The sequence below is a fragment of the Gorilla gorilla genome, chromosome 2 (genome assembly GCF_029281585.2).
Source record: "Gorilla gorilla gorilla isolate KB3781 chromosome 2, NHGRI_mGorGor1-v2.1_pri, whole genome shotgun sequence".
Classification (NCBI taxonomy): domain Eukaryota; kingdom Metazoa; phylum Chordata; class Mammalia; order Primates; family Hominidae; genus Gorilla; species Gorilla gorilla.
In genome coordinates this window covers 97,843,308-98,128,706 of record NC_086017.1, presented here as the reverse complement: position 1 = coordinate 98,128,706, position 285,399 = coordinate 97,843,308, and the positions used below count along the sequence as shown (strand labels likewise).

General features: G+C 36.5%; 1 protein-coding gene, 1 long non-coding RNA gene and 1 other non-coding gene across 4 annotated transcripts; 1 reads left to right on the top strand and 2 right to left on the bottom strand.

Moving 5' to 3' along the window:
• Positions 1-50,040: 50,040 nt before the first annotated feature.
• On the bottom strand, positions 50,041-255,494 carry HTR1F (5-hydroxytryptamine receptor 1F). 2 transcript variants are annotated; one of them, XM_019023145.4, is made up of 3 exons: positions 255,159-255,494; positions 226,360-226,476; positions 50,041-59,412 (listed from the first exon to the last, which is right to left on the bottom strand). In XM_019023145.4, the coding sequence occupies exon 3, from the start codon at positions 59,368-59,370 to the stop codon at positions 58,270-58,272; it is 1,101 nt and encodes a 366-aa protein (XP_018878690.2). In that variant the 5' UTR covers positions 59,371-59,412; positions 226,360-226,476; positions 255,159-255,494; the 3' UTR covers positions 50,041-58,269. The 2 variants fall into 2 exon arrangements, with proteins under 2 accessions (XP_018878690.2, XP_018878691.2); XM_019023146.4 differs by having other exon boundaries at positions 255,220-255,480.
• Positions 135,674-159,822, top strand: LOC129532341 (uncharacterized). The gene is made up of 3 exons (XR_008678037.2): positions 135,674-135,917; positions 157,908-158,331; positions 159,741-159,822. It is a non-coding gene; the product is annotated as an uncharacterized lncRNA (long non-coding RNA).
• LOC115934207 (U6atac minor spliceosomal RNA) lies at positions 139,690-139,815 on the bottom strand. The gene has a single exon (XR_004070029.2). It is a non-coding gene; the product is annotated as a U6atac minor spliceosomal RNA (small nuclear RNA).
• Positions 255,495-285,399: the final 29,905 nt, after the last annotated feature.

Here is a 285,399-nt window from a genome sequence, read left to right as displayed (position 1 = left end):
ATTCTCCTGCCTCAGCCTCCCAAGTAGCTGAGACTACAGGCGCCCGCCACCACGCCCGGCTAATTTTTTGTATTTTTAGTAGAGACGGGGTTTCACCGTGTTAGCCAGGATGGTCTCGATCTCCTGACCTCGTGATCTGCCCGCCTCGGCCTCCCAAAGTGCTGGGATTACAGGCGTGAGCCACCGCGCCCTGCCTCTCCAAACTTTTTAAACATAACAGGAATCAGTGTGTAATAGACTTTGTTTTTATATCCCTTTTTCCTTTTTGAATGTTTTTCTGTTTACCGTGCTTATGTAGTACCTATTCAATACTAATAATGATGATAATAATGACGATTTTATGTATTTTTAATCTAGCAAAATTTTTTTTTTTTTTTTTTGAGACGAAGTCTCTGTCGCACAGGCTGGAGTGCAGTGGCGCGATCTCGGCTCACTGCAACTTCTGCCTATGCCTCCTGAGTAGCTGGGACTACAGGCTGTGCCACCACGCCCGGCTAATTTTTTGTATTTTTAGTAGAGATGAGGTCTCACTGTGTTAGCCAGGATAGTCTCCATCTCCTGACCTCATGATCTGCCCACCTCGGTCTCCCAAAGTGCAAATTCTACTTTTATGAATATATCCTACAGCAATGAAATAGCAATATATAAAGATATATGTAAAAGGAGGTTCATTTTAATATAGTAGTAAACAACTACAAATATTCTGAATGTCCCTCAGTAGGGCAATGGTCAAAACATTATAACACATCTATGTTATGAGCTGTTTAAGTGACCTAAAAGTATGGATCAGAAGAGATGTCTACAGTAATTGCTAGTTTAAAAAATTACAGTGTATTTTCTCACTTTTGAAAAAAACAGAATAATGCTATATAAGTGCAATAAATTTGTACCGGATGAGCAGACACACGCCTAATGTTAAAATCACAGACAAGTTGTGACATTGAATGGGGCAAGGGGGAGAATATTTATCTGCCTTTTTATACATTCTTGTATGGTTGACTTATTTAAACCAATTATATATTATTTTTGTCACACACAAAATATAAGGTAGACTTTTATTGAAACCTGTTCACACAATAGTTATATCCAAACTGTAAAGAATAGCAATATGGCATAATTCATCTACCTTATTAGTGAAAATATTAAATCATTTTAATTCTTTAATTTTCATTTAAGAATTTTAATTGATGAGCAAATTTTTATTTTTTTTCTAATTATTATTATTTTTTTGAGACAGAGTCTCACTGTTGCCAGGCTGGAGTGCAGTGGTGCGACCTCGGCTCACTGCAACCTCCTCCTCCCGGGTTCAAGCAATTATCTTGCCTCAGCCTCCTGAGTAGCTGGGATTACAGGCATGCACCACCATGTCCAGCTAATTTTTGTATTTTTAGTAGAGACGGGGTTTCACCATGTTGGCCAGGATGGTCTCGATCTGACCTCATGATCCGCCCACCTTGGCCTCCCAAAGTGCTGGGATTACAGGCATGAGCCACTGCGCCCGGCCTAGCAAATATTTTTAATATCTTTTTTGAATTCTTTTATAAAATTAAGTCGCATATTTATAAAGTTAAGTCATCACTGTGTTTTCCAAGTCATTCATTACCAAGCAGGTAATTGGGGAGGGGGGTCAGTTTCAAAGCTGTGACTTTATTATCCCTGCATTTTTACTCTAAAAATAGCTTATACCTTCTAGATGTTTACAGTAATTGTATCAATTACTCCACTGTGCTTTAATAATGCCTATAACAAACATAAATTTAATCACTACTAAAACCCCGTAGACAGGTTTCAAAATCTGCTAGTTAATGGGAATAAGATCAGTGGCATACATATCATCAGGTAATTCTTTACAACTTATGACAATTTCTATATGCCACCTTAATTTCCTTTTTCAGAAAACCAGTATTAGATAAGGATTGGAACTTCGTGCCTGGTAATCATTTGTCATCTTCCTCTCCAAGAAGTTTGCTAATTCAGAATTTACAGTCCTTTGAGTGTTGTTTCCTGCCGAGGGATCACCTAGCATCTCCTTGCTTAATGAAAAAATACTAGTTCCTTTACTACTCAGTGTAGTAGTAGTAATATAACACAGTCAAGGTGCCTTCTTTCCTTATACTAATGGCCATCTGTTCTTAATCTTTCTTTCCTATATTACTTTCTTCTTTCTCTCCTAATGTCTCCTCCTCTCCCTTGCAGATTCTAAATGCTGCACCTTTGGCCTGAAGTTTTAGGTACATCCATGAAATGAAGCAGATTTTTGTAATTCAGTCTTCAAATACTGCCAGAATGCTGCATCTAGTATCTTCATCAAGACACACATGCTCATGTCTCTGGATTCTACATGTCTATAGAAATAGATTTTACAATAAAATTTTTTGCCACTATTGTTAGTCAATTAACCTTAAACTCATGAGGTGAATATTAATGTCTGTCACCTTGACTTGTGTGTCTGTTAACTGCTATTAACCATGAAGCTAATGCTATACATATATATGTATATATATGTGATCAATTTATTTGTTTCCTTAAGGCTATATAAAGTATCAATGTATTAGCATTAGCTTGTTTTAGTCTGTTTTTACACTGCTATAAAGAACTGCCCGAGACTGGGTAATTTATAAAGAAAAGAGGTTTAATCGACTCAGAGTTCGGCATGGCTGGGGAGGCCTCAAGAAATGTACAATTATGGCAGAAGAGGAAGCAGGCACATCTTACATGGCAGCAGGGAAGAGAGAGCATATGAAGGAGGAACTGTCAAACCATCAGATCTTGTGAGAACTCACTCATTGTGACGAGAACAGCATGGGGAAAACCACTCCCGTGATCCAAGCACCTCCCTCCCTCAACATGTGGGGATTACAAGTGCCTCCTTTGACATGTGGGGATTATAATTTGACATGAGATTTGGGTGGGGACGCAGAGCCAAACCATATCAATGCCACATTTAGGAAAGAACTAACATTTACAAATATGTTTTAAAATTATATTCATTATATTTTGGTATCATTTTATTTGCATCTGTATTCTTTTTAGATTTGATATTTTTGCTAAAACAATACATGCACACAGTTTAAAAAATCAGATAATGCTAAATGACTTATAATCAGTAATCCCTGCCTCACCATTCACCTATTTTAAACTCATTTTCCTATTTCTTCTGATACTTACTTTCACTTTTTATTTCCTTCTTTTTAGAGATGGGTCCTTGTGCTCTGTCACCCAAGCTGGAATACAGTGGCACAATGATAGCTCACTGTAGCCTTGAGCTCCTGGGCTCAAGGGATCCTCCCGTCTCAGCCTCTGAAGTAGCTGGGGCTACAGTTGGATGCCACCATGCTCAGCTAATTTTTAAAATTTCGTGTAGATATAGGCAGGGTATTGGGGCGGGAGGTCTTGGTTTGTTGCCCGGGCTTGTCTCAAACTCCTGGCTTCAACCTGTCCTTCTGCCTCTGTCTCCAAAAGTGCTGGGATTACAGGCATGGGCCACTGCACCTGGACTTACTTTCATAGTTTTAAATAATATGCTTATACTACCATTTTTGAATTGTCAGTTTTACACATGATGCTTAAAATGAAGATTTTGTTCTTTTTCTATTATCATCCCACATTTTCCTCACTATGGGATTTTTATGTAGTTAAAATCAATAGACGGTATTTCAGTTTTTTTGGCCATGTAAATGATTGTTCACCGTCAAACCAAGTAGTTGACTGTGATTCTTTCCCTTCTTATATAATTTTTCTTAAAGCTAATAATTTTATCTTTTTTCTTTGCTTTGCATTCTATTTTTTTCCAAATACACCAACAGATATGGCAAATACCTATAAATAATCTTTCCAAATGCTAATATATGTCAAATAAACTATAAATTCATTTTTGGTTTTTGTTTTTGTTTTTGTTTTTCCTGAGGCCCCCTGTCCCAGCCTTCTTTCCTTCTGCTTAAATCTGAACTTATCTTTCTCTAGGTCCAATACAGTGGTTATCCTGGGATGTCTTTTGCTTTACTGCTTTACTGGCTAGATCCTTCCTTTTCTGTATCCCAGATCCTATGCTTTGCTTAATCCATTGCTTGGCATAAGCATATCCTCCAAAAGCTTCCTGAGGCAGATGGTGTTGAAGGGATATTTCTCAATATCTTGTGTGACTGAAAATAACTTCATTATTCCCTCATGATTAATTACAAGTTTGGCTAAGTAGACTGAAAATAATTTTCTTTAATAATATGAAGGCATTGCTCCATAAATATAAATCACAGTGCACTATTTGGTGTTTTGGTATCTAGAGTTTTATTAAGAAGTATAGTGCTTTTCTCAATATTGATTTTAAATATAAAATGTGATTTTATATTATTTTATATTACATTTATAATATAAATATTAACCACCTCAGAAAGAGCAAAGCAAAGAGATATCACAGGATGACTGCTGTATTAGACCTGAAGAAATATAAGTTCAGATTGGAGAAAGAGAAAAGAGGCCGGAGAAGAGAGACCTTCAGAAAAATAAATGTAATATATATTATGTTATATTGTATTATTGCTTTGATAATATACTCTCCTACACTAACTTTATCCTGCTTTGAATTTCTAAGACACCTTTATTCTTTTCAGAACATTTACTTTTAATAGGATCCCATTTGAGGTCTATGATTACAATATATTCTGTTTTCTCTCTGTGACTATTATAATTTTTTTTTTTTTTTGAGACAGAGTTTCACCCTTCCACCCAGGCTGGAGTGCAGTGGCATGATCTCGGCTCACTGCAAACTCCGCCTTTGGTTTTAAGCGATTCTCTTGCCTCAGCCTCCCAAGTAGCTGGGATTACAGGCGCCTACCACCACACCCGGCTAATTTTTGTATTTTTAGTAGAGATGGGGTTTCACCATGTTGGCCAGGCTGGTCTACAACTCCTGACCTTGTGATCTGCCCACTTCAGCCTCCCAAAGTGCTGGGATTACAGGCATGAGCCACTGTGCCCAGCCAAATATTATAATTTGTTAAAGCTTTCTTCTATTTCTGCATCATCTCTGTTTCCTCTATTTCTGACTGCTTGTTTAGTCTGTCTCTTTCCTATTAGAAACATATTTTCCACACACATCCTCATTACAACTTTTCCTGTGTACCCAATACCTTAATAACTGAGAAGAAATTCGTAGTAGCCTTAAAAGGAAAGAAAGGAAACTATGAGCAGATAAGATATCTTGAGGAATTTCTGGACAAGGGACAGGTTGATTTATGAATGATGAAAAGTAGATTGTATTAAATTGATTAAGAAGCAAGAGAACAGAGAAAATCCAAAGCTCAAAATGCTTCAAAGAAAAACACTTTCTGAAAAAAATCACTTCTGAATTCAGAGCAGATTCAGAAAAATGGCAAGTGAAAGTGAACAAAAATGGAGAGCGGGAGATGTTGTCTCTAAATAATCATCAGGGTAAATGATTATACAGTGTCTTACTATAATTCTTACATATGCTAAACACAAGGTAGCACTGTTTAATGGTTTAAGAGCAGAATATAAAACCTATAAACAACATTATAATAAAATGAACTGCTTATTATCACTAGTATGGCTTGTGTTATAACATAGAAAGGCCTAGAAAACATTATTCCAAAGAGGAATTTGTGATGTTTAGACTACTGTCAATGAAAGAAAGGAGGCAAGTATCTGCCCAGCTCCTAAGTGCAGCAAACTTCTTTATTATCTGTGATGGTTAATTTTATGTGTCAACTTGCCATGTGTGTCTGGATATTGGTCAAACATTATTTAGGAGTATGTCTATGAGCATGTTTTGGATAAGATTAACACTTGAATCAGAAGACTGAGTAAAGCAGATTGCCCTCCCTAATGTGGGGTGTGGGGGGCCCATCCAATCAGATGAAGGCTTGAATAGAATAAAAAGGCTGACCCTTCCAAAAGTAAGGGACAGTCTTCTACCGCCTGACTGCCTTGTGCTGGGACATTGGTTTCTTTCTGCCTTCAAAATCAAGCTGAAACATTGGCTCTTCCTGGGTCTTGAGCCTATCAGTAATTGGAACGAAGCCACGTGATTGGTTTGCCTGGTTTTCAGGCCTTCAGACTCACTGAAATGATACCATCAACTCTTCTGTGTCTCCAGCTTGCTGACTGCACCTCTTGGGACTTGTCATTCTGTATAATCGTGTGAGGTAATTCTTTATAATAAATCTCTCTCTCACCCAGATAAATAGATCTTTTTCTCTGTGAATATATACATCCTATTGGTTCTATTTGTTTATATAGGATGGTAACTAATACAAATTTTGGCACTAAGAGTGATTCCAGAAGAACAGAATTTTAAGGATGAGTTTTAGGAATTAATTCTGGGATATCTGGAATTGGATCTCTAAGCTGATTAAATTTATAAACACTAATTATTTTATTTTCAGTAGTAAAAAGAGCACTAATAGTTCATGTCATGATGTAACAATGGAGAAACACAAAATATCACCATTGGATACTCAACTACTTACAAGAAGCAAGAATCTGTTTAACTATGTATAAGATACTTTGAAATATTTTTTGGCAAACTCATGAGTATAATGAGATGGGCTGGTTGCTTCTAATGTCACTGAATATAGTGGAGAAAGAAAAGAAAAGAAAACGACCAGCTCAGGCATTTGAGTTTCCAACTCAAGTGCTGCATAAATGACCTAAAAGCTTCTATGTGTGCCCTGAAGAAGACCCTTAGTTCTGGTAGCTGCAGGGCTGAGATTGCTGAGAATCAAATCCAGATTCTCATTCTGTGACTTGCTGAATTACAATGCAAGTTGAACTCCCAGCCTTGTTAAGTATGAACTGTTAAAGTGAGGATATTGATTGGGAAGGAATGGTATCCTGAAAGTTGGCATGGGCCCGTGTGGGAAGGCCCTGATGAACCTCAGTGCCATTGAACCCCTAAATGTCAATGGGGTCCCTCATGAACCCCAGTAGGAGAAGCCACTCCACCTTGACTGAGAGCTGCCTCTCCATTCCCATCTGAGGAGATTCACTGCATTAGCTGAGGAAATTTCAATGGCCTCCACTAAAGCAGTTGCAATTGCCATGCAAGACAACCATGAGTCTTCTCAGGATTCACTCCCACCACCTTTCCTTGCTTCTTGACCCTTAAATAGACTTAAGACCCTAGAAGTTCCTAGAGGTGAGGTACAAAGTGTGGTCCATAAGTTGGAGTGCTGCACTCCAAAAGAATTACTTGAGTTTTTAATTTACACAAGAAGAAATCCAGGGGCAACATATGTGGGAATAGTTACTAAAGGTATGGGATAATAGTGGAAGAAATATAAAGTTGGGTAAGGCCAAATTTATTAATATGAGCCCACTAAGCAGAGATTCTGCATTTAATGTTGCAGCTTAGAATCAGGCCTATGGAGGTCAGGTAATCAATGGAGTTTTAGTTGAGGTCCATCTCACAGTGAGTCCAGTGAGTCCCTAAGCCTAGCCCATGGTTATTCCTTCAGTTCCAGAAAGCATCATTGGCATAAATATACTCAACAGCTGACAGAATCCCCACACTGGTGCCCTGACCTGTGGAGTGTGGGCTATTCCAGTGGCAAAGGCCAAGTAGAATTACCTCTACCTAGGGATACAATAAAACAAAAGCCAGAGCACATTCCTAAAGGGATTGCAGAGATCAGTGCCCCCATTCAAGGACTTGAAAGATGTAGAGGTGGTGATTCCCACCACATCACCATTCAACTTATCTATTTGGCCTGTGCAGAGGACAGATGGACCTTTCAAACTGACAGTGGATTATTGTAAGCTTCACCAGGTGGTTACTCCAATTGCAACTGCTATACCAGATGTGGTTTAATTTCTTGAGCAAATGAACACATCCCCTGGTACTTGATCTGAAAAGTGCTTTTTCCTTCATACCTGTCAATAAAGCATTTGAAGCAGTTTGCTTTTAGCTGCCAAAGCCAGAAATATATCTTCATGATCCTACCTCTCGGGTCTCTCAGCTCTCCAGCCATATGTCATAATTTTGTTCACAGACAGTTTATTGTCTTGCCCTTTTATAAGGGATCACACTGGTCCATGATAGTATGTTAATTGGACCTAGTGGACAAGAAGTAGCCACCACCCTAGATGTATTGGTAAGACATTTGTATGTCAGAGAAATAAATCGGACACAAATTGAAGGCCCATAAAGTCAAGAAAACAAAAGACAAACAAAATAGGGGAAAAATAGTGATCTTCCACCTCAATGACATTCCTCAGGGTCTATTGGTGTGGAACATGCCAAGATATTCCTTCTAAGATGGAGGATAAGTTGTTGCTTATGGCCCCTCCTAAAAAAAAAAAAAAGCCGCAGTGCTTCGTGGGCCTCTTTGGATTTTGAAAGCAATACATTCCTTATTTCGATATGTTACTCCAGCCCATCTAGTGAATGATCGGAAAAACAGCCAGTTTTGTCTGAGACTCAGAACAAAAGGAGGTTCTGCCACAGATCCAGGCTGCCTTGCAACTTCTTTGCCAGGGCCATATGATCCTGCAATCCAGTGGTGTTGGAAGTGTCAGCAGCAGATAGGGAAGCCATTTGGAGCCCTTGGCAGGCCCCTAGAGGTGAGTCACAGTGTAGGCCCTTAGGATTTAGAGCAAAGCACTGCTATCCTTTGCAGGTAACTACTCTGTTTTTGAGAAATAGCTCTTGGCTTGCTATTAAGTCTTAGCAGAGGCTGACTGTTTAGCCATGGGCAACCACTAAGTTACCATATGAGCTGAGTGGCCCATCATGAATGGAGTGATATCTGATCTACTTAGCCATAAAGTTAGGTGTGAACAGTAGCACTCCATCATCCAATAGAAGTGATAAATATTTAAATCAGGTATAAGTATCTTACATGAATAAGTGGTCCAAATGCTCACGGTCTCCCTACCTGCTACATTACCTTCTCTCTCCCAGCCTGCACCTATGTCCTCACTGGAAGTTCTCTACATTCACTTGGTGGAGGAAGATAAGATTCAGGTATGGTTTACAGATAGTTTCGCATAATATGCAGGCACTAGCCCAAAGTGAACAGCTGCAGCAATACAGCCCTTTCCCGGAGGCTATGAAGGACCAAGATGAAGGGAAATCTTAATGTGCAGAATGTTGAGCAGTGCACCTGGTTGTTCACTTTGAATGGATGAAGAAATGGCCAGACATGCAATTATATGCTGATTCATGGGCTACGGCCTGTGATTTGGCTAAATGGTGAGGGACTTGGAAGGAACATGATTAGAAAATTGGTGACAAGGAAATCTGAGAAAAGGATATGTGGATAGACCACTTTAAATAGGCAAAAAATGTGGAGATATTTGTATCCCATGGGAATGTTCACCAACATGCGACCTCAGCAGAGGAGGATTTTAGAAGTTAAGTAGACAGGATGGCCTGTTCTGTGGATACTAATCAGCCTCTCCCCAACCATCCCTGTCATTGTCCAGTGGGCTCATGAAAAAAGCGGCCATGGTGGCAGTGATACAGGCAGGTGGGAGGAGGGCAGGGTCCCTGGCAAGGGCCCCACCCTCAAGCCTAGACCTGTGGCCCTAAATAAGAACAGGCATTCCTGTTTTTGCCCCAGACATTGCCTTTGGCCCACTACAGCCCCCTATCCTCTGCCCATATAAACCCCAAACCCCAGGATCCATGAGCAGAAAGCAGCAGAGTGGTGTGGCAGAGAAGTAGAGAAGAGAGAAAGCATCTGAACATCAAGAGGAGTTCGGCTGGGGGCAGTTGGAGAGGGGATTGGCCAGGGGACGGCCAAACTCCAAGGGAAGATCATCTTCCCACTCCATTCCCTCTCCAGTTCCCCACCTCCATCACTCAATAAAATCCCCACATTTACCATACTTCAAGTCCAAGTGATCTGATTCTTTCTGGATGCAAGACAAGAATTTGGGATGTATTGCGTGTGGGAACCCAAAAAGGCTGTCACACTGCCTTTTTACTGAGCTGTTTAACACTTAAACTATCCCAAATGGCAGGGCTAAAAGACCACTGTAACACCCCTAAACACTGCTGTGAGGCCGGATCCCAAAAACACTTGCCCTGGCCTCTGCACCTGCTCACCTGCATGCTCCTCCTCCCATAAGGGGTTTGAGTGCATGGTGGCTGAACAAATGAACCACACCTCTATCACACGTCCCATGAGGGGTTCAGGGAACTCTCCTGTTTCAGCAGGATGGAGGTTATGTATGGGTTCAGTAGCATAAAATCCCACCAACCAAGGCCAACGTGGCTATAGCCACCACTGAGTTTGCAGTCTGCCAGTGGCAGAGACTAACACTAGCAGGCACAATTGCCTGGGGTGGTCACCCAGCTATCTAGTGGCAGGTTACATTGGACCTCTTCCATCATAGAAGGGGCAACATCTTGTTCTTACCGGAATAGACACTCTTGATGTGGATTTGCCTTCCCTGCACACACTGTTTCTACCCAATCTATCATCTGTGAACTTACAGCATGTCTTATACACCATAACAGTATTCTATACAGCATTTGTTTTCATCAAGGAACTCAACTTACGGCAAATAAAGTATGGCAATTGGCGCATGCTCATGCGTTCCCTAGTATTACCATATTTTTCATCATCTGCAAGAAGCTGTCTTAACAGAGTGATGAAATGACCTTCTAAAGACAGAGTTCCAGAACAAGCTAGGTGGCATTATCTTTCAAGGCTAGGACAAGGCTCTTCAGAAGGCTTTGTATGCTTTGGATCAGCATTCAATACGTGGTGCTGTTTCTCCTATGGCCAGGATTCGTGAGTCTCAGAATCAAGGGCTGAAAATGGGAGAAGCACCATTCACTGGTACCCTTAATGACCCACTAGCAAAATTTTTGCTTCCTGATTCCTCAGCCTTATCTTCTGCTGGTCTAGAAGTCTTAGTTCCAAAGAAAGGAATGCTTCCACCACAAGACACAGTGAGTCCATTTAACTGGAAGTTAAGACTGCCTCTTGGGCCCTTTGGACTCCTCATGCCTATGAATCACCAGGCAAAGAAGGGAGTTAGTGTTCTGATGGGGGTGACTGATCCTGACTACCAAGGGGAATAGAACCATTACACAACAATGGTGGTAAGGATGAGTATGTCTAGTGTACAAGAGGTCCCTTAGGGTGTCTGTTATTACTGCTATGCTCTGTGATTAAGGCCAATGTAAAACTGCAACGATCCAATTCAGGCAGGGCTATTAATAGCTCAGACTTTTCAGGAAGGAAAACTTGGGCTACCCACTATGTAAAGAATTATGGCTGCTTAAGTTTTTGCTGAAGGCAAAGGGAACACAGATTAGGTAGTGAAAGAAGGTAGTCAAAAATACCAGCTATAGCCAAATGGCCAGTTACAGAAATGCAAAATGAGGACTATAATTGTAATGAATATTTTCTCCTTATTTTGTTACAAATGTGTGTGTGTGTGTGTGTGTAGATAGATGGATAAAGCAAATATTTTTGTTTTCTTCCCTCATACCCCCTCATCATGTAAAATAAGATGTGTTGACATCATTGTATGTAAGTTACAGGACATCAGGGAGAAGAGTTAACTTCATTTCAGGACTTTATCTCCTCTTCTAAAATGTTAGTGTGTTTCTGGTTGTACACAGAATAGTTTTATTATGATAGGAGGAAATACGACCTTGTTGTCTTTTTTGAGATTGAGTATGGTTTAAGGACACGTATATCGGTACCAAGTTGACAAGGGGTAGGTTTATGATAGTTTTATGTGTGAATTGAGTAGGTCATGGGGTGGCCAGCTATCTGGTCAAACTTTATTCTGGGTGTGTCTATGCAGGTGTTTTAGGATGAAATTCACACTTGAATTGGTGGACTGAGAAAAGAAGATTGCCCTCCCTAATGCGAGTGAGCCCTGAATAAAACCCTGACTCATGCATCACTCAAGTAAAGCCTTCCTTCTGGAGGATGGGGAGGCATAGCCTTGTTTTTTTTGTTTGTTTGTTTGTTTGTTTGTTTTGGTTTGTTTGCTCTTCACCTATGTAGACTTTTGAGTACTGCCTCACTTATAAAGTTCTTCTATTCAGGGGAGAAGATTGGGAGGAAAAGGACTCACACACCTGCAAATGAAACCCACGAAATCCACTTGTATCAGTTTCCCAGGGCTGCTGTAACAGGGCACTACAAACTAGGTGGCTTAAAGCAACACAAATATATTTTCCCACTGTTCTAAAGATTATAAGTTTGAAATCAAGGTGCAGCAGGGTCATTCTTCTCTGAAGCCTGTAGGGCAGAATCCTTCCTTGCCTCTTCCTAGCTTCTGGTGGTTTGTGGGCAATCTTTGATGTTCCTTGGTTTCTAGTTGCAAGAATTCAATCTCAGCCTCTGTTGGCACGTGGCATTCTCCCTCCATATGTGGATCTAAATCTCCCTTTTTATAGGGGACCCCAGTCATATAGAATTAGGACCACCCTAATGACCTCATCTTAACTTGATTACATCTGCAAAGACTGTATTTCCAAATAAAGTCACTTTCTCTGGGATGGGGTCTAGGATTTAAAAGTATCTTTTTGGGTGACACAATTCAATCCATAATAGAACCTTCACTCATCAACTTAGAGCATCAGTCAAATAGTTTACCACATGTTTGACAAAACCAAAGGCATTCACTAACATGGGCAATTAGATGATCCAAGTAACCATAAGAGAACATTTAAAAACTGAATTGACTATCTTCAGAGAAGGTGTCATACAGTAGGATAAAATATCCACAAAATAAGAACAGACAGCAATGACAAGGTGGCAATCAGAGGAAAACATAGTTCTTACAAATTAAAAAAAGTAAAATTTAAGAAACAGTCAATACCAGTGGAAGATTTGGAAAATAAAGTTACAGAACTCCCCCAAACTACAGAGCAAATGGCAAAGAGATGGTTACCATAAGAAAAAAAAAGTAAAAAAAAAGAAAAAAAAAAGAGAAGGAACAACTCTCCATATATACCGCTATCAGTTAGTAGTACCAAGAAGACAAAAAAAAAAGGGGGGGGGGAAATGAGGGGGATAGATAAACAAATATGTAACCGAGAAAAATTTCCCATAATCCCCTAAACCACAAGTATTGAGATTTCAGAGAGCTCTAAATGTTAAGACAAAAACAAACAAAAGAAACTTTTGCCTTAGACAATTATTTGTGAAATTTCAGAACTATTAGGACTCAAATAAATTTATAAAAGCTTCCAGAAAGAAAGAACACTGTCTGCACAGTAACTGGCTGTTGCAAACTCCAGGCAGCCCCATGTGCACAATATTCCCTGGTTTTGTGTCCCAGGGTCCAGAAAATGTTCCCTGAAGCTGAGCGGTGACGTAGCATTGGATGGGTATTATACTGCAGAAGTCAATAGACAAATGCTTGAAATGCTGAGTATGAATTATTTTGAAACTGCAAGTATATAAAGTATATATTTATCCAAACTAGAATTTAGATGTGAGATCAAAATAAATAAATATTTTGGCCTGCAAAGCCTCCAAAGGTTATCACCTACAGAACCTCTCTGAAATAATTGAGAATACATAATAGAAATAAATAAATAGGCTGGGCATGTGGCTCACGCCTGTAATCCAGCACTTTGGGAGGCTGAGGTTGGTGGATCACTTACATCAGGAGTTCAAAACCAGCCTGATGAAACCGCCTCTACTGAAAATACAAAAATTAGCTGGGCGCGGTGGCAGGCACCTGTAGTCCCAGCTACTTGGGAGGCTGAGGCAGGAGAATCGCTTGAAACCAGGAGGCGGAGGTTGCAGTGAGCTGAGATCGTGCCACTGCACTCCACCTTGGGTGACAGAGTGAGAATCCATCAAAAAAAAAAAAAAAAAGGAAAAGAAAGGAACCACATTAAAAAAATTCCAAATTAAGTATTTTTACTGATTTAGATTGATCTTTCACCAACTAGTCCCAAATAAAGTTCTGTTTTTATACTTATGAGAGATTAAATTTCTCCTTAATGTTATTTATGTGTGAATTGTTCTGTTGTATATTTGTGTGTATATGTGTGTGTAACCAATTCCTTATGATGGCTGACCCACTCTGTCTATTATATTTCTGATCTGATTTTTTTCTGATGCCATTTTTGTGTCTTTCTAGGAATTGTTCAATTTCATCTACTTTTTCTAATCTGTTGGCATAAAGTTGTTCATCATTTGCCTGTATAAAGTTAATTTTTATGGGGTCTGAGTGATGTCCTTATTTCTGATTTTAATAAAGTATGTCTTGTCTGTTTTGTTCTTGGCAGGTCTTGCTAAAAATTTATCAATTTGTTAATATTTGCAAAGAACCAACTTTTCACTTTATTGAGATCCTCTATTGTCTTTTTTGTTTTTTATTTTCTATTATTTATTTTTAAATTGACAGGTAAAATTTTTATACATTTATGGTGTACAAAAAAAGAAGCAGCAGCAAGATCAGCTGAGGAAGGAAAGTTAGTTTAAAAAAGTAAGAGTCGGCTGGGCACGGTGGTTCACGCCTGTAATCCTAGCACTTTAGGAGGCCGAGGCGGGCAGATCACGAGGTCAAGAGATGGAGACCATTCTGGCCAACATGGTGAAACCCTGCCTCTACTAAAAATAGAAAAATTAGCTGGGTGTGGTGGCGCATGCCTGAGTCCCAGCTACTCGGGAGGGAGGCTAAGGCAGGAGAATTGCTTGAACCCAGGAGGTGGAGCTGGATGTTGCAGTGAGCTGAGATGGCGCCACTGCACTCCAACCCTGGAAACAGGGCGAAACTCTGTCTCAAAAAAAAAAAAGAGTCATGAATACTAATCAGACTGAGCCATGAGACAGGCATTGACTGATGATTAATAGTTTTAATTAAGTTTTTTTTTAAACTTGCTGTCAGGAAATTTAATAGTTTCTATGATTTGGTGTTCTGGATTTAGTTAATTTGTCATTTTTTGATAGTTTATTAGTTTCCTAATAAAATTTCCAACACAAAATGCATATGCTGTAAATACAACTGAAGATGTTCAACAAGTCCTGGATGTTAGTTCTGGCTTGTGCATACACTATTTGCATAATTTGGGTGAGTTCGTATCAATTTCTCTGAATCTGTTTTAACTTCTGTGAAATGGCAAGTTTGGTCTATCTGGTCCCCAAAGTACTTTTCGGCTTAACAACAGTGAGAGAAGTTCTGGTGTATGCTGAGGTGCTGATATGGAAGAACACTCAGCCTGCTCTTCAAAGAGCAGAGTCTGGAGGTATTTAAACGGTCAGAGGCCAAGAAGGAAAGAGTGCAGACGGCTGTAGGTATTATGAAATTTCTTCCTGAACTACTCATTTATATTGGTGTATGAATAACTTAAGCATAAATGTAAAAATATCTTAGTGTCTACTTTAGTTGTGGTGACAAAATACATACAGTGGCCATAATATAAGGTAGAATGGTATACAGCTATAAGAGTAGTACTCTGAGAACAGAGAGGAACACAAAGCTTTCTTTCTTCATTTTTGGTTTTGCAAAAAAAAAAATTTCGAAAAATATCATCTACAAGCAAGAAATGTTAAAAGTTAATTGGGCTGTGTGGTGGATTAAATATTACCCCAAATTCCTTGACGTTCCTCCCATCCTAACTTGAAGATCTATGTCCCCTCACTTTAAATCATAGTGGGCTCAATGACTACTTTGACAAACAGATTATGGCAGAAATGATGCTATGCCAGTGTCTGGGAACAGGCTTTAAGAAACTCACAGCTTTTACTAACTGTTACTTACAAAACTCTTTCTAGGAGCTGTAGTTTGTCATATAAGAAATATTATCTTGCAACTGCCGTGATGGTAAGGTCACATGTTGGTGCTCTGTTTAGTAGTTTCAACTGAAGTCAGCCTTTTAGACTTTTTAACAAAGGTGCCAGTGATGATCTCAATCAATCCCACACGGAGCAGAAGAGTCTCTCAGCTCAGATCTGTTCAACTTCTTTACCCATAAAATTGTGAGATATAATGTAATGAAAATTGTTGTTTGACACTGCTAAATCTTGGGGTAATTTGTTATGTAGCAATAGATAACCAGAATAAAATGATAAAATGCAATAGATAACCAGAAAGCAGACCCTTTTTTCCCTGAAGTTTTATTTGGTTTGTGGTATACTGTAAAGACAGTTTGTAAAATCAGACCTTCTAATCTTGGGTCTTTTTTGATGACTTCTTGAATGTTAAATATAGACAGAATTGCCTATACTCTTTTTTGCTCCTTCTCCTTTCTATTTCTGGGTGGGTGGGTTGGTATAGAATTCCTTTAGGTCTGTTTGAATGGTAATCCAAGCCCTATTAGGTAAGATCCAACAGCCTCTTATTTATTTTTTAAAACTTATTTATTTATTATTCATTTGATTTTTCTTTTCTTTTCTTTTTTTGTAGAGATGAGGTCTGATATGGTTTGGCTCTGTGTCCCCACCCAATCTCATCTCTAATTGTAATCCCCACATCTCTAGGAAAGGACCTGTAATACCCATGTGTGGAGGGAAAAGGTGATTGGATCACGCGGGTGGTTTCCTTATGCTGTTCTCATGACAGTGAGTGAGTTCTCACGAGATCTGTTGGTTTTATAAGTGTTTGGAAGTTCTTCCTCCACTTCTCTGTCTCCTGCTGCCTTGTGAAGAAGATGCCTGCTTCCCCTTCTGCATGATTATAAGTTTCCTGAGGCCTTCCCAGCCAAGTGGAACTGTGAGACAATAAAACCTCTTTCCTTTATAAATTAGCCAGTCTCAGGGAAGTTCTTTTTAGCAGTGTGAAAATGAATTAATACTAGGTCTTACTATGTTGCCCAGGCTGCTCTTGAATTCCTGGCCTTGAGTGAGCCTCCCGCCTCCGTCTCCCAAAATGCTGATATTAGGAATGTGATCCATCTTGCCCAGCCAAACTCCTATTCTAAACAGGCAATTTCCCCCCATATATTTCTGCTTCCATGGTTGATAACATGTTGGAATTGGGAGAAATTCTATATCTATTTTTTAATCAGTTGAATTGGGATAGAAGAGCTAAGACTTTTAAAATGTAATTAAATTTTTCTACTTAAACTAATCCTGTTTCACCTCAGGCAAACTACTAGTTTTACTATTTTTTTTTTTTAATAAAATGAGGATAGTAATTTCTACTTTGTTGTGCGGTTGGTAGCAAGTGTATACATGAAAAGAAAGTGCTATAAAACAACTTGGCAATAAATATGACATATAGAATGAAAAAATTTGGTCATTAGAATAAACTTCTTCCAAGTTCAAGTCCCATTCTGCTTCTCTTTCTGTTCATTTCAGCTATTACTGAATGCCTGAAACATTTCAGGCTATAATCTAGATACTGGACATACAAAGATGGATAAGTCACAGCTCTGGCCTTGAGGAGCTCACAGATCAAAGAGGGATTTGGAAATTAAATCACATATGTAAAATCATATAGCTCAACAACTGAGGCATTGGAAGGGCTCATTTATACATTACGGCTGCCCTAAGAACAAAACACAAAATCTAGGGAAGTTATTAAGATGTAGAACTCAACAGGAGAGATTCCCCAAAAGCACCGAGTGTGACAGGAGCCAAATCATGTTCTGAAAATCACAGTGAGAGGAGATACTGAGAACAAGAAAATTATTGTCAAATAAACCCTGGGCAAAAAAACCCCAGGTGAATTAAACATGCAGAATTAGCAAAAGCTTCTGATTGGCGCAGATCAGAAAAAGGTTTGGTAAAAGGTTGTAAAAATTTAGTATAGGATGCTAGTCCTTTGTTAAACAGGTTTAAAGGGAGCTAAATTGAACAGCTGACGCCAGTAAGGCTGCAGTGCCCGTTAAGGCAACACTGCCAAACTAGACCCTTTCACTCTGAGAAACTGAAAGTGAAACTAATTGCAATAAAATCTCAGTAGCCTACAAAATAACATGAATGCATGCATATGCATGTTTACATCTGATCTACAACTGTTCTAAAAGTCACCTAGTCTCATGTTCAAGGACATACAAAACCTCCCCACCCATACTCAGCCAGAGGCCTTTTATAGACAAAACTCACACTCAGCCCGATCTGCACTACCTTCCAGGCCCTATCTCCTGTCTCCTGAACTTTCCTATTACTATTCCAGACAGAAGAGTTCAATGAAGGCTATTTAAATAAAAATGGTATGCTATAATTGTATATGTGGGCTCTTCATTCCTTCAAAAGTATTACTTGAGTACCAGCTATATTCCCAGTATACCAAATCATGTAAATTATATTTTCAACACAAATGATTTATTTAGCAAATGGTTTTTACGGACTATCATAAGACCTCTGACAGCCTTGATAACCTGAGGTTCTGAAGCCAAGATTTCTTTGGGACAATTATTTTTGCATAAAGGAGAGTTCTATTCTCTCTGGATTCCAAAACTGATCACCAAATTTAAGTATGTCTGTTTCTGTACAAAACTATGTTTGGCTTAAGACAAAGCTATCACCAGTTTCAATACAATGGAAAATGCATGAATAGATAATTTGGTTGTTACGTTCTGTAAGTATCTAAAACAGAGATAAACAATATCTCCATTAAGGATAGTCGGTTGTTGGAGCATAAGTAAATAAGCATTTAGATACTAATCTAAAAATGCCTTAAGGTACAGCTACTTTAAAGATCATTAAAATATTTTAAAGTAAAAAAGAGAATTAAAACATTAAAATGTGATAAAAGCTAAGACTTTAGGATTAGATAATATAATAAGTTATTTTTAGAATAGTTTAATGTTTGGCTAACTACATTTTTCCATGATTCCTAGCTTTCCTATTTAAATATAAAATTAAAAAAATTTATAATTATAAAATTGATTATGATGCAATAAAATTTTTTATTTTGCTGAATACCTGTTTTTAGAATTTTATTTTGCTGTTTACTAGAAAAACATTTCTTATTGGATTATGAGAATTTCAAAATCTAGAACTATCGGCCTAATACACTTGACACGTAAGAATAAATACATTTTGTTTAGATAACTTTAAGTACAAGACGCTTTCTGTATTTTCTATTTACAAATTATACTAGTGACTTTTTCATTGCATGTTATTATTTTAATTGACTCATTTGGAATGATAATAATCTAAAGGTTTAAATTGGATAAACATTTATTCAATTTAAATTGATAATATTGGATTATCAAATAGGGGATTCAGAATGTTATGGCTAAAGTTTGCTCAGAGATAAAGCAAAATGAAACCCAAGGGGAAACCTGATTCAGAAAGCAAATCCCAAAATCTTTCCAAGAGAGATGTCCATTAACTGGGCTCTATGAAAGAGTGTGATCTTTTTATTATGTGAAATACAATTTCCATTTCAAGTGATTAATAGTAAATAGTAACATAACACTATTTTTTTAACCTCTGGCAAAAGTAGTTGTTAGTTTCACTTTTGGATCATGTTGTGCTGTGATTATTTGTACAGCCCTCTCGTTTGATTTTTGTCTCATTTAACTTTATTATATTTCCTCTTCAGATTCTATTCCCTTTCATATCTAGTCCCTTCTCCCCAGGATATATTCTAGGAGATTTTTTGTATCTTTAAAAAACTCATAATATTTCTTTTGTATTCACTTGTTTTTAATTTACACAAATGATATTCCACTAGGGTTTTCTTGTTTGTTTTGTTTGTTTGTTTTTACTTAACAGCATGTTTTCAAGATCTACCCATTGGCTTTGATTACGTCTAATTCATTATTTTTGACTACTTCATAACATTCTGCAACATGCGTCATCACATTTAACCTATCTCCTATCTAGGTGACAAACAACTAAGATGTCTTCAAGTCCTCACTTTCATAAGTAATAATGTGAGAAACTTGTATCTGTTCCTTTATGGGCCTGTATAAGATTGTCTCTGGGCATTTTACCTAGAAGAGGTTCTAAGTCATCAATATTTATATGTCCATCTTATATGTCTTCCCAAAGAACCTGGTTTTGTTTTGTTGATTTTCAAAAATTTTTTATTTTGTTTTGTTGCTGTTCTCTATTTTATGATGTCTCTATCTTTTTTATTTCTGTCCTTTCTAGCTTCTTGAACCCTTAGCTCATTTATTTTTAATTGTTCCAGTTCTCCGATGTATTCAAAACTATACTGTTTCCATTAAGCATTACTTGAGTAATGTTCCATAGATTTGATGTATAATACCAAGTATACCATAAGTTCCCCTCCACTTTTTTTTTTGTTACCCAAAGGGTCATTTAGTAGTATGCTATTTAAAATCTCCAAACATATGGGATTATTAAAGGCATTCTTTTATGTTTAGTTCTATAGATGAGCTGGCTTAATATGTTGGAATGAGCTAAAAATGAACTGCTGCTCTACTATAGACCTACTCAGGTGTGGCCCTGAAAAACAATGATGAAGGAAAATCCTCCAGGCCTGGGGTTCAAGCAGCACACTACGTCGGCACCTTTGTGGATAGAAAAGTGGTCTGAAAGAAGACTATACATAATATTTTGGAAAATGCCATGTAGGTTGTCTGGTGGGTCAGGAACTCAGAATAAGATTGGAAGATCAGATTCAAAAAAGACTGGGGAAGAATCTTGTAGATACATCTTTGGGATGAGCATAAAATAAAGCGAAGGATTCAAACAATCAAGTGTACAGAATAACTCATCTAAGTTAGCTAGCCTCCATTACCTTGGCCATGCCAATGTCCACAATGGACCCACGAAGAGTGGTCATGATGGTGGAGATGGAGGCTAAACATGGGCTCAACAGTACAGATTCCTCCTACCAACATTAATCTAACTACTGCAGCTATTGATTACATGAAATCTGCCAGCAGCAGAAACTGATGCTGAGTCCTCAAATAGAGATCAACTTTGTGGCAAGTTGGTTGCATTGGGCCGCTTTATGTCAAAGGAGGGATGAAAATAGCAGGTGACCAGGATCCACTGGTCCTACCATATACCACATTACCCTAATCTGTAAGTCTGATAGTGAAACAGAATTGTTCCCTGGACCCCTTCACAGGACTTGCAAAGGGGTTGGCTTGTTTACTCAGCCCACACTGCTCAACCCCTCGTGGAATGGGGAGCACACAGATGAGCAGGTGCAGGGCCTGGGACGAGTGCTTTTAGGTGCCGGCAGGAGCAGAACTCTGTGTGGCCCTGCGGCAGCATCTAGGGGGATATCCATGACCCCTGGATATATGCCAGAGGGCATGTGCTACAATGCTCTTTTAGCTTTGCCATCCACAGATGGCTTAAGTGTTTAACAACTCAGTTTGACAGCCCTCTGTATCCCGAGCTCTTGTTGGGCATCCAGGAAGAATCAGGACACATGAACAAATTGAAGACGGTAAGTGTGGGGGATTTTATTGCTGATGAAAGTGGCTCTCAGCAGGATGGAGAACTGGAAAGGGGATGGAGTGGGAAGGTGGTCCTCCCCTGGAATTCAACCATTACCAGCTGAACTCTTCTCTAATGTATAGCCGTTAAGCTGTCCCTATGAAGACAAGGTGCTTCTTGCTGATGTCATGCTGCTTCTTCTCTGTTTCTCTGCCAATCTGCTGCTTTGCTAGTGGGGCCTGGGGGGTTTTATGAGTACAAGATGGGGGGCTGGGGTGAGCCCACGTGGTTTTGGAAAAGGCAACATTTGGGTGGGAAAACAGGAATGCATGTTCTCACTTTGGGCCATGGGTCCAGGCTTGAGGGTGGGGCTTTGCTAGGCACCCCCCCCCTTTCTGCCTAGTGTTTCCCTGCCTCTTGTCTGTTTCAACAAAATGGCCTCTTAACAATAAGGCTTGTGGATGACATTGTGGCTTTTGAGTGCTGTTTTTTAGGATATGATATATATTTTGAACCAATGGCCATTATATATCCTATCACTGTGACAGCTAGAACATACGGTTTCAGGAATCAAAGGATAGAAGTAGGAGTTGGTCTTATTATTACTCACAATGCACCACTTTGGAGGTTTGTGCTTTCATCTGCAAAACTTGTGTTATACTGGACTAAAAGGGATCAGTAACGTTATACTAAATTTGAAGCTCTGGCAGCCACTGGCTATTTTTGGCTCCTTAGGCCAATAGGCCAGCAAACAAAGACCGGAATTACCATGCAGAAGGTGTAATTGATCCTTAATGTCGTGGAGAGATAAAGTTACTACTACTTAATGGCAGCAAGGAGAATTATGCCTTGAATTTAGGGGACTCACCAGGTTCCTCTAGGTGCTTCTATGTCTAATGATCACAGTGAACAGGCAATTGCAGAAACCATGAACTGATTAGAGAACAACAAAAAGGGGATCAGATCCCTCAGGGATGTGGGTCTGAGTTTCATTAAAGTGAAGCAACTTAGACTAGAAGTGCTGGCCAAGGTTGAGTGAAATGTAAAATATCTGCTAAAAAGGTAAGATGATGAACAGCTGTCATAGCCTCAGGCCAACTGCAGCAGCAGAGGCTGCAGTTTGTCCCATTGGCCTCCTATTGTTAGTATTTAATTTCATTTTATTTTAAAATTGTGACTAGCCACTACATTGAAGAATAGTGACTAGACGGAGGGAATTTAGTTCAAAGCATGAGTGAATCTGTGCAGTACAGTGGGTACAGTAGAGCAGTTACAGCCATATCCCCTATGCAATTATGTTTCCCATACATGCCAATAACTTCTTTACTTGAGGTACCTGCATCCCTTAGTCAGAGGGTTTCCTGGGTGGAGGGTGCTTGCCCTCTGTAATCTCCAGGGAGTTACTGTCCACGAGCACAGCTTTTAAACAATGAGGAGTAGAAATTGGTCTTCTCCTGGAGTTTGGCCGTCCAGAAGCCAATCTCCACCTTTCTTGCCCCTTGAATGGAACAACTCTGAGGCAAATTCTACATCTACTGGAGGGGCCCAGTGAGACCTAATCCAATTTCACCAAGTGGTAACCTGCTTGTTAAGGTATCCTGAATTCAGATTCGTTTTCTGTTATTCTCTATTTCACTTCTGCAGTCCTGTATTGGTGCTTTTTGAGATCATCACACGCATGCAAAAATTTGCACTAAAATCCTTGGCTCAGGGTCTGATTCTGGGAAAATCCAGCCTAACACAATATGGATATGTTCTCTTCCAAGATCTGTATCTTTGCCCACTTTTAACTCCCACCAATCATTCTATCATCCTTCAACTACATTGACATTATTATTAGTTTAATCCCAGAATCCTTATGATACAAACAGGGGTCAGGGAAATACTGGGTGGAAGAGGACGGTTCCCTGACAAAGGCCCCACCCTCAAGCCTGGAAACCCAAGGACCTAAATGGGAACAGGCATTCCTGTTTTTGTGCCCCAAAGCTCTCTTTTGGCCTGCCACCCCCCACTATCCTGTACACATAAACACTATAAACCACAGGCACCATGAGCAGATGAGCAGACAACCAGACAAACAGAAGAGCAGAAGAGTGGCAGAATGGCACGGCAGAGAAGGAGAGAAGAGAAGGAGTGCCTGAATATCAAGAGGAGTTTGGCTGGGGATGGTCAGAGGGGAGATCAGCTGCTGGACGGCCAAACTCCAGGGGAAGATCACCTTCCCACTCCATCCCCTTTCCAGCTCCCTATCCATCCCATTGAGAGCCACCTCCATTACCCAGTAAAATCCCTGCATTCACCATCCTTCACGTCCATGTGTAACCTTTTTCTTCCTGGATGCCAGACAAGAACCTGTGTACCAAGAGGGCACTAAGCTGGTTAACACTTAAGCTGTCTGTGGATGGCAGAGCTAAAAGAGCACAGTAGCACACCCATGGGGGCTTTGAGAGTCACAGGCACACATCCCTAGACATCACTGTCGGGCCAAAGCCCAAAAGCACATACCCTGGCTCCTGCACCTGCCCGTCTATGTGCTCTCCCTCCCATGAAAGCTTTGAGCAGTGGCAGTGGCCAAACAGATGAGCCACATCCTTGTCACATGTCCTGTGAGGAGGGTTAGAGAACTCTCCCATTTCACTTATTGATGCATTGTTTTCATTTCTTTCTGTTTTTATTGTTTTTTTTCTATTTTTGATAGTGGTTAAATAAAAAGTGTTATTATTTCCAAAAGTGTTTTCAATAATGGTTTTAGTTTTAGTTGATAAAATTTCTGAGACTTCGTATGCTTGAGAACATCTTCAACTTACCTTACATTTAGATGATTATCTAGACATAAAATCCTAATTTAAAGTTTCTTCAGCACTTAAAAAATACTGATTTGTTTTCCCCTTGCTTCTGCTGTTGCTGTTGAGAAGCCTTATGTCATTTTAATTCTTTCTCCATTGTATATGGTCTTGTTGCATTTTCTTGGAAACTTTTCTTGTATATAATTTACTTTCACAGTAAGTGCAAGATCAAATTGTCCACATGACATATTGCTAAGATAGTATATGTTACATTTGGCATTCAAAAGCTATGTTATCATTATGGGGAAAGAAAACTTCAAGGGCCACTATAATTTGAATAGGAAATGTGACAGTCACGGAGGTGTATTAGATCTTTCCTCGAGAGAGCCTGCCACAAAGAGTGTAGTGAGCTGACAGCCTCCAACTCTCTCCAGTCAGCTCCCTGGAGACACTAAGCACATCAGGGGTGCTAGATAACTAAACAAAGCAGCGATATTAGGGCATGGCAATTTCCTCTTAATCTGAAACTCCTCTGTTAGGAATCTGTGCACTAGAGCTCCCCATTGGGCTCACTGAGATTTTCTGCACCACAAAGATTTTCTACACCACAGTGTGAGGCGCTTCCCCCTCTATCTTTCTTCCTTATGGCTTTTCTTTCTCAGGTGTCGGACTTGCATGGTGGACTGTAGGCTATCTCTGCCTACTCTTTCTCCCCCTACTCCTTATCTTGCACAAGTGCATTATACCTCTTGAATTTCTGACTACATCTTAGTGTCTGCTTCCGGGGGACCAGGACTAACAAGAATAAATGAGTGTATGTTGTGTATTTAAGTGGAAAGCCCAGCCCAGAGAACTTGCAATCTGATAATTTTCCACATGATGCCATGAAGTTGTACCAACATCATCCAGCATCCTCTACTTTTCCTATTCTTGGCCCCATCAGGGCTTGCCGTGAAATGAATTTGGGGCTATCAAAAATAGATATGTTTTTATTATAGATTATTTTTACTATAGCCTTTGCTGGATTGACATGACACATTTTATATTTATAGTATGACAAGAATGCAAATGCTTACCATTATCTCTTTAAGCCATTCTCAATTTACCAAACCGACTAATGTTACCACAGTAGATTACAACTTGGATATACATTTGATGGTACTGATTACATTGTTCCTGTTTACTTTCTTGGCTTTAAAAAATCTGTGAGTGGTTTCTGACTCAGAGTTAACATTTTCTACCTTTAGTGTGTTATGCTTTACAAAACACTAAAATTTAAGAATTTAGACATCAATAATTCAGAATATTTTTGTAAATTCTACAAGCAAGTTCATAAAGACAGAATAATTCATGTTCAAAACATAAATGTTTTTACTCATTTAAAATATGTTTATAGATATATAATAGTTACACAAATTTATGGGGTATATGTGATATTTTGATACAAGCATGTAATGTGTAATGATCAAGTCAGGGTAACTGGGATACCTCAAACAATTATCATTCTTTTATGTTGAAAACATTAAAGTTCTTCTAGCTATTTCAAAATATACAATACACTTCTTAACTATAATTTTCCTATTGTACTATTGAATACTAGAACTTATTCCTTTTATCTAATGGTATTTTTTCAAACATTAACCAACTTCTCTTTCTCCTCCCCTACTCCCACTTACCTTTACAGCCTCTGGTAATTACCATTATTATCTTCTACCTCCATGGGATCAACTTTTCTATTTCTCACATATGAGTGAGAACATGTGGTAATTGGTATTTCTGTGCCTGTCTTATTTCATGTAACACAATGACCTCCAGTTCCATCCAGTTGCTGCAAATGACAGGATTTCATTCTTTTTTATGGCTGAATACTAGTTCATTGTGTATATGTACCCCATTTTCTTTATCCTATCATCTGTTGATGGAAATGTAGGTTGATTCCATATCTTGGCTATTGTAAATAGTGCTGCAATAAACACAAGAGTGCAGATGTCTCTTTGATACACTGATTTCCTTGTCGTGGTAGTGGGGGTGGTATATATCCAGCAGTGAGATTGCTGGATTGTATGGTAGGCCTATTGCTAGTTTTGTGAGGATTTCCATACCGTTTTCCATACTAGTTGTACTATTTTACATTCTTACCAATAGTGTATACATTTTCCTTTTTCTTTACATCCTTGCCAGTATTTATTATTTTTTGTCTTTTTGGTAATAGCCATTTTAACTGGGTAAGATGATACCTAATTGTGGTTTTGATTTTCACGTCCCTGATAATTATTGATGTTGAGCATCTTTTTGTATACCTGTTGGCCATTTGTATGTCTTCTTTTGAGAGATGTTTATTCAGATCCTTTGCCCATTTTTAAAGTGGATTTTTGTTTTTTGCTATTGAGTTGTTTGAGTTCCTTATATATTCTGGTTACTAGTCTCTTGTCAGATGAATAGTTTGCAAATATTTTCTCTCATTCTGTAGGATGTATATTCGCTTTTTAAAATTGTTTCTTTTGCTGTGCAGAAGCATTTTAGCTTCATGTAATATCATTTGTCTATTTTTGTTTTTATTGCCTATGCTGTAGAGTTCTTACCTCCAAAATCTTTGCCCAGATCAAAGTTCTGCAGCATTTACTCTGTGTTTTCTCCTAGTAGTTTCATAGTTTCAGGTTTTACATTTCAGTCTTTAATCCAGTTTGCGTTGATTTTTGTATATAGTGAAAGATGGGGATGTAGTTTCATTCTTCCGCATTAGGATGTCCAGTTTTCCCATGCCATTTATTAAAGAGAGTGTCCTTCTCCCAGTGTGTGTTCTAGTCATCTATGTCAAGAATGAACTGGCTGTAAGTGTGTGGATTTGTTTCTAGGTTCTCTCTTCTGTTCCATTGGTTGATGTCTGTTCTTAGGCCAGTAGTATGCTGTTCTGGTTACTATACCTTTGTAGTGTAATTTGAAATTAGGTAGTGTGATACCTCCAGTTTTATTCTTTTTTTTGCTTAGGATTACTTTAGCCATTTGTGTTTCTTTTTGGTTTCATGTAAATTTTAGAATTGTTTTGTTCTGTTTCTGTGTAAAATGTCATTTATATTTTGATAGAAATTTTATTGAATCTGTAGATTGCTTTAGATAGTGATATGGTTTGGTTGTGTCCCTACTCAAATCTCATTCTTGAACTGCAGTTCCCATCATACCCACATGTTGTGGGAGGGACTCAGTGGGAGCTCATTGAATCATGGGGACAGCTACCCCCATGCCGTTCTTGTGACAGTAAATGAATTCTCATGATATATCATGGTTTTATAAGGGGTTTTTCCCCCTTTGCTCAGCATTCATTCTCTCTCCTGCTGCCCTGTGAAGAGGTGCCTTCCGCCATGATTGTGAGTTTACTGAGGCTTCCACAGCCATGGGGAACTGTGAGTCAATTAAACTCTTTCTTTTATAAATTACCCAGTCTCAGGTATTTCTTCATAGCAGTGTGAGAATTAATACAGGTAGTATAGACATTTTAACAATATTAATTATTCTAATCCATGAGAATGAGATATTGTGTTAGTCTTTTCTTGCATTGCTATTGTGAAAGGAAAATCTTGGGGCCCCAAAATTACTAAGCTAAGGGAAAAGTCAAGCTGGAAACTGCTCAGGACAAACCTGCCTCCCATTCTATTAAAAGTCATCCCTCTGCTCACTGAGATAGAGGCATATTCTGATTGCCTCCTTTGGAAAGGTTTATCAGAAACTGAAAGAATGCAACCATTTGTCTCTCACCTACCTGTGACCTGGAAGCCCCCTCCCTGCTTTGAGTTGGTCCCACCTCTCTGGACGAAACCAATGCACTTCTTACCTATATTGATTGATGTCTCATGTCTCCCTAAAATGTATAAAACCAGGCTGTGCCCTGACCACCTTGGGCACATGTTGTCAGAACCTCCTGAGGCTGTGTCATGGGTTCCTGTCCTTAGCTTTGGCAAACAAACCTTAGCTTTGGCAAACAAACCTCCTAAAATGATTGAGACTTGTCTCATCATTTTTCTTGATTGACACTATAAAGAAATACCTGAGATTGGGTAAGAAAAGAAGTTTAATTGGCTCATGCTTCTGCAGACTGTACAAGCTTGGCACTGGCATCTGTTCAGCTTCTGGGGAGGCCTCAAGGAGCTTTTACTCATGGCAGAAGGTGAAATGGGAGCAAGAATGACACATAGTGAAAGCAGGTGCAAGGTGGGGGAAGTGGCACTTTGAAAAAAATCAGATCTTGCAAGAACTCACTATTGAGAGGACAGCACCAATAGGAAGGTGCTAAATCACTCCTGAGAAATCTGCCTCCATGATACAATCACCTCCCACCAGGCACCACCTCCAACACCAGGGATTACAAGTCATCATGAGATTTACAGGAGACACATGTCCAAACTATTGCAGATATCTGTTCTATTTTTTTGGTCTCTTCACTCTCTTTCATCAGTCTTTTGTTGATTTCTTTGTAGAGATATTTCATGTCTTGGTTAAATTTATTCCTAGGCATTTTATTATTATTTTTTTTTGGTAGCTGTTGTAAATGGAATTTCTTGATTTCCCTTTCAGATGATGTTTGTATGTTGGTTTTATATCCTGCAATTTAAATAAATTGGCTGATCAGCTCTAAGAGTAGTTTGGTGGAGTCTTTTGGTTTTCCTAAATATAAGATCTTGTCATCTGCAAACAAGGATAATTTGACTTCTTTCTTTTCAATGTGGATGCACTTAATTTTTTTCTATTGTATAATTGCTCTGGTTAGAACATTTAGTGTTATGCTGAATAAAAGTGGTGAAAGTGGGCATCCTTGTCTTGTTCCAGGTCTTAGCGGATAAGATTTCAATTTTTCCCCCTTCAAAATGGTATTAGCTGTGGGCTTGTCATATATGGCCTTTATTGTGTTAAGATATGTTCCTTCTATACCCAAATTGTTGAGGGTTTTTATCATATAGAGAACTGGTTTTTTAAACCCTTTGTATTTGGAAACATTCTTTATACAATTTCAATGTTTGTTTATTAATTCTAATTTATAAACTGTTTATTTTTAAAATTTACTTTTAAGCCAGGTGCGGTGGCTTACACCTGTAATCCCAGCACTTTGGGATGCCGAGGCGGGCGGATCACCTGAGGTCTGGAGTTCAAGACCAGCCTGACCAACATTGAGAAACCCCGTCTCTACAAAAAATAGAAAATTATCTGGATGTGGTGGCACATGCCTGTAATCCCAGCTACTTGGGAGGCTGAGGTAGGAGAATAGCTTGAACCTGGGAGGCAGAGGTTGTGGTGATCTGAGATCAGTCCATTGTACTCTAGCCTGGGCAACAAGAGTGAAACTCCATCTCAAAAAATAAATAAATAAACAAATAAATAAAAATTTCTTTTAATTGATTAATGGTAATTATGTATATTTATAGGATGCAATGTGATCTTTTGATCTATGTATACATTATAGAAACATTAACACATCCACCACCTGACCAACTTAGCATTTTTTTGTGGTGAGAAAGTTAAATATCTATTCTTTCAGCAATTTTGAAGTATACAATACATTATTATTAACTGTGCTCACCATATAGTGCAACAGATTACTAAAACTTATTTCTTCAGTCTAACTGAAACTTTGTAGCTTTTGTTTACCATCTTCCTTTTCCCGATCTCTCCTTTCTCCTAGTCTCTGTTTCCATGCGATCATCTTTCTTAGATTCATCATGTAATTAAGATTATATAGTATTTGTCTTTTTGTGCCTAGCTTTTTTCACTTTGCATAGTGTCCTCCAGTTTCATTCAATATGTGTATTTTTATATTAAAGCATACTGATTCAGTAAAGCATAAAGGACCTCCCTGGCTACACTTTTTAAATTTAGCTGTGGTAATATTTTTTTCTTTTTTTGAGATGGAGTCTCGCTCTACCACCCAGGCTGGAGTGCAGTGGTGTGATCTTGGCTCACTGCAACCTCTGCCTCCCAGGTTCAAGCAATTCTCGTGTCTTAGCCTCCGAAGTAGCTGGGATTACAGGAGTGTGCCATCATGCCCAGCTAATTTTTGTATTTTTAGTAGAGATGGGGTTTCACCATGTTGGCCAGGCTGGTTTCAAACTCCTGACCTCAAGCGATCTGCCCACCTCAGCCTCCCAAAGTGCTGGGATTACAGGCATGAGCCACCATGCCCGGCCTTAGCTGTGGTAATTTGGATTTGATAAAATATCAAATAATTTATAGCTACTCCCCTATCCCAATCAATTCAAATCATTTATGTTTATAATAGATTATATTTATTTAGTTTGAAGGCTTTCTCCAATTACAAGTGATCATCCTGCGAATTTGAAAACTAAGATATTTTATGAAAAACGTGGTTTATAGTGATGTGATTATGATTATTTACCTATCAATTTTTATTTATATATTTATATGCATGCTGCCTTTTTCACTCTGTGGTTAGCCTTAAATGTCTGGCACCAGTGTACTTATGTAAAATAGACTACTGTGGAAATGCTTTTCAGAGTTCAGCAGATTTTACGTGTCCACAAAAACCACAGAGCTACTAGGTGTCACATAACAGCTATACTGAAGCAAACTTTTGTTCAAAGCCACACTTACTTTTGCTGCAGTGAAGTGCATTCTTACTATATGTACTCCAAAAATTTTCAAGGCTTTTCCTGCAAGAAAAATATTCTATATTATACCATCTTCTTGTTATGTGTGTGTGTGTGTGTGTGTGTGTCTCAGTCATCTTAAATTCATTTGAAATTCTTTGAGTGCAAGGTCTGATATTTTTGTTTTCAATTTGCATTTTAATACTCCATAACACTTAGAAGTTAAATAATATATGGCTTACAAGCATACCTGTTAAAAGTTAAAAATAGGAGCAAAAATGAGTACTTTTCAAACAATTTAAAAATTATTAGTTATTATTAGTGATTAAATCTCTTGGTGCTATGTAATAACTTCAGCCTAAATTTAACTCTTTCTTCATATTCTTTTTTTTTTTTTTTGAGACAGAGTATCACCCTGTCGCCCAGCCTGGAGTGGAGTGCAGTGGCGCCATCTCGGCTCACTGCAACATCTGCCTCCCAGGTTCAAGCGATTCTCATGCCTCAGCCTCCTGAGTAGCTAGGACTAAAGGTGTGCACCACCTCACCTGTCTAATTTTTGTATTTTTAATAGTGACAAGGTTTCACTATGTTGGCCAGGCTGGTCTCAAACTCCTGACCGCAGGTGATCCACCTACTTTGGCCTCCCAAAATGCTCTGTTTACAGGTGTGAGCCACCACACCTGGTATTCTTTGTAATCCTTTCTCTCTCTCTTTCCTTCCTTCCTTTCTTTCCTTCCTTCCTTTCTTTCCTTCCTTCTTTAACTTTTGGTATTGGCTGCACTTTCAAACAATAAATACAGATATTAATGAAAAGGTCCTTTCAATCTAAGAATTATGAATATGCTGGGTGAGTCTAGATCTTCTAGTCTTTCCACAGTGATCACATTTGTAGTCATGGTGGAATTTTCCTGACCTTGGTAAGCTTACTCAAATATGAGGATGAAATCTCTAACTTTGGCTAGTTACCACTCTGCTTTTTCTATCCATATGCTATGTCATTAACTCTCTTCAGTCTCTTTTTCCCCCAAATGCGGGGTGAAAATTCAAAGGTGATATCAACCATACAGGCACATTCTGGGGAAAGTGGTAGCAAGGATGTCAGTCCATGACCTCAGTCTTTTTCAGGCTCATTACAAAGACATTGGGAGGAGGTGTTAAGGTGTTAGTGGGCCTTTTTATAAAGACTTGTGTGGAAATACTAGTAGCTTGGGTTTCAGTTTGCAGTAGTTCCTGTAATATTGTTTCAATATAATACTCTATTAAATAAAAACATTTCTCAGATATCTATAAATCTGTTCATCCTTCTATAATCATTTATCAAGCTTTACAATATTTGTCCCAGAACTTTGCTAGGCTACAAGCTAAGGAAACAGGAAAAAATATGTATGGCTTTTGATGTCAAGGAGCTAAGAGGTTTGGAGAAGATGAAAATGAAAACAAGAACCATAGAGAAAATACGTGTTCAAAATAATACAGGATAATACAGCAAGAGAAGAAGTTGAATGCTAATCTGGAGTGGAGAAAACTAAGAGAAATTTTAGGAAAGAGGTATTACCTGAGCTGAGTTTAAAAGAATGAATAAGGCCGGGCACGGTGGCTCACGCCGGTAATCCCAGCACTTTGGGAGGCCGAGGTGGGCGGATCACGAGGTCAGGAGATCAAGACCATCCTGGCTAACACGGTAAAAACCCCATCTCTACTAAAAATACAAAAAATTAGCAGGGCGCAGTAGCGGGCGCCTGTAGTCCCACATACTTGGGAGGTTGAGGCAGAAGAATGGCGTGAACCCGGGAGGCGGAGCTTGCAGTGAGCCGAGATGGCGCCACTGCACTCCAGCCTGGGCGAAAGAGCCAGACTCCATCTCAAAAAAAAACAAAAAAAAAAAGAAAAAAGAAAATTGATTACGGGCTTTAATTTACAAGCAAGTTAAGTGTAAGAGCTTGGGGCAGAGTATAAAATACAGTTGGAGAGGAGGGTGGGGACCAGTCTTCTCCATCTTGCTAAGGAGCATGGACTTGATCCCACATAGGTAGTGGCAAACCACTGAAGGATGTAAACAAGAGAAAACCTGGACCACCCTTGAGATGTAAAAAGATGACTTCAAAATTTTTTATAGAAGACAGATTGCACTTGGATGGAGTTGGATGTAGAGATACCAAAGGAGAGACAATGAAATCTTAAACTTGAGACACAGTAATGAGAAAAGAAGAAGGGGATGAATAGGAGACCTATTGTGTCCGGAATTGATGGGTTCTTGGTCTCACTGACTTCAAGAATGAAGCCACGGACCCTCACGGTGAGTGTTACAGTTCTTGAAGGCAGCGTGTCTGGAGTTTATTCTTTCTGATGTTCGGATGTGTTCAGAGTTTCTTCCTTCTGGTGGGGTTCCTGGTCTCGCTGGCTCAGGAGTGAAGCTGTGGACCTTTGCCGTGGGTGTCGCAGCTCTTAAGGCAGCGCGTCTGGAGTTGTTCGTTCCTCCCGGTGGGTTCGTGGTCTCGCTGGCTTCAGGAGTGAAGCTGCAGACCTTCGCGGTGAGTGTTACAGCTCATAAAGGCAGTGTGGACCCAAAGAGTGAACAGCAGCAAGATTTATTACAAAGAGCGAAAGAACAAAGCTTCCACAGTGTGGAAGGGGACCCCAGGGGTTGCCACTACAGCTTGGGCAGCCTGCTTTTATTGTCTTATCTGGCCCCACCCACATCCTGCTGATTGGTAGAGCCGAGTGGTCTGTTTTGACAGGGTGCTGACTGGTGCGTTTACAATCCCTGAGCTATGCACAAAGGTTCTCCACCTCCCCACCAGATTAGCTAGATACAGAGTGTCTATTGCTGCATTCACAAACCCTGAGCTAGACACAGGGTGCTGATTGGTGTGTTTACAAACCTTGAGCTAGATACAGAGTGCCGATTGGTGCGTTTACAATCCCTGAGCTATAACTAAAGGTTCTCCACGTCCCCACCAGACTCAGGAGCCCAGCTGGGTTCACCCAGTGGATCCCGCACTGGGGCTGCAGGTGGAGCTGCCTGCCAGTCCCGCGCCAGGCGCCCGAACTCCTCAGCCCTTGGGTGGTTGATAGGACTGGGCGCCCGGGAGTGGGGGGCGGCGCTCGTAGGGGAGGCTCGGCCGCACAGGAGCCCACGGAGGGGGTGGGAGGCTCAGGCATGGCGGGCTGCAGGTCCCGAGCCCTGTCCCGCGGGAAGGCAGCTAAGGCTCAGCGAGAAATTGAGCGCAGCGCCGGTGGGCTGGCACTGCTGGGGGACCCAGTACACCCTCCGCAGCCGCTGGCCCGGGTGCTAAGCCGCTCATTGCCCGGGGCCAGCAGGGCCGGCCGGCTGCTCCGAGTGCGGAACTCCAGCTGGCCCGCAAGCACCGCGCCCAGCCCGGGTTCCCGCTCGCGCCTCTCCGTGCACACCTCCTCGCAAGCTGAGGGAGCCGGCTTCGGCCTTGGCCAGCCCAGAAAGGGGCTCCCACAGTGCAGCGGTGGGCTGAAGGGCTCCTCAAGTGCCGCCAAAGTGGGAGCCCAGAGAGAAGAGGCTCCCAGAGCGAGCGAGGGCTGTGAGGACTGCCAGCACGCTGTCACCTCTTACTATCAAGGTACACGCTAACTTGTGCTCATAAGGGAAAGGGGGATTGAGGAAGCTTCTCAGGTTTCTGGTTTAGTTTGGTTTCTTGGGAGTATAATGGAACTATTAAAATAGAGATAGGGAAGCTTAGACGAGGAGAATGGGGCAATAAATAATAGTAATGAAATAAGATTTTTTTATGTTGAGTTTCAAATGCCTGTGGGCATTCAGTTAGAGATGTCTATTAAGCTGGTCGCAGGGCTGCTGTGAATTGTTATTGAGGTTGTCCACCATCCTAGGGTGCCATTTTCATTAACTGCAATGTGAATGTTGCTCCCTACTTTGTGCAGAGCATTGTTTGTGCAGAGTATTGTTATAAGTGGTGGCCATGTCATTGGTCTAGAATGGCAGAAAATGATATGAACTAGGAACAAACATTTCATTTAATCTTTAACAAATTTTTGAGTGCGTGTGATGTGCCAGGCACTTTTCTAGACACTAGGGATACAGTGGTGAGCAAATCAATATCCTTGATCTCACTGGACTTACATTCTAGTGGAGAAAATACTTATTTGCTCATTTTACTTGCTTGTTATTTATTTGCTCATTTTATTTGCTTATTTTCTGTCTTCTCCATTAAAATATAAGTGCAATGAGAGGATTTAATGGCAGAGAGTACTATAGGCTATTATTAATACATCTATAATTAGTAAATAAGTAGTCAGATGGAGAAGAACTATTCCAAGTAACTTAAAAAACAGGGAGTCCCTGAAGAAATAGCTGGTTCTAGATTTTAGACAGGAATACAAGAAAATAACCTTATAGTATATTCTTACTCCAGAAAGCAAGTGAGTTACCAAAAACTACAATATTGTGTATATCCAAAGGACTCAGGAGCCAGCTTGAAGAAACTCTTTATCAACTCAGATTCAGACAAGAGAGGAGCCATGACAACTATTATGGAAACAGAAAGGTGTATGATAAGAATTTGAATTTATATGAGTGTGGAAAGGCTGGGAAGGAAGCCAGAGGATCACATCATTAATGTTTTCAGCTTGAAGCGTCAAGTGGCTTGAAAGGCAGGAATTTGAGAAGAGTGTGAGAAGCTTTTAGTCTTCCTCCCACAGGCAAAATGGTAGCTCATGGAGAGGTCTGTGAAGCCACTGAATATCTGCTTCCACTTCCAACTTCCAAATTTTGCGTTAAGTTACATCTGACTCAAAGCCACATAGGGAAGGTAATTCTGGGAAATATAGTTTCCAGCCACAGAAGATGTGTCAGGAAATTCTCAAGTAAACACAGGACCCCACTCTCCAAATATGGACAACTTGAATATCAATGAAGATAATAACCGCAATTGACAAATACATCATACAATCAAATGCATGAGTTAATAATGATCTTAGAATAATGATCTGATAATTGGAAGAATGATCTTAAGTTAGGCTGACTGCAAAAATAGCCTAAAGTATTCTCTTCCCTGTATTCATGTTTGTTATCATATGTTGGCAGCTCCTTCCATAAAGAGGTATTTTTCCCCATCCCTTGAACCTGGACTAGCCTTATAACTTACTTTGATGAACAGAAGGCAGCAGAAAAAACACTATACCAGTTCTGAGCATGGTCCTCAAGAAGCCTTGTGTGCTTTCTGCTTACTCTTTTATACAATGTTGCTTTCTCATTTTTGCAACACTGCCACCACAGTGTGACAAAGTTCAGGCTAGCTTGTTGGCCAATAATAGATTACACGGAACAGAATTAAGTCATCTCAGCTGAGGCCATCCTAGACCAGCCAGCTGCCAGCTGACCAACAAAGCTCAGCCCAGAGAAGCCAAACCACCCAGCTTATTTTTAATGCCTATTAAAAAAAGTTTTATTGAAGTATAACAGATGCACAATAAACTCTATGTATGTAACATGTACAGTCTGCTAAGCTTTGATGTATGTATGCACGCATGAGACCATGAACATGATGAACATATGTATCCATCATCCACAAAAATTTTCTGAAGCCCCTTGGTAATCCTTCCTGCTGGTCCCTACTGGTCCCCAACCCCAGGAGACCACTTCCATGCTGTTACCACACGTTAGTTTTCATTTTCTAAATTTTGTATGTATGAATAAAATAGTATGTACTCTTCTTCTGGCTTTTACTCAGAATAATTATATTGAGATTCAACCATATGGGAGTGCTTATCAATAGTTCATTCCATTTTAGTGCAAATTTACCTATTGATGGAATTTGGTTGTTTCCACTTTTTGGCTTTTACAAATAAAACTGCTATCAACATTCATGTACCAGTGTTTGTATGTATATATGCTTTTATTTCTCTTGGGTGGAATGTGGAGCGTTTGGATCATAGAGTAGGTGTATGACAAACTTTTAAAGAAACTGAACTGCCTAAACTGTTTTGCAAAGTGTATGTACTATCCCACATTCCCACTATTATTATTCCCACCAGTATTAAGAGCATTCCAGTTCATGCACATTCTCTCCTACACTTGATATGATCAGTTTTTAATTTTATTTAAAATATAGCCATTCTAATAGATGTAGAGTTGTATCTCAATGATTCTAGTTTGTGTTTCCCTGATAACTGATGATGCTGACCATCTTTTCATATGCTTATTTTCCATTTGTTATTTTCTTTGATAAAGTATCTGGTCAAATCATTTGCCAATTTTTACTGAGTTGTTCATTTTCTTACTATTGAGTTTCTTTATACTGTCTGAATACAAATTTTTTATTCTATATATAATTGGCAAATGTGTTATGCCCGTCTGTGGTTTAGAGATTATAGAAATATCAGTTTTTGTGTATTGTTTCTCTATCCCATGGTCTTGATAAATTATTTGTTCTATAAATTTTTTGAAGATTTTATTGGGTTTCTATTAATTTATAATCTACTCAACTGCTAATAAAGAGAATTTTGCTTCTTTCTTTTCAAACCAGGTGCCTCTTATTTATTTTTTCTTGCCTATTCACACTGACTACAACCTCTAGCACAATGGTGAATAGAAGTAGAAATATTTGTGATTTTTTTTCCTGATCCTAGGAGGAAGGCATTCAATCTTTCACCATTAAGTATGATGTTAGTTATAGATTTTTAATAAATGCTCTATATCTGATTGAAGATTTCTCTTCTATTTCTATTTTACCAAGATTTTAAAAAATTTTAATCTGATTACTATTTATTTATTTATTTAATTTAGTTTTATTTTTTGAGACAAGGTCTCACTATTGCCAAGGCTGGAGTGAAATGGTACAGCCTCAGCTCACTGAGCCTCCTGGGCTCAAGTAATTCTTCCACCTCAGCCTCCCTAGTAGCTGGGACTACAGGTGTGTGCCACCATGACAGGCTAATATTTTGAATTTCTTGTAGAGACTGGGTTTCGTCATGCTGCCCAGGCTGATCTCAAACTCCTGGGTTCAAGCAATCTGTCTGCTTTGGTTTCCCAAAGTGCTGGGATTATAGGCGTGAGCCACTGGGCTAAGACTTAAGATTTATTTATTTTTTTTTAAATCAGAAATGGGCGTGGTCAAATCTATTGAGATGAACATACAATTCTTAAAACTTTGATTGATTCTTTAATGTTAAACTAACCTTGCATTTCTGGGATAAATACCACACTTGAAAAACAATGGTGAGTCAGGTGCAGTGGCTCACACCTGTAATCCCAGCACTTTGGGAGGCTGAGGTGGGAGGATCACTTGAGTCCAGGAGTTTGAGACCAGCCTGGCCAACATGGTGAAACCCTGTCTCTACTAAAAATACAAAAATTAGCTGGGTGTGGTGGCACGTGCCTGTAACCCCAGCTACTCGGGAGGCTGAGGCAGGAAAATCACTTGAATCTGGGAGGCAGAGGTTGCAGTGAGCCGAGATTGCACCACTGCACTCCATCCTGGGCAACAGAAAACAAACAAACAATCCAAAAAACAATGGTGCATTTTCTGTTATATATTGTTGGGTTAATTTGATAAAATTTTGTTCAGAATTTTAAATCTATGTGCGAAATATTAGCACATAGTTTTTTTCCTTGTAATGTCTTTTTTTTTTTTTTTGTCATAGTAATGCTAGCATCATAGAATGAATTGGTATGCATTCCCTTATACTGTGAAGCCTGAGATTCCATGGGTTGCCCTGACATCTTTGAGCCTCCGGGGCTTCCAAGGCCTAGGTGTGTGTTCCCATGCTCTTATCAGATTTGCCCCCCACCAGTGTGAAAGGTTCTCTGCCCAGCTAGTTCTTCTATTAGCTGGACCAATTGCACTCTACCTAGTCTTCAACCTAAGATGTTTTATTTCCCTGTCAGCTTGTAAAATTATTCAAAGAAGCCAATCACATCCTCCCATAGGAACCAGTGGTCACCCCACCCCGTTTTCCCTACATGGCCTGCCTCCCACAGTTCCTGCTTTACTCTGTTGCTGAGTGCAAGCTTCATGTGGCCATGTGGCTTGCAGTATCATCTTCCCTGGCCTGTGAGTACTGTATATGTGACTAAGCTTAATCTCTTAGTCTCATCGGTACAGTGTTAGGTGTTGTGTGCTTGGCTATCTTGTTCTACTCAGGGTGGGGACTCCTCCTTGACGAACAGGGTGAGTAGGAAGTGATTAGAACATCTCTTCATTTCAGTTCTCTAGAAGAGCTTGTGAGGAATTCGTATTGTTTCTTCCTTTAATGTTCGGTAGTATTGATAGTGAAGCAAAGTGGCTTGGGGTTTTCTTTATGGGAAGATTTTAAACTATAGATTCAAATTTATTAATAGATATAGGGTTATTAGGTTGTGTATTTCTTCTTGAGTGAGCTTTGGTAGTTTCTCTCTTTCAAGATTTTTTTTTTTTCACTTCATCTAAGGTGTGAATTTATAGGCATAAAGTTGTTCGTATTTCCTTATTATTCTTTAGTAACTGTAGATTCTTTTATGAGGTCCCCTCTCTCACTGTATCTTCTCTCTTTTTCATGATCTATCTGGCTAGCGGTTTATCAAGTTTATTGATCTTCTGAAATAACCAACTTCTGGTTTCATTGATGTTTCTCTTTCTTATGTCATTAGTTTGTGCTCTGGTATTTATGATTTCCTTTCTTCTATTACTTTGAATTAATTTAATCTTTTAAAATAGTTTCTTAAGGTGGAAGCTAAAGTAATTTATTTGAGACCTTTTTCTCTTTAATACTGGCTCTTATAATAAATTTCCTCTTAAGTAATACTTTACTGGCATTTCACCAAATTTGATATGTTCTGTTTTCACATTCAATACAAAATAATTTCTGACTTCTCTTTAGTTTTCTTCTTTAACCTCTAAGTTATTTAGAGTTGTATCAATTAGTTTCCAAATGTTTGAGAATATTCCAGATGACTTTTTGATATTAGATTTTATCATGACTAGTGAACACATTTTGTGTGGCTTTAATCCGTTTGAATTGAGACTTGTTTTATGGCTCAGAATACAGTCACTCTTGATAAGTGTTCCATGTGCACTTAAAAAGAATGTGTATTATGCTATTGTTGGATGGCATACTCTAAATATCTATTAGGTCAAATTCTAATATTCTATATCATGCATCAGTAAACTTTTTTTAAAAACAGAAGATAGTAAATATTTTAGGCTTTGTGGGCCCTAGAGGCTGTGTCAAATTATACTACTCCTAAAGTGCAAGCTGAAATCGTTTATTCAAGATGTTTTTCTTTTTCTTTTTCTTTTTTTTTTTTTTTGAGACAGTCACGCTCGCTCTATCGCCCGGGTTGGAGTGCAATGGCACAATCTCGGCTCACTGCAACCTCCGCCTCTTGGGTTCAGGCCATTCTTCTGCCTCAGCCTCCCGAGTAGCTGGGATTATGGGTGCCTGCTGCCATGATCGACTAATTTTTCTATTTTTAGTAGAGATGGAGTTTCACCATGTTGGCCAGGCTGGTCTCAAACTCTGACCTCAAGTGATCCACCCATCTTGGCCTCCCAAAGAGCTGGGATTATAGGCGTGAGCCACTGCGCTCTGCCCTTTCTCTTTTTTTTTATAATGGCACTTAGTACTATCGATTTTCCTCTAAGTACTGCTTTAGTGGTGTTTTTATATTCATTTGTTACAAAATATTGGCATCTAGTGCCAATTTCCTTCTAAATCCTACTCTTCTGTTATAATGTGAAAGCAGCCATAGACACTATCTAAGTGAATGAACTTAGACACTATTTAAGTGATTGCTGGGTCAAATGGTAGTTCTGTTTTTAGCTCTTTGAGAAACTGCCACACTACTTTCCACAATGGTTGAACTAGTTTACACCCCCCAGCAACAGTGTATAAGAGTTCCCTTTTCTCTGCAACCTTGATAGTATCTGTTGTTTTTTGACTTTTTAATAATAGTTATTCTGACTGGTGTGAGATGGTATCTCATCGTGGTGTTAATTTGCATTTCTCTAATGATCAGTGATGTTGAGCTTTTTTACATATGCTTGTTGGCCGCATGTATGTCTTCTTTCGAAATGTGCCTCTTCACGTCCTTTGCTCACTTTTTAGTGGGGTTGTTTGATTTTCTCTTGTAAATTTTTGTACATTCCTTATAGATGTTGGGTATTAGAGCATTGTTAGATGCATAGTTTGCAAATATTTTCTCCCATCCTGTAGGTTGTCTGTTTACCCTGTTGATAGTTTCTTTTGCTGTGCAGAAGCTCTTAAGTTTAATTAGATCCCATTTGCCATTTGTCAGTTTTTGCTTTTGTTGTGATTGCTTTTGGCATCTCTGTCATGAAATCTTTGTCCGTTCCTATGCCCAGGATGGTATTGGCTAGGTTGTCTTCCAGGTCTTTTACAGTTTTGGGTTTTACATTTAAGTCTTTAACTCATCTTGAGTTGATTTTTGTGTATGTTGTAAGGTGGAGGTCCAGTTTTAATCTTCTGCCTATGGCTAGCCAGTTATCCCAGCACTGTTTATTGAATAGGCAATCCTTTCTCCATTGCTTATTTTTGTCAGCTTTGTTGAAGATCAGATGGTCATAGGTGTGTGGCCTCATTTTGGGGCTCTCTATTCTGTTCCACTGGTCTATGTGTCTGCTTTGGTACCAATACTATGCTGTTTTGGTTACTGTAGCCTTGTAGTATAGCTTGAAGTCAAGTAGTGTGATGCCTCCAGCTTTGTTCTTTTTGCTTGGGATTGCCTTGCAGACACTGGGGCCTACTTGAAGGTAGAGGGTGAGAGGAGGGAGAAGGGCAGAGAAAATAACTGTTAGGTACTAGGCTTAGTACCTGGGTGATGAGATCATCTGTAAATGAACCCCTGTGACACGAGTTCACCTGTATAAAAAACCTGCAAGTGTACACCCGAACCTAAAATAAGTTTTTTTTTTGAAAGGAACTCACAGAATAAAAGAATAAAATGTGTTTGGTTGAATCCATCATTAAGAATTTATCTTAATAAAACAGAATTTTATCTCTAATTGATTCACTGACTCTTTATAGACCCTTAATATTTACAGTTACACTCATGTCTCCAAAGACTTGCAGGTGTGGCCTGCCATGATACATTCACATTGTATTATGAATGAACAGATGCTTGATAAATGTTGTTCAATTGACTCACTGACTGAAGAATGGATGTTTCTTCATTTGTAAAATATAAAGAATAATAAAGCCTACTCTCCTCTCAAAAAAAAAAAAAAAGGATTACCCTGGTTTTGAGCAATTTGTAATGTACCTTGGTGTATTTTCCTTTATGATTCTTGTGCTTGGGGTTTGTTGAACTTCCTGGCTCTGTGGCTTTATAGTTTTCATCAAATTTAGAAACATTTCAGTTGTATTTCTTCAAATAATTTTTCTTTCTCCCCATTTTGAAACGTCCTCTAAGCACTTATAGATATGTGTACATTAGTCTGTTTCAATTGTGTGATGGCTCACAGATCTGTTCATTACAAAAAAATTCCCTGTTCTCTGTGGTTTTATTTTGGATAGTTTCTATTGCTGTATATTCAAACTTACTAATCTTCCAGTCTGTTCTTCTGAAATGCTAATCTGCCATTAACTACATTCAGCATTTTCATTTTACACATTGTAGTTTTAACCTCTAAAACTTTGGTTTGGGTCTTATAAATATATTTTACATCTCTATTGAACTTTTCAAATGTATAGAATACAGCTATAACTTTTAAAATATTGTTGGTTGCTAATTATAACATGTGCTGACCATTCTAGCTTGGTTTTGATTGAGTGACTTATTTTCCCACTTCTCACCAGGCCTAATAATTATTTATGGGTTGCCAGATGATGTAAATTTTACCTCGTTGGGTGTTGAATATTTTTGCATTCCTATAAGAATTTTTAAGCTTTGTTCTGAGTTATGGCTATGTTACTTGAAAACAGTTTGACCTTTTGGGTCTCGAATATAAGATTTCTTTGATGAGAGAAGCTCAGTACTTAGACTAGTGCTAATTAATCTCTTTCATTGAGACAAGACCTTTCCATGTACTATTCCCAATGATTTATGAATCATAGGGTTTTCTAGTCTGACTGGTGGGCATAAGCGCTATTCTTGACCACGCGTGAATGACTGGCATTGTTGGCTCTCTATAATTGAAATTCTCTATGATAGAAGTAAAAAAAGGGATAATGTCAGGGAAAGCAACAGAGCCATAATGAGTACTGTTTTAGTTAGGGTGGTCAGGGAAAGCCTGTCTTAGGAAATGAGTTTTGAGAAGAGGCTTGATTGAAATTAATTAGCAACATGAAGATTAAAATAAGTTAAGTCTATATTGTGCTTCAGTTAGAAAGCCATTGATGGCTTTATATTCTATTTTACTGTTTTCAGTGGGGAGTAGGGGATGAAGTTTGAGTGAATTCGCTGAAAATGAGGAAGGGAAGACAGTATTCTTTTTTTTTTTTTTGAGACATAGCCTTGCTTTTTTATCCAGGCTGGAGTGCAGTGCAGTGCAGTGCAGTGGTGGGATCTCAGTTCACTGCAACCTCTGCCTCCCAGGTTCAAGCCATTCCCCTGCCCCAGCCTCCCGAGTAGGTGGTACTACAAGCATGCACCACCATAGCCAGCTAATTTTTGCATTTTTACTAGAGATGGGGTTTTGTCATGTTGGCCAGGCTGGTCTCGAACTCCTGACCTCAAGTGATCTGCCTGCCTCAGCCTCCCAAACTGTTGGGATTAAAGGTGTGAGCCACTGTGCACGACTAGTATTATTCTTTCTAATAGTTTACTGGGAAGGGAAGAGGAGAGAGTTGTTTCTTTTCTCTCAGGTGGGAAGGACACTAAGCATATCTGATATAGTACAGAATTTTCCACGTCTCTGCTTGGAATTGTCATCTGACTGCAGCTTTCTTTCTGGGGCAACTTTTTCTGATCCTATTTCCTTTTAATTTCAGGTAGTTTTTTTTTTTTTTCCTGCCTAGCTATCCTCTTCAGCTCTGCATAATTCCTTTATGGAGCCACCTTCGAATCTCTCGTCAATACCAGGTACCACATAGAGAAGACTGCCAGAATCCTGTGCTGTTGGAGGCTTTTATTTCCTCAGCTTTTGCACACATCGATTCTTCAATTGTTTGTCTTTTTGCCTGTTTTCTCTCTACTAACTTTTGAGTTCATCGTTCATTTTCCATTTCAACCTTGTCTTGCCTTTTAGACTAGATTTTCAGCATTGTTTTCTTATCTATAATCTTGTCTACCTGTTAGCCAAAAATTAGGTCCTTCGTATACACTTTCTTGGGATACACTGTCTTGGGATTATTTCATCGCAGTCCCAGGATCTATATGCTGTTTACTGAAGTTAAGCTACTAAAAACCACACATTAGGTTGTTATCCTATAGTTCTGGATACCTTCTTGGTAAAGCTAAGGCCATTTTGTGCTCAAATTAAAGTCCCCCATGGCTAACTAACCTATCATGAGAAGCAAAAAAACATCACTCTCATAACCAGAATCCCTGGGCCCAATAACCAGTAATAGAGACCAGGGCAGAACTGCTGTTTCTGCATCCAAAGGCCCAACTCCACAGTTCTGGAAACTGTCAGAACACTGTGGTTTATTCTAAAGCACCCACTAAGGCATTTTCCAGCAGTTCAGTCCTGCCCTTTTCTAATGTTCTGTGCAATGACATGGGAAGTGTGCATGAAGCACTTTTGCTGAACAATGAGTACGATGATGGTTATTTTGAGAAAATCACTAGGGATCTAGTTTGAATTGCAACTGAATTATCTGCTTCTTACCATGGAATCTTTTTTTTTTTTAACTTGAAAGAGTGACTGCCAGACAGACTATGGTTATTCAGATGTGTGCATTTGGAAAATACTTTCTCCAAAATGAATGAAATGAACTTTTTACTTCAAGAAAGCAACTGATAGTATTTGTTGTCAATGATAAATTTCAAGTTTTCAAGCAAGGGAGGATGCCTTTATATATATGGGGTTTACTTTAATATCTTTTTCTACTTAACTTTTCTGTAAATTATCCAAGAGATGGCCTGAAAATGGCCTCTGTTAAGCAACTCCTCCCATATGGTGTTCTGTTATTTGACACAACCAACTGGTACAATTCTTGTTGTGGTAAAAGAGCTACTTCCTGCAAAATAGGATTTTAGTGGCCAAAGACTACACTTTTAAAATGTGATTTAGCAATTGTATTATCTTACCAGTAAGGGGCAGCAAATAACAATGTTTGTTTGAAATACTAAGCTATTACCGTACGGTAATTTGGAATCTGTCCTTTTCTTCTTCTGTTTAATGAATAAATCTCTGACTCCTTTCTCACTCTTCCTAGTGATGATAAAGTCAGAGAGATTGAGGATAAAAAGGGACATTCTAAAGGGAAAACAGTAAATTATGACATTTAAACTACAATACTAAGAAAAGGATAAAATCTGCCCGTCCTTTATGCTGACAAATGGTGACTTTCTTTTCTAAGTTGGGTCCTAGTAACTGCCATAAACCAAGTATCCACAAAACGTATTCAGTCCACTAATGAGAAAGAGAAGGTAAAAGTAATATATTGCCTTAATTCAATATTTCTATCAAAAGATTGGTTTCTCATCTGTGCTTTAGGAATCTAGTTTTAAGAAAACTTTTATGTCATTTTAATAAGTATTTATCAAGCATGTACCATAAGCCAGGGCCATTCTAGGTATTTGAGACAAATGATAAGCAAAATAGATATAATACCTGTTCTTGTGGTACTTTGCTTTGGAGGGGAAAGTTATCCAAACTAAGGGAGGGGCTAGGTAGAACAGAAGAAATTATGAACACCAGACATAAACAGAGAGTAAGATGCTAGTGAAAGGATGGACAAAAGCCAAGTGATTGTGCTGGCAAAATTTCTTCAGAAACTTCTTTTGAATCTTTCACTATTTTTTTCCCGTCACAAATGCTGATATGAAAAATGTAATGTTTTTCTTTCATCTGGATAAAATCTCTATCTCAATACCCTTTTCTGTCTGAAGGATAAAGCTTAATTATTTTCAAGTAAACTTCATTGCTCCGTGGATTTCTGAGTGTTTCACTTTACTGAAATTCAGATTCTGTTCTCCATAACACTCTTTCACCTTAGGTTTAGGAAACAACTTTTGTTGTTTGAGCTGTCTCAATGCTGTGTTGTAATCTTTGAAATATAACTCATTGCATATGGTACTCATGAGTTCTCTTTCCATGCTGACATCAATATCAAGATGTGATTACAACCAGGATGTGATCTGCTGTTGTGACTTCTGGCACTCCAGAGGGCCTCTGCAGGACAGCTAATGGGCATGCACACACGTGCTCTCTCTCTCTCTCTCTGTCTGTCTCTCCAACTTTTACATTGTTTCTGGAATCTTTCAGAATTCCCAAGCCAAACCAGGCCATAGGATGCTCACTGGGGCTGCATCAGATCTTTCGCTGCCCCTATATCCTATGTGGCTATATTTAAGAAATTGAACCTATATTCACCTAGAAAAGAAAATTATGTGGAAATATTCTGTGGAATAGAACATTTCAGTTGCTCAGGGTCCCATAAGTAAAGTAGGCTCAGAAACCGTTCACTTTTACAGTCCTTAATATATTCTGGGGGTTTCTATTATCCATACCTACACTTTGATACTTAATAGTTGGAGGAATTAAATGAGATATACAATCTTTTACAAGGCTTTTGAACTTGAAGGCTGATATTTGCACTTATTCCAGAAGAGTGTCCTTGAATGAGGGGTAGTCAATTAATGAAAAGGAATTTAAAGGAAAAAATGATTCGATACCAATCAAGTAATGATTTACAATTTGACCTATATGTTCAACTACACCATTATTTAAGAATGAAAATCAAACCAACACATAGCTTCTATCTTAAACATATTTCTCTTCTTTTTACTGCTAACCTTCTCAAAAGAGAAATACCTACTTCTGAATCATCCAACATGTAATATTTCCCAGTTATATGGTATATATGAAATGGACATAGAAATACTTTGCAATTTCATGCAATTTCATGAACGGTCTTGTTTCAAGTTCACTAATGCACATCTGCATTAGAATATGGAAGTTTTTGTTTTTTCCGGAATTCCAATATTGTCTGTGAGTTTTAGATTCACCTGCAGAGGGCAGCAAATAGTAGTGCAAATCCCTGTTCTTTAAATGCTTAGGCCTCAGGTTTGGTGGTAGCAATTGATTATGCAATAAACATGAATGCTTTTTTATGTTACTTAAAATCAATACTGAAAGGTCGTTTTGATGTAAGAAAGATTTTTTTGTGGCTACTTAAAAAAAAAGTAAATGCTGGGCTGACAGTGAAAAAGAAGTAGTTAAATTTATTTTTGGTAGCTCCTTATTCTTCTGGTACTTCTAGAGCTTTTTTTCTAGACAGCTACGACCTGCTTACTTAAATAAGTTTAAAGCAGAAACCGTGAGAGACAAGTAAAGCACTGACATTGGTTTTTTGCTTTAGTGGCATTTGCTGAGCACAGAAGGTCTCAAGCATTAGTTGTTAAGGTTTCATGGATGGAAGACAAAGCCTATGACCCACTAAAGTTCAAGATTATATCAGGAGATTCCTTCTAAACAAAACTGGGACCCCAAAGTGTTATACTCCCAGTTTAAGAATGCATTAGAAATAAACTCTGACATTAATCTGGAACAGAACAAAAAATTTCCTATCTTGAAACTTGATTATTCAACCTTTATTCTCATGAGAGGTGGAAAGAATTTCTCCTGAAGAGTCAAAACCACAATTTGGCTTCTATTCAAGTTTGTATCCAGAATTCACACCACCTGGTGTTATGAAACACACACACTCAAGCAGAAAACCTGAAGCCAGTGATATAGTTTAAATTGATACAGACTGATAATGTCCACAAATACCTGACAGAAGCAAATGCTAATCCTCCCATGAAGAAATCCACTTTCATCTCAGGCCTCAAGTAATTTCCACAGATAAATTCAAATGAAAATGAGAAAATTGAGGCCAGGCGCAGTGGCTCACGCCTGTAATCCCAGCACTTCGGGAGGCCGAGGTGGGTGGATCACCTGAGGTCAGGAGCTTGAGACCAGCCTGGCCAACATGGTAAAACCCCGTCTCTACTAAAAATACAAAAATTAGCTGGGCATGGTGGCGGACGCCTGTAATCCTAGCTGCTCAGGAGGCTGAGGCATGAGAATCGCTTGAACCAGGGAGGCGGAGGTTGCAGTGAGCCAAGATCGTGCCACCGCACTCCAGCCTGGGCAACAGAGTGAGACTTTGTCAAAAAAAAAAAAAAAAAAAGAGAAAGATCAAAGTAAAAGAAAAAAATCAATAAATATATAGGGAAACAAGACAGTGTGAATGAGAGCAAGTATAAACAATATTAAGGCTCAAAAGTCTTCATATATAGGAACTGTAAAACTGAAAAAATAAAAACAAGCTTGTTTAAAATGTTTCAAACAAATATATAGAATGGTGAGTAAAGAGTTAATAGATGTGTAAAATCCAACAGTTCTAGAAATGAAAAATATAATGAAAATGTAAAACTCAACAGACGATTTTACACAAAATTGTCTGTAATTGAAACCCAGAGTTATAAAGAAATAGAAAATACAAAAGACACGAAGGAAAGAATAAGACGGTCTAATATTTATCCAGTTGGGATTATAGAAGAAGAGAGATAGAGATAGAACATGAGGTAGAAGCTGTATTTGAAGACATTAACTGAGAACTTTTTAGAACTTGTGGAATAAAACAAGCATTAGATCCAGGAACTCCAGTGAACGAGGATAACTTGAAGTGAAAGTTTGAGGTTCACCAAATTACAAATCATTACACAAGAAAAAGAAAAAAAATAGAAAAAAAGAGGAAAATATTCTTAAAAGTTTGATGGAATTTTTTCTGAGTAAGAAATTTATCCAAATCCTGTTTCCTGCCATGTCCCTAAGAAATCATTTGTCTTATTATTTTCCCCGAATACTTGGACAAAAGCTAGAAAAACCTGTACTGTAAATCCTATTCCTGAATAAAAGAAAAAGAGAGGTTTTTTGAGGGGTATAGGTCAACTAGAAAGCTTCTATCTTAGTTGACACCTGTTGGATGTTTCTGGAGCAGTGTCAAGACGTGATATGGACACCTCTATCTTTAAACAGGTAAACGTGGTATTACATTTGTGCTAGTATCACAAAATTAAATTCAACTGAGCTAAGCTGACAAGGTACAAGATACAATTTGCTCTGAAGATTCAACAAAGAGATCCACTGTACGGCATAATGGTTACCAGCAAGCTGAGTAATAGGCAATAAACAGTCCAGTTATTCTACAGTCAGTTTACTTCAGCATGAACCCAGTCGCTGATGTGAAGGGTAGGGGTCAGCGTAGTTAAGGAATCCGTGAGGCTCCTGTTACTGCGCATGCTCTAAGCTCCAAGCCCACAACCTCCTTTGAAAGAACACTACCGCCAACGCTAGCGCTACGGGGCAGATGTGGTTGTGGGTTTTGTGCCTGCAGAGGTAAATAGTCCATTTAACATCTCAGCAATCAAGTCGCAAGAACCTTCCAAAGCGCCACCCTCTAAATCGCAGCTGTATATACTAGAGTGATACTGTAATCAAAATGAGGAGGAGGGGGAGAGAGGAGAAAAGGGGGATACAAAGAAACATAAAAGCAAAAAGAACTCACTTTTCTCGAGGAAGTACAATTACCTGTTCACAAATATTTGGGAATAGGTGCAAAGATTTGCTTTAAAATAGTTTTTTTAAACATAGTTCCCTTAATAATTAATGAAGGTATAACTTTCTCTATTGAATACCTGCAAACATACCTATTCAAAGAGCATTCATTATAACCTTTTCTTCTCATTCTCTTAAATGCCAACAATTTTTTTCGTTTTGTCTCTGTCAAGATTTATTTTGGGAAGGAAAAGTTGAAGGAAACTATTTCTCAAAATTTAATACATAATTCTAGGTGATTACATTCAAAACTGTTCTTGCAAGATTGGAACTCAGAATATTATTTAATAACAATATTTCAGTAACCATGTCGACTTATTTTTTAAAAATTAAAAAAACGAATTGTCTAGAATATTATTAATAATGATATTTCAGTAACTACATTTACTGAATTTTAATTTCAGAAAAATAAAAGGAATTGTCTTTGTTCTATGTTGAGTTTTAAAAATGAGAATGCTAACTCTTTTGATTTTAGTGAAGTGAGGTGAAGGACCAAAGGTGAAGTTATGGTAGGTTTCATGGTCAAATGAAGGAGACTCCTTTTAAAGTTCAGGCTGCCACAAACACTTTGGACAAACACGTGGACACTTAAAATTCATGTCTACTGCACACCATTATTCTTCCTTTGTAGTTTTCTTAATAGGATGCTATAGGATGTTTTGAAATCATTAAGTTAAAGCCAACACTCGTTATTTGAAGAACATGGTTTATTTCATATTATACTATATTTTTGGGCTAAGCAACATTAAATTCCACCATACATTTATTTTTTTCCACCCTCAACACCAGCAACAAACTGAGCAGATTATACTTCATAGACTACTAAAATTCATGTTTGAACATTTTCTATAGTTTGGGCAATTGGTATTAAAATTGTTAAAATAAACTTGACTGTTTTTTCTTGTCTTTTTTTAAATAAAAAAACAACTACTACATATTATTTTTCATTAATGGGAAGATTTTGAGAAAGAAAATGCATTTAAATTTTGGCTCAGGTTTAATAGCATACATACACAAGTCTCGTTCAGACAATACTCAATAGAAAATACAAATATGAGAAATCTATTCTTCAACCTGAGCCTCTAAATATTTTGCATATGATATACTAATAAGAACAGGGAAAAGGATAGTCGATTCCTAATAATATGCATGCATTTATAATTGAAGTTATTTTTGTGTAAGTATGGCAAGAAGAATAGATAGTATTTAAACCTTTAGATTGATAGGATGATAAAATAGGAAAAAACCCCAAAGCTTAACACAAAAAGTCATTGTTGAGTTCAGCTTCATATTTTGAAACACTGAAGTGAATAGAAACATAATAAATAAATCTATGAACTTGCAATTTACCTTTTAGTCCCTTTTTTTTGTAGGATATGTAATGACAGCACAAGTTTGGACAAAGGGACAACCATGACAAACAGGCTTCTTGGAGAACAAGGGGAGTCCAGTTCAGTTGCTAGAGTCAACATATAGTGTGTTTCCTGTGATTGGTGTGGTTCTCAGGTGCTTGCTGTAAATTTGGGCAGTGTTAAAGGGTTGGCATTTCTATGTTTGGTCAACCTGATAGTGGTTGTACCATAATCATCCATAATCATATAAGATGGTGAAATGGGTGTGGGCCTTAAGTCCTTAAGAAATTTAAGATCTATTTTTTTTAAAATGTAAAAGATCTAATCTTTTATATCTTTAAGATTTGATCTTTTAAGATGCTTGGGTTAAGTGAAACTGATAAGAAACTGATAAGTTGTTTCTCTAGCTTTTAAAAATACATGGAGTGAGTTCTATAATTCCTCAGGAAGTAAGAGCTGTTCCTTTTGAGCTGAAGAACATATTGCATTTCCTATTTCATTGCAGAGATATTTCCCTACTTTAAAATGCTACCCGCTTTTCATCCACACAAAAATTATGAAACAGAGGGGGCTGGGGCCAGTAAGGAAGTTATGAAGAAAAGTAATTTCACATTAGGTGAGCTGGAAGCCAATAGCTTAATTTTAATATGACCAAGTGGATTATTTATTATTTATATCTGTTTTAAAATAATAACCAAGATATTGTCTTTAAAATAGGTGATTTAAAGCATATTCATATATTGTATAAATGATTAATAATGTATAATTAGCAAACAGATCTTTGAAATTTATCATTATACATAGACATTTCCAGAAAATTAGTGTCCTATGAGTTTTATGTATTTCATTATCAGTAAGGTATTCTCTAAACATTGAAAAGTAAGCACTGCTTTTTTATTTTTAGCAACCTCTCAGTTTCCTTTTTGATATTGACACATTTGTATTTCTTTTATTACATATAGAAGTGAAGATAAATATTTGGGATAAATGTGGAAGGGACAGAAATAAACACATGTCCTTTAAGTAACTTACAGTACTCTTTATAGTTGGTATAAAAACCAAACACTCATGAAGAAATTAGAGATACTTAAAACAAATAAGGAATTATTGGAAATAATATTGAGGGATACTGACTTCAAGCACAGTATGGATTCAGTTTCAAGGAGGAAGTGAAATTGAATCTGTACTTTGAAGGATAAGTTGCTTAACATCAAGGAGGTAGAGGGCATTTCACATGGGAGAAGAAAACAAAAAGTCTAAAGGGCAATAGAGACAAGAATGAGGAAGGCACATAGTGAGGACAGTGGAGAGAGGGACCAGATTGGAGAAGATAGCATTTGTTGGGACCAAGGAGGACAGTGGGAAGTAAGATTTTCCAGAGAGTGGTACTTTGGTTATGAAGACCCTAAACGCCAGCAAGAGTCTGGATGCAGTGAAATAAGCAACAGGGAGACATTGATATTGAGTAGTTTCTTAAGTATTAATTTTTGCATATAAATTAGTAGTATTTTTTCTAATACTTAATAGACCCTACAATTACACCTCTAGTCTTGTTCTCATCAACTTAGAATTTTCATTTCAAATGAAAGTTTCACCTTTATTGTTTAAAGGATTGAAATAATACTCTATCTAGAATATATGGAAAAAGGTCTCTGAATACATCAATAGAAGAAATTACTCCTGGAATAATTGCAGTTATGAATTTAATAGGGTAGAAGAATTGCATTACATTTTTCTAGAAAGCTAAACAAGCTTTGAGCATGCCAGTCTTTTAGTAATAAGGATGGCAGTATACAGCAAAGGGAAAGACTGTGAGTACCCACAGGGTGGTATTTGTGGCTGTGGCTGGGGTTACTGGGAGTTAACTGTTCTACCATGGAGAGCCAGGAGCGGAAGGCCATCGATGACTTACTGGCTCTTCTCCACATTCAGCAACAGGAAACCCACAATGCAGAACACCAGGTTGCGTGTCAAATGCCCTCTGACTCACTCCTTAGTATGGAGAATAATGATAAATAATGCAAATTTCTATTTTGTAGTCTTTTAGCATTTTTTCAAGAGCATTTGCTTTATTTCACTCTATCTCCGTAGTCTTTCATCTCTAATCTGAAGAAAGCAGGTTAGATGAAATTTGCTTAGCATCAAGTTAATGATTAGCAGAAGAACCAGGATTTAACTTCAACCTTTTCTGATTTCAAATCTGGAATTTGTCTTTGTAACAAGCATCTTTGGTGATTCTTATGCACATTGCTTTGGTTTTCTATGTCTACATAAATCAATAGGTAATTTTAGTGTCCTTGCAGAGGAAGAAACTCTGCGATAAAAATTGGAACTGAAACTAAAAACAAGTTTTGATGAAAGATTGCTTTGACAAGATTTATTGTTGTTACTGTTGGTAAAATAACATCTTTTTTACTCAAACAAAATGTTTATAGTTTCTGCCCTAACCAGAGTGTGTAAATTCTTTGAAAAAATTCTATTCTTCCCAGATCGACTTCAAGCATGCCACATTTTGTACAGAGAAGATATCCTGTATGAATAACTCAGTATTTATTATAATATTAGAAAATATTTCTCTCAACAGTAAGTTCCTCATTTTAAATAATGAGAGAAAGCATATTGATTCAAAAGAACAAGAAAAATTATCACAATATCATAATATTTACTTTATTCATGACAAAAATATTAGTTTGCTTTTAGAAATATTTTCGTCAAAATAAAGGTCTGAATATAATCATTTTGGTTATCTAGTTATTAGAGTCTAGAAACACATTTTCTGAAACAAATTAATATGGACACATTTTGAATTGAGCAGGATTACTTTTGAAGGACTTCAGGATATGTTAAGGAAATATTTTTCTTGCTTCCTTTGTACTGTAAAGCAGTAAACCTAATTCTTTGACCTATGAGTTAAAAATAGTCTGGTATAAAGTCATGAGAAAATGGCTTCTTCCTTGAAATAGAGGAATGCATTTCAGCAATAAGCTTACGATAATCTCGACTTTCATGCTATTTGGTGGAGCAAATCAATGCATTGCCTAGTAATTGGCTTCCAATTCTCCATTTAGTTTTGACACAGGACTCTCTGGGTACAGAGGGACAAGCTTAACTTTGAGCCTATGAATATGGGGATTATGCTGTGCTAAGGGAATTTTAAAATTTGGAACTGACATAACTGATATAAACAAGGGACATACCACTTAGGGCAAGCTGGGGATGGGTGGGTGGGGAATCAAAATTACTACAAAAGGGAAAGGAAACTGGTTTTGGAGATTCAAAATGGAAATTGGCCCTACTTAAGGATGGACCCATCGACTGCCAGGACTTGGATAAACTGTGCTGTAGATTTGACCCTGTGGGTTTATTGTAAAACAGAACAAAACCAAAACCAAAAAAATTCAGTTAACCCAGACAATCCATATACTTAAACCAGTTCTACAATTAAGACCATGTTTCACAAGCAGAAGTGAATTTTCAAGCATAATTTTTACATAGGTATGTCTAATGGTAGAGTATTGGAGTGAATTTAGTTTTTAGTAGTGTGACTTTCTATCTTTCTTTGGTCTTTTTTCCATGCCTTTCATCACTTGATAAGTTTTAGAGGAGTGGAGCGAAAATAAAATTTTCATTTAATTTTCTAGTGCCAGTATGTTTGAAATTCTAGCAGGAGGTAACTCCTCCTTATCTGGTATTTAACTATTTCTATGATATTTATATTTTCTTTTTCTACCTTATCGGTTAAATACATAAATCCTTATATTGCTACATTTGTTATAAGTGCCAAATATATATATATATTTTCTGTAAAAATGCTTAGCTATTAGTAACTTGGAGGATTTTTCAATGAGAGAAAAATCTCATTGAAATCCTATGTATTCAGAGAAATATATCATGTTAATTGTAATCTGTCCTTCATAAGTTTCAAAGAAAGCACAAATTGTAGATGATTAATCTCTACATAACCTACCTGACCCTACCACTTTAAAGATATTAAAGAGAGGCCAGGTGTGGTGGATCAAGCCTGTAATCCAAATGCTTTGGGAGGAGGACAAGGTGGGAGGATCACTTGAGGCCAGGAGTTTGAGACCAGCCTGGGCAACATAGCAAGATGTCATCTCTTTGAAAAGTAAGAAATAAAAAAAATTATCCGAGGGTGGTGGTGCATGCCTGTAGTTCCAGCTACTTGGGAGACTGAGGTGAGAGGATCACTTGAGCCCCAGGAGTTCAAGATTGCAGTGAGCAGTGATTGTACAACTGCACTCCAGCCTGGGCAACAGAATGAGACTTTGTCTCTAGAAAAATAAAATAGGCCGGTTGCAGTGGCTCACACCTATAATCCCACCACTTTTGGAGGCTGAGGTGGGAGGATCACTTGAGCTCAGGAGTTCAAGACCAACCTGGACAATGTGGTAAAACCCCGTCTCTACAAAAGACAAATAACTTAGCCGGGTGCAGTGATGCATGCCTGTAGTCCCAGTTACTCAGGAGGCTGAGGTGGGAGAATGGCTTTAGCCCAGGAGGTGGAGGTTGCAGTGAGCCAAGATCACACCATTGCACTCCAGCCTGGGCAACAGAATGAGACCCTGACTCAATAAAATAAAATAACTAAATATTCATATTCATATTTTTTCAGGAAGGAAGGCATGCTCTGTACCCTCAGCATGTAGGGGGAACACATAGATGAAGTGATAATAATTGGAATTTGTTGTGGTTCTTTGGATCATACACAGTAATGATAAACTTGATTCTCCTCTGAGCTCTGAAGGGATCTATGACTTTGTCACTTACAGCGTTATTTTCCTAGATTTGGGTCTCAGTCCAACTCAGATCAGAGGGCGGTGTCTGTATCTGGGTGAGCCTCACTCTCCTTGGGTTGTTCACTGGTTGTGTCTCTTAGTTTCCCAATACAAATATATACATTTCTGAGATAAGTATAAATAAATAAACTCAACAGATAATTTTAACTTTAGCAAAGTCATTGAATGAAGAAATCACAGAATTAAATTTTGGTAAGTGAGAAGAGAAGGGAAAGAGAAGTAAGCAGAGAATGACAGGGACTATGGCCGGCTTTGGCCTGTCAACACAGCATAAGGGCCCTTGGGCAGTCAAGTGAAGTGAGGACAAAAGAGATGGCTGGGACACTCGTTTACTTGTCAGTTTTGAGGTCAGAGAGAAACCTCATCTACCTGTCAGTGTGGCTTGAGCAAGACATGGTCATTAGTATTTATGAGCTCTGACATATCTTTATGTGTTTAACATACCCAAAAAAGAAGTAACCGTTTCACCAATAGGCCTTTTCTGTTGGGTTCTTCATTTTGGTTAAGGATGTTATCTCATAGACTCATGTCTCTCCCACTGCTTGCTTATTAAATAATTTATTATAACCTGAGGATTGTACTTCTTCGTACCATCTTTCATCTGTTTCTTTCTTTTTATTCCCATTGCTAGAATCAAGTTCAGGACTTCATCACCTCTTGCCTGGATTACTGATTTGCTTTCTAACGGGAAGTCATCATCTCAATAATAACTCTGCTTTCTCTCTGATGGCATTGAAATAGATCCATTTTTTTTCTTTCTTTTTTGTTTAGATTTGCTCTAAACTTGTAATATTTTTGCTAAAAGTATCAGTGATTACCCATCGTCAGCAATAAAATTGACTGTAGACTTTTTTCTGACGTTCAAAGTCAGCCACAGAAATGCCCAATTTTTCTTTTAATATCCTTTTCCTCTATTGCTCTAAATAGTTGCCAAACTCATTGCTATTTCATGAACATGCCCCACCAAATACTTGCATGGTGCAGTTTGTATCCTGATGTTGTCACAACCTGGAGTGTGCTCTTCCATTTTTCTTGCCCCAGTGCTGTGTATTTGACATGTGTTCTAGATACATTCTTTGTGAAATATTTCTGATTTTTCTAAACAAGATGCTATCAGTTTTTCCTCTGCACCATCATAACTGTGTAAACAACTTCCATGCCAGATTTTAGTTTGCTCTTTTCTATTATAGTTTTATTTTTTCTTGTTTCTCCTTTTAGACTGTAAACATATTCAGGAAAAAAAACTGTATTTTATTATTTCCTATATCTTCTATCTAGTATATGTCTCAATGCCTTGTATAAAATGGGAACTCTGTAAATGTTTGTTAGCTTGAGAGTAATTTGTCACAGATCTATATATACATAAAATTGATGTAATGTACTCTTAACCACACCATCAGGAAGGAATATTTACAATGCACATAAATGTACAACTTAAAAAAAGGTATATATTGTTTTTCAAACGATCTTGGTTGATGATAGGTCTTCCCAAAGGTAGTCTATGACCTCGCTGGTTCAAATAAAATAAAATCCTCTCAAACTCATGGTTCTATTGTTTTCAAATTCTTTTATAAATATGGAAGAAAAACTTATGGAATTGCTTTGGCTCACTGAACTAGTAGAGTGACTAATTACAAAAATATATATAAGTGTGTACATTTATTAATTAGTGTAATATGAGTCTTTTTGCCTGTTCATTTCTACCAGGTGGAAAAGTAGAAATACTTTAAAGTCAAGGGAAAGTTCTAAAAATTTCCATTATATTCTGTCTAGTAAACGGGAAATAATGTTCAAATCAAAGGTATGGAAAATACTGAAGTGCAAAATACCACAGACAATTTAGTTAATAACTGAGCTTATTAACATTAACAGAAATGAAATACATTTTATACTTTTAAAAAGATGTTAAGACTATAACTGTGGTGAGTAATCTATGATATTTAGTGCTTTAAATTTGATTCCTAAGTAAACAGAGAGCAATTATAACAACGTCACCCATGCCCCTTTGTTGAGTTATTGTTACTAAGGTAAGGCTTTGATTTCAAATGCTGATAATATAAGGATAAGATAATATTATTCTAGAAGTTTATATCAAACAAACATGATATATTAAATACGCACAAGTTCAGTATTGAATTATTTTGCTGTACCTAACCCACTTTATGATTACTCTTTGCTACCTAAACACAAGGACAATTTCAAGCTCTGACTTTTTTACATTTTCTCCAGTCACACTAAGTAAGAGTTGCTCCTTCCCCCTCCCTTTTGCTCAGGGTAAGATGGAGAAGGGACAAGAATGGAGACAGGAGAAATGTGTACTTTGTGGTGAATTATATTTTCTTCTACAAAATAATAGAATTATATTATAAAACAATAGGACTCGATAGAAATTATGGAGGGAGGTATGTTGTTAATTGAAAACTCCTCTATAATTATTGTAAGACGTAAACATGGAAAATCACTGTCATTACTATTGTATATATATATATATTTTTTTCCAGTTAGCTTTTTAGGAACATTGCATAGGCAAAATATTGTTTATAACCTACATAAATTATTTTCTAATTTTGAGTACCCTAGAAGAGTGGTGATCAATAACTTTTATATTCACATTTCTATTAAAATATAAATTATAGCCTTATCAATTTAGCAGTTTTCATGTATTTCCCTCTAAAAGCTTAAGTGTTTTATTATTTGGCATTCATCTAGTTATTCCTCCCCTCAAAAACCCCCATCCTTCAATAATAAACATTTTTAAAACTAACATCGACATCGCACAAGTTTTTGGAATGCTTTCTTGAAGTCTTCATTAAAGATTGTGTAAATCAGTGGATTTATAAGGGAATTGAGATATCCAAGCCATGCCAAAAAATTGGACATTTCTTCAGAAATTTTACATTTGTCACAGACATTAACAACTAATTCTTTTACAAAAAAAGGAAGCCAACATATTACAAATGCACCCAAGATTAATCCCAGGGTAGTGGCTGCTTTCCGTTCTCTTGTACCTGAGATCTTTTGCCTTCTCCAAGATTTCTCATGCTTGAATTCAGACCTGAGACTTTTCACTGTGCTATGAATTTTATCAAAGTCTGTTGATGGGTCAGATAAAGACTTTTCTAGTACATAGGATGTGGAAACCGATTTAGTGCTTTTCTCACCACTCTCCAAAAGGACTTGGCCATTCATCTCCTCCTTTGCAATCCTACTTGCTTGTCTCTTGTGGTATAATGTCTTTGCTGCTCTATATATTTTGTAGTAAAGGATCAAAATCAATGCCAGTGGGATGTAGAAAGCTCCAAATGTTGAGTAAATGGTGGAAACAATGTGGTCGTGCTTGATGATGCATTCATCATCTCTGCTAGTTCCTTGGTGCCTCCAGAATAGAGGAGGCATAGAGATAAAAACAGATATAATCCAAACTATTGTAATCATAATGCCAGCATGCTTTGGAGTCCTTTTCCTGGCATACTCAACAGCATCTGTGATTGCTCGATACCGATCCAAAGCTATAGCTGAGAGATGCAAGATGGAGCACGTGCAGCAGGTAATGTCAACACTCAGCCAAATGTCACAGACCACTTGCCCCATAATCCAGCTCTCTTTCACAATATACACAATGCTGAAGGGCATCACCAGGACAGCCACAAGAAAATCTGTGACTGCAAGGGAACAAATTAAATAATTGGCTGGATGGTGCAGCTTCCGGGTCACAATAATTGCAGCGATCACAAGGGAGTTGATAGTTGTTGTCATCAGTGCCAGCCCAGACAGAGTGAGGGACACCAGAATTTTGGATGGCATTCTGTTTAACAGTTCCTCTGAGGTCAAGTTTTGATCAGATGAATTTAAGAAATCCATTTTCTTTGTTTTAAAAGATTAATATAGCTGAAAAATGGATACCTGTAACAAGGGAAGAGAAAAAACAGTTCAGAGAAGGCTTCAAGAACTTTTCTCTTCCTTTCAGAATAATTTTTAAAAAGTATATGTTATGTTTTCCAAGAATATTCTATAGATTAAAAAAATGAGTTTCAGATTGAAGGTTTTAGTTTTCCTTTTTATTTAAGAAATTTAATGAGAACAGTAAAAAAAGCCAGTAACTTCCAAAACATTTCTTAAAATATAGGTTAAATACAACAATTTTTAATGAATACTCTAGCTTGTTACTCAGTGAAATCTCTGCCATTATAGAATTGGTTTTTCTCTTTGTCCATGTCAGAAAAAGTTTAAAAGTGTGGCAGGCCCGGTCTCACTAACGCAGGCCTCAATAACAACTGTGTCAGTACTACTGACTGACTAGTTGAGTTACATATTCAAAGCTGATAGAGCCAGTGCCCTTATTCAAAGGCTGGAATGTAACAAAGAGCCCACCAAGAGTTTTGCTTAGGCTTTTCCTAGGCTTGAAGCATGACAAAATAACAAAGGAATTCTTAACAGGATCCATTTAGGATGAACAAGTTTTATTGGGGGTCTGAAGAAACTCCACGAACAAGTTTATTGGGGTCTAAAGGAACTCCCCAAACCTTTACGATTTAGCAGGAGACAAGAAAAGGGTAATCACCCCAGCACCTAGACTCATTTAGATTAAGTAAACTTACTGAGGCTCCAGAAGAAGGCCTTCAGGACTCAGACCTCAGTTATAAATTAAAAGAAGTTAATCTTCTTTGCCTTTAGATGAATGCACACTTACACGAAAACATATAGCTTAGAAGGTATTTAAGCTCTGGAAAACTTTGTAATTTCCAGGCCTTCTCCCTGTAACTGGTTACAGAAATAAAAACTCTCTTTCTCCCCAGTTCATCTGCATCTCGTTATTGGGCTGCGAAAAATAGCAGCCTGACCCTCGGTTTGGTCTGGGAACGAAAGCACACACCATTTGTGCACTGTATGATGCAATATAAGAAAATATTATATTAAAAACAGTATTCAAAATAATAATTTTGTACTTAATTGAAAGTTACATTGAGAACATTATCATTAGGCTTGTGGAGACTAAAGGAACTTTTAATATATTTTATGTCAAGCTATGGAGGTTATATAAAGAGAAATAGCAAAAAAAATTAGTATATCCTTAGCATTCCATGATCATTGTATGAAATTAGGAAAATGTCAGAGTGCTTACTTGTCTTTGTGGATATAAGTAGTTAATTTGGTTTAAAAAGATAAAATAAGATTAGTTGGAATCAAATAATCGTACAACACTGCCCATTATAATAATTACAGCTATGACCAAACAAGTCAGTTACCAAAGAAACTTACTCGTAAGGACAGCCCCTAATGGCACTCACTCTGAAATGGAAATTATTCTTCTGTATAAGTCACCATTGTAATGACCGGGTTACCTTGCTTCTGAAAAAGGACTCTCCATTCATGGCTTATAAGTTTTGCTTTAGTCCATTATATTAATTACCAGTCAATTAAGAACATTTGGAGTATAATAAAATAGAATTAATATCTTTGATAAATAGCATTTTTTTTAAATCAATCCTCTTCTCTCTAATAACTTTTTAGTAGTTACTAATATTTTAGGAAAGGACAATATGGAGACCTGATATTCTATTCTTAGTTACAGCTATTGCTATATTTTCATATTCCTTAAATTAATGTTAAAGTAGTTCTGTTTTATTTGTTGGAACTGATAAATTAATACTTTAAAATACTTAATTTTTATATCAAGTACTTCATAAGAATATGAGTAATCATACATATAATGTGGTTAGGTATATTATAAAACACCTTGAACCAGGCCTGGTAGCTCATTCCTGTAATACCAGCACTTTGGGAGGCTGAGGCAGGGGGATCACTTGAGGTCAGGAGTTCAAGACCATCCTGGCCAACATGGTGAAACCCTGTCTCTACTAAAAATACAAAAAAAAAAAAAAAAAATTACTGGGGCGTGGTGGCACACGCCTGTAGTCCCAGCTACTTCGGAGGCGCTTGAACTCGGGAAGTGGAGGTTGCAGTGAGCCAAAATCGTGCCACTGCACTTCAGCCTGGGCAACAGAGGGATACCCCATCTCAAACAACAACAACAACAACAAACCAAAACAAAAAACTTTGAAATGCAGCATATTTTCTATTCTGTTCTACTTTGGGTACCAGTACTAAATTTAATTTTTAGTAACTGTTTGGGTTAACAGTACTAAATTTAATTTTTCTCTTCAGACATTCACTGAAGGCAAGTGCTGTTAAGCAAATTGAGTGGCAGAAGAAATTTGAATACCTTTCTGGTATTTCAATACCTGAAAAAGAGTGATTGTCTATTGTGTATTTGAGAAGTAATTGCCTTTCTGCTTTTTTTTTTTATGTCAACATTTAGCCAGTTATAAAGGGCAACTAAGGCAACTCCTGGTAAAGAATGGAGGCTAAAGTCTTAGAAACTCTAAAAAAGTGGTTCTTGAATTTGGAGTGCCTCAGAATCACTTGGATGGCTTGTTAAAGCAGATTGCTGTGTCCCACCCTCTCGAGCTGGTGACTCAGCAAGTCTGGTGAGCTTGGGGCTCTAAAATCTACATTCCTAGCAAGTTCCCGGGTGATACTGATGCTGTTGGTCCAGGGAGTTAGGTTTCTGGGCATAATCAACAGGCTGTTTCTCATCTGTCTAATTTTTTTTTCAATGCTGCCACATCTATGAGTTTCTCTCTCTTGACTTTTATCCTCTGAATTTCGTGCTATACAATTTTTTCAGTGTCTCTCATTTTTACATTCTTATTTCTTGGAGTTTCTTAAATAAATTATCTTACACTGGCATATATATATATGAAATACATATATTATATATATAAAAACATATATATATATAATACATATATTATATATATATAAAATACATAAAATATATGTATTATATATATAATATATAAATATATAATACATGTATTATATATATATATATTTCCCTGTTTTTATTGCTATCTTCATCCAGCTCTTGGACTTTGTGTTCTGGGTCTTTTAACTCCCCTTCTCTCATATTGTTTCTATTCTTTTCAGTTGATATGAAAGTTATGCTATGACCATATTTCCTAAAATCAGTATTGGATCACAGGACCTATGATGTAATGGTGTGCTTAGGCACCATCAGGACTGCCATTAAAATTCTTGATATATGTTTTTAGTATCAGTGAACCTCACAGTCTTTAGCTATTTTCCCATGAAACATTTGTAGAAGGTCAATGATTACAGGTAAAATGCTTACTTCAAAACCAACAAGATGTATTAGTAACATGGTAAATTAATTAATTTCTACTTTACTTCCAATATTTCCCCTATTCCCTTACCATAAAATTTGCACTAAATATTAAATTTAAAAAACTGAATAATTTCTTAATGAGTTAATTCCTTTGGAATGGTGTTTATTTGTTTATCTATTTTATTTTATTTTATATTTTATTTTTATTTTATTTTTTTGAGACAGAGTCTCACTCTGTACTCCAGGCTGGAGTACAGTGGCATGATCTTGGCTCACTGAAACCTCTGCCTCCCAGGTTCAAGCAATTCTTGTGCCTCAGCCTCCCAAGTAGCTGGAATTACAGGCACGTGTCACCACACCCGGCTAATTTTCTATATTTTTAGTAGAGACGGAGTTTCACCATGTTGGCCAGGGTGGTTCAGAACTCCTGGCCTCTGGTGATCTGCTCACCACGGCCTCCCAACATGCTGGGATTACAGGTGTGAGCCACCATGCCCGGCCTGCAATGGTGTTTATTTAGTGTTATGGGAATTCATTTAAAAGTGCTAACAGTTTTCATAATATGAGCAAAAATAGCTTTCCATTTTAATTTGCCTGATAAACAATTTTGGCATAAGAGCTCTTCCAGAGATTATTCTGAAATTACCTTTTGAATACAATTTTAAAGAAGAGAAAGTGTCAAGAGTTATGTGGGTTTCCATAATAAAAGTTAATTATGTAGCAAAATTGACAAGCTTAAAATTAGAAGGTGGATTGGTTGATAATTCAATGGATTTCCCTAAGCATCAAGTTGTAGCATTTAAATTAAGCTCAATAAAATGGTACCTAATGCCAAGAAAAAAATAAAAATTTTGGGTTATATTCTAGAATTATATGACAAAATTTATCTGTCACATAACTTATATTGCAGCTTTCCAGAAATCTTTTTAATGTTAAATTTAGAACTGTAATTAGTCTTCTGCTAGTTGTATTTATAGACAACAAAGAAAATAGAAAAACAAAGGAAACCAATGACATTGGGTTTTATTTTTATTTTTCTCCTATTTCTCTTGCTATTTACAATACGAAATGTAATAAACCATCTACCTTTATTAATTTTAGACATGGCCTCTGACCAGGTGTTTTTCTGTTCCTTTATATCTTAAGTTCCTACTGTGCATCTTAATGGTGCTAGGGACCATCTCTGGGTTACTGGACATAGAGTATGCTACATATGTCCCTCCTACTCTTAGAACATAGACTGCATTCTGTATTTGAATGTCTTCACTGGGAAAAAAATCAAGATTAGTCTGTAAGTAGAGCCTGCAGTCTCATGTGTTATATACAGCCTTCTTGATAATAACAGAGAAAGAAAACTTCCCCAGGTTTTATTCAACATGAATGTTTGCCAACTTGTTGATTTAGCGGCATGAAGCATTTACTCCTCTGCTTACTCAGTTTTTAAAATCTAATGCTTATTTATATTCAGGTGTTTGTTTGATCTTGATATCCAATTATATTGTCCTCAAGATTAAATTATTAGCTCCTAGCCACGTAGTTTAATTCATTTTATATTGTAAATAGCCTGGGACGGTTGTCATACACAAATAGTTTTTATAATAACATTGTGAAGTAAAATTCAATTCTATCGAGACCTCACGAATACCTACAAGTTGGCTGTTTTAATTAGAATAACAATAACATTCATCTTTTCTGAGTGTTTACTTTTGCATGCAATGTACTAAGTGCTTTCCATGCATTAACATGCTTAATCCTCATAGCTAACCTTTGAGGTAGGTACAATTATTGTCTTTCTTTTCATAGGTAAGATAACTGAAGCACAGATGTTTAATAATCTCTACAATGACAACACAACAAATAATTGGTAGAACAAATCTATTCTTTTAACCACCATTTTTCTCTCTGTAGGAGATGTATTACTGAATAGTTGTATTTCAGTCATGAGGCTTATCAAGTAACTACTTTTTCTTTTCTTTTTTTTTTTGAGATGGAGGTTCACTCTTGTTGCCCAGGCTGGAATACAATGGCGTGATCTCTGGCTCACCGCAACCTCTGCCTCCTGGGTTCAAGCGATTCGTCAGCCTCAGCCTCCCGAGTAGCTGGGATTACAGGCGTGCGCCACCACACCCAGCTAATTTTGTATTTTTAGTAGAGAGGGGGTTTCTCCATGTTGGTCAGGGTGGTCTCAAACTCCCAACCGGAGGTGATCTGCCTGCCTCGGCCTCCCAAAGTGCTGGTATTACAGGTGTGAGCCACTGTGCCCAGCCCTCAAGTAACTACTTTTTCTATAAAATAAAGATTATGTTACAAAATGAGAAGGGTGTTCAAGTGTAAGCAAATATCCAATAAAATTAATGTTTAAGGTAGCAACCAGGTCTACATGTGTTGATTATAACAGTAGGAATGTATTCATAGCGCTTTCCAATTTTTTTACTGCCTTTTCAACTCTGAGACTTCCCTTTTGCTCTTTATTTCTTTGCTTTCATTTATTCCTTTAAGAACTTTTTTAGTGAGTGTTATTTTTGTGCTAATAAATCTGAGAGTTATAAAAATACCTCTTTTGGCTGGGTGTGGTCGCGCACGCCTGTAATCCCAGCACTTTGGGAGGCCAAGGTGGGTGGATCACCTGAAGTCAGGAGTTTGCGACCAGCTTGACTAACATGGTGAAACCCTGTCTCTTCTGAATACAAATAATTAGCTGGGTGTGGTGGCACATGCCTGTAATCTGAGCTACTTGGGAGGCTGAGAGAGGAGAATCACTTGTACCTGGGAGGTAGAGGTTGTAGTGAGCCAAAATCATGCCATGCGCTCCAGCCTGGGCAACAGAAGCGAAAGAGCAAAACTCTGTCTCAAAACAAAAACAAAAACAAAAACAAACAAACAAAAAAACCTCTTTCCTACCACCACCAAGAAAAATCTGTCCCTGGACAAAACAAAACAAATCAAAACAGCAAAACAAAACAACACTTTGTACTTGTCATTAAGAAGCTAGCTTTGGCCATGAAAACTCTTAACATATAATACAATTATACAATGCAATAAGGGCATTATGGAGATATGTATAAAGTTTCCTGGAAATACTGGTGAGGGATAATTAATTAATCATAGCATGGTTAAACAGGGAAAGCCTTTGCAGGTACAGGAAAAAGTATGAGCAAAAGCAGAGGCATAAAAATGCAGGATGCATCAGACATGTGAAATCAGCAGTCTGATGTGCTACCTACTTACTGCAAAGGCACTTTAGGGCTAGAGTTGGGGGTGAGAGATGAAAATTAACTGAGGAAGACAAAGGAGGCTTGCATGCCATGATAAGGACACCAGGTTTTGTTTTGTAGGCAGTCAGAAGTCTTAGAAATGTTTAAGAAGGTAAGTGAAAGGATATCTGAGTTTTGGCAGAGTGAGGTGTGCAGGTGGCAAGGTACAGCTTGAAGAGAGAAGTGCTGCTGCTCCAGGGAAAGGCGTAAGCAAAAAGATTAAAGAATGCTTTTGAGAATATAGCTGAAATTATAACCTTCAAAAGGTAACTGGAATAAAAATGGTCTATGTTTTTTTACTCTTCCATTAGTGCTTGAAATTTAGGGTTTATATTGATAAGTAAAAGATAATTCAATTTATTCAGGATTGGATCAGGAATTGGGATGCAGATTGGGGTCAGAGGCCAAGGGAAAATGTTGTTGGGTGTGCTGGATCAGTACTAGTTTCATAAAACAGCAGGCCAGAGAGGGCAACAAGCTGAGAAAATAGGCCAGCATTGAGTAATTTGAGGTCCTGATGAGGTTCAGGAGCAGGTGTAAAGTGGGCTCAGGTAATGTGCAAGGATGACAAAAAGATGAGATTGCAGTTAGGTTCCGAACCTGGGATTGTAGAGTTTTGAATTTAGGGAGTGATTCCAGGGCTGGAGTATGAAAATGTATAGGATTGCTCCATAACTCTTCTGTATCAGTGAAGACCTGCTTACTGAGAGAGATGGGAAACTATGCAAGGCTTTTACAGCACTTCAGTCAACGGAACCTTGCCTATATTTGCCATGTATATGTATACATTTTCTTTTCCCTATTTTTTTAAATCACTGCCTGCTGGATCTGGCCTCTAGGATCCTGATATACACTTCTCAGATTTGTACACTTAACTTTTTGGCTTTGAATACTCATCCCTCCCCACCATGTCTTGCTTTCACTGTCCACGTCCAACTTAGGGGTGTGCTTGTGTTTCCTAGATGTCTGACCTATTCTTTCTTAGTTTATGAATTATGTTCCCATTTGTTTGTCTGTTGGCTCCAATGACTTCCATCTATTTCATAAGCAAAATATATTCACGTGCTCCCCAAGCTCCCCCAGATCTCATCTAATCATGGCACCAGTCTTGAAGTCCATGATCTCATGTATTGTATCAAGTCAAGAAACAGATGAGGCTCCTTGAGGCTGCAGTGCATCTTGACTCAGAGAGCTGTGAACTAAACAGGCAATTTATCTGTTCTCCAATCCTTTATATGTAATGGTGAGTTGAGGGCAGGATAATTGCAATAGACACCCCTATTCAAAAAGATAAGGAAATGGGAAACACATAGTGGCCACTGACCTGAAATTCACCCAGACAAATGTTATCAGAGTGCTCTCCTCTGAGGGTTAGAAATTTACCTTCATTAGGGCCCACTTCTGCTTCTGATTTGGTTCTCTAATTCACTGCACTCCACGGCTCTTGAAACGCCCTCCAGGCTCTTGACTCTGCTCTTGAAGAGATCCTGTCTGGTCTCTGGAAAGTAGTCTGGATTATAGCTAAGTAGCCTTCTTAGCCTGCTTTCTGCCTACAGAAAGTCTTTTCATTTTGAGCTCTTTCCCTTTTAGTCCAAGCTAGTATAGTTTTCTTCAAAACTTTGTGTCTCCCTATGAATCGGATTGACAGTCACTACATGCCCCAAATGTCATATGCATAATTCTTTCCAAGACAGACTTTCTTCTTTTTCAGACTATTTCAGACTATTTTTAGACTGTTAGGGCTGTGGGGCAACACCCTTAAGATTTTTAGAAGTCCCTTTCTCTAGCTTAGATATGTAGAAAATATCTGAGATATTTAAAAATATCTCGATATTTAAAAATATTTAGAAAGGGCAGGGCACAGTGGCTTATGCCTGTAATCCCAGTATTTTGGGAGGCCAAGTTGGGTGGATCACTTGAGGTCAGGAATTTGAGACCCGTCTGGTCAAAAAAGGTGAAACCCCATCTCTATTAAAAATACAAAAATTAGCTAGGTGTGGTGGCAGGTGCCTGTAATCCCAGCTACTCGGAAAGCTTGGACATGAGAACTGCTTGAGGTGGAGTTGCAGTGAGCTGAGATCTGCCACTGAACTCTAGCCTGGGTGACGGGCCAGAGTGAGACATAAAAAAAAAAAAAGAAAGAAGAAGGCATTCTTATTTTAAATGGAATTTACATATACGCACACCTCATTGCTTAAATGGATCTGGTTATTGTTTTCAAGAGACATCTGCTTGTTAGTCTGCCACGCTTGAGAAAATAATTAAATTGCAACAATGACAATCTTAGAGAAAATGACACCACATTCAATGAACACACTGAAACCAGCTACAGGAGCACCTGCTATGGAAAAGAGAGGAAATACACATGTACAGACTCAGTAGGTTGTAGTATTTGCTTTGTTTGACTGTTGCTGAAACCTAAAGAGAAAAGAAGTTGAGTGTGTGGGGTGGAATGTAAAGGAAGGGTGGGGAGATATGGCAGAAGTGGAGTTGTGAAGGTAATAGAAACTGATGTTTATTACTGAGATTATGACTTCAACTAATTAAGAGACTACCAACTACTGTGAATAAAACCCACAATTGCGGCCAGGCATGGTGACTCACACCTGTAATCCTAGCTCTTTGGGAGGCTGAGGTGGGCAGATTGCTTGAGCTCAAGAGTTCGAGACTAGCCTGGGCAACACGGTGAAACCCTGTCTTTACTAAAATACAAAAAATTAGCCGGGTATGGTGGTGTGTGGCTGTAGTCCCAGCTACTCAGGAGGCTGAGGCAGGTGAATTGCTTGAACCTGGGAGGTGGAGGTTGCAGTAAGCTGAGATTGCACCACTGCACTCCAGCCTGGGTGACAGAGTAAGACTCCATCTCCAAAAAACAAACAAACAAAAAAACCCAAAACATAAAACAAACCCGTAAGTGCTAGTGATGGTAGTGGTGGCCCATCTGGAGAGGTTGCTGCAAACAGACCAGCTGTGGCAGGTGAGGTGAAGGCTGGGCTGTGCACTTCAGGGAGCTGGTGGGAGCTGGGAACAGGTGAGAACCCTGCACCCTTCTGAGTTGGTGGGGTGGGAGCCGCACCCCCCCAGGTGCAGCAGCAGCCCCCCAGCTACAGCTGTGGACCTGGACATTCCTATGCTCTCAGGGTCATGGGAACCCTCCCTGCCCCTGCAGGCTCAGAAGTGCCTACTCTTGCTGCCTGATCTCTCCCCACTCCCAGCACCCACTCTCATTTAGGAGCAAAGTTGAAGCTGAGCCTGAGTGTTGTGTGTGTGCTTGAAGCAGTGATGATATGTCAGCCCCTGCCGCCTTGGCATCCTCTGGACTTTGGGCACTGACAAGAATGGGAGAGAGGCCGAGGGGGGACTGAGGGCAGCTAGGTGCAGGCCTGCAGATGCCCCTCAGTATGAACAGCCTGAGCACCATGGATGATGTAATTGATGGTGGCAGGAGGCAGACAGGCTCCTGGGTGGAAAGGAGCAAGCCCCCAGTGAAACCCCACGTTCAAGCCAGGGATGGTCTGAAGCCTGGAGCCTGGGCTGCCTTTTCCATAGCCAGGCATGAAAACTTATGGTGCTTTTTCCAGGCCCACCCATGGCTGCTCATGGACCAGTCAGCATGCACTTCCTCCCTTCTGAAGCCCATAAAAACCCTGGACTTAGCCAGATTTGGAAAGATGACAAGATGACCTGCGCATGGATAGGAGCTACCCACTCTGGGTCTCCTCTCCACTGAGGGCTGCACAGATGTTGGGATGACCTGCCTACATGTAGAAGCTACCCACTCCAGGTCTCCACTCTGCTGAGGGGTGGAGAGATGTCATCAGGATGACTGCCTGCAGATAGGAGCTACCCACTCCAGGTAGCCTGAGAGCTGTAATATTACTCAATAAAGCATTCCTTTGCCTTGTTCACTCTCCAGTTGTCCATGTACCTCACTCTTCCTTGAAGCAGGACAAGAATTTGGGACCCACTGAATGGCAGAACTGAAAGAGCTGTAACACAAACAGGGCTGAAACACACCCTGCTGCTTGCCACAGTGTGGGCAATGAGGAGAGAAGAGTTGTGGCCTTTCCAGGAACCCAGATCTAAGGGCTCCCTGAACCAGGGCTGAGGCACTCTCTTCGGGGCTCTGCAGTTCCTGGCATCTTCACGCTTCCGGGTGCTACTGCATTCTCCTCATTTAGATATGGGCGCCCACAGCAGAAGCTGCTTGCAGAGCATCTGATTCAGCTGCAGGGTTGCACAGAGGTGGCACCTGGGGCTGCCTGACCTGCCACAGCAGCCAGCACGCCTGGCTATGTGCAGTAACTGGATCCCATGCTCACTTGCTCATGCACCCTTTGCTGCTCCACTCCATGCCTTGGAAGGCATGGGGTCTTGGCTGGCAGCCAAACTGAGAGCAGCCTGCCAGGCTGAGTTGGCAGAACAAGCCCAGTGGGCCGAATAAAATTCAGGCAAAGGTGCTACTGGCCACAGAGGCTTCTGACTGGAAAAGCGACAACCTAAGGATCCTGTGACATTTTGGGGGGCTCATCCAGGATCTGTGGAAGGGTGAGTACTAGTGGAATTGCTGCTTTCTGTTCATTTTTCAGAGTCCCTAAACTCCACAGTCACCAGAATGAAAGGAAAATACTGGGTCTCTGTCGGCTGACTAGAAATGACTATCGTGGCTGCCGGACTTAGGACACAGAGGACAGGCTTGCCAGGGAGAACACTGTCAATCCCCCATCACCCTCTGGTGTTGGGAATGTGGGCTTTGTTCCAATCCAGTTTCCCTTCATGGAGGTCTAGCGGTTGTGTGGATTGGAAGGAGGTCCTGGGGCAACTGAAGGTATCTGGCTGAGGCTACTCCTTGGTGTTATCCAAAGGCCCCTGGACTGACTCCAGTCCCTGACTGCCCATTAGGGTGTAGCACTAAGACCCTCAGTCTTTCCCATCTCCCTCCCTCCCTCCCTCCCTCCCTTCCTTCCTTCCTTCCCTCCTTCCTTCCTCCCCCCCCTCCCTCCCTCCCTCCTTCCCTCCCTTCCTTCCCCTCCAGTCCCTGATTGCCCATTAGGGTGTAGCACTAGGACCCTCAGTCTTTTCCATCTCTCTCTTTTCCTTCCTTCCTTCCTTCCTTCCTACCTCCCTCCCTCCCTCCCTTTCTTCCATCCTTCTTTCCACTCCAGTCCCTGATTGCCCATTAGGGTGCAGCAATAGGACCTTCAGTCTTTCCCATCTCTCTCTTTCTTTCCCTCGCTCCCTCCCTCCTTCCAGGCCCACCCATAAACCAATCAGCACTCACTTCTTCCCTTCTGAAGCCTATAAAAATCCTGGACTCAGCCAGACTCACAGAGACATTGGGACGACCTGCCTGCGGAAAGGAGCTATCCATTCCTGGACTCCTCTCTGCTGAGGGCTCCACAAATGTCAGGATGACCTGCCTGCAAATAGGAGGTACTGGGTCTCTTCTCCCCTGAGGGCCACAGACAACCTGCCTGTGGATGGGAGCTAACCACTCTGGGTCTCCTGAGAGCTGTACAGTTGCTGTACTGTACTGAGAGCTGTACTGTACTGAGAGCTGTACTGTTGCTCAATAAAGCAGCCCTTCACCTTGCTTACTCTCTAGTTATCATTCTTCCTGAACTTCCAAGAACTCAGGACCCATCAAATGAAAGAGCTGTAACACAAACTGGACTGAAACACAGCTCCCCGACTCATCAAGTTGTGGGTGATAAGAAGGAAAGAAGAGCTGCGGCCCTTCTGGGAGCTCAGGGAGTGGTGCACTCGAGATGACATCCTCTTTGGGGTCTCTGCGATTTCTGGAGTCTTCAACCTTCTGAGTGCCACCATGTTCCCCTCGTCCAGAGGTGGGTGCCCACAGTGGAAACTGCTTGTGGTGCATCTAATCCAGCTGCAGGCTTGCATGAAGCTGGCACCTATGCCAGCTCCTGGAGCTGCCCGCCCCTCTGCAGCTGCCAGCTTGCCTGGCTGTGTGCAATGGCTGGACCCTGCACTCACTCACTCACATACCTCTTGCCTCTATGCATCTAGCTCGCCCTTGGCAAGCATGGGATCTGGGCCAGTAGCATGAGCTAAGTGCCGACTTCCAGGATGAGTGGGAAGAACAAGTCCAGTGGGTCTGAGTAAAACTAAGGCAAAGGCGCCACTAGCCACATTGGCTTCTGGCTGGAAAAGTGACACCTTAAGGATCCTGTGACACTAGATTTCAAGAAAAATTCATTTAAAGTGACTCCGCCACATAATAGTGTGAGCTCAGGAAAGTCATTTCAGCTTTAAAAGACTCAGCTTTGGTGGGGCGCAGTGGCTCATGCCTGTAATCCCAGCACTTTGGGAGGCCAAGGTGGGCGGATCACGAGGTCAGGAGATCGAGACCATCCTGGCGAACAAGGTGAACCTTGTCTCCACTAAAAATACAAAAAAAAAAAAAAAAAAAAAAAAAAATTAGCTGGGCGTGCTGGCGGGCGCCTGTAGTCCCAGCTACTCAGGAGGCTGAGGCAGGAGAATGGCGTGAACCTGGGAGGTGGAGTTTGCAGTGAGCTGAGATCATGCCACTGCACTCCAGCCTGGGCGACAGAGTGAGACTCCGTCTCAAAAAAAAAAAAAAAAAAAAAAAAAAAGTCTCAGCTTCATTATCTGTAGAGGGAAAAAATAAATGTCAAACATTATGAAGGGTTGTTGAAGATTACATATAAATCTGTTAGGTACCTGGCTTCTAAAAAACTTAATATTATTATTTGTCATCTGGAGTATAGGGCTAGCAACTCTACCTTTAGGATTGTGGTTAATGTTGATAATAGTTATGAAATAAGTCTAGCTGGGTAAAAAGCATTTCAATTTTTACCCCAGTCTTCCTTTGATGGGGTCCATAGTACCATCACTGTCTAATATCAAGTTTTCTAATTCTATAATATGTAAGGGGATGGTGGGAGGAAATAATGTACAATTACCATACATGAGGAATGGTATACTCTCCTATTATGTAAGTTAAAATGAAAAACAAGTAATATGTTAGCAAGCTAGAGATGGAAATTTTGAAAGATTATGGTCATGATCTTTTCCTCTGCCTTGACTACCATTCCCTCTCCTTGAGTAATAAGCAAGGCAAATAGTTCACACCATAGTGACATTGGATATAATAATATATTATATAAGTGGTTATCACCAGGAACTAGACAAAGAATCTGGATATTCTGTGTCCTTACTGGAAAGTTACTAAAAAGTTGATATTTAACTATGTGCAAGATATGAAAAATATTTTAAAACTTTTGTTTGTAAAGTTAGCTATCTGATAAATAGCTTAATCTGGGGAAAAATATTGAGTTGGACAAGGTCTATCTCAAAATCGGGGGTGACAATAGCTATTTTTCTTAAACATGAATAAAAACATTATGTTAAATTATTTGGAAAAATATAACATGCTTAGGGTGTGTTAAAAGTTATTGAAAGCTGTTGTGATGTTCAAAAGAAAATTAATTTTAGTGATGATATTTGATTTAACAACTTCAGTTTTTTTTAGGAGATGGGGATCTTGCTATGTTGCCCAGACTTGACTTGAACTCCTCAGCCTCCTGAATAACTGGGATTATAGGTGTGTGCCATGGTGTCCAGCTAGATTTTTTTTTGATCCATAATAATTAGTTAATCAAGCTAAGCTGGCACAGTTTAAGCAGTTTCAAGGACAACATATTTATTTCCCTCTCTTTTATTTTTGTTTTTTACTAGCACCAGGAACTAGACTGTTACTTATATTTTATACAAATGTAATTAATGGAATAAAAGGTATTTCACCTGATCATACTGTATGCTCTTCCATTGTATTCTATTTTTCTTTTGTAAATATGTTAAATTAAAAGTATTCATTCTCTTTTTTAATCTTTAATCTACTTTTCTCTTTTGATTCTCTTAAGCTTTATACTTAAAGTACATTTTACATCAGGTAGGCTTAATAAGTACCAGCTGATTAACTGAGTAGCATAAACAAGACAAATGATTAATACTGACATTTATTGGGCACTCATGGCTTGGTGGGGCTGGTACATAAAGCAGAAGTCTAGTAACATAGTGTGAGTGCTAATTGCTGTCAGTTGAAATTGGGCAGTTGATTTGTCATCTTCAATTAATGGTATTACAGAATGTTCAGCAGTCAAAAAGGCAGATGTTATATGGCCATGATTTGGAGCTGTGCTCAAATGCAATCTGGTCTTCCAGTTTGCTCACTAACCAAGGCTATTAACTAAAATATGAGGAAAAACTTACCTTTTAAACTTGGATAAGGCAGGCAGTGATTGGCTGAGACTTGTTTAGTATGTTTAGTAGCAACGTACACTGACTTTATCTAAAGTTTAAAAAGTCCATGATTTTAAATAAGAAGGGTATCTATTTTTATTTTATTTTATTGGCTTTGCTTAATGCTGTAGAATAAAATATCTTGTTCCTGTTTTAGACAGTAAATTATCATGGAATGCAAAGATACACACTGAAGAACGGGACATAATTAACATACTAACATTGAGATTCAGCTCCAGGATAATTAGGACACATTTGTCTGTATTTGAATGATAAGAAAGGAAAACTTAAAGTACTTTGACTTAACATTCTTTTTACCATTTGAGAATACTGAAATTGATACCAAATAGTGTCAATTCTCCAAGATTTTTTCAGAAAAATCCAAATCTTGGATTCCAAAATTTGGATTTTTGCAAGATTTGGATTTCTTTTTTGAGATTTGGATTTTTTCTCCTTTTTGGAGATTTTTGAAGCATTCATTTTCTCCAAGATTTTTGGACTAGCATTTTAAACATAAGAAGTTTTTATTTAGTTACTCTGATTAAGTTACTCTGATTACTTCTAGACTTCGTTGACTTTGGTTACTCCTATAAGAGTAGCAATTATTATTTCTAGGTTGAAAGTATTTTAATAAATAAGTACACTTGAGACAGATACTAATAAAATTCATATGTTTTAGATAAAATTATAAAATATTATAGAGCATGTTGGATATTTCAGAAATGACATGGTTAAAGGATGATGGATTTATATATTCCCTAGTTGTGACTTAGCACAGAACAAATCTGAACTGTCATCTGAATGGAATTAAAAAATACTGGAGAACATAAATGCTAAACCTCCAAACTTGTTTCCTAAGTTTTGAGCATCAATCAATCAATGTTTATTAAGCAATACAGTGTGTATTGGTTTCTATATGTAGTACATATGCATAAAAGATGCAGCTCATGCAATCAGGAAGAATATTGCTTATCAGTAGTTCAGGAAAAGACACATACACCTACTCTGCAAACATGTATTTAGTTCCAGCATTATAGTTGGCACTCTGGATATAAAAATGAATATGCCATAAAACATTTTCTCCAATAGCTCACTATTACATATAGGAATCACTGCAATATGATGAGATAAACGCATTCTGGTAGTCATTTTTTAAAAAAAGATTGCCAGGCATCTAAACCTTTTTTTCCTTATACTAGTAGAGATACTAACAGCCATATTTGTTGATAACAATATAGAAATGCTTCTATACCAGCTGGTAAATAAAATATTAAGACTATAATAAGCAGTAAATTTAATAACATGCACTCTGAAATAGACTCATTAGTACGAGCCAGTCAAAACAACTATGGAAAAATTGTTCTCTTACTTTAACGTGCATTGATAATAGAAATACTGAATATGGAAAAATCTTGGCGGATTTTAAAATATTCTGCTGAGATATCAGCAGAAGCTGAGGGAGGATTCAGCATGATGAATAATACAGTTGTTGTTAAGACATTTTCTCTACTTGAGGCCACAAATTCTGCAAAGATGTTGCCCGTTGGCAACAATGAGGTGGGTAATAGGATCTGGGCATGGCTTCTGCATGGAAATTAGTTTCCCTGGTTGCCTGCTGAGCAGACGAGGTTTCAGCAGTGGCATAAGCAATTATCATCTGCTGCTCGAGAGTTGTCTCTCACACCAAATTGGCACTGGTGGCTCATTGGGACTTGTCTCTGGGTGCTGGTCATGTCTAAGTCTGACATCTAAGTTCATACCTGGCCATGGTGAACAGGCAGCCTGCCTAGACTATTGATTAAGCTCCCTTCCCCACACCACATCTTTATAAATAGTTCTTATATCAATACGTTCTTTCTGCATTATCCTAATTTAAGCGTGCCGTCGGTATTTCCCATTATGAACCTGATGGATAATAAAAATCATAACTCCCTGGCAATGATTGTTAACTAATAATAATGATTAGTTTAGTAGGGCATGTGTCCAAAGGCAAGTGAATCCTAGTAATTTTACAGGAGTTTCCGGGAAGTAATTTTTATTTTTATTTTCTCACTGGACAGGCGGCAGTGAGTATTTAAGCCTGGATCTCTTGAAATCCCTTGCATCCACATGAGATACAAAGCACAATTTATACTCTAAAGTAGCCTATGCATTATATTTATTAGTGAATGTGTTTTTTAAAAGCCATTATTATGCATAGACGGTTATAGCAGTTTTGCCTGGGAGGAGTAGAAAAGATGTTACACTGGAGTTTTAAATTTAAGCTAGGCTTGAATAATGAGTTTATTGAGTCAATAGATGGTTGGAGGGAGCAGGCTGCAGAGAGAGCATTTTTGGGAGAAGAAATAGAATTTGCAAAGTTATAATACCAGGAAGAGTATGGTAGGAGAATAATTTGAATAGGTTATGGCAGTTGAGGATTGAAAAGTTGAATGGAAAGGAAGCTCTTTACATACCACAATCCTGGAGGCAATGGAGAGCGACTGAAGATGAAGCAGAATAGGTAAAGATTAGAGACCATGTTAGGGATTATTATTACTTATTTTTTTTGATATGGAGTTTTGCTCTTGTCACCCAGGCTGGAGTGCAATGGTGCAATTCGGCTCACTGCAACCTCCGCCTCCCAGGTTCAAGCGATTCTCCTGCCTCAGCTTCCCGAGTAGCTGGGATTACAGGTGCACACCACCATGCCTGGCTAAATTTTTTTTTTTTTTTTGTATTTTAGTAGAGATGGAGTTGGCCAGGTTGGTCTTGAACTCCTAACCTCAGGTGATCCACCTGCCTCGGCCTCCCAAAGTGCTGGGATTACAGGTGTGAGTCACTGCTCCAGGCCAGGTATTATTATTAAGCAGCTGAGATGTGAGACAATGAGACTCTAGCCAAAAAAATGAAACAAGGTGATGGAGAGAAAGAAAACAGGTTTAAGCTTCTTTAGGGTATGACATGATTCTATAGCTTATTTTTGGAGGGGAGGAGGTGAGACTTGAGGAAGAAGGAGGTTTGATTCCTCTGTTATTCGATGGGCAACTAGTGGATGATAATGTCATTTACATGATTGGGAACACAAGAAAAGGAGGTTTAGAAGGGATTGAAAAGGATACAGGGTCAGGGGAAAGTAATAAGTAGTTTCAAACACATTGAGACTAAGGTATCATGAGATAGCCCACATGGAGTTGTCTAGTTGTCTGGAAGGCAGATCTGGATTGAAATGTAATTTAAAATACATAGATGATTAATCACAACCTTGTGCATCTGTAGTCACCAGAGATTGGTGAAGACAATATATTCAAGGATGAATAAAAGATGAAGAAATTGGGAAAATGTATGTGAAGTATTCATTTAAAAGATTTGGTTACTAATAAAACACTTCAAATTTAGAAATTTTAAAAAAGGCAAGCAATAGATGGAAACTTTAAGTTGAGAAAATTGATTATTGTAAAACACAAACATACTTTGATATATGTATATGGTAATGGGACTAAATCTGGCAAAGTAAAAATTTGAATTACAAATTTAACCACCATTTATAATTTATTATATGTCTTCCCTCATTAGAATGTAAGATCTAGAAGGGCGCAGACTTTAATCCCTGGGCCTAGAACAAAATTTGGTTCCTGCTAGTCAGTCAAACATTATTTAATAAATGAATGAGCGAATGAAAAACACTGTGTGTTAATTGAGGGTGAGGAAAAGCATGCACACTTACACACTGCTGACATAGATTGGTAAGCCCATGGAGACAATATGGCAATCATTTTTATCCAGTCATTCTATTTCTAAGAACTTCCCCTATAAGTATATTTGCATGTGGTAGAAATGAATATGTATATCAGTAGAAGTAGGCAAATAAATTATTGTATGTACATAAAATGAACAAAGCAGCTCTTTATATTTTGATATGAAAGAATTTCCAAAACATATTTTAAAGTGAAAATGAGTGCTGAAAAGTGTACATGGCAGGTTACTATTTATGTAAAAACAATTTATAAATGTACTTGCTTATTTGTATATGGAATATTTCTAGAAAGATACACAAGAGGTGGTTAACTGTGATTATCTCCACGGAATGTGTGTCTAAGGAAACAGTTTGGAGAGACTCTAAAATTTTGCACCCATTATGCATTTGTTACTTACTTTTTAATATTTTATTTATTTTATGTATTTTATGTATTGTATTGTATTGTATTGTATTGTATTGTATTGTATTGTATTGTATTGTATATTTTTGAGATAGGGTCTCATTCTGTCACCCAGGCTGTAGTGCAGTGGCATGATCACAGCACATGTCAGAGTCAACCTCCTGGGCTCTGGTGATCCTCCCACCTCAGACTCCCTAGTAGCTGAGATTACAGGCACTCCCCAGCACACCTGGCTAATTTTTGTAGAAACGGGGTTTTGTCATGTTGCCCACGCTAATCTCAAGCTCCTGGGCTCAAGTGATCCTCCTGCCTCGGCCTCTCAAAGTGCTAGGATTACAGGTGTGAGTCACCATGCCCGGCCATTGTTACCTATTAAAAAAAAAAAAAAAAGACTGAAACGAACCAATCAGATTTATTGAATACTTCAGTTGATGTCAAATACTTTTCCAAGTATCTTGCCTTGTCTTATTTGAGGCCAGAAAGAAGAAGGTAAGTGAAGGAAGTAAATTTACAGCTGGTGAATATATGAGCATGTATGTTTTAAGGTGTTGGTAGAAAATGGCAGAAACTTCATGTGTCATAATTTCTATTTTCTCTTTGGATGGAAGGTAGTGTCATCTGTGGAAGGGGAGGAGGCAGGGATCATGAAGGTAAGAGGAACATTTGGCAGAGCTGCTATAGGAAGGAAGGTGAACAAAGGCAGATAAACAAATTCTGTGTATCATTTAAAGTTGAATAGGCATCAATCTATACTACTGTGAAATTTTTCTTTGGAAATGCTCAGTAGCCATATAAGAGTGGAAAAGAAACATTGCTGGATTATATATCTTGCTGTGGGGAAGCACATGGTAACTAGGGAGCTGAAGATATTATAACAGAAAAGTAGCTAAAGTCAAATGTAAATAAAGATACCAATAGAGAAATAAGTTTAGATTATAAGGGAAGGAATCGGTGTCTTGAAAACAAGGGTGAGTTTCATTAGTTGAGAGAAAGTGAGAATTTCAAGGCAGAGCTCTTATCTTTTCCAATTGATCACAGAAATTCTGCCCTTAGTATACACAATTTTTTGGTTCTCAGCCCACAGCCTCTGAAGGGAGCCCTCTTGAGTAAAATTATTTTAGAATAGCTCCAGCTATTCCCTGTGTGGCTCTCGCTCAGGGAAACATTTGTATTTCTCATGTACATTCCCACTTTGGGCTTTTCCTCTGCCTCTGCAATTTTCAAAGTGTAGTTTCTGGATCAACAGCAACAGCATCACTTAGGAACTTTAAGAAATGTAAATTCTTGTCCCCATCCTTGATACTGAATCAGAAACTTTGGGAATGAAACTCATCAATGTGTTTTAAATCCTGCCCCCACCAGAGGATTCAGATACATGCTTAACTTAGAACTATTGTTCTAGCTGTTCCCCTGTATCTTACCTGAGATAACCACTTGGTTAATTAACTCCAACTCCTTCAAATCTTTGCTCAAATTCCCACTACTCTGCTTAATGTTGCAACCTACATTTACCTCTCATCCTCCATGAATTAGTCTGTTCTCACACTGCTGATAAAGACATACCTGAGACTGGGTAATTTATAAAGAAAGAGAAGTTTAAAAGACTCACAGTTCCACATGGCCGGGGAGGCCTCACAATCATGGCAGAAGGCAAAAGCCATGTCTGCATGGCAGCAGGCAAGAGAGAGAGCATGTGCAGGGGAACTGCCCTTTATAAAACCATCAGATCTCTTGACACTTATTTACTACCATGAGAACAGAATGAGAAAGATGTGCCCCCATGATTCAATTACCTCCCTCTGGGTCCCTCCCACAACACGTGGGAAATATAGAAGCCACAATTTGACATGTGGGTGGGGACACAGCCAAACCATATTATTCCACCCCGGCCCCTCCCAATCTCATGTCCTCACATTTAAAAACCAATCATGCCTTCTCAACAGTTCCCCTGAATCTTAACTCATTTCAGCATTAACTCAAAAGTCCACAGTCCAAAGTCTCATCTGAGACAAGGCAAGTCCCTTCCGCCTGTGAGCCCATATAATAAAAAGCAAGTTAGTTACTTCCTAGATACAGTAGAGGTAAAGGCACTGGGTAAATACACCCATTCAAAATGGGAGAAATTGGCCAAAACAAAGGGACTACAGGCCCTGTGAAAGTCCAAAATCCAGCAGGGCAGTCAAATCTTAAAGCTCTGAAATGATCTCCTTTGACTCCCTGTCTCACATCCAGGTCATGCTGATGCAAGAGGTGGGTTCCCATGGTCTTGGGCAGCTCTGCTCCTGTGGCTTTGCAGGGTACAGCCTCCCTCCCGGCTGCTTTCACAGGCTGACATTGAGTGTCTGTGGCTTTTCCTGGCACACAGGTGCAAGCTGTCAGTGGACCTACCATTCCAGGGTCTGGAGGATAGCGGTCCTCTTTTCACAGCTCCACTAGGCAGTGCCCCAGTGGGGAATCTGTGTGAGAGCTTCAATCACACAGTTCCCTTCCACACTGCCCTAGCAGAGGTTCTTCATGAGGGCTTCATTCCTGCAGCAAACTTCTGGGTGGACATCTAGGTGTTTCCATACATCCTCTGAAATCTAGGCGGAGGTTTCCAAACCTCAATTTTTGACTGCTGTGCACTTGCAGACTCAATACCACGTGGGAGCTGCCGAGGCTTGGCGCTTGCACCGTCTGAATCCATGGCCCAAGCTGTACCTTGGTCCCTTTTAGCCATGGCTAGAGTGGCTGGGATGCCGAGTACCAAGTCCCCAGGCTGCACACAACAGGGGGGCCCTTGGCCTAGCCCAGGAAACCGTTTTTGCCTTCTAGGCCTCTGGGCCTGTGAAGGGAGGGGCTGCCACAAAGGTCTCTTATATGCCCTGGAGACATTTTTCCCATTGTCTTGGAGAGTAATATTTGGCTCTACATTAGTTATTTTAAATTTCTGTAGCCAGCTTAAATTTCTCCTAAGAAAATGGGTTTTTCTTTCCTACCGCTTTGTCAGGCTGCAAATTTTCCAAACTTTTAATGCTCTGCTTCCCTTTTAAACTTAAGTTCCAATTCCAAACCATATCCTGTGAATACATAAAACTGAATCCTTTTAACATTTAAGTCATCTCTTGAATTCTTTGCTGCTTAGAAATTTCTTCTGCCTGGCCAGGTGCGGCGGTTCATGCTTGTAATCCCAGCTCTTTGGGAGGCTGAGGTGGGTGATCACCTGAGGTCAGGGGTTTGAGACCAGACTGACAAACATGGTGAAACCCTGTCTCTACTAAAATTACAAAAATTAGCTGGCCGTGATGTCAGGCGTCTGTAATCACAGCTACTTGGGAGGCTGAGGCAGGAGAATTGCTTGAACCTGGGAGCTGGAGGTTGCAGTGAGCCAAGATCGTGCCATTGCACTCCAGCCTGGGCAGCAAGAGTGAAACTCCGTCTCAAAAAAAAGAAAATTTCTTCTGCTAGATGCCCTAAATCATCTCTCTCAGGTTCAAAATTCCACAAATCTCTAGGGCAGGGGCAAAATGTCACCAGTCTCTTTGTTAAAACATAGCAAGAGTCACCTGTATTCCAGCTTCCAACAAGTTTCTCATCTCCATCTGAGACTACTTCAGCCTGGACTTTATTGTCTAAATTACTATCAGCATTTTGGTCAAAGCCATTCAACAAGTCTACAGGAAGTTCCAAACTTTCCCACATTTTCCTATCTTCTGAGCCCTCCAAACTGTTCAAACCTTTGCCTGTTGCCCAGTTCCAAAGTTGCTTCCACATTTTCAGGTATCTTTACAGCTGCGCCCTACTATACTGGTACAAATTTGCTGTATTAGTCTGTTCTCATGCTGCTGATACACATACTTGAGACTGGGCAATTTATAAAGAAAAAGAGGTTTAATAGACTTACAGTTCCACATGGCTTGGGAGGCCACTCAATCATGGCAGAAGGTGAAAGGCATGTCTTCCATGGTGCCAGGCAAGAGAGAAAGCATGAGCAGGGGAACTCACCTTTATAAAACCATCAGATCTCGTGACATTTTTTCACTATCATGAGAACAGCACAGGAAAGACCTACCGCCCCCATGATTCAATTACCTCCCACCGGATCTCTCTAATGACACGTGGGAATTATGGGAGCTCTAATTTGAGGTTTGGGTGGGCACAGCCAAGCTGTATCACTCCTTGAGGTACCACTTTCCCTGTATTCTATTTTTTTTTTTTGAGACAGAGTTTCACTCTGTCACCCAGGCTGGAGTGTAGTGGCACAATCTCAGCTCATTGTAACCTCCGCCTCCCTGGTTCAAGTGATTCTCCTGCCTCAGCCTCCTGAGTAGCGGGGATTACAGGAGTGTGCCACCATGCCCGGCTAATTTTTGTATTTTTAGTGGAGACAGAGTTTCAAAATGTTGGCAAGGCTGATCTCAGACTCCTGACCTCAAGTGATCTGCCCACCTTGGCCTCCCAAAGTGCTGGGATTACAGATGTGAGCCACTGTGCCTGGCTGAGGTATTGATGTTTTCATTCAGAAGAGGTACTATAAGCAAAAGAGTTAAACAAATGTCATTCAACCAATTTCTATTTAAATTTCTTTACTATTAGGATAGACAATATTTTCATTGTATGTAGTAGAACTTTTCAAAGTCAATAAATTACGTAAATAATTCTGTAAGCAAATTTCATTCGTAGGTTTAATTTATTTGCATTAACTCATATACTCTTAACTAATTAAGAGTATAAAGTTGGAGTATATGAGTTAATGCAAATTATTTCTTGGAAATCCTACGTAGCCATATGAGAGTAGAAAAGGAACATTGTTGGATTATATGTCTTGTTGTGGGGAAGCACAAGGTATTTTTGTAAAATGTGTGATGGAATTCTACTCTTAACTAATTAAGAGTATATGAGTTAATGTACCTAAGAAATTTTCCATGCCCTGACAAAGGGGTTATCTTTTATCTTACGAGTCTTAAGAAGTATGTAAAATAATGTAATTAATCAGCAAGTATTTATTTTAATTCTTAGATCACTAATGAAGATGAAAAAAATCACTTGAATTGAGTCATCAACTTAAAATTTAACTAATATATCATTTTCTGCCTAATATTAATTGTCATAAAACGAGGTTAAGAAATCACAATGCAAAGAGTGTCCATGTGACAGACCATTATTTTTCTATCAAAGGTGAAGTTTAACATGCAACAGACATAAGACATCACATTTAGCCATCAATTTTCATCTTTGGATAGAAAAAGCTCACAAAAATGGGAAAGACTGATCCAGAAGTTAGTTATGTAACAGTTCTGATATCTTTCTGCCATGGTGTGAATTGTTTATGTCTACCCAAATTTATACATTGAAATCCTTACTCCCAAGGTTATGGTATTAGGAGGGGAGGTCTTTGGGAGGTGATTAGGTCATGGGGGGCAAAGCCCTCATGAATGGGATTAGTGTCTTTATAAAAGAGGCTTGAGAAAGGTCCTTGGCTTCTTCCACTACATGACGTTAGAATGAGAAGACGGCTGTCTATGAGGAACATAGACACCGAATCTGCTGGTGACTTGCTCTTGGACTTCCCAGCCTGCAAACTGTGAGAAATAGATTTCTGTTGTTTATAAGCCACTCAGTTTATGGAATTTTGTTATAGTAGTCTGAATGCAATAAGAGACTCTTCTAATGTCCTATTATGTCTAGGAGGAGGAAGACATAATATGAAGTCCCTAAAGGACATTTTAGTAAAGAATTTAATAGGCCATCTGAGATGCAAGGGAACTAAGGGAAGAGGGTGGAGTGTTAGTTTCAGCTGATGTGGCTCTAATCTGGGTATAAACAGCCTTAGTTGATAAGGTTTTGGCATTGACTTGAAGAAGAATTCACAGGCACATTCCTTGCCTTAATACTCCTTGCTAAATTTTGTATTGTGTAAGCTATCTAAAATTAGCGCTTTGTGGATATAATCTCAGGCATTTGTGTTAATTCTGTGGTTGTTTAGTATCTTCTTGCAAAAGTTGTTCCAAATAAGGTGTGTCGCCAGTTATTATCCTAAAGACATTATTATCTAGTGTCCCTGGAATATGTCTATTGACTTTATTTTTAAGAAGCCAGCATACTATCAAAAGGCTTTTTAACCGTATGGAAGGTCCAAAAGGAAATGATGTGCCATTTTCAAATCTTGCTTTAGTCCAATTTAATCTCACAATTTTCATCCTCCTATTTCATAATTTGACAATACTTATATCCTTTGGATTGATATTTAGTTTTGCAATATATATGAAAATTATGTGAATTGTGCAAAAAATGATAGGAGATGTGTATCAAACAGATTTTGAAACATCTTTTTAGACTCCATAATGTAGAATATTACTCGCTTAGAAATGTATGTCACCAATTCAGACTTTCTGCAAGTTCATATTATTAACTGAATTAATCTGGGTTTATGAAGGGCATGACTGTTTATAAAAAATGAAATCCAATTAAATCAGCTTAAGAAAAAGAGGTCATCAACAAGTGACTTCACATCACACAGGGGCAGTATATTAGTCTGTTCTCATGCTGCTAACAAAGACATAGCTGAGACTGGATAATTTATTTTAAAAAAGAGGTTTAATGGACTCACAGTTCCACATGGCTGAGACCTCACAATCAATATGGCAGAAGGCAAAGGAGGAGCAAAGGCACATCTTACATGGGAGCAGGCAAGAGAGCTTGTGTAGGGGAACTCTTTATGAAACCATCAGATCTCATGACTTATTCACTATCATGAGAACAGCATGGGAAAGATCCACACTCATGATTCAATTGCCTCCTACAGGCCCCTCCCGTGACACCTGGGAAATATGGGAGCTACAGTGAAGATGAGATTTGCATAAGGACACAGCCATATCATATCAGGCCAGAAACAAAGTATAGCTGAGGACTGGAAAGGAAACTGGAAAGGAACATCTCTTACTATCTTTCCAGATCCTAGTGGTCTCTCCCATCTACATTTTTCTTTGCTCTTCTTTCCCTTTACTAACCCTCTGTTTTCAGTCCTGGCCCCCGTGTTGTATAACCTTTCTGTTCAACTGCCTGGCTTCATACAGCAGTTAATTTACTCAATAGCATTCTGTCCTATTGGTAAACTCTGAGAAGAGGGTTTGGATTGGTTTCAGAGTATGGTGCTATCAGATGTCATCTGGAGAGTGGAGTCAGGAGTTGTGGCTCAGAGAGGAGGAGGGTAGCAAAAGGAATTTCAAAAAAGGAGCGATTACTCCAAACTATGTTGATTAACTCTAAATATCAAATAGTATTTTAGAATTTTATTACTAATTACTCCATGTTGCTTATTTTTATTGGTATGCTTATGGGTAAATAAATGACATCAGAGCTGTAGGAGTGATTTACTTTGGCGTCATATATACCCAGAAGGAAAGAATTCAGATTAAGGGTGAGGAATATATTATAGTTTTATATTCTAATATTCAAGGACAATTATATAGCAGTTTTATAGTTAATCCAAATCCTTAAGTGGAAGTCAGCAGAGACCTGTGATAATTGAGTTAAAGCACCTGGCAGCCAATTTTAGGGAAAAAGAGCCTCAAGGGGCTTGTGAGGGTGTTAGAGGAAAAACACACTAGTTTGGGTTCCTAAGTCCTGCTGCAAGGAATGCAAGGAAAGCTGGCTTGGACTGGAGAAAGTTCCTGGAGATAAATGAAAGAAAGATGCATTTGACTCCTTAGTATTAATTTCTGAATTATTAATGAACTCCCACCAAGTATGAACCTGGTGCTCTGGGGCTCTGAAGAGTAAGAATGAAGTATAGACCTTGCTTCCAAAGGGTTTACAACTCAGTTGGAAAGACAAAGCACATATGTTGCTAGATAGGTTGGGATAAACCATGACATAAATTTACAGAAAGTTAAGATCTCTAACCCTCAGGTGCCAGCATAGATGTTTTCTCTCAAATCCTTTCACCTCCATTGAGAAGTTGAGGGATCATAAACTCAGAGCTTCTTGGTTCTGAACTATAAAATCATGGATTTCATGCAAAGACCTAATATTGTAGAAAACGTTTGAGGCCCACAGAAATGTCAAAAGGCATAGAATCTGGAGGTTGCCGCGTTGGAGGAGAGAGGATAGTTATTGTCATCTTGGAGGACAATACACAGCAAATGGCTCATTGTTTTATTGCTTGTGGGGCTTCACTTTTGGGACAAATAAAGATTTAGTGAAAGTAATTCTGAGTTTTAAAAGTTCTTCATGTTTAGGCAATTAGGCACATCAGGATAACTCAGCATCTTCTTCTTGACTAATATAAGAAGCTCTCCTAGAGATAGTTGTGGCAGGAACTGCTCTACTGATAGTGCAATACTTTTTCAGAAATAGTATAACTGTTTCTGATTATTGTCCAGAAGCACAGGAAAATATTCTTAGGATAGATTTGGCTTGTACATTAAATTACCAACTGTGAAAAACAAATCAAGAAAACAAGGATGTTTCAATAAAGAAGAAGTCCAATAACTGACATTCGGTAGATTTATTTGACCAGAAGGTTAAAAATGTCACTAACCCTTGCTCAAGACCATTAATTTTCCATGTATTAATAAATTTTGTAAAATATTATCAGAGTATAAATCAGTATTTTTAATCTTAGCAAATTACTGAAGAGGATTAAATTACACATGATTATTTTCTCTATTAAGAATTTATCAAGAAAGTAAAAAAATACATAATTTTCAGGGTTGTTAAAATGGTATTTATTGTCTATTAGTATCACTAGATTAAACTACAACCAAAGAGAAAATATCTGGTGAGGGGAAGGTTGTCTGCATTTGCTTAAGAGTTATATTGGAAATAATTTAATTTTCATTATTTTAAAATGTTCTTTCCAAGCAAGGACAAAGTAAATTGTCAGTTGTATTCTGTGTTTACATTTTTTCCCATTAGTTAGATACTTCAGAGATTCTGTATATATAAAACTGAAGAGTACAAATATTAAAATAAAATACAAATCAATACCATTTTTATAATTTAGTTTTCAAATGAATTTCTGATTACTTCATATCCTGCTACTATAAACATAAAAGGAAAACATCTCTTATATTTATAATGAATGAATTCATAACACTGGCATACATTTAACTTCCTTTTTTATTTTTAGAAATAGTTCTCTGACAGCACAATTCTCACATGTTGACTTAAGTATAATGAAGTTCATGTCGTCTCTTTTGTGCATAAATTTATCTCGGCTTATCTTTAGTTTTATGCTAAAGGAATTTTACATTTATTCAAATAAAAGCTATTTATTGATTCATAACACAAATAAATTGCAGTTTGAAATAGCTTTTGTACCTATTTTTCACACTGTCAATCTTTATTTCTCTACGCAGTTCATGCAAAATTTAATTAAGATTTGCTTTTTTAGTTTCCCATTTTCCCCCTTGAATATTACTATCCTAAGTAGTAGCCAAATCAGCTGTTCTGAATTCTCAGGCTGGTCCTAATTTTTATCATTTGTTTGAAAAAAATCCAAGTTGTCTGTCTTTCTTTATTACTTTTGGCATGCCAGTGTTTGAAAACTAAAAAAAATCTTTATTTTTGCTTATATTCAATGTACGTCATTTTTGATGCAATGTAGATAGCACATTGAGGTTGCCTGGTTTAGCAAATGAAAGAATAAGAATGCTCAGTTAAATCTGAATTTCATATATACAATGAATCATTTTTTAGTATGTCTATGATATTGCATGCTTATACTGACAAAAATATGTATTGTTTATCTGAAATTCAAATTTAGCTTGCTGTCCTATATTTTATCTGACAACCCTTACACATTTTGTCATATTTGGTAGAATTTCTGTAAACCTTTTATTCTTTTTTTTTAGATCTTATCACCTCTCTTTTATACAACCTCCATTACTTTCCATTTTTCAGGTTACAAAATAAGAAAACAATGGATTTGAGTATAATTTTTTGTCACACAGTGAAGTTGTCTCGCTGGGTGAGATATTAGATACTATGTTCACATGTAATACATTAAAGTTCAAAAAAATTTTAAAGTTATGTTTCATTCATTCATTCATTTAGAATAGAGATGGGTCTCACTATGTTGCCCAGGCTGGTCTCAAGCTCCAGCCTTCAAGTGATCCTCCCATCTAGGCCTCCCAACATGCTGGGATTATAAATGTGAGCCACAAAGCCCAGCTGAAGTTATAAAAAAATTTAACAGCACAAGTAGCCAGGATACTGATGAAACTTTCAACTTTAAATCACTAATTTAAAATTTCATCTCAAAATTTAAAACCTCTCCCACACTTTTTGGCTTCCTCCTTTGATTAGAATTGGCTCGGAATGGGGTCTCTTCCAATGACAAGGAGGAGCATATCAAATTAATTTTCTTGCTTTTGACTAGTCATCAATAATATCATTCATTAGTATTCTCAATCTATGCTCTTTGGACTTGGACTACTATAATTGTTGATTGGTGCTTGTAGTGGGGAAGGGTGGTCAAATAAAATTGGGAAATCCTGGGTAAAAAGGCATCTCAACTGAAGAACTTCTCTGAAACTTCAGTATTTTACTTTCCACTGGACATCTCTCATAGGGGAACCCCAGTATACTGCTTTTCCCTAATTTATTTGACATCAGAAAGTTTGTGTGTATGTGTATGTGTGTGTGTGTGCACCATACCAAGTACATTTTTTGCGACATTCAGAGTTTTAGAAAACACAGTTAGGAAATTCTAAAGAGAGTTCCAGCTACTTTTCATCTGATTTCCAGGTCACAGGTGGCTTAAAGAGTAAAGTAGCGTGATAGTCATTAGTAAGCAGTCTACCACCATATAAGTCAGGCTGCATCAAACATGACAGATTTCAAATGACTCACTCTGATTACAGATGAGTTAATTTAAGTTTAATAAACCCAAGTCCAAGTAACAGAGAATAGGAAAGGCATAGAGGTAGGAGAAATTTGGAACTAATCTTTGTTGTGCACTTACCATGGTACTTGAATCCATGCAAGATGCTTCTATATAATTTATATAAATTATGACTTCATAATACCCTAACAACAAAAATATAGCCTTATGTAGATGAGGGAACTCAGAATGGTCTAGTGATTTGTTTATTGTCACATAATCAGTTAAAACAGCACAACTGAAATTCAATACAGGTTCTGTTGGCTTCAAACCCATATTCTTTCCCTACTCACAAAAATCCACTTAAAGTCAATTTCCTTTGGCTTTTGCTATTCCTAGAAGGACCCAGACTACTCCTTCAGTTCTGAGAATTACTGTCTAAGGAAGCAATGATTCTTCCCTTTATAAACCATCTGGGCAGCTACTATTTTCTGATACTTACAATGACCACTTCTTTTCGTGATTTATTTAGGATGTTTTCCAAATTGCATATTAGTAACCACTCATAGGGGTAAATGAAGGCTCATCAAGTAGTGAAAAGGCAGCTGTTCTCAATTTGCTGGCTGCCACTGGAATCATCTACTGACCTTTAAAAATGTTGATGCCTGCTTTTCAGCCCCACAAATTCCAATTTAATTGATTGGGGTATGGCAGAGGCGTTGGGATTTTAAAACACTACCTAGGTGATTTTAATGTGCAGCTAGGCTGAAAATTATTGTTTTTTAAGGATCAAGATGAGAATATAAGTATTTCCATAAAGAAGTAAAAGAAATAATGTTACTATTTATTCAACAAGCCCAACTTTTTGAATAGCTGCTGAATTTTTTCAGGATTTTTTCAGATGGAAAATAAACAATTTAAAGTTTGATATCTTTTTCTATATAAATGACATTTGTATTCATTTGGGGAACCTGTTTAAATATGTGCTTATTTCACTAGTTAGGTTACTGATTCATGCTTATTTAATCTGTAAAACACATAATTCTCAAAAAAAAAAAAAACCCATGGTGGTCTCACATCGTATCCCAGTGTAGATTTAATTATTGCACTAAGAAATTCATATTATCAGAACAGCATGAGCTATCCCTAAGTCAACATCTTAAATCCTTTCAACAATGCACTTTTTACATCTCATATTTGTCTCTCTGATATTGACATTGTTGGAGGTTTAACAAAGCGAATTTAAGTAAAGTACCACTTTCTTGATGTAACTACAGTATTTTTCAAACCATTCTTTAATTTTGGATGTTACTTTTTTCTAATTGGGAAAATTGAAGTAAAAGAGGCTCTATTAGATTTCTACTAGAAATAATACCCTAAAATATTAAAGTAACAAAGTGACCATACAATGGGTTGAAAACAAAGCACTCCCAATTGCCAGACTTTGGCAATGAATACATGTAGGAAGCAAGGGAGAATTTGGATATTATAAGGAGGGCAAAAATTTATGGTGTACTAATTGCCTTATACATCACAGTCTCATTAAACTCCTAATAATACTAGCATTTAGGTACTAATCCAACCATAAAAATGTGAGAATTGAGTCTCAGAGAGTAGGTTTTGAACTCACTCTATTTCTAGAGCTGTTGGTACTAACCATTATATGCTATTGTCTTCCTCAGAATGGTAATATTTTCTGCTTGAGTGACTAAGAGATTAAGTACATCAAACAACATAGATATGTAACTCAAGTAAATTAAAAGTTTCAGAGTAAGATATCAAGGTAATAAGTTTATACTTAGACATATTTAATTTGGGTGCAGGGATTTTACCCTGATAAAATATTCAATAGTCAGTTGACAATATGGATCTGACAATCAGTTGAAAGTTCAGAGATGAGGAAGATGGAGTACCAAATGCATGGTGGTGGTGGTTGAGAAAGTGGCAGTGGATAAAATAAGGGAGGAAATATAAAGTAAAAAGAGTTTTAACATATGATCCTGTGGGAACATCTCTAATTGTGAAGGAGATAAGGCACAATCGGATTGGCAAGAGAGATGGCAAAATAACAGACTACATCACAGAAACCAAGGGAAGAGACATTTTTAAGAAAGGAATGGTGATAGCAGTGTCAAATGCAGCAGAACTGGACTAGATAAAGTGTGGGTAAAGGGATACTGGATTTGGCTGTTAGAAAGTCATTAGCAATCTTCTAAAGAATGATTTTAATATCCTTGTAGGGCTAAAATGGAGACTAGGTTAGCTTCCTGAGTAAACAAAGAGTGTTTGTTTAGAATTAATGTTTGTGGAGTGCTTCCTATAAACCATGCATTGTTCAAGGGTTTTACATGTTTTTAATGAGCTAACAATCCTACTTGGGGAGTCAGTGTACTCAAGGGCACACAGAATTAAAGAGAGACAGACAGTTACTCCAACATATTAGAAGTTTTAAAAAACTCTTCTCTAAGCTAATGATGGAACAATTAGACCAGAAAATAAAACAAAACAAAACAAAACAAAAACAAAAACAAAAACAAAAAACAACCACCCAAACAGTAAGGATATAAAGGATTTAAACAACACAATTTTCCACCTTGGTCTAATTTATATTTAGAATACCCAACAACTGCAGAACGCACATAAGATATTTAACAAAATATAAGTATTTGAAAATTGAACAGCATACATCTAAATAATCCATGACTCCAATAAAAAATTACAAGGGGAATTTAAAATAATTTTAACTGAATGTTAATTAAAATACTGTATGTCAAAATTTTGGGAGACAACTAAACTATTCTTAGAGGGGATTTAGAGCTTATTTTTATATTATAAATCAGTGACCTATGGTTTTATCCTAATAAACTAGAAGGAGGAGCGCAAACTAAATCCAAGTAGAAGAAATAAAATAATAAAATAAGAGCTGACATCAAAGACATAAAAAACAGACATGAAAAAAGCCAAAAGATGTTTCTTTAAAAAGATCAACAAAAGTAATGGAATTACTTTTAATTTTAATTACTTTTAGTCAGTAATCAGACTGATTAAAAAAAGCCAAATCAGCAATATCAGAAATGAAAAACGGATTTTCTACACAAATCATATGAATATTAAAAGGATAAAAAAAGAGTATTAAGAACACTAATGTCAACAAATTAGGCAACTTAGATTAAATGGACAAATTCCTTGAAAGATGCAAAGTACTAAAGTTTACTGAAAAATAAATAGATAAGCTGGAGAACCTTATTTAATTAGTCATTAAATACCTATCCAAAAGGAAAACTCTGATTCCATATGGTTTCTTTGGTAAATTCTATCAAATAGTTAAAAAAGAAGCAATATAAATTTAATACAAATGCCTTGAGTAAATAGAAGAGAAAGAAACATTTTCATCTGATTTTCTGATTTCATAATTATCCTGAGACCAAAACCAGAGAAAGACACAAAAAACAAAAACAGAAAAAGACCCACTCTCTCCGTGAAATTAAATGTTAAAATCCTTACCAAAATGTTAGCAGCTGAATCCTGCAATATTTGTAAAAGATAACATATCCTGACCAAGTGAGATTTATCTCAGGAATGCAGAGTTACCTTAAGATTAAGAAATCAATCAATATAATTTAACATATTAAGAGAATGAAAGAGATATACCATGATATCATTTCACTGGAATCAGAAAAAAAGTCCATCTGATTGAATTTAACATCTATTCCTGATAAAAACTCTTAGAAAAGGAGGACTAGAAAGGAACTGCCTCCATCTGATAAGAGGCATTTATAAAAAATCTGCACCTAACGTCCTGTTTCCTTGTGAAAGTCTTAATGGTACTCTCCTAAGACTGGGAACAAAGATGCTTACTTTTACCATTTCTATTCAGCATTGTATGTCATAGACCTGGCTAAAAATGCAAGAGAAAATAATTCATGAGGATCAGAAAAAAAAGATAACACTGTCTCCATTTGGAAATGATGAATCTATTTACTTTGAAAATCTACAGGAATCTAAAAATCAACTATTAAAGTAAGCGAATTTTACCAAGTTGCAGGATACAACGTTAATAAAAATCAATTGTAGTTTTATATAATAGCAGCAAATAATTGGTAAATGAATTTTTAAAAAGTCATATCTAAGAACACTAAAATCATAAAGTACTTGGGAATTAATTTTTCAAAGATATACAAACCATCTGCTCTGAAAATTATGGAACATGGTTGAGAGAAATTTAAAGAAGACCTAAATAAATGGAAGGCATATATTTAAAGATTCAGTATAATTAAAATGTTAATTATTCCCAAATTTATCTATAGATTCCACATAGTCCCAGTCAAAATTCAAGTGGGGTTGTCTTTAGAAGCTGGCAAGCTGGTTCCAAAATTTACATGGAAAGGTAAACATATTTTAAGAAAGAACATAGTTTAAGATGCACAATTCTTGATTTCAAGACTTACTCTAAAGTTATAATACAGACAGTGTGGTATTGGTGAACAGTAGAGATATACGTCATAGCAATACTTTAAAGAGTCCTCAAATAGACTCACAAATATATGTTCAATTGATATTTGAAGATGGTGCCAAGATAATCCACTGGAGTGAAGGAAAGTCTATTAAATACCTAGTTTTCCATATTAAAAATAATGATTATCAATTCTTTACAGATACACAAAAATTAACTTGAAATGAATCATAGACATAAAAGTCAAAACAATAAAACATACAACACTGGAGAAAATTTTAGCTACTTTAGATTAAGCAAAGGTCTCTTAGTATAAAGGAATACAAATTATAGTGGAAGAAAAATCATTAAATTTGATTTTACCAAAGTGTAATAAAGCTTCTGATTTCTAAAAAACTGTTAAAAAATAAAGTCAAGCCACAGAATGGGAGACAATACCCATAAGACTTGGGAATTAATTATATGATAAAATATTTGTATCCAGACCATATACAGATCTCTTATAAGTTAACAATAAGACTAATAACTCATTTAAAAAAGCTCACTTAAAAATAGACACAAAATTTAAACAGATACCTCACAAAAGAAGATATTTGAATAGTCCAAATCTCAGGGAATATGGTCAACATCACTGTCTTCAGGGAAATTTTAAATGATAATGAAATTCCAGTTTATACTCATTAGAATGGCTGATGATAAAACGATGAAAAATACCTGCATTGGTGGAAATATGGAGCATACAGAATCTTCATGCATTATTAATAGTAATATAAAATGGTACAACTACTTTGGAAAACTATTTGGCATTTGTAAAAAAAGGCTAAACAAATATGGCTGACAATATGACCCAGCCATTCCGTTGCAAAGACTTTACCCATGAGGAATAGATGCATATGTCCATAAAATATCCTATATATGAATGTTCACTGTATTCATAATAGCCTCAAACTAGAAACAACCCAATTCATCAATGGTGAATGGATAAAAAAATGTGCCATTCATACAATTGAATGCTACTTATCAGTTAGTACAAAGCAGGAAACTACTGATACATGCAACATGGATGAATCTCAAAATCATTATGCTGAGTTAAAGAAGCCGGACATAAAAAGGGTCCATTTTGTATTATACTACTTACATAAAAACGAAACTAATATAGGTGCGAAAAAGCAGATGAATGGTTGCCAGAGTCCAGAGACAAAGGCAGGGAAGGACTGCAAAGAAACCTGAGGAATCTTTTAAAGTGGTTTGAATGCCTATTTTGATCATGGTGGTGGCTTCAGGATATACACAACTATTAAAATTTGTAGAATTTTGCATTTTAAATTGATATAATTTATCTTATGCAAATTATTCCTCAATAAAGTAGGTGAGGCAAAAAGCAAAACAGATGGACACCAAATAACTGAGACAATAAAGCAGGGGTAGCTACAGTCCAGAACATTCTCCAAGCAGAATATAGCATAAAGTAGAGCAAGTTTATCTTGGAGACACCAGAAGATGTACAAACACTACTTGCGATGTTGAACGGGGTTGAAAACAGGAAAATGAGTTGAAAGTTTAATAAGTTCCTTTCACTACTTTAAAAAAGTGTGTGTCAGAAATAACCTATTGAATTTTTGCTGTGATAGATGATGACTTAGTTTATTACTTCCATTATTCCACCTGCTAAGCCCCATTCTCCTTACATGTTTATATCAGTATTTAAAATGTTTTAATTGGTTATCTTCGTGGCTTTCAGTAACACTCTATCAATTTTCTCTTTGTTTTCATTAACAACAAATGTAGTTTTTGACTCTGTACTGTGTGAAATGATATTCATCAACCCATGTTGATCCCTTAAATTTTCTTTTGCTTTATACTATAGAATTTCTACTTTTACATTGTTGAAGTTCATAATATTTCTCTATTTTCTTATCATTACTAAGTTTACATAGCTTAGAACAGGTTTAATCTAAAAGTTACAAATCAAATACACAATCGTGGCTATGTATATTTATTGCAGAAGCAGTGGCTACTAATATTATAGATCTCTTTATCAGCTTTTGCTTTTCTTAGAGCTTCTAGTTTTCCTACTTTTTAATTGATACATAATATTTACACATATTTATAGGGTACAAGTGATATTTTGATAAATGTATATAATGTGTAATGATCAAGTCAAGTGATTTAGGATATACATCACCTCAAACATTTATCATTTATTTTTGTTGTGAACATTCATGTCTTCTCTTCTAGCTATTTTGAAATATACAATATATTGCTGTTAACTATAGTCATCTCACTGTGCTATCAAACACTACAACTTACTCCTTCTAGCTGACTGTTCATTTGTATCTATTAACCTACCTCTCTATGCTGTCTCCACCTGCCCACCACCTCGCCACCCATTCCCTGTCTCTGGTAACTATCATTCTATTCTTTACCTCCATGAGATTAACTTTTTAAACTTCCACATGTAAGTTAGAACATTGACATTTGTCTATGTCTGTCTTATTTTACTTACCATAATGACCGCTATTTTCATCCATGTTGCTGCAAATGACAGGATTTCTTCTTTTAATGACTAAATAATGGTCCATTATGTATATTTACCACATTTTCTTTATCTATTTAGCCATTGATGGGCACTTAGGTTGATTCCATATCTTGGCTATTGTGAATAGCGTTGCATTAATCATGGGGGTGCAGGTATCCTTTTGATATACTGATTTTCTTTGCTTTTGATAAATACCTAGTAGTGAGATTGCTAGCTTATATAGTAGTTCCATTTTTAGTTTTTGAAGAAATCTCCCACTGCTTTCCACAATGGCTGTACTAATTTACATTCCCACCAACAACATATAAGTATGCCCTTTCCTCTGCATCCTTGCTGGCATTTTTTTTTTTTGTCCTTTTGGTAATAGCCATTCTAACTGGGATTAGATGATATTTCATTGACTTGCATTTCCCTCACGATTAGTAAAGTTGAGCAGTTTTTCATATACCTGTTGGCCATTTGTATGTCTTTTTTTGTAAGATGTCTATGCAGATCCTTTGCTCACTATTTTCTTTTCTTTTTTTTTTGCCGTTAAATCGAGTTCTTTATATTTTCTGGTATTAATCTCTTGTCACATAAATAGTTTGCAAACATATTCTCCCATTCAACAGGTTGTCTCTTCAATCTGGTGATTGTTTTCTTTGCTGTGCAGAAACTTTTTAGTTTAATATACCCTCATTTTTCTCTATTTTTGTTTTTGTTTCCTGTGCTTTTGAAGTCTTAGTTATAATATCTTTGCTTAGACTAATGTCCTGAAATGTTTTCCCTGTATTTATTCTAGTAGTTTAATAGTTTCATGTCTTATGTTTTAAGTCTTTAATACATTAATACATTTTGAGTTGACTTTTATACATGTTGAGATATATAAAGATTGGTTACATGATTTCTGTAAACCTGTATACTCATTTTTTTAGTTATTACTTATTTTTATGAAAAACATACTCAAGTAATTGTAGAAAATATACATGAGGTAACTTTTATGTGTTCTTGTATGGCTGAAAATGTAGTGTAATTAGCTTGAGAAAAAAAACAAGTAAAAAGGCATAGAAGTAGCTGCCTCTGGAGAAAGCAATTGGGATTTAGAAGGGATGTGGTGGGTGACCATTGCTTTTCAACATCCCAAAGCTTGCATTATATTGATTATAAATATTTAAAAAAAGTTTCTGGTGACTTGCTTTATTCTATGCATTAATGATTTTCAGAATTTTGTCAGAAATTACGTGTGTAAATTGCAAATGATGCAAAACAATTTGAGAAACAGGTTTTTAAATTTCTATATGAAGATATCATTTCCTTTATTGCCCTTAGGGCTGATCGCAATTTATTGATGCTGACAATGTTTTAGCACTTTTTGTACTTGTCTTTAAATCTTAAAATACTTTTATGAGGAAGACACTATTTTTAATCCCCATTTTATAGATGAGAAAAGTGAGGCTCAAAGAGGTTTCCCCAAGTCTGCCTGTTTCCATATCAACATGTGTATTGTATTGTATTAATGAGATTCTGAAATTCTGGTAGCCTCAGTTGCTCTTTGGGGATGAATTAAATGCCTTAGAAACTATAAGCCCAGGTATAAAAACTGATAAATATTAAAAAGGTCTAATTATTGCTGTTGTTAAAAAATAAATTTTAAAATAGTTACATTTTGTCGTTGCAAGTTAGTAAAATATAAACATGTTTCATTCAAGTCTTACCTGAGTCAATGTAGAATGTGACCTTGTCTACTTTAAATATTGATATCAGGACTCAACTTGAGAGGATATGAGTTAATGCCACTTTGAAAAAAAATCTCAACCAAAATTTCCTTGAGTAGGTCAATAGATTAACTGTGGTACATCCAGACAATGGACAATTATTCAGTGCTAAGAGGAAATAAGCTATCAAGTCATGAAAAGACATGGAAGAAATGTACATGCATATTACTAAATGAAAGAAGCCAATCCAAAAATACTACATGCCGCATTATTCCAACTACACGACATTCTGGAAAAGGCAAAACTATGGAGTCAGTACAAAGATCACTGATTGCCAGGAAACAGGAGGAGATGAACAGGCAGAGTATAGAGGATTTTTAGGCCAGTGAAACTACTCTGTATGATACTAAAATGATGGCTATATATATCCATCATATATATATGCATATAACTATATATTTGCCTACATCTACAGAATATACAACATCAAGAGTGAACCCTAATGTAAACTATGGACTCTTGATGATGATGTGTCAATGTAGGTTCATCAGTTGTAGCAAATATCCTACTCTTGTGGGGGATGTTGATAATGGAAGAGGCTATACATGTATGGGGCAGGTAGTATGTGAGAAATTTCTGTAACTTCCAATCAATTTTTCTGTGAATCTAAAACTGCTCTAAAAATAAAGTCTATTAAAACAATTCTGGGGTAATGTACCAACACACTTCAGTTTCTTTAGCAAGTATTTATTGAATGGTGTCAACTTCCTCATGCTTATTTTACTTATTTTTATTATGAGAAGGGTAATGGTATTGACCTCATAGGATTGCTAAGAAGATGAACTAAAATGATACATCTAAACTGTACAGTGTCTAGCACATAGTAAACTTTAATATATAACTATTGTTCTTCGTGGTAATGCTGTTATAAATAATATGTTTTAGACATTATGCTTGATATCTTTGATAGAATGGTATGCAAAAACTTACAGTCTGAAATCACGGAGATCATGTATAACCTGAATCCACTTGCACTTAGCAGTATTGGAGTGGGAGTAAAACAGTTGTTAGGGTTTTCCAAGTTTCGGAGGTTGGCTGTTGGATGGGGAAATTTGAGACAGTGGAGGCTTCTGAAAGCAGAACTAATGTGAAAGTCGCAGATACCAGGATGAAATCACTTCTGTTAGACCCAGACAAAATAGGGCCAGGAAGGACAGAAGGAGAGGAGATGCATTTATATCTGAGATAAGAACTTGTTTCCAAGGACTGTCTAAATAACCTTAATGCATTTCCTGCTTTGATAAGGCTTATCACTAGACATTATTTAGGACTGTATTAATTCAGACAGTGTTCTTAAAGAACACTTGACCAGTAATGACATCTCCACCAATGAATTGACAACAATTCTGACTTCGAACCTCTGAAACCAATGAACTCTGTTTCTAAGCAGCATATATACATTTTGTTTTGTTTGCAGTAAAAGCTCCCCTTTCCTCTTCCCATACCAAATGCACTGATGGCTTGCCATTCCATGTATTATTCCAGATTATAATCATTCTTTTTATTCTCAATATATTTAGAAATAATTCTCTTTACTCTTCCCTTTTTTTTTTTTTTTAAAGTTGACACTATCATTATTGAGGTCTAAGATAAATCTGTAAAAAAAATAACATCAGGGCATCCTGATCAACTGAAGGACCAGAAGGAGTCAAGACTTGGTTATGTATGAATGAAGCATTGAAAGAAAAAAAGAAAAGATGGTTTTAGAGTACCAGATTTTGGAATTAAGTTTTCAATGGATTAGACTGATGTAATAAGGAAGTCCAAGACAGAACTTGTGAGAGGATAAAATAGAATATATACAAAAGTTGTTTGCTATGGTTTGCATATTGTTTGTTTACGCCAAATCTCATGTTGAAATTTTATTTTCAGTTTGGCAGTATTGGGAGGTGGGGCCCAGTGGGATGTGTTTGGGTCATGTGGGCAGATCTCTTATAAATTGCTTGGTGCCATTCTTGAAGTAGTGAAAGAGTTCTTGCTTTTGCAAGAGTACATTGGTTCTCAAGGAAATGAATTAGTTCCTGGGAGAGAAGACTGTTACAAAGGTAGGGTGTGCCTCAAGTTTGGTTCCTCCTCATAGATGCCTGCTTCCCCTTTGACTTTCTCTGCTGTGTTTTGAGGTAGCACAAAAGCCCTCATCAGAAGCTGAGCAGATACCAGCCCATGCTTCTTGTCCAGCCTGCAGAACCATCAGCTAAATAAACCTCTTTCCTTTATAGGTTGCCAAGCCTCAGATACTCCTTTCTAGCAACATAAAGTAGACCAAGACATTGTTCGAACTGGGAACGGTCAGGTGACATTGTCTTATGTTTTGAATTCCCAAGGGCTCTCACAGAAAATGAAAGAAAATGAAGACTTACTTGAAAACTATGGCCTCTGATATTTAGGTCAGTAGATGGTGATTAGAGTGGTTACAGGAAGGGTGATGTAAAAGGAGATGGTGTGGGTTTCAAGAGGGAGGGGATTTTGGAGTCATGGTGAGAAGGCAAAGATCTGAAAGTGGCAATAAGAAACAAAAAGACTGTCAGCCATCCCTTCTGGATTCAAGAAATAAAAAAGAGAGATAATTGTGGCTTTTCTTTGAACTTTATAACCTGCTATTAAACTGTTTGCTTTCTCAATGTCACTTGTTTCCCTAACGCATACATCAGACTTGAAGGAAATTTGTATTCCTTTAAAGGAGGCTGCCTTTCTGAAGGAGTCCTCTTCTAAGGACTGAGTAGAAGAAGCTGTGATTTATACCTTACAAAGACCTTTTCTAGATATGCAGTGTCAGACTTTTAAGCTGCTGCTATTAGAAACTGACTGAGCTGCCAGAAGTAGAGGTATTTAAGTAATTAATAAATGCCTAAGTAGTTAAAATGAAATTATTTGTAAGACAGTGTTAGAAACTACCCTAAAGGATCTTTGCTCTTCTTGGCAATACAATTAACTTCTATCATTGTGTGTGTGTGTGTTTGTCTGTGTATATACAAACTATTCTGGCTTTGAAGAACAAATTTACATACACACTTTATCAAATTCAAGTCTAGTTCGAGACTTTTTTTTAAACAGTCATTTCCAAAATCTAAGCAGAGCTAAACATTGATAGAATATAAATAGATAAGCAATTTGGTTTACAACAGGATGGTTTATGAAACTGATCTGAAAATAAATATACTGCTGAATAAGATTTTAGTGTTTAACAGATTCAAGAGGGTTGTTATTGTGCTTTATTCAGTACTCCTAAAGCAAGGTTCTATAATATGGCTATTGGTACTACAAACATGGCATAACATTAAAAATTAAGTCTTCTCAGAATAGTTCTCAAATAGTAATATTAAAATAATAGTACATAAAAAAGACTGGGCACGATGGCTCATGCCTGGAATCCCAAAGCTGGGAGGCCGAGGTGGGCAAATCACTTGAACCCCAGAGTTGGAGACCAGCCTGGGCAACATGGCAGAACCTTCTCTACAAAAAATAAGCAAAATTAGCTTATTTTGGTGTGAGCCTGTAGTCCCAGCTACTTGGGAGACTGATGAGGCAGGAAGACTGCTTGCGCCCAGGAGGTCAAGGTTGCAGTGAGCTGTGACTATGCGACTGCACTCCAGCCTGGGCAACAGAGTGAGGTCCTGTCTTAAAAAAAAAAAAGCATATAAAAAAGAATTCTAGCTGCCAGGAGAATTGAAATGTGACTTTCCTCTTACTTGAGAGTTTCAATTTATGCATAAATAAATGTTATGAAGAAGTAATTTAACAGGATAAATACATTTTTAGATACAATAAAATACAGTGTCTTGGAGCCTCTTTATTCTAGTGACCTCTGCCTTTCTAATTAACTATATAGCTACCTTTTGGTCTTTCAAGTTCATTTAGTTCACAGAAGGTATTATAATAATTAATTAGGATGCTCTGAAAATTGGGGGCAGGCCAGCCAAAGTGAATGAGGCACTGAAAATAGTCAAACTTACGATTCAGAATCTTTAAAATTGAAGGCTAAATACTTTATTTTACTTTACTTTTCTATGATGATAGGATAAGCCTTAATGTTTTATAACTTTTCAGAATGTATTTTTTTCAATGGAATAAACATCCAAGATTAGTAATATTAGATAGGATTTTTTTTCACTCTTTGACAAAAACATACATATAAGTGGTTTAATACATTTTTAAAAATAGCAGAAAATTTCAGCCTGACAAACTCAAATGTTGATTTGGCACTATTAAGACAAATTTAAAGTGACATATCAACATTATTCGATTTGAGTGTGTTAAGAAAGATATATTAGCATTTCATTAATCAAATTTAATAACTGCTTATCAATAAACATAATAGTTATGATATAATAAATATAAAGATGATTAATATTTTTGAGCAGTTACTTTGTGTCAAACATTTTAGTTTTTACATATATTATGTCAATTAATCTTCACCACAAAATCCTCCACAGTGGATGTTATTATTATCTTATTTTACTCAATGGATTACAACTAGGAAGTGGCTATTGCTGGCCTTTTGGGGTCGAGTACTCAAGCCTTTATATACCATGCTATAGATGCTCTCTCATATTTTTTGTACCTTTGACATGTGTGGTTATAACTAACAGTAACATTTCTATGTTTCTAAATGTTATGACTTTATGTAATACTGTATATGAAAATAGTTCTCTTAAAGTTCATTAGAAAAAGGAAATTATCAATTCCCCCCTACATTTACACAATTACAACTTCAGACTTTGAGAGGAAAAACTTATTTTCACTTGTTTGTTAAGAGAGAACTATTCTACTATTCCACATATAATCATGTCATCTTATCTGCCCAAACCACTTTTTTTCCTGTACTTTAACATTTAAGTTAATAAGATGTGAATGTAAAAGACTTCTATTTAGCATTGTCTTTCCAGTAATAAAAATTTCAAATTTCTCTGAATGAATGATGAGAAGAAAATATTATGATAGCATTAATATTACTTTAAAGGCAAAAATATGTTAAAACACTACAAATTGCTGAGTTTAAAATGTGTTCTTTTAATAAGAATTCAAAGATACTCATTGAAAGACACACTTGAAAAGAAAGGCAAAATTTATTCTTAGATTCAAAATATTCACAACCATTTCAACACAACGATTAGACAATAAAATTAACTCTTCAGAGTATTTAGGGACAGACCTATTGCTCCTTCCTCATTCCTTTCTCTGATTTAATAATATATATGGGCTGGGCGTGGTGGCTCATGCCTGTAATCCCAGCACTTTGGGAGGCTAAGGCGGGCAGATCATGAGGTCAGGAGATCAAGACCATCCTGGCTAACACAGTGAAACCCGGACTCTACTAAAAATACAAAAAATTACCTGGGCGTGGTGGCACGTGCCTGTAACGCCAGCTTCTCAGGAGGCTGAGGCAGGAGAATAGCTTGGGCCTGGGAGGCAGAGGTTACAGTGAGCCCAAGATTGTGCCACTGCACTCCAGCCTGGGTGACAGAGTGAGACTCTGTTTCAAAAAAAAAAAAAAAAAAAAAAATATATATATATATATATACATATATGTAAATTACCTCTATCTTTTCATCTATATGTATTAGGTACATTAAATTTTCTTTAGTGTAGATAAGCATTTGATTTTAGAAAAGTTAGAAAAACTTGTATTTGTTTTATTCTTATAAATAAAAATAAATGATTTTTGCCTATTAGAAAATGTTATGTTCTTTGGGTACAAGACTTCAGGTTCTTTTATTTGATTATATTTTTAAATTATTTTTCAGGCTACCCTCTTTGGGGCCCCTCCCTTTGTATGGGAGCTCTGTTTTCAGGCTATTAAATCTTGCAACTGCACTCACTTCTGGTCCATGTTTGTTACGGCTCGAGCTGAGCTTTCGCTCGAAGTCCACCACTGCCGTTTGCCGCCATCGCATACCGCCGCTGACTTCCACCCCTCTGGATCCGGCAGGGTGTCCGCTGTGCTCCTGATCCAGCGAGACACCCATTGCCGCTCCCGATTGGGCTAAAGGCTTGCCATTGTTCCTGCATGGCTAAGTGCCTGGGTTCATCCTAATCGAGCTGAACACTAGTCACTGGGTTCCACGGTTCTCTTCCGTGACCCGCGGCTTCTAATAGAGCTATAACACTCACTGCATGGCCCAAGGTTCCATTGCTTGTAATCCATGAGGCCAAGAACCCAAAATCAGAGAACCCGAGGCTTGCCACCATCTTGGAAGTGGCCCGCCGCCATTTTGGAAGCAGCCCGCCACCATCTTGTGAGCTCTGGGAGCAAGGACCCCCCTGTAACATTTTGGCGACCACGAAGGGACCTCTAAAGCGTTGAGTAATATTTGACCACTTTCGCTTGCTATTCTGTCCTATCCTTCCTTAGAACTGGAGGAAAATATCAGGCACCCTTCAGCCAGTTAAAAACGATTAGCGTGGCTGCTGGACTTAAGGCTCAGGTGTGAGTCTTAAGGGCTTTCCAACAACCCCCAGCCCTTCTGGGTTGGGAGCATTCATCTGCCTAGAACCAGCTTCTGCTTTCAGTTTTCTTGGGGAAGCAGACGGCCAACTAGAGGCAGAAAGCTGTCATTCTGAACTCCCAGCATTAGCCGGTTGACATCATGGCACAGCCAGAAGTCTCTACTCAATAGTCGCCCGTGCGTGCGCCCCTACCTTTCCTTCTGACGTGTACCTCCTGGGTCCCAAACACGACTTTCTTGAAAGTGTAGCCCCAAAATTCTCCTTACCTCTGAATCTACTTCCTCTGATCCCTGCCTCCTAGGTACTAATGGTTCAGACTTTCATTTCCTCTAGCAAGTTGTATCTCCAAAGGGATCTAAGGAAGCTCTACGCTGTGTCCTTAGGCATCTAGGCTATAAACCCAGGGAGTCTTATCCCTGGTGTCCCTCCCGATTTAGGTGTACAGCTCTCGACATGGGCAGTTATGTGGGACCCGTTCCCCACCATCCTTGCCAGGGCCCCAAGTTTGTAATGGCTCAGAGGAGAGAGAGAGAGAGATGGAGGAGAGAGAGAGAGAGAGAGAGAGAGAGAGAGATGGAGGAGACAGAGAGAGAGATGGAGGAGAGAGAGAGACGGAGAAGAGAGAAAAAGAGAAAGATAGAAATAGTAAAAAACAAAACAAAACAACCAGTGTGCCCTATTCCTTTAAAAGCCAGGGTAAACTTAAAACCTATAATTGATAATTGAAGGTCTTCTCCGTGACCCTGTAACACTCCAATACTACCTTGTTGTCAATGTAAACAACGGCGTAGCCTGAAAACACTGAGACCACTGACAACCTGTAGCCTTCCTATTAAAATCTTTAACCCAGTAACCCGCGGATGGCCCAAATGCATTGAATCTGTAGCGGCAACTGCTTTGCTAATAGAAGAAAGTAGAGAAGTAACTTTTAGAGGAAACCTCATTGTGAGCACATGTCACCACTTCAGAATTATTCTAAGTCAAAAAAAGCACAAAGGTAGCTTACTAACTCAAACATCTTAAAGTATGGGGCTATTCTGTTAGAAAAAGGTAATTTAACACCAACCACTGATAATTCCCTTAACCCAGCAGATTTCCTAATAGGGGATTTAAATCTTAATTACCATACAAAGGTCCGACCAGACCTAGGAGGAACTCCCTTCAGGACAGGAGGATAGATGGTTCCTCCCAGGTGATTGAGGAAAAAACCACAATGGGTATTCAGTAATTGATAGGAGACTCTTGTGGAAGCAGAGTTAGAAAAATTGCCTAACAACTGGTCTTCTCAAAAGTGGGAGCTGTTTGCACTCAGCCAAGCCTTAAAGTACTTACAGAATCAAAAAAGACTATCTCAATCCTGACTCAAAATGTTACCTACATCCTCTCTGAAATGAATTTGCATAAGAACTGTTGCTTATGGGAATGCATCTTGATGGGGAGCTGGGTTATGAAATACTCTGGAACCCATTCCAGCTCTAGGACTCACCCCTGAGCACAAAGGCAATGTTGGGCACACTAGTAAAGGACCACTAGAATCCAGCAGCCCAGACCCCTTTCTTTGTGGTCAAGGAAGGTGGGAAAACAGGTGCAGGACTACTACACTGGTGAGCATAACTAATCCGATAAGCAGAGGTCCATGGGTGGTTACGCACCCTGGAAAGGAATAAGCATTAGGACCACAGAGGGGGCTCTAGTACTAATGCTCATCGGAAAATCACTAGGGGTGCTGGCATCCCTATGTTCTTTTTTCAGATGGGAAACGTTCCCCCCAAGGCAAAAACACCCCTAAGATGTATTCTGGAGAACTGGGATCAATTTGACCCTCACACGCTAAGAAAGAAACGATTTATATTCTTCTGCAGTACCGCCTGGCCATGATATCCTCTTCAAGGGGGAGAAACCCGGCCTCCTGAGGGAAGTATAAATTATAACACCATCTTACAGCTAGACCTCTTTTGTAGAAAAGAAGGCAAATGGATTGAAGTGCCATATGTACAAACTTTCTTTTCATTAAGAGACAACTCGCAATTATGTAAAAAGTGTGACTTATGCCCTATAGGAAGCCCTCAGAGTGTACCTCCCTACCCCAGCATCCCCCCAACTCCTTCCCCAACTAATAAGGACCCCCCTTCAACCCAAATGGTCCAAAAAGATAGACAAAGGGGTAACCAAAGAGTGCCAATATTCCCCGATTATGCCCCCTCCAAGCAGTGGGAGGAGGAGAATTTGGCCCAGCCAGAGTGCATGTACCTTTTTCTCTCTCAAACTTAAAGCAAATTAAAATAGACCTAGGTAAATTCTCAGATAACCCTGATGGCTATATTGATGTTTTACAAGGGTTAGGACAATCCTTTGATCTGACATGGAGAGATATAATGTTACTGCTAAATCAGACACTAACCCCAAATGAGAGAAGTGTCGCCATAACTGCAGCCTGAGAGTTTGGCGATCTCTAGTATCTCACTCAGTCAGGTCAATGATAGGATGACAACAGAAGAAAGAGAACGATTCCCCACAGGCCAGCAGGCAGTTGCCAGTGTAGACCCTCACTGAGACACAGAATCAGAACATGGAGATTCGTGCTGCAGACATTTGCTAACTTGCGTGCTAGAAGGACTAAGGAAAACTAGGAAGAAGCCTATGAATTATTCAATGATGTCCACTATAACACAGGGAAAGGAAGAAAATCCTACTGCCTTTCTGGAGAGACTAAGGGAGGCATTGAGGAAGCATACCTCTCTGTCACCTGATTCTATTGAAGGCCAACTAATCTTAAAGGATAAGTTTATCACTCAGTCGGCTGCAGACATTAAAAACTTCAAAAGTCTGCCTTAGGCCCAGAGCAAAACTTAGAAACCCTATTGAACTTGGTAACCTGGGTTTTTTATAATAGAGATCAGGAGGAGCAGGTGGAACAAGACAAACAGGATAAAAAAAAAAAAGGCCACCGCTTTAGTCATGGCCCTCAGGCAAGCGGACTTTGGAGGCCCTGGTAAAGGGAAAAGCTGGGCAAATTGAATGCCTAATAGGGCTTGCTTCCAGTGCGGTCTACAAGGCCACTTTAAATAAGATTGTCCAAGTAGAAATAAGCCACCCCCTCATCCAAGCCCTTTATGTCAACGGGGTCACTGGAAGGCCCACTGCCCCAGGGGACAAAAGTCCTCTGAGTCAGAAGCCACTAACCAGATGATCCAGCAGCAGGACTGAGGGTGCCCAGGGCAAGCACCAGCCCATGCCGTCACCCTCACAGAGCCCCGGGTATGCTTGACCATTGAGGGCCAGGAGGTTAACTGTCTCCTGGAAACTGGTGCGGCCTTCTCAGTCTTACTCTCCTGTCCCGGACAACTGTCCTCCAGATCTGTCACTATCTGAGGGGTCCTAGGACAGCCAGTCACTAGATACTTCCCCCAGCCACTGAGTTGTGACTGGGGAACTTTACTCTTTTCAAGTGCTTTTCTAATTATGCCTGAAAGCCCCACTCCCTTGTTAGGGAGAGACATTCTAGCAAAAGCAGGGGCCATAATACACCTGAACATAGGAGAAGGAATACCCATTTGTTGTCCCCTGCTTGAGGAAAGAATTAATCCTGAAGTCTGGGCAACAGGAGGACAATATGGACGAGCAAAGAATGCCCATCTTGTTCAAGTTAAACTAAAGGATTCTGCCTCCTTTCCCTACCAAAGGCAGTACCCCCTTAGACCCGAGGCCCAACAAGGACTCCAAAAGATTAAGGACCTAAAAGCCTAAGGCCTAGTAAAACCATGCAATAGTCCCTGCAATACTCCAATTTTAGGAGTACAGAAACCCAGTGGACAGTGGAGGTTAGTACAAGATCTCAGGATTATCAGTGAGGCCATTGTCCCTCTATACCCAGCTATACCTAACCCTTGTACTCTGCTTTCCCAAATAGCAGAGGTAGCAGAGTGGTTTACAGTCCTGAACCTTAAAGATGCCTTTTTCTGCATCCCTGTACATCCTGACTCTCAATTCTTGTTTACCTTTGAAGATCCTTCAAACCCAACGTCTCAACTCACCTGGATGGTTTTACTCCAAAGGTCAGGGATAGCCTCCATCTATTTGGCCAGGCATTAGCCCAAGACTTGAGCCAGTTCTCATACCTGGACACTCTTGTCCTTCAGTACAGGGATAAATTACTTTTAGCCGCCTGTTCAGAAACCTTGTGCCATCAAGCCACCCAAGTGCTCTTAAATTTCCTCTCTACCTGTGGCTACAAGGTTTCCAAACCAAAGGCTCAGCTCTGCTTACAGCAGGTTAAATACTTAGGGCCAAAATTACCCAAAGGCACCAGGGCCCTCAGTGAGGATCGTATCCAGCCTATACTGGCTTATCCTCATCCCAAAACCCTAAAGCAACTAAGAGGGTTCCTTGGCATAACAGGCTTCTGCCCAATACGGATTCCCAGGTATGGTAAAATAACCAGACCATTATATACTCTAATTAAGGAAACTCAGAAAGCCAATACCCATTTAGTAAGATGGACACCTGAAGCAGAAGAAGCAGCTTTCCAGGCCCTAAAGAAGGCCCTAACCCAAGCCCCAGTGTTAAACTTGCCAACAAGGCAAGACTTCTTTATATGTCACAGAAAAAAGCAGGAATAGCTCTAGGAGTCCTTACACAGGTCCAAAGGACGAGCTTGCAACCCATGGCATACCTGACTAAGGAAATTGATGTAGTGGCAAAGGGTTGGCTTCATTCTTTACAGGTAATGGCGGCAGTAGCAGTCTTAGTGTCTGAAGCAGTTAAAATAATACAGGGAAGAGATCTTACTGTGTGGACATCTCATGATATGACTGGCATACTCACTGCTAAAGGAGACTTGTGGCTGTCAGACAACCATGAGGAAAGTAACTAAAATCGTAAATCCCCATGTTCCATTGGTCCATATGTCTGTTTTGGTACCAGTACCATGCTGTTTTGGTTACTGCACCCTTGTAGTACAGTTTGAAGGTAGCATGATGCCTCCAGCTTTGTTGTTTTTGCTTACGAGTGTCTTGGCTATATGGGCTCTTTTTTGGTTCCATATGAAATTTAAAGTAGTTTTTCCTAATTCTGTGAAGAAAGTCAATGGTAGCTTGATGGGGATGGCATTGATTCTATATTTTCATGATATTGATTCTTCCCATCCATGAGCATGGAGTATTCTTCCAATTGTTTGTGTCCTCTCTTATTTCCTTGAGCAAAGATTTGTGGTTCTCTTCGAAGAGGTCCTTCACATCCCTTGTAAGTTGTATTCCTAGGTATTTTATTCTCTTTTTAGCAACTGTGAATGGGAATGCACTTATGATTTGGCTCCCTGTTTGTCTATTATTTGTGTATAGGAATGCTTGTGATTTTTGCACATTGATTTTGGCATAAAGGGGTGTTGAGTTTTATCGAAGGCCTTTAAAACACTCCTCAGCAAATGGCAAAAGAATGGAAATCATAACAAACAGTCTCGCAGACCACAGTGCAATCAAATTAGAACTCAGAATTAAGAGACTCCCTCAAAACTGCACAACTACATGGAAACTGAACAGCCTGCTCCTGAATGACTACTGGGTAAATAACAAAATTAAGGCAGAAATAAATAAGTTCTTTGAAACCAATGAGAACAAAGACACAACATACCACAATCTCTGGGACACAGCTAAAGCAGTGTTTAGAGGGAAATTTATAGCACTACATGCTCACAGGAGAATGCAGGAAAGATCTAAAATCATCACCCTAACATTACAATTAAAAGAACTAGAGAAGCAAGAGCAGACAAATTCAAAAGCTAGCAGAAGACAAGAAATAACTAAGATCAGAGAAGAACTGAAGGAGATAGAGACATGAAAAACCCTTCAAAAAAGACAATGAATCCAGGAGCTGGTTTTTTGAAAAGATTGTCAAAATAGATAGACTGTTAGCAGACTAATCAAGAAGAAAAGAGAGAAGAATCAATTAGACACAATAAAAAATGACAAAGGGGATATGACCACTGATCCCACAGAAATACAAACTACCATCCGAGAATACCTCTATGCAAATAAACTAGAAAATCTAGAAGAAATAGGTAAATTCCTGGACACATACACTCTCCCAAGACTAAAGCAGGAAGAAGTCGAATCCTGAACAGACCAATATCAAGTTCTGAAATTGAGGCAGTAATTAATAGCCTACCAACCAAAAAAAGCCCAGGACCAGATGGATTTACAGCTGGATTCTACTAGAGGTACAAAGAGGAGCTGGTACCATTCCTGCTGAAATTATTCCAAACAATAGAGAAAGAGGGACTCCTCCCTAACTCATTTTGTGAGGCCAGCATCGTCCTGATATCAAAACCTGGCAGAGACACAACAAAAAACAGAAAATTTCAGGCCAATATCCCTGATGAACATCAATGCGAAAATCCTTAATAAAATACTGGCCAACCAAATCCAGTAGCACATCAAAAAGCTTATCCACCACAATCAAGTCAGCCTCATCCCTAAGATGCAAGGCTGGTTCAACATACACAAACCAATAAATGTAATCCATCACATAAAGAGAACCAATGACAAAAACTACATGATTATCTCAATAGATGCAGAAATGCCCACTTTTTGATGGGGTTGTTTTTCTCTTGTAAATTTGTTTAAGTTCCTTATGGATGCTGGATATTAGATCTTTGTCAGATGCATAGTTTGCAAATATTTTCTGTAGATTATTTGCGTACTCTGTTGATAGTTTATTTTGCTGTGCAGAAGCTCTTAAGTTTAGATCAATTTGTCAATTTTTGCTTTCGTTGTGATTGCTTTTGGTGTCTTTGTAGTGAAATCTTTGCCTGTTCCTATGTCTAGGATAATATTGTCTAGGTTGTCTTCCAGGTTTTTATAGTTTTAGGTTTTATATTTAAGTCTTTAATCCATCTTGAGTTGATTTTTGTACATGGTGTAAGGAAGGGGTCCAGTTTCAATCTTCTGCATATGGCTAGCCAGTTGTCCCAGCATCATTTATTGAATAGGGAGTCCTTTCCCCATTTCTTGTTTTTGTCACCTTTGTTAAATATTAGATGGTCGTAGGTGTGCAGCCTTACATCTAGGCTCTCTATTTTCTTCCATTTGTCTGTATGTCAGTTTTTGTACCAGTACCATGCTATTTTAATTACTGTAGCCTTGTAGTATAGTTTGAAGTCAGGTAAGGTGATGCTGCTTGCTTTGGTCTTTTTGCTTAGGATTCTCTTGGCTATTAAGGTGCTTTTTAGGCTCCATATGAATTTTAAAATAGTTTCTTCTAGTTCCATGAAGAATGTCATTGGTAGATTGATAGGAATAGCATTGGATCTATAAATTGCTTTGAGCAGTATGGCCAGTTTAATGATTCTGATTTTTTATACCCATGAGCGTGGAATGTTTTTCCATTTGTTTGTATCACCTCCGATTTCTTTGAGCAGTTTTGTAGTTCTACTTAGATAGAGATGTTTCACCTCCCTAGTTAGCTGTATTCCTAGGTACTTTATCTTTTTTGCCAGTTGTGAACGGGACTGTCTTCCTGATTTGGCTCTCTGCTTGCCTGTTGTTGGTGTATAGGAATGTTAGTGACTTTTTTCACATTGATTTCTGTGTACTGAGACTTTGGTGAAGTTGTTTATCAGCTTAAGAAGCTTTGGGCTTACACTGTGGGACTGTCTACATATAGAATCATGTCATCTGCAAACAGTGATAGTTTGACTTCCTCTCTTCCTATTTGATGCCTTCTATTTCTTTCTTTCTTTCTTCTTCTTCTTTTTTATTTTTTTTTCTTTTGAGATGGAGTATCGCTGTATCGCCCAAGCTGGAGTGCAGTGGCACGATCTCGGCTCACTGCAACCTCTGCCTCCTGGGTTCAAGCGATTCTCCTGCCTCAGTCTCCTGAGTAGCTGGGACTACAGGCACCCACCACCATGCCCAGCTGATTTTTTTGTATTTTTAGTAGAGACGGGGTTTCACCGTGTTAGCCAGGATGGTCTCGATCTCCTGACCTTGTGATCCTCCTGCCTCAGCCTCCCAAAGTGCTGGGATTACAGGCGTGAGCCACTGCACCTGGCCCTATTTCTTTCTTTTACCTGATTGCTCTGGTGAGGACTTCCAGTACTATGTTGAATAGCAGTGGTGAGAGAGGTCATCTTTGTCTTGTGCTGGTTTTCAGGGGGAACACTTCCAGCTTTTGCCTATTTGGTATGATGTTGGCTGTGGGTTTGTCATAGATGGCTGTTATTATTTTGAAATATGTTCCTTCAATACCCAGTTTAGAGATTTTCACATGGAGGAATGTCGAATTTTATCAAAAGCCTTTTCTGCATCTACTGAGACAATCATGTTGTTTTGTTTTTAGTTCTGTTTACCTAATGGATCATATTTATTGATTTGTGTATATTGTACCAAACTTGCATCCCTGGGATGAAGCCTACTTGATCACAGTGTTTAATGTGTTGCTGGATTCAGTTTGCAAGTATTTTGTTGAGGATTTTTGCATCAATGTTTACCAAGGATATTGGCTTGAAGTTTTCTCTTTTTGTTGGTCTCTGGCAGGTTTTGGTATCAGGATGATGCTGGCCTCATAGAATGAGTTGGGGAGGAGTCCCTCCTCTTTTTTTTTTTTGGGTAGTTTCAACAGGGATGGTACCAGCTCTTCTTTGTACATCTAGTAGAATTTGGCTATGGATCTATCTGGTTCTGGGATTTTTTTGGTTGGTAGGCTATTTATTTTTATTCAGTTTTGGAGCTCATTATTGGTCTGTTCAGGGAATCAGTTTCTTCTTGGTTCAGTCTTGAGAGGGTGTAGAGTCTAGGAATTTCTTTGTCTCTTCTAGATTTTCTAGTTTGTGTGCATAGAGGTGTTTAGAGATGAAATGAGTATCTCAGTCAAATGAATGGACTTGTGTGTGTAAATCTCCTAGTGGGTAGTAAACAGGCTTGCTACTAAGAGCTCTGGCTGTCCTGAATCCCCAAACAAAATATTTCAGTTGTTTATGCTCCGTGATTTAATGTATGAAATCAACTAAATTATAGATTGTTGTGCTCCAAAGTTCACTCTAGCTCTTATTTTATATTTTATAATTTACCATTTTGTAGATCTTTTGCTGAAACCGTGGTCAGAAACATCACAGATTTTACCTCCAGTCTGTGGTATCTTATTGGAGTGTTATAAAAATTATCTTTTTCTAATTTATTTATTCATTTATTAAAAAATTAAATGTTTATTGTATTCTGCAATGTGGTTAATAACTAGATGATAAAATTTTTAAAAAGATAAATCCTAAAGCAGTCGTGGAGACTCAAGTGGCTCAGAGGAAGAAAGCAAAATTATTAATCTTTCAGTTGAACACAATTGTATTCTACAGTGCCATTTACAAATCTTTGCTTAACTTCCTATATTTAAAAAGTTACAATATAAGACAAAAACTTAATTTTAGCATACTGAATGCACAATTGTATTCTTTTAGAAAATTATTCTTGTGTAAAACTTCTCAAAGTATAAATATATTATTTGGGGTGTGTGATAGACTGAAGGCATCAGCAAATATTAAAAAATCCTAAAAATAGGCTAGGTGCAGTGGCTCACGCCTGTAATCCCAGCACTTTGGGAGGCCAAGGTGGGAGGATCACTTGAGGTCAGGAGTTTGAGACTAGCCTGGCCAACATGGTGAAATCCCATCTCTACAAATATAGAAAAATTAGCCAGATGTAGTGGGCGCCTGTAGTCCCAGCTACGCAGGAGGCTGAGGCAGGAGGATCGCTTGAACCCAGAAGGCGGAGGTTGCAGTGAGCCGAGATCATGCCACTGCACTCCAGCCTGGGTGACAGAGCGAGACTCCATCTAAAAAAAAAAAAATCCTAAAAATGTGGGGAAATGTTATTAAGTCAAATTTTTTTTCAGACAAAATAATTTCTTTTTCCAAAGCATTTCACTTGCAGCCCATTAAATAAACTTCTAACACAGAGATGTTAAATAAAACCACTCATAATTTTATGATTTCAGAATATTTTTCAACAAAATGGAAAATTAATGAAACAGTGAAATGGTTTGTTTTTAGATTATTCTCAACTTTAAATTTTAATTTGAGTACATTAGATAGAAAATTTAATCCAGTTAGAATTTTCAAGTAGTTGATTTCCAATTTTGGAGGTAGGTCTTTCAGCTGAGTGAAGCAATTTCATTTAGTGGAAGACCTTTTTTTTTCCTTTGTTTCTCATTTAGTGGAAGATCTTTAATGAGGATAAGACACTTGCAGAAGCCTCACCCTGGTGGAATTATTTAGGTAAAAACTGGGGAAAAAAAAGTTGCCTGCTCTCCTTTGAGAAGAAAGAGTGAAATTGACTCTTAAAGAGCAGTGAATGCAATGCAGAGTCACCAACAGTGGAACCTGTTGGTGAGAGACAATGATGGGAGTATGGAGGAAGTAGCATGCTACCCACACTCCCTCTCCTTTTTCTCTTAATTTTTGGGGCCTTGTTAGTACTTCTCACGTTGTTGTCTCTGCCTTTAGAGTCCAGCTTTTGTGAAGTAACAGTTAAGAACCAGAGATGGTGGTTCATGCCTGTAATCCCAGCACTTTGTGAGGCCAAGTCAGGAGGATCACTTGATTCCAGGGATTCAAGACCAGCCTGGGCAATGTAGTGAGACCTTGTTTCTACAAACAAATGAAGAAAATTAGTTGGGTCTGGTGGAACGGGGCTTTGGTCCCAGCTACTTTTGAGGCTGGGGTGGGAGGATCACTTGAGCCCAGAAGGTCAAGGCTGCAGTGAGCTGTGATGATACCACTGCACTCTAGCTTGGGTGACAAAGTGAGACTCTGTCTCAAAATGAAAATCAAAAAACAGTTAAGAGTATGAGCTTTAAATTCAGACATTCTGAATTTTTAATGCAACTCCGTACTTCTTAGGCTGTGAGATAAATTGCTTAACTTCCCTCTTGGGGGTGATGTGAAGATTACAAGAGATACAGCATTGCAAAATGCTTCAGTCTTATGTTTGATTGCTCAGAGACAGATCCTGGAATGAAGATTTGCCTGGAAGTGATTGTTGAAGTCATCTTGGGAGAAATCAACAAAGGAGTCAGAGACGAAGTCAAGCAAAGGTGTGACTTCTTGTAAAGTCCCACTGAAGATAGTTTCTGCATGACCCTAAATAGCACCTTAGAATAGTCATGACTGATGCACAGGAGCTGGGGTTTCATGACTGCACTAGCCAGTCATTAGATTTTGCCTTGATATCAGGGAATAAAAACGCCCAAGCACTTCTGGTTCTTTTTACAGAGACAAAGCAGTTCCAGGTGGTCAAGGGCAGTCCTCCACGGAGAGTCATAGATATGGACTGTTGGAATGGGGACAGAGGGTGGGTATTAGTGATATGACAGGATTAAGGTGGAACACCAACAGTGTATGCTACAACTTTGCACAGTGCTTGGCAATGTTAAACTCTCAGCATGTGTTAACCCTTACTGTTATTTTTCACAACATCTTTCTCTTTCATTCATTCTCTGTTACTGTTACTTCACTAGTGTTTTCTTGATATGCTTTGATTAACAGTTACTGTACAGGGGTTCAAGTAGGTCAAGATAGCTCACTGATGAATAGCTTGCAAATTAGAAGGAAGTATGGGGAGGAAGACTAGGAAAGTGGGCCAAAGACGAACCAGATATTATTAAGTGACATACAGCAGGAACAGTTTTCCCAGGGACTGGAAAAGCTGACCAATAGAAATTTAAGGTGGCAATATAGAAAATGATGCCAGTGGAATACATGTATAGGCTGATCCCAGGGAGTCTTATCTTCTCATTATAGGCTGGAAAGTATCTTGGCAGAGCATGCTACTGCCCATGACTTTCAAAAACCTGGAATGGAATTAATCTCTTTATGTGTTAGTTTAAAGAGAGACTATGGCATTGAATCTATATATTACCTTGGGCAGTATGGCCATTTTCACAATATTGATTCTTCCTACCCATGAGCATGGAATGTTCTTCCATTTCTTTGTATCCTCTTTTATTTCATTGAGCAGTGGTTTGTAGTTCTCCTTGAAGAGGTCCTTCACGTCCCTTGCAAGTTGGATTCCTAAGTATTTTATTCTCTTTGAAGCAATTGTGAATGGGAGTTCACTCACGATTTGGCTCTCTGTTTGTCTGTTATTGCTGTATAAGAATGCTTGTGATTTTTGCACATTGATTTTATATCCTGAGACTTTGCTGAAGTTGCTTATCAGCTTAAGGAGATTTTGAGCTCAGACAATGGGGTTTTCTAGATATACAATCATGTCATCTGCAAAGAGGGACAATTTGACTTCCTCTTTTCCTAACTGAATACCCTTTATTTCCTTCTCCTGCCTAATTGCCCTGGCCAGAACTTGCAGCACTATGTTGAATATGAGTGGTGAGACAGGGCATCCCTGTCTTGTGCCAATTTTCAAAGGGAATACTTCCAGTTTTTGCCCATTCAGTATGATATTGGCTGTGGGTTTGTCATAGATAGCGCTTATTATTTTGAGATACATCCCATCAATACCTAATTTATTGAGTGTTTTTAGCATGAAGGGTTGTTGAATTTTGTCAAAGGCCTTTTCTGCATCTATTGAGATAATCATGTGGTTTTTGTCTTTGGTTCTGTTTATATGCTGGATTACATTTATTGATTTGCATATATTGAACCAGCCTTGCATCCCAGGGATGAAGCCCACTTGATCATGGTGGATAAGCTTTTTGATGTGCTGCTGGATTTGGTTTGCCAGTATTTTATTGAGGATTTTTGCATCAATGTTCATCAAGGGTATTGGTCTAAAATTCTCTTTTTTGGTTGTGTCTCTGCCCGGCTTTGGTATCAGGATGATGCTGGCCTCATAAAATGAGTTAGGGAGGATTCCCTCTTTTTCTATTGATTGGAATAGTTTTAGAAGGAATGGTACCAGCTCCTCCTTGTACCTCTGGTAGAATTCGGCTGTGAATCCATCTGGTCCTGGACTCTTTTTGGTTGGTAAGCTATTGATTATTGCCACAATTTCAGCTCCTGTTATTGGTCTATTCAGAGATTCAACTTCTTCCTGGTTTAGTCTTGGGAGAGTGTATGTGTCAAGGAATGTTTTGCCATCCCCATCAAGCTACCAATGACTTTCTTCACAGAATTGGAAAAAACTACTTTAAAGTTCATATGGAACCAAAAAAGAGCCCGCATCACCAAGTCAATCCTAAGCCAAAAGAACAAAGCTGGAGGCATCACACTACCTGACTTCAAACTATACTACAAGGCTACAGTAACCAAAACAGCATGGTACTGGTACCAAAACAGAGATATAGATCAATGGAACAGAACAGAGCCCTCAGAAATAACGCCACATATCTACAACTATCTGATCTTTGACAAACCTGAGAAAAACAAGAAATAGGGAAAGGATTCCCTATTTAATAAATGGTGCTGGGAAAACTGGCTAGCCATATGTAGAAAGCTGAAACTGGATCCCTTCCGTACACCTTATACAAAAATTAATTCAAGATGGATTAAAGACTTAAATGGTAGACCTAAAACCATAAAAACCCTAGAAGAAAACCTAGGCATTACCATTCAGGGCATAGGCATGGGCAAGGACTTCCTGTCTAAAACACCAAAAGCAATGGCAACAAAAGCCAAAATTGATAAATGGGATCTAGTTAAACTAGAGAGCTTTTGCACAGCAAAAGAAACTACCATCAGAGTGAACAGGCAACCTACAGAATGGGAGAAAATTTTTGCAACCTACTCATCTGACAAAGGGCTAATATCCAGAATCTACAATGAACTCAAACAAATTTACAAGAAAAAAACAACTCCATCAAAAAGTGGGCAAAGGATATGAACAGACACTTCTCAAAAGAAGACATTTATGCAGCCAAAAGACACATGAAAAAATGCTCATCATCACTGGCCATCAGAGAAATGCAAATCAAAACCACAATGAGATACCATCTCACACCAGTTAGAATGATGATCATTAAAAAGTCAGGAAACAGCAGGTGCTGGAGAGGATGTGGAGAAATAGGAACACTTTTACACTGTTGGTGGGATTGTAAACTAGTTCAACCATTGTGGAAGTCTATGTGGTGATTCCTCAGGGATCTAGAACTAGATATACCATTTGACCCAGCCATCCCATTACTGGGTATATACCCAACGGGCTATAAATCATGCTGCTATAAAGACACATGCACATGTATGTTTATTGCAGCACTATTCAAAATAGCAAAGACTTGGAACCAACCCAAATGTCCAACAATGATAGACTGGATTAAGAAAATGTGGCACATATACACCATAGAATACTATGCAGCCATAAAAAATGATGAGTTCATGTCCTTTGTAGGGACATGGATGAAATTGGAAATCATCATTCTAAGTAAACTATCGCAAGGACAAAAAACCAAACATCGCATGTTCTCACTCATAGATGGGAACTGAACAATGAGAACACATGGACACAGGAAGGGGAACATCACCCTCTGGGGACTGTTGTGGGGTTGGGGGAGGGGGGAGTGATAGCATTAGGGGATATACCTAATGCTAAATGACGATGACGAGTTAATGGGTGCAGCACACCAGCATGGCACATGTATACATATGTAACTAACCTGCACATTGTGCACATGTATGCTAAAACTTAAAGTATAATAATAACAATAAAAAAAGTAAAAAAAAAAAAAGGAAAGACTATGGCACAGTATGCAGTCGTTAAAAAGAATGACATAGAGTTATTTGACCTGGAGGAATTTCCAGAAGGTTTTATTCACTTATTGAGTGAAAAACTGAGATGTGTAAAAGTGTGTAATATAATTCTGTTCTTGTAAAACATCAACAATATGTGTAGGTGTGTATGTAAATAAATGTATATGTATAGGTATGTATGTAAACAAATAGTAGTAGCTCATATGTATATAGCGATAATTATGTGTTAGGCACTGTTCATATTTTACATATATGATTGATTCATTTAATCCTCACCAAGTCTATAAAGTGCAAAAATCCTCAACAAAATACTGGCAAGCTGAATCCAGAAGCACATAAAAAAGTTTATTCACCATAATCAAGTAGGCTTCACCCCAGGGATGCAAGGTTGGTACAACATACACAAATCAATAAATATGATTCATCACATACACAGAACTAAAAACAAAAACCATATGATTGTCTCTCAGTAGATGCAGAAAAGGCTTTTGATAAAATTCAGCATCGTTTCACGTTAAAAACTCTCAATAGACTGGGTATTGCAGGAACATACCTCAAAACATTAAGAGCTGCCTATGACAAACCCACAGCCAACATCTTACCAAATAGGCAAAAGCTGGAAGCATTTCCCTTGAAAACCTGCACAAGGCAAGGATGCCCTCTCTCACCCCTCGTATTCAACATAGTATTGGAAGTCCTGGACAGAGCAATCAGGCAAAAGAAAGAAACAGAGGGTATCAAATAGGAAGACAGGAAGTCAAACTATCACTGTTTGCAGATGACACGATTCTATATCTAGAAAACACCATAGTCTAAGCCCAAAAGCTTCTTAAGCTGATAAACAACTTCAGCAAAGTCTCAGGATACAAAATCAGTGTCTAAAAATCACTAGCATTCCTATACAACAGCAACAGCCAAGCTGAGAGCCAAATCAGAAAGGCACTCCCAAAAGGATAAAATACCTAGGATTACAGCTAACCAGGGAGGTGAAAGATCTCTGCAAGTAGAACTACAAAACACTGCTCAAAGAAATCAGAGATGATAGAAACAAATGGAAAAACATTTCATGCTCATGGGTAGAAAGAATCAGTATTATTAAACTGGCCATACTGCTCAAAGCAATCTGTAGATCCAATGCTACTCCTATCAATCTACCAAGGACATTCATCAAAGAACTAGAAAAAACTATTTTAAAATTCATATGGAGCCCAAAAAGAGCCCAAATAGCCAAGACAATACTAAGCAAAAAGAGCAAAGCTGGAGGCATGACGTTACCTGATATCAAACTATCTTACAAGGCTACAGTAACCAAAACAGCATGGTCCTGCTACAAGAACAGACACATAGACCAATGGAACTGAGTAGAGAGCCCAGAAATAGGTCTACACATTTACAACCATCTGATCTTCCACAAAGTTGACAAAAACGATTAATGGGGACACAACCCCTTATTCAATAAATGACGCTGGGATAACTGGCTACCCATATGCAGAAACTTGAATCTATAAAGTATATCCTATTATTACTATTCCCAATACAGAGAAGTTAAGTGAATTGTTCAAGGTTAAACAGCTAGTAAATTTTGAAGCTGATTTTCATCCGAAAATAGGTAAAACCAGATATAAGTAATCTGGTTGCCATATACGTTGTATGGTGCTTGTATACAATTATATTACTATGGAGCCAGCAACGGAAAGAGGCTCTGCCCTGATGAAGAACTTCATAACTGTTTTGCTGAGAACCCCTGCATTTTCTCTACTAGTGACATGCCAGGTGCCATGTGCTTTCTGTTCTTGGCTGTTGGTTACTTTTACACTCACTGCAGCTACCAACATCATGTAAGGGGGGAACATCTTAACTGTTGAAATTTGTTTCCAGACAATAGCTAATTCCTGTTAGACTTAATTTCTTACTCATCAAATGTAAATCTGTCATACTTTATATCCTTTTTTACCTCCAGCTTACAGGTGATGTGAAGAGAAAAATGTCTCATTTCTCCAAACTAACACACTACCTTCTTGAAAATAAAAATGGATATGCCCTTATCACATTATCACCAGTTGAGTTGCTTAGACTAGCTTTTAGACTCGGACAGCTCTTTTTCACTGATGGCTTTCTTGATACCTGGATTACACTGGAACTGAAATGTTGTACCCTTACACACAAAATGTGTATTTCTTTTTCTCTCTTTAAAAGTTAGTGTTTTCCTTTTCTTCTCCTGTTTATCAGTGGTCTTGCTTAGTTTCTGTGTTATCTTGTAGAAATAAAAGTAAGCTAATAAAAGACAAATGGATACATAATAGAATGAATGGTCCAAAACCAAAACGTAAAGTAGGAGAATCAAAAGCTGTGGAAGGTGGTTCATTTCAGCATTGATAGTAATGGTTCACATAATTATGTATGCACCATGGCAAATAGCAGGACTTGGGTCTGTTACATAGATTGTGCAAATGAATGTGTCTGTGTAAGTGAACATATACATTTTTAGGGACACAGAAAATCATATATAGTCATGAAATAAAAAATATAAAATAGTATATGAACAAGTGATACCAAATCACCTATACTATTACTTAGAAATACTAGAGCTGTCCAAATAAAATGTTCAATTCACAAATTTCATTTGTGAAATATTTTTCAATTGAAAGTAAATTAAGGGCCTAGCGTGGTGGCTCATGCCTGTAATCCAGCACTTTGAGAGGCTAAGGCAGGTGGATCACTTGAGGCCAGGAGTTCGAGACCAGCCTGGCCAATGTGGTGAAACCCCCATCTCTACTAAAAATACAAAAATTAGCCAGGTGTGGTGGTGCATGCCTGTAGTCCCAGCTACTTCGGAGGTTGAGGCATGAGAGTCACTTGAACCTCGGAAGCAGAGGTTGCAGTGAGCTGAGATTGCACCACTGCACTCCAGCCTGGGTGACAGAGCAAGACTCTGTCTCAAAAAAAAAAAAAAAAAAGCAAAGATATTGAACTATTGATATTAATACAGGTAATTTAAGGCACAGAGAGTGATTTATGAAATCATTTGTTAAGTTTATTAAGCCACCAATGGAGTTTATTTACACACTTCTTGATTACCATTGATATAAAAATTTTTAAAAGCTTTAAAATTAATGCACTGTAGAATCATCCTCTGTAAAATTATTTAACTAGTATTAATATTTATGTACTGTTCCCTGTGAGAAGAATGATAGCATCAGTCTTATTTATTTGTGTATCTCCAGTAACTAGCACTATGCTTTGTACAGGTAGGCATGAAAAAGTATGTGTTGCATAAATAAATAAATGCAATAATTTAGTTGAGATATTTGATTGGTATTTGTAGAGGTGGTACAAATGATTAGAAAGATATGCCAGAATAAATTTGTATTACAAAGGTTCATATTCATTTTTTTCTTTCATTTTTCAAATAAAGGTAGCTCTATAAAATGTGATTATTTAGATTTCTAAATATAATATACCATTTAGGAAACTCAAATAATATAATATACAGTTTTTTGGTGTGACTATAGAGATCAATTGAAGCCTGATTTTTCTAAGACACGTTTTCTGGATCTGTATTACGTGCACTTCTTTTCACTGGGAACATTCAAAATATGGACTGCTGAGCATATTTTTAAAATATTAAGAAGTTATCTTTACATTTAAAACTAAGATGAATAAATATTTTTCTGTAATCAACATGAAACAACATGTAATCAACATTAAGAGTATTGTTTTTCCCTTTCTTTCACAGTCTTCTCTAGTGCTCCAGGACATAACTGTCTTTTAATCCATCAGCTATTTTTCAGGCACTTATTGTAACTACATCTTTTGCAGACTCACTGGTGATCATCCACACTTAAGTTGTGGCATATACCCATGGTACTAGTTTTTTTGTTTGACAGGTCGGAATCTCTGAGTGTGGGCAAGTCTTCTGAGAGTCCTCTACAAAGCCTAGACTGTGGCTTTCCACCACTCCCCTGTCATTTTTTTCTCTTTTCATCAAAGCAGTGACAGCAGATTCTACCAAAGCAGCAATTGTTGCCCTTCTTGTCACCTGTCCCAATTCTCAGACTTAATTCTGTGCCATTTTAACTAACTAACATTTCTCAGTAGATCCTGAGGAGAAATATGTTACTGATTAATCTTCAGAAGAGAAGACAGCAGTGCCAGGATACCTTACCTATCACTGTGTCGTCCTGATTGTTGAACAGGTGTGGGTAGCAACTCTTCCTAAGTGAAACAATATTTTTTTCATTTTATAAAATTTAGTAATATGAACCCAAGTGAGTACAGTGACAATAAATCTTACCAGTAGAGGTCAATGATTTTTTTCTAGCTTGAAGATCTTTCAGTATAAAACGATCTTTCAGTATACACTATATGAGGGCAAAATTTTTCCCAGGGACTAAAAGAGAAGAAATCAATGTTATTTAATAATACTTTTTCATTTACTGATCTCTTTGAAATTTACTAGGTATTAGGCATTGATGCTTTGTCTAAAATACAAAGATTAATGAACAATATCTCATCAAAATAGGCTCACAGATTAGGGGACATGTAAATAAATGAATCTTTAGACTATTATTAGTGTTCTGATAAAAAGAAAAATAGAATGCTATGGGAGCATATAGGAGAGTCATCTACATGATGCTGTGCTGACAAGTGTGAAATAATAAAGATATGTTCCAAGTGGAGTTTTATCTCTGTGCATATCCTACTGTCTAATCTAAAATATTTAGTTAATCTAAAGTCCCTATTAAACTTGAGAGTCAACACTGAATGAACTGCAGTGAGTATTTTTTAAAAGGACCTTGTATATAACTTAAGGTAGAAGATTTATTAATACCAGCTTTATCCACTGACATACTTTCACTTCAGTAATGTGAAAAGCATGTGAATATGTAAATACAATTACATTTCTGTAAAAAAGATTGATTTAAGCCTATGTCCTAAAATATGAAATAAATGTATCTGCTTTTAGGAAAAGCAAAGTGTAAGTAATGGATGTCATCAAGATAGCTGACTGGAGGTGTCCAGTGCTCATCTTTCTTCACTAAAAAATGACAAAAACAACAAATACATAACTACATTTCAAGTAAAGTATCTAAGGGAGAACACTGGAATTCAGCAAGAAGTAACACAGCCTTCTGAAGTACAAAAACTCGAGATGGCAGCATAGAGAGAGAAGTAAAGCACCAAGCCAAGATTGTAGGGAAATGGTAAAGGGGAGATCTCTAGCAGTGTCCATTACCACTACGAATACCTGCAATCATAGCTACAGAAAAAGATCACACTCCACGCAGGCCCTGAGCCATATAAGAAGATCCCTGGAGTCCAAGTGGCTGCATTACTCCAAAGAAGAAACCCATGCAGGGTCCTGCTTACTCTCCAAGATGCAAGCTACTATGGCATGACTTTGTTTTGAGAACAGAGACACTGTTATGGGGCATTGTAACCTGGGAGCCCCTGCATCTCCACATTCCCAAGACCCTCCTTTTATTTCACTATGCCCATGCCAAAGGCCAGAACACCATGACCCCAGCTAGATCAGTGGTACAAATGTGACCACAGCACTTAAGGCCACACAGTGCCCTGCATCCCCAAAAAGAAGTGGTCCAGTACAGCTGGGAGGTCATTTCCAAGACCCAAGTAACTGACATGATATCCCCTAGAACCCAAGAACTGACCACCCAGCACCCACAACAGCCTCCACAATCAGAAAAGCTGTTGTGTGTGCCCCCTAGAGTCCAAGGACTGTTCTGCCCAGCATCTGCCACCATTAGTGGCCCCACTCCCTTGACCAAGGAGTCTTCCAGAGCCAAAGAACTGGCTTGCTCAGCAGTCCTATTCCTTAGCAAAGCCACACTGCTGCCTCAACAAACACCCACAATCTAGGTCACTGAGGCATTTACAGTTACCACCGATGTTGATTATAGCTGAAGAAATCATGAAGAGACAGAAAAAAAAGAATGAATAAAACCTTTGGGACTTAGGGATCACCATATTCGCATTATAAGAGTTCCAAGGAGAAGAGAGTAAAAATAAAAAAAAAATTTAAGAAAGCATAGTAAACCTATTTAATAAAATAATAGCTGAAAATTTCCTAAGTCTTGAGAGAGTTAAAAACATCCAGATCCAAGAAGCTAATAAATTCTGCAATAGATTGAACCCCAAAATGTCCCTCTCTGAGGCACACTGTAGTCAAATTGTCAAGTAAAAGACAAAAGAGAGAATTCTAGAAATAGCAACAGAAAAGCATCAAATCACGTATGAAAGAACCCTCATTAGACTGACAGCAGATTTCTCAGCAGAAACCATACATACCAGGAGACAATGGATAGTATGTTCAAAGTGCTGAAAGAAAAATACTGACAGCCAAGAATAGTGTACCCAGCAATGCTATCCTTCAGAAACTAAGGAGAAATAGTCTTTTCCAGACAAGAAAAAACAGAGAATTTGTCACCACTAGGCCAGCCTTACAAGAAATACTTAAGAAACTCTTGGATCTGGAAGCAAAAGGACAATAACTACCATCATGAAAACACATGAGAATATAAAATTCACTGGTAGAACAGACATAAAACTGAGAAAGAAAAGAATCAAACCTTGTCACAGAAAGTCACAAAACTGCAAAGATAAGCAATAAGAAAAAAAGCTATGCAAAACAAACTAAAAATAATTAATGAAATTATACAAGTCTTAACCTATCAATAAGAACCTTACAAGTAAACATTAAATTCCCCGTACATCAACAAATTGGTAAACCTAGTTGAAATGAGTAAGTTCTTGGACACATACAATTTTACCATCACTGAACAGGAAGAAACAGAAAACCTGAAGAGACCAAGAACATGTAATGAGATTGAATCATTAATAAAAAGTCTTCCAAAAAAGAAAAGCCCAGGACCAAATGGCTTTATTGCTGAATCCTACCAAAATTTTAAAGGAGAACTACTACCAATATTTCTCAAACTATTTCAAAAAATCAAACAGTTGAGAATGCTTCCAAACTGATTCTACAAGGCCAGCATTACCCTGATACCAAAACTAGACAAGGACATAAAATAAAAAGAAAACTAAAGGCCAATATCCTCAATGAACAGAGATGCAAACATCCTCAACAAAATACTAGCAAGCCAAATCCAACAGCACTTCAAAAATGGTATACACCATGATCAAATGGGATATATCCCAAAGATGCAAGATTGGTTCAACACATGCAAATCAATAAATGTGATATATCACATGAATAGAAGGAAGGAGAAAAATGAATCTTCTCAACAGAAGCAGAAAAACATTTGCTAAAATTTAATATCTCTTTATTATAAAAACTCTTAACAAAGTAGGTATGAAAGAAACATACTTCAAAACAATGAAGATCATATATGATTCCATCAATAAACTCTTATAACTGAGAAAAAAATCAGTAACATTGCAGGGTACAAGATCAACATTCAAAAATCAGTAACATTTCTAGAAACCACTAACAAGCTAGTTAAAAAAAACAAGAAAGCAATTTCATTTATAATAGCTACAAAAATACCTAGCAAAGAATTTAATCAAGGACCAAAAAAATCTCTGATCAAAACTATGAAACACTGAGGAAAGAAATTGATGAAGACCCCAAAATGGAAAAACATCTTGTGTTTATGGATGGTTAAAATGATCATGTCCCCCAAGAGACATGCAGATTCAATGTGATCCCTCTTAAAATACCAATAACATGATTCACAGAAATAAAAAAATATTCTAAAATTCATATGGAAACCACAGAAGACTTCAAATGGCTAATGGGATCCTGAGCAAAAGAACAAAGCTGGAGGCATCATACCACCTGACTTTAAAATATTCTAAAAAGCTACAGTAACCAAAACAACGTAGCACTAGCATAATAAAAGATACATAGACAAATGGAACAGAATAGGGAACACAGAAATAAATCCACAGATTTACAGCCAACAGACTGATAAATACTCCAAGAACATGCACTGGGGAAGGGACAGCCTTAATAAATGTTGCTGGAAAAACGGGATATCCACATGAAGAAGAATGAAACTAGACCCCATCTCTCCGTATATAGAAAAATTAACTCAAAATGGGTTGAAGACTTACATGTAAGACCCAAAACTGTGAAATGACTAGAAGAAAACATAGACCAATATAACAGACTAGAGAACACAGAAATAAACCCACAGATTTACAGCGAATGGACAGATAAATACTCCAAGAACATGCACTGGGGAAGGGACCGTCTTAATAAATGTTGCTGGAAAAACGGGATATTCACATGAAGAAGAATGAAACTACACCCCATCTCTCCCTATATATAAAAATTAACTCAAAATGCATTGGAGACTTACATGTAAGACCCAAGACTGTGAAATGACTAGAAGAAAACATAAAGTAAATGCTGCAGGACATTGGCCTGGGCAAAAACTTTATAAACTTTATAAATAAGATCTTAAAAGTACAGGTAACAAAAGCAAAAACAGAGAAATGGGATTACACAAACTTAAAAACATCTGCACAACAAAGGTAACAATCACCGGAGTGAAGAGGAAATCGGCAGAATGGGAGAAAATATTTGCAAACAATTCATCTGACAGGGGCTTAATATTTACCATATAGAAGAAACCTAAACAACTCAAAAGAAAAAAATCTGATTTCAAAATGGGCACTGATATAAATAAAATTTCTGAAAAAAATACCTATAAATGGCCAAGAAGTATATGAAAAAAATGCTCAACATCATTAATCAGGAAAATGCAAATGAAAACCAAAATGACATATCATTTCATCCTAGTTAGAATGGCTATTATACAAAAAACAAAAATAACAGATTCTAAGTAGGATGGAGAGAAAGGGAAACTCTTATACATTGCTGGTAGAAATGTAAATTAGCATGCCCATTATGGAAAACAGTATGAACTTTCTTCAAGAAACTAAAAGTAGAACTACCATATGATCCAGCAATCCCACTACTGGGTATGTATCCAAAGAAAGCAAATCAGTATGTCAAACAGATATCTGCACTCCCATGTTAATTGCAACACTATTCACAACAGCAAAGATGGAATCAACCTCAGTGTCCATCAAAAGATGAATGGATAAATAAAATTCATTAAAAAGTGGATTATATCACTGTTGGCAACATGGATAAACCTTGAAGGCTTTCTGTTAAGTAAAATAAGGCAGAGAAAGACAAATGCCATGTTTTCACTTAATATTTCTATGGTAAACAAGTTGATCATGGAAGTAGAGATTCGAATAGTTGTTACTATAGCCTGGGAAGGGTAGCGAGGAGAGCGGATAAGGAGATGTTGGTTAACAAATAAAAAAATACAGCTAGATAGGATTCTAGTGTTCTATATCACTATAGAATGATGATAGTTAACAATTACTTATTATATAGTTTCAAATAGCTAAAGAGATGGTTTTGAATCTTCCCAACAAAAAGAAATGATAATGGTTTGAGGTTATGGATATGTTAATTACCTTGATTTGATCATTACACATTGTATATGTGTATGGATATATCTATCACACTGTACTCCATAAACATGTACAATTATACCATGTATAAAAAAAGCATGTTATATTTTAAGTTAAAATGTTCATGACATACTGGAACTTGCCTTGCACATAAACTGTACAATAATCCATTAGTTAATATTTTGCTTTTGTGGCTAATATCAAACAGAAACTAAATTCTTATGATAAATTATAATCTACTTCTCACATGAAAGACTGTAAGGTAAATCCAATCAATATATTTAAACACTAGATGCCCTGTCATTTTCAATTATGATATAGGCTGTTAACACAAGAATCAGAATTATGTTCTGATATGTTAAATGGTTTAATCTGAATTTTAATGATTCACCCTCAACCTCTAGCAATAGACATTTATTTGTAGATGTTCGACAAATATGAAAGATAAGCTAATTTCTCCAGTTATAATGAAACACTGACTCATGTATATAATATGTAGAATTACATTAAAGACCAAGTATTGAGCTTTAGGGGGATATGTGAGATAGTAAGATAGTAAATTAAAACCTAAGGAAAGGATAGAAAGAAAGAGGAGAAGCAAGAGGACATAGTATCATCTTAGTTAGAAAAAGTATATTTTTAAAAAATACTTTTATTTTAGGTTCAGGGGCAGATGTTCAGGGTTTGTTATATAGGTACTCACATCATGTGGGTTTGTTGTACAGATTATTTTGTCGCTGAGATACTAAGCCTAGTACTCAATAGTTATTTTTTCAGTTCCTCTCCCTCCTCCCACTCTCCACCTTCAAGTAGGCCCCATTGTGTGTTCTTACTCTTGTGTCCATGTGTGCAATCATTTAGCTCCCATTTATAAGTGAGAATATGTGATATTTGGTTTTCTTTTTTTAAAATCTTTCAGAAACACCTTTTATGTTTCTCTCCAATAACTACTCCCCTCAAAATCTACCTTATTGTTTTACATGTCATGATTTATTCCATATCATTTCTGTTTTTAAAAAATATAAGTGCCATGTCCTATATCCTGGGAGGCATGCAGAATATTTTTCTTAAATTTTCTCCAGGGTCTTGCAGTAGCTTATCTTCAGAGATATGCTTGTTTTTTTTATTTCCATAGGTTACTGGGGAACAGGTGGTGTTTGGTTACATGAGTACGTTCTTTAGCGGTGATTTGTGAAATTTTGGTGCACCCATCACCTGAGCAGTACACACTTTACCCTATTTGTAGTCTTTTATCCCTCACCCCCTTCCCACCCTTTCCCCTGAGTCCCCAAAGTCCATCCTGTCATTCTTATGCCTTTGCATCCTCATAGCTTAGCTCCCACTTATGAGTGAGAATGTAGGATGTTTGCTTTTCCATTCCTGAGCTACTTCACTTAGAATAGTAGTCTCCAATCTCATTCAGGTCGCTGTAAATGCAGTTAATTCATTCCTTTCTATGGCTGAGTAGTATTCCATCATATATTTATATATAATTACATATATATCTCTCTCACACAGTTTCTTTATCCACTCATTGATTGATGGGCATTTGGGTTGGCTCCACATTATTGCAATTGCAAATTGTGCTGCTATAAACATGCATGTATGAGTATTTTTTTCGTATAATGACTCCCTTTCCTATGGGCAGATACCCAGTAGTGGGATTGCTGGATCAAATGGTGGTTCTACTTTTAGTTCTTTAAGGAATCTCCACACTGTACTCCATAGTGGTTGTAATAGTTTATATTCCCACCAGCAGTGTAGAAGTGTGCCCTGTTCACTGCATCCACGCCAACATCTACTATTTACTGATTTTTTTATTATGGCCATTCTTGCTGGAGTAAGGTGGTATCATATCGTGGTTTGATTTGCATTTCCCTGATTATTAGTGATGTTGAACTTTTTTTTATATGTTTGTTGGTCATTTGTATATCTTCTTTTGAGAATTGTTTATTCATGTCCTTAGCCCATTTTTTGATGGAATTTTTTTTCCTTGCTGATTTGTTTGAGTTCATTGTAGATTCTGGATGTTAGCCCTCTGTCAGATATATAGATTGTGAAGACTTTTTCCCACTCTGTGGGTTGTCTGTTAACTCTACTGACTATTCCTTTTGCCATGCAAAAGCTCTTTAGTTTAATTAAGTCCAAGGATTTTATCTTTGTTGTTATTGCATTTGCTTTTGGGTTCTTGGTCATAAAATCTATGCCTAAGCCAATGTCTACAAGGGGTTTTCCAGTGTTATTTTCTAGGATTTTTATAGTTTCAAGTCTTAGATTTAAGTCCTTAATCCATCTTGAACTGATTTTTATATAAGGTGAGAGATGAGGATCCAGTTTCATTCTCCTACATGTGGCTAGCCAGTTATCCCAGCATCATTTTTTGAAAAGGGTGTCCTTTCTCCACTTTATGTTTTTGTTTGCTTCATCAAAGATCAGTTGGCTGTAAGCATTTGAGTTTATTTGGGTTCTCTGTTCTGTTCCATTGGTCTATGTGCCTATTTTTATACCAGTACCATGCTGTTTTGGTGACTACAGCCTTACAATATAGTTTAAAATCAGGTAATGTGATGCCTCCAGATTTGTACTTTTTGCTTAGTCTTCCTTTGGCTATGCGGACTCTTTGTTGGTTCCATACGAATTTTAGAATTGTTTTTTTCTAATTCTGTGAAGAATGATGGTGGTATTCTGATGGAGACTGCCTTGAATTTGTAGATTGCTTTTATCAATATGGTCATTTTCACAATATTGATTCTACTCATCCATGAGCAAGGGATGTGTTTTCATTTGTTTGTGTCATCTACAATTTCTTTCAGCAGTGTTTTGTAGTTTTCCTTTAGAGGTTTTTAGACTCCTTGGTTAGGTACATTCCTAAGTATTTTATGTTTTTTGCGGCTATTGTAAAAGGGGTTGAGTTCTTGATTGATTTTCAGCTTGGTCACTCTTGGTGTATAGAAGAGCTATTGATTTGTGTACACTAATTTTGTATCTGGAAACTTTGCTAAATTCTTTTATCAGTTCTAGGAGCTTTCTGGAGCAGTCTTTAGGGTTTTCTAGGTAAATAATCAAATCATCAGCAAACAGCAACAGTTTGACTTCCTCTTTACTGATTTGGATGCCCTTTCTTTATTCCTTTCTCTTGTCTGATTGCTCTGGCTAGGACTTCCAGTACTGTGTTGAAGAGGAGTAGTGAGAGTAAACATCCTTGTCTTCTTCCAGTTCTCAGAGGGAATGCTTTCATTTTTTCCTCTTTCAGTATATGTTGACTGTGGGTTTGTCATAGATGGCTTTTATTATATTGACATATGTCCCTTGTATGTCAATTTTGCTGAGAGTTTTAATCATAAAGGGATGCTGGATTTTTGTCAAATGCTTTTTTCTGCATTTATGGAGATAATCATGTGATTTTTGTTTTTAATGCTGTTTATGTGGTATATCATATTTATTGACTTGCGTATGTTAAATCATCCTTTCATCCCTGTATAAAACCCTCTTGTTCATGATGAATTATCTTTTTGATATGATGTTGGATTCGTTAGACAGTATTTTGTCAAGGATTTTAGCATCTACGTTCATCAGGGATATTGGTCTGTAATTTTCTTTTTTGGTTATGTCCTTTACTGGTTTTGTTATTAGGGTGATACTGGCTTCATAGAATGATTTAGGGAGGGGTTCCGTCTTTCTCTACCTTGTGGAATAGTGTCAATAGGATTGGTACCAATTTATCTTTGAATGTCTGGTAGAATTTAGCTGTGAATCCATCTGGTCCTGGACATTTTTTTGTTGTTGTTGTTAATTCTTGAATTACCATTTCAATCTCTCTGCTTGTTTTTCGTCTGTTCAGCGTATCTAAGTCTTCCTGATTTAAGCTAAGAAGGTTGTATCTTTCCAAGAATTTATTCGTCTATTCTTGGTTTTCTAGTTTATGCACATAAAGTTGTTCATTGTAGCCTTGTATGATCTTTTGCATTTCTGTGGTGTCAGTTGTAATATCTCCCGTTTCATTTCTTATTGACCTTATTTAGATTTTCTCTCTTCTTTTCTTGGTTAGTCTTGCTAACGATCTATCAATTTTACTTACCTTTCCAAAGAACCAGCTTCTTGTTTCATTTAACTTTTGTATTTTTTTTTTTGCTTCAATTTCATTTAGTTCTGCTCTGATCTTGGTTATTTCCATTCTTCTGCTGGGTATGGGTTTGGTTTGTTCTTGTTTCTCTATTTTCTTGAGGTGTGACCTTAGATTGTCTGCGCTCTTTCAGACTTTTTGATGTAGGCATTTAGGGCTATGAACTTTCCTTTTAGCACTGCCTTGACTGTGTCACAGAGGTTTTGATAGGTTTTCTCACTACTTTCATTTGGTTTGAAGAATTTTTAAATTTTAATTTTGATATATTTTTAACTCAATGATCATTAAGGAGTAGGTTATTTAATTTCCATGTATTTGCATGGTTTTGGAGGTTCCTTTGGAGTTTATTTCCAGTTTTATTCCACTGTAGTCTGAGACAGTGCTTGATATAATTTCAGTTTTCTTAAAATTATTGAGAATTGTTTTGTGGTCTATCATGTGGTCTATCTTGGAGAAAGTTCCATGTGCTGTTGAATAGAATGTGTATTTATGGTTGTTGGATGGAATGGTCTGCATATAGCTGTTAAGTCCATTTGTTCCAGGGTATAGTTTAAATACATTGTTTCTTTGTTGACTTTCTGTCTTGATGACCGGTCTAGTGCTGTCAGTGGAGTATTGAAGTATTATTGTGCTGCTATCTCATTGCTTAGGTCTATTAGTAATTGCTTTGTAAAATTGGGAGCTGCAGTGTTAGGTGTATATATGTTTAGGATTGTGATATTTTCCTGTTGGACAAGACCTTTTACCATCATAGACTGTCCCTCTTTGTCTCTTTTAACCATTGTTGTTTTAAAATTTGTTTTGTCTGATATAAGAATAGCTATCCTGGCTTGCTTTTCATGTCCATGAAATGTGTTTTTCCACCCCTTTACTTTAAGATTATGTGAGTCTTTATGTGTTAGGTGAGTCTCCCGAAGGTAGCAGATAGTTGGTTGATGAGTTCTTATCCATTCTGAAGTTCTGTATCTTTTAAGAGGAGCCTTTAGGCCATTTACATTCAATGTTAGTATTGAGATTGAGGTACCATTCCATTCATCATGCTATTTGTTGCCTGTGTACCTTTTTTTTTTTTTTTTTTGCTTTTTAACTTGTATTTTTGTTTTATAGTTCCTGTGTGATTTATGCTTTAAAGAGGTCCTTTTTTGATGTGTTTCCAGGATTTATTTCAAGATTTAGAGCCCCCTTTAGCAGTTCTTGTAGTGGTGGCTTGGTAATGGCGAATTCTCTCGTCATTTGTCTGAAAAAGACTGTATCTTTTCTTCATGTATGATGCTTAGTTTAGCTAGATACAAATTTCTTGCCTGATAATTGTTTTGTTTGAGGAGGCTGAAGATAGGGCCCCAATTCCTTCTAGCTTATAAGGATTCTGCTGAGAAATCTGCTGTTAATCTGATAAGTTTTCCTTTATAGGTTACCTGGTGCTTTTGTCTCACAGCTCTTAAGATGCTTTCCTTTATCTTAACTTTAGATAACCTGATGACAGTATGGCTAGGCGATAATATTTTTGTGATGAGTTCTCCAGGTGTTCTGTGTGCTTCTCGTATTTGGATTTCTAGGTCTCTAGCAAGGCTGGGGAAGTTTTCCTTGATTAGTTCCCCAAATATGTTTTCCAAACTTTTAGATTTCTCTTCTTCCTCAGGAACACCAATTATTCTTAGGTTTGGTTGTTTAACATAATCCCAGACTTCTTGGAGGCTTTGTTCATATTTTCTCATTCTTTTTTCTTTGTCTTTGTTGGATTGGTTTAATTCAAAGGCCTTGTCTTTAAGCTCTGAATTTCTTTTACTTGTTCAATTCTATTGGTCTTCCGATTTTCCAGAGCATTTTGCATTTCTGTAAGTGTGTCCAGTGTTTCCTGAAGTTTTTATTGTTTTTTTCTTTATGCTGTCTATTTCTTTGAATATTTCTCCCTTCACTTCTTGTATCATTTTTTTGGGTTTCCTTGCATTGGGCTTCGCCTTTCTCTGGTGCTTCCCTGATTAGCTTAATAACTAACCTCCTGAATTCTTTTTCAGGTAAATCAGGGGTTTCTTCCTGGTTTGGATTCACTGCTGGTGAGCTAGTGTGATTTTTTGGGGGGTGTTATAGAACCTTGTTTTGTCATATTACCAGAGTTGGTTTTCTGGTTCCTTCTCATTTGGGTAGGCTCTCTCAGAGGGGAGGTCTAGGCCTGAAGGCTGTTATTTAGATTCTTTTGTCCCACAGTATGTTCCCTTGATGTAGTACTCTCTCCCTTTTCCTATGGACGTGGCTTCCTGACAGACGAGCTGCAGTGATTGTTGTCTCTCTTCTGGGTCTAACCACCCCCCAAATTTACCTGGCTCTGGGCTGGTACTGGGGGTTGGTGGTCTGCACAGCAGAGTCCTGTGATGTGAACCATCCTTGGGTCTCTCAGCCATGGATACCAGCACCTGTTTTAGTGGAGGTGGTAGGGGGGTGAAATAGACTCTGTGAGAGTTCTTAGCTTACGTGGTTTAATGTTCTATTTTTGTGCTGGCTGGCCTCCTGCCAGGGGCTGGTGCTTTCCAGAGAGCATCAGCTGTGGTAGTATGGGGAGGAAACAGTGGTGGGTGGGGCCCTAGAACTCCCAAGAGTATATTCCCCTTGTCTTCAGCTACCAGGGTGGGTAGGGAAGGCGCATCAGGTGGGGGCAGGGCTAAGCATGTTTAAACTTAGACTCTCCTTGGACGGTCTTGCTGGGGCTGCTGTGGAGGATGGGGGTGAGGTTCCCGGGTCAATGGAATTGTGTACCTAGGAGGATTATGGCTGCCTCTGCTGAGTCATGCAGGTTGTCAGGGAAGTCGGGGGAAAGCTGGCAGTTACAGGCCTCACCTGTCTCCTAAACAATCAGAAAGGCTGGTCTGACCTGCGCCGTGCCCCCTCTAACAGCACTGTGTGTTTCTGGGCCGTGTGTGAGCAGGGTTTGAGAACTTGCCCCAGGATACCCACCTCAGCTGTGAAAGAAAAGGGATTTGATTCTTCCCCTGCCCGTGGAATCTGCAATATTGGATTCATGCCCTCTGCCGAGTTCTGGCCAGGAGGCTTCTCGATGAGTTCAAATTGTTACAAAATTCAGCTGGAGATTTCCTTCTCCCTGTGGCCTTTTCCCAGTGCCTCTGGCCGCCCTCCTGAAGATCTTCTCTGAGATCAGGCAAAAACGGCTTGGTATGGGACCCAGCGAGCTTCCAGGGGTTTTCCTGCTGCCACCTCTACCCCTGTATTATGCTGGGCTCTCTAAATTGACTCAGCTCCAGGTAAGGTCAAAATCTTCCCTTGTAATCTAGGCCTTCAGCTTCCTGGACCATCTCCCTTTCCCACTTCCACAGTTTGGGCATCACAGTATTTGGGGTGTCTGCCAGGTCCTGCAGGAGCAATCTGCTTCCTTCAGGGGGTCTGTGGATCCTCTCAGGTTTCCTGATTTATTCCTTCAGTCGTTGTGGAGCAAAAATTCATGATGCGAGCCTCCACATGCTGCTCTGTCTGTCCAAGTCAGAGCTGCAATCTAGTCCTGCCTCCTGTCTGCCATGATCCCTGTGATATTTGGTTTTCTGTTCCTGTGTTAGTTTCCTAATAATGGTCTCCAGCTCTACCCATGTTGCTGCAAAGGACATGATCTCATTCTTTCGTATGGCTGCATAGTATTCCATGGTGTATTTATTGTACCACATTTATTTTATCCAATCTGCCATTGATGGGTGCTTAGGTTGACTCCATTTTTTTTGTTATTGTGAATAGTGGTGCAATGAACGTATGGATACATGTGTCTTTATAACAGAACAATTTACATTTCTTTGGGTATATATCCAGTAATGGGATTGCTGGGTCAAATGGTATTTCTATTTTTAGGTCTTTGAGGAATTGCCACATGGTCTTTCACAATGGTTGAACTAATTTACACTCCCAGTGTATAAGTGCTCCTTTTTCTCTGCAACCTCAACAGCATCTGTTATTTTTTCACTTTTTATTAATAGCCATTCTGACTGGTGTTACTGGGTCTCTCATGGTGCTTTTGATTTGCATTTCTGTAATGACCAGTGATGTTGAGCTTTTTTTGGTATCACTGTTGGCAACATGTATGTCTTCTTTTGAAAGGTGTCTGTTCATGCCCTTTGTCCTCTTTTTAATGGGGCTATTTTCTTTCTTTTAATGTTTTTTAGGTTCCTTATAGATGCTTAATATTAGACCTTTGTCAGATGCATGGTTTGCAAAAATTTTCATCCATTCTGTAGACTCTCTGTTCACTCTGTTGATAGTTTCTTTTGTTGTGCAGCTCTTAAATTTAATTAGGTCCCATTTGTTAATTTTTGCTTTTGTTGCAATTGTTTTGAGGTCTTCATCATAAAATATTTGCCTATTGCTCTGTCCTGAATCATATTGCCTAGGTCATCTTCCAGGACTTTTATAGTTTTGGGTTTTACATTTAAGTCTTCAATCCATCTTGAGTTGATTTTTGTATGTGGCATAAGGAAGGGGTCCAATTTCAATTTTCTGCATATGACTAGCCAGTTATTCCAGCACAATTTATTGAATAGGGAGTCCTTTCCTCATTGCTCGTTGTTGTCAGCTTTGTCAAAGATCAGATGATTGTAGGTGTGGAGCCTTATTTCTCGGCTCTCCACTCTGTTCCATTGGTTTATGTGTCTGTGTTTGTACTAGTACCATGCTGTTTTGTTACTGTAGCCCTGTAGTGTAGCTTGAAGTTTAGTGGCATGATGCTTCCTGCTTCGTTTTTTTTTTTTTGCTTAGGATTGCCTGGGCTATTCAGACTTTTTTTTTTTTTTTAAACTTTATACAAACTTTTAAATAGTTTATTCTTGTAGTTCTGTGAAGAATGTCATAGGTGGTTTGACAGGAATAGCACTGAATCTGTAAATTGCTTTGATCAGTATGGCCAGTTTAATGATATTGGTTCTTTCTATCCATGAGCATGGAATGTTTTTCCATTTGTTTGTATCATCTCTGATTTCTTTGAGCAGTGCTGTGTAGTTCTACTTGTAGAGATCTTTCACCTCTATGGTTAGCTGTATTCCTGGGTATTTTATCCTTTTTTTTAGCAATTGTGAATGAGACTGCCTTCCTGATTTGACTTTCGTCTTGGCTGTCATTGGTTTATAACAATACTAGTGATTTCTGCACATTAATTTTGTATCCTGAAACTTTGCTAAAGTTTTTTTTTTTATTATCTTAAGGAGCTTTTGTGCTTAGACTATGGGGTTTTCTAGATATAGAATCATGTCATCTGCAAACAGGGATAGTTTGACTTCCTCTCTTCCTATTTGGATGCCTTTTATTCTTTCTCTTGTCTGATTGCTCTGGCCAGGACTTACAATACTATGTTGAATAGGAGTGGTGATAGAGGACATTCTTGTCATGCTGATTTTCAAGGGGAATGCTTCCAGCTTTTGCCCATTCGGTATGATGTTGGCTGTCAGTTTGTTGTAGATGGCTCTTATTATTTTGAGGTATATTTCTTCGATACCCAGTTTATTGAGGGTTTTTGAACATGAAAGGAAGTTGAATTTTATTGAAAGCCTTCTCTGCATCTATTGAGAGACAATCACAGTTTTCATCTTTAATTCTGTTTATGTGGTTAATCACATTTATTGATTTGTGTATGTTGAACAAATCTTGCATTCCAGGGATAAAACCTACTTGATAGTGGTGGATTAGCTTTTCAATGTGCTGTTGGATGCAATTTGCAAGTATTTTATTGAGGATTTTTGCATCAATATTCATCAAGGATAATGCCTTTTTTGTTGTGTCTCTGCCACATTTTGGTATTAGGATAATGCTGGCCTCATATCCCTTCTCAATTTTCTGAAATAGTTTCAGCAGAAATGTTAACCAGCTCTTTGTACAACTGGTGCAGTTCTGCTGTGAATCTGTCTGGTCCTGATAGGCTATTTATTACTGATTCAGTTTTGGAGCCTGTTAACTGTCTATTCAGGGAATCAATTTCTTTTTGGTTCTGTCTTGGGAGGGTATATGTGTCCACGAATTTATCCATCTCTTCTAGGTTTTCTAGATTGTGTGCACAGAGGTGTTCATAGTAGTCTCTGATGGTTGTTTGTATTTCTGTGTGGTCAGCGGTAACATCCCCTTTGCCATTTCTAACTGTGTTTATTTGGATCTTCTCTTTTTTCTTCTTTATTAGTCTAGCTAGTGGCCTATCTTGTTATTTTTTGCAGAAAACAAACTCCTAGATTTGTGGATCTTTTGAGTGTTTTTTTGTGTCTTGATCTCTTTCGATTAAGCTCTGATTTTGTTTTTTTCCTGTCTTCTGCTAGCTTTTTGGTTTGCTTTTGCTTCTCTAGTTCTTTTAGTTGTGATCTTAGGTTGTTAATTTGAGATTATTCTCACTTTTTTGATGTAGGCATTTAGTGCTATAAATTTCCATCTTAATATTGCCTTAGCTGTGTCCCAGAGATTCTGGTATGTTATATCTTTGTTCTCATTAGTTTCAAAGAACTTCTTGATTTCTGCCTTAATCTCATTATTTACTCAAATGTCATTCAGGAGCAGGTTGTTTAATTTCCATGTATTTGGATGGTTTTAAGCAATTTTTAAAGTATTGATTTCAATTTTTATTGCACTGGAGTCCAAGAGTATGTTTAGCATGATTTCTGTTCTTTTGAATTTGCTGAGGATTATTTTATGTCTAACTGTGTGTTCACAGTCAGTATGGGCCACGTAGTGATGGGAAGAATTTATATTCTGTTGTTTTTGGGTGCAGAGTTCTGTAGAGGTCTATAAGATCCATTTGGTCCAATGTTGAGTTTAGATCCTAAATATCTCTGTTAATTTTCTGCCTCAGTGATCTGTCTAATACTGTCAGTGGAGTGTTGAAGTCTCCCAGTATTATTGTGCGGGAGTCTAAGTCTCTTTGTAGATCTCTAAGAACTTGCTTTAGGAATCTGGGTGCTTCTGTGTTGGGTGCATACATATTTACGATAGTTAGGTTTCCTTGTTGAATTGAACCTTTTACTATTATGTAATTGTCCTATTTGATCTTGGTTTCAAGTCTGAAAAAAATGATGGTTAGATGCCACAAAATAGGCGGCAATGTCTTAACCATATGTGTCTTGTCATGCCCGAGGGCCTCTTCCATCCTTGTCAAGGAGTATGGTAACCTTTTCTCCTTTCATACAACACAGGAAAAGTTTCAAGTTGTAATTGGTGCCAAAGAATTTGGGATAAAAAGCTTCCTTAAATTTATCAAGAAAAGAGAGAAGGTATACTTAGGAGAGTAATATCAATATGTATATGAAGAATAAGAAGGGATAAGATTAGATATTTAAACAGTTAAAAGAATATTTAATATAGAAAATTATTATAGACAACATAAGATAGAATTTTGGCAGGAAGTATGGTACAGATTGTAGTTAGTCTGTATTAAGAATAGATTAATCTGTTAATCGGTTAATATGTATTAATCAAATAAGAAGAATAAAAGACCATGAAGTATGCTTAAAGAAAACTGGATAGTACACTCTTTTGTCATTTTCCTCTTTCTCCCGCTAAAGACCTGCATGCCAGTGTAATGGCTGGAAGCATCAGCAGTTCTTAGACCAACTGAGAGACCTTGAAAATAAAGTCGTGAATGGAGGAATATAGCAGAAATGTAGAAGCCTGGATTTCTAAAGGCACTGTGGTGCTGTCAGTTTAGACCTAGGTTTCAAGCTTAGCTTCTTTACATAAATGAAAAAATAAGCTTCTATGATGGTTTAGAAAATCTTATTTTTTATTTTTGTTTTATGCAGCTGAACTTATTCTTTCTGGTAAAATTGATTTTGTATCTCGAAGCCCCTTGAATTTCTACAAAGTGTTTGTTACTAGTAGACTTCTAAAGGGAAAGAGAATGGGAAACTGATTTGATGCACTGTCTTCTCAATGCATATCAGTGAGTTGTTCTGCTTTTATATTAAGCAGAGGAAGCATATCGTGAGCACTTAACGAGTTGACTTTTTTCACCATTAATGGAAGTATGTGTGGTCATGAAGAAAGATTTTGTAATTAGATACTGACCAGAGGTATACTGAAGCACATTGGCTAGGTTTTACTGTGGTGACAAACCACCAAAATTTCAGTAGCTTAAAGCAACACAACTTATTTCTTGCTCACTGTACATGTTCAACATGATTTGACCGGGGATTCTTTTCCATATAGCCACTCCACACCATATGCTATCTCCTTTGCACAGCAGGGGAAGAATGGGCTAGAGAGTTGGGCACTAATATTTACCACTGGTGACTCTCATATTCCCTCACATCTCATTTGCTAGAATTAGTTACATGACCATGACTAACTCCAAGAAATGAAGCAGTATAGGCTTCCTCATACACAGAAGTGGGAAAGAACTGGATATTTAAGAACATTAATTATATCTACTACTCTACTAAAACATAAAATAACCTGTGCAAACACTTTCAATTCACAAATATGTTTTTATCTTTTGTTAAATTATTTTTTTTAGAAAGGTTTTCCTCTAAAAAGAACAAAATAAACCATTGCCAGATGAGAATTTCTACAAGACTAATCTCTCTTCGGCAGGTGAAAGACACTTTCACTGAGAAATAGCAAGTTTCTTTAAGAAACAGATGAGCACTAAGTCTTAAAGATTCACAAATACCCACACAAGTTTATTCATCCATTCATTCTGTAGACAATGATTAAGCATCTGCTAAGTGCAGTTCTGATGAAACCTATTGAAATTAGAATGTAGGGTGCCAGATTTAAAAAGGGGAAATGGACATGACTCTAAATATTTCTAAAATTCTTTCTCTAAGTAGAATTTTATTCAAAATACAGAAACTACATTATAATCTCCAAATACATTTACGTTACCAGATAGTTCTTGGAAACTAATTATATTACTATGATTAAAAATACCACAGTGACATTTATCCCAGTTGGGAAACATTTAACAGAATATATTTAAGAAAACACATCAGAATCTCTGGGAATAAGGTACTGAGAAGACTTTCCTACCAGCTGACTCTAGCTAGCTGCATACACATTTCATAATAATAACTTAGCAATATGGTTATTTTCCACAAAATAGAAAATTCACTGGTTTTTAATTTAAGTGATATCAATCTACTTCTTTTTGTTTTCTTACATGGTATTTATTGAACTGTTCTACATAAAGTATCACTGTATCAGAATCTCTTATGATAGATTAATAGTAATATAAGGCAACATTTCAAATATCAACTTGAATAAAATCTCTGATGGGAAACTTCTCAATAGATAGGTTGCCAATTATACTTTTATGTTCTATATGTGTTGGTATAACACTTATGGAAAGATTCGAAAAAGTATTTTTCCAAATTCTGATTATTTTCTTAGGATAGATGACTTGAAATGGAAATATTAGTTCAAATTTATTAGAACATAAATTTAAAGAATAAATTCAACACATTCTTTCAAATTGTTTCCAGAGAGAAATTTATACTAATTTGTATTCCAACATATAATCAGTCTGCTGATGGCTCCTTATTTTGGTTAAAAATGTTATCAAAAATTATTCTTTCTTTGCTATTCCATTGCTTTCATCTTGAGAAGGTACTTCTCCATTCAGAAACCATGTTATTACTTACCTATATTTAATTCTAGTATTATGATTTTGTTTTACTCTATTGCCTCCAGTCTATTTAAGTAATATTTACTTTATTCCTTTAAGCTGTAGGTTTTTGAGAGCAACGACTTTCCTATATACCTTTTAAACAAGAGTCTGTCTTGTGGTGGATATGGTGTGAATATTTCTAGGATAAATGGGGACTATGGTGGCTTTTACCTTTAGAACATCTCATGAATTTTCTATGCCTGAACATGATTTTTCAAATCAATTTTGTTTTAGACAAAATGACATTTTTATTTTTTAATTATGAAAACATAGCTATGTTAATTTCATATTTTTTGGTGTGTTTAAATATACATCCAACAACAGACTAATATCCAGAATCCACGAGGAACTAAAAAAAATCGGCAAGAAAAAAACAATCCATTCAAAAAGTGGGCTAAGAACATGAATAGACAATTCTCAAAAGAAGATATACAAATGGCCAATGAACATGAAAAAACACTCAACATCACTAATTATCAGGGAAATACAAATCAAAACCACAATGCAATACCACCTTACTTTTGCAAGAATGACCAATAATAAAAAAAAAAATAAATGTTGGCATAGATGTGGTAAAAAGGGAACACTTTTACATGTTGGTGGGAATGTAAACTAGTACAACCACTATGAAAAACAGTATGGAGATTCCTTGAAGAGCCAAAAGTAGAACTGCCATTTGACCCAGCAATCCCACTCCTAGGTATCTACCCAGGGGAAAAGAAGTCATTATATAAAAAAAGATAGTTGCACATGCATATTTATATTGGCACAATTGGCAATTGCAAAATATGGAAGCAGCCCAAATGCCCATCAATCAACGAGTGGCTAAAGAAAATGTGGTGTATATATACCATGGAATACTACTCAGCCATAAGAAGTAACAAAATAATGGCATTTGCAGCAACCTGGATGGAACTGGGGACCATTATTCTAAGTGAAGTAACTCAGGAATGAAAAACCAAACATCATATGTTCTCACTCACAAGTGGGGGCTAAGCCATGAGGATGCAAAGGCATAAGAATGATACAATGAACTTTGGGGACCCGAGGGAATGAGTGAGAGGGGGTCGAGGAATAAAAGACTACACATTGGGTACAGTGTACCCTGCTTGGTTGATGGGTGCGCCAAAATCTCAGAAATCACCACGAAAGAACTTATTCATGTAACCAAATACCACCTGTTACCAAAAGCCTATTGAAATAAAGAAAAAGAAAGAAAAAAGTAAAAAAAAATTTTCATTAACTACAGTTTAGTTTGGTAGGCAGCATTATTTATCAGGAGACTGTCAACAAGAAAAGACTTTTATTTCAAAATTGAACGTGAGAAAACATTATAAAAATTATTCTCTTTCTTTGTTCTATAGGAATTACAGAAATATTTATCAAAATCGTCATATAATGACTTGTTCAGTCATATTATTTCCACTTTCTTGAAAGTGCTTGCTTTTTACAACACATACAGTTTGATATCAATACAGATAAAGAAGGGCAGGCAAGCTTCACACAAGGCCTTATACATAATAAACTTCAATTAAAGTTAGTTTCAGAAGACCAATTTTCAAAAGTTACTCTATAGCCTTAACCTTTGGTATTTTTACCCTGAGTTATATATTGGAACACTTTTTTTCCCAAGTGACAATTTAGCGTTTTATTGTATTTTTTCTCTTTTTACTGTAAAATAATGCACAACACAATAATGTATAGTTCAATTAATACTTATAAGTTGAACATTCTTGTAACAATCATCCAGGTCAAGAAATTGAATCTTGCCAGCCATCCTAAAATCCCCCTTTTTTCCTGATCCCAGTTGCCTTCATTTTTCCTCCAATGGAAATCATTGTCTTGACTTAAATCAATATCGTATCTCTATATTTCCTTGCAGTTTATCACCCAAATGCTCATTCACAGGCACCACATTTTAGTCTTCAAACATTCTACTTCAAAGCTTTAAAAAATGCTATCTTTGTGCCTATTTCTCCGAAGAAAGATTAGAATGATAGTTTCCTTTTTTTTTTTTTTTGCTAAATAAAGTCTTTAGAGAAGGTTACACCTTTGAGTCCTCCTTGAATGGAATTTACATTGCTCTCACATTCACACAAAACATAGAAAAATTGTAATAACATTCTTTAGAAGAAATTCATTTCAAAAAGTATGTCTCAATGACTGTCAGTATTGTCAAAGGGAGCATCCCAACGTTCTGCAATTTGTTATGATAGCAATTATGTCTTTGTGCAGGCTGCACAAAGTTTCTGTTGCTCCTAACCAACCTATATACTCATGAGGAAAAAGAAAATGTATACATTTTAAAAATTAAGGGGCAGCGAAAATGTCAGTGAAAAAAGTCAGGTTTTGAGTAGAGAATTTGGATGAGTCAATTAATGTAAATGGCACCAATTTCTTTTTCTTGGTGTTTTTTTTTTTACACAAACTTTTTTTTTGTTTGTTTGAGATGGGTTCTCACTCTGTTGCCCAAGCTAGAGTGGCACTGGTGTGATCATAGCTCACTGCAGCCTTGAACTCCTGGGCTCAAGAAATCCTCCTGCTTCAGCTTCCTGAGTAGCTGGGACTACAGACATATACCACCAAACTCAACTAATTTTTAATTTTTTTTTTCAGAGACAGGGTTTTGCTATGTTGCTCAGGCTGGTTTCAAACTCCTGGCCTCAAGCTATCCTCCCACCTCAGCCTCCCAAGTAGTTGGGGTAATAGGTGTGAGCCACCATACCAGTCCTGGACAAATACTTTCATTGAAGAACAAAACTATATTGAAGAATACATAATTCATCACTGCACAGCTTTTGTGGAATTTTTATAAAGGAAAGATATTATAAACCACCCCTCAGATCAGGCTGTAGGACACTATGAGCAGTCAAAATAATAAGTATCCCTATGTCTCCTCCAAAACATTATCACTCCAACCTCTCCACAAAATGTAACCACTATACTAACTTCCATCAATCTAGATTAGCTTACTGGTATTTGAAAAATGGAATAATGTGGTATAATGTGTGTGCATTCTATTGTGCTTGGCTTCTTTTGCTCAACATTATGATAGTGAGTTTCATATTGTTGCATGCAGTAGTAGTTAGTGCTTCTACTTCTTGTGTATTGTATGATATGACCATACCACAGTTTATTTATTCATTTTATTACTGAAGAACATCTGGGTTGTGAGTTTCATATTGTTGCATGCAATAATAGTGTTTCTTCTTGCTGTGTAGTATTGTATGCTATGACTATACCACAGTTTATTTATTCATTTTATTACTGATGGACACTTCGGTTGTTTTCAGTTTTTGCTTCATTAAAAATCATGCTGTTAGGAGCCTTCTTCTATTTTTCTTTTGGAGAATATATATATGTACACATTTCTATTAAGTAAATAGAAAGCAATGAAATTGCTTAATCAAAGAGTATTGAGTGTCCCAATTAGCAGATACTGCTAAACAGTTTTCCAATGAATTTAAACCTCTTTACACTCTCGTCAGCAAAGTGTAAGATTTCCACTTCCTTGTCATTGTCACAAACACTTGGAACTGTCAGCCTCCTAAATTTTAGCTATTTTGTTAGGTGTGCAGTGATATCTCATTGTGGTTTTAACTTATCTTTTTCTGAGGATTAATGATGTTGTAAACCTTTTTTTATGCTTATTAGCTACTGCCTATCCTTTTTTGTGAATTATTGGTTCAAGTCTTTTCTTCATTTTGTGTTTAACTGGATATTCTTTTTAGTTTTAGAGCTTTTTGATATATTCTGGATACAAGCATTTCATCAGCTAGATGTATTGCAACCATCTTGTAACTATGGCTTTACTTTAACAGTCTTAAATAATCGTTTGGTTATTAGAAATTCTTAGCTGTGTATCATTGCTGGACATTTGGGTTGGTTCCAAGTCTTTGCTATTGTGAATAGTGCCGCAATAAACATACGTGTGCATGTGTCTTTATAGCAGCAGGATTTATAGTCCTTTGGGTGTATACCCAGTAATGGGATGGCTCGGTCAAATGGTATTTCTAGATCCCTGAGGAATCACCACACTGACTTCCACAATGCTTGAACTAGTTTACAGTCCCACCAACAGTGTAAAAGTGTTCCTATTTCTCCACATCCTCTCCAGCACCTGATGTTTCCTGACTTTTTAATGATTGCCATTCTAACTGGTGTGAGATGGTATCTCATTGTGGTTTTGATTTGCATTTCTCTGATGGCCAGTGATGGTGAGCATTTTTTCATGTGTTTTTTGGCTGCATAAATGTCTTCTTTTGACAAGTGTCTGTTCATGTCCTTCGCCCACTGTTTGATGGGGTTGTTTGTTTTTTCTGTAACTTTGTTTGAGTTCATTGTAGATTCTGGATATTAGCCCTTTGTCAGATGAGTAGGTTGCGAAAATTTTCTTCCAATCTGTAGGTTGCCTGTTCACTCTGATGGTAGTTTCTTTTGCTGTGCCGAAGCTCTTTAGTTTAATTAGATCCCATTTGTCAATTTTGTCTTTTGTTGCCATTGCTTTTGGTGTTTTAGACATGAAGTCCTTGCCCATGCCTATGTCCTGAATGGTAATGCCTAGGTTTTCTTCTAGGGTTTTTATGGTTTTAGGTCTAACGTTTAAGTCTTTAATCCATCTTGAGTTAGTTTTTGTATAAGGTGTAAGGAAGGGATCCAGTTTCAGCTTTCTACATATGGCTAGCCAGTTTTCCCAGCACCATTTATTAAATAGGGAATCCTTTCCCCATTGCTTGTTTTTCTCAAGTTTGTCAAAGATCAGATAGTTGTAGATATGCAGCATTATTTCTGAGGGCTCTGTTCTGTTCCATTGATCTATATCTCTGTTTTGGTACCAGTACACGGATGAAATTGGAAATCATCATTCTCAGTAAACTGTTGTAAGAACAAAAAACCAAACACCGCATATTCTCACTCATAGGTGGGAATTGAACAATGAGAACACATGGACACAGGAAGGGGAGCATCACACTCTGGGGACTGTTGTGGGGTGGGGGGAGGGGGGAGGGATAGCTTTAGGAGATATACCTAATGCTAAATGACAAGTTAATGGGTGCAGCACACCAGCATGGCACATGTATACACATGTAACTAACCTGCACATTGTGCACATGTACCCTAAAACTTAAAGTATAATAATAATAAAATAAAAAAAGAAACAAACAAACAAAAAAGAGAAATTCTTAGCTGTATTCAAGTCCATCTTTATCTTTTTTTCCCTCTTTTGATCCTGTTTAAAAAACTTTGGCCTACCCCAAGGTCATGAAGTACGTTACCTTCTAGATGCTTTATTGCTATCTTCTTACATTTAGGATTATGATCTACTTGGAATTGACTTTTTTTCCCCCATGCTGTGGGGTAGGAATCAAGATTCATATTTCTCCCCAATGAAATTAAATTTTTCTGGAGCAATTCATGAAAAGAATAACTTCCCCCTTTGCATAGTGGTGGCATGTTGATTATAAATCAAGTGATTATTTCTGCGTGAGTATCTTTTTAAGGTCTCTGTTTTATTCTATTGTGCTACTTTCCTGTCCTTACACCACCACTAATCTTAATTACTGCAGTGTTATATATTTGATATGTGATCATTTAAGATGTCTGGTTTTTATTGTTTTAGGTACTGAAGAGTATGTTATATATAAATTTTAGAATCCAATTTCCACCTAAATTCAACTGAAATAATTTTGATCAGTTTGTGAAAAATTCATGTATTTATAATATTGAGGCTAACTATGGTTTATAAAAATTAATATATTTATAATATTGAGGCTTTCTAACTATGGTTTATTACTGCATTTATTCAGATCTTTAGCTCAGAAATGTTTGGCAATTATTTTGTAGAGGTCGTGCTGATCTTTTGTTAGATTTAATCCTAAGCATTGGATATTTTTGAAGCTAGTGAACCAGAGCCTAAATAAAATATGTCACTAGAAAAGCCATTCCTGACTGGAAACAGATGATAGAGGAAACTAGATATCCTCCTACATAAATAGTTATTATCACAGAATACTAAGTAGAGACCATTTTTTTTTCATTTTTGGTGAATGTATATGTAAATTGTTAATATTAAGGAACAATTATATCTAATACATAATCGCTTAAGCAGTTGGCTTAATTTCATTCTCTACATTTGTCTTAATATTACAAATAGTAGTAATAATAATAGAAATTTGAAGCCAGAAGTAAGCCCCTTAAGAAGTCTAGAAAATCTCAGGCCACTACTACTTATTGGGTGGCTTGTACAACAGAAATGTATTTTTCTTACTCCTGGAGGCTCGAAGTCCCAGATCAAGGTGTCAGCATGGTTATTTCTTCTAAGAGCTCTCTCCTTGGCTTGCAGATGGCTGTTTTTTTCTCATCTCTTCATGTGGTCTTTCTTCTGTGTGTTGGTGTCCTAATCTCCTCTTCTGATAAGGGTGCCATTCCTACTGGTTTGAGGCCCAATCTCATGAGTTCAGTTTATCTTAGTTACCTCTTTAAAGCCCTTATCTCGAATACAGTCACATCCTGAGACCGTGGATGTTGGAATAGGTTTCTTGCCTTAATTTCAACAAATGATGGGGTATGAAAACAAACTACAGCAACAGAATCTTTCTGAGATGTTTAATTGAGCCAGTATAATTGTACTCTAAAACAATGGTGTTATTATAAAATAATTGCACTGTTGCAAAGTCACACTTGATACTGGGCTTTTTCTCTTTCCTTCTGGTGGAGTGTCTATCCTAGACCCAGTCCTTGGATGTCTTTCTCCTCTATGTGTACTATCATGGCATTTCTTACTATGTATGTATATACCCTCATGACTTCCAAACTTATCTATTCTGGGATCCTATACATATAAACACAACTATCTACTTAAAATTTCTGCATGGATGTCTAATACGCATCTCAAATGTAACATGTCCAAAAACAAATTTCTGCTCCTTCTTCCAAACCTGCTTCTCTTGCTGTCTTGGTTAGTAGCAACTCTTCCAGATGCTCAGTATAAAACCCTTGGGGACTCTCCTTAACTCCTCTTCTTCTCTTTTGCCTTATGTATTTAACACATCAGCAAATTTTATTGGCTCTAACTTTAAAATATATTCAGAAACAAATTCTCACTGCCACCTCTAGAATCTCTCAAGTCTACTCCCCATTAATCTCTTGCACCCAGGCTTATGTTATATTCTGCTCATTTTTTCCCCTGCTTCCACCCTTACCACCTTCGTGATGGAGCAGTCAGTCACCCTGCTGAAATGTAAGTCAGATCATGCCCCTCCATTGCTGCAGATCCTCCAATTACTTACCATCTTATTTAAATTAAAGGTTTCTACAATACCTGATTTCCCCAAACTTGTCTGAGTTAATTTCTGACAACTCTTTCCTTCATCCACTCAGCTCCAGCTACATGGGCCTCCTTGCTATTCTCTGAACAGAGACGGAGTGCACTTTTTGATTGTGCTGCCTTAAAAGTTCATTCCAATATATCCCAATATATCTTTCTATTGCCCCCTTCAGGTCTTTGTTTAAATGGCATCCCATCCACGAGACTTTATCTGACTGTGTTGTTTAAAATTATAACATTATTCTACTCCCTTGCCTCCTTACTTCCTTTTCTTTATATTAATACTACTTATCCCATTGAAAATACTATAAAATGAACTTAATTATTTTGGTTTATATCTGCCTTTCTGCACACATGTGTAGAGCCTATGTAGATAGTAATTTTTATTTATTTGACTCATTGATGCATTCCCCACACATAAAATGATAGACTGCGATTTTTATTTGTTTGTTTGTTTTGAGACAGAATCTCGCTCTGCCACCTAGGCTGGAGTGCAGTGGCACAATCTTGGCTCACTGCAACTTCCATCTCTGGTTCAAGCGATTCTCCTGCCTCAGCCTCCCGAGTAGCTGGGATTACAGGTACAAGCCATTATGCCTGTCTAAATTTTTTGTATTTTTAGTACGGACGGGGTTTCACTATGTTGGCCAGGCTGGTCTCGAACTCCTCACCCCAAGTGATCAGCCCGCCTCAGCCTCCCACAGCTGGATTACAGGCGTGAGTCACCGCACCCAGCCATGATATACTGCCTTAATGCAATAATTATATTAGGCTATTTAAAATTACTATGTAAATTATAGAAATTATAAAAGGATTTAGCTTTCCTACAGAGCTTTAATGTTTATAAACATATAAAAGTAACTCCTACATAAATTAAAAGGTATTTAGCTGGTTTCCATATTATGACAAGTAAAAACAAAAATGAACAAACTAGCTACCAGGAATAGGAAAGTGTGGGAATTTCTAAAAAGCTGTTTTAATGAAAGAATTCTGGTAGTATTTATGATGGCTAAAGAAAAGTGAACCTAAAATATACCACAGTGTATAAACAAGGCTGATGACATAAAAATACTGAGGATTGTCGCCTTTGTGTCTGAGACTGAGGATATCAGTTGCTTTGGTTTCCTTAATACATTATTTGGCTTGCCTAGCGTTGTCAAAGGACAGTATTTACTTAAGTTATTTAAATTAATTTTGAGAATGAAAAATTCATAAGGCTGAAAGAGGGCCATAGAAGATAAAAATTAGTTCACAGAAAATTTAATGTCAATGCTTACTTCCTGGAGCATGTTAATATATTCTGTGTTTTGCTCCTCATAGCAGAATCTTATTAAAATTTCAGAACAAAAAAGGAAATAGATTCCTTGTAAAGAGACTGACTGTGTAACTTAGGTAGGAAAAACACACACAAAAGTAAATGTTTTGCCTCAGAAATAACTTGTATAACACTTTCAATATCCAAACATTTACTTTTAAAATACAATTTAGATTTCTCTGAGTTGCTTATAAATAAGCAACATTTCTTATAGGAATAATTTCAGCAAGAAATAACTAAGATGAATAAATAAAATATTATATGTATGTAAATCAAAAGCATTAACAAAAACAAATACCCCTTAAGAAAAAAAAATATTGGTCAGCTACTATATCTAACTAGTTATATCTGCTAGCCTAGTATATGGTAGTTACTGAATTTATATTTCTAAATGAAAAAATAAATTCATCTTTCATATAAAATTATTTTTTCTAATTAAACTACAATGTTAGAGAAGAATTGAATCATATTACAGTAACATTATACCTTTATCTTATTAATAGTTAATCTGTTGAGGCATGAATTATGATTTGGTTTTATGACATATGCCAATTTCTTCCTACCCATTCTGTCTTTGCTTAGAAAAAAACATCAGCATGAGCTAAAACAACTTTTAAAGACTAAATGACCTACCCAAGGCCTCAAGAGATTTCATAATTCTGGGCCTTATTTTCTGTATCTGTAAAATAAAAGGCTAGGACTAGAAGACCTAAGATGAATTCCAGGCTCTATCATCCCACAACTCTAAGATTGCACAAATAACTCACCTGATATAGATCTGTAGTAATCTCACTCAGAGCTCTTATCACACTGTATTGTAATCTGGGTTATTATTTTTAGCCCATCTTGTTCCTTGGTAATACTGTAAGGGGATTTCCACTCTGTCTTACCTACACCCATCCAACTATCCATCTAGTTGTACATGCATCTATTTTTCATCCACCTATTCATTCACCTAACAATCCACTCATCATCCATCCTTTGATCTATTCAACTGCTTGTTCATTCATCAACTAATTATTGATCACTTAATCTGTGCCAGGCTTACACTGTTGGGAGACATGTATATAATCCAATTATAACATAGTGAGATAAGTATAATAAACAGGTTGCATAAAATTATATGCATCCCAAAGTTGGTTGGAGATAGACAAGAAAAATTTCCTACAGGAGGTACTGGGAAGAATTTCAGGACACTGTGGGAAGATAGGATGGAAGTGAACAAATGACATATGCAGGAGTGTGAAAGAACATGAAAAGTGGATAAAACAAAATAGTTGCTTCTGGGAATGTCCACATGTGTGCTTTCAAGGAGAGGCAGGAAAGAGGGAGGTCATAAGAATTTAGGCTGGAGAAATGGGTGTCATCAGATCATGAAGGGTTTTATATGCCATAGTGGGTACTATTAAGTTAATGTAAAATCTTCATAGGACAGATGTAAGTTAATAAGCTCAAAACGAATAAGCTAATATTTTCATGGATCACTATATCCATTAAGAAATTAAAAATGGTTTTTGGTTTTTATTTTCAAACAAAACTGAATAAGCCCTTTTATCTGACAAGGTTGCACTGATATGTGGCCTGTTTATTGAAGAAGTATATTTGACCTTTTTTTTTGGATTTCACATATAAATGAGATCATGCAATATTTTCCTTTTTTGTGTGTCTGGCTTATTTCACTTAGCATTATGTTTTTTATGTCTATCCATGTTGTAGCAAATGGTATAATCTTCTCCATTTTAAAGGCTGAATTATATATATATATATACATATATATAAAACATTTATATATATAGGTTTATATATTATATAAACAGTTTCTGTAACCATTTGCTCACAGCTCATTGATGGGCACCAGCATTGGTTCCATATTTTGGCTACTGTGAATAATGTTGCAATGAACACGGGAGTGCAATATCTTTAACAGGTGATAATTTTATTTCCTTTGAATATATATCCAGAAGAGGGATTTCTGGGTCATATGGTAATTCTATTTTTAATATTTTTGAGGAACATTCATATTATTTTGCATAAGGGCTGCAATAAGCTACATTCCCACCAACAGCGTACAAGGGTTCCCTTTTCTCCACACTCTCACCGACATGTATCTCTTGTCTTTTTGATAACAGCTATCCTAATGGGTATAGTGGCTTTGGCTTTGATTTATGCTTTCCTGATGATTAGCGATGTAGAGCACCTTTTCACATACCTGCTGGCCATTTTCCCATCTTTGGAGAAATGTCTGTTTAAGTCCTTTGTCCATTTTTAATTAGGTTACATATTTTCTTGCTATTGAGTTGCTATATGCATTCTTTATAAATTTTGGATATTAATCCCTTTTCAGATATATGATTTGCAAATACTTTTTCCCAATCTATTGGTCACCTTTTCACTTTGTTGATTGTTTCCTTTGCTGTGGTGAAGCTTTTTAGTTTGATGTTGTCTCATTTATTTATTTTTGCTCATATACCCTGAGCTTTTGGTGTGATAGTCAGGAAATCACTGCCAAGGCCAGTTAGATAGACCTACTTTTAAGTTAAAATCACTTAGTGTTCTTTCAGCTAATTAATTTGAATAAAGATACACAACATGTTCTATCTTGGGCAACATCATGTAATGATGTGATTATAACTGTCAGGCACAGTGCCTGGCACACATTAGACACTCAGACAAAATAGTAGATGGACTGTATGTCCCTTTTCTGAAGCCTGGTTAGGCTCTAGGCTCCTTTCCGCTCTTCAGAAGGAGGCCCAGGCTGCTGCTATGACTATTGGTGTATACATTGAGCAGGTAAAGCTCTTTTCAGGTAATGTCCCTGAGGTGAGATTGATTGACTGGTAAATAGTCAGAGGGGTCCCTGTTGAGCAGCACTGGGAGACAGCAGCATTCAGAGATAAGAAGGCCATCTGTTGTCCCTAGCAATGTCACTCTTTCAAAGTGGGGGAAATCAATGATTCACAACCATTTCTCTTTTCCATTTTATTTTAAAAAGTGTTTCTAATTCAACAATAGAGATGATATTTTAAAGCACTCTTCTTATAAATACATCTTTTGGAAGGGCTTCAATTCATTACTACTATAAATCACTTAGTCATCACACCACCTGCCAGTGTTTCTCTCTCCCTGCCTGTCTTTTTTTGGTTCCAGAGCTATTAACTCTTATCTTACCTGTATCAAATGTTATGAACGATTAGAAAGATGTCAAAAATTCACCAAAGTCTTAACTTCATTTTAAGGAGTTTCTAGAAATGATAAATGCTCACTTAAGAAAAAGTTTTTCTATCTACAAGTATGACATATTCACTCATTTAATCTGTCAAATGAGCAATGTAAAGATGATGGTTGAAAACTATGAAGGGCAGAAATCCCTTAAACTCAGTTTCTTTTCTACTATAACTTGAACTTGCTATTAATCTGGTAAAATCCGAAGATGTATTTTGTATCATGAGGAAATCGTTCCTAATAGTCAAATTCTTTTGAAGAGAAAGATAATTAAGTATAATATATTCAGATAATATAATACCCAACAGAGAGTTGGTATCCCATCAATATTATTTGTGTGTATATATTTGTGTATACACAAATAATATGTGTGTATATATGTATATATAATACAGGTATATGAGCATCTTTTCATATACCTGTTGGCCATTTTTGCATCTTCAGAGAAATGTCTATTCAAGTCCTTTGTCCATTTTTATTGTGTATATTTAATGTGTATTAAATGTGTATTTAATCTGTATAAAGTGTATATATACATATTTACACACATATTATTTCATCTAGTTTTCACAAGAATTCATGAAATAGGGGATTCACTTCATGCTATTAAGAGAGAAATCAAATAGCTTGGTCAGTGTTATCCACCTAGTAAAAGGCAAACCTACATCTGTGACTTCAAGTCTGTGCTCTTTTCATCACCACTGTCTGAGTAGATACTCTTTCAGTTTTTGAATTTTGCAAACTGGTTAACCCCCTTTAATCCTTTAGGACTAATACCCAATTTACTATTTTGACTTTACAATAGTGATAGTAGTAATAATACCATTCACTAAGCCTTAATCATGAGCCAGGCATCACGCTAACAGTGCTGTATACACTATTATATCCTTTCAAAAACTCCTTGAGGTATTTAAAATGACCAACATTTGTGTAGCCATTCTTATTTGCTAGTGGCTTTTCTCAGCAGTTTTCTCAGCATATTAACTCTCTTAATCCTCATGAGATTGGTATTATTTTATCCCCATTTTACAGTAAAGGAAACTGAGGTATAAGGAGACTAAGTTATCTTGGTTAAGATAGCCCAACAGGTAAATGCAGAGATGAGATTCACATCTACATATTCTGGCTCCAGAGTCCTTGCTTTTTACTTTTATTTTGAAAATGAGGCTGGGCACTCCAGCCTGGGTGACAGACAGAGACTCCGTCTCAAAAAAAAAAAAAAAAAAAAGAGACTGGGCACCATGGCTCACATCTGTAATCCCAGCACTCTGGGAGGCCAAGTTGGGCAGATCACTTGAGGTCAGGAGTTTGAGGCCAGCCTGGCTAATATAGTGGAAACCTGTCTCTGTAAGAAAATACAAAAATTAGCCAGGCATGGTGGTGCGTGCCCATAATCCCAGCTACTCAGGAGGCTGAGGCTTGAGAATGGCTTGAATCCCGTAGGCAGAGGTTGCAGTGAGCAGTGATCGTGCCACTGCACTCCAGGCTGGATGACAGAGTGAGACTCTGTCATTGTATGTTCTTACTCGTAAGTGGGAGCTAAGCTATGAGGATGCAAAGGCATAAGAATGACACAACAGACTTTGGGGATTCAGGGGGAAAGGGTGGGAAGAGGATGAGGGATAAAGACTACCATCAGGGTTCAGTGCATGCTGCTCAGCTGATAGGTGCAGCAAAATCTCACAAATCACCACTAAAGAACTTACTTATTTGGTGGTATATGGGGAACAAAATACCACCTGTTCCCCCCAAAACCTAAGGAAATAAAAAAAAAGAAAAATAAAAAAAAGCTATCCAAAGCAGAAAGGAAAAAAAATGAGTAAACAACTCACAAAATTTAGGTAAACTGAGGAAGATGATTTAGATAAAATTGACCAGGTAAGGACTATAATACAATGTGTATGGACAAGTGGCCAATCTCAAAGAAGCATATGCACCTTTGCTTATGTAGCATTATAATGAAATTAATGACACAACTTGCAATCATTTTAGATGGATATTTGCTTTGTCTTCTTAAAGAGGAATGCTGAGCATAACTTTCTGAGATGACTTAGGAAGAGTCTTATGAAAGAACACGAGTTATTGTCACGGATTGCAAAGCAAAGATGCTGTCAAGAGCCATCGGCATGGATAAGGTTATTTGCACTAGCATTAAATAGTCCCAGGCCATTGCACTTAAACACTTCTTCTTCGTGGTCAGGCATTCTGGCCAGCCACTTGCTGCTGTTGAGATTGTGCCTACCTCTAGCAGTCTTTTAATTTGGTATGTTGAAATAAAGTATCAAATAGATGAGTCAATGGATTGATATTTCTAATAATAATCTGCAAAATTGTGGAATCTAAGGATGTATTAGGATTCTTTGACTTTTTAAAAAAATTAGTTAATATATTGCTCAATTTAGCATTGTAAATTAAGCACATAACTGTAGGTGGAATCATTTTTAGGAATGATAAACAATGTGAACAGACTCATACATGTACTAGAATTAATGCTTGGGGTTGATACCAACAATTTTGGCTATTCAGAAATTTACTTATTTTGTTTAATTATACTGGATAGGTTTGAGTTTCCAAATAAGTGACTTACAGATAAAAAATATCAGTAATGTTTGTATATATATCACTCACTCTTCAGATGTACTGTCACTGGACTAGAAATTAAAGTGCATCAGGACCAAATCCCTTTATATTTTTAGCCAGTTGTCCCTTACAATTAAAAAAATTTATCACCTGTATAACAAACTTTAAAGATCTACACTGTAAAACATTCTTCTATAATATATCATACTTAACTTACATATATATTTTTTTCTTTTTTTGGTATGTTAGTTCCCTTCTCCTTTCAGGAATTTAATTAATTATTCATAGGAAACTTTGACAAAGGTAGGCCTGACAGATGATGGTAGCAAACTGTTTTTTATTTAACAATTGTGATATTAGCTACATCGTACAAATATTTGCAACTATGCCCAAGAGATCCAGATGCAAACTAAATGACCTTTATTACAGTATAGATTTTAAAAAAAGCCCCAAAAGGGCGCACGATAATATAATTAATTGTGTTTTATGCATTTGAACATGCAGTATTCTCTGGATAATTAAAACCACAAGTGAATCTAAGTTGAAAAGTAATGCCATGAAAATTAACATTTCGGGAACACCTACCATGTGCCTAAAAGTATACTGGGTAGCTTTATAGATGTTGTCTCCTTTCAAGCCTGATTTTATCCCCTTGTTCAAGATGAGAAAACTGAAGGTCAGAGAAGTTATATAAAAATATCTTGATTTTGAATTCAGGTCTCTGATTTTGTAGCTCAAATTCTTTCCACTATGTCTTGCCGTCTTTATGGTAATTGTAAAGCAAACAAACATAACAATGAATCTGGAATATTAAACTGAAAAATTTTAATAATCAATGGAAATAAAAATGTTAAATGAAAGAGATAGAGGCTTTAACATCTTCTAGGGAAAGTGCCAGTAACAGAATTAAACTAACTTTTGCTGTTTTGCAGCGTACTCCATTTTATAGCTTTCAAAATTTTATCTATGCCTTTATTGTATCATAACAATATTTCCCTGATTACAAATCTTTGGCTTATTATCTAAATTAAATAAAATTATACCAGTGATACACTTTATTCCCAATAATAAGAACAGATGTCACAGAGCTGTTGATAGGTTCTAAAAAGGAATAAAGGGGCTGATACCAAAGATGGTGTTAAAACACTCATGTGAGTTTGATTTTTCCCCTTTAGGTTTCTGCAAGATCCAGGGAAGAAGAGAAGATACTACTATGTGGAAGGGTGAAAATGTGTCTTGAGTTGCAGCTCAACAGGAACATGAGCTTGCCTTAAGTCATCTGTGTTTCTCCCACTCCTGGCATTGTACAGGAGTCAGAGACTAATTACAGTGGTGATTATAAAGTTAATGAAGTTGAAAAATTCACGTAAATAATTATGTCGGAATGAATGGGATAAAGAATGTGACATACAAGACATAATGACTAATTGGACACTGAAAGAGCTGATTTTGTGGACATTCCTTCATGAAAAAGAGTTCAGTGAGAGAAACAACGAAGTATCAATCACTTGACCTGAAATAATGATGGGTCTGGCAAACAAGAAAGTAAAACATAAAGAGGGTTTAGAAGACAACTGGATAATAAGCAGATTCTTTGAGGTGAGTTAGGGGATACCGAATCTCAATTCTTTTCAGGCAAAGAAAAGCAACGTAAGGGTTTTGCAGGAAAAGTTCCATTGTTATAAGAAAGGAACTTAGATTAGATTTGTAAATCATTCTTGTTAGGTGTTTTTGAAATGCTTGAGGGATTTACGTGTTAAAATTTGTAAGTGAAATTTAAAATGCCTAAAATTGAATTAATGAGGTTCATAAGTGGTGTTAAATGTTTAGGGAAAATTAATCTGTCAACTTTATGTCAATTAAGCACTGATCAAAGAAAAATGGAGAATGGCATTTTTTTATTTTAACAAAAACCACTCAATTTATATGTATATTTATTAGATATCTCTTTGAAGATTTGAAAAGAATTAGTTTAAATTATAATTTTAACAAATTGAATTCAAATTAAAATGAGTAACTGTAAGTACATATGCATAAAATGTTCTTGGACATTAAGAAATAAGTGAGCTGGGTGCGGTGGCTCATGTCTGTAATCCCAGCACTTTGGGAGGCCGAGGCAGGGGGATCACCTGAGGTCAGGAGTTCAAGACCAGGCTGGCCAACATGGTGAAACCCCCTTTCTACAAAAATACAAAAATTAGCTGGGCATGGTGGCAGGTGCCTGTAATCCCAGCTACTTGGGAGGCTGAGGTGGGAGAATCGCTTGAACCCAGGAGGCACAGGTTGCAGTGAGCCGAGATCATGCCATTGCACTCCAGCCTGGGCAACAGAGCAAGACCCTGTCTCAAAAAAAAAAAAAAAAAGAAATAATTGATTTGTAGTCAAATCAGGGAATGCTTTCAGCTGGAACTTTAGTCCTAGCATCAATATTTGTGTACTTTTTAAAATAATAAACTCTATTTTGGAATAATTTGAAACAAGACGACTTGCCTTTCTCATCCCATAATACCAGTGGGTACATGATATTCATATGACATTACTGGCGGTATTTATCTTGATTACTAAGTTAAGGTGGTTTTACAAGTTTCTCCACCGTACAGTTAATATTTTTCCCATCTAATACTCTATTCTAAATCTAGCCCATACTCAAAAAAAAAAAAAAGGCATCAGGAGCTAAATTTCACCTTCTGGAGAGGATAGTTATTTACATACATTGTTCAGAATTCTTCTGGAATAAAATATTTGTTTCTTGTTTTGCAATTGTTTACTAAACCTCTTAGAACCTTAATCTCTAACATTACTCATGCTTCACTCTGCAAAGGATTGCTCTGAGGACCCATAATAGAGATAAAAATTTTATAAAAGCTGCAAAAGTTGCAAGTGATTATATTCCCTCAGGTATATTGCTGAGATTAAGTACAAACATATATATGCAAAAATAAGAGTAACTTGTATTTCAGTGGGTTAATGCACTGAATATCATTTTGAATTATTTTTGCTCCCTTCAGATGACACAAAGAGCAAACCCTTCATCAATGACGTGCAGCTTGTGGATTTGGATGACACGGTTCTTTAAAAGAAGCACACTGCATAGGTATTATATACATTTACCTTATATTACCTGGGTACATACAAGGTATATATCTGGGTACACAAGTACACAACACACGGTTCTAAACTTTCCATTGAAATCCTAAGATCACTTTTGTGTCTTTTGACAATTTCATACCAGGAAATATTTATAAAGCATTTTTATGACACTTCAGAATGTGTTATTACTTTTGTAAAATCCAAATTATGTTTTCAATGGAGGTGCCTGGTGCAAGACTTGTGATCTAAACTCAAAAGCTATCATGTCTAAATGACAGTTAAATTATTAATCTCATAAATTATAAATTCATATCAGAATTTCACTTGTCAGATTCAGCAAGTTGGCAATTACTTAGTGCAATAGGTTTCCAGACATTAAATAATAAAATGGTAAATGTTAAATTACCAAACATGGCTCATTTAAAGGAAACAAAAAAAAATCAAATTTTATATAGTTTGGATTATCAGGCAAAACGGCCTTGTTTTCAAAGGATCTTTTAACTGCCTAACATTTTCCTTGTAGCATCTCAAACCCAGATATGTGAGTTTTTTTCACCTCCAAATCTTCTTAGTCAGAACACTTGTCCTAATTTGGAGGAAAAAAGAGATGTTCTCTATGCTTAAATTGATAAAATTGGATCTTTTGTGTTTTAGAAACAGTGAAGAGACTTGTTTGAACATCCTAAAATCTAAAAATGAAATAATCTTCTATTATAATTAGGGAATGGCAGGTGATAAGATGAAATATATAAATATTTTGTATTGCAAATTTAGTCATTCACAATTTTATGAATATAATTGCTGTCTTAGTCTGTTTAGTGTTGCTATAAAGGAATACATGAGGCTGGGTAATTTATAAATAAGAGAGGTTTATTTAACTTATGGTTCTGCTGGCTGGAAAGTTTAAGACTGGGCATCTGATGAGGACATCAGGCTGCTTCCACTCATGATAGAAGGTGAAAGGGAGCTGGGGTGTGCAGAGATTATATGGCCAGAGAGGCAGCAAAAGAGAGCTGGGGAGATGCCAGGCTCTTTATAACAACCAGCTCTCATGAGGACTAAGAGTAAGAATTCACTGTCTTCCCCACCAGGAAGAGCATTAATCTATTCGTGAAGGATATTCCCCCATGACCCAAACACCTCCCATTAGGTCCCACCTCCAACAATGGGGATCAGATTTCAACACAAGAATTGGAAGAGACAAACATCGAAACTATAGCACTTTCTGTTCTTCCTAAAATAGAGTAATTACAGATGCTAATATTTTTTGAGTGCTTATTTTGAAGTAAGTACTGTGCTAAATACTTTCAGCTCATTATCTCACTTAATCTTTACAAAAACCTTGAGGTAGGTACTTTTAGGCTCCCCATTTTACATATAAGGCCAGTCAGTTTAAAGGAAGTTAGATAGCAAGGAATCAAGAAGAAAGAGATTGCAGAGCTTATGCTTATAGCCACTAATTATTTAGTGTTATACTTCTACAATATAATTCAATAACCAGATTTCCCAATATAAACATTTGTGACATCAGATGGAATTTTTATGAAAATCCATAAAGTCCATATTCTTTGTCTCACAATGTTTTTTTCTCATACTCAATGTATTTAGTAATTTCATACTTCTATTTTATTTTATTTTATTTTTTATTATACTTTAAATTCTAGGGTACATGTGTACAATGTGCAGGTTTGGTATTTAGGTATACATGTGCCATGTTGATTTTCTGCACCCATTAACTAGTCATTTACATTAGATATTTCTCCTAATGCTAGCCCTCCTCCAGACCCCACCCTACAACAGGCCCTGGTGTGTGATGTTCCCTTTCCTGTATCCAAGTGTTCTCATTGTTCAGTTCCCACCTATGAGTGAAAGAATGCAGTGTTTGGTTTTCTGTACTTGTGATAGTTTGTTGAGAATGATGGTTTCCAGCTTCATCCACATCCATGCAAAGGACATGAACTCATCTTTTTTTATGTCTGCATAGTATTCCATGGTGTATATATGCCACATTTTCTTAATCCAGTCTATCATTGATGGACATCTGGGTTGGTTCCAAGTCTTTGCTATTGTGAACAGTGCCACAGTAAACATACATGTGTGCGTGTCTTTATAGTAGCATGATTTATAATCCTTTGGGTATATACCCAGTAATGGGATCGCTGGGTCAAATGGTATTTCTAGTTCTAGATCCCTGAGGAATTGCCACACTGACTTCCACAAGGGTTGAACTAGTTTACAGTCCCACCAACAGTGTAAAAGTGTTCCATTTCTCCACATCCTCTCCAGCATCTGTTGTTTCCTGACTTTAATGATCGCCGTTCTAACTGGTGTGAGATGGTATCTCATTGTGGTTTTGATTTGCATTTCTCTGATGACCAGTGATGATGAGCAATTTCATGTGTCTTTTGGCTGCATAAATGTCTTCTTTGGAGAAGTGTCTGTTCATATCCATTGCCCACTTTTTGATTGGGTTGTTTTCTTCTTGTAAATTTGTTTAAGTTCTTTGTAGATTCTGGATATTAGCCCTTTGTCAGATGGATAGATCGCAAAAATTTTCTCCCATTCTGTAGGTTGCCTGTTCACTCTGATGGTAGTTTCTTTTGCTGTGCAGAAGCTCTTTAGTTTAATTAGATCCCCTTTGTCAATTTTGGCTTTTGTTGCCATTGCTTTTGGTGTTTTAGTCATGAAGTCCTTGCCCATGCCTATGTCATGAATGGTATTGCCTAGGTTTTCTTCTAGGGTTTTTATGGTTTTAGGTCTAACATTTAAGTCTTTAATCCATCTTGAATTAATTTTTGTATAAGGTGTAAGGAAGGGATCCAGTTTCAGCTTTCTACATATGGCTAGCCAGTTTTCCCAGCACCATTTATTAAATAGGGAATCCTTTCCCCGTTTCTTGTTTTTGTCAGGTTTGTCAATGGCCAGATGGTTGTAGATGTGTGGTGTTATTTCTGAGGCCTCTGTTCTGTTCCATTGGTCTGTATGTTTGTTTTGGTATCAGTCCCATGCTGTTTTGGTTACTGTAGCCTTGTAGTATAATTTGAAGTCAGGTAGTGTGATGCCTCCAGCTTTGTTCTTTTTGCTTAGGGTTGTCTTGGCAATGCGGCCTCTTTTACGGTTCCATGCAAACTTTAAAGTAGTTTTTTCCAATTCTATGAAGAAAGTCATTGGTAGCTTGATGGGGATGGCATTGAATCTATAAATTACCTTGGGCAGTATGGCCATTTTCACAATATTGATTCTTCCTATCAATGAGCATGGAATGTTATTTGTTTGTGTCCTCCTTTATTTCATTGAGCAGTGGTTTGTAGTTCTCCTTGAAGAGGTCCTTCACATCCCTTGTAAGTTGGATTCCTAGGTGTTTTATTCTCGGTAGCAATTGTGAATGGGCGTTCAGTCATAATTTGGCTGTTTGTCTTTTATTGGTGTAGACGAATGCTTGTGATTTTTGCACATTGATTTTGTATCCTGAGACTTTGCTGAGTTGCTTATCAGGTTAAGGAGTTTTTGGGCTGAGACGATGGGGCTTTCTAAATATACAGTCATGTCATCTGCAAACAGGGACAATTTGAATTCCTCTTTTCCTAACTGAATACCCTTTATTTCTTTCTCTTGCCTGATTGCCCTGGCCAGAACTTCCAACACTATTTTGCATAGGAGTGGTGAGAGAGGGCATCTCTGTCTTGTGCCAGTTTTCAAAGGGAATGCTTCCAGTTTTTGCCCGTTCAGTATGATACTGGCTGTGGATTTGTCATAAATAGCTCTTATTATTTTGAGATAGGTTCCATCAATACCTAGTTTATTGAGAGTTTTTAGCATGAAGGGCTGTTGAATTTTGTCAAATTTTTCTGCATCTATTGAGATAATCATGTGGTTTTTGTCCTAGGTTCTGTTTATGTGATGGATTACGTTTACTGATTTGTGAATGTTGAACCAGCCTTGCATCACAGGGTTGAAGACAACTTGATCGTGGTGGATGAGCTTTTTGATGTGATGCTAGATTCAGTTTGCCAGTATTTTATTGAGGATTTTAGCATAGATGTGCATCAGGGATACTGCTCTAAAATTGTCTTTTTTTGTCGTGTCTCTGCCAGGCCTTGGTATCAGGATGATGCTGGCCTCATAAAATGAGTTAGGGAGGATTCCCTCTTTTTCTATTGATTGGAATAGTTTCAGAAGGAATGGTACCAGTTCCCCTTTATACCTCTGGTAGAATTCGGCTGTGAATCCGTCTGGTCCTGGGCTTTTTTTGGTTGGTAGGCTATTGATTATTGCCTCAATTTCAGATCCTGTTATTGGTCTATTCAGAGATTCAACTTCTTCCTGGTTTAGTCTTGGGAGGGTGTATGTGTCCAGGAATTTATCCATTTATTCTAGATTTTCTAGTTTATTTACATAGAGGTGTTTATAGTATTCTCTGATGGTAGTTTGTATTTTTGTGGGATTGGTAGTGATATCCCCTTTATCATTTTTTATTGCGTCTATTTGATTCTTCTCTCTTTTCTTCTTTATTAGTCTTGCTAGTGATCTATCAATTTTGTTGATTGTTTCAAAAAACCAGCTCCTGGATTCATTGATTTTTTGAAGGGTTTTTTGTGTCTCTATCTCCTTCAGTTCTGCTCTGATCTTAGTTATTTGTTGCCTTCTGCTCGCTTTTGAATTTGTTTGCTGTTGCTTCTCTAGTTCTTTTAATTGTGATGTTAGGGTGTCAGTTTTAGATCTTTCCTGCTTTCTCTTGTGGGCATTTAGTGCTATAAATTTCCCTCTACACACTGCTTTAGATGTGTCCCAGAGATTCTGGTTCGTTGTGTCTTTTTTTCTCATTGGTTTCAAAGAACATCTTTATCTCTGCCTTCATTTCGTTATCTACCCAGTAGTCATTCAAGAGCAGGTTGTTCAGTTTCCATGTAGTTGTGTGGTTTTGAGTGAGTTTCTTAATCCTGAGTTCTAATTTGATTGCACTGTGGTCTGAGAGATAGTTTGTTGTGATTTCTATTCTTTTACATTTGCTGAGGAGTGTTTTACTTCCAACTATGTAGTCAATTTTGGAATAAGTGTGATGTGGTGCTGAGGAGAATGTATATTCTGTCGATTTGGGGAGGAGAGTTCTGTAGATGTCTGTTAGGTCTGCTTGATGCAGAGCTGAGTTCAAGTCCTGGATATCCTTGTTAACCTTCTGACTCATTGATCTGTCTGACAGTGGTGTGTTAAAGTCTCCCATTATTATTGTGTGGGAGTATAAGTCTTTTTGTAGGTCTCTAAGGACTTGCTTTATGAATCTGAGTGCTCCTGTATTGGGTGCATATATATTTAGGATAGTTAGCTCTTCTTGTTGAATTGATCCCTTTACCATTATGTAATGGCCTTCTTTGTCCCTTTTGATCTTTGTTGGTTTAAAGTCTGTTTTATCAGACTACGATTGCAATCCCTGGTTTTTTTTGCTTTCCATTTGCTTGGTAGATCTTCCTCCATCACTTTATTTTGAGCCTATGTGTGTCTCTGCATGTGAGATGGGTCTCCTGAATATAGCACAGTGATGAGTCCTGACTCTTTATCCAATTTGCCAGTCTATGTCTTTTAATTGAGGCATTTAGCCCATTTACATTTAAGGTTGATCTTGTTATGTGTGTATTTGATCTTGTCATTATGATGTTAGCTGGTTCTTTTGTCCATTAGTTGATGCAGTTCCTTCCTAGCATTGATGGTCTTTACAATTTGGCATGTTTTGCAGTGGCTGATAACCTGTTGTTCCTTTCCATGTTTAGTGCTTCCTTCAGCAGCTCTTGTAAGGCAGGACAAAATCGGGTGGTGACAAAATTTCTCAGCATTTGCTTGTCCGTAAAGGATTTTATTTCTCCTTCACTTATGAAGCTGAGTTTGGCTGGGTATAAAATTCTGGGTGAAAATTCTTTTCTTTAAGAATGTTGAATATTGGCCCCCACTCCCTTGTGGCTTGTAGAGTTTCTGCCAAGAGATCCACTGTTAGTCTGATGGGCTTCCCTTTGTGAGTAACCCAACCTTTCTTTCTGGCTGCCCTTAACATTTTTTCCTTCATTTCAACCTTGGTGAATCTGAAAATTATGTGTCTTGGGGTAGCTCTTCTTGAGGAGTACCTTTGTGCTTTTCTCTGTATTTCCTGAATTTGAATGTTGGCTTGCCTTGCTAGGTTGGGGAAGTTCTCCTGGATAATATCCTGAAGAGTGTTTTCCAACTTGGTTCCATTCTCCCCGTCACTTTCAGGTGCACCAATCAAACATAGATTTGGTCTTTTCATATAGTCCCATATTTCTTGGAGGCTTTGTTCATTTCTTTTTACTCTTTTTTCTCTAAACTTGTCTTCTTGCTTTATTTCATTGATTTGATATTCAATCACTGATATCCTTTCTTCCACTTGATCGAATTGGCTACTGAAGCTTGTGCATGCATCATGTAGTTCTCGTGCCATGGTTTTCAGCTCCATCAGGTCAAGGTCTTCTCTACACTGTTTATTCTAGTTAGCCATTTGTCTAATCTTTTTTCTAGTTTTCAGTTTCTTTTTAGTTTCTAGTTTTTAGTTTCTTTGTGATGGGTTCAAACATCCTCCTTTAGCTTGGAGAAGTTTGTTATTACTGACCTTCTGAAGCCTTCTTCTGTCACCTCGTTAAAGTCTTTCTCCATCCAGCTTTGTTCTGTTGCTGGCAAGGAGCTGTAATCCTTTGGAGGAAAAGAGGTGCCCTGGTTTTTAGAATTTTCAGCTTTTCTGCTCTGGTTTCTCCCCATCTTTGTGGCTTTATCTACCTTTGGTCTTTGAGGTTGATGACCTACAGATGGGGTTTTAGTGTGGGTGTCCTTTTTGTTGATGTTGATGCTATTCCTTTCTGTTTGTTAGTTTTCCTTTCAACAGTCAGGTCCCTCAGCTGCAGGTCTGTTGGAGTTTGCTGGAGGTCCACTCCAGACCCTGTTTGCCTGGGTAGCACTAATGAAGGCTGCAGAACAGCAAATATTGCAGCACAGCAAATATTGCTGCCTGATCCTTCCTCTGGAAGCTTCATCCCAGAGGGGCACCCACCTGTATGAGGTGTCCGCCCCTACTGGGATGTGTCTCCCAGTTAGGCTACATGGAGGTCAGGAACCCACTTGAGGAGGCAGTCTGTCCGTCCTCAGAGCTCAAATGCCATCCTGGGAGGACCGCTGCTCTCTTCAGAGCAGTCAGACAGGGACATTTAAGTCTGCGGAAGTTGTCTGCTGCCTTTTTTTTAAATTTATTTTTTATTATTTATTATTTTTTTATTATTATACTTTAAGTTTTAGGGTACATGTGCACAATGTGCAGGTTAGTTACATATGTATACATGTGCCATGCTGGTGCGCTGCACTCACTAACTTGTCATCTAGCATTAGGTATATCTCCCATTGCTATCCCTCCCCCCTCCCCCCACCCCACAACAGTCCCCAGAGTGTGATGTTCCCCTTCCTGTGTCCATATGTTCTCATTGTTCAATTCCCACCTATGAGTGAGAATATGTGGCGTTTGGTTTTTTGTTCTTGCGATAGTTTACCGAGAATGATGATTTCCAATTTCATCCATGTCCCTACAAAGGACATGAACTCATCATTCTTTATGGCTGCATAGTATTCCATGGTGTATATGTGCCACATTTTCTTAATCCAGTCTATCATTGTTGGACATTTGGGTTGGTTCCAAGTCTTTGCTATTGTGAATAGTGCTGCAATAAACATACGTGTGCATGTGTCTTTATAGCAGCATGATCTATAATCATTTAGGTATATACCCAGTAATGGGATGGCTGGGTCAAATGGTATTTCTAGTTCTAGATCCCTGAGGAATCACCACACTGACTTCCACAATGGTTGAAGTTTACAGTCCCATCAACAGTGTAAAAGTGTTCCTATTTCTCCACATCCTCTCCAGCACCTGTTGTTTCCTGACTTTTTAGTGATTGCCATTCTAACTGGTGTGAGATGATATCTCATTGTGGTTTTGATTTGCATTTCTCTGACGGCCAGTGATGGTGAGCATTTTTTCATGTGTCTTTTGGCTGCATAAATGTCCTCTTTTGAGAAGTGTCTGTTCATGTCTTTCACCCACTTTTTGATGGGGTTGTTTGTTTTTTTCTTGTAAATTTGTTTGAGTTCATTGTAGATTCTGGATATTAGCCCTTTGTCAGATGAGTAGGTTGCGAAAATTTTCTCCCATTTTGTAGGTTGCCTGTTCACTCTGATGGTAGTTTCTTTTGCTGTGCAGAAGCTCTTTAGTTTAATTAGATCCCATTTGTCAATTTTGGCTTTCGTTGCCATTGCTTTTGGTGTTTTAGACATGAAGTCCTTGCCCATGCCTGTGTCCTGAATGGTATTGCCTAGGTTTTCTTCTAGGGTTTTTATGGTTTTAGGTCTAACGTTTAAGTCTTTAATCCATCTTGAATTGATTTTTGTATAAGGTGTAAGGAAGGGATCCAGTTTCAGCTTTTTACATATGGCTAGCCAGTTTTCCCAGCACCATTTATTAAATAGGGAATCCTTTCCCCATTGCTTGTTTTTCTCAAGTTTGTCAAAGATCAGATAGTTGTAGATATGCGGCGTTATTTCTGAGGGCTCTGTTCTGTCTGCTGCCTTTTTTTCAGCCATTCCCTGCCCCCAGAGGTGGAGTCAACAGAGGCAGTAGGCCTTGCTGAGCTGCAGTGGGCTCTGCCCGGTTCTAGCTTCCCAGGCTGCTTTGTTTACCTACTCAAACCTCAGCAATGGCAGACTCCCTCCCCCAGCCAGGCTGCTGCCTTGCAGGTGGATCTCAGACTGCTCTGCTGGCAGTGAGCAAGGCTCTGTTCGTGTGGGACCCGCCAAGCCATGCATGAGACATAATCTCCTGGTGTGCCGTTTGCTAAGACCATTGGAAAAGCTCAGTATTTAGGTGGGAGTGTCCTGTTTTTTCCAGGTACAGTCTGTCAGGGCTTCCCTTGGCTAGGAAAGGGAAATCTCCTGACCCCTTGCACTTCCCAGGTGAGGCAATGCCCCGCCCTGCTTAGGCTCACCCTCCGTGGGCTGCACCCACTATGTCCAACCAGTCTCAGTGAGATGAACCCAGTACCTCAGTTGGAAATGCAGAAATCACCCGTATTCTGTGTCGCTCACACTGGGAACTGCAGACTGGAGCTGTTCCTGTTTGGCCATCTTGGAACCACTCATACTTCTATTTTAATGGCTTATAAAATATGTTCTCATACCAAGTATTATCTTTTCCTGAGTAGGCTCATTAAGATGAATTTGATAAGTCTCCAATTACAGTTTACAACTGTTGACGTTGAAAATCCCAAAACTAGAGAAAAACTGAAAAGTGTAGTAAAGTGAGACCTCATGTAAGCTTACCTATTATTGCTACTTTGCTTTCTATTTTGTCTCTGTCAGCTTCCGTCTCTCTCTCCCCGCCCCGCCATATATGGACATACTCATCAATACACACACACACACACACACACACACAAACACACACACATTTTGTAGCTGAACAATTTAAAGAGTTAGTTGCAAGTTTTAATTTTAGGTATCAATGAATAAATTGAAGAAATATTTTTTGAAAAGAATTTATTCCTGTAAATAGAGTTAATTTATTTCTAAAAACAATCCTTTATACCAGGTTTCTAATACTCACTATGTATCCTAAGAAAGTAAGTTTTCCTTTATTCAATTTAGATTTTTGGCATTTTCTGTATGCCTTTTTGTTGATGTCTTTTAAAGAATTGATTAATTTTTTGTGAAAATTATCTTTAAAAAATTTTATTGAGATGTACTCTATGTACAATGAATTACATCCATTTAAAGTGTACAATTTGATACTTTTAAAAGACATATACAACTGAAAACCACACCACAATTAAGATATGAAACTTTTCTATTACTCCCCAAAGTTTTCTCATGCCCCTTTTCAGTCCATCATTCTCGTTGTCCTGCACCCAGCCTATCACTTATCTGTTTTTATGTCACTGTAGATTAGTTTGCATTTCTTAAAATTTTGTAAACCGAATCACAGTCCTTCAACTTTTTTTGTGCCTGGCTTTTTGCACTCAGTAAGAAAAGTTCATTGTATTGAGCCTTAACTCTCAGATTTTCATTTTATATGAAAAATACTGTTTAGATGTTAAATTTTATATTTCTTTTAAATAGGAGGAAATATATTAGAATCAACAGACAGGAAATTCTTAATGTTCTGTTTGTACATTTTAGAGTTATGAATAGATAACAGAAAAAAATATGCTATCATTACAATTTATGTATTATTAATGGTGTGAAAAATAAGATAGGCTGATGTTGTAAGTATAGAAGCTAAACAAATCTTGTTTAACTAAACTTTATTTACAAATTAATGTGTTGGTTAACTCCATAAAATGAAATATTCATTTTATGGAAATATGGGTGATACTTTACAATGTATTAGAATAAAATCATGAAAAATTTGCTTCTTGAACTAAAAATTTAAGAATTTTAGAAACTGGCATATTTTTCTTTAATGAACAATTCTACATATCCTAGAATGTTCTTATGATGCCATTACAGTTAAATATAATTAAAAATATCATTCAAGGGTGTGTGTGGGGAGGGGAGAGAGGGTTTTGTGCTAGGGCAGATTCTTGGCTAATGCACTGCCAGGTTGGCATTGCAATGAAGTGATTTCACACATAAGGAACCTCTGTAAAGTTATGGAGGGTAATGGGTTAATATCCTGTAAGTAAAAAAACATTAATGACATTTAATATCTTCATATACATCAGTACTAAGACTTATATTGTACAAGCAAAAATAGGAAGTTAAAATATGATTAAATGCATTGTACTCTCAGGGTGAATATTTTAATTGGGAATTTAAAATTTTTATTGCAATAAATCAAATTTTAATTCTGTTTAACAATTACTAATGCTATACAACATGATTCCACTTAGATTGGAGATTATGTTACCTCTTTTTATTTTTAGCATTCTTTTAAACTAAATAAAAAGAAATTACTTAGTTGAAATCTTCAGGTAGCCAAGAAGAAATTCACAGCATATACTGTTTCAAAAAGTTCTGTATGATTACTGTGCAAATACTTAAATAGCACAAATCAAAATTCATTTTCTACTTAGAAATATTTCTGTCTATATTTACATATACATAACAGTTATTTTAGGTGTTAATTACATAATTTCTGCTGAAAGATGAAAAGAATAACAGACTTCCTACTGTGTTTCAGAACATTAACAAAGTGAATATTGCTTTTCTTAACTACAATATGACACCTATGAGATGAACTCAAGTTCAAGCAAAGATCTAAGGCAAGACATAAACCAACCAGCAACATATAACTTTTACTTAGTGGAGGAAAACAGCCTAAACATAGTTTTTTTGTTTTTATTTTTCTCTTTACTTTCCTCCATTTCAACAAAAAAAAATCTGTGTGTGTGTGTTTGTGTGTGTGTGGTGTGCTTGTGGCATCTGTATGTGTATACTTACAAAGAGCAAGATCAATACAACAGAGTAGATCTGAGAGCACAATGCCTCCTAATTTCTACTTAGAGATATGATGGGCATTTTTTGAAAGCTTACTGCCTCTGCCTCATCCTACAATTTTAGGTGAAACAAAACTATGAGCAAAAGTAAGAGTCTGATTCATTTGAGGATAGGCAGAAATTCTCTTTTATTCTATCTTTGTCCTGCTGGAAATCATTTTTATCGATATTTCTGTTTCAACTGGACATTTCACACATACATAAAATGATTTAGCATTTACTTCCTGGGTCTACCAGGCTTCTTCTGGGATTGCTGCTCTGGACACTGTTGCAGTCCAACAGTCCTAAGTAACATCTATTTTTCTTCAAGATGATTTAATACTCAGTGATCTGGTTCATAAATGGTGTGAAGTTGTGTACTGGACACCTTATGTGTTTCAGCTGAACTTTTTCAAAGAAAAACCTCTGCTCTAGAATGACTAATTTTGTTATTGGTTACAAAAGTCCTCTTATTTCTACCTCAGAGCCAATTCCTAGATTCTCAATCTATTTAAACTTAATCCATTCTCAAGATCCTGTCCATTCTCCCTTTTTCATTAAAACCACTATCAATCATTCAAGTCTGCACTTATTTCCTATTTGTAAAGCATTTTAGAAGAACTTAAATAATAAGATATTAAAACTGAGAGAGAAATTGGATAAACTTTATACAATTCATTGTGGGGGAGGTCTGGAAAGAGGTGGAAATTTAGAAGTGGACAGGAAGGGAAGGAGCTTTGCTACACATTTCCCCGTTCTCTTATCCTTACCCAAAGACAAACAGTGTTCACATTTGTATTGATTTCTTCTTCTGTGCAAGCCTGCTTTACACATTTGAGCTCATCCTCCATGTACAGTATAGTACAGCAGCAGCTGGGAGCTTGAGCTTTAGAGTTAACTCAGAGTCAGTTGAAGCTCTGCTCTTACTATTGATAGTTGGGGTCTCGGATATCACTTAGATCCTTGAAGCCTCAGGTTCTTTACTGGTAATGGGAATAATAACAGTGCCCTTTTCATGTTTGTTGTCAAAATGATATGATATAAAGCTATAATGCATATAAAGTGCTTAGCACATTGTAATAACTTAATCATCATTAACTTTTACATAAAAATTGATAATTTCTTAAGTAATTTCTCATGTAACTAGTAATCCCCCATTTATAGTTTTGGAATGTTTTTTCTTTCAATTCACTAAAAATTGAGTGGGTGCCTAATCAATTTTTAGTGAATTGAAAGCAAAAGAGAAAGGGCAAATAAAATTCATTGTCTCCTATGATCAGACAAAGGCTAGACAACTCAGGCACATTACTCCATTTAATCCTTATACTAAGTAGTGAATAACATTATCCTATTTTCTTTTATTACAAACAAAAAAACTAGCTTGGAGAGGTAATATCATTTGGCTTATGTCCTAGAACTTGTATGTGGTGAAATTATGGTTTTTTTCCAGAGATTTCAACTCACTACAAATCTTGTATGCTTCTATATCAGTTTGCTCTTCTATTTTAGCGGAAATAAATAGAATGACCCTATGAAAATAAGATGATGCATTCTAAATAACTTTGTAGACTGCATATTTAATATCCTAGGCCTAAAATTACCTTTTGAAATCTTTATTTCTTTTTTATTTTAGTAAAAAGCACATATCATAAAATTTACCATCTTAACCAAAATTTACCACCTTAGTGATTTTTAAGTGTAAAGTACAGTAGTTTTATATATATGAACTTTATATGGCTTTAATGAAAAGGAGGGGAATGAATAGGGCCTTAAGAAATAAGTTAAGTTTGAATAGACTGAGAATCTAGGATAGACATAGGAACAATATGTATATGTTGTTCTTCAGTAGCTCTACAGACAATTTTCACCTTGAAAAACTGAAACTCTGTATCCACCGAACAATAAATCCTATCTTACCCCTTTCCCTGGTCCCTAGCACCATCTACTTTACTTTTAGTTTCTGAGAGTTTGACTATTTTTTATGTCGCCTATAAGTGGAACCATGCAGTCTTTGTCATTTTGTGACTGGCTTATTTCACTTAGCATTTTGTGGCTTATTTCATTTAGCATTTGTCATTTTGTGATTGGCTTATTTCACCTATAATGAAGTATAACGTCTTCAAGATTCATCTGTGTTTTTACTATGTGACAAGATGTCTTTCTTTTTTAAGACTGAATAATATTCCCTTGTATGAATATACCACATTTTCTTTTCATTTTCACATTTTCTTTGTCCATCAATGGACATTTAGGTTACTTCCACTTCTTAGCTATTGTGAATAATGCTGCAATGATCATAGGTGTGGGAACAGCTCTTCAAGATCCTGTTTTCGATTATTTTGGAGATATATACCCAGAAGTGGTATTGCTGGATCATGTGGTAATTCTATTTTTAATTTTTTGAGGAATGTTTATACTGCTTTCCAGAGCAGCTACACTGTTTTATATGCCAATGATCAGCACACAAAGTCTCCAATTCTCCACATCCTTCCCAACACTTGTTATTTTATGTGTTTTTTTAAGTAGTGGACATATAAATGTGAAGCAATATTTCATTGTGTTTTGATTTGCATTTCACTGGTGACTAATGATGTTGAGCATCTTTTTATATGCTTATTGGTTATTTGTATTACTTAGGAGAAATGTCTATTTGAGTCTTGCCCTTTTTTTTTTTTTTTTTTTTTTTTTGAGACGGAGCCATGCTCTTCTGCCCAGGCTGGAGTGCAGTAGCGTGATCTTGGCTCACTGCAAGCTCCACCTCCTGGGTTCAAGCCATTCTCCTGCCTCAGCCTCCCGAGTAGCTGGGACTACAGGCACCCATCACCATGCCCGGCTAATTTTTTGTATTTTTAGTAGAGACGCGGTTTCACCGTGTTAGCCAGGATGGTCTCAATCTCCTGACCTTGTGATCTGCCCGCCTCGGCCTTCCAAAGTGATGAGATTACAGGTGTGAGCCACCGCGCCTGGCTGAGTCTTGCCCATTCTTAATTAGGTTATTTGATTTTTTGCTGTTGTGTCCTGTGAGTTCTGTACATATTTTGGATATTAACTCCTTATCAAATATATGTTTTACAAGTGTTTTCTCCCATTTCATAGGTTGCCTTTTCACTCTGTTGGTTGATACCTTTGCTGTGCAGAAGTTTGTCTTTTTTTTCTTTTTTTGAGATGGAGTCTTGTTCTGTAGCTCAGGCTGGAGTGCAATGGTATGATCTCGGCTCACTGCACCCTCCATCTCCCTGGGTTCAAGTGATTCTGCTGCCTCAGCCTCCGAGTAGCTGGGATTACAGGCAGCCACCACCATGCCTGGCTAGTTTTTGTATTTTTAGTAGAGACAGGTTGTACCATGTTGGCCAGGCTGGTCTCAAACTCCTGACCTCAAGTGATCCACCTGCCTCAGCCTCCCAAAGCACTGGGACTACAGGCCTGAGCCATCACACCTGGCCTACTGTGTAGAAGTTTTTAAGTTTGATGTGGTTCCATTGTTCTATTTTTGCTTTTGTTAACCTGTGCTTTTGTGTCATATCCAAAAAGTTATTGCCCAGACCAATATCAAGATGCTTCTTTCCTATGTTTTCTTCTAATAGTTTTACAGTTTCAGGTCTTCCACTTAAGTCTTTAATCCATTTTAAGTTGATTTTTGTATATGGTGTAAAGTAAGGATCTAATCTCATTCTTTTCATGTGGATATTCAGTTTTTGCAACATCATTTGTTGAGGAGACTACCCTTTCCACATGGTGTAGTCTTCACACCATTATTGGAGATTATTTAACCATATACTTCTGGGCTTTCTATTACGTTCCACTAGTCTATATGTCTGCCTTTATGCCAGTGCCATAATGTTTTGATTACTGTAGCTTTGTAATACGTTTTGAAGACAGGAACTGTAAGATTTCTAGCTTTGTTTTTCTTAAGTTTGTTTCAGCTATTTGGTGTCCTTTGAGAGTCCATATTAATTTTAGGGTTTTTTTTTTCTATTTTTGCAGAAAAATGCTTTGAGATTTTGGTAGGGATTGTATTGAATCTGTATACTGGTTTGGGTAATATAGGCACTTGCACAATATTAATAAATCTTTTAATTCATGAGTGTGAGATATCTTTGCATTTGTTTTTGTCGTCCTTCAATTCTTTCAGCAATGCTTTGTAGTTTTCCATGTACAAGTCTTTTCCCTTCTTAGTTAAGTTATTCCCAAGTATATTATTCTTTGTGATGCTATGGTAAGTGGGACTGTTTTCTTAATTTCATTTTCAGATTGTTCATTGTTAGTGTATGAAAATAAAACTGATTTCTCTGTGTAGGCTTTGTATCCTGTAACTTTGCTGAATTATTCCACTAGTTCTAACAGATTTTTTTTTGTATGTGTGTGTGTGTGTGGAATCTTTAGGGTTTTCTACATAAAAGATCATGGTATTTCTGAACAGAGATACATTTATTTATTTTTGCCAATTTGGTCACCTTTTTTTCTTTTTCTTGCCTAATTGCTCTGGCTAGGAACTCCATTATCATGTTGAATAGAAGTCATGAAAGTGGACATCTCCTTGTCTTGTTCCTAATCTTACAGGAAAAGGTTTTACGTTTTCACCAATGAATATGATGTTAGCTGTGGGCTTCTCATATATGGCTTTTATTATATTGAGGTAATTTCTTCTACTCCTATTTTGTTGAGAGTTTTAATCATGAATGGGTGTTAAATTTTGTCATGTACATTTTCTGTATCTATTGAGATAATCATATGGTTTTTGTCCTTACTGTTAATGTGGTAGATCACATTGACTGATTTTTGTAAGTTGAGCCATGCTTGCCTTTTAACGGTGTATCACATTGATTGATTTTTGTAAGTTGAGCCATGCTTGCATTTTAGGAATAAATCCCATTTGGTCATGATGTATAATCTTTTTAATCTGCTGTTGAATTCAGTTTGCTAGTATTTGGTGGAGGATTTTTGCATCAGTATTTGTGATGGTTAATTATATATGTCAATGTGGCTGTGCTAAAGGATGCCCAGATAGTTGGTAAAACATTATTTCTGGGTTATGTCTTTGAGGGTGGTTCTGAAATAGGTTAGCATCTGAATCAGCAGCCTGAGTAGAGATGATTGCCCTTATCAATTGAGGTGGGCATCATCTAGTACATTATATCTTGAATAGAAGAAAAAGACAAAGGGGTATTTTCTTCCTGTTTGAAGTGGAGCATTCATCTTCTCTGCTCTCAGACATTAGTGCTTCTGCTTCTTGGGCCTTCAGACTCTGACTCATGTTTACATCATTCATCTCCTCCTTCCACTCCCATGGTTATTAAGCCTTTGGACTTGGACTAGGACTTACACCATCAGCTCCTCTGGTTCTCAGACTTTTGGACTTGGACTAAATTATACTACTGGCGTTTCTAGTTCTCCAGCTTGCAGATGGCAGATAATGGCACTTTTTGGCCTCATAAGCATATGAACCAATTCTTATAATAAATCTCATAAATCTGTGTGTGTGTGTGTGTGTGTGTGTGTGTGTATGTATGCATGTATGTATCCATCCATTGTATTGATTCTGTTTCTCTGAAGAACCTTGACTAATAAAATATTCATTAGGGATATTGGTTACTAGTCTGTAGTCTTCTTTTCTTGTAGTATCTTTGTGTGGCTTTTGTATCAGCATATTCCTTGCCTCATAAAATAAGTTTCAAAGCATTCCTTCCTCCCAATTTTTTGGAGAGTTAGAGAAGGATTGGTGTCAATTTTTCTTTAAAAGTTTGGCGGAGTTGTCCTGTGAAGCCATCTAGTGTTGGGCTTTTCTTTGTTGGGAGGTTTTTGATTACTGATTTAATCTTAATAATCATAGGTCTATTCAAATTTTCTATTTATTCATGATTCAATCTTGATAGGTTGTATATTTCCAGGACTTTATCCATTTCTTCTAGGCTATCCAATTTGTTGGCAATGTAATTGTTCATAGTAGTTTCTTATGATCCTTTTTATTTCTGTGGCATTAGCTGTAGTGTCTCCTCTTTCATTTTTTTAATTTATTTTATTTTATTTTTATTATTCAGTTTTTGTTATTTAGTCTCTTTTAGTTAGACAAGTTAAGGGTTTGCCACATATATTGATCTTTTCAAGAATCCAACTCTTAGTTCTGTTTATTTTGTATCATTTTTTCTATTCTGTTTCACCTTTTTCTGCTTTAATTTCTATTATTTACTTTCTTCAGTTAACTGTGAGTTTAGTTTGTTCTTATTTTCTTCTTACTTGCATAGTAACAAGAAGCTTGCATACAAAATAAGTCAGGTTGTTGATTTGAGAGCTTTCTTTTTATTTAATGTAGGTGTTTACCACTATAAACTTTTCTTTTAGTATTGTTTTTGCTTCATACATAACTTTGGCATGTTGAGTTCTCCATTTCATTTGTCTCAAAATAGCATTTAACTTTCTTAGCGATTTTTTTCTTTGACTTATTGGTTGTTCAAGAGTATGTTTTTTAATTTCCACATATTTGTGTATTTTACAATGTTTCTTTTGTTATTGATTTTATGTCCATTTAATTGTAGTCTGAAAAAACATTTTATATGATTTCAATCTTTTCAAGTGTGTTAAGACTTGCTTTGTGACCTAACATCTTACCTATCCTGGAGAATGTTCTGTGAGCTCTTGGAATAGTTCATTCACTGTTGTTGGGTAGAATATTCTCTATATGTTTGTTAGGTCCAATAAGTCTGTAGTGTTGTTCAAGTTCTCTGTTTCTTTATTGATCTTCTGCCTGGTTGTTTGACCTATTGTTGTAAGTGAGGTATTGAAATCACCTACTGTTAATGTGCTGCTGCCTATTCTCCCTTCCATTCAATATTTGCTTCATATATTTGGGTGCTCCCTTCTGGCCTATAGAATTTCTGCTGAATAAGTCACTGATAATCTTATGGGAGCTCCATTATATGTCATGAGTTGCTTTCTTCTTGTGGCTTTCAAGATAATTTTTTTTTGCTTTTCACTTTCAACATTTTGATTATAATGTGTCTAGCTGTGGGCCTCTGTGGATTCACCCTAGTTTGAACCATTAAGCTTACTGAATTTAGATGTCCATTTTCTTCCTCAGATTTGGAAAGATGTCAGATATTGTTTCTTCACATAAGCTCTTTGTACCCTTTCTCTTTCTCTTTTCCTCCTGGGACTTCTGTAATGTATATATTTTCCCACTTGACAGTACCCCATAAGTCCCATAGGCTTTTCTTCATTCTTTTTTCTTTTTGCTTTTCTGATGTGATATTATCAAATGAGGTCTTTTCAAATTCACTGAGTTTTTTTCTTTTGCTTGACCATGTCTGCTGTTGAACTCCTCTAGTCAATTTTTTCATTTATTTGTTGTATTCTTCAGCTCCAGAATTTGTGTCTGGTTCTTTTTAATAGTTTCTATCTCTTTATTGATATTCTCATTTTGTGCATTATTTTCCTGATTTTTAAGGTTTCTATCTATGTGTGTTTACTTGTAGCTTGCTGAGTTTTAAAGATATTTATTTTAAATTCTTTTTCAGGTAATGCATTGATCTCCATTTTTAGTGTTGGTTTCTGAATATTTATTTTGCTTCCATGATTGAGCCATACTTCCCTGTTTCTTCACATGATTTTTTTTTTTTTTTTTTTTGCTGAGATTTGGGTATTTGATAAAGTAGCCATCTCTCCCAGTCTTCATGGACTGGTTTCATACAAGAGAAGACTTTCACCTATCATCCCAGCTAATTATTCTGGGTACCTTTCAAACTTTTTGGGGGCATGCATTTTCTCTGGAATTGTGCATATAAATTTCTGATTAGAGATGTATGTTTGGTCCTTTTTCAGAATCTTGTAATAACTTGCTTCTTCTAGCACCTATCTGTGGTACTGTGGTTTCTCTGGTGCTTCCACAAACTCCAGAGCTCTCTTTTGTTCTTAGTGACCCCTAGGCATCCAAAGTATGCTATATCTCCATCACTGCTCTGAGTCAGGTGAGACAGAAACCAATTCCTCAGGCAGCCCCATGAAAAGCCAGAACACTGGATGTGTGTTCCCCTTTCTTTCTTTCTCCCAAGACAGAAGCTGTGTTTTGGGCATTTTTCTTTATTGCACCAAGCTGTGCTGGTTTGTGGAGGGCTATCATGAATGAAATACAGTAGCTTTTCTTAATTGTTTCATTTCAGTTGTTCTTGGCTTGGTGCATGCCTGGGGTATGGCAACTTCTAAGCTGGTTTCTGAAGTCCTGGTAAAGCTTTTTGGCTAATATATTGTTATTAAGTTACTGTCTTAGTTGGAGAATTCTTCCATCTTACTACTGTTGCTCTGAAAGTTTGATTTCTTTACACAAACTCTGGACCATCCTGAGAATATTCCTTGAGATATAATGATAACTTGTGGGGAAAGTTTTGACAATGAATCTTACATACTCCTCACTTGGAATACAGACCTCACTTTTATTACTAAAATAATTATAGAAAACTCACTTACAGTTTTTAGTTATGAAGTATGTACAATACCTGTTACATAGATGGTGCTCGGTAAATATTTGATTCCTTCCCCTTTAAGAATAAAATGTTTCAATGTAAACATAATTTCATTGCATTTTATATGTAGCAATCATTGAAAATACATAATTTAGAAATAATTTTTACTATAGTTTACTAATGATAGGTTAGCAAACTGAGAATTGTATCTTATTTTATCAAATGTGATAATGAATTAGAATGTGAAATTTTCATTCGCAACTATGATGGTTAATTTATGTGTCAATTTGGGCCACGTGTATCCAGATATTTAAACAAACATTATTTTAAGTTTTTCTGAGAGGTTGTTTTGGGTGAGATTAACATTTAAATCAATAGACTGAGCCAAGCAGATTGCCCTTCCTAACATGGGTAGGCCTCATCTAATCAGTTAAAATCCTAAATAGGACCGAAAGGCTTCTCCCACAAGTAATAAAATTTCTTCTGCCTAACATCAGTTTTTCTTGTGTCTTGATTCTGGCAACCTTTGAAGCAGAACTCTGTTGTTTCTTAGGCCTTTGAACCTGAACTGGAAGTACATCATCAGCTCTCTTGGGTCTCCAGTTTATCGACTCACCCTGAGCATCTTAGGACTTTTCAGCCTCCATAATTGTATAAAACAGTTCTTTAGAATATCTATCTATCTATCTATCTATCTATCTATCTATCTATCTATCTATCTATCTATGTATCTATCTATCTATCTATCTATCTATCTATCTATCTATCTATCTGTCTGTCTATCTATCCTATTGGTTCTGTTTTTTTCTGGAGAACCCTGACTAAAGCACTCACCTAACATGCTGTGGTATGGAGAGCTTTCAAATAATGTTCATGATAATTAAACTAGGAGATATCTTACAAGGACCTATTTGAATTAGCTGGACATATTAATATATACTTAGGATAAGTGCTATGTGTTTCAGTAGTCTATTGGCATTGTAAAGCTTTTCTATTATATATGTTTGTTGTTGTATGCAGAAAAATTTAAGACTATTTCTTAGGTTGTGATAACAATAAAGTTGAAGGATTGAGGGAAGTTACTTTATTCCTTGTTATCTTATTATTATTTATACATATATGAACGGCACATGTATAATAGCAACATTTGAAAAAAATTCAAAGGTTCATGCTATTTCAATTTTTCTTTCTTTTACATTGTTAATCCTTATATTAAAAAATCAGCATCTTATATTTATTATTTTTCATGGATTACCAATAATTTAAAAAGTCAAGACTGCATAACGTTCAGATAATTGACTAGAATGTTTGTTGTAAGTAAATGTACATTGATACCCAGTGCAATTAAGCTAACTTCATGCCCTTGCTAGATTCTTAAGAGGATTTAACTGAACTATGCTCTATACAGAGAAATAAATGGAAATAATAAACATCATTGTTTGCATTATAGACACAGGCTTAATAGTAGACAGAGGTTTTTCTCTAATTCTCTGGTAAGGCTATCTGTTTTGGAGTTTCATTTTATTTAATTCTTATCTAAAATATATACTTTAATTTTTTCCTGAAGTTTTGAAAATTTCTAAATTTTATAATAATTTAGACAGGCAATATTTTACCTAAAAACAGAATATATTCAAAGATACTAAATGTCAACAAAGACAAAAAATACTTTAAGAAAACCTGCTACTAATATTTGTGTTGCATTCATTCTTCTATCTAATTATATCCTTCTTAAACATTTCTTTCTCTAAGAAAATCCTTTAACAAGTGAAAGTAGCTACCATATAAAAAGTGAAATCACATCTAATTCAAATTTCAATCAGAGAAAAAAATCACATAATTAATCTGATTAGTTCTTTATAGGTTTTCATGAATTGGTTAATTGTTAATCTGAGTGACAGTCATTGATTTTATTATCCAATAAAAAATTAAAAGGGCTAGAAGAAACAATGAGATCCAACTAATGTCAGAAATCTCCAAGCTAAAAGCCACCATGGCAACAAAATCATCTTCTAAAGGAAATGTCAGAGGCTGTACATACTTTCTTTGATGAATTAATGTGGTTAACTAATATGGAAGAGAGAGACAACTGTTAGTAGTGCATTAAGAAATAACAGGGAGGAAAACACAAAAACCCAAAATAAGGAATGGAATTTTTAAGGCAAACTGGATCATAAGCCATAGTTAAATCATTTGTTTACTTAGTGCTACAGTTTATTCCATTTGCACAGCAGAATCACCATTTAAATATAAACTTCTAATTAATGATTTAGACAAGAAGAAAGAGAAGCTATGAAATCAAATCCAGATATGAAGTTTTCTGATGGAATTATTATAGATCAAGACCCCTACTATTTTGTACAATGTGGTACCATTTTAAACCTCAACCATAGTGTATTTCTCCAGTGAAGAAAATTAGAACACTTTTAGTAATATGATTTAAGTAGAATTTGATATTATTTAAACAAAGAAACTCCAAGTTGCACAGAAGAATTGACAGATTTTCACTGAATAGCAGACATCTAGTTTCCTGTAGTGAGGACTGCATACATCTTGCACATATATACATTGATTTTCTGGGGGAGGTCGCTCAGAGATAAAATATATAACTCATTTTCCTGGAGTATTTATTTTACTTTGATATTTTGGAATAAATGTTCAATTTTTGCCACTTAAAAGTTTTTGTCCCATGCTTGAGCGAATAAAAATTGAGTCTTGTTTTTTCCCTCCATTTTAACTCTTCTGAAGAGATCTGCTTGGGTGTGTGAAAAAAAGAGAAAACATATGAGAGAGAGAGAGAGAGAGAGACAAAAAGAGAAAGGTAAGATAGAACATTTCGATGTACAACGAGAGATTTAAAAGTTTGATGCCTCTATGTTCTGTAAGAACTTGCTGTTATTACTACTGCATTCTTATCAAGGGTGAAAATGCCAAAGAATTTGAAGCCAACACCATTGACTCACACAAAAAGTGCAAATGTGCTGCCCTAGGAAGCAATGAGGTTGAAGAGGGAATTTCCTACCGTGTTCTGGAAGATTTCATGGCTTGGTGTTTGAAAAAATACTTTGACACATTACAAGCTAGTATTAATTTTTAAAATTCTGTAATATTTCTCATAAATCAGTTCAATTTTCTGCAACCATCATATTGCATCAATATTTTGTTTGTAAACTTAATTATCTAAGCTGGCTATTACTTCAGGTTCAAACTGATGTTTTTAATAGAAATACTGCTCAGGGGAGACCATAAAGAAATGTAAAAAAGTGGTACTACACACCTTTTCTTACACCTTAACAACTGCTCCCTGAACACACACACACACACACACACACACACGCACACTTGTGCTCATGTACACCTCTAATAAATTCTAACCCGAACAATTTTCCTGCTCATTAGAAATCACTAGGTTAAGAGAAACTGTAGTCAATAACTGTAAGAAAACAAACATCCAATTTTGCAGGAAATGCACTTGAAGTCTTTCAGTTTGGGGTTTCTTTTTTGCAAGTATGAGAGAAAAATTGGCTACAAGAAACAATATAGTGGAAAGTGTAATCAAACTAGCAAACTGCTTATTTTCTGAAGTGTCCCTCTAGGTTAGTTGAATTCTCTTACAATGTAAAGGTCATAGTGTCAGGTAAAATCTGGTGATGGCTTGTAGTACAGATAAAGACATATTTTAATATTTTCCAAAAGCCTTCTAAAGGAGCTAGTTGCTTTTCGGTCAAAGGATTTATAACTTTGCTTATGGGTGCATTAGAGCTAAGATAATTGCCTTGACTAGTCTCTCTCCATCAGGACTCTGAATCCAAAGTCATGCTCTGACTAGCAGCTCTAAATCCTACCTGAGCAGACATTCAGACCCTACCTCTGATGGGGTATATGTTCGTAGCAGCTCAATACAAAATATTTGCTTTTGCATTTGAGTCCCTTATTTTAAGTATTCTAGTTGGTAATATTGAACAATTATTTGACACATTCTTAGGACACTGGATTATTGATTTATGGAAATTATTTTACAAAATGTTTTTCATTTTCCTCATGGTCCTCACTGGTCCTTCTTTTAGAGAGAAAATGTCTGGGTTAAGGAGGCTAGGACAGAAAAACTTAGGACAGGAAAAATTTTCTGGCATTGCATCATAAAACAACTAAGTATTGGGAAGGATGTGGAGCAAATGAAACCCTCATTCATTGCTGGTGATTGATATCAACTTTTTGGTAAGCTGTTTGTCAGTATCAACTAAATCTGAACATATGCAAGCCCCATGTGCCAGCAGTTCCACTGGTAGATATACATGCAACATGAATTTATATAACTAACACTAAGAGGCATGCACCAGAATGTTCACAGTAGTCTATCTGTAATAGTCCCATACCAGAAACAATCAAAATATCCACCAAGAGTAGAACAGATAAATAAATTATAATTTTTTATACTAGACAATATTATACACTTGGGAGAAATGGGAGTAGTGTTAAAATGAATAAAGTTAAATGAATAAGCCATTGCTACATACAAACAATTTTTATGATTCTCACAAATACAATGCTGGGAGAAAGAAACTAGACACACAAAAAATTCATATTTATTGTGTATTTATATATAGTTCTAGAATGAGGAAAATTAAGTAGTGATGGTAACAGTCAAGATAATTATTAGCTTTAGGGAAGAGGGTTTATGGTGACTGGGAGATGGCATAAGATGATTGTCGGTGGGACTGATAATATTCTATTTCCTGATCTGGATGCTGGCTACTATGGTCTGTTTATCTTGAGAAAAATTCATCAAGTGGTACACTTGTTATCTGTGCATTTTTAATAATATATTTTAAATTTCAATAAAAATATTTTCCTAAAAATATCTGATACCAAGAGAGACTGCATTAGGTACTAAGAGAGTTATTATGAAATAAAATGAGTGATAGAGGCGATGATGTAAGGCAAAAAAAACCACATTGTTCTATTGGAATTTGACGTATTGAAGCAAGTAAATAGAGTCACCAATAAGTTTAAAAATGAATATCAAGGCTTCTGTATGACTAAATAATTCAGATCAACCCTTAGACTAACCTTCATGCAGATGACAATTATATTTTATTTTTGAAGAAAGACAAAACTTCCTGAAGGCAGTAGACAGTGTCAAAAAGCAGACAGATGCTGGAAAAAAATCAAAACATTGTAGAAGGGAATTATGCTAAATGAGTTTTCCAGATATATTGCTTTTCTTTTCTTTTTTTTTTTTTTTGAGATGAAGTCTTGCTCACCCAGGCTGGAATGCAGTGGCTCAACCTCAGCTCACTGCAACCTTTGCCTCCCAGGTTCAAGCGATTCTCCTGCCTCAGGCTCCCAAGTAGCAGGGATTACAGGTGCTCACCACCGCAACCAGCTAATTTTTGTGTTTTTAGTAGAGATGGTGTTTCACCATGTTGGCCAGGCTGGTCTTGAACTCGTGACCTCAGGTGATCTGCCCTCCTGGGCCTCCCAAATTGCTGGGATTACAGGCATGATCCACCATGCCTGACTGATATATTGCTTTTCAACTGATGACAGGCACCAGTCTTCATCTTGTAGGGGAGCTAAAACTCCAGTAGAATACCTACAGTCTTTCTAGATTGAAGAACCTGAGGACAGAGTTTGGGTCAACCATAGTCGCTGAATAATGTCAGATGAGATCCTGGAAATAAGAGAACCTGTAAGGTAGGGCCCTGAATTCTGTGTATAAATTCTGACAGTTTTCTGGCTGACCAGAACAACCCATATGTGGTGCAGACTCCTAGAAGCGTATCTCACGCTAAAGGAGTGAACTGAGATTTGGGCTGCCACCATTGCAAGGAAGGTAGTTTGAACTTTAAACTGGCTATGGTAGGCCAAATAACGGCCTCCCAAACTGTCCATGTTCTAATGCCCAGAAACTGTGAATATGTTAAATTACATGAAAAAATGGAATTAAGGAAGCAGATGGTGTTCAGGTTGCTAATCATTTGACCCAGAAAAAGGGAGATTTTTCTGGAATACATGAGTGAGCCCAATGTAATCATGAGGGTCTTTAAATGTGGAGGATGGAGGCAGAAGTATCAGAGTGATACAGTATGAGAAAGACTAGGCTAGCCATTGTCAGCTTTGAAGATGGAAGGTGGCATGAGTCAAGGAATGTGGGCAGCTTCTAGACATTAGAAAAGACAAAAAAGAATATATTCTGGGTTCAAGGTCTTCAGAAAAGAATGCAGTGTTGCCAGTGCATTGGCTTTAGCCCAGTGAGAACCATTTCAAACTTCTTATGTCTAGAACTGTAAGATAAATATGCATTATTTTAATCCACTTAATTTGAAGTAATTTGTTACAAAACCCATAGAAAAGAATACAGATTTTTGTACTGGCAGTGGGCTGCTACCGTTACAAATACCTAAAGTGTAGAAGTGGCCTTGGAATTGGGCAATATATGAAAGATAGAAGAATTTTAAGGAGCATTATAGAAAAATTGATTTCCTTGAAAAGGCTGTTAGTAAAAATATGGATGTTAATAACTGCTAGGGAAAACTCAGAAGGAAATAAGGAACATGTTATTGGAAACTGGAAAAAAATAAATCCCTGATATATAGTGGCTGAAAATCTAGCAAAATTGTATTCTGCAGGTATATGGGAAGTAGAATTTGTAAGTAATTAATGTGGATATTTAGCTGAGGCTATCTCATCCAAGCAAATATCAAAACTGGGTTCTGATTTCTTCCTGCTTCTTACAGTAAATTGTGAGTGGAAATAAATAAAATGTTTGAAAAATCATTAAACAAAAAGGACTAGGGTTGGATCACTTTGGAAATTCTCAGCCTATCCAGATTGCAAGACACTAAAATTAAAAGATTAACTGTCAGGAAAACGTGCTCTGGAAACAAACCAACAAAACCCCCCCAAACTCAAAGCAAGTGAGGGTATGGTTGGACGACCTTTTGCTAATCCTTCAGAAAGATCATTAGGTCATAAAGTTCATTCATATAAAAGGCTTTTTGAAAAAAGTAAGCATGTGGCCAGGCACAGTGGCTCACGCCTGTAATCCCAACACTTTGGGAGGCCAAGGTTGGTGGATCACTTGAGGTCAGGAATTTGAGACAGCCTGGCCGAAATGGTGAAACCCCATCTCTACTAAAAATACAAAAATTAGCCAGTGGTGGTGGCACATTTCTGTAATCCCAGCTACTCTGGAGGCTGAAGCAGGAGAATCGGTTGAATCTAGGAGGCAGAGGTTGCAGTGAACCAAGATCCTATGACTGCACTCTAGCCTGGGTGACAGAGTGAGTGACTGTGTCTCAAAAAGAAAAGAAAAGAAAAAAAAAGAGTAAGTACGTGAGTTAGATTAGCCATTTCATCAGAAGTCAAAAATAGAAAAATTAAAGAAAAATGATCCATTATATATAGAAGAACACACAATTTCAATGATTGCAGACTTTTCATTAGAGACAGCGGAAGTCAGGAGAAACTAGACCATAAAGAGTGGGTTTCTAGAAAAGATCCATGGAAAAGACACGTGTCTAATGGAGTAAATTTGTGTGACATATATTGGAGATCCATGCATTGGTCTTGAAAACTTTATATCAGCAGAAACACTGCCAGTTTGAATTAAAAAGTACAGAAAGAATACAAAATAAAGGAATGCTGTTTGTCTCCCAAAATTCTGTAGGTAAGATACAAGATGGTAAAACTACTCAGCTTCAAACACTGTATTATCTTTCACAATAGGGAAGGATTGTTCATGAGGGTTCACTGATCCCAGAGGGTGGACTGTTAAATTATAGAAAACTGTTTTCAGCTGTTAAAAACAAATGAAGTTTACTTGGTTGGATTTCAAAATTGCTTGAGATTGGTAACTTATCAACCAAGAATTCTATATCCATTGAAAATGTTCTTAAAGAGTGAAGGTAAATTAAAGCCATTTTCAGGTAAATGAAAACCAGTACATTTGCACTTCAGAAAAATGCAAAAGAACATTATTCTGGAAGATGGCAACTCATACCAGATGATTCTTCAGGAAGGGATAAAGCACACTGGAAATGGTAAATATGTGGTTAAATATAAGAGGTTATTTTTCCTCCTTATAATTTGTTTAAAATATAAATAATTGCTTAGAGAAAAGTTATAACATTTGATTGTGGGATTTATAACATATTTAAATGTGATATACATGAATGGAATAAAGGATAAAGAAATAAATGGACCTACATGGCTATATGGTTTTGATATTTTATGTGCAGTGGTATAATATTAATTGTAACTAGAATGTGAAAAGTTAGGGATGTAATCCCTAGAGCACTTGTCTAACAATATTTCAAAGAATTATACCTAAAAAATAATAAAAATTAATATCAGCAAAAGCTTAGAAAAACACAAATTTATGTAAGTAGAAGAGCTATGGAAAGGAATTGGCCGTCTAATTTTCATCATGCAATGAAAAAGAGTTATTTATGTGTTTTCTAAAATATTTATGAGCTCCAAGGCCTCAAACTTCAGCAAGAGAAATTTAAGTCATGTATAATAAGGACTGTAAGGCATGTTAAATATTGCTACTCTATACAAGCACAGAAAATGGCTTGTGTGTCTATTCTGGTAAAAGTCAATAATAATTGTTAGTATAATATATTTATGGAAATACAGTCCTTGTAAAAGCATAAAATGAATGTGGCAATAATTTTGATTTTGTTCTTCTAATTGAAGATTAGGGAAAATTGTCATTTTCAGGAGGTAAAGCTCTTCATCCTTACTTGTGGGGCCTCATTTTATAATTTAATTATTTAGGCTGTATTCAAAATGGATTTAGTATTCACAGTGATAGGAAGAGTGAACAAAATGTTCTTAGTGAGTAAATTTAATTCCTAGTAAAACAAGTGGAATCACCATCTCAACTTTTTACTGATGAACAAAATCCAAAATTGCATACTTTCTTAGATATAATTGTTTCCTATTTGATAATAATATTTTATTATATTTTTTTGAGATGGGGGTCTCACTCTGTGGCCCAGGCTGGAGTGCAGTGGTGCGATCTTGGCTCACAGCAAACTCTGCTTCTCGGGTTCAAGCAATTCTCGTGCCTCAGCTTCCCGTGTAGCTGGGACTACAGGCACCTGCCACCATGCCTGGCGTATTTTTGTATTATTAGTAGAGATGGTGTTTTGCCATGTTGGCCAGGCTAGTCTTGGACTCATGGCCTCAAGTGACCTGCCAGCCTCGTTTCCCAAGGTGCTGGGATTGCAGGCATGAGCCACTGCACCTGGCCTGTTGTTAATATTTTATATGTAAGTCAAAGTAAGTCACTTTGGCATTCTCTTTTGCAGTTATTTATTTGACTTCTCACTTACTAACAATGAGTCTAAGGATTTCTGAACACAAAATTTAAATATTCTAGTCATTATGCCATGTCCTTATGCAAGCAAATGAATGCTGAACTATGACTGAGATGAATTCAATATACTTTTCTGATTCTAAGCCTCAACCTTAATAAAATAGAAAAAAATGGATCTCTCACTATGTGTATTACTTCACTGATGACGAGAGGGAAAAATTTAATATAAAATTCAATATACATGTTAGTTTTTTAAATCAACTAAGAATGACTTTGAACCTAGAAAATAATAACAATTCATAGGGAAAAAATGTGAATGCCAAAGGAAGCATGTCTGAATAAAGATGTGGCCTAGTGTCAGAGTTCTATTGAAAAAGGACAGTGAAATAATTCCCAACCCAACATAATGTTCTCTGCAAAAATACAATCCAGTGTATGTTATGCCTCAAATAGCAACAAAAACTACAACTCAGTGTGTCATGGTACAATGTGTTTACATATTATATTTATCAATTGCTATAGTAAGTTTTAAAGTATGGTTATTGCTTCCGATCTAGAAAAGAGAGTTGATTTTATAGTGACTTAATTTCATTTAAAACTTTCAATTTTCCACATTAAAAATGCATATGCCACCTAGAATGTTATTAATGTAAAATGGTATATGCAGATTATTATGATACAGATTTCTCAGCAAAATTCTATATCTATGCAGAGTATTTTGAAATTTTCTAAGTAACCTTCAATGCCAAAGTGTATACTTTTCATAACTGGCCACTTTACATTTGTAGTGAAAATTAAATGCTCATGTTTCTGCCTTTTTGTAATTATTGTTGTTTTTTATTTTTGTTTTGGAGTCTATTGGATTTCTAATAAGATATCAATTCAGGTCAAGGCATCAATATTCATGATTTTGATCTCTGGATGAAAATGCAGAGTGAAATATCTACTTTTTTTCCCCAGCTTTATTGAGGACTAGACTTGCAACCTGAAAGGAGACTGAACTTGCCTCAGTTATGATTCGGAATTTATTGGCTTTCATCAAGACATGGCCTAGGCTGAATGAATTAAGTTAAAACTTAGTGGTGTATGCCTTGTGAATGCAGCAAGAGGGAGGCTGAGCCACTGTGGAGAGCACACAGGCTCTGCCTAGGAAACCTCATGCTTCTCATGTGCTTGCCACACCAGATGTTGCACCTTCAGCAGCTTTTTAAGTTCATTGAGCATTGCTGAATCACAAGCAGTATGCCAGGCTGCTCCAAGGACACATAGGTAATATAAGTTCACTTCCTGAAATGATTACAATTTTGTTAATATGCTTTCATTGTGTGATCGTTCCTACAAAATTTGATTTGGTAAATCTTAAGTGCCTTATTACGGGCAAAGAATGCTGAAGTACTTAGCTTCCAAACCAATGAGAACTGTTATTCAAGGTAGTATTAAAGCACTATCTACAGCAGAATTTTAAAATCAGCATAAATTTACATGCAAGACAACCTCAATCACCTAATCAACGATATGTAAAATATTACTTTTGGTACTACCAGCAGATACAAATGAAATCAGTAGAAACAACAGAACAGTATGTGATTTGCTTGCAAAATTAATTGTGCAGAAAATAATTATTGGAATTTAGAAAAAGAGGAACACCTATTAAGCTGGGCAGGTATAAAACAAAGGCAAGAAAAGAAAGGTCTGGCTTCTCTGATAGAACTACATACATGGCAAAACTACTCTCTAGAGCAGTGCTTGTCAAATTCTAATGTGTTGAATGAATCTTCTGGGGATATTTTAAAATATAGATATCAGATTCAGATTGGGACAAGGTTCTAAATGCTTCGTAAGCTCCTAGGTAATGCCAATGTTGTCTATTAAGTTCCTAAGTAATGTCAATGTGTCAGAGACCACACTTTAGAGCAATTTATATAGCAACTTTTCTCAAGCATATCCCCTTCCTCAGAAATTAGATTTATATTGCTATCTGGCATATTGATAGTGACATTGTTTTAGGCAAGAACTTAATCCTTAGGAATAAATATCAAAGTAGTAGATGATACAGTTCCTTAGCTACAGGAGATGGGAGAAAGAATGTTTGCTTCCTTTAATTTATGGCTTCAGTGTTTCCTTAGGATTTTATCTAGAAAAAAACAATATCATATGGCTCTAAAGATGACATTGTTTTGTGGTTCTACTGTAGAAGCAGCATTCTATTAGTACCTCATTCCTGTTGTTGTCTGCAGAGTGGCAAACTACATATTGGTAAACCAGCTGGTCTTCTTGTCCTATCCCCAGAACCCTGAGTCAGGACAATTTAGTAGTATGAAGTATTTTTTTAGACTGAGTGACTGTTACTTGAGACTAACACACTATAGTGATGAACAGCAACAATAAATTCCTGTGCCAAAACTTCTCTTTTTTAGTTTGTTTTAACTTCCTTTTTTGACACAGAGTTTCACTCTTGTTGCCGAGGCTGGAGTGCAGTGGCACGATCTTGGCTCACTGCAACCTCCACCTCCCGGGTTCAAGCAATTCTCCTGCCTCAGCCTCCCAAGTAGGCTGGGATTACAGGCATCTGCCACCAAGTCTGGCTAATTTTCTGTATTTTTAGTAGAGACAGGGTTTCATCATGTTGGCCAGGCTGGTCTCGAACTCCTGACCTCAGAGGATCCACCCTCCTTGGCCTCCCAAAGTGCTGGGATTACAGGCATGAGCCAACACACCCAGCCCAAAATTTCTTAAACTCAACAAAGGAAATGCACTGGTGAAAAAGAAAACCATTTGTCTCAGATCTGTAATTTCTGCAGCCGGATTTGTAAAGGAACTAGAAACAATTTGACCCATTACAGAGGATGTGCTCACTTTCATGGTAAAGCATTTCTTTATCATTCTTAGTAAAGGTATCACACTTGCTTTTAGGCAAAAAGGAGGCTATATTCAGAAGGTTACACAAAAGATTCCATGGTAAAACAAAAAAAAAAAAACCGAGAATATCCATTTATTTCAGATAAAATTAATTTTACAAGCAACTACAGGTGCTTGCAAGAATTGAATCAACCACATCCATAAATATAGTACTTTAGTCCCCCAAAATATAGGTACTGATTCTCAAGAAAGAGTTCATGTTGGACATGGGATTAGGATGAATCTATAAAAAGTAAACCATGGATAGGGAAAAGGTGAACTGATGTGAAGTGCATGCCACGTTGACAGACAAGCTCAAAATAACAGGTCTGTCTTCTCGGGCAAAACAATGTAACACGATGGCTGAGGGTGAAGTTTTTCTTGACCCAGTCCTAATATAGACAGGCTTCTGCAGACGTTCACAGGAAATCACAGGTCATGATGACATAGAACTATTCAGTCTTGGTCACACTTTGTACCCCTGAGTTATATAAAATTTTACAGTGCTCTATACATGCCTTTGCTCAGTAAAACTGTAGACTTTCACTCAACAGATTGGGAGTATTTATCAAGCCATAAACTCCTTTGTCTACAACAAATCACTTAAGATTTACTGAAAATAATTAGACCAGGGCCTGAGTTTGTGGGACTAGGGTAAAGAATAGATTATAATTCGCTTTCTCCTTTTACTGTTGCAATCCTTACCAAAGGACTGATAGAGTAATAATGCACTTTACCATTTTTCTTTATTATTATTATTTTTAACTTTACAGTGTAAGAATACTGAAGCAATTTAGTTGAAAAATAAAAATAATAGTGTTATTATTATCATATCTTGCTGTAGGCAGAATGAAACCTCCCCAAAGTTCCATACTCGAATCCCCAGAGCCTGTGAATATGTTACCTTACATGGTGAAAGGGACTTTGCAGATGTGCCTTAATCCATAGAACGTACAACACCAAGAGTGAACCCTAATGTAAACTATGGACTCTGGGTAGTGATGTGTCAATGCAAGTTCATCAGTTGTAACAAATGTACTACTTCGGTGGGGAATGTTGCTAATGGGGGAGGCTATGCATATGTGGGGATATATGTGAAATCTCTGTACCTTCCTTTTCATTTTTCTGTGAGCTTAAAATTACTCTAAAAAAAAAGTCTTTAAAAAGACTTGGAATAGAGATCACGGACATTTAGAAGACATACTAAAATATCTTCTTTAAAATGAGCTATTTCCTGTTTTTCTATTTTGGGTCTATTTATTATGGAAAAATAATACTAGAACTATTCTTTCTTTTGGAAGGTATTTGTCATATGTCATAAATCTGCATGACTGGCTTTAGATGGAAATATTAATTTTAAAAACATCTATTTCCTATTTTATATTCTTCCTATTCACTATTCTCTATACTTGGAATGCAAATTATAATGATTTAGTAATCTGTATTCTACTTTTTTTACCATAATCAGATATTTGGTAAGAATTTTTTTCTCTTAATTGGAAAATATTTTAATTTACTACAACATAAAAATATTTGTCAAGTCGTATTTCTGAAAAACCTGAGACAGTTTTCTCTGCTTGTCTCCATTCCGCCTGATACTCATTGTGCTCTTCAAGCAGAAAAATAAAATAATAATAAATAACAAAATAATTTCTTGGTTTCACAGAACAGTCCTAGGTAGAGCCATATCATAAAGAAATACAACAAGAAATAAAAACACTAATAAGTCTGGGGAAATAACAGGATAACATAAGCTGTAACTCTGAAAGCATTGGCAGAATCAGTGGCAGCTGGTACACGTCATTTTTGCTAATAATGCCCAAGGACTGTGTTTTGAGATCTTCAGAAGGTAAACATTTAATGTGGGGCTCTACAGATTAGATTATATAAAAACAGGTTATATGCCTTTTATTTCATTCTTAGAGGTATGGATACAGGTTGTGCCATTTTCTGTAATACAAGATTTGTCTGAATGCGCATATTTACATGGGCATACATTTAGGAAAAAAGTGGTTAGTTGTATATTCTGAAAAATTTTTTTAAATTTTATCTTTTTGGTTTAATAATTTTGCATTAGTGACTAACTGAAGGTTTGTCTTCCTCTGTACTGTTGGAAGAAATTCTTTACAAAAAGCAGTTGTGTTTTGTGCATGCCATAAAGAACAAGTAGGTGTAAATGTCAAGTCAATATTACACAAGACAAGTAAGTATAAGCTATTCATGGGACACTTTAAACTTTCAAATTATGTTCAAATATATTTACTTCTACATTCCTCATTTTTTAAAAAATAAATAGACCATTTTTAGAGCAGTTTTGGGTTCACTGTAAAATTGAGTGTAAAGTGCAGAAATTTCCCATATGCTCTCTGGGAGTAAGTATACCTAATTTTAAAATGTTACTTTATTCTGATTACACAATAAGGATTCTGTCATCTCTTACTCATGGGGGATACATTTCAGTACTCCCAATGGATTCTTGAAACCCTGGATAGTGCTAAACCCTAAAAATACTGTTTTTTTCTATAAATAAATATCTATAATAAGCTAGAATTTATAAATTAGGACCAGTAAGAGATTAATAGTAACTAATAATAAAATTGAAAAATTATAACAATATATTATAATAAAGGTTATGTGAATGTGTTTTCTCTCTCAAAATATCTTTTTACTATACAACTTAGCAACCTTGAAATATAATTTTTTTCTTAAATCAAGAACTTTCACCTTTTTACTTAAAGGAAGCACTTCCTGGCTTCTCTTTGGTGAATCCCAATTGCCAACATCATTAATGTTGTGCTTTAGGGCCATTATAAAGAAAAATAAGTGTTACTTGAACACAAGCACTGTGATACTGCGAGAGTTAATCTAATACTGAGAGGGTTTGTGACTAATAGGCAGAAAGTGTGGACAGTGTGGATACGCTGGACAAAGGGATGATTCACATTCCTGAGAGGGACACAGCAGAATGGAGAGAGATTTTATCATGCTACTCAGAATGATGCACAACTTAAATCTTATGAATTGTTTGTTTCTGGGATTTTCCACTTAATATTTTCAGACCATGTTAGGTTATGGGTAATTCACACCAGGCACAACGAAAACTGCAGATAAGACAGAACAACTGTATAAGTAATACAATGGACAGAGAAAAAAAATTCTAAAAATGTGGCCCCCTAATGCATCCCACTTTTCTCCCACTATCAATATCAAATTAAATTCATTCTCTTTGCTGAGTCTACCATTGAGACTTGCTGGGGGAGTTACAGAAAAAGCGACTGGTGGGTTTTCACCCTCTGTTTTGGAGAAAGGTGTGGAAAGCAGCCTTGGAGGCCTCTGGGGTAAAGATCTGAACAAAGCTTTTTCTAGGAAGAGCTTGATCCATAAGGATCCCTGGATTATCAGGAAGAGGAAAAGATTAATATTATGGCAAAAGTTCCTCAGGTCTTCATGTTCTGTCTTTAGCAGGCCAAAGAGTAGTTAAACAGGTGAGAACTAAATTGTATCCCCACTTAAGCCTTCAAGAGCACAAGGGAACAGAGGAGCAGAGAGCTGCCTCCAGATGCTTTGGAAGGCTGACAAGTTGATGCTAATGTACACTGCATACAAGAGAAGATGCCATTGCACCATCCATTATTGACTGGGCAAATGGAGCAAAAGCCCATTGAATATATGAAGAAATGTATATCATGTCTAAGTGGGGAGAAGATAACAATGAGAGAGAGCCAGAGAACACACAACTAGGAAAGATGCTCTAATGAATAGATCTGCTTGAGGAGACATAAAGCAACCCGACCAAAAAACAGCAACAACAACAACAACAAAAAATATTTAAAACATTCAGGAACAAAACAATAACATTTCTAGAATGACAAACATAATTTTTGAACAAAAAGTTAATAGATATGAATGTCAAGACGAGTCTTAAATTAGTGGGCTGGAATGGAAGAGGAAGAATGTCTCAAACCACAAAACAAAAATGCAAAAAGAGTATACCAGTAGATTCAATTTCATCTGTTGCAAATAAATTTTTATGTTTTCTGACTATAATCAGTAATAATGAAAATACATTATTTTCAAATATGTTTTTCCAAATATTTCACTACATAGAATTTAAGAAGTACCTCTGGCAATAACTCAGACAAAGGAGGATATCAAAACTGGCATTACATTTTTAAGAAATTAAGCACTTAATCTTTCACATCAGAATGAATGGAAAGCAACAAAAACTGTACTCAGAAACAAATATATAGCCACGCCTACCCTAAGTATTAAAGAAGTCAGACTAAGAAATAATAAGTATTAGGAATAAAGATAGACAAAAAGGAATCAATGAAGATAAAAACTAAAATCAGTTATTTAGAAAAAAATCTTGGAAATAAAAACAGGTCTCAAATCTGATTCTTATAACTCAAAACAACTAATGAGGTAGGTAAGACACAAATAAATACATTCAAGAAAATAGAAAATCAAAAATATAAAAAAAGAGAAAGGAGTCCTAAAACTAATTCTTTTAAATAGAAACACTAAAAGAATTTTCAGGGAATGCTGCATGTAATATATTGGAAATGGGGTTTAAATTCTACATAAATCGTTTTCTGTAAAAATAGAAATTACTAAGATGAACATAAGAAGAAATGAACAAAGTGAACAATTACTATAGAAATAAATGTAAAGATATTAAAATGATGACATTAAAAAGGTACCAGGTTAACATAGATTTATAGCCAAATTTTACTGGCTTTTAAAAAGCAGTCATTCATGCATCTGACAAAGGTCTAATATCCAGCATCTAAAAGTAACTTAAACAATTTTACAAGAAAAAAATAAATAACCCCATTAAAAAGTGGACAAAGAACATGAACAGACACTCGTTAAAAGAAGCATACGTGTGGCCAACAACCATATGAGAAAAAGCTCAATATCCCTGATCACTAGAGAAATGCAAATCAAACCTACAATGAGATACCATCTCACACCAGTCAGAAAGGCTATTATTAGAAAGTCAAAAAATAACAGATGTTGGCAACGTTGCAGAGGAGAAGAAACGCTTATACACTGTTGGTGGGAGTGTAAATTAGTTCAACCCTTGTGGAAAGCAAAGACCTCAAAGACCTAAAAACAGAAATACCATTCGATTCAGCAATCCCATGACTGGGTATATACCTAAAGGAATATGAATTGTTCTACTATGAAGACACATGCAGGCAAATGTTCATTGCAGCACTATTAACAATAGCAATGACGTGGAATCAACCTAAATGCCAATCAATGATAGACTGGATAAAGAAAATATGATACATATATACCATGGAATACTATGCAGCTATAAAATGAAAAGATCATGTCCTTTGCAGGAACATGGATGGAGCTGGAGGTCATTATCCTTAGCAAACTAACGCAGGAACAGAAAACCAAATACTGCGTGTTCTCACTTATAAGTGGGAGCTAAATGATGAGAACACACGGACAAATAGGAACAACACACACTGGGCCCTACTTGAGGGTGGAGGGTGGGAGTGGGAGTGGGGAGAGGATCTGGAAAAATAACTAATGGGTACTAGGCTTAATACCTGTGTGACAAAATAATCTGTACAACACACTCGCATGACATGAGTTTATAACAAAGAAACTAGCGGAGTGGGAGTCTATAGAGTGAAAATCTGAAGTCTAAGCACATATTATAAAATCTATCGAGTGGAATTGATCTGAATATTTAAAAAGCCTAATGAAATAAAATAGAAAACATTAGAGCAAAAAAAAAAACAGCCACTACAATGTTAGTTAAACCATGTCAGATTATAGAAAACTATAAAACTTTATTGAAGGACGTAAAAATATGAACAATGAAATATTCTGATTTTTTGAGGGAAGCTTATTGCAATTAGAATCACAATAAGTTTTAATGTTTTGTGGTTTAAAACACATAAAACAAATTTCTCAAGGAAGAATAGATGTCTAAGAATACCCAAGTGAACACTGAAAAGAAGATTACTAAGGGAGGATTTGTTTTAGCAAATAGCCCATATTAAAAACAGATCATACAGCTGTAGCAGAAAAACACCAATATGGCACATGTATACATATGTAACAAACCTGCACGTTGTGCACATGTACCCTAAAACTTAAAATATAATAATAATAAATTTTAAAAATCTACAAATTGCTTGCAGAATACATGAAAACTTAATGTATGACACAGGCAATAAGAATTTGGTAGGAGAAAATGTGATTTGATAAATATATCTGGGTATTATTTCAGGATAAAACTAAGTTGAACCTCTACTTCATATTATATGCAAAATAAATTCCAAATGAATTAAGAAATAGCAATTTTAGAAATAAGCCATGGAGGCTACATCTAAAATCTGGGAATGAACAAGATTTTCTAAAACAGGAACAGAAATGCATAAACTATAAAACAGATATAAAGAATTCTTGATACAAAATTTGTAATGAAGATGGTAAAGGCTAAAATCCAATAAAAAATAGTTAACAAATTGACAAGAAGAAGATAAAATGCAATGAAAACTTGGGCAAAAAACTATGGGTAATCATTTTATTCTAGAGAAAGTTCAAAGGCCAATAAACATAAAAATATAATGAAATTCATATTAATCAGGGAAATGCCCATGAAAGTATCAATAAAATACTATTTCATAGTCATCAGACTGGCAATAATCCTTATTGCTAGTGGGGATGTTTGGAAAAATAGAGTCTCAGCTATTGCTGGTAGAAATGTACATTCTTTTTTTTTTGGCTTGGATGTTATATTTATTTTTCAAAATAGCAAAGTAAATTAAACTGTTATTTTCATTTAACCCATTTCCTGTTTGCTCTGAGAATACTTTTACTTCTAATCCTAATGTAACATCATATATAAGAAATGTACATTCTTATAGGTTTTTTGACAGGAAGAAAATCTTAGCACTATTTTATTTCAAAAAATACATATGGTTAGGCCTGGTAATGCTAATCCTGTAAACCTATACCATAGCAATTAAAAGCATCAATTCATTAGGATAGATGTTCAGGGATGTTGACTGCCTCATTGTAAAAAGAATGTCATAGAGGAATAGTTGGATTTATTATGGCCCATCAACAGCATGGAATATTAGACTGTCATTAAAAAGACTGAGTTAGCATAGTTGGCCTGAAAAGTCCCATGAAATAGCATTAAGCAATGAAAGTAAGATGCAAACAGATGCATATAAATATATTTTCAAAAAGCTAATAAAGCCCCTATATATGTAAGAAATTATATAAGCAAATTTTTATAGATTACCATCTGGGAGTGAAAATAAAATGGCTAAATGGTTATCAGATTGAATGAAAGTTTAAAAAAATAGTAGTTAAAAAAATACACATGACTTGCTTCCATTTCAGTAAAATGGAAGCAAAGTCTGTGTAAATAATACATACATAAACAATTTGAATAGTTATACAGAATCAGATCTATCTGCTTCTTAGGTGATCATGATAAACTGTTAAGTGAAAAAAGAGAATTGCAAAATAAAGAGCATAATAAAATTTTGGTAAAAGAAGCTAGAAACTAATGTTTAAATATGTATAGTTTTGTAGCACCCAGAAGAAAAATGTGGAAAGATGCACCCAGGCTTGTTAATATTTTTACTTCAGTGGGACAAAAACAGATATAGGTGGTGGGATGGCAGGTAGCAATGGTTAACTCTGCATTTAAACATACTGTCTTGTTACTCTTATTATAAAACAATCAAATAATAACAATTTTTAGAAAGATAGTACTTATATATTATAGTATAGACAACTATAGAAAATTTAGGTAAATAGAAAACTGTGATGAAGAAAACAAAAATCACCTAATTCCAGAAGAGAGCAATACCTGTTGCTACCATTAGTTTTGGTAAACTTTCCCTAGGTTTTTTTTGTTGTTGTTGTTCCTAAATACAATTAAATCTGCATACAAACTTTATATATGCCATTTTCATGATCAGAGTTCATATGTTTTTCTTTATGATTTGTGCTTAATAAAATATAAATTTTTCTATATTAATTTTTGAAAATATTTCTATTGACATACTTAATTTTTGAATATATCATAATTTTTAATTTGCTAAATAACTTTCTCACTTTTTTTTATTATTATACTTTAAGTTTTAGGGTACATGTGCACAATGTGCAGGTTTGTTACATATGTATACATGTGCCATGTTGGTGTGCTGCACCCATTAACTCGTCATTTACATTAGGTATATCTCCTAATGTTATCCCTCTCCACTCCCCCCACCCCACAACAGCCCCCGGTGTGTGATGTTCCCCTTCCTGTGTTCATGTGTTCTCATTGTTCAATTCCCACCTATGAGTGAGAACATGCGGTGTTTGGTTTTTTGTCCTTGCGATAGTTTGCTGAGAATGATGGTTTCCGGCTTCATCCACATCCCTACAAAGGACATGAATTCATCATTTTTTATGGCTGCATAGTATTCCATGGTGTATATGTGCCACATTTTCTTAGTCCAGTCTATCATTGTTGGACATTTGGGCTGGTTCCACGTCTTTGCTATTGTGAATAGTGCCTCAATAAACTTACGTGTGCATGTGTCTTTATAGCAGCATGATTTATAATCCTTTGGGTATATACCCAGTAATGGGATGGCTGGGTCAAATGGTATTTCTAGTTCTAGATCCCTGAGGAATCGCCACACTGACTTCCACAATGGTTGAACTAGTTTACAGTCCCACCAACAGTGTAAAAGTGTTCCTATTTCTCCACATCCTCTCCAGCACCTGTTGTTTCCTGACTTTTTAATGATTGCCATTCTAACTGGTGTGAGATGGTATCTCATTGTGGTTTTGATTTACATTTCTCTGATGGCCAGTGATGATGAGCATTTTTTCATGTGTCTTTTGGCTGCATAAATGTCTTCTTTTGAGAAGTGTCTGTTCATATCTTTCGCCCACTTTTTGATGGGGTTGTTTGTTTTTTCTTGTAAATTTGTTTGAGTTCATTGTAGATTCTGGATATTAGCCCTTTGTCAGATGAGTAGATTGCAAAAATTTTCTCCCATTCTGTAGGTTGCCTGTTCACTCTGATGGTGGTTTCTTTTGCTGTGCAGAAGCTCTTTAGTTTAATTAGATCCCATTTGTCAATTTTGGCTTTTGCTGCCATTGCTTTTGGTGTTTTAGACAGGAAGTCCTTGCCCATGCCTATGTCCTGAATGGTATTGCCTAGATTTTCTTCTAGGGTTTTTATGGTTTTAGGTCTAACATGTAAGTCTTTAATCCATCTTGAATTAATTTTTGTAGAAAGTGTAAGAAAGGGATCCAGTTTCAGCTTTCTACATATGGCTAGCCAGTTTTCCCAGCACCATTTATTAAATAGGGAATCCTTTCCCCATTGCTTGTTTTTCTCAGGTTTGTCAAAGATCAGATAGTTGTAGATATGCGGCATTATTTCTGAGGGCTCTGTTCTGTTCCATTGATCTATATCTCTGTTTTGGTACCAGTACCATGCTGTTTTGGTTACCATAGCCTTGTAGTATAGTTTGAAGTCAAGTAGTGTGATGCCTCCAGCTTTGTTCTTTTGGCTTAGGATTGACTTGGCAATGCGGGCTCTTTTTTGGTTCCGTATGAACTTTAAAGTAGTTTTTTCCAATTCTGTGAAGAAAGTCATTGGTAGCTTGATGGGGATGGCAGTGAATCTGTAAATTACCTTGGGCAGTATGGCCATTTTCATGATATTGATTCTTCCTACCCCTGAGCATGGAATGTTGTTCCATTTGTTTGTATCCTCTTTTATTTCCTTGAGCAGTGGTTTGTAGTTCTCCTTGAAGAGGTCCTTCACATCCCTTGTAAGTTGGATTCCTAGGTATTTTATTCTCTTTGAAGCAATTGTGAATGGGAGTTAACTCATGATTTGGCTCTCCGTTTGTCTGTTATTGGTGTATAAGAATGCTTGTGATTTTTGCACATTGGTTTTGTATCCTGAGACTTTGCTGAAGTTGCTTATCAGCTTAAGGAGATTTTGGGCTGAGATGATGGGGTTTTCTAGATACACAATCATGTCATCTGCAAACAGGTACAATTTGACTTCCTCTTTTCCTAATTGAATGCCACTCATTTTTAAACATTTAGATTATTTTATTGTTTTTGTAATTCTAAACATCTTGTACCTAACATTTATATAAAGAAAATGTATCCTATATATATTATTTCAAATGCTAGACATATAAAGCTCAATAACCTAAAAAGCTTCTGCACAGCAAATGAAACAATAGAGTGAACAGACAACCTCTTGAAGGGGAAAAAAATTTGCAGATTACTTGTTCCGCATGGAATATCCAAAATGTACAAGGAATTCCAACAACTCAACAGAAAAAAAAAAATCCCACTAAAAAATGGGCAAAAGGGCAAAAGACATGAATAGACATTTCTCAACGAAGACATACAAACAGCCAGCAGGTATATGAGAAAATGCTCAGCATCAATAATCTCCAGGGAAATGCAAATCAAAACCACAGTGAGCTATTATCTCACCCCAGTTCGAATGGCTATTATCAAAAAGACAAAATTTAACAGATGATGGCAAGGATGTGCTGAAAAGGGAACTCATACACTGTTAGTGAGAATGTAAACTAGTACAGCCACTGTGGAAAACAGTATTAAGATTTCTCAAAAAACTAAAAAGAGGACTACCATACAGTCCAGTAATCTCACTGCTAGGTGTTGATTATCCAAAGGAAAATAAATCAGTATATCAAAGAGATGTCTGTACTCACATGCTTATTGCAAAGATATGGAATCAACGTGTCATCAGTGAACAAACGCATTTAAAATGTGGTATATATGCACAATGAAATATTCAGCCATAAAGAGCGCAGTCATGTCATGTGCAGCAATATGAATAGAACTGAAGGTCATTATGTGTAAGTGGAATAACCTAAGCACGGAAAGACAAATACTGCCTGCCTTCCCTCACATGTGGGGACTAAAAATCTTGATCTTATGGATACAGAGAATAGAATGATGGGTACCAGAGACTTGGAAGGGTGGGTGAGGGCAAGAGGAGAATAAAGAGAGGTTGGTTACAGGCATAAACATATCATTAGATAGAAGAAATAAGTTCTAATGTTTTGATAGCAGACTAGAATGACTATACTTAGCAATAATATTATGTATATTTCAAAGTAACTAGAAGAGAGGAACTTGCAATGATATCAGTGTAAAAAAATAATAAACACCCAAGTTAATGGATACCCCAAATACCTTGATTTGGTCATTACATATTCTATGCATGTAACAAACACTCACATGTACTCCCATAAATATGTAAAATATTGTCTATCAATACAATAGAAAATATAGATATATAAAATTTTCAAAAATAATTCCTGGAGGTGTAAGTCTTCAGCTCAAGCTGTAGAATTTTTAAATGTAATTGATATATATTGTCAAATAGAACCCTAGTAAATTTGTGACAATTAACCCATCTGCAAAAATACAAGATTAAAGTGCCTCTCTCAAAGCATCACCATTATTATTCACAAATCTTTGCTAATTTGGAAGGCTAAATTTAAAAAATAGTTCATCAATCTTTTAATTTGCATTTCTTTGATTTTTAGTGAAGCTGTACATTTTTATATGTTGAATGATCATTTACATGTATTTTATTTTATGAATTTTTTATTTTCCCCATTTTGTATTTAAATGTTTGGGCTATTTTTGTTTTTATTTTTCCCCAATATATCTTAAAATTAGCAATAATATATTTATCTTCAAAAATGGATACTTCTGAATATACTTGCCATAAAATTATTTTAATTTTAATTAAAGCTAATTAAGGGTAATTGACCATAAAGCAACATTTCACTGTCTGCTAGAAAATTTCTATAAAACTATAAAATTCAACTCCAGCAGGAAAAACTTGAAATTTTCTTTCAAAAGCTATAAATCTTATGTAACTAAAATACAATGACTATCTTTAAAGAATTTGTACTTAAACAAGAAGTTGTTAATTCAAACTTTATTCTCAACAGAAGCAACTTATTATATTACCGAATAGTGTCCTCTTCCCAGTTCCAGCACTGCAAGCCATTACTCAATTGTGGAAATAACATTGAATTTGTAGCTCAAAACAAACAAACAAACAAACAAAAAAATTGAAATGCTGACTATGTTGCTATCTAGCTGGGTGATTTGGAAAAGTCTTTTGTCTTTTTATGAGCCTTATTTTTCTCATTTATTAAATGATAAAGTTGTATAAAGTTGGTATTCTATTTCAGTTATCCGCTTTGTGTTCATAATATATTTTTTTTTTGAGATGGAGTCTTGCTCTGTCACCCAGGGTGGAGTGCAGTGGCACAATCTTGGCTCACTGCAACAACCTCTGCCTCCCAGGTTCAAACGATTCTTCTGCCTCAGCCTCCGAAGTAGCTGGGATTACAGGTGCTTGCCATCACACCTGGCTAATTTTTTGTATTTTTAGTAGAGACAGGGTTTTGCCATGTTGGCCAGGCTGGTCTTGAACTGCTGGCCTCAGGTGATCCACCTGTCTCAGCCTCCCAAAGTGCTGGGTTTACAGGCGTGAGCCACCGCACCCGGCCCATACTACTTTTATAGTTTTATATAACTATGTGTTTTTTTAATTATCTGTTTACTCTCTTCCCTACAAGAATCTCAGATCTACATGAGTAGGAAATTTGGTTTACTGCTTATCCCTAGCCCTAGAAGATGGCTAGCACATAGTGAGTGTGCCATCAAAAAATTTCTAAAGAATTGCCTGTCTGTTGTGTGCTAAGTACTAGGATTTGATGATGACTAAAATCCATGCTCCTAAGGAATTTACAATCCAATGGACAAATTTGTGAGTGAAAACACCAAAATAATATTTGCAGAGGAAAAGATATATTCCATAAAATATATTGACTCAAATAATGACAACTTGAGCAATGCATGGTAATAGCGAGTTTTTGTTGTTGTTTTGTCAGTTTGTTTACTTTGGTGTGGTAAGACAGAACTTGTGCCATGTCTTGTATTTGAAAAAGAAAGTCAGGATGGTGAAGGGCCAGTGGTAGGTTTATGTGGTATCTATGGCAAGAAATTTATGTTTGTTCTCAAGTTACTTCAAAACAACATGTATGATATAAACATCTGACATAATTATAAAGTGCACTCAGGAAGAACACCGCTCACATTTAATATCTTAGAATGCAAAATATAAAATATTTAATATCATGAACAGAATCCAGCTAAGCATATCAATGTTGTCTTTGCTAAAATACAGTTAAAATAATTTCAGCCTATATTATTAAGACCACTAGCATAAACAAAAAGATTTTACAGATTACCTTCATTTTGCTTTTATTAATATTTTTGTTTCTGAGATTGTTTTTGAGTGGGTTTAGGTCACAATGTCTTATAGGAAATGTGTAGCATCATTCCAGATGCAGAGGTACAGATAAAACCTCAGCGGCTTCAATTGCATGGGTCCACTTGAAAAATGGACTTTGCATGCTTTGAAGATAGAGGTCACACAAGCTTGTCCGAACTGGGAAACCTTTATCACAACACTGTCCTTTACCGAGACCTATCTACAGCATGTATAAACTGTGTCCTTTCAAACCTGTAGTTGAATGTGTGTCTGTTGTTTTATCGTTCTTAGTGGCATTTTACAGCTTTTAACAATTACTTGATTCTGATCTCTGATCGAGGAAAATCTGTTTTTTCCTGGGGCAGAGTTCCTCACATACTAGAAATGAAGTGCCAAAAGGTTGTTTTATAAAAAGCAAGTCTTAAACAGTTTTCTGGTTTGTAATCTGCAGAGATTTCTAGTCTCTTGTTTCTCCTCCAGGAATTTGGATACTGTTTTACATTAGAAATTGTAAAGCCATCATATATGTGGTAATATTTCATTATAATTTCTATGACTTTAACAATTTAGTACTTGTCATTATTTAAGACGGTTTTTTTCCCCAGGAAATTGTTTTATTGAAACTTAATCCTAGATATTTGAAAATCTAATATAGCTCATGAGATGTTTCATAACTCATCTCAATGTGTTGAGTCTCTTTATAAAAACTATTGTTTTGGCCGGGTGCGGTGGCTCACACCTGTAATCGCAGCACTTTGGGAGGCCGAGGTGGGTGGATCACTAGGTCAGGAGTTCAAGATCAGCCTGGCCAAGACAGTGAAACCACGTCTCTACTAAAAATACAAAAAAAAATTAGCCGGGCGTGGTCGTGGGCGCCTATAATCCCAGCTACTCGGGAGGCTGAGGCAGAGAATTGCTTAAACCCGGGAGGTGGAGAATGCAGTGAACTGAGATCAAGCCACTGCACTCCAGCCTGGGCAACAGAATGAAACTCCGTCTCAAAAAAACAAAACAAAAAAAGCCTATTGTTTTGAGTTGCTGAATTGCTAATGTTCAGAGATTTTTCATTGTCCAGAAGAATAAGTATACAATGTAACCTTAATGGGAATGAAGAAATTCTTTTCCAATCTAATCAACTTTTAATTTCAGGAAGAGAGGGGAAAAACGTTACTAGGAGTGAAGTCTAAGCAGAAGCTCTTGGGAAATCTTCAAAAGACGAAATGTATGTTAGTTTAGTTTTTTTTTTTTTCTTTTTCTTTCTTTTTTTTTTTTGAGACAGAATCTCACTCTTGTTGCCCAGGCAGGAGTGGAGTGGCATGATCTCAGCTCACTGCAATCTCTGCCTCCAGGGTTCAAGCGATTCTTCTGCCTCAGCCTCCTGAGTAGCTGGGATTACAGGAGCGCGCCACCACGTCTGGCTAATTTTTGTATTTTTAGTAGAGACGGGGTTTCACCATGTCAGCCAGGCTGGCCTCGAACTCTTGACCCCAGGTGATCTGCCTGCCTCAGCCTCCCAAAGTGCTGGGATTACAGACGTGAGCCACCGCACCCAGCCCTATGTTAGTTTAGTTTTTAAGGTCATTGAGCTTCACAGAAATCTAGAATTTCAAATAACATATAGACGATGCATTTTCTTTAAACTAGTTGCTCCACTGACTAGAGTTCCCAACCCCCTTGCACTTTCATATATTTGTTAATACAATTAGTGGGAGAATGGATTAATATTTTAGTTCCTGTTAAACATATAATGCAATTGTAAGTAAAAAAGAATATTCGCTGCCAGATTTGATTAAAAGGATTGATTAATAATGGGAATTTCAGGGACTAAGAAAATCCTAGAGAAGTTTTGCTTTAATGTTTACAAGAGACTCTATTTTTTATTTATTAAATTTTTAAGAGTTTTATTTTTAATTGACAAATAATTTTGTCATATAATAATTTTGTTAATACTTGACAAATAACAATTGATAATTATATATTTATGGGGTACAGTGTAATGTTTTGCTATGAGTGTATGATGTAGAATGATTAAATCTGGCTAATAAGCATATGTATGATCTCAAATATTTATCATTTCTCTGTGCCAAGAATATTTAAAATCCTTTCTTTAAAATAAACAATACAAAATTATTAATTATATTTTCTTTGCTGTGCAATGAAACGTCAGAACTGTGTCTCTTATCTAACTGTAGCTTTGTACCCACTGACCAACATCTCCCCTTTTCCCGTCCACACTCTCTTCAGAGCCGCTGGTAACTGTCTTTCTATTTTCTACTTCTATGAGTTCAATGTTTTTATATTCCACATACAAGTGAGATAATACAGTATTTGTCTCTCTGTGCCTGGTGAATTTAACTTAACATAATATCCTCTAGGTTCAGCCATGTTGTTGCAAATGACAGAATTTCCTGTGTTTTTAAAGCTGAATAATATTTTATTGCATATATACACCACATTTTAAAAATATTCATCTAATGATGAACAATATTGAGCTATTGAGAATAATGCTGCAGTAAATATGGGGGTGTGGATATCTTTTCAGCATATTAATTTCAAGTACTTTGGGTATACTCCAGTAGTGGGATTGCTGGATCATATGTTAATATTATTATTATTATTGTGGGAAGCTTTGTACTGTTTTCCAGAATGGCTGTGCTAATTTACAATACCACCAACCCTGTATAAGTGTTCTCTTTTCTCTACAGTATAAAGCTTCCCTTTTCTCCACATTCTCACCAACATTTATCTTCATGTTTTTTATAATAGCCAATCTTACAGATGTGAGGTGATGTCTCATCGTATTTTTAATTTGCATTTCTCTGATAATTGCAGTTGAGCATTTTTCCATATATCTGTTGGCCATTTACATGACTTCTATAGAAAATATTCACAAACTATGCATCTGACAAAGGTCTAATATCCGGGATCTATAAGGGTCTTAAACAAGTCAACAAGCAAAAAAGAAATAACCCTATTAAAAAGTGAACAAAGGACATGAACAAACACTTCTGAAAAGAAGACTCAGCAACCCTGTTACTGGGTATACACTCAAAGGAAAATATATCATTCTACCAAAAAGACATATGCACCCATTTATTCATCACAGTGCTAATCACAATAGTGAAGGCATGGAATCAACCTAAGTTTCCATCTGTCCATCGGTGGTAGGTTAGATAAAGAAAACGTGGTAGATATACACTATGGAATACTATGCAGCCATGGAAAAGAATGAAATCATGTCCTTTGCAGCAACATGGATGCAGCTGGAAACCATTATCCTAAGCAAACTAATGCAGAAATAGGAAACCAAATACTGCATGTTTTCACTCACAAGTGGGAGCTAAACGTTGGGCACACATGGTCATAAAAATAGGAACAACAGACACTGGAGAATACAAGATGGGGGAGAGTTGAAAAAAACTACCTATTGGTTACTATAACTACCTGGGTGACAGATTCATTTATACTCCAAACCTCAGCATCACACAATATACCTTTGTAACAATCATGTACATGTACTTCCTGATTCTAAAATAAAAGTTAAAAGTGAAAAAAAACAAACGAAAAATTCCAATGACTTTTTTTAAAGAAAAATATCCTAAAATTTGCTTACAATCACAAAAGACCCCAAATCATCAAAGCAATCCTGAGTGAAAACAGCGAAGTAGGAAGCATCACACTATCCAACATGAAAATATATTACAAGGCTATAATAATCAAAACAGCATGGTACTGGCATAAAAACAGACACACAGAACAATGGGACAGAATACAGAACTCAGGTGTGAATCCATACATTTTTGATAAAGTTGCCAAGAATACAAACTGAGAAAAGGGAAGTCTTTTCAGTAGATGGTGTTGGTAAAACTGGACATCTACATGCAGATGAATGAAATTAGGCCCTTATCTTACACTATCTACAATGAGCAACTCAAAATGAATTAGTGACTTAAACATAAAACCTAAATTGTAAAACTATTGGAAAAAAACATAAAAAACATACAGAAAAGCGCCATGACATTGATCTAGGTAATGATTTTTTTGAGTATGAACCCAAATGCACAAGCAATCAAAGCACAAGCAAAAGAAAATAAAAAGATTAAATCAAACTAAAAGGCTTCTAGACAGCAAAAAAAAAAAAAAAAAAAAAAAAAAACCACAAAAAACAAATAAAAAGAACAATCAATAGAATAAAGAGACAATTCATGGATTGGGAGAAAATATTTGCAAATTATACAGCAGGTAAGCAATTAATATCAAAAGTATACAAGAAACTCAAACTACTCAACAACAAGGAAACAGCCTTACTTAAAAATGGGCAAATAATTTGAGAGTTTTTTTTTTTTTTAGGAAGGAAGTTTTCAGACTCAGATTATAGCATTAGGGAAGCTATTCATTCCTTCTAGATTTTGTCATTAGATTTGAAGAAAGTGTAGTTATTCCAATTGTGTTTTCTTATCTACTGTTTTCACAATGCATGTGCACAGTTCAATTGGTTTTCATTTCAGTCCATTATTGAGTGGATATTGCAACAATTTAAATGTAAAACTCTTCAGCTACAATGCAACAAAAGGTAATCACAGCAATCAAGGAAAAATTATTGCTATATACAATAACTTGGATGGATCTCAAGGGTATTACGTTAAGTAATATAAAAAAAACCTCAAAATTTCACATACTATATTATTCGATTCATATAGCTTCACAAAATGACAAAATTATAGAGATGGAAAACAGAGTGGTGATTATGAGCAGAAAGGAAAGAATTATGGAGAGAGGTTGAAGATAGATGGCGGCAGGGGATAGTCGGTAGATTAGGGTCCCTGGAGTGGCTGGCAAGGGTGGAATACAGGACAACAAGAAAATGTTTATTCTGACACTGGTAGGATCCCTCTACCATTGACAGGAGATAGAACATTGTAGGAGTGGTATTTTGACTACCAGCCACTTCCTCCATCAATTCCTCCAGATAATCAGCCCTTAACTAAATCTTTCTTCCCTAATGGTCAATTTCTATTAGCAATTATTATATCATTAAGATTCTTTTTCTTTATTATTTAATGAGTGTAGCTTTATTGAAATTCGACTCTGGTTTCTCTCAAGAGAACTTAAAGTAAACAAGCATTTTATGTTCTGAAAGAAATTGTTCCATAATCTCAGTTGTTATTTCCATATAGTATCCACGTGGATAAAATAAATTCTAAAAACATTTGAGTAAGAAATAAGAAATTCTAAAAATATAAGAAAATAGAAATGAAACACATTGATTATGGATAAGAGATAAAATATTTTTCAATAATAATTATACTGTAACAATAATATTTTATTGTCTAAAGTCAAGGAGGAGCTGTAATACATTCAATGCCACTTAATGCCAGAAAATGGGCTAAGTACCTCTCACTTAAAACATATGTGATATTTCCTATAGATAATATGAGGTGAAAAATTAGAAAATTGTCACACATTATATAGTATGTGTTTAATAATAATAAATTATCCAATGTATTTAGAATTCTGTATATTCATCTATTTCTACTGTTAAACTATGGAGGACATTTTTTGTTTTCCTTTGTGGATAATCCAGTTTCCTCTCTCTGAGTAATGGTGCCCCGATTTTCCAGAGGGAAATATCCTTTCTATTTTTTTCCCTTGTGATTTGTGTGAAGTTGGACACATATTCAGCTTCCGGATTGTGAACTTGCCTCAGGTTGGCTTTTCAAATAATTACAATGATGCTCAATTTCAGATTTTTGCTGGAACTGTAAGAAAAGAGGTTCTCTGTCCTGTTGGCACTGTTAAACTAGTAAGATATAATCCTGGAGTTGTTGACGACTGCCTTATTTCTATAAAAATAATTCATAATAAAGTGAACACAGAAAAGCAGAACTGAGAATATGGAGAAAGAATTATGACACTGTGAGATTCTGATTCCTTGGCTTGTTCAGTTATGTAAGCTAAATTCCTTTTCTTCTTTATTAACTGAAGATTGTTTAATTGGTTTGATAATAATCACAACTAAAAAAAGCCTATTTAATAGTACTGAAAATGAATATCCATGAAATTTAGGAAATTAATATTGGCTAGCAAACGATGTTAAGGAAAAAAGTCCTTCTGAATTCTTTGCAAACATAATAAGTCTGTGAAAAAATGTGATGTTTCTTATCACAAAAAACTAACAATATATCACTGATATGAAATGTTCTTCCCATAATCTACAAAGTATTATTTTATTTTAATGATACTATATTAATAACTTAAAGATAAAAGTTATCATAATTAATTTATAATTGTGGAACTAAGGATAGGAATAAGTAAATACTGAAGTACAAAAAGAAAAAATGGGCTCCAAGATTTTATCTTGTTTTTTGTTTTTCTCTAATGTTTCACCCAAACTCTCTGACCCTTAGTTTCAGAAGATGTAGGAGAGAGTTGATACATATATTTTAAAACTTTTTCCTCAGGGAGGTATCTGGAAGATCATTGAATTGCTTCTCTTCAGTGCTGTGAGCTTTTCTGAGATTGGGACATTCTGAATATAATATAATCTGATGGGAGATGTCAACATTCTAAGAAATACTAGTCTTTAATAAATTGCAAACTAATGAAATTTAAAACATCAAGAAATTCTGTAGCTTCACCTTTATTCAACACTTACTGGATGACTCTATTATTCATAACAAATTGAAAAACCACTTATGGATATTAAAATTATTTTCCAAACAAAAATTGAGTGTGACTCAACGTGAAACAAAAATAAAATCTTCTGAGATATTATTGTTTACTAGGACACATTATTATATGACTCTTAGCACAAAAAACAAAAGCTAAAAGAAAAAATATCCTTTTTCATATCAAAAAAACCCAACATCTCAATGAATGAGACTATTCTCTCGCTAATGGTAATTTTATGACTACATTAACTTTACTGACAACCTCAGATCTCTAAAGTAACAGAATAGAAGTATTATCTTTCCTAAATCAGTGAATTGGTTGACTAGAATCACAAATATTCCCTGAAGGAAGCTGAACACTAGCATGGAATCCATCTGGCCAAGTGGGTACATGTTCACCACTTTGCAGATAATAAAATAAATGGATGATATCTCCTTTTCTGCTGGGTAGAATCCTGGAGAATAATATCTAGAATTATTATAGGTTTAGTGTAGTATTAGTGTTGGTTTGGTGTAGGCTTAGTTCTTGTGACCATAAAATTATCAAGTTAGGGTCCTTTGCACTGGCACACTACAGCTAATGCAAGGGTCTGAAAATGCCCCAACGAAAGTTCCTCATTTGCTTTATAATGTGCAGACCCAGAGGGTACAGACAGCTGATAAGTGCCCAGGGAAAGCCTTATTCACAAATAACAAAAATGGCTCTAAATAATGGCTCAATTTATTTGTAATTTGGACATCTCTTTAGGATAATGTATGATCCAACCATTGATGAAGTTCATGCTAAAAAGGAATTTGGTCTCAAAAATACGGAAATGACATTTAGTCTTTTACGATAGGAATGCTACTTCTTGATTTAATACTAGAAGGAAGTACAGGAAATTGAAAAATAATCAGCCAAGAACATGGCTAACTGCTTTATATGCATGGTCTATTGTGACTTCTAAAGTTTTTGAGACAGATATCATCAACTACATGGCATCACTATGAAAATAGGGGTTCAGATAGATTCTTTAACTTGTGACGGCATCATATTTCATTATGTTGTAATCTGGCTTCATCGAAGTATAACCACTGTGACCAGGCTCAGAAAAGTCCCCCAGTTGGGATTTAATGCTCTGTGGTTGCTGTCTTGAGATTCTTAGTCATTTTAGTTTTGTATTTATATGCCATCTCCATATTTAGCTCCTGTCTGCCCTGCGGGTGGGGTTGGGTTTGCGGGGGGGTCTTGGGGGTAAGGGTCCTTTGCCATTGCCAGGCATTTTCCTTTTGCCTTGAGCCCCACAAGTTATGTAGCCAGCCCTGAGCAGAGTTACGATTCAAATCCAGTTCTGCCTAACACCAAGAACCTCTGGAGCAGGAATCAAGATGTTTGGTCCAGAACGAAAATCAATTTTCTAGGCTTAGAGAAGTACGGAGAAAATGGCATTGAATTCGGAGTTCAAACACCTATCGATAATTCCAGATACATAATTTACATTTTGTAGCTCTCTGGGCAAGACACTTAATCTTTCTAAACTGAGGCATCCATAGACTTTCTGTAAAGGGTCAGATATTAAATATTTTCAACTTTGCAGGCCATATGGTCTCTGTTGCAACTACTTAACTCTACCATTGCAGCATAAAAGCAACCACACAAAATACCTAAACAAATGAGCATGGCTGTTTTCTAGTAAAACCATATTCATGGACACTGAAATTTGAATTTCCTATAATTCTTATGTGTCATAAAATATTACCAACCTTTTGATTTTTAAGACAATTTTGAAATGTAAAAACCCTTCTTAGCACCAGGGATATAGAAAAATAGGCAGCAGGATGGATTTGGTCCTGCAGGTTATACTTTGCAGACTTCTGGTCTAAGCTATTGTTTTTCATTCATTCATATATCCATTCATCACTGTTCAAAGTGTGTTTATAACTGGACTAGGCATTAGGGATCAAAAGACATGGATTTGTATGACCTAGACCTTGAAGTTCTTAAGCGCCACCTCATGTTGACTTTCCCAGGCCTAAACAAACAAGTGAAAACAGACTAATGGGAAATAGCTTGGGAAAAAAAAGAGAACAAAGTCTTTCCTAAAATAACATCTGCTTTTTAAGTCCCAAATTGTTTTCATTTTTAATATAAGTATATATTCACATTTATATGAGTATTTATATGAGTATTTGTGTGCATATATACACATATACACACATACATAAACATACACATATACATGTATTATGCATACCTTATGTGTATATATACATATATGAATACACACACAGTATCTTACAATTCTGAATTAGAGATCCAATCACATTGCATGTATAGTATAGTGATTAGAGGAATCCAACTTGGGTTTTATATCCAAATATATCATCCCTGTCCTAGAAATACAACCACTGAAATAAATTACAAACAGTACTATCAGATAGTTTGCAACAGTTAGGAATACTCACCCTATTAAGTAGTTTCTTGCCATGTATAACACAAAATGTGCACCTGAGTTGAGCAGCCAATCTATATATTTTTTGAAGATACAACAAGATAATTTTTCTTTAAAGACAATCAGAAGTGAACTTGTAAGCTCTGATTACAAAGTTATTAAAAATGGAAGTCAATACTTTTTCAGAGTAAAAAGCTAAGAATCTTCGTGCAAGTCTCAATTACGTAAAAATATAAGAAGGATTTAAAAAAAAAGGGCTTTATAGGCTGGGCACGTGGTGGCTTATTCCTGTAAACCCAGCAGTTTGGGAGGCCAAGCTAGGAGGATTGCTTGAGGGTGGGAGGACTGCTTGAGGCCAGGAGTTTGAGACCAGCCTAGGCAATATAGTGAAACCCTAGCTCTACATAAAATTTTTAAAAAATTAGCCAGGTGTGGTAGCTACTTGGGAGGCTGAGTCAGGAGGATCCCTTGAGCCCAGGAATTTGAGGCTGCAGCTAGCTACAATCATGCCACTACACTCCAGCTGGGCAATACAGCAAGACGCTGTCCCTATTTTTTTAAGTGCTTTATAAATACGGTATGGGGTCAACTGAGTTTCTTGTTGAAACAGTATACTGTTTCCCTGGTTCCAGCTCACAGGTTCTGACCCAAAAGGTCAGGAATGAGGCCAAGAAATCTGCAGTTTTTTAAACAAGTAGATTAAGTTATTTTGATATAGCAAGCTCAAGGACAACACTTGGGAAATGGCTTTAAAAGAAAAATAGTTAAGGTTTTTAATTTTTATATTTCCCTAGTTCCAGTTTGGAGACATTCTGGATACTTAAGGGAAGCAGAAGTCTCTTCACCCTATATGCCTTTTTCTAGAAACACCTTCCAAAGGAAGCAGAGTCTGCCAGTGGAAACAATGACAATATTGCAAGCAGATTTGGGGCCAGAAGAAAACACTGCTGAGAAAAACAGAGTGTTATCCTTTGCAGCTTAAAAATTCTAAACAAGAGGCAAAAATCTCTCATATGCAGCTTTTCCTTGACAGCTGGAGAAAGGTGTTGTTAAGACCCTCAGACCTTAAAGAACCTTTGAGTAAGGAAAAGGTGATTTCCAGACACGTAAGTCCTGTTACACCAATCTGAATACAAAAGCAAACAAAACAACAGACGGAACAAAACTTGGCAAATATTTTCTCTATCTATCTACTTACTATCCAGAGGCTTTTCATTCCTGGAACTCTTGATAAAAGTTTCAAATAACTCAAATATAACTTTCAAACATTATTTTGTTAGTAATATGTAATCTTGATAATGTGAAATGTGAAAGAAACTCTGTGGCTGTCTGACAATGACACAGCTTGATTCTCTCCAAGAGGCCAAAGTTTTGGTCTGTATTCACGAATTCATTTGTGAACTAGTTACTCTGATGAACAATTCTTACAAGAAGGGGTATTCTGGCTGGGCGCGGTGGCTCACGCCTGTAATCCCTGCACTTTGGGAGGCTGAGGTGGGCGGACTGCCTGAGCTCAGGAGTTTGCGACCAGCCTGGGCAACAGGGTGAAACCCCGTCTCTACTAAAATACAAAAAATTAGCCGGGTGTGGCGGCGTGCGCCTGTAGTCCCAGCTACTCGGGAGGCTGAGGCAAGAGAATTGCTTCAACCCGGGAGGCAGAGGTTGCAGTGAGCCGAGATCGCGCCACTGCACTCCAGCCTGGGCGACAGAGCGAGACTCCATCTCAAAAAAAAAAAAAAAAAAAAAAAAAAGAAGGGCTATTCTTATGTGTGTGTTATGTGTGTATAATACATATTATACATTACATATAATTAATTATTTCTACTATCACATTAATTTAGTGATGAAGTACTTTTATAAATTCTCTTTGCCTTTGACAATACTTTCAAGACACATGGAAGATACGGATTTTAGCTTTAGTTACTCAATACGAGTTCTCTTTTAGCTTCCAGGCAGGTGGCACAGTATAGTGGTTATGAACACAGGCTCTTGGCATTAGAGAGCTTGAAATTCTTACCACCTGTGTGATAAGTAATTTAATCTTACTAATTCTGTTTCCTTATGGGGATGACACTAGTACCTATGGTACTGTTAATAGTAATAATAGTGCATGGCGATGATTTTAGTACCTACTTCATGCAGTTGTGAAGATTACAATAATCCATTAAGTTTCCAAAAGTTAGCAATGTGGCTCATAAAAATATAAAATAAACATGTGTCAAAGATATTCAATTTCTTAATTAATGAATAAACCAATCAGACGGCAAGGCTGAATCAAAGGGCATTTTGAAGATCTGAATATTTATAGGCCTTTTGAGACAATATTAGTATAAGATTTCTGGGATAATAATCTATAGCTCTGAAGTTTGTTTTTCTTCTGGATAGAAATAATTTGTATCTGTGGGCCGGGCGCAGTGGCTCACGCCTGTAATCCCAGCACTTTGGGAGGCTGAGGCAGGCGGATCACGAGGTCAGGAAATCGAGACCATCCTGGCTAACAGGTGAAACCCCGTCTCTACTAAAAATACAAAAAATTAGCCGGGCGTGGTGGCCGGCGCCTGTAATCCCAGCTACTTGGGAGGCTGAGGTAGGAGAATGGCATGAAGCCGGGAGGCTGAGCTTGCGGTGAGCCGAGATGGCGCCACTGCACTCCAGCCTGGGCGACAGAGTGAGACTCCATCTCAAAATAATAATAATAATAATAATAATAATAATAATAATAATAATAATAATTTCTTAATATCTTTTAAAGTACAAAGACCCTACTAAAGTTAGTTACTAATATTTGCATTGTTATTTATTTTGTAGACCAAAATATTTTGTTCACCTTGATTAGATTATTACTTCATTGGAGCATGATGTTTGTCCATCATATTAGCAAATTCTTCTCATATATATAAGAATATTTCAAGAGTTATTTAGGGTATACTTAGACCCCACACTACCAGGAGCCAGAAAAATAGCTATGAATTTACCACATCCATAGATTGATTCATTGATTATTTTTTCATTTATCAACTGTTAATTCAGTGTCAGACTCAGAGGATATTGCACTGAATAGGACACAGTCCCTTCTTTCATGGAACCCCACGTAATATTATTTATATGTCGTATTTACTTAAAACTAATTTCTACTTCAAATATCAATACATGTGCCATAAACATTGCTTAGAGAAAGAACTCATTGTAAAATATTTTTCAGTAATACTGATTTTCACCCAGGAACTTCTTTATTTGACTTTAAATCTCTGGCACAAGTCCATCTGTCTCTTAATGCAAGATACAGGTGGCGAAACAATGTTGGTGTTCACAGTTAGAGCTCTCTAATTCTACACATTTTTTTTCTAAAACATCCAAAATATTTTTCTGTGTGTAAAAATATAAAGATTCAGTGAGATGTTGCTAAATACACTTTAATGAGATCTTCTCAAATCCATTTTGCTGCCACTAATTTCAAGATACTTATTTTTTCAATAAAGGATTATTTCCATAGATAGCATGAGAAATCATGAGAAATTAATGTCTTCATGATGATAAACCAGAGCATAGGAAAATGAGATAGTGAATAATGAAGTTATATCATTATAATACATAGTTTTATGACATGACCAAGGATATTCCTATTATTCTGAAAATATATCAGTGTGCATATGCTGATGGACTTACCACTACTTCATTTACTTCAGTGAGTCCACACACATGAGTATTTTTTCAGTATTAAAAATATACTGCTTGGAGGAATTTACACACAATGCATAGATTTCATTTTATGTCATGGTTCTGAGGAAAACTGTTCTACCTTTTACACCAGAATGATATAATACCAGGACACATATATTTTTGCACACAATTTCAAGGGGCTCATAGACTCTCTAGAATCATATCCAGGTGAAGAAAGTATGTCACAAAAAGACTGTGTCAACATTAAATGTTTAACTACCCAAGAAGATTTTGTTTTTATGTTCTACCAAATTATTTTCAAAATAAAAATTCATTTCAAATGAAATAATAGGATTCAATTTATTTTGTAAATAAGACTAGAAAATGCTTAAATTAGGGAAATACTATTGTATATATCACACTAAAGACTATTTAAGGATAAAAAATTTTACACAAGCAAAAGTGATTAGTCAGTTTTTAAAGATCATATTTATGCTTCTGTTGCAAATATTAATTACTGGCTCTAATTGAGCATATCAGTAATCTATGATGTACTTACAAATTGTATATACCTTTGATTACATAACAGGGTAAATTACAAGAATAAATTATGTTTTTTATTTTATTAAGTAACATTATTTTTGCAAATTTCCTTTTCTAAAGGAAGACCTATATATTATCTCCATGAGCATAAAACTGTGTTTTGCATGAGTGGCTGGTTCACTTAAACCAAAAAAGAGTAGTTAATAACATGTTTGGTGAGTGGAACACAAGTGCGCAAACATAGATGAAAAGCTCCTTAAGTCCCTCAGGACAGTGTGAATGTGCAAATGCAGTCAGAGAGATCCCTAAGGAAGGGGGGAATCCCGGAGGAATGACCGTGAAGGTTAGTGGTCCGACTGCCTTCTCATGAACGGGGAGGCTTTCTCCTCTGCCAAATTTGGAGGACTTGGATTTCAGTGTTTTAAGGAAGATCACAGCTTTTTAGGCACATTCTGCATATCACATATGCTTCATTTGATAGTCTCAATACTGGATTTCAGATTCTGCTTGTTACATACAAATGTAGAATATTACTTATCTTTAAATGATAATAAATGAAACTGATTTTTTAAAGAAATTGGTGGATAATTTTCATGAAGCCACCCAACAATATCAGAGTCTGGAGACCAAACTGAGGTGCAGCAAACAGGCAGAAGGACATGTCTTTGGTTCTTTTCTCTTTGAAAAGGCTCATCACTCAACCAGGAGGTAAAATAAAGATAACCCAACACAGCAACAGCCATAGAAGTCTCCTTCACAGCCTCACAGATAAAGTACAGGACAGATCTTTTTTTTTTAACTTTTTTTTTTTTTTGGTATGCTGACTTTGCCACAATAAATTTTTAAAAATTACTTGCCCACCCTAGAAATGAACCACATGTCAGCAAGTGGTTTTCTGTTGATGAAAAGCACCTGAAGAATCCAGGAAGGAAAGGGAAACGTTTCTTTGTTTTGTTATTGGGAAGGGATGGATTTGGTAAAGTATGACATAGTTCTAGCACTGTTTCATCCAGAAGGTTGAATTAAATATATTAATGTACATTTTCAAGTAACAATAGAACAGGTGATCTTTTTCAGAAAATCTACGCACTCAAAAAATATTCTGTATTTAGTTCTGTCTTAGAATGTCTATTGCTGTTATAAAACTAAAATGAAGATATATTTCATTTAAAATGTTCAAGGGTTAGATATGAAATTTGTGGTTGATTCAAGTGCTCAGGTTTCTGATTTCACTCTTTCTGGCTACTCTACTCAGTGCCTAATTCACTGCTGATCAGCAATTCTTCCTTGGGTGAGGTGTCAAATAAAAAGTGATAAAATCCACACAAATTAATTCTTAGCTCTAAGCAATGTTAAGAACTCATTGGGAACAAAGGTTGAATGTGTTCTTTAAAGTAAAATTTTGAATTATCTGTAGATCCCAATTTTCCATTCCCTGTTGTTGTGGATAATTAAGAGTTGTATTTACACTTAAACTGAATTTGTTAGAAAAATTCCTTTTAAAGTAAGAAAAAGAGGCTAAAAACATGAGCCTAATTTTTTTTAGTGCTTAACTAATCGAACTTGAATGACACTCCCAGTTCATGTTATGCCAGGAAATATAAGTTCCTCATTTTGTCAGTTACAAAGTGGGTTTTTGAAAGGTCTCATCTACCAACTGAAGAATGCAGAGACATGCTATAAATTACCAGACTTTTTGAGAAATGGAACAGAATTTATAAAACGATCTTATAACAAAATAAATAATACAAACACATCACAGATATGGGAGAGAACAGTACAATTACCCTCCCCTACCCAGATGGAACTATAGAACTCTTCAAACCTAGTGTAGATCTACCATAGAGTAGGCTTACTTGCTACATATTTAAATATTCTGCTCTCTCTGGCCCTTAACTGAGTGATGAAGATCTTGTGCAGGTAGCCAGAGAAGTTCATTAAGTTACCCCAGGAGAGAAGGGTACAGTTCCTGTGAATGTGTGGTGCCATTTTTCCAAGTTGTACTGAAACTACAATACAACAGCTGAATGCCAGTTATTCCTAGATCACCTCACCCTTTTCCAATCAACGAGGTTTTCTCTCAGGACCATCATGATAGGGCTATGTTTTTTGGCACCAACTTGCAATATGAAAGAACTTAGGAATAGAATGTGAGTGTGTATTTTGAAGGTTGTTAAATTTTGCTTCATTGCTTTCCAATTCATTTATTTACAAAACTGGAAAAATATGATTAATTTTTCAAAGGATTTTTTAAATAAAGGCTTTAGAATTTCTCAACTTTGAAATCTCAATTACAGAATGCTATTTTCATGCAAATGAGAGAAGCATACATACTGCAGTTTTCTTCTAGGTTTTAAAGTCTTGGTGTTTAGAATTATATAAAAATAGTGCTTGCATAAAAATTACACTTGTTTATGACACAGGATACAAAATGGTAGCACAGTTTGACAAAGAAAATTCAGATAAGAATGTGACTGCCTGGGAAAGGAAAAAAAATTAAGTTGATAAGGGCAATAAAAATAATTATAGTATAAGTGGGAGCTGAACAATGACAACACATGGACACAGGGAGGGGAATAACACACACCAGGGCCTGTTGGGGGTTGCGGGGAGAGGGGAGGAAACTTAGAGGATGGGTCAATAGGTGCAGGAAATCACCATGGCACACATATACCTATGTAATGAACCTGCATGTTTTGCACATGTATCCTGGGACTTAAAAAAAAAGAAAGAAAATAATGATAGCGGTGGCTCAAACCTGTAATTCCCACACTTTGGGAGGCTGAGGCTGGCAGATGACTTGAGCTCAGGAGTTTGAGACCAGCCTGGGCAACATGGCAAAAGCCTGTCTCTACAAAAAATACACAAATTAGCCGGGCATGGTGGCCCATGCTTGTAGTCCCAGCTACTTGGGAGGCTGAGGTGGGAGGATCTATTGAGACCAGGAGGCAGAGGTTGCAGTGATCCAAGAGCACACCACTGCACTCCAGCCTGGGTGACAGAGTGAGACCCTGTCTCCAAAATAATAATAATAATAATGATAGCAACACCTTCCATTATCTACTATTTGTGGACTTTCAAGCACATTCTAGGTGCCGTGGTACTGTTCTCCATTCAAGGAATTTACACGGTAGTAGGTAAGACAAATAGTACCAATATGGCAAGATACAGGCTTAAAGAGACGTTATTGAAGTGCACTGCAGGGATAGGAGCACTAAGCTGGAAAACACCTACTTTCTGAGATGAAGCAAAGGTTGGCAATGCTTTATAGAGAAGCTGATCTGAGAATAATGGGCGTTTACGGGATGTATAAGCAGGGAAAAGCATTCTAACTGGAGAGGCTGGCTATGGAAAGTACAGAGGATTAAAAAGACATGGACTTTATGAGAAAACCAAGCAGGTAAAAAGAACGAGTGGCGGAGCTGATTTCATAAAAATATGCAAGGGTAGAGTAGAAAAAGCTATGAAATATTTATTTTTGCTTGTAACCTAGGGGAAATCAGTCATTGATGTATGAGCAAGAAAATAGCATGAAGAGAAACAGTTTCCAGCTATTATAGAAAGAGGATTTGCAGAAGCATTGATCAAACAGGTTCCCTGAGACAGAATATGGTCTCACCCAGGTTCTCTAATACTGTTTGAGAAATAAAGATATCCTTGGTCCCCAAATGATAGCAGGACAGGAGAACTAGGAAAGCATGCAGAGTTTCTACAGACAGGTTCTGGTACCATCGATGGTGCCTAGAAGTGGTAGGAGAATGCAAGAAGGAAATTATCCTCTAGCGAGCATTCAGTACATTACAGCAAATATTTTTTAATACACATGATCTTATTTAGTCTTCACAACAATCCTATGAAATACGAATTATTATTTCAAAGTAAAACAGAGTTAAACTAAGTTCCAGAGAGGTGAACTTATCCAGTATTACACCACTGATAGAGGTGGTGGTATGTCCCTACAATGGGATCTAAAACCCTGCCTGTCTGTCTGGTATCACAACTTACACTCTTTCTGTAGAATCTCCTGTCTCAAGTGGTACCTCTGTCGTTGGGTATATAGCAGCAAGACAACCATTTTGCTTTCAGGGAGAAGGCTTTGTAACATGATTCTAAGTTAATTCCTCTCTGGTTTTATGGGAAAGTGGTGGTAGTGTTAGAAGCCAGGCGAGTGCGACTCTGAGACTAAAATGGGTCAATTTTTAAAGGAAGCCATGGTACTAATGAAAAGAGCATAAATCCCAGAAATATTTTGTATGATGAATTGAGAAGATATAGTGACCAATTGGATATATGAAATGAAGGTGAGCCAGGCATTAAGGAATGACTCTTCTGGCATGAGAGACTGGAGAAAGAACCATCAAACAACATACAGAATATAGAAGGGGAAACAAGCACCAGGTAAATGTGACATGAAAGCAACAGTACATATTTTAGTGATGATTAGACGTAGGAGATAGAAGTCAGGGATTTTACAACCACACATTTCATATATTTGTGGTAATTAATATATTTCAGGCTTGGGCAAACTACAATATAAAGGGCTATAAAACTCATTATCGGTGAGGTCAGGACAGCTCTGAGGACGATTATTCGGGATCATTTAAATATATCATACACAACTGTGAGTTCTGAAACAGACACTACTCTTGTGATGGGAGAGATGCAAATCATACTTGAGAGTCCATTTATTATAGCTGTTGTCTGAAAAGTTGTTAAGGCAAATAAGACATTACAAAGAGTAGGAAAACAGATTTATTGCTATGACATATTTTTATGTGCTTTGACCATTGCACAATTTGAAATAATTGGCATAATAATACTTCTTATAATCACTATTATGAAGTCTGAATATCATTTTTAGCTATGGGAAGAAAGACACAAAATCTGTTCGTCAGTGTAAAAATTCAGAAGCTAGAGAGGGGTGGCTGGAAAAATGAAAAATTCAAAATGGAAACAAAAACATTTTCTTTTGCCTTGTTTTGGGAGCTTTCATACTTATAGAATTATCTTGAGTTGAAAACAGAATTTTATTATTTGAATTAATTTGGTAATTTTTGACTCTTTGAAGTCAAAAGTAATTCCAAGAATGTATTTCGTAAAGAAATAATGTGCATATGAAAGCACACCTATACACATGTCCCAGTCCAGGACGCTGATGGTTATGTGCAGCTGTCAATCTCATTCCCATCAATTCTAGGTCTGTTTCATTCAGGGATTCATATTATGGGTACCAATTCATTCTTTCATTCACAAGGTTTATTGAGTGCTTACAGTAATTGTGCTAGGCACTATTCCAAGTCCACTATACTGACTTGAGAATAAAACGGAAAAAAATATTTTCCTAATAGAGAGAGAAACATAAATTAACAGAGAAATAGAATTTCTAGGAGGGATAATGCGCTATGAAGAGTGATAAGCAAAAAGGCCTGTTTTACATAAACAAGCTTGAAATACTGGCCAGGGATCCAATCATGTCGCATTTTAAAGGGCATCATTAGGGATATGTATTGGAGTAGGATGCATAGGACTTGCTGATGGGTTGGACAAAGGTAAGACCCCCACATTTTTGGTCTAAGCAACCAAGGGTATAGTAGGACTATAATAGGAAAGATTTGTGGAGGAACAAGTTTAGATGGAACATCAAAAAGTTAGTTTAGTACATATCTATTTTGAATCATTGAGTAGACATACAAGGAGAGATTTATAGCTCTTTGATATCTAAGTAAGAAATCATAGGGGATTCAGGGCTGGGATAAAGATCTGGGAGACTTCTGCATATGTTAGCTTTTTTTTTTTTTAGGCGGAGTCTCACCCTGTCGCCAGGCTGGCGAGATCTTGGCTCACTGCAAACTCCGCCTCCCGGGTTCAAGCGATTCTCCTGCCTCAGCCTCCCCAGTAGCTGGGACTACAGGAGCGCCACCATGCCCAGCTAATTTTTGTGTTTTTAGTAGAGACAGCGTTTCACCATGTTAGCCAGGATGGTCTCCATCTCTTGAACCCGTGATCCGCCCGCATCGGCCTCCCAAAAGTGCTGAAGTTACAGGCCTGTTTTTGTTTTTTTTAAAGCCTGTAATCCCAGCACTTTGGGAGGCTGAGGAGGATGGATCACTAGAGCTCAGGAGTTCAAGACCAGCCTTGGCCGGGCATGGTGGTGCACGCCTGATGCCTGTAGTCCCAGCTACTAGGGAGGCTGAGGTGGTCGGATCACTTGATCCTGGGAGGTGGAAGCTGCAATGAGCTGTGACTGTGCCACTGCAGCCCAGCCTGGGTAAAAGCATGAGACCATGTCTCAAAAAAAAAAAAAAAATATGGGACCAGTTGAGAAAACCTGAGTGGAGATATGGATAAAGAAGGGAAGAGAGCTGAAGATGTATTCCTAAAGTGTTCCAACATCTAGAGGTCTTGAAAAGGAAGATGAACTGCGAAGTAGACTTTGCAGGGGCAAGAGCATCTTGAATCAGTAACTGTTGATATTCTCCATCATAACTGAGAATCGGTATACTTGGAAAATAAAAACTTTTAAAAAATAATACTAAGGAGAATGGGTACCATTGAGATTTTCAAAATCTAATGTATAGAATTATAAATTAATATAAACTGTTATAACATTTGCAATAGACAGTACATTACTGCCATCCATTTAATTAAAAAATCATTTATTAAATATATACTTTTAGCTTTGTGACAGTAGCTTACATGATATATGTCATGCTGTCTCTTAAAAATATTAAAATCCATATATATGACAAGTGACTATCCTATGGTTGCATTAATCTTCTAAATAATAATGTGCATTTATATAAAACTTAAAATTTTACAAAACATTCTTTGACTAACTCAGACAACTGTGTAAGATTGGGAAGGTAAATATTATTGTCACCATTTTCCTAACAAGCACTCTGGATTCAGAGAGGCTAATTGATATGAATAATATTATCCGGCTAGGAGCCAGCAGATCAGTGACCTGAATAAAGATATTAGGGCTCTTAATCCATTGCTGTTCCCAAGAGTAACATTTATTATGTTGTTACATTTCTTATGTACACATATAATCAGAGGCAACACGTATGGCTTGTGCAGGTTGTGTATCACATGAATAAGCTATGAATGGTCCCCTCAGACTGGGCAATAAGCAACCTGAGCAAAATAAGCAGTAGCTGTTCTTAAAAATCATACTTTGCCTCAAATAAACTCTGAAACATGGAGATGTAAGAGTTAAAACTAGTCTGTTATCCCACTGAGGATAGTTATCACCCTGCCAAATTATATAAAAGAAAACATTAAATTTTCCAAATCATTATTATAATTGAGAAGATGGTTAAATATAAAATCTGCAGGTTTTTATCTGATTTAGTATTTTATGTCTACCTTTCATTTTCTATAAGCATTTTTCTTAATTTATTTTTTCTTTGATTTATGTTCACTCACCCAAATGTTCTCTTAACACCATCTCCAAGTCTCCACCCTAGTTTCCTCCAATAGCCTCCTGGACCCATCCTTCCTTTCACCTTGAAACACTATTGGCCATTAGTGAACCAATGATCAGTGGCTCTGGCCTTTCCTGGAAGCAGGAGTCATATGGACTTTCATCCCTCCAGTGTCCATTTTGCATTACGTTCTTTGATTTACCACATTTTTTTTTTCACTAATTGTCAATTTATTTTTCTTCATGGTTTAAAGCTGGGAATGCTTACCATACTGTAGTAGATTGAATTGTGGGTTTTCATCACCATTTCGTCTCCTCATGTTCCTGTTCCTTTGAGAAGTTCATGAAAGGTTCACAGTCCAATTCATTCTCTCCCAAACTCCTCCTTAAAAAAGCAAAGAATAAAACAAATCATTTCTTTTCTCTTCTCCTGAAATTTTCCCAGCCATAATATACCCTGGCTGATCTGCTCAAACAATTGTTACCTTTCTTTTCCCCTTTCTGACCACTAACCACTTTTGAAATAAAATATCCGGTTTAGAAGTCAATAAAAGAAAAAACGTCTTTTTTGGGGGGAGATGAAGATCAGCTGTAATAGTTGCATTATAAAATGCATACTAAAGGGGAATATTTGGCTTAATCCTTTTGTAATTAACATTTATTACTATCTACTAGATATTTGATTAGAGAATAAATTAGATAATTGGAATTAAACTTAACTATGACATTTGGGACAGTGGTTTCGCTGACAAGCTCCTTATGACACTATCATCCCTGACACCAGGGAGCATGAACAGTGTTATCAAATAACTAAAAAGTCAATCCCTAATATTTTGGGATTTGAGGGATGATGGAAATATATCTAGAATGTAAGGGACATCACAATATCAACATCACGAACATTTTAATATAAAATAAGTTAATGGCATGCTACTTTCTATGCTTTGTGGGATTAAAAGTAGGGTATCATAAGGTGAAGACTGGATGTATAAGATAGGCTCAGTTTCTCATGAGAAGACAAAAACAAAAGCAAACAGATGACGCTGGCCTTTTCTATTTCATAGAGTAGATATGAGTATCAATGCAGATAAGGTACTTGGAAGTACTTTGGAAAATAAAAGATTCATACAAAAATGTAACTTATGGGTTTCTGAAATTCTTTACAGGGGCTTTCAATTAAAAAACAGTGCAGAAAAACTTATGGATCTTAGAATCTAAACAACGTATTTAATTTAATTTAAACAATCTCTGTGCACCAAAAATATACATCATTCATTATTTAGTATTTTTAGGTAGAAGTAAAATCTTGAATAAAGCACAACTGGTATGAAATATCAAATATTACCAAAGGGTTGGTTTATTCATTGGCAATTCTATTATTTGTTGTCCAAATCAGTGAGAAAATCAATTATTACCTTCAGTTGAAAGATAGTTGATTTGACATATTCAAGAATACTTACTGACTGACTTTTGATTTAGTCATATTTAGTACCACTCAAGATAAATTTTAATTTGATTTACCTGAGTTAATAGTCATGCAGAACTTTACAAAACATAAATAAGGTTATAAATGCCATTGTTACATGAATCTGTAAATCTTAGCCACTTTATGTTTTTTCCTTCCCCATTAAGAAAGAAAACTGGTAATGCTAATCATAATAAATTTATTAAATTAATTTTGATATATACTCTCAAGTATTTGAGAGCATATCAACTCTCACATTTATTACAATTTACCTTTTAAATTTAAAGAATGTGAAGATATTTTATGAAGTGCTATTGAATAATTATTCTAAAACTTTTTAGCGTATATCCAAACGACTAATTACATCTTTGATGGTATGTAATTATCCTGTTTCATATTTCTTGACATCTTGATGTCATATTGGGCATAAATCATGTTAAAATGGGTCATGATTACAGGAAACCAAGTTATTGGAATCTTTACTCATATCTGTTCTTTTATCTTTGCTCATCATGTTTTAGGATTTAGACTTGTTCATTATTATTATCTTTTGAAGTTGGGTTAAAGTGTTTCTATTCCTCCAAAAGAAATTCACATATCTACACAGAAATATAAAAAGCAGAATATTAAAATTAAGAATTAACTTATATATAGCATTGTAATAACCTTGAAAACAGGCCCAATAATTTTAAGAGTTAAATTGTTCTCATTTACTATTTAACTTTTTTCTCATTGTACTTAAATAGTTTGTAGTTTGTCAACAGTAATCATACATTTTTGGTTGAAAAACTAATTAATATTGAGTCTCATTTTGGGAAATTTATAATATATAAAAATATTTTTGCTCCTATTAGCTAATATTCTTTTATCTTATATGCATTTTAAAACTTTATAACCTTATATATTGGCATGATGGAGATACTGGTCAGTTATAAAGTCTGTTCATTAATAAATAATTCACATATTCCAATTTCAATTCTTTATACAACTTGCTGAATTTCAGCATATGTATGAATGTGGAAAATAAGCAGAAAAATTATTTTTAAAAAAGGCATAGCATAATGATGATATCCAAAGACTTTTTTAAAAAAAGGCAAGAGAGAAAATAAAACTGAGAATTTAGTTAACATGAGATAATTTACTAGTATTCTTCCAGGATCCCAGAAGATTCAAACATGCAAACTAGATGAAAAATAAAGCTGCCCTCTAAAAATAAGTCTACAGATAAAACAACCAGTATAAATATGTAAAATATTCAAAGTTAAGCAAAAAAAAAAAAAATCTTATTGTATAACAATGGGATTTGTATACCAAAAACACAAATGCCTATATGTGTGTCTGGTTGTGGGGAAATGAAAACAACCATGAAAATTCATAGTGACAATTGGTAAAATTATTTGAAATAGAACCTTGGCAGTATCCAATGCATCCCCCCAAATTACTGATAATTTGACCAGTAATCTTATTGCTGATACTAAACATGCAGAGATAATTTAAATGAAGTAAAACAGTGTGCACATGAGATAAGTCACTGAACTGTGTTTCAGAGTGAAAAACTGGGAGTAAGCTTTCTCTGTTGTTCTGTGTATAATAGGATATTGCAGGGTATTTTTTCTATTTCCTGGAATTTTAGGCCAAAGCTGAAGACAGAGGGGAACAGGTATGCAATATATGTTTATTAAACCAGCAATAAGGTGCTAGTTGTTGAGGATGGTCAAATTTCTGCAGAGCTTAAGGAGTAGATTCTAAGTTACCCAGCTATACCATACTCTACTTCCAACACCTGGGACTAGGATGAGGCAAATGAGGGGTCTAGGGTGCAAAGTTAAAGAAGCACTTGCCCAACCCTGAGTGAGTGCCTTCATAAATTTTGTGCTCTACGCTTCTTTCCCATTGGACAAGGGTTTGGCCTCTAGACTTGATAAGATATACCTGTGGATGGGTAAACAGGGGAAAGCATAATTTGAGAGAAGCAAGGCTAAGGAAATAGAGGACAGGGGTCTGAGAAGAGAGGGGCAGTGGAGGAGCCTATCCACCTACTGTTTGGCATGGCAGGACTGCAGGTCTCTTGTGGATCAAGTGCACACCTAGGATGACATTTTGGTTTGAGCCATCATCTTCCATCATTTCTACTGCTCCCCAGATTTTTCTGCTGCTGGAGATGCCTCACTTTGCAAGTAGCTTTCTTGGTGCAGTACTTGGCAGGATGGCTTAAATAGAGGTATGTTTTAGGTTTTTCAATTGACATAGGAAATATGCAACCCTGCTGTGCCAAACAGTGGGCCTGAAGCTGCTCCACTGTCACCCTTCCTTTATGCCCATTCCCTTGTGCACCTATTATTTTTAAAACTCTCTGGTCTCTATGTTGATTTGTATCAATAATGTAAATGCTAGAAAAAACTTGAAGCTTTTGTCATATATATGGATGTATTTAGCACAGCTCTTTGCAGGTTGTATGATTCATTCTGAGGGCTGCTTTATATCTTAGCCAAAGTCTCTTTGCTGAGAGCTTCTTCAACAAGATGCAAATAGTATGTGCAGAATCCCCAAAGTTAAACTGTTTGTATAATTCATTAAAACAACCAAGGATAAATTACAATAACTCTTATTTTTATTAAATCTTAAAATTGTAGAGTGCCATTTCTGAAGGTTATCAGTTTCCACAGAATTTGTACTTGTCAATTCCATCTTTGATGAAAAATATTTTTCTACTGACTCTCCTGAGTTTGATAGAGCTGTGCTTTATATAGCATAACTTCGTCAATAACATGAGCAATAGTACTGAGGTGGCATCGGCAAACCAATAAATGATGAAAACTTTGCCATACAGTTACATCATCTCAGTAGTCTTACCATTTGCCTACTTTAACTTCTTAAATTTGAACTTCCTTTATGTCACTTGGAGTAAAGGCATCTAAAAGATTGCTCACAACAGCAATAAAGTCACATTTCAGCTATGCATCTCATTTGTAAAATTTAAGTTTGCAGTATTGCCAAAAGTGTTGGTTAGTTCATATTCAAAACAACGACAAAATGCCAGAGCACTCGGTAATGCAACAAGTGTAGTATTCCCGACTGTTTTAGTGTTTTGCTAGCTAAAATGCATACCATCCTATGTAGGAATTTTGCAATGGGGATGTTAAGAACTGTTGCCTGACTTTTCTAATTGAATATCAACTTTGTATTGCTTCTGATCATGTTTATTACCATTCAGAAAGTTATTATCACTATCAAAGATGCATGGTATTGACTGTTTTTGTATAATGATATATTGCACACTATATAGAGATGTACTTATCATCTTTCAAGAATTTAAAATCTAAGAAAATAATAATGATGTCAACTAAGATGGTTTAAAATGCATTGCCAAACGGAGTATGTCTCCCCCATGATAGCATTCAAGTATGGGGCTACCAAATCAGCAAAGTTGATACTTTTTCCACACATTGATAAATACAAGAATTAATAAAGATAGGAAATCCAGTAACATTTCATTTTATTTGTGGGATATCTTGTGTGTGCACTCACACGTGCATGTGTGGCTATCTGAAACTTTAGTAAAACTATAAGCTCATAACATTCAAATTGGTCTGTTTTTCTATACATAATACCTTACATTTATAAATACCTTTGTAACCAGTATTCTTATTTTGATACCAAAATATTCTGAGATTTTAAAGTGGGGGGCCATAATTACTATATCAATTTTTCAGGTAAGTAAACAAAAACACAAAAAAGTATAGAGACTTGACCAAGATGGTATTACTAATAAGAAAATCAGGTATTATTAGTTCATTGAACTTTCATTTGCTAGTTAAACATGCATTTACTGATTCTATTAACCTTATTTTAGTCACTAGTCACTACGTACAGAAGGATTAAAGGCATGTTCTATGCTCATTCAGACTGAAGGTGGGGGAGATATTTTTTAGACATAAACTATACGTACATATAGTAAGTTCAATTACAAATTTATACAAATAAGAGCTGTAAAATCCCAGTAAATTAAATAGCAATTTCTGCAGACACTCTAGGTAGATTTTAATGAGAATGTGATTGTTAAGTACTTCTGAGTTGAGAAAATCAGAATGGTAAATTAATCTGGTCTAGAGGTAAAGTTGGAAATGCACATGGGGCTAGATTGTAAAGAATGTTTACATCAGGTTAAGAATATTTGATTTTTTACTCTTTTACCCATTTGCTTTTTGCCACTTCCAGTTGACCTCCAAGTACTACCAAAACAAAAAACAAACAAACTAACAAATCCTATAAAACACAGAAAGAATGCTTAAAATGTAAAAAAAGTCAGGAGAGCATTGCTATAGAAACTAATTAAAAATATTTCAAGAAATAGTTTCTGTAAGTCATGGTCAAATGCTGCCAAGTGATAAGACAGGATGAGGGCTGAAGACTGTTTTGTGGATTTATCAATTTGGAGGTTACTGAAGACTTCAGTAAGAACACTCCGAAGAGAGTGATATTTAGCCACTCAATTAAGCCCCTCTTCTTGCATAGAATTGTGTTTAGAAACTTAGTTCTTTCCTTAATCACATTTTCCTGTCATGTTTCAAATTTGCTCAAGGTTCACTTCTCTGCAAATGAAACTGAAAAATGAATCTAAACTAGTGCATTTCATGAGAATAGATGGATTAATTTATCCCTCAATGAAAACTTGCATTGAATAATTGCCTAGATAACTTTTGTTTTATATACCAGAAAAGGCAAAAGCCCCTTCACTGATATGCTGCAAAGAGGGAGATGAGTGAAATGCTGGGAGCTGGGTGTCACTTTTGTTTTTAGAAGGAATGCTACTAAGACATTACCATATGCTATATGAAGAATAAGCTGTTGGCATCTATAGTAATCAAGAGCTTCTAAATTTGCCTTCAGTGTAAAGTAAGGCAGGAATTTTAATTTGCTAATGTCAAATAACTGCAGGAACTTACACTTTCCATCATGTTATTTCCCTTGTCAAAAACTTTCAATGTTTCTTGAATGATAAATTGTATAACCTTAGATCATCAAGGTAAACTGGTCATCAGTTCCTTCTTCTATAAAAATGTCATGATGCTTTCTTTTTAGTATCATTTGGGAATTAAATAAAAACATAAATAAAGCCATCAATACAGTGTATGCATCTTCAAATATGGTAATTACATAGGAAATAAAAGACAAATCCATAGGCTCATTTGCTAACCTAGTACCAAGCTAGTACACTTCCTGATACTACCATAAGCTTACTTTGCATTTGGAATATATTAAGCTGCTTACCTTTTAATTAAACATTAATCTTTTCTACTTCTGTATCAGTTCATATATATATATATTTGATTCACCCACAATGTTCTAAATCTGACCATCTTCATCCATTAAAACACTGCAGACACTATTTTTAATGTCAGGGTTTTAAATTACCCCTGTTTATTATAGCCCAAAGTTATTTTCTTTCATGAATTCCCATGACACATCATTCCTGCCTTTTACAGAATTGTATTTTTGTAGCAAATACCATAGGTTGGTCCACTCAATACCCCTTCCACATTCCTTGACTTCCTTTTCCTGAACCATAGAGGCTACAAAATAATAAGTGACAAAATTGGGTCCTGAAGATTATCCATGTGTCATTGCCCATAGCTTTTTAAATTTCGTCAAAGATGGAAAGGAAAATGAATGTTGGTACTGACTTCCTCCTTTGGTGCCTGCATTTCTCATGAACTCTCCCTCCTATATAAGAGTAATTTTCAAGTAGCTATGTAGGTATATTAACAACTAGAGCCATATCATTCCCTTACTAATTATAATTCATATTCTGACTTCAATTTAGTATTTTCTATTGAGTAAGGACAGCTAGAAGGAAACAAGTAGTATAGAAGCTGGAAGAAAAATAATAATTCCTAATCTATTTATATACCACATACATTCATGTTTATTATCTTTATTGTCTTTTAATCATTTTAAGATGTTTGCTGAATAGTTCCAATTTTGCAGAATTTTACAGATGGATAATTGAAGTCTTAATATTTGGAATCTAAAAAGATTGAACTCAAAGGAGCAGAGTAGAATGTTGGTTACCAGGGGCTGGAGAATGATAGTTGGTCATAGATTACAAAAATATGAGTTGGATAAGAGGAATAAGTTCAAGAGCTCTATTGTATAACATGGTGACAATAGATAATAACAATGTATTCTATATTTGAAAATTGCTGAGAGATTTTAAGAGTTCTTAACACAAATGAATATTATATGAGGTAATACATATGTTAATTAGCTTAATGTAGCCATTCCATAATGTATACATATTTCATGTTCCACACCATATATATATACAATTTTTGTCCATTAAAAATAAATAAATGAAATAAGACAGATTAGGTAATTTTGTTAAAATCATACAGTAGGTTATGATGCTGGGATTCAAATCTGTGAGTTTTTGATTTTATGGTCTCAATCATTTTCAATTTTACCACATTGCGTCATTCGTTACTTTAAATGTGAAAGTGCATACCACCAGGCACAAGGCACCCTTTACCTTTACCAATTAGGTCTTATATAGCCTTATACAGCCTAGTAACCACTTTTAAAAATGCTAAAAAGATTATCCCAATGGCTTTCTGGTGTTTTAGTCTGTTTAGCGCTGCTGTAAAAATCTGCACAAGACTGGGTAATTTGTTAAAAAGAAAAAAAAAAGAGGTTTAATTGATTCATAGTTCCACATGGCTGGGGAGGCCTCAGGAAACTTAAAATCATGGCAGAAGGGGAAGCAGGTATATCCTATATGGTGACAGGCGAGAGAGCATATGAAGGAGGAACTGTCAAACACGTATAAAACCATCAGATCTGATGAGAACTCACTATCATGTGAACAGCATGGGGGAACGACTCCCATAATCCAATCACCTCCCTTTCTCGACATGTGAGTATTACTGGTCCCTCTCGACACGTGGAGATTACAATTTGAGATGAGATTTGAGTGGGGACACAGAGCCAAACAATATCATTCTGCCCCTGGCCCTTCCCAAATCTCATGTCTTTTCACAGTTCAAAACCAATCATGCCTTCCCAACGGTCCCCCAAAGTCTTAACTCATTTCAGCATTAACTCACAAGTCCACAGTCCAAAGTCTCACCTGAGACAAGGCAAGCCTCTTCTACCTATGAACTTGTAAAATCAAAAGCAAGTTAGTTACTTTCAAGATATAATGGGGATACAGGCATTGGATAAATGCTCCCATTCCAAATGGTGAAATTGGCCAAAACAAAGGGCCTACAGGCCCCATAAAAGTCCAAAATCCAGTAGGGCAGTCATTAAATCTTAAAGCTCCAAAATAATGTCTTTTGACTCCATGTCTCAAATACAGGGCACGCTGATGCAGGGGATGGGCTTCCACAGCCTTAGATAGCTCTTTCACAGGCTGATATTGAATACCTGTGGCTTTTCTAGGCACACAGTGCAAGTTGTTAGTAGTTCTACCATTTTGGGGTCTGCAGGATGGTGACCCTCTTCTCACAACTTCACTAGGCAGTGATCAATGGGCACTCTGTGTGGGGGCTCTGACCCCACATTTCCCTTCTACATTGCCCTAGCAAAGATTCTCCATGAGGGCCCTACCCCTGCAGCAGACTTCTGCCTGGACAACCAGGCATTGCTATAAATCCTCTGAAATATAGGTGGAGGTTCCCAAACCTCAATTCTTGACTCTGCACATGCAGACCCAACACCATGTAGAAGCCATCAAGGCTTGGGGCTTGCACCCTCTGAAGCAACTGCCTAAGCTGTACTTTGGTCCCTTTTAGCCACAGCTGGAGCTGGAGCAGCTGGGACACAGGACACCAAGTCCTGAGTCTGCAAAGAGCAGAGTGGCCCTTGGCCAGGCCCAAGAAACCATTTTTCCCTCCTAGGTCTCTAGACCTGTGATTGTAGGGGCTGCCACCAAGATCTCTGACATGGAAATATTTTCCCCATTGTCTTGGTGATTAACATTCAGCTCCTCCTTACTTATGCAAATTTCTGCAGCAGGTTGAATTTATTCTCAGAAAATGGGTTTTTCTTTTCTATTGCATCACCAGGCTGCAAATTTTCCAAACGTTTCTGCTCTGTTTCCCTTTTAAACATAAGTTCCTATTTCAGATCCTCTCTCTCAAATTCAAAGTTCCACAGATCCCTAGGGCAGGGGCAAAACTCCACTAGTCTCCTTGCTAAAGCATAGTAAGCGTGACCTTTGCTCCACTTCCCAAGAAGTTCCTCATCTCCATCTCAGACCACCTCAGCCTGGACTTCATTGTCCATATCACTATCAGCATGTTGGTCAAAACCATTAAATAATCCTAGGAAGATCGAATTTTTCCCTCATCTTCCTGTCTTCTGAGCCCTCCAAACTCTATCAACCTCTGCCCATTACCCAGTTCCGAAGTTGCTTCCATATTTTCTGTATCTTTCTAGCAGTACCGCACTCTTTGTACTAATTAACTGTATTAGTCCATTTTCATATTGCTATAAAGGACTGCCCAAGACTGGGTAATTTATAGGTTTAATTGACTCACATTCTTCATGGCTAGGGAGGCCTCAGGAAACGTACAATCATGGCAGAAGGGGAAGCAAGCATTTCTTACATGGTGGCAGGTGAGAGTGCATATGAAAGATGAACTATCAAATACTTATAAAGCCATCAGATCTCATCAGCACTCACTCACTATCATGAGAACAACATGGGGGAAACTACCCCCATGATCCAAACACCTCCCTCTCTCCACACATGGGCATTACAATTCAAGATGAGATTTGAGTAGGGCAACAGAGCCAAACCATATCATTTGGAGATGACTTTCGCTGGCTCATGAGAATCACTGGGCACATTTCTTCCTGACTCTGTGTTCAGTGACTTCATGAAGATAGCTTGAAATTGATCATGTTGGGAATATTTACACTATGGAAATTGGCAAACTTCATGAATCAGGGCTTTTCCTCTTTCTCCTCAAGCTGTTTTTTTAAACATTTACCAGAACACCACTAGTCAAAACACTTTCATTTGGAATCTTTAAAAACATCTTTCCATAATTTTAACATTAATACTTTTCTTTTCCTATTATATACATTTCAGGGCTGTTTCATCTATTGACATTTGAGAAATCATTGTCATATCCTTTATGTTTCAAAGACTTCCCACTATTAAAAATAAAGCCCATTAATTTCGACTTTTTCCCTATTTACTCTCCTAGATCTTCTTTGCTCTTTTTTAAAATTGCAATTTCAATGTTCAGTCTTGCCAGGAACTATCACATTGAAGTAGTTTGAGTGTTTGTCTGTAGGAAGGCTTTTTTTGTTTTAACAATAGAATTCCACTGAATGACCTGGAAATAAATGAACTGCAAAGGCAGATCTATGGTAAATCATTCAGAGGAACTGGTGAGCCAGACTATTGGAGAATCTCCAATTTTGCCACTATGGTTCATATATAATTTTAAGTGTTTCCTATATGAGAATCCAAGAAGTATGAATTAAAGAGCCTTTCTGAACTAAGGGAAGAAACAAATTAATAAAGTATCTGAAATCAGGATTACTTACTGGTACTTACTATATGGCCTATTGGCATATAAAAACAAAGTCAAGTTATCTGGGGAATAGCAATAGAAAGTTTTAATATTCTAAGCTTATATGAGCTGATATAAGATCTATCTCAGATGAGTTCCATGTCAGTGTATACACATACTGGTCAGATGCTTCTTAAAATTAACTCCTGTGCAAAGTAACTGTGGTTTCTTCTTCACATGAAATATAAACTGTGTCAAAGCCACAAGTTGGGGAACATACATATTTTCAAGATTGCATGTAGTTCCTCATCTACCTGAGTTCATATTGAAATAATTTATACACCAGTAAAAGAGGAAACAACTGAGCCATTTTTAGAAAATGACTAGTGATACCAACATCTTCCTGGCCAAAGTTTCAGGAATTTCCATTGAAATAGTGTGATTCAGTTTGATGGAAGCCACAGAGGATGGAAATATAACAATATTAAATTTCACCTCCTTCAAAAAAGCTATCTATCTAGAAGGCAAATAAAGATAATGCTGGCTGATTCAGTCTGCCACATCCTGAGTGAATGGGTCAAAGAAAGGCATCAAAAGAAAGTATGGGGAGAAATGGAAGTCATTTCTAGGCCTACTGTCTGCTTGGAACCTTGGGAAAAACGCCAACATCCAGAAATGTGTGATTTGGCCAAGCATAAAATTAGGCACTGCTAAAGTTTATTATAGTAAAGACAGCAACATCAAATGGAATGAACAATGACATTTCCGATGAAGGAAGTTTCTTTTGGGACTGTTTGTTCCTTCCACTTCCTGTCAGGCTATAAGATCTGGAAATGATAAGGAATTCAAAGCATGACCTACATCAGTTTCTAGCAGAATCCATATAAACTCCATTTGGCTATAAGTTTAAATTGAATAAACATATATTTTCTCCAAAAGAAGAAATAAATCAAGAAATTATTTGTCAATAAAAAAGACAATGACAAAAGAGAAAGGAATGACAAAAGAAAAAATAAAACACTGAAACTTGTTTGATCAGGTAAAATGGAACCTGATATTTATGGTAGCTAATTTAAAAATAAGGTGAGTTCATCTACTGAAAGGAAAAAAAATAACCAGATTTTGTATCCAGATTGGGTAAAAACAATTTAATAATATTTTGCTTTTAAGAAAAATTCAATAAAATGACTCAGGCCCACAAACTTTACGCAAACTTAAAGAAAGGAAAAATAATAAGGCTAACATTAGACAAGATGAATTTAATAAAATAAAGTAAATTTCACATAGAAAGATCGGACAATCATATGTTTTTAAGTGCCTCCAAATCAAACACCATAACATACAAATAAGCATAAGATGGTTAAGTCCAATGGAAGATAGACAAATGTGATTATAGAGGGAGACTTTAGTGCATCTCTAGCAATCAGATACAATAACATAATAATATGGAATGCTGAATATAATGCTGTATTATTAGTGTAGTATTCAGTATGTAATTTGCTGTTTGTCAAATGTACAGTGGAACTTATCACAAATTAAATGCATGTAAATCAAAAAAGAAAAGCTTAGTTAAGTTTGTCAATTAGAAATCATGCTAGCTACATTTTCTAGACAAAATGTAATATTAAAACTATGCATCAACTGAAAATATTTAAACACAAAAACTCCAAATATTCCTGTTTGAAATAGCTTCTTAAAAATAATTTTTTGAGTCGAAGAAGGACGCTTAATTGAATGATACACTATTTGGTTTGCACGATTAAGAGTGATTTATAATAATTCAAACGGACTATCTCTCTAAATATAATTATATGCTATTATTTAGTATATGAAGCAGAAAAAATATTGCTGAGGAAAAATTTTTAGATTCAAAATATTTTCTATTATTTTTAACTCCATCTTCTATGTGATGATATATTGACTATTTTAAATAGTGAAGAAAATCAAATAAAAATCTATTCATATAAGAATTAAGTAAATTAATGGATAAAAGGAAAATGAATAAAAATATGTGACTTTTCTGTAAACTAGCCAAAATCAAAAGGAAATGTAATAATATGTTAGGAACCAAAACAAGTCTCAATGAACTTTTAAAAATAGAAACCACATAAAATATTTTCTCAGACTGCAATAAAACTAGAAATCTATAAAAAGAGAAACTTTGTAAACTATACAAATTAAACAACATGCTCCTGAACAACCACTGGGTCAAGGAAGAAATTACGGTTAAATCAAAACAATTCTAGAAACAAACAAAAATTCAAACACAACATATCAAAATCTATGGGATACGGCAAAAGCAGTGCTAAGAACAAAGCTGATAGAATAAATGCCCACATAAAAAAGTAGAAAGATTTCAAATAGACAATTTAAAAATGCACTTTGAAGAACTAGAAATGCAAGAACAAACCAAACCCCAAATAAGTAGAAAGAAAGAAATAATAAAGATCAGAGCAGAATTAAAGTAGAGGCAAATGAAAAAATGCAAAGGATAAATGAAAAGTTTGTGTTTTGTAAAGATAATCAAAATAAATAAACCACTTGATGGATTAACCAAAAAATAAAAGAAAGAAGGCCCAAGCAAAATCAGATATGAAAAAAAGACATTACAACTGATATCACAGATACACAAAGGATCATCAGGCACTATTATGAACAACTATACATTAAAAATTAGAAAACCTAGAGGAAACAGATAAATTCCTGGACTCATACAACTGACCAAGATTGAATCAGGAAGAAATTAAAAATCTGAACAGATTAATAACAAATAATAAGATTTAATAAGTAATAAACAGTCTCCCAACAACAGAAGTACAGGACCTAATGGTTTCACTGCCAAATTCTATCAAACTGTCAAAGAAGAACTAACTCCAATTCTCCTCAAACTATTCCAAAAAATTGGAGAGGAGAAAATTCTACCTAACTTATTCCATGATGCCAGCATTATCCTGATACCAAAACCAGACAAGGGCACAACAAAAGAAAACTACAGGCCAATATACCTGATGAACATAGGTACAGAAATTCTCAAAAAAATACTAGCAAACCAAATCCAACAGCACATTAAAAAAATAATATACCACTATCAAATGGGATTTATCCCAGGGATGCAAGAATGGTTCAAGGCATGCAAATCAATAAACAATATACATCACATCAACAGAATGAAGTACAAAAACCATATGATGATCTCAATAGACACGGAAGAAGCATTTAATAAAATTCATCATCCTTTCATGGTAAAAATTCTCAACAAACTAGGCATAGGAGGAACATACTTCAACATAATAAAGGTCAAATGTAATAAACCCACAGGTAACACCATGCTGAATGAAGAAAGCCTGAAAGCCTTTCCCCTAATAACGAGAACAAGATGAGGATGACAACTTTCCCCACTCCTATTTAGTATATTACTGGAAGTCCTAGCCAGAGCAATCAGGCAAGAGAAAGAAATAAAAGGCAATCAAATTGGAAAAGAAGTCAAATTGTCCCTGTTTGCTGACGATATGATCTTATATATTAAAAAAACTAAAGATTCAACCAAAAAACTCTTAGACCTGATAAATTCAATGAAGTTGTGGAATACAAAGTCAGCATACAAAAATCAGAATCATTTCTATATGCTAATTAATGTACTAACTAATTAATGTACTAATAAATCAAGAAGGCAATCCCATTTACAATAGCTACAAAAATAAAAAATACCTAGGAATAAATGTAACAAGGAAATGAAAGATTTCTAAAAGAAAAACTACAAAACACTGTTGAAATAAATTAAAAACGACACGAAGGGAAAGATACTCCATGCTCATGGATCAGTAGAGTTAATATCCTTCAAATGACCATACTGCCCCTTGTGATCTACAGATTCGATGTAATCTCTATCAAAATACCAATGAGATTTTTTACAGAAACAGAAAAAATAATCCTAAAATTTGTGTGGAAACTAAAAGAGCCCAAATAGCCAAAGCAATCCTGAGCAAAAAGGACAAAACTGGACACACCATGCTACTTGAAACTCAATATATTACAAGGCTATGGTAACTAAGATCGCATGGTACTGGTACAAAAACAGACACAGAGACCAGTGGAATCGAATACAGAACCCAGAAATAAATCTACATATTTACAGCCAACTGATTTTTGATGAGGGTTCCAAGAACATACATTGGGGAGTCTCTTCAATAAATGGTCTAGGAAAACCGAATGTATACAGAAAATGAAACTAAATTCATATCTCTCACCATAAACAAAAATCAACTCAAAGTGGATTAAAGACTTAAATGTAAGATTCAAAACAATAAAACTCTTAGAAGAAAACAGGGAAAACACTTCAGGACATTGGTTTAGGAAAAGATTATGGCTGAGTCTTCAAAAGCATAGACAACAGAAACAAAATTGGACGATATTAAACTAAAAATCTTCTTCACAGCAAAGCAATAATCAGCAGAGTGAAGAGACAACCTGTTGAATAGGAGAAAATATTTGCAAACTATTCATCTGACAAGGGACTAATATCTAGAATATACGATGAACTCAACAGAAAAAATAAAACAAATAATTCCATTAAAAAGTGGGCAAAGGACAAGGGGAATGTAAATCATAACCACAGTGAATTATCGTTTTACCCCAGTTAAAATGGCTATTTTTAAAAAGACAAAAAATTACAGATGCTGGTAAGGAAACAGAGAAAGAGAACTTTTATACACATTGACAGGAATGTAAATTAGTATAGCCACTATGGAAACAGTATGGAGATTTCCCAAAAAACTAAAAATACAATCCAGCAACTCTACTACCAGATATTTATCCAAAGGAAATTAGTATATCAAAGCATACTTGTACTTAAATGTTTATTGCAGCATTATTCATAATAGCAAAGACATGGAATCAACCTAAGTGTTCATCAGTGGATGAATAAAGAAAATGTGGGATTTATACACAATGGAATACTATTTTCCAATAAAAAAGAATGAAATCATGTCATTTGCAGTCATGTGCGTGGAACTGGCGGTCATTATGTTGAGTGAAATAAGCCAGACACAGAGACAAATTTCACATGTTCTTACTCATATTTGTGAGCTAAAAAAAGTTGATCTCATGAAAGTAATGAATGTGCGTGTAAATGGGGCAAAAAAAAGTGTTTGGTTAATGAGTACAAACATGCGGTTAGTTAGAAGGCATAAGTTCTAATGTTTGATAGCGGAGTATGGTAACTATAATTAGCAACAGTGTATTGCATATTTCATTTTCTTTTCTTTTTTTAAGTTCCAGGGTACACGTGCAGGATATGCAGATTTGTTACACGGGTAAACGTGTGCCATAGTGGTTTGCTGCACTTATCAACCCATCACCTAGGTATTAAGCCTAGCATGCATTAGCTCTTTTCCCTAATGCATATTTCAAAGTAGTTAGAAGAATTTGAAATGTTCCCAACACATGGAAATGATAAATACCCAAGCTGATAGATGCTCTAAATATCCTGACTTGATAATTACACATTGTATCCATGCAACAAAATATTACATGTACTCTCTATATATGTAAAATATTATACATCAATTTTAAAATAAAAAAGAGATATGAAATACACAGGAAAAACCTAAATAAGAAATGCATGGAACTCATAGGAAGTCAGTTATAAAACTTATTGACAAACATGAAATATCTAAATTAATTCAGAGACACTGTATTTCCCTGTGGAAAATCCAGTCAGTCATTTCACATTAATCTATACTCAAACTGCTATTCTAATAAATATCTTAACTTTTTTGCTATCTCACAAAATTGCCCATGCTCACTAAGGAGGAACAAATAGGTGGGAATAAAAAAATTTTGGAGAAGAGTGGTAAAAAAAAAAAACCTTGCTCTACAAGTTGTTAACATATTACAAAATTTATAATAACTAAAAGCAATGTAGGCTTGCTGCCACAATCAAATAAGGGAGCAACTAAATAGAACTCATCACTTTAAACAGAAACACCCAGTAGATGGTAAAATTAATATTTCATAACAGTGGGGATAGAATGACTTTCAAAGACATGGCATTAGTATCAAAAAGTTGACTCTAGAAAAAAAGATTATGATAACAACTCATCACACTTGATATATAAATATGAATTTCAGCTTGATCAAAAGTCTAAATTAAAATAAATAAGGTAATCAAAATTAGAAGATATAAATAAATGTCCAACAGATCTTTAGATGGAAAGTTGCAAGCTTACTGTTGGTTTCATAAAACCAAAACCAAACCAAAGTAAAAAAGTTGAATTGTTAAACTACATAACATTTAAAATTACATATTATCAATAATTTCTATGAAACAAGTTCAAAGACATCAACAGAGGGGAAAATTTGCAGCATACAACAGACAAAGCTTTGGAAAAATAAACATCTATAGTAATATGAGCACAAAGAACTGCCAGACAACTCAAAAAGGAGAAATTCAAATAACAATAAAAATAAGAAAAATACTGATATTCAAATTTCTAGATAATAAAATGGGAAATATACCAAAATCAAGAATTGAGATATATAATTTTGGCTATCAACTCAGCAAAACTTTTTAAAAAGCTAAGATATACTATTCAGTTATACTCAATTTTTTTTGAGAATGCTGTTATACAATTTTAGAGAATTTTTTTTTCCTTTTTGAGCAATGAGCTCTTGCTGTGTTTCCCAGGCTGTCTCAGCACCTGGGCTCAAGCATTACTCTCATTTCAGCCTCCCGAATAGCTGGGACCACAGGCATGCACCACCAAGCCTTGCTTTTATTTTATTCTTTAAAAAGTTTTATAAATATATTCATGTTTTCAACAATGAAGAAAATGTTATTAAAATAAAATCACATTTTTGTATGTCAGAAACACCTGCATGGTGAGAAATATGAAACAAAATACTTTTTAGTTTTAAGTGTAAATATTGCAATTCATTATTATTTTAAACCTGACAAATAATAAAAAGATAAAACATATTAAAAATGAAATCAAAGGAGGATACAGTTTTTTTCTCTAATAACTTAGGGTCAAAGAGCAACAAAATCTATAGCTGGAAAATGATAGGACTGAGTTGTACTGTGGATTTGTATGCCCAGTTTCACCATTTATCTGCTCTTGGCTATAAAACAAACCATCTCTGGGAATCACTTCCCTCTTCTGTAAAATGGGGATAATCCTTCTTGTCCACCCTTGAAGATAACGTGTAATAAAATATCTGAATGAAACTGTAAAAATGATCAGTTTATTCTCAAGTTACTATGATTGTACTCATGGAATTATATGTAGTTCTATATTATTCTTCTACCTACTCCATTGTTTGTACACTGGGCAGAAGTATTCCTTCTACTTCTCAGTTTGGAAGATCTGATCTGACTTTTATATGCTTTAGAATTCATTCACTGAGAAAGCACTTCCCTACTGTAACACAAATTGTACATATTTTGTATCTTATGTCAAATTAGATGCTGCTTCTGAGTAATGTTCCAATATATGACACTGGTTTTACTGTAACCTTTCTGAATATCACTGCAGAAGTGAAATTGTCTACTTACAATTTCACAATAGTATGATGCTTTCATACTTTTTAAAAAGTGCATCAATCTGGATAGATTTTCCCCCCTTAGATCCTGAGGATAGCAATGATGTTCAATGAGATGTTGCACCTGCTTTTAGTGAGAGGGTAAATCTGGGAGAATATATGTAGAAAGGAAGTTTGCATAGAATTGAGCTAAATCTTGGTAAACTTCTTTAAGACGAAAATGAAGTTTGTCAGGATTTTAATCCTTACACTTGAAGGCCCTTTCCAGGATTATGACTAAGATAAAATAAATAATATTTTCTCTCTTCTGATATCTTATAAAATTGATGGTGGCTGAGTGAACTTAATCAGAAGAGAGAGGGGAAAGGAAAATTCACAGATGAATTTGAGAGAAAATGGTTTTTAGAGCATTTGAAATCCAGGTTCCTTTTCTCAAAACAGGCTCCAAATCATACAATCTAGACACTTCATTTAGGAAAGGTAAGAATAGACAGCTCCATTGCTTTTATTTCAACCAGTATTACTAAGATTGAAGGGTCCTCCTTGGCTTGTCAAGCAGCTGCCAAGATTCTAAAGAACCTGCTAAAAGATGCCTTGAATTATTAGTGCTGTGTTGTGGTAGCTGCACTGGATGAAATGTAAACAGAATGTTGCAATGGGCACTTTCCAAATCTGCGACTTATTATTTCAGACATTATTTAATAAAAAGGCATGAAAATATGCAACTAACCTATTTACTTTTATGTGTACCATAAAACTGAGCTACCCTTGCTTGTAAGCATGTGCCAAATTAGTCTTTTTCTGATGTTACTTAGCTATTAATACACTGGTCAGGAATTTTGCTTCCTATGATAATTAGAAAACAAAATCAAGCCAGGAGCGGTGGCTCATGTCTGTAATCCCAGCAGTTTGAGGGGGTGCTGAGGCAGGAGGACTGCTAGAAGCCAGGAATTTAAGACTAGCCTAGGCAATATAGTAACATACTGTCTCCACAAGGAAAACAGAAAAATTAGCCTGGCGTGGTGGTGCAGACCTGTAGTTCTAGCTGCTTGGGAGGTTGAGGTGGGAAGATCACTTGGCCCCCAAATTTCAAGGCTGCTGTGAGCTGTGATCATCCTACTATTGCACTCTAGCCTGGATGACAAAACAAGACCATGTCTCAAAAAAAAGAAGAAAGAGAGAAAGAGGGAAAGAAGGAAGGGAGGAAGGAAGGGAGGGAGGGAGGGAAGAAGGGAAGGAAAGAAAGAAAAAGAAGGAAGGAAGGAAGGGAGGGAGGGAGAGAGGGAGGGAGGGAAGAAGGGAGGGAAAGAAAGAAAAAGAAGGAAGGAAGGGAGGGAGGGAGAGAGGGAGGGAGGGAAGGAGGGAGGGAAAGAAAGAAAAGGAAGGGAGGGAGGGGTAGAGGGAGGGAGGGAAGAAGGGAGGGAAAGAAAGAAAAGGAAGAAAGGAAGGAAGGAAAGAAAGCAAGCAAAGCCATGCTTTATATATTTTTCTAAATATCACAAATGACTTAAAAACAAAGTATTAAAGGATCAAAACATAATTATAAAATAAGGGCTTTTCATGTCTAGGTATTTGGATATAACCTTGACTATTTTAATGTATATACTTCTTTTTACTTCTATAAACTATCTATCTCCAATACGAAAGGAAAATATCTTAGGCCTCCAAAATCACTAAGGAAAACTCAAGCTGCAAGCTGCTTAGGGCAAACCTGCCTCCCCTCCCATTCTATTCAAAGTTATCCCTCTGCTCACTGAGATAGCCTCCTTTGGAAAGGCTAATCAGAAACTCAAAGGAATGCAACTGTGTGTGTCTCACCTATCTGTGATCTGGAAGCTCCCTCCCGGCAAGTCCTCCTGCCCTTGCTTCAAGATGCCCCACCTTTCCAGACCGAATCAACGTACTTCTTACATATATTGACTGACGTCTCATGTCTCCCTAAAATGTATAAAACCTAGCTGTGCCCCGACCACCTTGGGCTCATGTCGTCAGGAATTCCTGAGTCTGTGTCACAGGTGCACTCTCAACCTTGGCAAAATCAACTTTCTAAATTAATTGAGACCTGTTTCAGATATTCTGGGTTCACACAAACAAGATTTTACTCCACTAATTTTCACTATAAGTGTGCTACTATACTACACTGGTATACTATAAGGTATAAGATGAGGAGATAATACAAAAAGAAAGGAAAGACTGAAGCTAAATTAGCACCAAAGAGCTTTGAATCCTAGATAAGCTAGAAAGTTAAGCCTTTGCAAAAGATGAGCGCTTATTAATAACTCCAGATTTAATTCAGATATTTTTGTTCAATATTAGTTGGCATTGTTTTGAAATAGATGAAAGTTCGACATAAGGAAAATGTAACTCCATATTCATTTCAAGAAAAAAGAATAGAAATAACTATAGTAATGTCAATTTATATTGTATACGAAAAATAAAGGCAGCTTAACACTAAAGTGGGTTATTGAGTGAGACTATATACTTTTCTTGATATTTTGTTAAATAAGAGAAATAGCCATCTGTCTTAAAGACTGTAGATACAGAAGATTACATTAGGAAGCTTCTCTGGGGTTTTATTTTGTCTTTTAATTTTATGAAACAGTTTGAAAGAGAGAAATGCCATAGACAGAGTACCAATGAACCGAGAAAGACAATTTTTTGAGGTGATTTCCAGAAAATCACTCCTACTCAAGGGTAGGTGTAAAGTATTACATAACATGGCTTGTTTACAGTTGCTCTTAACTCACGCAACACAAGAGTCACAGAAGTTTCCCTTTGATGCTGTTTGTGCTGAGCACTACAGTTCATTCAGTCTGAAGATACAGAGATGGAAAAGACTCCATTTCTGCCTCCAGGTACTCACCAGCCTAACTGGAGAGAAGAGACATGTAAATAAATAAAATACAAACAGCATGGTGAATGCACTATGGATATTTACAAAAGGATCACAGCTAGTTTAGAGGAGTGAATTACTTTTTAGCAAAGGAAGAAGTCTGGGAAGAAAAACAAATCCGTGTAAATTTTGGCAAATGACTAAGAATTTGCCAGGTGGAAGGAAGGATATTCAGAGCTGAGAGAAGAAAGGAAAACCTATGTCAGAGAAGTGTGAGTAGTTCCCTGTTGCTGAGCATAGCTAGTGGGCTGGCAAGGAAGGGTGGCTGAAAGTAAAGTTGGAGCAGAAATTCAGAGGAAGAAGGACTTGGAAGGATGAGCTACAGGGCTTGGCTTGTTCCCAGAATGACATGAGGAGCCACTAAAGAATTTTAAGCATGAGACAGAACTAATACCTAAAATTAATTTGGTGACAATATGGGAAAAACGACAAACGAGGGCAAGGCTAGATTCAGGGAGATGAGTTTGGAAGGTATTGAAAGAGTCTAGACTAAGCATATTGAATAAGTAAGTAATGAATGATCAGGAAAGTATAGTATATTCGAGAGACCCATCTAAGAGTAGTCTGACTGTATTTGGCTGAGTCTGGAGAAAAACTTTAAAAAAGAAATTTGGAGAGTCTCTCTGATAGAATATGGACTATATGAGTCTTAAACATTTAGGGAAGAAAGATGAGTTTAATTATGAACCTGTTAACTGAGCATGGAGGTCATCCATCTGTCCATGTTACCATCTTGAGGGCTTTTAGTTTAATAGGGAGGATTGGGCTAGATATGCAGAAGAGAGGGGAATTTACCCCAATGCCAGGATGTATCCTACTGGTGCTACTCAGGGGACTACTTGTACCAGCTCATGGAATTACATAACGTTGTATCAGATAGTGAGGGTTTTATTCTCCTTTCAATTTCCTTTCCCTTTGGATTAACCACTTCAAAGACTTCTAGCTTGGTGGAAGTTTGTTCTTAACTTTTGCTCATCTACTTTTTACTTCAACAGAATATCAGCCTCGGGCTCAAGTCTTTTAGCTGAGAATAAATACCTAATTAAAATGTAATAATATCACTATGTTGTTTGCTAGATTCTTTTTATCATTACATCTTATTTGTGGCAGTAGTATCAATTTTCCATTAACAATATTGATAAGGATTTTATTTTTATTTATTGCTATTTTAAAATATTCAATTTAAAGAAATTATATAAATAAGAAATATTGTTGTATGCAGGTATGAAAAAAAATCATGAAGGCAGTATGTATAAGGACTTGGATATACCAAAAGGGGACTATTATTGGGTAATGCTAGAACTGAGAGTCACCTTCACATTTGGACAAACTAGGATTCATCATCTCATTTGGTGTTGCTGAAATTACAGTAGCTGATGAAATTTTTTTATAAGCAAGCCTAGGAAAGATTCCCAACTCTCACTGATGGACTTAAATGAGTCTGCTAATTGTCTAAAATTATCTGCAAATATTTGTATCTATGTGCATTTTTCCCTTGGGGAGAAATGACATAGTTTGTTTTTATTTTCATTTTTTCCTATTTTTGTTTTGAGACTCTCAAAAGGATCTTTGACCAAAACATAAAATGGAAGTGAATGAACAAGAGAGCTAAGAATGGGCAATGGAAGAGGATCACCAAACAAATGGAGAAGTAAAAATCAAAGATATAATAAGGGGACCAAGAGAGTGCTGTCAGAGACTTCACAGGAAAGACAAGTGTCTCTGAGCCTCAGGAAAAATAAGGAATGGATGATTAATGGTTAGCTTTGTCCAATGTTACTGAGTCGTTCGGTGAGCTGAGGTTTCAGTGACCAGTAGCTTCTGATTTAATAATATAGTGACTATTGCCAAAGTAGTTTCATGGGATGGTGGGAGTGGAATTTGGCCTGTGGTGGGAGAGGAGTTAATGGGAGTGGAGGAGCTGGTGACAGGAAATAAAAATTAGGTTTTTTTTTTTTTTTGAGGGAAGATAGCTGAGAAAAGATCAAATGGGACTCTAGCTACGGCGGGTGGAGGGGGTTCAGGGTCATGAGAGTTTTGCTGTTTTTCTGCTGGTTTTATGGATGGATGGGAGTGATATAATCTTAATACTTTTAAATAACGAAGTCATGAAATACAGAAGAGGCTCAAGTTGCAGGTGGTTAAAAGAATTGTTTATGAAGCAAAATTCAGATTGGAGTGGGGGCAGTTGTGGGACCCACAGCAGAGAGGGTGGTCAGCTTGACAATCGGCCTAGAGGGAAGCAGAGGAGCTGAGCAGATAGACATACAGGAGTTGGAACTGGTGAGGGAGATTCATTCCTGAGAACCTCTGAAGTCCCGGTGAAGAACTGTCCTGAGACTGAAGGGGGAGGGGGCAGAGACAGTGTTAGTTTGGAGCAGGTGGGAAACTGGAGGGAGTGGCAACCAATGGTAAGAAAGATTTGATGAGAGTGATGATCCGAATGACATTAAGACCTGAGACTTTATGATGCCATCAACTGCAATTGTACATGCAACTGTCCCAAGCACACTTAGCTTTAGGAATGTAGGATGCTGGCCAAAGGACAGATCCAAATCTGGGAGTTTCTGGGAAATGGCACTGTCCCTGTTCCTCATCCTGCTAGTTCCCTCTCTTACTAGCACCAGTCATGCCATCCCCTACCACTTATTAAAGGGTTTGCTCCCACAGTAGTCCTTTTTGTCCCACCATCAGCTTTGCCTTCTGTGTAGTTTATCCTCATTGGTCTACTTCCGACATTAGTAACTCTCATTTTAAAAACAAGTCTCCATGGCCCACTCCAGCTACTTTTAATCTTTTTGAAACTTTTTCAGAGTTGTGTGGTACATAGTATTAATTTCCTCATCACCCATTCTTTATTTTCTTTCATATTTTAAGCTACATTTTTTTTTCAGATTCATGTGTGAAGTTTTATTTAGGGTTTTGAATAGCTAATCTATGTGCACATGATTCAAAGGTATTAAAGTATATAAAAACAGAGTTTATCTTCCTTCTATCATTTTACCCTACCATCCAGTTTCCTTCCTTGTAGGAAACTACTATTGTCTACTGTTTTTAAAATATGTTTTCATAAAGGCTCATTTTGATTTGTTCTGTAATAAATGATAGCATTTCAAACATACTGCATTGCAACTTTTTCTGCTAGCTTAGCAGACTTTGCAGATCTTTTAATTTTAACATATGGAAAGCTGCCTAATAATTTTAACACCCGGATAGTATTCCATTGAATGTACATACAGTAGTTCCTAGTTATCTATTAGGCATAGGCCCAAGACCCCCCAGTGAATGCCTGAAACCATGAATAACTCCAAACTCTCTGTATACACACTATGTTTTTCCCTATCCATACATACCTATGATAAACTTTAATTCATAAATTAGGCACAGTAAGAGATTACCAACAATAACTAATAACAAAGAACAATTATAACAATACTCAGAGTGACATGCTATTTAAAACATGATTTTTGTATGTCTGAAATTTTCCATTTAACATTTTTAGACTGTGGTTGACTGCCGGTAACTGAAACTAGGGAAAGTGAAACTGAATAAGGAGGGACTACTATATATAGATTATTTGGCTTGTTTTCTATGTATACGTATTTATGTTGTTTTCAATTGTTTGCTTATGTATAAAACTGCAAAGAGTAACTGTGAACATCTATTATTATTTTTACTTAAGTGCAAGCATATCTGTAAGATAAATTTCTAGAACTGGAATCACTAGGTCACCAATCTATGTTCAATTCTTAAAGATCAATCTTGTCACCACCATTTTGACTGAAATAGCTTAATTCCAAGGTAATTCTTTGCCTTTACATAATTTTGTACTTTAGCAACATTGGACACAGCTGATCAGCACTTCCTTTTTTCTTAAAAAAAGTACTTTCTTCTTTTGGCTTCCATAATATCACACCCTTCTGGATTTTTCCCTATTCCACTAACTGCTCCTTCTCAGTTTCCTTTTATGGCTCCTACCCTCTTCAATATCCATATTTTGGACTGCTCTAGAACTCTTTTCTCAGCTTGATCCTTTAAATACATTCTCCCCTGAAATTATTTCATAAAATCCCGTTCTTCTAAATGCCATTTATATAATGATGACTCACACATTCTTATCTCCAACTCTGGCTTTTTCCTTGAGCTGTGTCCCATCTACCCCTGTTATGCCTGCACCTGGATATCTAGTAAGCTGCTCAAAATGTAACTGTTCCTTAGTCTTCTCATATCAGTTGGTGACAACTGCATTTTTTCCTGTTGCTCTGGTCATAAATCTAGACATGAGCCTCAATTCCTTTCCTTCCAACACCCACCATATCTAATCTATCATCAAGTCTTGTCACCTTTGCCTCCAAATACATCCAGAATTCACACACTTCTCACCATCTCTACAATACATCCTGGTTAAAGACTAGGCTGGCAAACGCTAGTGACTGCCTGACAGCCTTCTTGCTTCCCCTCTTGTCTTCCAACAGAAACTCTCCAAAGAATAGCAAGAAGTTATTGGGGAAACTGTTTCCTGCTGAAATGCTTTCATGTCTTCCCACTGTACATAGAAGAAAATAGGAGCTCTGTACTCTGGGTTAAATGGACACATATTACTTCTGAGAGAAGGAAATAACACAAAGAAATTGGAAAGATTATGAAATTAATAGAGTTTCCCCTTTTTCATACTCATTGATGTAATTTTTGCCTATTTCTGTTCATTTCTAGGCTCTAAAATATGTCTCTTTTGTTCATTTTCAAATGGAAGGATCATGTCTGTTTCAGATGTCAATTTTGAGTTTTCCTACTGCACTTCAAGGTTCTTCACTTTTAGATCAGAAATTAGTATTTCTTCTCTGTCTAATTTAAGGCTGAGGGAATGGAAAAGTAAGGTTTCCACTTACAGGGCACGGGAACTGTGGTTCTAGGTTGGATCACTACATATGTTTCCCTAGGGGTTTCTGGACCTGGCCACTGAAAGATTAATAGTGCTTTCAGCTAACAACCAGAAGGCAACACACAGCATCTTGTTTACCCTGCCTCAAACAGCATCCTGTCCACCTTTCATATTGGAAAAAAAAGAGAATCCTGCCATGGTTTTGCAAATATCGCTATGTCCATGTTGTTTTACATTACCCAGTTATTACTAACGTACTAGAGAGTGCCCTTCAAACATCTTTAAAATGATTTCAGTAAAAGTTAATCAAATTCAAAAAAGACCACATTTGCTAGATAAGAAAATTTAAACTATCACTCCTTTTATTTCTGATTAAGAAGTAAGTTGGCCGGGCGCTGTGGCTCACGCCTGTAATCCCAACACTTTGAAAGGCCAAAGCGGGCAGATCACGAGGTCAGGAGATCGAGACCATCCTGGCCAACATGGTGAAACCTTGTTTCTACTAAAAATACAAATTAGCTGGGTGTGGTGGCATGTGCCTGCAATCCCAGCTACTCAGGAGCCTGAGGCAGGAGAATCGCTTGAACCAGGGAGTCAGAGGTTGCAGTGAGCCGAGATTGTGCAACTGCACTCCAGCGTGGAGACAGAGACTCCATCTCAAAAAAAAAAAAAAAAAAAGTCAGTCATAATTTTGAAAGTCTTTGGGAAAAATATGCGCCCAACTTTAAATAAAAACAAAATATCTTCTAAGAAAAATATGTGTATAATTTTAATTAACTGCTTTATAGTAGTCTTTATAAGAACAATAAAAACAATATAACTAGTTAATATATTCATTTTTAAAAAGTGAACAAGTTAACTTTACAAATGTGCTGTTGCTCAATCCCACCCATTTATATAATAAAATTTGGCTAATGCGGCAAGATGGCAGAAAGTGCATTATTCTTTAAAGTCCTCATTCCAACAAATAAGTTATTTGTATGCTGTTGACAGGGAACAATCCCTTAATATAACTTAAGCTCATTAGCTCTGTAATAAGCCCACTTGGATGAAGCGTGAATAAATGATTCATACTAACTGAAAGACATGTGGAAAAATATACGGAACTTCCTTGGATTAAAAATTAGTAAAATAAGTTATTTTCAAAGGAACTCCTAAGGTAATAGCAGGCAAGTGTAAAACTTGTTCTAGAAACATCTGAGTTTGTTCCTTTATTGAACCACCTCTCCCAAAGCTTAGAAAACCCCTTTTGATTGGAAACAGTGAATACATACTCTCATTCTCAAGACTGACTTTGAAACAAAGATTAGAATGGGGTGGGGGGAAGCATGAACGACTCTTTCCTTAGGGAAGGCACGAAGTGGTGATGCTTGGACCTGTTTATGAATTTGGGGAGGGGAAAATGGAGAGGAAGAAGAGGAAGAGACTGCAAGCCCAGAGGCGATGGCAGAGTCTTCCTCGGGTTTGCTTCTGCGTGGATACCCTCACTTTATCAGCGAAATGTAGCCCAGAGTTCATTCCACCTCTCACAAGAAACACACAGACAAATGGGGCACACCAAACTTAAGCATCATTAGACTGTTGATCATCAAGTCAAATTTCAAAGACTTGTATGTAAATAGAACTAGAGCGAAACCCGTTTTAAAATTTGTACTGTTTTCCTGTTTTCTCTCTCTCTTTTTTTTTTGGCATAGCATATCCACTAAAATTTAATCAAATTGTAATAATTATATATCTGTTCCAGAATATGGGGGAGAGGTTAATGCCACCTGCTTATGTCATCTTAAATATTCACCTAACAAATCATCTTAACTATATTACGATCGTCAAGGTGCCTGGGAAGTAATTAACATGCAGGAAAAACAAAATCTACTCCTTAAGGCTTCTTCCAAAGTGCCTGTCCTTACGAAAGGCTCTCTCATCCAGAGCCCCATCAGTGGCCACCTCTTTCATGCAAACTGAAATAACCTCAACATCACATCCAGCATTGGAACCTCCCCAAATGCCCATCTCCGTTTGCATTTTTTCTACTCATCCCTGAGCTCTCACAGCCCCTTTAGGGGCAGGACCCCTGAGGATGAACCCTCATTCCGCCGGTCTCTCGGATCCCCCTTTCTCTTTTGCTTGATTGCCCCTCCAAACAGGAAGGCGCCAACAACCCTACCTTGAGTCAGACCTGCGGCAACTAGGCAAGCTGCAGCCGCGAGGTAGAAGCTCTCTCTGACCCTTTTACCTTAATGGTTCGTACCCGCGGGAAATTAAGTTGGAAAACTGCAAGCGATTTCCGATCTACGGCTTCTTCCAGCTCCTCAGATTTATCTTACCGTCCCCCCCGCGAATCCTCCCAAGATCCCACCGAGAGATGGATTCGAAGACTCTCCCCTCCTTCCGCTGCTGGATTCTGGTCCGTGCCCCGTCTCTCTCCACCCCAGCGGCTCCCCGAGGTAGGAGCGCCAGGAGCCTGCGCCCTAAGTGGGGTCTCGCCGGCTTGGACCGCCACCCCTCGCCCTTGGGCCCGGGTCAGACCCCTCCCTTCCTCCCAGCCTTGACCACTATCTCCGCCTAGCACCACGGAACTTCGCCCCCAGGGAGCAGAGGTTGTGGGCAGAAACGGGAAAGGGCAATTTTTGAATTACTGCGCTGTTAGATCAAAGTAGTGTGGGAAAGGACTTGGCGCCGGCTTCCCAGCGTTTCCGCCGAGAGCAAGCGCTGTCCAGCCTCCCACTCCCCACGTCCCCACGTCCCCACGCCCCTTCCCCACCTGCGCGCCAGATGCGGGCGTGACGCGCACTCCCGGGCTCAGCGCTGATCCGCACACTCACCCCTGGCGCTCCGTGCAGCAGTCGGAGCTGGCAAGGTGGCGCCCCCAGCCCCGGGGCGCGGGAGGGCAGGGGCGACCCCACGGGGCAGGAAGACAGCAGCGCCTGTCGCCAGCTTTCGGGGCCGCGACGCTGACTGCGCGCTGGGGAAGTCTTGCGCCGCCCTTGCGGGTCCGGGGCGCCTGCGGGCGGGCGGACGCCCGAGGCTCTCCAGCACGCCTAGCACCCGTCTCCTCTTGCCTTCCTCCCTTCAACACCCCTCTCTCCCTCTCTTGCTTCTGTCACTTTTTCGCCTCCCTGCCTCTTCTCTCCTCCGTCTCCTCCCTCCCCTTTCACTGATGCGTGGAGAAGGGCGGGGGAGAAAAAAGTCCCGTCTCTTAAACTTGAGTGATACCTTCGAGATTATCTGTTCATGGAATCCGAAAAATGACGTGAATCACTTTTCCGAAAACCTTTAAAATAAAATGATTTTTGCCTCACATTTTTTCATCTTTGCGTCTTCTTCCCAGTGACTCTTTTTATCCAGCTGGGTGGCTAGCAATGAGAGAGGTCAGATAAAGAAAGCAAAACGGGAATTATAGGTAGCGGACTTAGGAAGTGGGATCGTGAACAGCCATTGGTTGGGCCCAGGGATTAATTTACCCACAATTTCATGAAGAATGCATTTTCTGAAAAAGAAGTGGTGTTGGAGCATGAGAAGGAAGATAGGCAAGGTAATAGGGTCAGGATTTATTCACAATTTTATTCTCAGGCATGCCTGGTGGTTTATCCAGGAGATGCCTTAGCATATGTTTGTAGTGCTTTGACCTGGAGAGAATACGTGACCTTTTCCGTTCCTGGCCTTAAATCGTTTTCGACTAATGTTTGGTAGCCTGCAAAGAGTCCAGTTAGCCTGCCAGGAATTCCCCAAACCTGCTTTAAAAGACCTTAGAAACTTGTATGCTTCTTGGAAGGTGGCAATTTTTCACCACTGAAGCAGGTCTCCAATGCTGAGAAAGGTGGGACAGATATCTATTTATTTATTTATTTATTTATTTATTTTGTACAGAGCACCGCCTTTGTAGTCCACAGATGCACCTTCCCAAGACTGAGTTTTACTCTGAGCCTGACTGTCTTAGATTCATATTCCCAGAAAGGAGCTACTGTTAACGAGAGATCCTTTCTGTTCTCCCATTTCCCAGCACTAAGTTGATCTTAGATGAGTCTTTCTTATAGACCAAGCCTGTGCTTTCCAGCCCACCTTCCTTCCATTGGTGAAGTCATCCATGATATTCTTCTGGTATCATATATTTAAATGAGATAGCGTATATAAAATACTAAACATAATGCTTGGCACTTAGTAGTCAGAAATGTTAGCAGAATTATGGGTAATGACGTCAGATTATCATTAGCATTTATTTTATGTTTTAATTCTCTCACGTAGTTTTTTAGCCTCAATTTCCTATGCCATGACTTGCACAGTTCTTGTCTTTGTCCCTTATAAATATATGACAGCGTGTTTATGGCTACTCTTAGCAGAGTACAGTGAAAATAATTTCAGAGGAAGTCCAGATTTATAACTTTCCTAATAGGACACAGTAATTTCTCTAGAAGATATGATGTTGACAGCCTTGACTTTACACTTGTAACTGAAAGTAATTTGTAACAAATCTTGTAGATGACAGCCATGGATAAAGTCCAAAGTTATATTTCCTCAACAAGCAGATTAAGAATATCTCCACTTTATACACAGAGTTTCTGCAATGATAGTGCAAACAGCAAGTTGTCCATAGGAACTAACCTGCAATCTGGAGAGCTGAAGACCTCAACTTTAAGGTGTTTCCAGATGACATATTTGGACTTACATAGTTGGAGTTTACAATTTAGTGATCTATCTTGGGAGTAGTTATGTTAAGTGAAGGTGTGGAAAATACCCCATCTGTGATGCAATAGGAATATACAGTTTCAGATGCTTCTGCTATTGCTACTGCAGCAAACAAATTGGTTAGGTATCAGTGATGAAAATGCACCTTGCGTGCTGCAACAGGACGTTGTGCCCTAGAGGTATTCCATTTGCTATTCAGTGCACAGATACTTCACCTGGCAGGCAGGACACAGTCACAGCACTCAGCAAGGGTTTCTCTGAGTAGCAGATGCCATAGAATTAACACTGTAGGCTGCTTCTTTAGATAGACTACATTTTAGAGGCCTTGCTCTCAGTGAGAAAGAGGCCAGAATCTCAGTTAGTTTTTAAATTCACTGCTTTTAAGTTGTTTAAAGTGAATTAAAGTTCAGACCAGTTCTTTCTGAATGCTTAGGAGAAAGATCCTGAAAACACTGGTGCTTTTAAGGTCTTGTTTATTTTTAATCTTAGATATGCAGAATGAGGGACATGTCTTAATAGACAACACACTAATTGTCTGTTCTTTGAGCTTTTGGCAGAAGGAATATTTTATTAAGGACAAATTGCACTAATTTGGTGATATCGATCTCAGTTTAAGACGAAGTTGAATCTCTCTTGTTCTTTTCAATTAAGCTGACTGTGAACTGTAAAAAACAGCCACAAAGTGCAAAATTAAGGGAAAAAAATCCAAGAAGTTGTAAAAGGATGTAAGTAGTGTAGACAAAACTAGTACAAATAGTGCAGGCCTAAATAACATAACCCTTAATAGTTTATGTTTTTCTTGAGTTATTTGGTTAACTGAGGAAGACTAACCTCATTTCATATATCTTATAAGATATACTGACTCATCCCATGACATCAAAAGGTCGATTTTTGGGTGCATTATTTTAAGTACCTTTTAACTGTATTTTGAAAAAAATACTGCAGAGTAAAATAAAAATTCGCAATGCAAATAAAAGCAATCAAATAAGCAACTGTTTCCTGGCTTATGGGAAAAACATTTTAGTTTTTTTTATAATTATTCAGATGACTGTATGCAATCATTAAATTCATCAGGTAATTGCTTAGTTCTCCTTTTGGAAGGAAGTCAAATAGAAAGATGTGAGAATGTTAAATAAATATAATTATAATTTAACATTTCCATAATATGTAGGTGAAGACTGGGTTGGAAATAATCTGTTATAAAATAATGTTTATTTGCTTGTAAACAGAAAATATCCCTAGGCTCTTCTCTAGAAAATATTATCATATCTAAAGCACTGACCAAAAATTGGGTTTATAGTTTAAATTCATTTTTATAGAATTTTTTTTTAATTTTTAAAATTTTTATTTTATTTTTTTTCTTCAAGTCTTATTTTAAGTTCTGGGGTACATGTGCAGGATGTGCAGGTTTGTTACACAGGTAAACATGTGCCACGGTGGTTTGCTGCACAGATCAACCCATTGCCTACATATTAAGCCCAACACCTATTAGCTGTTCTTCCTGATGCTCTTCCTCCCCCTGCATACCCCCCAAAAACGACAGGCCCCAGTGTGTGTTGTTCTCCCACATGTGTCCATGTGTTCTCATCATTCAGCTCCCACTTATAAGTGGGAACATTCAGTATTTGGTTTTCTGTTTCTGCGTTAGTTTGCTGAGGACAACAGCTTCCAGCTCCATTCATGTCCCTGCAAAGGACATAATCTTGTTCCTTTTTATGGTTGCATAGTATTCCATGATATATATGTACCACATTTTCTTTATCCAGTCTGTGATTGCTAGGCATTTGGGTTGATTCCATGTCTTTGCTATTGTGAATAGGGCTTCAATGAACATATGTGTGCATCTATCTACATAATAAAATGATTGCTAGGTCAAATGGTATTGCTTCTAGGTCTTTGAGGAATCACCACAGTCTTCCACAATGGTTGAACTAATCTACACTCTCACCAACAATGTAAACACATTCATTTTTCTTTATAACCTCGCCAGCATCTGTTATTTCTTGACTTTTTAATAATTGCCATTCTGACTGGCATGAGATGGTATCTCATTGTGGTTTTGATTTGCATTTCCCTAATGATCAGTGATGTTAAAAATCATTGACATTCCCATTCTAGTTAGCTAAATTTATGAGTTATTTTCCAGACATATGCAATATGTCTGGAATGCAACAGATAGTGAAGGAGACGACTGAATGAGAAGGTTCCAGGTCGGTCACTATGCAACAATCTTGCCTTAGGCTGTAGTTAGCTCATCTCTAATATTGGGTGGGTGAGTAGTGAACAAAATGAACACAAGCGTCAAAATGATTTCTTATCTGTTGCCACAGTGTTCCTTGGCTCCACAACGAAAAGAATTATAGTACAATGTTTTGCACATGATAATGAGTGATATGGCTGGGCAAAAATGTTGAAGACTATGTGATTTGCATCTACTATGATAGAAAAATACCAGTTGATCAAATTTACTTTAAATAGATACTAATGACACTAAACTACTATATAATCAAACTATCCAGCTAAAAACCGAATATCTCAAGAGATAGTCAATGTCAGTATATCCATGCCTCTTGAAAAATTTAATGTTAGTTCTCAGTTATATCATAGTTGTATTTTACCTAGAGCCATTGTTTGTATTAGTCTTAATACTTTCAATACCATTTCATAATTTCTCATTTATCCTGTATTTGGTAAGGCAATAAGAAAACTTCAGTTATATCTCTGCATTCATAATAAATCTGGTCATAAATGTCACAAAGGGCCCTTGCAGTAGACTTGAATTAAATTGGCTGTTAATTTCATCTAACCATTAACCTGCTTGATGACTTAAAAAGGTATTAAATTTCTTTCAATTTCAACTTCCTAAAATTTAATATGAGAATAAGGCAATTCTATCTATCTCCAGAAGTTACCTTGAGTATACCAGAATGTAGTATATGGACTTTCGTAAAAAGGGTAATGTATTACATAATATAAGACCAAATTTATGTGATGAATCTAGCAATAAAATCAAAACAAAACCATCAGGCTTTTGTTGGGTATCAACAAACACCTGATGGAATATCTTAGGATCTGCTAATCTTTGGGTTAAAATTTTGTCCTGTCAACACAAAGCAAATTTTAAAGGGAAAAGATTTCATGGAAATGTAAATTGCAACTATCAACCTTCAGGACAACCAGATAGGGTGACTTGTATGCATTTCTACCAGTGACTACTCCACCAATTGTAGTACCCTATGATAACATTCAAAAAAAAAAGTTGTATGTATATATAAGGTAAACAGGTTTTTCCTTCTTCTCTTCACAATTGCTACTGGTCATTTCTATGTAGTTATATAGATAATACCAAAACAAAATAAAGATGCTTTTGAAAAATCAGGATAAAACCCATACTGGGTAATTGCCAGTTCTTCATAGTATATGTAAAATAGTGTAATTAATGTCTACTCTTGGAGTTTTACTAGAACAAAAGAGTAGACCCTGAGTGTTTGACATGGAACCAAATTATCCCAAAATATTAGCATTTAGGAGATTGTTTAATATGTGTCCTTGATGGAGAAAAAATTATGATTATTTAGAAAATACTATTTGTTACATCTTTATATATATTCTTCTGGTGAATGTGAAATGAGACAAATTAACAGCTTGCTAAAGCCGTTGATGTATTATTATTGCTTAATTAAATGCAATACTTGAAGGGTTTTAATACAATTTGTTCAAAGCTCATTGCCAATTCTTTAACCATTTAAAATTCCTTTATCATAATACCACAAAGTTGGAAACAGCCCAATCCAGCTGTAGATTAACATGAATATGCTCCACTGTTACAACTGCAGTCCTACTAAGATCACCTGAGGAAGCAGAACATTTCTTTGAGATAGAGTTTACATATAAGTCTTAGTTTTCAAAGGGAGAAAAGCTTTCAATATTTTTAAATTATAAAATTTTGCTTATATGATCTTGAAAAGCGCATATTTATATGCGTAATTGCATTAGTGAGTTTGTTTTAAAGTATGTCTTAATCCTGCTTTGGGAAGCAGACTCTCCCAAACATTTAATTATTTTTTTCCATACGATGCCTCAAACTGTGCCTATCTTATTCTTTTATCATTTATCATACTTTATTATATTTTCTCTCCATGTGTATGTTTGTGCATGTCTCTTTTCCTCCAGAGTTTTAGCTGTACTAACGAGAAACTGTTTTTTTCATCTTTGTTTACCCTTAGTAATTTGCCTAGTACCTAGAAATAAGACACTCAGTAATATTTGAAATGCATGGGTAAATGAAGGTATCAGGTACATGTCTTTAACCTTTACATTAAGTGAGACATATCAGCTGCTATTTTCCAAAAAATTAGTATTTAATGAATGGTACGAGTTATCAAGAGTCTTTTCCAATATCACCCAACGATGTTACGTAAGATAGCCCTTTCCTCCTACTCAGCTATCCACTCTCTGCTTTTTATGTTGGAAGTATCTTCAAATGTCAAAAGTATCTTTGGATGTCCATTAATATTCGACAGCGGGACACAGAAGCTCTGTGTGCCAAGGTGTATCTTCTTAAGACCAGGCTTCATTAAATTTGGTTGGTTAATGAGCTGGTTATTCCATGAACAAAAGAGAGGCTATTCTCTGGGGCTGTTCAATTACTATAGTTAAGAATCTTCTAGTTTTTTTCTTGGAGATATTCTGGGAATAGTAAGGGGTAATGGAACTGGAGATTCCACTCTTTATTACTACGTAGATCTTTACTTAATCCACCTATGCTATGCCTTGTACCTTGTAAATCTCCAATCTCTCTCCTGGAATGAGAGTAGAGAAAATACTGCCCAGCTACGAAGCACGATCTTGGGACCCAACCATGGTTTTCCATTAGCATAAAAGACTTATAACCTGTTTTCAGCTCTGTGCTACACCTCACCTTCTAAGATGCTGTACGTTTTTTAGTGCTAAGCCTTTCATGAGTACTAAGTGGTGTGCCACCACTCATTTATCTGCTCTCTTTCATTATCTACCAATTTTTCCATCTCCTAGTAAAATATAGAACTATCTTTTCTGTTTTCATGTTATTTCATTCCTGTGGCTTAATGTCATTTCATTTCTTTACTGCCATTTTAGCAGGGGTGTTATGGATGAATGCACAAAAATGCGATGTTTAATTAACCTTTCAAAGTTAAAGGAGAAACTCTCTGTATATGGATAGGCAAATATTTGGCCCTAAGTATTATGAATTATTGTATACTATGCTGTGTCACAGAATGATATTACAACATATATAGTTTATATGTGTTTTTCCTATGTTATTATCATAACTATAAATCTCCATTTAAAATATTGACTGAATAATAATTATTTGCTTTCAGTTGCTTTTTTTCTTGCTCTTCCTCTCCTTTTTGAAACTTCAATTTCTATTAGTCTCCTATTTTCTATACATCAAGCTTTATTTTCTTTTCTAAATGGTGACAGAACCGTGAGAGACTTATGTTACCTTGTAATGATTTACCATTGGCTTAAATACAGTTATTTATGTTTACTTGCTCCCATATTTTATATAAAATAAAAAATATTTGCCATTTAATAACTGTTTGATATGAAATAGAAAGGAAAAGCTTTTTTAGCTACATCCTCTGGTAGGGGCTAGAAACTATCCTATTAAGTAATGCAGTTTGAATTATCCTATTGGCAGAACTTCAGTGGAGTATGGCAAACTGGCAGTAATCATCACTCTGAATGATAATGATTACTACTACTACTTCTAGTAACAGCTACCATTTGAGTCCAACACCATGCCAGCTACAGGAACCTCTTATGTATTGTGAGAGTAAGAGAGAAGTATTAGTGTCCCCATTTCACACACTACAAATGGTTTTTCTTAGGGTCAACCAGCTAGTAAATGGGATATATTGGATTGAAACCATCTTATGACTGATTTCAAAGTATGCTTTTCCCCTAAAATACCATTAATAAAAAACAAGTATGCATAATTATGTAATTTTAAAGTCAAGGATACTGATAAGAATAGTTATGTGGACAATTAATATTTTAAAGTTTGAGTTGTTTTTATAAAATCTCTAGCACAATTCTACCAGCTCCAGTTCCAGCCCCTTACGTTGGTGCTCAGCTTTGTCTGCAGGACTGTTCTTTTCCTTCTGCTCATTCTCTGCTTCTTTACTGTTTCACTAGTAGAAGCTCATAGCCCAGGTATAGTCTTTTTTGTATAACAGCTTTACTGAACTGTAATTTATATACTATAAAATACACCCACTTAAAGTCTGCAACTCAATGCCTTTTAATATGTTCAGAATTGTACAGCCAACATCACAATCAATTCTTAGATAATATTTGTCATCCCCACAAGAAACTCCATACCATTAGCAGTCACTCTTCATGTTCTGTCCCCTCTTCGCTTGTACTAGGCAACCACTAATCTACCTCCTATCTCTATAGACTTGCCTATTTTGGACATTTTATATAACTGAAACTATATAATATGTAGTCTTTTGAAACCTTGCTACTTTCACTTAGCATATTTTCAAGGTTCATCTATGTTGTAGCATGTGTCAGAACTTTGTTCCATTTTATTGCAGAATTGTATGGATATCCCATATTTTTGTAGGAATAACACATATTTTTATTTATCCACTCATTAGGTGGAGGGCATTTGAGTTATTTCCAGTTTTTGACTGTTATGAATAATGATGCCATGCACACTTGTGCACAAGTTTTTGCATAGTCATATATTTTTATTTAATTTATCTCTATCCTTAGGAGTAGAATTGGTGATCATATGGTAACTCTATATTTAACCTGTTCAGGGACTGCCAGATTGTTTTCCAAAGCATCTGTACCATTTAACATTCAATGTGAGGGTTTCAATTTCTCCATATCCTTGACAAATGTGTCTTTTTAATTATAGATTTCCTACTGGGTATACATGGTACCTCACTGGTGTTTTGATTTGTATTTCCCTAATGAATAATGATGCTGAGCATATTTTCATGTGCTTATTGGCCATTTGTATAGCTTTTGAGAAATATCTATTCAAATACTTTGCCTATTTTTAGTTGTATTATTTGATAGTAAGAGTTTTTAATATATTCCAAATACAAGTCCTTCATTTGATATATGATTTGCAGACATTTTTCTTCAATTCTATGGGTTGTCTTTAAAAATTTTTTAAATTATAAATTGACAAATTATAGTAGTATATATTTATGGGGTATGAAGTGATGTTATGATTTATGAATACAATGTAGAATAATTAAATCAAGCTAATTAACATATCCAACACCTTAAATACTTAATTGTTTTTTGTGGTGAAAACATTTGAAATGTATTCTCTTAGTGATTTTGAAATATACAATACACTATTATTAACTATATTCACCATGCTGTGCAATAGAACTCAAAAACAAAAACAAGGAAAGAAAGAAAACCCAAAACTTTTTTTTTTTTTTTTGAGACGGAGTCTCGCTCTGTCACTCAGGCCGGACTGCAGTGGCCTATCTCGGCTCACTGCATGCTCCGCCTCCCGGGTTCACGCCATTCTCCTACCTCAGCCTCCTGAGTAGCTGGGACTACAGGCACCCACCACCGTGCTCGGCTAATTTTTTGTATTTTTAGTAGAGATGGGGTTTCACCATGTTAGCCAGGATGGTCTCGATCTCCTGACCTTGTGATCTGCGCATCTTGGCCTCCTAAAGAGCTGGAATTACAGGCATGAGCCACCGTGCCCGGCCAACTTTTTTTTATGTCTAACTGAGGCTTTGTATTACCCCCAGCCCTCAGCCTCTGGTAACCACCATTATACTCACTACTTCTATGAGTTCAATTGTTTTAGATTCCACATATAAGTGAGAACATGTAGTATTTATTCTTTTGTGTCTATCTTATCTTATTTAGTGTAATCTTCTCTAATTCTGACCATATTGTTGTAAATTACAGGATTTCTTTCTTTTGTAAGACTAAATAATGTTCCATTGTGTATATATACCACATTTTCTTTACCCAGTCGTCTACTGATAAATACTTAGTATGATTCTATATCTTGGCTGTTGTGTATAGTGCTACAATAAACATGAGAGAACAAATATATCTTCAACATACTGATTTCAAATCTTATGGGTAAATATTCAGACATGTGAGTGCTGCATCATATAATAATTCTAGTTTTAGTTTTTAAGGGAATCTCCATACAGTTTTCCTTAACAACTCTACTAATTTACATTCCCACCAACAGTGTATAAGGGTTCCCTTTTCCTCACATCCTCACCAACACTTGTTATCTTTAGTCTTTTTGATAATAATCATTCTGAATAGGTGGGAGGTGATATCTCATTGTGATTTTAATATACATTTCCCTAATGATTGGTGATATTGAGCATGTTTTTACATACACACTGGCCATTTGTATGTCTGCTTTTGAGAAATGTCTATTCAGGATCCTTGTCCACTTTTTAATCAGATTATTTTCCTTCTACAGAGTTGTTTGAGTTGCTTATATATTTTAGGTATTAGATGCTTATCAGATGTATTTTGCCAACATTTTCTCCCAATCTATAGGTTGTCTCTTCATTCTGTTGTTTCCTTTGTTATGCAGACGCTTTTTATTTTGATGTGATCCATTTTATCTACTTTTTTGCTTTTGTTTCCTGTGCTTTTGGGGTCAAATCTAAAAAATCACTGTCCTGACCAGTGTTGTGAGGTTTTTCTGCTATGTTTTCTTCTAGTAGTTTTACAGGCTCAGGTCTTACGTTTAAGTCTTTAATATCTTTTGAGTTGAGTTTTGTGTATGGTATAAGATATTTTTGGAATATTTTGGAATATTTTGGAATTTTTTGGAAGTTAAGAAAAACAATACCAGATTTATTCTTTTGCATTTAAATAATCAGTTTTTCCAGCACTGTTTATTAAAGAGACTGTCATTTTCCAATTGTTTATTCTGGGCACTGTTGTTGAAAATCAATTGGCAGTACATCCCTGGGTTCATTTCTGGGTTCTTTGTTCTTCTGTTCCACTGGTCAATGTCTCTATTTTTATGCCAGTACCATGCTGTTATAATTACTATATTTTTGTAGTGTAGTTTGAAATTAGATAGTGTGATGCCTCCAGCTTTGTTCTTTTGGTTCATAGTTGTCTTTACTATTCAGACTTTTTTGTGGTTCTTACAAATTTTAAGATTGTTTTTTCTGTTTCTAAGAAAAGTGACATTGGAATTTTGATAGGCATTGCATTGAATTTGTGGATTGCTTTCGGTAGTATAGACATTTCACAATTCATATTTTCACCATATGAATTCTTCCAATTCATGAGCATGAGATATCTTTTCATTTATTTGTGTTTTCTTAAATTGCTCTTAACATTTTATATTTTTCAGTGCATAGGTCTCTCACCTTTTTGGTTAAATTTATTTCTAAGTATTTTATTTTATATATCTTTTTAAAATTGGATTATTTTCTTGATTTCTTTTTTGGAAAATATGTTGTTAGTGTATAGAAATGCTACTGATTTGGGTATGTCAGTTGAGTATCCTGCAACTTTACTGAACTCCCTTATTAGAGTTCTAACAGTTTTTTGGTCGAATCTTTAGGGTTTTCTATGCACAGTCATGAAGTGCATGAGGACATTTTCATCAACAATGGATCACATATATGATGGGGGTTCCATAAGACTCTAATACTGTATTCTTATTACACCTTTTCTGTCTATAGATACATGAATGCTTCTCATTGTGTTACTATTGCCAATAGTATTTAGTATAGTAACATTCTGTACAGGTTTGTAGTTTAAGAGAAATAAGCTATAACATATACCCTAGGTGTTTAGTATACTATACCGTATAGGTTTGTGTACGTACACACCATGATGTTCACACAGTGACAAAATTGCCTAAGGATGCATTTCTTAGAACACATTCCCATCATTATGCAATGTTTGCTGACTAAGATCATATAATTGGCAAACTGAAAATTTCACTTCTTCTTTTTCTGTTTAGATGCCTTATTTCTTTCTCTTGCCTAATTGCTCTGGCAAGAACTTTCAATGCTATGTTGAATAGAAGTGGCAAAAATGGGCATTCTTTTACTTGTTTCAGATGTCAGAGGAAAGGATTTCAATTTTTCCCCATTGAGTGTAATGTTACCTGTAGTTTTATCATATATGATCTTTATTGTGTTGAGGTATGTTCCTTCTGTAACTAATTTGTTGAGAGTTTTCATCATGAAAAGATGTTGAATTTTGTCAAATGATTTTTCTGCATCTAATGAGATGCTCATATGGTTTTTGTCCTTCATTCTGTTAATGTGATAACCATAATGAGTTAAACCATATTTGTGTCCTAGGTATAAATTCCACTTGATCATGGTGAATGGTCCTTTTAATGTGTTGTCTAATTCCATTTCCTAGTATTTTGCTAGTATTTTGTTGAGAAATTTTTCATCTATGTTCATCAAAGATATTGGCCTGTGATTTTCTTTTTTTATGATACCCTTGTCTGGCTGTGGTAAGACAGGGTAATGTTGGCCTCATAAATAAAGTTAGAAATAATTCCCTCTTCATCAATTTGTTGGAAGTTAAGAAGGATTGGTATTAATTCTTTAAATGTGTGGTGGAATTTGGCAATGAAGCCATCAGGCCTGAGGCTTTTCTTTGATAGGAGACTTCCTATTACCGATTAAATCTTCTTACTCATTATTATTCTGGTCATATTTTCCATGGGTTGCCTTTTAACCTTCTTAGATAGTGTATTGTGAAGTTTTGAAATTTGATGAAGTTCAATTTATCTATTTTCATGGTGTTGTGCTTTTGTGTCATATCTAACAAGGCTTTGCCTAAGCCACGGTCGTGAAGTTTACTCCTATATGTTCTTCTAAGAGATTTAGAGTTTTAGCTTTTACACTTATGTATTTGACCCATTTTGATTAGTTTGTGTATATAATGGGAAGAAGAAATCCAGCTTTAATGTGAGTATTCAGTTCTCCCAGCATCATTTGCTCAAAAGATGATTCTCTCTCTGAATTGTTTTATACCTGTTGAAAATCCATTGATCATAAATGTAAGGGTTTATTGTTGGACCCTCAATATTATTCCATTGAGCTATATATTTATCCTTATGCCAGTAGTACCCTTCCCTGATTGCTGTAGCTTTGTGGTTAGTTTTGAAATTGAAAAGTGTGAGTTGTCCAAATTTGTTCTTCTTTTTCAAGAAGAATTATTTTTCAAGATTATTTTTACTATTCTCAGTCTCTTGAATTTGGAGACTGAGAATAGTAAAATTTTCAAATAAATTTTGGAATTAGCTTTACAACTGGGGTTTTGATAGAGATAGTGATAAATTTGTAGATCAATTTAGAGAGTATTGCCATTTTAACCATTTTTGTCTTCCAATCCTTGGACATGGAATGGCTTTCCAATTATTTAGGTCTTCTTTAATTTCTTTCAACACTGTTTTGTGGTTTTCAGACTATAAATTTTACAGTTCTTTAAGTTTATTTCCAAGTATTTTATTATTTTTCATACTACTGGAAGTGAAATTGTTTTTCGTTTTTTTTTTTGGATTATTTATTGCCAGTGTGTAGAAATACAGCTGAATTTTATAGACTGATCTTGTAACCTGTAACCTTGCTGAACTTCTTCAATAATTTTAGTAAATTTTAAGTGGAATCCTAGAAATTTATATAAGGTTATTTAACTCTGCAATTATAGATTTACCATTTTCTTTTCGATTTGCCTACTTTTTACTTCATTTTCTTGTCTAATTGTCCTGCATAGCACCTCTAGTATGACATTGAAAAGATGTGGTAAGGAGAATATCTCTTTTTTTCCCTGATCTTAGGGAAAATCCTGTAAGTTTTCACCATCAAGTATGATGCTAGTCATAAGCTTTTCATAGATCCTTTTTCTTATCAAATTGAGGAAGTTCAACTTTATTCCTAGTTTTCTGAATGTTTTTCACTAATGAGTGTTGGTTTTGTGGCTTTTGTCCTTTATTATATTATTAAGGTGTATTGTAATAATGAATTTTTGAATGTAAAACTAACCTTACATTTTTGGGATAAATCCAACTCAGTAATGATATGTTTCCATATGTTGTGGGTTCTGTGTTTCTAGTATTTTGTTGCGGACTTTTGTATCTATATTTATAGGAGATGTTAGTATGTAGGTTTGTGTGTGTGTGTGCACACGCGCGTGTGTGTGTGTTGCTCATAAGGTCTTCTTAATTAAGAACACTGTCCTCATAGAATAAGTTAGGATGCGTTACCTTTTTTAGGTTGTGGAGAAGTTTGTACACAGTGGTATTAATTCTTAAATGCATGGTAAAAATCACCAGTTAAACCATTTGAGTTCTGCTTTTCTTTATGGGAAGTATTTTAATTACAAATTAATCTCTTTACTTCTTATAGATTAATCAAATTTTCTATTTCACCTTGAGTCAGTTTAAAAAAATTTTTTATATATACTTTTTATTATACTTTATGTTCTAGGATACATGTGCAGAACATGCAGGTTTGTTACATAAGCATATGTGTACCATGGTGGTTTGCTGCACCCATCAACCCGTCATCTACATTAGGTATTTCTTCTAATGCTATCTCTCCCCTAGCACCACACCCCCTGACAGGCCCCAGTATGTGATGTTCCCCACCCTTTGTCCATGTGTTCTCATTGTTCAAATCTCACTCATGAGTGAGAACATGCAGTGTTTGGTTTTCTGTTCCTGTGTGGGTTTGCTGAGAATGATGGTTTCCAGCTTCATCCATGTCCCTGTAAAGGACATGAACTCATCCTTTTTTTATGGCTGCATTGTACTCCATGGTGTATATGTGCCACATTTTCTTTATCCAGCCTATCATTGATGGACATTTGGGTTGGTTCCAAGTCTTTCCTATTGTGAATAGTGCCGCAATAAACATACATGTGCATGTGTCTTCATAGTAGCATGATTTATAATCCTTTGAGTATATACCCAGTAGTGGGATTGTTGGGTCAAATGGTATTTCTGGTTCTAGATCCTTGAGGAATTGCCACACTGTCTTCCACAATGGCTGAACTAATTTACACTCCCACCAATAGTGTAAAAGCATTCCTATTCTCCACATCCTCTCCAGCATCTGTTGTTTCCTGACTTTTTAATGATCACCATTCTAACTGTTGTGAGATGGTATCTCATTGTGGTTTGATTTACATTTCTCTAATGACCAGTGATGAGCTTTTTTTCATATGTTTGTGGGCTGCATAAATGTCTTCTTTTGAGAACTGTCTGTTCATATCCTTTGCCCACTTTTTGATGGGGTTGTTTGTTTTTTTCTTGTAAACTTGTTTAAATTCCTTATAGATTCTGGATATTATCCCTTTGTCAGATGGATAGATTGAAACCATTCTGTAGGTTGCCTGTTCACTCTGATGATAGTTTCTTTTGCTGTGCAGAAGCTCTTTAGTTTAATTAGATCCCATTTGTCAATTTTGGCTTTTGTTGCCATTGCTTTTGGTGTTTCAGTCATGAGGTCTTTGTCTATGGAAATGAATAAGTAGAAGAAAGAAATGCAGAGCTCAAAGACGAGGTCTTCAAATTAACCCAATCCAACAAAGACAAAGAAAAAAGAATAAGAAAATATGAACAAAGCCTCCAAGAAGTCTGGCATTATGTTAAAAGACCAAACCTAAGAATAACCAGTGTTCATGAGAAACAAAATAATTCTAAAAGCTTGGAAAACATATTCAGGAGAATATTGGAGGAAATCTTTTCTGGCCTTGCTAGAGACCTAGACATCCAAAATACAAGAAGCACAAAGAACACCTGGGAAATTCATTTCAAAAAGATCTTCACCTAGGCACATGGTCATCAGGTTATCCAAAGTTAAGGTGGAGGAAAGGCTTCTAAGAGCTGTGAGACAGAAGCACCAGGTAATCAACAAAGGAAAACCTATCAGATTAATAGCAGATTTATCAGCCAGAAACCCTACAAGCTAGAAGGGACTGAGGCTGTATCTTCAGCCTCCTCAAACAAAACAATCATCAGCCAAGAATTTTATATCCAGCAAATCTAAGCATCATATATGAAGGAAAGATACAGTCTTTTTCAGACAAACAAATGGAGAGAGAATTTGCCATTACCAACCCACCACTACTAAAAGGAGCTCTAAATCTTGAAATAATCCTGGAAACACATCAAAATAGAATCTCTTTAAAGCATAAATCACACAGGACCTATAAAACAAAAATACAAGTTAAAAAGCAAAAACACAAAAACAGAAAAAGCACACAGGCAGCAAAGAGCACAATGAATGCAATGGTACCTCATATTGCAATACTAACATTTAATGTAAACGGCCTAAATCCTCCACTTAAAAGATACAGAACCACAGAATGGATAAGAACTCACCAACCAACTATCTGCTGCCTTCGGGAAGCTCATCTAACACATAAGGACTCAGATAAACTTAAAGTAAAGGGGTAGAACAAGGCATTTCATGCAAATGGACACCAAAAAAGTATGCTTTTATTAGACAAAAAAAAAAAAACTTTTAAAGCAACAGCAGTTAAAAGAGAGAATGAGGGACATTATATAATGGTAAAAGGCCTTGTCCAACAGGAAAATATCACAATCCTAAACATATATGCACCTAACACTGCAGATCCCAAGTTTATAAAATAATTACTAATAGACCTAAGAAATTAGATAGACAGCAACACAGTAATAGTTGGGGACTTCAATACTCCACTGACAGCACTAGACAGCTCATCAAGACAGAAAGTCAATAAAGAAACAATGGATTTAAACTATACCTTGGAACAAATGGACTTCACAGATGTATACAGAACATTTTTATCCAACAACTGCAGAATACATATTCTACTCAACAGTGCATAGAATTTTCTCCAAGATAGTCCATATGATAGGCCATAAAACAAGCCTCAAGAAGCTTAAGAAAATTGAAATTGTATCAAGCACTCTTTCAGACTGCAGTGGAATAAAACTGGAGAATTTCACTCCAAAAGGAACCTTCAGAACCATGCAAACCAGAAATCTGCTATTAATCTGATTAATCTATTAAATAACCTGCTCCTGAATGAGCACTGGGCCAAAAACGAAATCAAGATGGAAATTAAAAAATTCTTTAAACTGAATGACAGTAGTGATATAACCTATCAAAATCCCCGGGATACAGCAAAGGTGATACTAAGAGGGAAGTTCATAGCCCTAAGCACCTACATCTTGAAGACTGGAAAAGCAAAAACTGACATTCTAAGGTCACACCTCAAGGAACTAGAGAAACGAGAACAAAGCAAACCCAAACCCAGCAGCAGAAAGGGAATTACCAAGATCGGAGTAGAATTAAATGAAATTGAAACAAAAAAGACAATACAAAATATAAATAAAAAAAAGCTGGTTATTTGAAAATATAAATAAAATTGATAGACTATTAGCAAGATTAGTTAAGCAAAGAAGAGAGAAAATCCAAATAACCTCACTAAGAAGCGAAACGGGATATTACAACTGACATCACTGAAATACAAAAGATCATTCAAAGCTACTATGAGCACCTTTATGCACATAAACTACAAAACTTAGAAGAGATGGATAAATTCCTGGAAAAATATAACCTTCCTAGCTTAGATTAGGAAGAGTTAGATACTCCGAACAGACCAATAACAAGCAATGAGATTGAAATGGTATTTGAAAAATTACCAAAAAAAAAAAAAAAAAGAAAGTCCAGGGCAGATGGATTCACAGCAGAATTTTACCAGACATTCAAAAAATTGGCACCATTCCTTTCGACACTATTCCACAAGATAGAGAAAGAAGGAACCCTCCTGAATATATTTTATGAAGCCAGCATCACTCTAATACCAAAACCAGGAAAGGACATAACCGAAAAAGAAAACTACAGACTGATCTCTTTGATGACCATTGATGCTAAAATTCTTAACAAAATACTAACTAACTTAACAAAATACTAACTAACAACATATCAAAAAAGATAATCCACCATGACAAAGTGGGTTTCATACCAGGGATTTAGGGATGGTTTAACATACACAAGTCAATAAATGTGATACACCACGTAAACAGAATTAAAAACAAAAATCACATGATCATTTCAATAGATGCAGAAAAAGCATTTGACAAAATTCAGCCTCCCTTTATAATTAAATCTCTCAGCAAAATAGGCATACAAGGGACATATCTTAATTAATAAAAGCCATCCATGACAAAAACCACAGCCAACATAATACCGAAAGAGGAAAAATTGAAAGCATTCCCTGTGAGAACTGGAAGAGGACAAGGATGCCCACTCTCAGCAACCCTCTTCAACATAGTACTGGAAGTTCTAGCCAGAGCAATCAGACAAGAGAAAGAAATAAAGGGCATCCAAATTGGTAAAGAGGAAGTCAAATTATCACTGTTTGCTGAAGATCTGACTGTTTACCTTGAAAACCCTAAGAACTTCTCCAGAAAGCTCCAAGAACTGAGAAAAAATTCAGCAAAGTTTATGGATATAAGATTAATGTACACAAATCAGTAGCTCTTCTATACATCAACAGCAAACAAGTGGAAAATCAAATCAAGAACTCAACCCCTTTTACAATAGCTGCAAAAAGAATGCTTAGGAATGTACCTAACCAAGGAGTGAAAAGACCTCTACAAGGAAAACTATGAAACATTACTGAAAGAAATCATAGACGAGACAAAAAAATGAAAACACATCCCATGCGCATAGACGGGTAGAATCAATATTGTGAAAATGACCATATGGCCAAAAGCAATCTATAAATTCAATGCAGTCCTCATCAAAATACCACTGTCTTTCTTCACAAAATTAGAAAAAAAATTCTAAAATTCATATGGAACCATAAAAGAGCCCACATAGCAAAAGTAGGACTAAGCAAAAAAAAAAAAAAACAAAAAACAAAAAACAAATCTGGAGGCATCACACTACCTGATTTCAAATTATACTTTAAGATCACAGTCACCAAAACAGCGTGGTACTGATACAAAAATGGGCACATAGGTCAGTGGAACAGGATAGAGAACACAGAAATAAACCCAAATACTTACAGACAACTGATCTTTGACAAAGCAAACAAAAATATAAACTAGGGAAAGGACACCGTTTTCAAAAAATGGTGCTGGGTTAATTGGCTAGCCACCTGTGGGAGAATGAAACCGGACCCTCTTCTCTCACCTTATACAAAAATCAACCCAAAATGGATTAAGGACTTAAACTTAAGACCTGAAACTATAAAAATTCTAGAAGATAACATTGAAACAACCCTTCTAGACATTGGCTTAGACAAGGATTTCATGACCAAGAACCCAAAAGCAAATGCAACAAAAACAAAGATAGATAGCTGGGACCTAATTAAACTAAAGAGCTTTTGCACAGCAAAAGGAACAGTCAGCAGAGTAAACAGACAACCCACAGAGTAGGAGAAAATGTTTACAACTATACATCTGACAAAGGACTAATATCCAGTTTGTTGTAGAAGCAAACTCAAAACAAACCAGTAGGAAAAAAACAAAAATCCTCTTAGAAAGAGGCTAATGAATAGACAATTCTCAAAAGAAGATATATGAGTGGCCAATAAACATATGAAAAAATGCTCAACATTACTAAGGATCAGGGAAATGCAACTGAAAACCACAATGTGATACCACTTTACTCCTGCAAGAATGGTCGTAATGAAAAAAAATAAAAAAACAGTAGATGCTGACATGGATGCGGCAAACAGGGATCACTTCTACACTGCTGGTGGGAATGTAAACTAGTACAGCCACTGTGGAAAACAGTTTGGAGATTCCTTAAAGAACCAAGAAAGTAGTACTACCATTTGATCCAGCAATCCCACTATTGGGTATCTACCCAGAGGAAAAGAAGTCATTGTTCAAAAAAGATACTTGCACATCCATGTTTTTAGTGGCACAATTCACAATAGCAAAATCATGGAACCAACCCAAATGCCCATCAATCAATGAATGAATACAGAAACTGTGATATATATATATATGATGGAATACTATGAAGCCATAAAAAGAAATAAATTAACAGCATTTGCAATGGCCTGGATGAGAATGGAGACTATTATTCTAAGTGAAGTAACTCAGGAATGCATAACCAAACATCGTATGTTCTCACTGATACGTTGGAGCTAAGCTATGAGGACACAAAGGCATAAGAATGCTACAATGGACTTTGGGGACTTGGGGGGAAGAGAGGTAGGGGGGCGATGGATAAAAGACTACAAATATGGTGTGGTGTATACTGCTCGGGGTGAATGATGCACCAAAAGCTCACAAATCACCCCTAAAGAACTTACTCATGTAACCAAATGTCACCTGTACTCCAATAACTTATAGAAAAATAAATAAATGAAAATAAATTTAAAAACAGCTGTAAAAATAAAAAAAAAATTATCGAGGCGTGTTTTTATGGCCCAGCATATTGTTTATCCTAAAGAATATTCCTTGTGTGCTTCAGAAGAACATGTACTCTGCTATTGTTAATGGACTGTGCTATAGATGTGGGTAGGTCTAGTTGGTATATAGTGTTGTTCAAGCCTTTCTTATTGATATTTTTCCAGTTGTTCCATACCTTATTGAACTTGGGGGTAATGTATTCTCCAAATCTTATTGTTGAATTGTTTTTCTGCTATGTCAGTTTTTACTTCATATAGTTTTGGGACTATGTTGAATCTGCATTTATCTTGGATGGATTTCATTTCACTTTTGAATATGTAGATTTATGTTTTTAATAAAATTTGGGGAGTGGGCTGAGAGGAACCTGCCAGCCAGGATAGAAGGCAGTCACTGATTTGGATGGTCTCCAGATGGGTATTTGCAATCTATTCTTGAGCAGGGAGGAGACTCCACACCCAGACTTGAGAGGTGAGTGTGGTGTGTGCTCCAGCTGTAAGTGTGGTTGTTGGGTGCCCCCCTTTCACAGGACTGGACTGGGAGGCATTTGGCCTGGGAGCTATGGTTTTATCCTGGGCAGGGAGTTTAATGGCATTAGCAGTCTTATGATATGAAGACAAATTGCTTGTGACTTGCCTGGCTGTCTCAGCTTGCTACCAGTAACAGGCCACAGGAGGGAGCCCACCAAGTTGAGAGCATGGAATGGAGGCGGTTCCCACTACCGCATGCTAGCATTTGGAGCCCAAGCTGCCCCTCCTTCCCTATATTAACTCATAGAACGTCATCAATTGCTCCATTTCTTCCTGGAGAGTTCTCCAGGGGCGTAAGAACTGCCTTCTAACCCCCATCAGGACCAGCACTTGCACCTGCCATTGCATGACCCAAGTGCAGACTTGCTTGTCCTAGTCCTGCCAAGCTTTGCAACCCCACCCCCATCTTGGAAGCAGAGCACAGGGTTGGAAACATTGGAAGTTCCAAGGCCCAGCCCATCACCTGTGACACCCAAGTATATCTCCTGGTTATCAAAGATCAAGCATAAACTCGACTGCTACCACTGCAGCTGGCTTTCACTGACAAGTGCCACCTACTGGTTGGCAGTTCAACATGCAGTCCATTACAACATCTGCGACACAAGTGCATAGTGCTCATAGTGTCCCATAAAACAATTACACAAAGGAGAAAAGAGAAAGAAACAACCTGAAAACACACTTGAACACCAAACCACAAAGACAAAAAGAAAAAAAAAAGAAACAATCTACAAAGCAACTAGATAACAGTTAAGATTATGACAGGAAAAAAAAACTTCACATATCAATGTCAACCTTGTATATAAATAGGTTAGATGCTCCATCTAGAAGATATAGATTGTAGAAATGGATAAAGAAACAGGAACCAACTATATACTGCTTATAAGAAACTTGCCTTACTTTTAAAAACACTTACAGATGGAATGTAAGGAGGTGGAAAAAGATATTTCATGAAAATGGAAAGCAAAAGTGAGCAGTAGTGGCTATACTTATGTAGATAAAGCAGACCTCAAATAAACAATAGTTTAAAAAAAAGACAAAGAAGGTCATTATATATTAATAAAAGCATCAATTCACCAAGAAGATACAATCATCCTAAATACATATGCACCAGCACTGGAGCACCTAGATTCATAAAACAATTACTAGACCTAAAGAAGAGATAAACAGCAATGCAATAATAGTGGATGACTTCAGTGCCCCACTGACAGCATAAGACAAATAATCAAGACAGAAAATCAACAAAAGGAACACTGGACCTAAATTGGACTTTAGAACAAATGGACCTAACATATATTTGTAGAATATACAATTGTAGAATATACATTCTTCTCATCTGCACATGAAACATTCTCCAAGATAGACCATATGTTAGGCCAGAAAACAAGTCTTAAAAAATATAAAAATTTAAAATCATGCCAAGTATCTTTTTGGACTATAGTGGAATAAAAATAGAAATCAATGTCTACAGTGACTCTCAAAATGATACAAATATATGGAAATTAAACAACATAAACTTGAACCATCTTTGGGTCAATGGCTAAATTAATATGAAAAATTTTAAATATTTTTAAATGATTGAAAATCAAGATATAACATACCAGAACTTTTGGGATACAGCAAAAGCAGTGCTAAGAAGGAATTTTATAGCATTAAATGCCTACATCAAAATAATAACAACATCACAAGTTAACAACCAAAAATTTCACCTCAAATAACTAGAAGAACAAGAAAAAAATTAAGCCAAAAGCTAGCAGAAGAAAAGAAACAACAAAGATTAGAGCAGAACTAAGTGAAATTGAGAACAAGAGAACAATACAAAAGATCCATGAAATGAAAAGTTGTTTCTTTGAAAAGATAAATAAGGTTGATAGACCACTAGCAAGATGAACCGGGAAAAGAGAAGATCCAAAATACATGTATTCAGAAATGAAAAAAGGAGACATTACAACTGATACCACAGAAATAACAAACAATCATTAGAGACATATGAAAAACCATACATGCACAAACTTGAAACCTGAGGAAATGGATAAATTCCTGGGAACATACATCCTCCCAAGATTGAATGATAAAGAAACAGAAATCCTGAACAGACTAATAAAAGTAGTGAAATTGAATCAGTAATTAAAAAAATCTCCCTCCTCAAAAAAGCACAGGAGCAGATGGATTCACAGCCAAATTCTATAAAACATTCAAAGAAGAGATGGTATCCATCCTCCTAAAACTCTTCCAAATAATTAAGGAGGAGGTATTCCTCCCTAACTCATTCTATGAAGCCAGTATTACCCTGATACCAAAGCCAGGCAAGAACACAACAGAAAAGACTACAGACCAATATTCCTGATGAACATAGATGCAAAAATCCTAGCAAACCTAATACTAACAAACCAAGTCCAACAACATATCAAAAAGATAATTCATCATGACCAAGTGGATTTTATTCCAGAGATGCAAGGATGGTTTAACATATGCATATCAATAAATGTGATTTGCCACATAAACAGAAAACAAAAATCATACGGTCATCTCAATAGATGCAAAAGAAGCATTTGATAAGATTCAGAATCCTCTTATGATATAAACCCTCAACAAACTAGGCATAGAAGAAACATACTTCAAAATAAAAACATTCATATAAGACAAACCCTCAGCAAACATCATATTGAATGGGGAAAAATTGAAAGTATTTCCCTTAAGAACTAGAGCAAGACAGGAATGCTCATATTCACTACTCCTATTCAACATAGCACCAGAAGTACTATGATTGCCAGAGCAATCAGGCAAGAATAATTCAAGGATAATTATATGAATGTTCAAAATAATAACATTCATAAAAGACAAACCCTCAGCAAACATCATATTGAATGGGGAAAAATTGAAAGCATTTCCCTTAAGAACTAGAGCAAGACAGGGATGCTCATATTCACTACTCCTATTCAACATAGTACTGGAAGAACCTGATTGCCAGAGCAATCAGGCAAGAAAAAAAAAAGGTACCAAATTGAAAAAGAGGAAGTCAAATTATCTGTTTGCTGATGATATAATCTTACATATGGAAAACACTAAAGTGTCCTCCAGAAGACTCCTAGATTTGATAAATCAGTTCAGTAAAGTTTCAGGATACAAAATCAATGTACAAAAATCAGTGGAACTTCTACACACTAGTAACAATCAAACTGAGAACAAAAGCAAGAAGCCAATCCCATTCGCAATCACTACAAAAATAAAATACTTAGGAGTATATTTAACCGAGAAGATGAAAGATCTCTACAAGGAAAACAACAAACATTGAGGAAGGAAATCATAGATGACACAAGCAAATGTAAAAACATCCCATGTTCATGCATCAAAAGAATCAATATCATTAAAATGACCATACTTCCCAAAGCAATCTACAGAATCAATGTAATTTCTATAAAAATATCAATATCATTTTTCTCACAATTAGAAAAAAGAATCCTAAAATTCATATGGAAACAAAAAAGGACCCTAAATAGCAAGGCATACCTAAGCAAAAAGAACAAAGCTAGAGGCATTACATTACATGACTTCAAATTACCTCAAGGCTATAGTAACCAAAATAGTGTAGTTCTGGTATAAAAATAGACAAATAGATGTATGGAACAGAATGGAAAACCCAGAAATAAAGCCACATACCTAAAGCCAACTAATCTTTGATAAAGTCAACAAAAACATACATTGGGGAAAAGACATCTTATTCAAAAAATAGTACTGGAAAAAATGGTTTGCCATATGAAGAAGAATGAAACTGGATTTTAAGTCTCACCATACATAAAATTAATTCAAAATGAATTAATGACTTAAATACAAAACCTAAAACTATAAAAAAAAGAATACCTCGGAAAAACTCTTCTGAACATATGTTTAGGCAAAAAAATTCATGACTAACACCTCAAAAATAAAGTTAACAAAAACAAAAATAGACAAATGAGATTTAATTAAATTAAAAAGCTTCTGCATAGCCAAAGAAATAACAGAGTGAACAGACAACCTACAGAATAAGAGAAAATTTTTGCAAAACTTGCATTCAACAAGGGAATAATATCCAGAATCTATAAGAAATCCAAACAGTTAAACAACAACAATTTTAAAAATCAAATAACCTCATTAAAAAGTGGGCAAATTATATGAACAAACATTTCTCAAAAGACATAGAAATTATCAATAAGCATATGAAAAAAACTCAACATCACTAATCAGAAAAATAAAAACTCAAACCACAATGAGATACGATCTTATACCAGTCAGAATGGATATTATTAAAAAGTCAAAGTACAACAGAGGTTGTGAGGCTGCAGAGACAAGAGAACACTTCTACGTTGTTGGTGGGAATGTTAATTAGTACAATCTCTATGCAAATACCTAGATTAGGTAATTAGTACAATCAAAAACTATATGTTGTCAATTATAAGTGGGAGCTAAATAATGTATACAAGTGAACATAGAATGCGGAATAATGGGCACTGGAGACCTGGAAGGTTGGGACAGTGAGAGAAGGGTAAAGGATGAGAAATTATTTATGTACATTATTTGGATGATGATTATACTAAAAGGCTAGATTTTACCACTACACAATATATCTATGTTACAAAACTGCATTTGAATGTCCTACATTCATACAAATTAAAAAATAAGTCAAAAAATAAAATAAAATATGTTTTAGCCATTATTTCTTTGGATATTTTTCTGCTTTTTTTTAAAATTTGATACTCTTTGCCAGGGTAGTCTTTGAGACTCATTTTTGGTTTTCATTCCAACCCAAGAGGACCCTCTTACTACCCGTCTCTGTCTCTAGCTCTGTTTGTTAGATTTCTATATTTTCTATATTGGAAATGGTGTAGCTCACCACACTCATGGAGCTCCCATTATCCTCTTATTTGTTTTCAAGATTGTCCCTAAGCTTGAACTTTCCCCATACTCTTTTCCAAATAAAGTCAGGTCTTTTGGGGAGTGTTTCAGAGCTCTCTCTTCTTATTGTCTTCTCTGCCCCTGAACAAAATCTGTGCACGACTGCTCTAAAGCTGAGTGTAGGGATATTGTTTCACTTGTCTTTGAGTGACACACTGTTTTACAAGCAGGAAACTGGTTGGAACTGCATACCTTTGTTCTTCTTAGTTTATTCCTCCCAGCATGGAAGGGACAAGCTCACTCAGACTTATAAGTGAGCTGGGATGAAGGTTAACAAGGTCTCAGCATTCTACAACTCCTGTGCCTGGGGTTTAGCTTCTGTCCTAGAATGGGGGCTAGGTCAGTTATTCTTGCCTTGGAATAGGGCTACTATAACAGAGAGCTGGGTGGCATGAGAAACGCGGATAGCCTGCCTCTCCTGGGAGATATTCTAGATTTTAATTGACCTTAATTCTCCTGAAAGATATTGCAGCTGGAGGGAGAGGGAGTCTATGTTCTTGGTTGCTCCTGACTAGATTGACGTTTCTACTATGCTAAGATGGAAGGGAAAGGAAAGAAATGGGTCATGGTTCAAATGCCACAAATGCTCCTTGTTCTTATTGTGTGATTATTTAGATTGTCTTGAATAAATGTTTCTTTATTTGCTGTATGCTTTTAGGACAATTTGCAGTTTTTAAACATATGCAGACACACACACAAACACATACACACACTTTTCTTTCTTTAAAAGATATGCTTTCTTCACTGGAGACAGGATCTGTGGAGTTTCTTACACCAACATTTGGAAGATAAGCTTAGGTTTGGCAGGGAGGGGTTTGCCTCCTTGCAAACTATAACTTCTAGACAGCGGTTCTTAAAGTGATCTGTGGACACACAGTAGTCCCTGTGACCTTTTCAAGTTTACCACAGGCTAAAATAATAAAAATGATAATAATCATTATGATAATAATGTGTTATGTTATTTTACTTTTTTCACTGTGTTGATGTTTGCAACCACAGTGGAACAGCAATGGGGGATAAAACTATGGTGTCCTGGCATGGATCAAAGTAATGGAACTGAACTCAACGAATAGTCATTGTTCATCACCACCACTCAGTCACAGGAAAAAAAATACAAGTTTTAATTAAGAATATCTTTCATGAAGCAATAAATATTATTAATTTCACTAAATCTCTAGCATTGACCATGTCATCACTTTTGTTACATACCAAAATATGACAGTTGTTCTGAGAGAAAGCATGTGTGCCATTGTTTAAATTGCAAGCTAGAATAAGTATTTCATGAAATAAAAGTTTTTTTTTACTTGGAAAAATTAGGGACAAAGTTCGTTTATTCAGATTTGAAGTTTTGATGCATTTTTTGTCAAAAATGATGAAATGGGCTTGTCACTTCAAGGCCATTAAATGTCAGTATTTTCTCAACAATAAAATGTGAGATATCAACCTAAAATTAAAATTAGAATGTCTATCACTTTGTTATTCTAATACTTAAAGACTTTTATCACACAAATGGTGGTGATATTAATTAACACGCTTGTTAAAAATTTAGACTAATAAAAGAGTCAACATTTTGTAGGTATGCATAGCTTAGTAAACCAATATTTTCCAAATGACCAATGCTTATAAAGTTATGACTGGGTAAAGAACTATTCAAAGTCCAAGACAGGCATATAAATTTTAGTGTAACAGAGTTTATAAAGTTCATTGACATGGTTTCCTATTCTACATTGCAACTACCTTTTGAGAAACTATGACATGATGAGTATTGATGTAGCATTTAAAAATAATATTCACAATCATCTGAAACGCCTATTAAAATGTTCTTATCTTTTCCTACTACATACTTGTATAAGACTATCTTGTCTACATATATTTAAACCAAAACAATGTATACCTTGAATGCAGAAGTATATATGAGAATCCATTCATCTTCTAGTACTTGACATTAAATAAATCTACAAAAATGTAAAATACTTGCTTCTCATTTTGTTTTGAAAAAATATATTTTCATAAATACATATTAATTATATCTCACATAATGAATTAACTTTGGTTTTTGGAAAAGGAATTAATGTTTTAGAACTTTCTCTGCTTTAATTTTGAATACAGTAAATATTGATATTATATATGTCAATATTATACCACTCATATAAACAGTAGCTCTTTGGGTCCTCAAAAACTTTTAAGAGTGTAAGGGGAGAGAGCTAGGGCAGGGGTTGGCAAATTTTGGCCAGCCTGCAGGCTAAATTCTGCCCTCTGCCTGTAGCCTGTTTTTGTATGCCCCCAGAACTAAGTATGGTTTTCCCATTTTTAAAGGGTTAAAAATAAGACAAAACAAGCAAGATAGCAAAAACAAAACAAAACAAAACAAAAAACCAGAAAAATATATGATAGAGACCGTGTGTGGCCTGCAAAGTCTAAAAATACTTTAGAGAAAAATTTGTCAATCCTTTTTCTAGGTCTTCAAAATTTTTTAACAACATCATTTTCCAACAGTGTTTCAAATTATTCAAATATCAAATAAAACATTTTCATTCTCTTTAGAGGAAACTTCTGACAGCTAAATGGTTTTTTTTTTGCAATTTATTAGTAATTTTCACAAAAATCAAGTTTTCTAGATGAGGATACTTCCAGTCTTCAGAGTTTCTATTTTTTTTAATTGGTTTTTTTTTTTTCGACATTCTATTCACTGGGAAGGAGAGAGGCACCACTAGAATTCCAAATGGAATACATTTGGGATTCTAGATGTTCTACAATTAGCAGAACCATCTCACACCAGAAAAAATGCTCCCATGCCTTATAACTTTTTAATCTCTCTCATCAGACACTTATTTAGATTTGGGCACATTTTATTTCAGTGAGCCTATAGACTAAATCCAGAGTACTTATTAAACAAATCTTTGTACACAGGTTTAATGTACACTGAATTGTTAAGGAATACAATATTATTAATATATGGATACCATTCACTCATTTATTTATTTATTCAGTCATTCAACAAATATTTAGCAACTATGTGTTAGTAGTTGTCTGATGTTATGCGAATACATACGTTAACAAAAATGAAAAAGAAAAAATATTATTGCTTTCACAGAGGGAATGTATTGTCAAGATCAAGATAGTTTAAATTATGCTGTGGTGAAAAGCAACCCTCTAAGCTCAGTGGCTTAACACAACAAAAGTTCATTTCTCACTCACCGACACACTGCAAGTCCATCATGGTTTCTGGAGGTGATGATATTCGTGAGTCACTCAGGAATCCAGGTTGATGGAAACTCCTTTATTCAGTAATTGTGCCTTTCAGAACATGTAGCCTCCTCCTTGAATACTTCAGCATGGGAAGAGACCCTATTTTTAATGTTTAGCCTGGACATGGTGCATGTCATTTGGACTAGAAGAACTAGTCACATGAATATAGGCCATATAAGCAACTGGCCTTGCCTAACTTCAAATGATCTGCAAAATAAGGGGGGCACATTAATGTTTGCTGAGCAATAGTATCTCTGGCACAGGATACAAAAAATAAATCACATTTTTAAAAAACCTATACAGCATACTATAGAAAAAAAAGGTCAGAGGAGAGTAGACAGTACAGACTATGATGGGAAAAGTTGGAATTTTAAATAGACAGTAGGATAAGGCCTCACTCAAAAGGTAACATAAGCAAAGTTTTAAATAAAGTAAGGGAATAATCCACGTGTCTATTTGGGAAAAAAGCATTCCAATCAAGTGGACAGCAAGTGCAAAGATGATGGACTAGAAGAGTCCTGGTATGTTAGAGGAATAGCAATGAGGACACTCTTGCTGAAGAGAACTGAAAGGAGGAAAAGTTAGGTGAGATGAGGTCAGAGAGGTAAAGTCTGGGGATGTAGTGATTAACTTTAGTGTGTCAGGCCATTTTAGGACTTTGGCTTTTATTCTAAGCTGGGAATACACTGAATGTTGTTAGGTAAATGAAAGTCATATTTTAACAGGATCACAGCTACTGTGTTGAGAACAGACTCTGGAGAGACAAGGGTAGAAGCAGTGAGATCAAGTAGGAGATCATGGCATAATCTATGTGAACATTGTTGGTATCTTTTATTAATGTGCAATAGGTGGTGAGAATTAACTGAATTCTGAATATGTTTTGAAAATAGAGTTTAGATTTGCTAAAGGTAGGATATGAGAGAAAGGAATAAGTCAAGACTGAATGGGAGGTTTTAGCATGAACAACTAGAAGAAGATTTCAGGTCTGGATAGAATAAATTTGAGATATTTATTGAATATTTAACTGATAATGTTTAGTAGGCGTTAGATCTACGATTCGATTCTGAAGTTCAGGGAAAAAGTGCAGAATGGGGATAATGTTCTGAGCAACAGGCAAATAGATGGTGTTAAAGCCGTGATACTAGAAAGAAGATGCCCAAGAATCAACACATGGGGCAGATACTATAGTAATATGA

Coding starts and splice junctions, on each gene's coding strand:
- HTR1F (XM_019023145.4), bottom strand. CDS start 59,370: ATGGATTTCTTAAATTCATCTGATCAAAACTTGACCTCAGAGGAACTG.